The 251,310-nt window shown below is 34.0% G+C and overlaps 10 protein-coding genes and 1 long non-coding RNA gene across 14 annotated transcripts; 6 read left to right on the forward strand and 5 right to left on the reverse strand.

Annotated features, from left to right (window-relative positions):
* Positions 1 to 16,807: 16,807 nt before the first annotated feature.
* LOC111504293 (CXXC-type zinc finger protein 1) lies at positions 16,808 to 21,519 on the forward strand. The gene is made up of 7 exons (XM_023158811.2): positions 16,808 to 16,964; positions 17,018 to 17,163; positions 17,233 to 17,586; positions 18,941 to 19,185; positions 20,333 to 20,614; positions 20,680 to 20,903; positions 20,988 to 21,519. Exons 1-7 carry the CDS (start codon positions 16,941 to 16,943, stop codon positions 21,198 to 21,200), a joined length of 1,488 nt encoding a protein of 495 aa, XP_023014579.1. The 5' UTR covers positions 16,808 to 16,940; the 3' UTR covers positions 21,201 to 21,519.
* A 5,947-nt stretch (positions 21,520 to 27,466) lies between these two features.
* Positions 27,467 to 51,141, reverse strand: CCT6 (Chaperonin containing TCP1 subunit 6). The gene is made up of 6 exons (XM_074184596.1): positions 50,908 to 51,141; positions 41,937 to 42,276; positions 41,728 to 41,875; positions 32,938 to 33,540; positions 32,732 to 32,883; positions 27,467 to 28,149 (listed from the first exon to the last, which is right to left on the reverse strand). The coding sequence occupies exons 1-6, from the start codon at positions 51,039 to 51,041 to the stop codon at positions 27,934 to 27,936; spliced, it is 1,593 nt and encodes a 530-aa protein (XP_074040697.1). The 5' UTR covers positions 51,042 to 51,141; the 3' UTR covers positions 27,467 to 27,933.
* Positions 51,142 to 51,553: 412 nt separating this feature from the next.
* Cdk1 (Cyclin-dependent kinase 1) lies at positions 51,554 to 59,379 on the forward strand. The gene is made up of 5 exons (XM_023158810.2): positions 51,554 to 51,700; positions 51,826 to 51,973; positions 56,807 to 57,128; positions 57,278 to 57,501; positions 58,857 to 59,379. The coding sequence occupies exons 2-5, from the start codon at positions 51,840 to 51,842 to the stop codon at positions 59,119 to 59,121; spliced, it is 945 nt and encodes a 314-aa protein (XP_023014578.1). The 5' UTR covers positions 51,554 to 51,700; positions 51,826 to 51,839; the 3' UTR covers positions 59,122 to 59,379.
* A 2,652-nt stretch (positions 59,380 to 62,031) lies between these two features.
* LOC111504290 (protein HGH1 homolog) lies at positions 62,032 to 66,881 on the reverse strand. Its single transcript, XM_023158809.2, has 4 exons — positions 66,300 to 66,881; positions 65,488 to 66,241; positions 62,230 to 62,391; positions 62,032 to 62,172 (listed from the first exon to the last, which is right to left on the reverse strand). The coding sequence occupies exons 1-4, from the start codon at positions 66,385 to 66,387 to the stop codon at positions 62,067 to 62,069; spliced, it is 1,110 nt and encodes a 369-aa protein (XP_023014577.2). The 5' UTR covers positions 66,388 to 66,881; the 3' UTR covers positions 62,032 to 62,066.
* A 4,998-nt stretch (positions 66,882 to 71,879) lies between these two features.
* LOC111504287 (zinc finger Y-chromosomal protein 2) lies at positions 71,880 to 75,603 on the forward strand. 2 transcript variants are annotated; one of them, XM_023158807.2, is made up of 3 exons: positions 71,880 to 72,185; positions 74,138 to 74,463; positions 74,522 to 75,603. In XM_023158807.2, the coding sequence occupies exons 1-3, from the start codon at positions 71,967 to 71,969 to the stop codon at positions 75,486 to 75,488; spliced, it is 1,512 nt and encodes a 503-aa protein (XP_023014575.1). In that variant the 5' UTR covers positions 71,880 to 71,966; the 3' UTR covers positions 75,489 to 75,603. The 2 variants fall into 2 exon arrangements, with proteins under 2 accessions (XP_023014575.1, XP_023014576.1); XM_023158808.2 differs by having other exon boundaries at positions 72,045 to 72,185; positions 74,193 to 74,463.
* A 3,511-nt stretch (positions 75,604 to 79,114) lies between these two features.
* On the reverse strand, positions 79,115 to 112,349 carry LOC111504285 (myelin regulatory factor homolog 1). The gene is made up of 20 exons (XM_074184593.1): positions 111,739 to 112,349; positions 103,933 to 104,110; positions 99,093 to 99,457; positions 96,669 to 96,929; positions 93,842 to 94,013; positions 93,644 to 93,737; positions 93,409 to 93,587; positions 90,855 to 90,975; positions 90,720 to 90,800; positions 90,605 to 90,667; positions 89,239 to 89,426; positions 86,117 to 86,288; positions 85,914 to 86,061; positions 85,727 to 85,859; positions 85,436 to 85,617; positions 85,265 to 85,383; positions 82,850 to 83,069; positions 82,638 to 82,794; positions 81,528 to 81,783; positions 79,115 to 80,720 (listed from the first exon to the last, which is right to left on the reverse strand). Exons 1-20 carry the CDS (start codon positions 111,791 to 111,793, stop codon positions 80,637 to 80,639), a joined length of 3,228 nt encoding a protein of 1,075 aa, XP_074040694.1. The 5' UTR covers positions 111,794 to 112,349; the 3' UTR covers positions 79,115 to 80,636.
* Positions 107,723 to 108,666, forward strand: LOC111504289 (uncharacterized). Its single transcript, XR_002721983.2, has 2 exons — positions 107,723 to 108,082; positions 108,166 to 108,666. It is a non-coding gene; the product is annotated as an uncharacterized lncRNA (long non-coding RNA).
* Positions 112,350 to 124,053: 11,704 nt separating the features above from the next.
* On the reverse strand, positions 124,054 to 151,531 carry LOC111504286 (E3 ubiquitin-protein ligase TRIM37). Of its 3 annotated transcripts, none has more exons than XM_074184595.1 (2): positions 151,322 to 151,531; positions 124,054 to 129,959 (listed from the first exon to the last, which is right to left on the reverse strand). In XM_074184595.1, exon 2 carries the CDS (start codon positions 129,923 to 129,925, stop codon positions 127,322 to 127,324), a length of 2,604 nt encoding a protein of 867 aa, XP_074040696.1. In that variant the 5' UTR covers positions 129,926 to 129,959; positions 151,322 to 151,531; the 3' UTR covers positions 124,054 to 127,321. The 3 variants fall into 3 exon arrangements, with proteins under 3 accessions (XP_074040696.1, XP_023014574.2, XP_074040695.1); XM_023158806.2 differs by lacking the exon at positions 151,322 to 151,531 and adding an exon at positions 130,662 to 130,910; XM_074184594.1 differs by lacking the exon at positions 151,322 to 151,531 and adding an exon at positions 130,657 to 130,910.
* Positions 151,532 to 156,121: 4,590 nt separating this feature from the next.
* Positions 156,122 to 173,123, forward strand: LOC111504284 (uncharacterized). Its single transcript, XM_023158804.2, has 5 exons — positions 156,122 to 156,433; positions 156,535 to 157,576; positions 162,571 to 162,747; positions 162,809 to 162,901; positions 162,960 to 173,123. Exons 2-5 carry the CDS (start codon positions 156,566 to 156,568, stop codon positions 163,815 to 163,817), a joined length of 2,139 nt encoding a protein of 712 aa, XP_023014572.2. The 5' UTR covers positions 156,122 to 156,433; positions 156,535 to 156,565; the 3' UTR covers positions 163,818 to 173,123.
* A 9,560-nt stretch (positions 173,124 to 182,683) lies between these two features.
* On the reverse strand, positions 182,684 to 207,980 carry Trx2 (Thioredoxin 2). Its single transcript, XM_023158803.2, has 3 exons — positions 207,818 to 207,980; positions 187,247 to 187,390; positions 182,684 to 183,048 (listed from the first exon to the last, which is right to left on the reverse strand). The coding sequence occupies exons 1-3, from the start codon at positions 207,839 to 207,841 to the stop codon at positions 182,899 to 182,901; spliced, it is 318 nt and encodes a 105-aa protein (XP_023014571.1). The 5' UTR covers positions 207,842 to 207,980; the 3' UTR covers positions 182,684 to 182,898.
* A 4,125-nt stretch (positions 207,981 to 212,105) lies between these two features.
* LOC111515847 (uncharacterized) lies at positions 212,106 to 241,856 on the forward strand. The gene is made up of 8 exons (XM_074184053.1): positions 212,106 to 212,330; positions 219,651 to 219,948; positions 228,102 to 228,349; positions 231,305 to 231,463; positions 231,519 to 231,610; positions 237,841 to 238,109; positions 238,614 to 238,805; positions 241,632 to 241,856. Exons 1-8 carry the CDS (start codon positions 212,209 to 212,211, stop codon positions 241,809 to 241,811), a joined length of 1,560 nt encoding a protein of 519 aa, XP_074040154.1. The 5' UTR covers positions 212,106 to 212,208; the 3' UTR covers positions 241,812 to 241,856.
* Positions 241,857 to 251,310: the final 9,454 nt, after the last annotated feature.

The raw sequence follows: 251,310 nt of genomic DNA on the forward strand, positions 1-251,310 counted from the left end.
CTGGATGCTCAGATTCATGAAAAGTCGTAAACCAGGAATTGGAATGGGAAGAATTCCCAAAAGGCACATCAATTTGAATCAACACTTAAAGAATCTCTTCAGAAAAGTGGAAGAACTAGAAAAAGAGGAAATTATGTCAGCAGAAAAGCTGTTATATAAGAAAATTCAATTAGAGACATTTTCCGAAGAGATTTTGATGATGATGTTGTTCTGAAAAAAAGCAGTAGACTTTATTCATTGCCTTGTACTATGGAAGAAGATGGATTACTTTGCTTACGAGGAAGGCTAGACAATATGGTGGATGCACGAGAAGATTTCAGAAACCCAATAATTTTGGACCCTAAACACATAATTACCTGACTCATCATCCATCATTACCACGAGCAGGTCCATCATCATGAACAAGAAGTTGTTGTCCAGAATTTAAGACAAAAATATTGGATTTCACGTATTAGACAAGCAGTTAAATCAGTATGTGAAGAGCTACTCCAAATATGGGACATCTGCCACCTTGTCGACTTGAGAGAACAATGAGACCATTCATCAGGACAGGGGTAGTTTATTTTGGGCCTATAATGGTAACTGTCAAGAGAAGTCATGAAAAACGTTATGGTGTAATTTTTACCTGCTTGGCCACCAGAGCTGTACATTTAGAAATTGCTCATCATCTTTCCACTGATAGTTTTATAAATGTTTTGAGACAATACGGGTGTAGAAGAGGATTTCCAGAAGAACTCTACAGTGATAATGGATCCAACTTCAGATCAGCACAACGTGAACTCCAAGAATCGTTAAACAGTCTGAACCATAGAGAGATAAAAACATTCTGCTCACTGAAGAATATGTCTTGGAAATTCAATCCTCCATGCAGTCCAAATATGGAAGGTGCCTGAAACGTCTCATCCGGATTGTTAAAAAATCTTGGAGATGTTACAAACCAAATATCCTCAAGAATATGTTCTACGAACTGTTCTAGCAGAAATAGAGAATATAGTGAACTCACGAACTCTGTCACACATTTTGGACTCTAGCGACTCTGAACCACTCACATCAAATCATTTTCTAATTGGACCTTCTTATGCTGCAATTTCTTGCGTTGTCTTGGAAAAAGAAAATTTCAACCTACTCTCAAAATGGAAAGCAACCCAAAAACTAGCAGATATATTTTCGAAGAGGTGGACATATGAATACACATATCTGACAAAACGAAATGGCAACAAGAAACACCAAGTATTCGAAAGAACGATATTGTTCTCATAGTTGACCCCAATGGTCCAAGAAATCATTGGCTCAGAGGAAGTGTTTTGAATTTGTTTCCTGGGAAAGACAGCCGAATCAGAATAGTTGACGTTCAGTTAGCTAACGGAGTCATTTTAAGAAGACCTGATTCAGGGCTTTGTGTATTGGATGTGAAAAGAAGACATGAAGATTGAGTAATTGTTATTTTCTGCCCTAGAACAATTACTGGGGAAAAATGTTACTGTTTATTTGTATTAGTTGCTAAGATAAAAATATAAATAAAGTATTGTTTTTGACTCCCTGAAAGACGAATTTCAATAATTACTTATAAAAAATCGGTCATTCGGCCTGATATAAAGAAGTCTTATACATTTTAGGTAAGATTATTAATTAACATCGTATGCATTAAGAATAATAATATTTTTGATTTTCTGGAAAGAAAACTAAAGTAGCCATTTTAATTCACACACTTAGTATAATTTTGATTAGGTAAGCTATGCAGGTATGCGATACATCAAAAAGTGCTTTCATTATATAGAAAGTATTGAAAATTTCAATTAAAATTCAAAAGTAAAAGTAATTTGGGTGTTTAATTAAAAAAACCTGTTAATCATTATTGCCAGTGTTCCATATTTCTGCGACTTACCGTATACACACAGCTTAAAAAGTATTTTGAGATTTGTTATACCAAATCATACAATAACAATGAATTTTCGAAATAAATACTATATATTTCAATTTTTACTCCGCTGCTTAAGGAAATAGACTATAGTTCTATAAATAATTTTTTCGAACTGTCAATCTGCCGGAAAGATTTTTCTGAAGTGTCAGATGATACAGTAGAAAACTAAAAAGGCATATTTCCCAAAAAATATTCTCCTAAAAATACGTCCGTGGAAACAGCCCATGCACACAAACATATGGCAACAGTAAAACAACGATTGTGGCGATAAAGGTGATGACGGTAGGCCAATATTTCACTGGAATACTTCCTTCCACTTCGAATTTATCTGTCGATAACTTTTATGGGCCATATGATTTAAATTCAACACTTCGTTCGCAATATTTTTACCTCTTTGTTTTGTCACGTGTTACCCATCACTCGAATAGTTTATTTGCAAAAGATTGATATACTATTGAGATCAAAAAAATAAATAAAACTTTGATATATAAAATTTTCGTAGAAAGCTTTCATCTTGTATATGTTGTCATAGAAATTTCGTGGAAACCAAGGTGACATGAAATTTTTCATGGAATCGTGCCAATCATGTTAGACATCAAATTGAAAGGCTGGAGAAAAAAAGTAAAAATCACTTTTCAATACTTTGAACTGAAATAAGTTAAATTTAACGGAGAACGGATCAGAAATCGGTTTTTATATCTAATTATTTAGGAAAAGTAAATAGGTTTGTTCTGATTCTAACATCCCAAAACGTTTGGAAACTGCGCAAGACATGCTGCGTACAAACAAAAAATCTCAAACAGTCCGAAATAGTCTCGGACACTTGTTTGAACCAGAACGCTTTTGAGGAGACCACTGTGCCACCTATCGTATATATGAAGAGATGAAGACGAAAAAATACTATTAATCATGTCCATTTTGTTATGTAGCGTATCCCTATAGTCAGCTCAAATGTTATCTACCCTCAATCATCAATTATTGAAATCAAATAAATAAAAAAACATCCTAGCAAATAGCCCAAACAAATTTCCACATGAATGCGCATGAGCAACGGGAACAGTTCTCAACAGTTCAGCCTCGAGAGCAAGAACGATTCAGGACGGTTCAAAACAGTTTAGGATCATTTCGCAGTCAAAACCAGAACAGAGGATTCATCAGTCCGAAATTATCCTCAATAAACCAGAACGCTCTATATCAACTGCGCATGATCCTGACGTCCTAGAACCTGAATTTCGTAGAACCAGAACAAACCTATATGATGATGGAAAAAGAACAGTTTTTTATGTCAGAAACCGCCTTAGAACCGCAGGTAAGAGCAGTGGCGGATTTACCAGCAGGCTGAGTAGGCTTGAGCCTAGGGCGGCGGATTTTCGGGGGCGGCAAATTTGTCCCACAAAAATTTTTTTGTCTTGGAGAAATAAAAAATAAATAAATACCTAAATGTTATTAGATTTCACCACTCAACTGAACTTGTCAAAGTGGAGCTGTGTATAGATAAAACGCCAAAATGTAAAAAAAAGGACAACAGGTTATCAGTAAAACTATGAAAATTGACAGTTTTTTAAAAAGTGTAAGGAGAAACAGTATTGTAAGACCAGGAACTTCAACCACATGCAGTGATAAACTACAATCTGAAAAAGTTGAAACGGACTTCAACTTTGCGGTCTGTTGAACAATCTGCTTTTGAAAAAACGGATATGTATGTTTCTGATAAAGAGGCGGTAGCCGCGGTAGAGGAATCATGAATATGTATCACAGTTGAAGATTCGTCTCAGTTTCACACGTCAAGTACAAGTAATGGCCAAGTGCAAACAACAGTGAATCTAAATAAAGATTCAGTTTATGGGAAATTAACGGCTTGGTAAATTTACAAACTATTCATCATTTTTTGTCAACCATTTATCAAAAATTATTACAAGTATTCTTATATAGTTTAATAATTGTGATGAGTATTATCAATTGTTATTTTTGGAATCCAATGATGTCTTGCTTACTAGAGATGCGTAAGCTGCTGTATGGTAGTATTAATTGATTTCATGGATTACATTATTAAGAGGCTCAGAAAATTTACTAAACTGGTTTAAAATAAATGTTATCAGTTTAGAAAATTTACTGGACAAGTTTAGAATGACTGTAATCAGTTCCTAATTTTTCATAAGATATGATTTTTTTTTAAACAAAGAATCATTTTTTAGTCTTTTAATTCTAAAATATTTTCGTCCACCGTCTTTTGTCCGTGTAGGGTATCGATATGCAGAGGTCAGAAGGGGCGGCAAAATTTGAATAGCCTACTGGCGGCAAATGTGTTAGTCCGCCACTGGGTAAGAGAAAGGTAAAACCAGAACCACCGGCGTGAAATAAATCCGAAACAAAAACTTAACACCAACCAAGTTGGCGTGTCTTTCACCTCCTGAAACGCGCGTCGAGAAGAGTATTGCATTTCTGGTGATTGGGAAGAGTGCTTGTTTTGGATGCAGGTAAGATATTCTGTTTTTTTAATAAAATTTAAAGTTTGATTGGAACTGAAAAGAAAATATGTTTCTTCGCAAGTAAAGTCTTCGTTAAGATATTTGCAAGCATTTTTTGTCGGTTCCGACGTAAATTAGTTTAATATCTTCACTAGATATACATTTTTTATAAAATGTACATAATATGACCTCGAATTTCATCCAATGAGACGGGACAATTAAGTGAATTGCATTTTGATTAACATAAAATAATTTAATTTTTTTGGCAGGAATGATATCAGTCAACTCACTCAATAAAGCCCCGCATCCATATTTTCCTGAATTACAGATCTTATTGCTACATATTCGGTTTCTGCCATTAATAATTCCACAATAGGACTATGAAATTGCAACTCCTTGTTTAGAAAATATGGTTCCTGGTCGATCAGAATAGGATGCATAGTCCAAATCATAAAAGCATGTCATAGATACGACAATTACTCGTGAAACACGTTTCCTTATTCAAAGTACCTTCCCTTTTCATAACCAAAAATTCACTGCATAGCTAATGTCGGGTTCAATTAATTCTTGAGAGAAAATATTCGCTATTTTTTTCTGCTCATCTCCCGATTTCGGGCAAGCACATTGTATTACTCAATTTTTTATTGCACACCAAAAATAATGATTAACCGTAATCATTATTTTTGGTGTGAAATCATTTCAAATCGCTTTAACATTTGACTAATTTAATGTTGCCGATTCACATAAATTATTTCGCATTATTTGTCCCTTATTTTTTATACAAAAAAACAGACTTGCACCTTTGAAATCTTCAAGGCTGAACTTTGTTGATGAATCCCTTCCGGTTTATCTCTTGAACTTTGAGAAATTTGATAGAATCGACAAATCACTGAAAGACCTAACGTCAATTATCGAAATGTTTCGTGAAGTGAATACATGAATCAATATCGATTGTTTTAATCCAATTTCTTTCCTTCTTCCTATATCCATTTTCATAAAAATAAAATTATCTAAAAGAACAATTCGTTCAGGCCAGTCTCAAATTACTTGTAGGTTAATGGACTGACACATATCAGAAAACAACTAGATACTCCTCTGGCTAATACCACGAAGGGTGTTGGATTATATCTGACAGGTGTCAGTGCAGGATTCTTCACTGCATATGCAGTTATTCCTGCATATGCTGTTGGCGATACAACTGCCGGAATCGATTTTCAATTATTGGAACACACTTGCAGACCGGTTTCGTGCTGTTTGGCCACTCGTCAGTGCAAGGTAGTGTCTCTCATCAACATGAAGTCAATGATTTCCGATAATTTTAGGTAACTTCAAATAAAACAATAATACTACCGTTACTAACGTACTACTTGATATAAGTATTCAAGTAACACTTCATTGTAAGATTTTCACTCAACAGTTTATAATAATAATAATAATAATTACAATCGACCCGCTCGGAGGGGTCAGAGGCAAGGTGGTGGGGCCCAAAACGATGATTTGCCTACTGATGACAACCCTGGCAATGAAAACGGACGTTTTGAGTGGACGCATGAGCTAAGAGATAGCCTTATGCATTGCTACGCGAGTAGTGAGCCCGCGCGAAGAGGGTACATGGCGAGATTGCATGCTCTGTGGTGTGAAACACATCCGGAGCATGCCGCCTTTTCCGCCCAAAACCTTAGGGATTACGTATCCTATCTTCGGCGGCAGGGCTATATAGCTCCTTCCCAGCCTGCTAACGAAGTGGTAGAAGTGGCAGTTCTACCACCCGTTGGCACGGCTGGAGAGGAGACTCGCACCTAACCACCAATGGAAACGACAATCAGAACACGCAGGGCGCTCAACAGGATTAAGCCCCTGAAGCCACAAGAACTGGCTCGTTTGGATGCGGAGGTTCATAGTGTTCTAACAGAAGAGGCTGACACCTGGCAAATCAACACCGCCGTGTATAACGTCGTCCAATCGCTTTCCGAATCGGAAGGACGAAATCCCGGCCTTGCGGTTCGGAAGATTGAACGGCGTGTACACAAGATGGAGGCTAAAATCACGTCGGCGAGAAAACACGCGTCTCGTATCCAATGTGTGATGGATTACAGGGCAGCCAACAGGCCTTTCACGCCCGCAGTGCGGCGAATAGCCGCCAATCTACGACGTATCCATCACACTTTGAGCCAAGGCGTGCTGCTGACCACCAAACAGCACTGCCTTGATAGGATACGAATGCTAGTGGCTGCTAAGAAGTCACTAGTGAGGCGAGCGAGAAGTATCGCGGAAAACCTTAGGTTCCGCGAGAAACCTTCTCGCTTATTCCAAGAGCCTCCACGTGTTGTGGATAATCCGCCGACCGCTGATCAGGTGGAATCCTTCTGGAAGGATATCTATGAACACCCGCAGCCACTCAACTTAGACACTCCAGCCCTAGCGCAGTTCGAAGCTTTCAACAGAGAGCTTCGACAGCCTGAGCCCAATGAACTGCGCAACCCGATAACCCCGGATGACGTTCGAAGGGCCCTCGTTGGTTCCAAGAACTTTGCTGCTCCAGGCCCAGATGGGCTGAACACTTATTGGTGGAAAAAACTACCAAGTACCCACCGCCATCTGGCCAGAGTTTTCAACTCATGGCTCGATGGAGAGCAGCCGATTCCGGATTGGTTTGTCGAGGGGCGGACCGTTCTTATCCCCAAAAGCGGAGATTTGTCGATTCCTAAGAATTACAGACCGATAACATGCTTGAATTCGTGTTATAAGTTGTTTACAAGCATCCTATACACACGAATACTCACCGCAGTTGACCGAGTGTTCGAACGGATATATGAGCAGAAAGGGTCGAAGAGAGGAGTCGCTGGATGTAAAGAGAACCTGCTCATCGATAGATGTGTAACGCAGGACTCGATACAATATAAGCGTAACCTCTCTATGGCCTGGATCGATTACCGTAAGGCATTTGATACAATTTCGCATGAGCTCATCTTGCATTTGCTCAGATGCCTTGCGGTACCCGACAACATAGTGAGATGCATTGAACAACTGATACCACTTTGGCGAACTCGCTTCACCATAACATCTGGTCAAGCAAGAGTTCAAACAAGGTGGGTCACTTTCAGAAGGGGTGTATTTCAGGGTGATTTCCTCAGCCCCCTTCTATTCTGCATCTCACTATTGCCATTATCCGTTGCGCTCAGAAAGACTCGAGGGTATAACTGTGGCACTCCCGGAAACCGGAGGCACAAGGTCACCCATTTGTTTTATATGGATGATCTTAAACTTTATGCCTCTGGAGAGAAGGATCTCCATCAGTCCTTGAGGGTGGTGGAAGAGTACACGCATGCTATCGGTATGAAATTCGGGATAGACAAATGTGCAATGGTTCATCTCAAAAGAGGACGATGCGGGAACTACGGAGAGGATGTGCAGCTCGTAGATGGAAGCATCCTACACCATCTGGATGCCGGAGAGACGTATACTTACCTCGGGGTGGAACAACGCCACTCACAAGAGGTAACTGCAGTGAAAAACTCTCTCCGCGGCAAGTATCAGCACAAACTTCGACAGATCTGGTCATCGGAACTGTCGGGGAAGAACAAAGTAGCTGCAACAAATATGCTTGCCGTTCCAATCTTACTCTACTCGTTTGGAGTAGTGAAGTGGACTCGGGAGGAGCTGTATCAACTCGACGTAAGGACCCGAAAAATGATGCATCTCTATAGGAGTTTGCATCCCAAATCGTCCGTTCCACGGTTATACTTCCCCCGACAACAGGGAGGTCGTGGACTTTTGAGTTTGGAGTGTCTACATGACAGAATGGTACTGGATACAGCCTGTAAAGTCGTCAGGAGTTCGGATCCCCTCCTGTGCATGGTCTGTGACCATGAGAGAGCAGGAATTGGAGCATTTCTCCTTAGGGCAGCTGCTCGAGCAGCTGATGAACTCGGTATAGTTTTCGACTCTGAACGAGGTGACTACAACTCTGTCACCGAGTTGGAACCCGTTCAGCAAAAAGCTCAGATAAAAGCCGCAGAGATCACCTTACTTCTGCGGAGACACAGGGATAAGCCAATGCATGGGGTCTTCTTCAATAACATTGAAGACCTTGGCTTATCAAAGCGCCTGACGTTCGCTTTTCTCAGGTCGAGTGGGCTGAAGTCGGAAACTGAGGGGTTCATCATGGCTTGCCAGGATGGTGTCTTCAACACCTTAGTCTACCGCCAGGATGGTGTCTTCAACACCTTAGTCTACCGCAGTCGCGTGATGGGTATAGAGGTTCCTGACACAAGGTGCAGGGCCTGCCGCGAGGCGCCCGAGACCCTAATGCACTTGCTATCAGCATGTCCAGCATATGCGGTCTCGGCCTATATCCATCGACATAACGCGGCCCTAAGAGTGCTATATTACCATCTACGGCACTCTTACGGTATTGACGAGACACCGGTGTTGCCCTACGCTCCGGGGGATATTGAATCCGTTGTGGGGAACGAGAAGTGCCGAATTTATTGGAACTATTCGTTCCCCACCCTCAGGCTCATACAAGCTAATAAGCCTGATGTAGTTCTTCTCGACCACCAGACCAAAACGATATTTGTCGTGGAGTTTTCAGCTCCTGGCGAGACGAATATCGTCAGAAAAGAGGAGGAAAAACGGATAAAATATCGAGATTTTCTCTTCGAACTCCGCAGACTCTATCCAGATCACTCTGTCAAGATGGTCGTTCTGATTGTTGGAGTCCTTGGTGGAATGATGTCTTCTCCACTCTCGAATCTAAAAATCATACCGGCTTGCCGCACTAAGGCAGAAATCTTAGCCGCACAGATGCAGAAGGCTGTCATTCTTGGCTCACTGCGTTTGCTCAGGGCACATGATTCTCGGACCCAATGATCACTAACCCCACGGTGTGGGGAGTGGTCATTGGTTGATTATGCTGGCGCGCCCTCCCGAATGTGTCGGGGCTTCGGGGGATAGGGCCTGACCAGCGCACATTACGGTGAAAAAAAAATAAAAAATAATAAAAAATAATAATAATAATAAGGAGCATTTCTCCTTAGGGCAGCTGCTCGAGCAACTGATGAACTCGGTATAGTTTTCGACTCTGAACGAGGTGACTACAACTCTGTCACCGAGTTGGAACCCGTTCAGCAAAAAGCTCAGATAAAAGCCGCAGAGATCACCTTACTTCTGCGGAGACACAAGGATAAGCCGATGCATGGGGTCTTCTTCAATAACATTGAAGACCTTGGTTTATCAAAGCGCCTGACGTTCGCTTTTCTCAGGTCGAGTGGGCTGAAGTCGGAAATTGAGGGGTTCATCATGGCTTGCCAGGATGGTGTCTTCAACACCTTAGTCTACCGCAGTCGCGTGATGGGTATAGAGGTTCCTGACACAAGGTGCAGGGCCTGCCGCGAGGCGCCCGAGACCCTAATGCACTTGCTATCAGCATGTCCAGCATATGCGGTCTCGGCCTATATCCATCGACATAACGCGGCCCTAAGTGCTATATTACCATCTACGGCACTCTTACGGTATTGACGAGACACCAGTGTTGCCCTACGCTCCGGGGGATATTGAATCCGTTGTGGGGAACGAGAAGTGCCGAATTTATTGGAACTATTCGTTCCCCACCCTCAGGCTCATACAAGCTAATAAGCCTGATGTAGTCCTTCTCGACCACCAGACCAAAACGATATTTGTCGTGGAGTTTTCAGCTCTTGGCGAGACGAATATCGTCAGAAAAGAGGAGGAAAAACGGATAAAATATCGAGATTTTCTCTTCGAACTCCGCAGACTCTATCCAGATCACTCTGTCAAGATGGTCGTTCTGATTATTGGAGTCCTTGGTGGAATGATGTCTTCTCTACTCTCGAATCTCAAAATCATACCGGCTTGCCGCACTAAGGCAGAAATCTTAGCCGCACAGATGCAGAAGGATGTCATTCTTGGCTCACTGCGTTTGCTCAGGGCACATGATTCTCGGACCCAATGATCACTTACCCCACGGTGTGGGGAGTGGTCATTGGTTGATTATGCTGGCGCCCCCCTCCCGAATGTATCGGGGCTTCGGGGGATAGGGCCTGACCAGCGCACACTACGGTGAAAAAAAAAATAATAATAATAATCGTCTTTATTGTTAACCCAGCTATAGTTACATACAAATATTTAAATAAATTAGAGAGCTAGTTGCTGACATAACAAAAGGCGAAGTTCAACTCAGCACAAGTGCTTCTAAGTTGTTCTTCCACTTATAAAACCATAACACGTGTTTCGCTATACAATAGCTTTCTCAAGCAAGTTTATATCATCTAAATTCTACCTTGTGATGTACTGTTTGGACCTTTTATGTTGTAATGAATATTACTGGAGTTTTTTCCCAGCACCAAACCGTTATTTTAACACCATGACACGTGTTTCGGTTTGGTGTTAAAATAACGGTTTGGTGTTGGGAAAAAACTCCAATTATATAAACTCTACCTAATTATAGTGTTTTATATAATATATCAATTCGAATCATATGACCTTCTACCTGATAAATGACTAATAATCTTACCTGAGTTCAGGTATCAACTAATTAAAAATTTAAAAAATAAGTATAGATATTTCAACAACTCATTGAATGAACATGTGATAAACTAATTGCCGATTTCCACATTAGAAAAAAGATTCAACAGAGGTGAAGAATTCAATTTCATTTGATCATTCAGTAAAGTTTCCGAACTCCAAAATCTGTTGATTTCTGAAGGCGGATTTCCACCAATCAGACAAAATCACAAAAAAAATCAACTGTGTCGATTTCGACAAAACAAAAACTCAAGTTGCCAAAATAACATTTTGCAGACTTTGTGTCGCGGACGACTGTTTTTATCAACAACGAAATGTTCAGTCGGTAGGCGGAAAGATTAAAAGCTTTCGGTGTTTTGTCTGTGTTTTTGTAAACAGAAATTGCTATGTGGAAAGGGTCGGCGACAACAAGCAACTATTCAGATATAGATAACATCTGTAATTTGTAATCTGTTAAAAATTTTTGGTCGCTGTACATTTAATAAGTTCTCAAGTTCGTGATTGGACACTCTTAAAATATTACGAAACGATGATCTCAGTTACATTCATTTCTATGTCATCATTTATCAAATCTGCCATAATTTTATCTGTTCCATAATATATTCGTCTTGTTAGCAATGCGCTTTCGGTCCTTTCGCTCAAAAGATTCGTTTATTAAAAAATCACAGCCCATTATAAAAACAAAAACCAGAAAAGGCATGGTAAAAACTGTCATGTAGAGGACACGATAGAAAACTTTTCACAACACGCGACTCAATTTTTGTTTATTTGGTGGAATTCGAGTTTCGAGTTTGTTTTCGAAACAAAAACAAATTTTTTGTTTCTGCTTTTGAAAACAAAAATAGTCACAAGTGACTCCGTTTGGTGGAAATACGTCTCAAGCATGCAAGCATTCCAAATACAAAACATACTATTAAATACTGCTACTTTATGCTGATAGTGTCTGATAGGTATGTGTCTAGGAATTATGTATGACAATGTCTGTATGAGAGAGTTCGTGGAAGTGAAAAATTATGTTTATTATTAATTTCAGTAATAGTTACCTAATTTAAAATATTTATTGAATTTAATTGATGGGAAAATGGAATTGAATATTCGACTTACTTGCCCAACTGTCTACCTGTAGATACCGAAGCATACATTAAAATAATTCGATTCAAGACGCCGAAGAGTGAACATCAAATTGTAAAAGCTTGAAGTGTAACTTGAAGTGCAGTGATACGAATAATATTCAGTGCGATTTAGTGAAAGTGTTTAGTGCAGTGTTTTCACACTACCAAGAGAGTGGATTCTCTTCAGAACTGCTGTGTGCGAAAGCACACGTCAAAAAGAATTCGTCTATTTCATCTTTCAGATTGTTAGGAGGAGGAGAATGAAAAACTGAAGGAGGAGAACCGAAAACTCAAGGAGCACGTCGACGACATGAAAAATGATTGTCGGCTTCTGAGTGACAAGTACATGTCGAATTTCGAAAAATTCCAAAAGGCAATAGAAGAGCTGAGGAACAGGCTCGAAAAAGCCGAAGCCGAAATAAAAAGCAAAGCTCAGAAGATAGCTGATTTAACTGAAAAGCATACACAGAAGGACAACCGAAAATGACAGAGGAAGCGGCAGCCATTGAAAAAATGGTGCCAACCCATGAAACAGAAAACGCAAGCCATGCCCAAACAGTAGTATGGCCAACCGTAGAAACACCGATAGAGAGGCAAACCACTGAAGAAGTGGCATCAACCCCGAAAGAAAAAGAAAGCACCAGGCCCGGACCACATAACAAACCGGGCACTGAAAGTACTACCGCGCAAGGGTATAGTAGCCATAACTAACATCATAAATGCTATACTCAGATTGCAGCACTTCTTGTACCCGTTCAAAGAGGCAACGGTCATCCACATCCCGAAGCCCAAGAAGAAACACCTGTTCCCAGATAATCATAGGCCAATAAGCTTACTGCCTTCCATAAGCAAAGTGGCGGAGCGTGCCATCTTGAAGAGACTCGAAGAACAAACCAGAGAGCTAGAAATCCTCCCGGATAAACAATTATGTTTCAGATCAGAACACTCAACAGAGCTACAAGTCCTGAGGGCAGTAGACTTTGCGACCGAAGGCTTCAATCTCGGCAAAGGATACAACACCGGGGCCATCTTCTTAGACGTCTCCAAGGCGTTCGACAGAGTTTGGCATGACGGACTACTGGCCAAGATGAGCGACTTTGGACACTCAAAACCAATGGTAAGAATAATTCAGTATTTTCTAGCTGACAGGCGATGCCGTTGCAGAGTAGGAGACGAATTATCAACAATTCGACTACTGGAAGCAGGGGTCCCGCAAAGAGCAGTCCTTTCGCCACATCTCTTCTCCGTATACGCAGCGGACGTGCCCAAGCCAGAGAACAAATTTAACAATTTGGCGCTCTATGCAGACGACACGGCCCTGCTGGCGAGATATACGAGCCAAGCGCATGTCACGATATATTTGCAGCAACAGGCAGACAGATTAGATGAGTGAGCCAACCTGTGGAAGATCAGTATAAACCCTGACAAGAGTCAGGCGATACTGATGTTCACTCTCAGGTTAGTACAACCGGAAGGCAACGTCACCTTTAACGGGCAAGAGATTCCGTGGACCAACAAAGCAACATACCTGAGAGTCATTTCAGACAGGAAACTAACATTTCAGTGTCACGTACGGCAGAAAATCGGAATGGCTAGACACGCCAGACAACGCCTGGCACCTATCCTAGGACGCAGAAGCAACATGGGATTGAAAGTAAAGTTGCTGATAATTAAAACCGTTCTCATGCCCATAATACTGTATGCCTGCACTCCCTGGGGCCAGTGCGCACAGACATACAGGAAGAAGATACAATCGTTTATGAAAGTGAGCGTAAGGGCCGCCATAAACGCACCGTACTATATCCCAAACAGATATATATATATATATATATATATATATATATATATATATATATATATATATATACAGAGACCTAGACCTGGACATGCAATATGTGTACGTGTACATGAGAGAACACGCAGAAAGCGTGTTCGATAGAATCAGATCGCACAACAACCCAGCGCTACGCGATCTACACGGTGCGTTGAATATGGATGACCACAGATTCCGAGAAAGGGATAAACACCCGAGGCCGACAAATCAAAATCAACTACCACCCCCACGAGTCGCCCCCAGGTGACGCAAACACAATAGCCGCCGGTTAGTTTTTGGGGCCCCCCATGCAAAAATTCAGTTAGAAATGATCATGACAAAACAATATAACCGATCACGAAAGAATAGCACTTAAAGGCTGACTTTCGACCAAAAAAGGTCAGATGTCAATCTTGCTGAAGTGCCCATCAGTAAGTTGAAGACCGCTCGGAGAGCGGGGGTGGATGGAGTGGAGTATTAGGTTTTCCTCGCAAATCAGTTGTGGGGCGAAGCTTCTACTTCAGGACACTTAACCCGGGAGGGGGCATGGGGTGGCCTGTAGATGCCCGTAAAATAGACTGAGAACTAAGATATCATCTACGTATCTCTACTAGTATACGAAACTGCTAACTATCTGATTATTATCAACTCCATTTTCAAAGATATCCATAAAAATTTCAGCTAGCAAATCACTCAATGGGTTTCTCATTTTCATCACTTCGCTGCATGAATAAATCTTTCTTTGAATTGACAATAATTTTGAGATAGTAAGTAGATCTAAAATTTTCTGTTTTACCTACTACATACAGGATTATTATGGTTTCTGTCTCAGAGTCACTAAACCAGCTCAGTTTTTTCAATTGGATATATGGATTTTCATTAAGTATCGCCCGATTAAATCTCATATAGTTGATACCCTGTTTTTTTCGTTGTTGAATGTGATCGATTTTGAAAATGATTTAATTGTTGAAAATTAAAACGAACAGAACAGAAACTATCTGGTATTTGACAATTTTATTGATGTCGAAGAAGACCTTATTGAATCTGATGCTGGATATTGACTTGAAGCAATTATTAGGCTAATCAATTCACTCGCTTCAATAGCCAAAGCTTTTTAAAAAATCACCATTAGTTTTTGTAGTAATAACAGGCTTGTACGACATGAATGTTTTTATGCAACGAGGGTATTGATATACCCGTATATTCATGTAGTAGGTACACAAATACCTAAAATATGACCGATTAAAGTTGCCTTCTTATTCACACACCAAACAAAGTTTTTCAACTATATTTTGTACTGTGCTGCATCAAAACAATAGGTACATATAAAAGAACATATCATATCAAATCAACATAGAATATCAAGATATAGTAAGGGGGCTTACTTGAAGACTGACTGTGAATCAAATTATCTAAAAGAACAATTCGTTCCTTGCCTAATTCCTTACACGAGAAATTGGGCGATTCGGATATGCAGTTGTTTACCTCGTTCAAGGGCAGATGGAGCGATGACAAACTGTTAATCATTCGCTTCAGCCTAGTTCGGGGAATGATGTTCTGAAAGGAATTCGATATTTAATTATGGAAAATCATCGATTTCATGTTGATGATGGACACTACCTTTCACTGACAAGTGGCTAAAGGGCCCGAAACCGGTTTGCAAGTGTGTTCCAATAAGCAGGAATACTGTGAAGAATACTGCACTGACACTTGTCGGATATAATCCAACATCCTTCGTGGTATTAGCCAGGGAAATAATTGTTTTCTGGTAGTTGTCAGTCCATTATATAACCTTCAGTGTAGGTGAGTTGAGACTAGCCTGAACAAATTGTTCTTTTAGATAATTTGATAGAATATCAAATAAATCAAAGAAAAATTTTCACAAGAAAAAATATAATAAATCCTTGAAACTCGCTTAACAGAGCTCAATTACTCAAACATCAAATAAGAAATACTTGTACTCTACGCGCGATTTGTCATTAAGTTTGGCATAGCATCTCTAGGGGGTTAAATTATTATTCACGTTAGTACTATTTACTGATGAACAGTAAAATTTCCGTAGAGATCGTTTTGACAACAAACTGATTGATTTCAATTTCGAGTGAATTACCGAAAAGAATTACAAAAATCTTATAAATAACTATAGATCAATTGCTTTAATATCAGAAATAGAAAATCATGGAGAAAGTTTTCGACAGCTTGTGTATTTTGTCAATCATTAACAAAATTAGCGTCACTAGAGTTACCAGTTCTGAGGTCTTGGACCTTCACTAGTCATTTTAGCAAAAATAGAGTATTTTAGTAATGAAGAGTAATATATTGTTAATATGTAGCATCACTTGACAGCTTGAAAACGGTACCCTTTTATAGAAATCGGGGAATTTTTTAAACATTTTAATGTCCGTGTTGGGAATCACACGTTAAAAGGTAAGACCTCGTTAATCCTTAGCTCACACAAGTTTCGACTTCTGAGGGTTGTTGTTCATAGGGGTGCGACAGCTGTTTAACGGAAAAACAGATTTTAAACAGATTTTTTATACAGATCTGGTTACTGCTGTTTATAAAGACAATATTCCTGCAATGTGTTATTGCTGGACACTTTTAATGTGAAAGTCAAAAATACGTATTTGGGTTCAATCTATTCTCGACAATGTCGAGAATGATATCTGTGAAAGGAAAGCTCAGCAGGTATACATACATTCCTAACTAAATATTTTCTGAAAATAACTTGAGTCTGGCGGCTCTTTATGACCTTGAACTATTAATTATTGCTCTGATGTACTCTGGATGTCGACGACAAAACTATTTTGACGAAAACGGCGCTTCTTAAACAAACAAATGTATTAACTGTGGTGCGCTTGCTGAACTACACCGATTAATGGAACATACTCCGAATACTGACAGCGTTGTCACTTGTCACAAAAGCTTTGTCTTTTGTGAAAATTTATAGTTTTATAGGTTAAAATGGTTGACGTTGACACTTAGTTGCAGTGTTGTTATTTTTTATGAAAAATTAAATACTGGTGTTGTTGTTTTTGCTAAATCTGTTTCTATAAACTATTCTTTCGAAAGTCGCAAACATGTCACGAAAGAAAGATATTTCTGTAAGTATTCTATATTGATTCCAGCTTTTATTGATGATTTTTTATTTATGAAGAGAGAAGAAATTGCCAAACAGTTTCTGCTACCAGAGAGACAATCAAAGATCGATACGCTTTTAAAACAGGATGGTCAAGCTTATTGCATTTGTAGGTCTTCAGATTCTTCTCGATTCATGATAGCCTGTGACGCTTGTGAAGAATGGTGAGTACATTACTTTATTTAATATTATCACATCTTCTTGGTACCAAAAATGTCCAAACAATATTTCAGGTATCATGGAGACTGTATGAAAATCTCCGAAAAGGAAGCAAAGTTAATCAAACAGTATTTTTGTATTCGCTGTAAAGAAGAAGATCCCTCATTGATTACTCGTTGGAAAACTAAGAGAGAACGAGATGAATCAGCACCAACTCAAATTAATGCTGAAGACCGTAAGTCGAGGAAAAGAAAAGATCGTGGCGAAAATAAAACAGATAAAAAGATGAAAAAATGTGGAGAATGCATGGGATGTTATAGAACTGAGGACTGCGGCAGATGTGATGTATGTTCAAGAAAAAACAAACATGGTTCTTCTAGGAATAAAGAACGTTGTAAACAAAGAGTGTGTGTTAATTCAGGAGCAGGGTAAGTTCCATGATAGAAAGTTGGGAGCTATTTGTTATACCTATTTGGAATACAGTAGAATCCGGATATAACGACCTTCAAGGGACCTGATATACTATGTTGTACTTACCGGACGACACACAAAACTGATTAATTTTGTGGTAGTAAAGTGTACATTAGTTCATTAGTCTTTCATTTAGCTGTTCAGATTGCTGATCGATAGGTGAATGATACATTTTATAGGAATCACGTATGCTTTATTTCAATAGTTCTTAAATATCCTACTGTACAAACATATGTACTGTAATACAAAGAGATAAAATACACACGCATTGCACGAAAAAACTGTGTTACTGTCGTAGAAAGTCTGTTATTTGAGTTTGTTTTTGACAAACTTTTGTTCGGTATTAAGAATTTCGTACAGCATTATGAATTCACGACATAATTGTTTTCATAACATTATCATCATCCAAGTCAGTCAGAACAAACACATTGAGCGTTTCCGCAGCCTTTGGAGCTTCAGACACACTCAAGGTTGGATAAATCTCCTCTGGTGCGGCATCATCACCGTCATTATCTTTGCTATTCGCGTCGTTAGCGTTTTTATGAAAATGTGATTTCAAAGTTCGAATAATCCCTTGGTCCATGGGTTGCAACACTGATGTCGTGTTTAGAGGCAAAAACACCAACGTTATGCTTGTCAAATCTGTAATATGGGGATGTGCTCTTATAGCAGAGATCCATTAAGAGGTATTCTCCGGTCGCGCTGAAGCTTGAACCACTGTAACAATGCCTTATCCATCTGCTCATTAGTAGAACTCCTTACACGTTTGCATTTCAAAACGTTGGCATTGAACAGCTACTCGATCTTATCTTTACTCTTTCAAATTGTGAATATTGTAGAATGGGATACGCCAAACTCCTTTGCGAGGGCTGCATTTGATTCACCGGCTTCTAATCGGTGTAATATGGCACTTTTTTCTTCAATTGCAAAACACTTTTGCTTCACAGAATTCATTTTGTCGAACTTTATGGACTTTATGGACAAAAACTTCATACTGTAACCTCTGGTGTAAAATCAATCATTCATCAAATCAATACCTATCATTAGACGTATCTAAGAAGAGGAAGTGCGCCGAGGTATTGGTGCGTAGATTGTGTAAACAAAACATTGCGTGACGTTTTAACCGGATGTAGTATCATGAAAAACAGTCGTTATAACCGGTTGGTCACTTAAACCAGAGTCGCACTAAAAAGTATATTTTCTCAATAACTGATTATGAAACTAAACTTGAGAAAACATTATCGTCGTTTGCTATAAACGGATAATCGTTATAAGCGGAGTCGTTATATATGAATTCTACTGTACTTTCAGAATAAGGCGAAAAAGGAGAGACTCCAGTTCAGATAGAGAACAATCCTTCAATGAGCACTTGAAAACTGAGTACCCAAGGCAGTGTTATGGACCGAAGTGTGTAAATAGTGCTCGTTATGGCTCAAAATATTGTTCAGATCAATGTGGTCGGAACTTAGCAAAAACTAGGATTTTGCAAATTTTACCCCAACGCCTGCAAGAGTGGGCATTGAGTCCATCAGCTGCTGAAGAAATGAACATTAAAGGTAACATTGTAAAATATTGACAATTTATATGACCTTATATGCTCTCATACAGGTCTTAAATTATGTCATCAATTTTAGGTGGTGATCTATTGTCACATTATACAGAAAACAATTTTCATATGAACGTGTGTCCTAACTTGCTTCGTTTTTGAGTAATGAAGTATCACAGTTTGACTAAAAATATTGTTCTTTTATTAATAACTTGCAATTATTTTCGCCGATTTTGATGGAACTATGTGTGTGTTTGTGTAACAGTAGACTTCTTTTCATGGCATCGTAGAGGGTTACTTGATTAATAATTATGGTGAAAATCATTGTACGTGATTGTAATATGTATGTATGTAGTATTCAACAGTACAACGGTGTTTTCACGCTAAAACAATTTGATTAAACTACTTGTCATCTACTGTCAAAAAATTTCACGATACTCTGGTGACTTGTACCTACTGTGGTTAACAATCGGCATTCTCTCATGGTTGGTACAATTTTTAAATCCAATGAAAAAAACCAGAAGAACTTTCAAATATTTTGAAATAATCAAGAATATCGTACAAGCAGTGTTGTGGTTAAAGATTAGTGTCATTTCGGTAATAATCTTTTGAGTTTTTAATAAAAGAACAATATTTTTAGTAAAACTTTGACACCTCGGATAACGAAACAAGGTTGGACACATGTTCATATGAACTTTTTTTCATAAAATGTGACACCTGAAATTAATGACATCATTCAAGATACACCCTGTAGAGTTTCCTACATTTCTGTTTAATGATGTAGAAGTAGAAAGCCAACAAGTTTCTTTTTCCAAAAATACTTAACAGACTTTCCTGAAATACATAGTTTTTACCTATAATAATGATATTAATAACGATTTATTTTCCAAAGAAATATATGTTTATAATATAAAAAAGAAAGCAATGATGCTTCAAAAAAGAATTCCAATTTGAGAACTGATCTGATATTATGTCAAAGAATTTAACTTATTGAGACATATCTAATTCATTACACTGTCTCTTCACTATTTTATTCATTTATTGACACTGATTTGGAAGTGTTCAAAAAGTTAAGCGATTACGCTCACAACAAGGTGTGAATTCATTGACAACACTATTGCAATATCTACAATCAAATTTTCAATATGAATTTTCAGTTTTGGATCAGGTAAGAAAGCAGCAAGTAGAAGTACACCATATTCTTCAAGAACTAGATAAACGTCATAGAGAATTAGATTTCATTTTGGAAAGAGCTAAAAATGCTACAATAGACCCTAATCAAGATAATGAAAATGACGATGACTCTGAGATTTCCACATTTTGTGTAACTTGTGGACATGAAATACATTCCCGAACAGCAATAAAACACATGGAAAAGTGTTTCAACAAATATGAATCTCAAGCTTCATTTGGATCAGTATTCAAAACTAGAATTGAAGGTAACAACTTACATAAATATTTTTCAAGATATAAATATTTCCTCTTGATTAAAATTTGTATTCAGGAAATAATATGTTTTGTGACTTCTACAACCCTGTAAGTAGAACTTACTGCAAGAGATTGAGAGTTCTATGTCCAGAGCATTGTAAAGATCCAAAGATTGGCGACTTCGAAGTTTGTGGATGTCCTTTGGTAATAAATGTCTTTTCTCCTACCGGTGAATTTTGTAGAGCACCTAAAAAGTCTTGTACTAAACATTATGTTTGGGAAAAGCTTCGTAGAGCTGAGGTGAGATGATAATGTTTAAAATTATAACACAATTCAAAGACATATTATTACAATCAAATTTGCAAAACTGGTTTTTCTTTCAAGGTTGATTTGGAAAGAGTTCGTCAGTGGTTGAAAATGGACGAATTATTGGAGAAAGAACGGCAGATAAGGACCAGCATGGCAAATCGAGCAGGTGTTTTAGCGCTGATGCTTCATAGAACCTACAATCATGAATTGATGGAACGAATTACTAAGGCACAAGGCCAGCAGAGTATTCACGAAATGTCTGAAAGTATGAATCCTAGGTATTCATGAGATAGATCAATAAAACAATAATTGGACAGTCTTCAATATCTTTTACTTAATTGATTTGTGTTCTGGTTTAGTTTTTGTGGTATCAAACAAAACTTGAATTATCAATATTAGAAAAATTAAAACCAAATTAGGAAAAAAGCCAAACAAATCTCATTTTCTGAAATAATGCAGGACTACCCGAGAAATGAAAATGTTTATAACATATCCTTTTCATTCTTTTTTCATGATAAATTCTTGTGTTATGTTAATCTAATATTTTTATAGCAAATAATTCATTTTTTTGTATATTTTTTCTTTAAATTAAAAACATTAAATCTGATTTCTTTGTTTCTTTCACAAACATTTCAATTGAAAGGAAAAATATATTAAATGAAATCTGTTTTATTGTGATTCTGTGAGTTGGTATAAAGATTCAGACAGGAATGTCTGATAAAAGGTAAAACTGGAAGCTCTAAAGTAGAATTAATCCAAAACAAGCATTTTTTCCAATCACCAGAAAAAACAATACTCTTAGTTTTCTTCATCCTCTGAAGGCACCAACTTGGTTGGTAATACGTATGTTGAGAATAGTATTGCAATTTTTGTGATTGTAAAAAGTGATTGTTTTGGATAGAATGCCTAATTTCATTTTTTAAATCGTGAACAAGTGTAAAGTTACTTGATATTTATATAATATACTCAAATCAGTAATCCTGTTGGTTAATTTCAACTAGTTTCATAAACTAAAACTTACGATTTATAGGTGAGGTGTAGTTATTACTATGGATCTTCATCAAGTAAGAGCCGAATCAATCAGAAAAAAAAATCATTTCAACTAATAGGTGAAATTGGAACCCGTGGCATAAAATGAACCCGTTGAAACATTTTTTCCACACCTGAACAAGAATACTGTCTTTCAATGTGTGTTTCGCTAAAGAAGTTAACATCATCAGGAAATGACAAAAATTTATTTCAATCATAGTCCCATAGAAATAATAGTGACAGAAAGTAAATTTACTTGCTGAACAAAATGCTTTACACTCCACTATTGATTTAAAAAAAATACAGCCACCATCCCCACTGCACAATCCACAAGGCCAACTTGGTATTGCATTGTACTTTAATAAGGACACTAACAAACTAACACTTGTGTTTTGTAGGCTCTTTCTGTCTCATAAAAAAAGGGTTTGTTTTTGATGGAAGATTGCTTGAGCTCAGCCATTAATATAGCTTCCAAAAGTAAAGCTTATCAGGTGACCTTTATTCATATATCAGATATCACTTATTTTTGGAAAAATGCATTCAAATATCTGACTGTAGCCTTCAATATTTCCAAATCCTTTAACCTTGACGGTTTAGTAACTGAACTTTGTTTCATACCTTATCAAATTGCTTTTGTACACCCCGAGCTTTCTCAAAGGCCATTCCTTACGAGAAGCGGGCATGATTCTCTCTATAATACATTAACTCATTAAAATGACCAGAAATCTTCCAAGACGAGTCAGACTGAGGTAACAGTTATCAAGTGGAATTCTATTGTAAAAATATCCAAACACCTCTAGAAAGGTGTTTGGATATTTTTAGAGACTGATGAGATATTGTCCAAATTTTGTTGAAAATAAGCTTCTTGGCTTTCTATTTCTAAACACTATTTCGAAAGTCCTATACATTTCAGCAACTTTAAGGCTGCGAGCACGAAAATCATGACGGTCGAGCGATGGCAACCGCGGGGCGATGAGGAGAAGTATCTTGTGTGGGCATGAAACTTCGGTAGGTCAGTTGTGCTGGAATAAAGTTGTGAGCATCATGTTACAAGTTTACGTCAAACGTTGTTATTATTACCTAGAGATTGGTGTTCATTCAATAATTGAAGGAAGAAGTAATTCTGGTGGATATTCTACCCTTTAGTATGAGCTAAGATGAACATTTTTACTGTCCCATAGAGGAGTTTTGACAAAATATACGAGATATTCTTCATTATCAATTTTCATTTGGTATTGGTACTATATTTTTTCTTTAAATAAGGAGATCCCCCATATGCACTCACAGCTCTAAGGATGATAGATTCTATTCAGAAAAGAGCCATTTGCCTGACTGGAGACCCAAACATCACAAGCAACCTAGTCTAGATTGAAGTAAGGTTAGGGATTTACACACTTGATTCTACCATGAGCAGATATGTTGGAAGTACATGACAAACAACAGCTTCCCATTGTGTCAAGGTTCAACTTGATACATCTCGAACTATGTATATTTTTTTAAACTGACGCATTTGAAGAATGCATCCTTGTCGAGTATAATATAGTAACTATAATTTACAGTGCTTCAAATCCAATGCCTCTGAGGCTTTTCGTGCAGTGCATCTCCATTAAAAATCCACAGCCAACCTATATGGTCTTTTGTACATTAAATACAGTCCGAAGCATAATTTACTTTCAAACTTTCCATTTGATATATGAAGTCCCCTTTTTATTTTATATATTTTATTGCTATTTTGTATATTGCTTTTTTTGTATGTATGTGAAACAATATGTTGCTGTCATAATATGTAATTAAGTTTCATCCTAGGAAAATCGATTTTTTTAATTAAAATTATAACAACAGCGTACAGTTCAACATAGTTAAGACATTATAAATATAAAATATGTTGTTATTCTCCCTAATCAGCAAAAATGCTAGTCTCGGGATTCACAAACATTCAACATGACAAGTGAAACACAAAAACTAGTAAACAACTACAAAGCTCATAGTACAACAAATCAGACATGTGCCTCGAGGCTTAGATGTTCTTTTAAACTATTGATGAATGAACTATAGCCCGGCAACTCACGTATATGGACAGGTAATTCACTGAAGACTTTTATAGCCTGTGTAAAAGGATTGTATAATCCTTTGTTCGTTCTTACCATGCTCAGGTGTAAGTCATTTCTACCCCTTGTATAATACTCATAAAACTGGCTGTTGACTAGTAGATCGTTGTTGCTTTCGATTCTTTTGTTTTTTATTTTATATATGTTCTTGCATTGCCCAAGTTTAAGTAGATATTTAATTGGGTGGAGTTCAGTCTGTGAGAATAAGTCATTTGTGTTGGTGCGAAATGGAATTTGAAATACATTTTTTATTTTCTGGCGTTTGAATTTTTTTGAAATTAGTAATGCCACAATTACTCCATATGATTAACAGATACCTAAGATTCGCCAATATATATGCATTGTAAACCAAGTATCTATTACTGAAACTCAAGTAACTGGAACACCTATATAGAGCTCCTAACATTGGTACAATTTTATCATTGATATGTTCTATATGTGTCCTGACCAGTTAACTTATCATCTATTACGAGTCCCAAATACTTGGTTTTTGCAACATTCATTAAGGGTAAGTTATTTATTTTTAACTCAATATTTCCACAAATTCTATTTTTTTGTTTAAATAGCATGTAAACGGTTTTTGCAAAGTTCACCTTAAGTTTATTATGTGCAAGCCAATTTGAGTATTTATAGAGATCTTCATTAACTGTGTTCTCCATTAAATGTAAATCAGATCCACTGTACAAAAGGACCGTGTCATCGACGAACGTGAAATACCTTCGCTTAAGCCCGGCCTGTCTCAGTCACAGTACCATCAGTTTATAGAACAGGGGCCCCAAAACGGAACCCTGTGGTACGCCACAATTATTTTTAATATGCTCACTCATGTTTTCACCAACAACGACAAACTGGGATCTTTCCTTTAAAAATGTCTCAATGAGAGAATAAGTTTTGCCCCTTATACCCATGCAACATATTTTGTTCAGAAGAACAGTATGGTCAACAACGTCACATGCCTTCCTTAAATCAATGAACACTGCAATAATCATTCTTTTTTTTATCCAATTCCGATGTTATATTATGAATGAAATCTATGGTAGCGCTTAGAGTGAGTGCTGCTACCCTTGATATAACCATACTGATACTCATCAAATCCCACATAACGATCAACAAAGTCTATTATTCTTGTCTTTATTATAGTTTCAATAATTTTAGAGAATGGGCACACAATTGTTATAGGTCTATAATTTTCTAAGTTTTTGTTATCACCACCCTTAAATATTGGTATTACTTTTCCAGTCTTCAGTATCTCAGGAAATATTCCTGCTTTGAAAATATGGTTTATCAAATTAACGAGTGTGGAAATGACATTTTTTTCAATTAATATTATTTCTTTAACGGATATGTTGTCGTGCCCTGCTGCAGAGTTTTTATTGAGTGCAACCATGACTTCAGATATCTCTTTAGCATTGGTTTCCTTTAGGAATGCTGAGTTGCCACACGATAGTTCCTCAAAATCTACACTTTCTATATTAATATCTATATTGGAAATAATTGATGGACCTATGATAGTAAAATACCTGTTGAACATATTTGCCACCTCTTGAGGGTCGGTGATAGTTCTATCATTTTTAACTAATTTAATTGACTCGTTTTTTTCCTTCTATATATTTATTATCGAATTTATTACTGTCCATTGTTTTTTTGCATTGTTACCTGCTTTTTGCCATTCTGCTTTGAAATAAATTAATTTTTGTTTCCTTATCTCATTGGTAACTTTATTTTTGAATACTTTAAAGTCCATCCACAATTTATTTATATTTTCAAAATTTGGATTTGTTCCATTTATTTTTTTATATATACTATCTCGTTTTTTTTATTGAGTTCATTAGATCATAGGTAATCCAATCATTCCCTTTGCGATGTTTTAATTTTATCTTATTACTAGAACTTTCTTTACATGCATTTATTACCTTTGTTAGCGTATCCATTGTGTCAATGGATTCAAAATTTTCTGACGCATCCCTAAATTTTTGTTTGAATAAATCTTGCTTAACTACACTAAAGTTTGTTAGTATCTTTGGTTTATAGTATACAGGCTCAATATCTACATTGATATTTAATGGCTTATGATCAGACAGAGCATCACACTTATTATTTTTATTAACCAGGACATGACCCAGTAGAGAATTCGTTTTGCTTGTTTTTTCGAGTCACATTATTCTGGTCAACTATGTTACATACTCTAAAACCACTCATAGTTACCACATCAATGTATTCTTTTGTTTCCTCTGAATCTGCATTCAGGAGATTGTCATTCATATCTGCCAGTACAATAGTTTTATTCTTTTTGTTACATAATATATTCTGAAATATATCGATAAATTCCCTAAACTGATATTTAGGTGGTCTATACATACCATATATTTGCAGATTCAAAGATTTTAACAAAACCGCCATTAAATTATATTGATCAGAACCATCAACTTTTTCTATCACCCTGAAATCAATTTGTTCACAAATATATACTGAAACACCTCCAGCTCTTCCTTCTCTGCAGGAATAAACAGCCTCAAATCCATCTAGATAAAAAAATTGAACGTCATTGTCAGACAGCCACATCTCTGTCAATACCAAGATATCACAGCCATTTGTTTTTATAAAACAATGTAGTTGGTTCAACTCATTACGCAAACTTTGCATATTAGCATAGCAAATGTGAAGTTTATTTGCCAGCCTAAGAGCTAGTTTCAGATAAACCTGAAATTGTGTTCCTTTCTGAAATTCCTGGCCTTTTTATATAGCTCCTGTTTTCTCTTTGTAAAGTCATGGTCAACGTATATAGGTTCAATCGAAGGGTTATCGAAACCGAGATCTTTGGTATAATTCTTTTTTCTGGTAACTTGCCAAAACTTCTCCTTACTGTGTGGATTTCCAAAACAGACCTTTATTGGTGCTGGATATTTGGATCCTTCCCCAAGCCTATATACTCTAAGATTTTTATTTTCCGTCTGTAAACTACCCATTTTTTTCACGATCTCCATTAGGTTTTCTACACTTTCTGATTCCGGAATTCTCTTAATAATAATGTTGTTATTAAGTTCCTTCTGTTCCCTGACATCAATTTCATGGTTTAGTTGTTTTTTCAGGTATCTTATTTCGTTTTGTAGTCCTTTATTGACATCGATTTATTCTTTGTATTTGGTCATTAAATCAGAGTAGTTTTAATCCATTTCAAACAATTTATTCTTCATTTCATTTACAGCTATCATTACATTACATTGTCTACCTGTATTTTCATCCAGTTCGTCTTCAAAATGTCAATGACTTTAAATGTTTACAAATTTACAATACTTTCTGGAGAAAATTTGTGTATGATATTCTGGGATGTGAAGTTTTTATAAGACTTAGTTTAGCCATTCTGCCAAACAGACTTCTGGAAAAATAGAGTTTCTTGAAATGAAAAATTTTTCAAAGTGCAGTGGAAAATTATATTTTTAATGTGTTAATTTCATCGTTAATGATTATAAAAAAAAGATAAATAAGCAATAGTCGTATTAGGAAATTATATTGAAGTTCAACTAAACAAAAATGGTGTAAAACGAAGCAATGTCACATTATCATACAGAACACAAACTAAAACAGTATTCAGTTGTTTTGCCTTCGTGTATAAGTTTAAAAAATTTCAAACTAGTTACCTTTACAACTTTCTAAAATTTAATGGCTTGTCAATGAAAAGTTTTAATAAACAATTAGTGTCTGAAATGACACTGAATTATCTAACAAAATTATTAGATACAGCTCCAGAATATTAAATTTCTTGTGAATGTGTTATGTCATTCTAAGAAAATTTGAGGTTGAGAAATTTTATGCTTTGAAACCAATTGAAAAAATATATTATTGTTGAACTTCAATAGTACAAAGAGTAATACCATTAAAACTTTTTATCCTTTCAAACTGCTCATGCCTGCCCTCATAATCTCATCCACAAGTAATAGGTTACTGGCAATGACAGAGCAGGAGTTAATGATTTGTTTCTTGACCACATAGTTGTCAAAGATGCCAGCATCTTTTGGATTGATAGGTTCTCCAGATGTCAGGTCAAGTCCTACAGGTTCAGGATTCAATCGAGATTCTTCTTGGAGTTTGACAATGGTGTCCTGGAATGCAAAATGATTTTGTATCAACAGTTCAGTACACATGAGTTTGGAACATGCTTGCAGAAGCTGGCAGAAATGGTAAAGAGTTTGAGTCTACTATAAAATTGATCCACAACTGAATCCAACCCACTCTGTAACTCAATTTATTGCATTGTATTTATTTATTTATTTATTAAATAGGCAAGCCTAATATACAAAAAAAAGAAAAATTACAAATTCAAAAATATCTCACCACCTTAACTATGTAAATATAGTAACATTTTAAAGTACCTTTCAAATATACATACATATCTATAGATTATTAGGTTATTAGGTTAGTTCACATTAAAAAATTTAAAAAAAAATTACAAATATCATAATGAGCTGTCACTAATATACTTCTTTAATGATGACCTAAATTGGTTTATTGAATTAGATTCTTTTACAAATTGTGGTAGTTTATTAAATTCGTTTAAGCCTTTATGAAATATACTATTCATTCCAAATTTAGTGTTAGTTTTATTAATGTAAAAATTGTTATTTCTTCTCGTATTGTAATCATGAACTTCATTATTTCTCAATAAGAATTTTTGAAAGTAATTGGGTAGCAATCCTTTTTGCAGCTTAAATATAAAGATCATAGTCATATATAATATACGTTCTTCAACTGAAAACCAGTTTAGACACTGTAACATCGATTTAATTGCTGAGTAACGGCTACATCCCAATATTAATCGCATGCCCCGATTTTGAAGCTTTTGCAATTGCGCTATTTTATTTTTACCAAGTAGAAAAAGTAATGTAGTACAATAATCAAAATGAGGTTGTATTAGGCTTTTAAAAATAGTCAACCTAGCATACATAGACACTTTTTTACATATACGAGAGAGAAAAAAAAGTTTCTTAGATAGATAGATAGATAGATTTATTGATCTCTTCGAATCATTTACATGACATGAGATAAGTCTAATAACCGTGTTCGGTTGCGAATCAGGATAAAATTACAATACATCTTAATAAAAAACGAAAAATACACATAAAAATACTAACAATACAATAATACAATACATATTTTTTAAAAGTTCGTACATGTAGAGTTGGGAATAAAATGCCTGGTGCTATGTAGGGGATGAGAATATGTTATTTCATTTTAGTAATTGTTCAGTAAACTCTGTTAGGGAATAAAAACAGTTGTCAATCAAAAATGATTTCAAGGTGGATTTGAATTTGACTATATTTTCATTTGCTTTTATTCCATCTGGTAGCAGGTTCCATCTTAAGTGGACATTGTTTTTGTTTCGAGTGTTGTATTGGTGGACATCACTATTTTTTTGAAACTTATTTTTGTGCTGGTGGGTATAATTTAATAGCTTGTAGAGGCAAATGCTTGTACAAGTCATCAAGCTATTTGTCCTAAAAGTCTCTCTACATGATTCCCTATAGTCCAAGTTGAATATCAGGCGAATAAATCGCTTTTGCAGAATGAATACTCTCGTTATCTCGTTTTTACAAATAAAATCAGCATGACTATTTAGTTTTAAATTTTTATCAATTATGAAACCCAAATATTTTATTTCAGTCACAATTTCAATGCTAACATTATTAATATTTATAACAGCATTTGCCCAAACAATTTGATCATACTTATAAGATGATGTCAAAATCATACTTTTTGTTTTATTGACATTTAGTTTCAGTTTATTAATAAATAAATATGTTTCAATGCTATTTAAAGACCTATTCATTTCAACAATTGCCTGATCCAAATTTTCATGTATACAATAAACCAATGTATCATCTGCAAAAAGATTTATACAGTGTGATCCAGATATGTGATTAATATCATTTAGGTAAATAATAAAAAGCAATGGACCTAACACACTACCCTGGGGTATGCCACTCTCAATTATAAGTTCATCTGACAATTCTTTTCCAAATTTAGTTTTTTGTCTTCTGTTGAATAAGTAACTTTGAATCCAATCGAAAACAATACCTGATATCCCATAATATTTTAATTTTTCAAGTAGAATATTTCGATCAATTGTTTCAAATGCCCTTTTAAGATCGAGAAATGTCGCAACAATGTACTGATTTCTATCAATTGTATTTTTCCATTGAGTTATTAAAAATTGTAGAGACGTTTCACATGAGTGTCTAGCTCTAAAACCTGATTGGTTGCCTATAAACAATTTATTGGTATTAAAGTACTGAATTAATTGGTTATATACAGACATTTCTAACACTTTTTTAAAAGTTGGTAGTATATTTAATGGTCTAAAATGTTCAGCTTTAATTGAGTTAATTTTCGGTACAGGAACAACAGTGGAAATCTTAAATTGATCTGGAAACACACCGGTTCTAAGTGATGTGTTAATTAAATTTAATATTGCGTACCCAGCCACATCAAAGCTTTTTTTTAAGAAATTATCATTTAAAATTTCTGCTTTGTTAGTTTTGTCAAGCGAGAATATAATATTTCTTAGTTCATTAATTGTTAAAGGCGAGAATTCAGTGAAATTAGCTGATATAACAGGGTAGTCATGGGTCCATTGCTGTACATTTTGAAAAACTGAAGTTATTTCATTTACACAATATATGAAATATGAATTGAAATTGTTAGCAATGTCTATTTCCTTATTCAAAATTACATTTTGATTATTAATCTCAAACTGAATACGGCTAACAACATCTTGTTTTGGCTTAACAAGTTTTTAAGACACTTCCACATTTCCATACTATTATTTTTATTTTTGTCTATAGTTTGTTCAAAATATAATCTCTCTTTTTCCTTTAGTAAAACAACATATTGATTTCTAATGATCTTATAGACATTCCAAAGTTCTTCTTTTAGACCACCCTCGCAATGCCTAAAATTGTAATATGCATTATTACGCTCACATCTTTTTTCTTTAAGTTCATCATCAAAGTAGGGTACATAATTACTTTTGAGATATATTGTTTTCTCAGGGACAATTACATTAACAATTGTTGACACATTATCAATTAATTCATGTAAAATATTATCGACATTAACTGAGTTATTGTTCCAGTTACAAGATATTAATTGCATATTTATATTATGATACTCTTGATCTGTAAATTTTCTAAAAGTAATTGATTTTTCAGGCAATCGAAAGTGTTCAGTGGATAAATTAATGGATATAATGCCATGCTCGGAGATGTTAGGTTCATTCACAACTGCTCTAACATTATCATAATTTGTAACAACATAATCAATTAAAGTTTTTGAATTACCACAACATCTCATATAATCTTGAACAACTTGATCTAACCCATACATATTAAATAGTGTTTTTATTTTTTGCTCATAATATTCATTACTAAAAAAATTGAAATTAAAATCACCAATCAATAAACATCTTTTACCATCAGAAAAATGTGTTTCTATCACATCCTCCAGAGCATCAATAAAAACAGGCTTACTGGAACTTGGAGACCTATAAAGACCCCCAATGTTCCATATATTATTACCTATTTTGATTTTTATGAACAGACACCAATAAACCATGTCAGTTATATGAGTTTTACTTGACTTAACTTCAACATCTTCCCTTACAAAAATTAAAACTCCACCCGTATAACGACTTGTGCTATTACATCTAAACATCTGATACCTTTCAATATAAAGTTCAGCATCATCTATCTCTTCAGTGATACATGTTTCACTAAGAACAATTACATAAGGCTTATAACAACATACAACATTCTGCAAGTATTGATGAAATGTGAATGGAAGTATTCATCTAATACATCGAAATATTCCCTAGAAATATATGTGCCATAGCAGCAATCAGTAGCGAAAGGATTTTGTAAATGAGGATTTCAAAAGTAGACCCAGCGTTCACGAAAGGAAATTATTTAGCCATTAAAAATTACAAGGGAATATGTACCTATTCTAAACTTGGTATCGAAAATAATGGCGGTATACAAAAAAAAAGTTATTTATTCAAATAGAAAATTATCTTAATGCCTACATGCTTTTAGAATAAAAATCTTTATTGAAACCGCCTTCAACAGACACTATTCAACAAAAAACAATATTGATAGTTATGGAAATAATATTCGATCTCAGTCAAACATTCTTAACATTAAATACGAATTGAATTGGTTTGAAAACTTTTTCATTTAGGCATAAAAGAGTCAACGAAATACTGGTTTAGATTGTATGTTATCGACAAAATTATGGTTATAAGCGTAAATGAAGATCATTTATCATGATCCTGGGAACTTCACAAGGTGTTCTCGAACCTTTATAGTCACCTGCCATAAATTATCAGAGATGGACAACTTTTCTTGTACACCGATGATATTAACATTATTGTTGTGTCACCAGACTCAAGTGAAATAGAAACCAAGACATTATCTAGATATATTGACAATTTGTGTCTATCTATCAACAAATTTCATTCTACTTTCTCAATTCTTGAATTCAATTTTGCCAGTTACTACCTTATAACATATATTACATATTAGTCTATGCATAAATTAACATCTGTGTAGATTGGAAATAGTTATTTGGTCAAAAATTAAAATATCAAGTAATAAAAGTAAAAAAAAAATCCCTTTTGAATATTACACTTACCTGAGCATCAAATCCAGAATTAACAGCCAATGTTTTGGGAATGACTAAAAGTGCCTCGGCATAAGCTGCAATACCAAGACGAACTTTTCCTTTAACAGTGTCTTTGAAAGCTAATAGCTCTTTATTTGCCGTAATCTCAAAAGCTCCAGCACCTAGAAAATATTTTTATGTAAAACCATAGTTTACTTAAAAAAACTATCACTGACCTGGTATAACAGCTTTATCCTCAATAGCATTATTGATAGCCCTCAAACCATCTCTTACGGAATCCTTGATTTGTACCAAGGTGTGCTTATTAGGTCCTTTCATTAAAATTGTAACAGATTGTGGAACCTTACAGTCTTCTATGAAGGTATACTTGTTTTCACCTAGTACATGCTCATATACGTGACCAGCCTGACCAAGATGAGACTCCTGGAGGTCGTCAAAACTATTCATAGCAATTCCTCCACATGCCAAAGCAAGTCTTTCCATATTACGCCTCTTAGCTCTGCGAAGGGCAATAATACCTTCTTTGGCCAGCATATCCAGGCTCATCGGATCAATACCTTTCTGGTTGATGACCACAAATGTTTTGTTTGTACCGTCGCATACAGATTTCTTTAAAGCTATTACTTTTTTGACCCTTTGCTCAATGAATCCACGTTCAGCAGAAACCATCTTTTCTCTTTCTTCCGCTGTTTTGTAGAAGAATCCCGAGTTGACCTCGCTTTTCTCATACTCCATGCTCACGTTACAAGTTAGAATGTAACAATTCTTAAGGCTCTTCGGCATGTCAGGATGACGAGCACCATGATCAAGAACCAGACCTAGAAAAGAAATTACAAACTTTCATACACTTTTTTCAACTTTTTGAATTCTGCATGAGAACATAACCTGGAGCTAACAATAGAGGGTGCAATGTGATGGTGAGTGTTTGAGTGCAATTATACAGTATTATTTTTCTTGTTTCTACTTGATGGCAACGGAACTGCTGGAAATTTGTACACCTCCGTCAAAATACTTCTTTCAGTAAAGATGATGACATCTTTCCCTACGAAAACGCCATCTATGGGATTAATCCCCAAAGCAGTCAGTTGCAAAGTCAAGCTTCAATATCAACTACCAAACGAGATTCATGTTCTGTCTTCCACTGCAAGGCAATTAGATGTACTTATGATCCAACACCAGAAAGCGCTGTTTTGACCCACCTCGTTTATATTCAAGGATCGAGTCTTCTGTCGATCCCATTAATGGCGTCTTCGTAAGGGAAGAAGTTATTACCTTTACTGTCAGATTTATCCTTCTTAGTGCAGTTGAGTGGATCAGCCTAGCACCACCTTGGTGGGTCTAAACTCTCTGGTGTTGGATCACAAGTACATGTACTTCTTTTGCTTGAAATATTTTTGACACTTTAAATATTTCAATGAATATTTGGTTGGGTTTAACCATCCTATACTGTAATGTTGAACATATCATGTTTAAGTATGTCTTTCCGTTAACCAGCTGTCGCACCCCTACGAACGACAATCCTCAGAAGTGGACAGTTGGAGGCATAAAGTCAGAGGTCATTTCCAGAATGCTGTGACTTCCAATGTCAACCAACAGTCTGTTGCACTCTGCATTGAATTGATTTGTGCAATTGGCAATGTGCACAAGTCTGTATGCAGTCCATCTAGCCTCTCTTTCCAGAAAAATGTGGTGAGGAGGTAGATCTAGAAGGATCTCCATGGCCGCTGACGGTGTGGTACTGATGGCACCAACGATAGCCAGACAAGCCTGTCTCTGTAAGCCAGAGAGCTTCGCTTGGGCCGTTTTCTGTAAAGCCTTCGGCCACCAAACAATTGCACCATAAGTAATCATTGGTCTGACAATCATCACATGAATCCAATGGATTTGTTTGGGACCTAAACCCCAAGTTTTACCACCAATCCTTCGACATGTCCATAGACAGTCTGGCTTTGTTTAAAACTTTTTCCAAGTGAGCGTTCCAGGTGAGTCTTTTATCAAGGACAATGCCAAGATATTTCACCTCCGTTCCAAATGGAATGACCACACCATTGAGGGAAAGTGGCGTTAGAGAGAGAGAGAAAGTACTTTATTGTACATGAATAACATCATGGTTACAAAGTTAAAAAATTAAAAAAATATATATAAAATATACATAGCACTGATACCAGAGAAAATATGTCAACAACAATTAAACTTGTTAATAAAAGGTAACATGCCACACTTAATACAATATAAATCTACACAACTATACAAAATAAAAGATGAGCAACACTATGCGACATATGGAAATTAAATAAGGATTATTCTAGTGTTTCACTAAAGTATTCATTCAGACTGTAATAGGCTTTGTCTAATAATAGATTTTTTACTGCTCTTTTGAATTTATAGAAGGATCCAATGGTTTTTATTGCAAGTGGTAAGTGATTATATATTTTGCCACCTTTGTAGATAAAAGATAGTTAGATCGTCCAATTTTCTTCTCTTGGTGAAGGGAATTAACACAGTTTTGCTGGGGTCGACAGACATCTGCTCCCTCAGGCACCAACTGTGAACAACGTCCAACGCGCATTGGAGGATATTACAAGCTACCCTTCCCGACGTGGACCTTGCCAGGATGACAAGGTCATCTGCATAAGCTTGCAGATCAACTTTTCTTCTGTCGAGGGCATCAAGCAGACTATCCACCAGGAGCGACCACAGAAGGGGAGATAGTACCCCACCTTGAGGGCAGCCCCTGGTGACCCTGAACCTGATAGCCTCGCCTTGAAGAGTCGTAGTTGCAGTTCTGTTTACTAGCATGGCATAGATCCAGCCAGTTATGGTCGATTCTATGCCCTTTCTAGCCAGAGACAATCCTATAGATTTATATAGGTAGTGCATTGTCAAATGCTCCTTCAATATCAAGAAATACAGCAACCGCAATCTCCTGGTTGTCAAGGAATTGGGAGATTTTCTCAACGAGGTTGTTTAATGCTGAATCTGTCGATTTGGCGGTTTGATAAGCATACTGGTGGTTATTCAGTGGGGATGCATATAATGCTACCCCCCTGATATGTCCGTCCAGTATCCTCTCAAGTCCTTTCAGCAGGAAGGATTTAAGGCTGATTGGTCGTACCGATTTGAGGTGTGGGTATCTCCGGCCCATTTTAGGTATATATACCACCCTTGCTGCCAACCAACTGGGTGGTATATAGTTCCACGCCAGACTAGCTCTATACGATTTTGTGAGAATAGGTAAAATTATTTCCAGTCCGTTTTGAAGAAGAGCTGGAAATATACCATCCTCTCCGGGAGATTTGAAGGGCTGAAAAGACTTGATAGGCCATTCAACTGCCGGTGCTGTAATAACCTTTTTTGCGACGTCCCAGTCGTTCTTTTTTGGGCGTTTAGCGCTCTCGAAGATGGGAGGTCTGTTGTTATCAAAAGTCCGATTTCCAGGAAAGTGGTTTTCTATCAAAAGCTCTAACGTTTCTTCACTAGAGGTCGTAAATGTTCCATCGGGTTGTTTAACCGACCCAATTTCAGCAGTCGGCTCTCTAGAGAGAATCTTGTGAATTCTCCCGTTTTGCCTTTCTAATTTCCTTGTTGTATGTCGTTAGAGTGGTTTTATAAAGCTCCCAGTTACCTGACTCTTTAGCTTGATTGAATAGTCGTCGACTTCTTTTTTTTTATTTTCAAGGCTTTTGTTCCACCAAGAAGAGTTGCGGTTATCTCTTTTGACCCTCAGTGGACAGTTCTCATGATAGGATGAGATCACTGCTTCGCGAAATTGCGAAGCCGAAAAATGATCTGGAAATATTATTGACAAAATTCATGAAATACTCAAGAGCTATCTTAATCGGGACACTCATTCCAATCATTTACTCAAAAATTTGAATGTGTTTTGTTTAAAGTTGAGCAAGTTACACACAGGTATGCTGAGATGAAACAAAAAACTTTACCATAGTTTAGTGGAATTATGTCTTAGGGTATTGAAAAATCTCTTGCATCTTCAGAATAACGTTAAAACTCATGCTAGATAAAAGTAGGTGAGTCCCAACGGAAGCGCTCTATTAGGATGCTAATATTTATCGAGTAGAGAGGACTGGATCCTGCGGGTGAAAGAAATATTAAGAGCAGATAGTTGTTGGTTCACAGACGGATCAAAAACACCTTCTGGTTCTGGTGCAGGTGTTTTCAGTCGCAGACCCAGGACAGAGTTATCTACCTGCCTAGGAACTTATGCGACTGTATTTCAAGCGGAAATTTACGCTATTGAATTGTGTGCAGAGAGATTGGACAAATCCAACCTCACTCACAAGTCAATAAAAATATTCTCGGACAGTCGAGCGGCGTTGGAAGCTCTTGGCTCCTACCGAGCAACGTCTAAATTGGTAGCAAATTGCTAAAAAAGACTCTCCTCGATAGGAAGACTAAACAGATTATCTCTGGTCTGGATTCCTGACCATACTGGCCTGGAAGGCAATGAAGCTGCGGACTCTCTTGTAAAGGAGGGTGCTGCAAGCGGCTTCATTGGACCAGAACCTGTCATTGGCATCGCTTTGGGCTTTGCCAAACAAAGACTGAACACCTGGATAGCAATAAGAGTTATGGACTTCTGGCATAGTCTTCCAGGATTGGCTCACTCCAAGGCGTTTATTCACCCTTCGAAGCTTGATTCCAAACAGTTGTTGGACTACAGTAGGGATGAACTACGATGTCTAACAGGCCTTCTTACAGGTCACCGTCATTTGAATTATCACATGCAGAGAGTTTTACTGTCGGAAGACAGTGTGTGTCGTCTCTGTCTGGAAAATGATGAAACTGCAGAGCATATACTTTGTGCCCGCCCCGCTGGGGAACGAATCAGGTTCTTTGAGTTCGGCAGATCCGTCCTCTCACCATCTGACCTGAAAGACCACTCACCATACAAACTAATCGGCTTCGTAATATAAGAAGCTGGATTTATTTGGCCGAGTGTGAATAGGTGTGAGCCACAATAAACCCTTATGGGTTGCAGTGGAGGGTCGAATTGATCCACTCATTTTAGACCTACCTACCTACCCTCAGAAGTCGAAACTTGTGCAAGATAAGGACTAACGAGGTCTTACCTTTTAACGTGTGATTCCTAACACAGGTTGTACGATAGCAAGTGAAAATCGATCGTTCAGCCTGCAGCTTGAACCACCGACCTGGGAAAGAACTGAACCAATGCAAGAGGTGAGCATTTACAGTACACGAAATGAGACATGGCATTCAGAGATCGGCATGCTGTGTAAAACAAGGGTCTATTTATATATAGTTTACTTTTAAACTCCATCACTACCGTAATACTGCGATCTGATATAGTTGTCACTTGAACCCAAGTAATAGAATGCAATAAAGCAATCAAGGGTTCTAAATGAATTTCACTAGTTCGGACTTCCATTGTCTACTATATGAAATGATTTGAAATCCCTGAAACAAGAAAAAAGAATAATTAAGAATGAATAGTTGAAAATATCAATTATATTAAGCAACAATAAACCTGAACTGAAATGATAGTGAAATAACCTACAAGTAAAAATAAAATAATTGAATAAATAAAAATTAAAGGAATGAAAAAAGAAAATAATAAAAAAATAAAAAAGTGTAGAGATTCCAAGTCACGTTAGTTCACGACGTTTCGATTGTTGGTATCTACAATCGTTTTCGGGTGATGACTGGACTGATTCCTCCGAGAGATGACTATTTTATAGGTCGTTGAAATACTTTCACTTTCTCTACTTTCCATTTTCCGCTTCACTGATTCCGTGAGAGATGACCGTTTTGGCGGGAGTTGGTCATTTTTCGTTTGATGATGGGTTTCCATATGTTTCGTATATCTACGCTGGCCTGGCTGAATACGTTGTTGGACAACATGTATGCGGCTTCCTTAAATTTTCTCCTGAACCAATGTTCCTCTCTGTGCAAGATCTCAGCTTGGGACCACTCGATGTTGTGTTGATGGAGAGAGGAACATTGGTTCAGGAGAAAATTTAAGGAAGCCGCATACATGTTGTCCAACAACGTATTCAGCCAGGCCAGCGTAGATATATGAAACATATGGAAACCCATCATCAAACGAAAAATGACCAACTCCCGCCAAAACTTTTATCTCTCACGGAATCAGTGAAGCGGAAAATGGAAAGTAGAGAAAGTGAAAGTATTTCAACGACCTATAAAATAGTCATCTCTCGGAGGAATCAGTCCAGTCATCACCCGAAGACGATTGTAGATACCAACAATCGAAATGTCGTGAACTAACGTGACTTGGAATCTCTACACTTTTTTATTTTTTTATTATTTTCTTTTTTCATTCCTTTAATTTTTATTTATTCAATTATTTTATTTTTACTTGTAGGTTATTTCACTATCATTTCAGTTCAGGTTTATTGTTGCTTAATATAATTGTTATTTTCAACTATTCATTCTTAATTATTCTTTTTTCTTGTTTCAGGGATTTCAAATCATTTCATATAGTAGACAATGGAAGTCCGAACTAGTGAAATTCATCACGAAACATTGTCAATCACCTTCAAACAATGGTTCTAAATGGTACGAACTTTGTCCGCAATCAGGGCTTGGTACTTATAACCAGCCATGATTCTATCTGTGTACTGTACTACAGTTTATACTGGAAAACAACTTAAAAGTTGAGAATAAACCTACCTTCATGAACATGAGATGTAAGGAGGAAAATAACATTAATTTCTACATGTATCAGTAAGTGGTGGTAAATGGAATGAATCTGATGTGAAAAGTTGTCGAATCGTCATATCTCATCAAAAACCCTGGAAAACAATGTGTAGCAATAAGTCAGACCTGGAATTTTGTTAGATCGGACAGGTTTTGAAATGAAGCATTCTATAGACAACAGTTGGCAACAAACCAATTACAGGAAACATCTACGTTTTATAAACTTTGTCCCCCAGTCAGCCACAGATCAAACAGAAGTATTTCCTCGTGGAATGAGGATGAGGCAACAAAGTAGACTAATAGATCCGAGACTGATCTGGAACTAATCAATTGAGACATGATATAAAAAAACAGGTAGCTTTGATGCTTGCCAGCTAAAGTATGTGAATAGCCAAATCCTAGGATTTGGCTAAGGTATATGGATGATATTTTCGCGATATTCGATACCAAAAAATCGAATATTAAATAATAGATGTCCATCAATAAAATTCACGTATGAGTTAGAAAAGGACAACTACCATTTCTTGATGTTTTGGTAATGAGGAGCCAATATGGGGGGTTAGAATACGATATATTTAAAAAAGAAACAAGCACGTACAGGTATATTCCTGACAGTTCACATCACTGTGGACAGCACAAACATGCTGGGTTGAATTTTTTAGTCCATCTTCTTTTGAATTTCCCTCTAAAACATGAGCTAGGTTCACAAAAGAAAAACGCACAATACAGGAAATAACAGCCACTAACGGTTTCTCAAGGGGTATTGTAGATGACACAATAAGGAAGAAGTTTAGGTTAAGAATGAACGAAGTCTCGACTTTCAGAAAGGACAAAAACCAAGATAAATACATCTCAGTTCTATACCACCAATACACGAAGACACCAATACATGAAGAACTTTGCAAAGATTTTCATGGAACTAGGTATGAAGGTGGTTTTTAAAACAAGTCATACACTACAAAGCCTTTTGGGAAGTCCAAAAGACAAAGTCGAGAATTCGGAAAAGTCTGGAATTTACGCAAATGAATGTAAGGACTGCGATGCAAAATATTATGGACAGACAAAAATATTTATTAAAGTAAGATGTAAGTTATAAGGAACACTTAGCACACTTAAAATATGGAAGACCTGAAAAATCAGCAGTTGACCATCATATTTTGCAACAAAACCATTCCAAAGACTTCAGTTCATTAAGATTAGTTGGTCAAGTTAACAACAACAGGCAACTAGATGCCTATGAGAGTGTAGAAATAAGTAAACAATAATATTATGAATAACGATGACGAACCAATACCAAATTGCATGCTATATAGCTTGTTAAAATAATATTATTAGATTTACTGACTATTACATAAGGACACATTGTAAAAATAAATTTAGATAGGCAATAGAGTAGAGTAGAGTACTTTATTTGACAATTTTACATACAGTTGTACATTTATGACAAGTCACAAATACAGAAATCCTTGATTAGAGATAAAATTCATCTACTATGTATAAGTATAAATAAAATCATAAATATAAAATATTTTAAATATGTCGCTAAAATCAAAATGTAGGTAAGTTGATTTAATAAGGCCAATATTGTGAAATTAATTTTTATATAGCTTGAAAATTGTTTTATATATAGCTATAACATTTAAACATTACATAAGGACATATAGTAAAATTAATAAATAAGGAAAATTGTAAAATTAATCTAAGACACCAAAGGTGTGGTATACCTGTATATGTGGTATATCTGTATGGTATACCTGTATGGTATACCTGTATAGCATAAATAGGGTTAGCTTCGCAAGTTTTCCAGTTCAATTTTCCTCTTGAAGATGATTACTTGGTGATCGAAACACGTGTCGAGGTGTTAAAAATAACGAATTGGTGTTGGGAAAAAACTCCAGTAATATTCAATGAATTTATATAAAACAATCTTGAAAGGCTATTTATGAAACTGGAATATGAGTCTCATGTTCCACCGAATAGTGAATATGGTGAGCAAGAGGATGAAAACTACTAAAAAAATTAATTATTATTCCGTAGAATCGAAAATGGTTCAGTAAATTCCATAAATTATTCATTTGCAGTAAGTAATTTAGTCTATTTTCTCAACTTTTAGTTGACAAATGGTTTTTTCTGTGTATAAAAGTCTCTATAACTGATTACAATCTACAATCTAAGAAAATATTTTCCAGAAATGGGTTTCCAGAAAATTTGAAAATTTGCATTTCAACCAACAATTTGAAATCTTAAAACTTTCAAACCACCTGTTATAATCATAGAATATTGAAATTATGACTTATTTTGAAACTCACCTTTAACGAGTTGGGTGTCTGTTTCTGTTTTATGTTGCATTTCCATCAATTCAACCATATGAAGATCTACAGGTTTATCGCCTTGTTTGATTGCTAGTACTGCATCAACACAAACATCTGTCAATACATCAGCAAGTTTTTGATGAACCTATATGAAAGAGAAAAAAATTTGTATACTTAGAAATACAAAATAGAAAAAATTAGCTGACCTTGGTTCTCAAACTAGTCCTGCAAACGTCGGTCAAACTTTCCTTGTTGATTTCAACAGGAATTTTGATTTTTTCCAACACTTCTAATGCTTTAGCCCGAGCTTTATCAAATCCTTCTGTAAGTATCCTGGGATGCAAACCTTCAGCAACATAAATATCGGCCTGTTTGAGAAGTTCACCAATGACAAGAATAGTAGATGTTGTTCCGTCACCAGTCATGTCATCTTGAGCAGTTGAGGCTCGGGCAATAAGAGAGGCTGTTGGGTGTTGGATTTGCATTTCATGTAACAGCACGTTTCCATCCTTGGTTATTTTGATATCACCAGCTCCAGATACCAACCTTAACATATATACATAATTCTGTTTATCTTAGTGCTTACAATAAATTGATGCACGTAGCCGTTACTATATGGTACGAAATTATAATGAAGAAAACAGAATTGAAACTCTCTGTTTTTTACTACTTTTATTTGTAAATAGTATTACTGCAGTTTCATCCTATAAGGATATTTTCAAATTTATACATTAATGTATAAGACAATTGAAACTTTATGTTTTTACCACTTTTATTTGTAACTAATGTTACTGCAGTTTCTTCCTATAAGGACATTTTCAAACTTATACATTAATGTATAAGACACTTGAAACTTTCTGTTTTTTACCACTTTTATTTGTTAGTAACGTTACTGCAGTTTCGTCCTATAAGGACATTTTCAAACTGCAGTAACTTTAGTTACAGTTTGAAAATGTCCTTTTGGACGAAACTGCAGTAACGTTAGTTTTATTATATTTGATGCTTGTACTATTATAAAATTCTATAATTCGGTTTATTTTAGTGCTTTTACTCATTTTCACATGCTTGAGTTTACTTTGAGTCTTACTTTTACATTTTTAGTCTTTTCTTCAATTTTTTTATTATATCTGAATATTATATTTGATGCTTGTACTATTACAAAAGGGGTTATCTTGTGCAATAAATAAATAAAAATAAAAAAAATATTACTTCGTATTAAACCTGATATTAAATAAAGGAAAAAATAAGATCAGAAAATGAAATCGTAACCATTTATTTATTTACTCAATTATCCATTTGAAATACAAGTAAGTAAAAAACATAAAAACATACTAAAAAGTAAAAACAAATATGCACATCGAGATTATTCCCTCACTTCAATTGAAAACAAAATTTTCCGTACTGAAGCATTTCTATTATGCATAATTGTCAATTAATGCACAATAAAATTTTGACATTCGGAACATACAAGTGACCGAGTTGTCAAGATCACAATATGATTATTTGTGTCTAACCTAACAAATACCACAACGTGTAGAGTGGTGATTTGCACTGAAAATGACTTAATTCACAGTTTGAATTGGTAAATTGGGCACAGAAAAAACGGGTACAAAAATTAAAAGGCTTCCTCAGTAATTTATTCATTCATTCAATAAATCACCAGAAGTGCAATACTCTTCTTAATGCATGTTTTACCAACTAGTTTTTTGCTCGTCTGCTAATAACGCCAACTTGGTTAGTTTTCACTAACCAGAAGAGTATTGCATTTCTGGTGATTGAGAAAAGTGATGTTTTCGTATTTATTTGATGATAAATGTGAGAACAAACGTGAAAGAATCAGTTACTAATGTTACCAACAAAAATGTTTATCAAGACCAAAACCTTAAGGCTGCGAAGGATCTTAAAAGCCGAAAAATATACTGTAAATGTAATCAGGTTATAAGTTCAAAACAAATATAAAAAAAAGGTTCATGAACCCAATGATCACTCATCCCACCACGTGGTGTGTGGTCATTGGCAAATGATTATACTGCGCCCTTTGGGTGTGTCAGAACTTCGGACAAATGACCTGCCTACCAAACCTTTTTCTGGAAAACAATATTGATAAGATTCAGATGGCTGTCATTATTTGTTATGTCTTCTTCAGGTACAAGATTCTATTATTCAATTATCACTTACTTCAGAATTTCAATTTTTCACCCCTGCAATTTCATTGCACTACCCCAAGGCAATTAGGGTTACGAAATATACAAATATTCAAAATATACAATACATAATACCCAATATAAGCCAAAATATTAAAATATAAAATTAAAAACCCCCCTTCCCACCCACCTCCATTTTCTCCAATAACAAACTTTTGATATGTTTGCAAAAAAACTTTGAAAACTGATTTTGGTATCTTCATAATTGCATCCCCACTACAAGTATATAAATAAACAAATATATGTTTTATCATGATATTAATCGCAAAACGTGAATGTTTTATCAAATTCTATCCAGAAATCCATGAGAATGACAGACAGTGCATTAATGGTAAGTGAACGAATCTTGTGTATCTTTAACGCCATATTTTAACACGCTTTTTTCCATTTGAATTACATGTCATATTGTAAATTACTGTAATTGAATATCTCATTAATTACTAGATCATATCTCGCCTTACCATACTATATAATATTATTAATATCGTCATGTATCACAATTTAATTTTTTTGACAATTTGTTTTTTCAGTTTTTTGAATCCTTCATTTAATGAATATTGGAATTAACTCTTATGGAAAATGGGTGTTGAAACTTGCACAGGGATTGTTCTTGTGTATATGAAACTATTCGCTATTCCCAAAGTTTTAAAAAAATATACCTAAAACAGAAACATCTGTTTATGATTCAGAAAAATAATATAAAAGATTCCTTAAAGTTCGAGAGAACTCCTTTATTTCATTTTTTTGAGCTCCTTGGTATTTTATTGAAAATATTTGATTATATCATGATAGAAAAATGGGAAGTAAATTTGTATTTACAAAAATATATATGGAAGTAAAATTTTTTATATTATTGCAGTGGTGGATCCAGCCACTGTGTCCAAGGGGGCGCGTGCGCCCCCTTATGTAATTATGGGGAGATAGGTGAAGCTTAAGTCAGTCCTACACTCTTGCCCACTACCAAAGTGCAACTGATAACCGGATCTTACATGATTCCTCTCAACTTATTTAAATAAAAAAACTATCATTATTTTAAAATGATATATTCTATATATTTTATATATTTTCTCATTTTTCATTATGAGCTCCTACCACATAGTAACGGCTACAATCAATTTATTTTAATGCATAAATTGAAAGAGGAATTTTTTTAGCAGAGAATATTTTTTGAAAAAAAAGCTTTTTGGTTTTCTACTTCCCCATTTCTATACACATCATTTTAGAGGGTTTAATTTTGACTTAGGTGTTTTTTATTTCTTTGTAAGTTTCTCACACATAATCATATGGCAACAGCGCCAGAATGGGTGAAGAAGCTAGTGAAAGTGTGCTCTGTGGTTTTTGTAAAAAACCGGCTGTTAACAAAAAAGTAATTTGTCAAAGTTGTAAAATTACATTTCATACTGCATGTGCAACTAAAAAAACCAAAAAGTGCTGTGAAAATCAATCATATGCTGAAGTAAGTAAATATTCTCAAAGTGATGAACCAGACACGGCCAATCAGGCCGTTTTAAGTGACACATTTATGGATAAATCTTTGCATCAGGAAAATATTTTATTAAAAGAAATTAATACAGAGCTAAGAGAAAATAATTTTCTTCTCAAGGACAAAATAAAAAATTTGCAGACTGAAATTGACATTCTAAGTAGATCTCTTTCTCACAAGGAGCAAAAAGATGTTTCAGACAAAAACATTCCAGAAGAACATTTAACCAGTATTATAAAAACATTGCATATTTCAATTGAAAATAAATTTAAATCCCTAGAAGCTAAAATAATTGGCCTGAATGAAGAAAAAAATGAACCAAATAAGAATGCTCAACAAAAAAACCCAACTATACAAAAACTGGCAGGAACTGATGATAGTACAAAAACTCCAACATTATTCTCCAAAACAACAAAAAGAAATAAGAATTCAGGGGATAGTTCAAAAAGTCCAAGCTTAATAGCAGCACCAAGTAACTTATCTATAATGGAAAATGCACAAAGAACTTTAATGAATGATGTTATAACATTAGACCAGTCACCAGTATTAACAAAACCAGACAATTTGAGAGAAGATGGCTGGACACGGGTGGTTCGGAAGAGAGGAATGCAAAGTACTAATAAAAGAAATATAGGTCAATCAGAAGATGATGGGGGTAATTTCAAAGGGGCCAGCAAAAAGGTGTGGCTCTATTTATACCGAATACTTAAAGAGGTAACAGAGCAAGACATAACAAATTTTTTGGTAAAGAAAACTGGCAACGAAGAAAGTGATTTTATTGTAAAAACACTGCAACCTATGGGTGGTAAATTTAAATGCTTTTTAGTAGCTGCGGATTACAAATTCAAGGAGAAACTATACGACTCGTCTTTCTGGCCTAAAGGAGTATATTACCGTCGATTCGACTTCAAGTTGTATTATGAGAAATTTCAGATAAAGGATGTTATCAATCACAAGGATTCTGACAGTCAGGAAATTCAGAATGCTAGGCAATCTTATAGTTCTTCATCTAGTCAAAATGAGGCTCAACAATCCCAGGAAGCTGCTTTTTTAGCAATTACTTAAATTCAAATTTAAAAAACTTATCAATATCTAATGCTAGTCAACAGCATGTGAGAGATAATTTGTGCAATGTTATTCATATTACGCAAAAAAACGGGGAGGAAGAAAGTGCTTGTGTACAAGAAAGAACATTAGGTAATAATAAAAAAATGAATATAAAAACCACCTCAAAGCAATGTCTAAATTTATTACATCTTAATATCCAATCTATTCGTAATAAGGTGCTGGAACTGAACGTACTTCTTAAAGAAAAAAAATATCAAATTGCATGCGTAAATGAACACTGGCTATCAACAGGGGAAATTGAGTCTTTAATAATTGAAGGCTATCAATTAGTATCATCTTTTTGCAGGTGTGAAAGAAAACATGGTGGGGTAGGTATACTAGTAAGTGAAAATCTAAAATGTTCACCTATTCCAAATTTGGAAAATGGCTCTGTTGAGATACATTGTGAAATGTCAGGGATTAAATTTCAAAACACTCAAATCATTACAGTATATAGATCTCCCTTGGGAGATTTTAACATTTTCATTGGAAAAATCACCTTATTACTTGGAAACTTAGATATTAAAAAAAATATTGTAATAACGGGAGACTTTAATGTAAATTTCAACACGGGCGACCAAAGAGCCCTTCAATTATGCAATCTATTTGAATCATTCGGCTTAAAACAAACAATAAAGGAGAACACCAGAAATAACTCCTGCCTTGATAACATTTTTACTAATCTGAATGATTCAAAATTTTGTACATCAATATTTAACTCCAATCTCTCAGATCACTTAGGAATTAGCTTAAGTTTTGAGCATACAATCAAAAAAAGTATTAGTAACAAGCGAGTAAACTACAGACCGATCACGAACTATGGCCTAACTCTGTTATACAATCACATTGAAACCATATGTTGGTCATTTCTAGATGACACTAGTCTAGATGTCGACACAAAATTCCAAAATTTTATCGACATATTAACCACTGGCATTGAAATGTCATTTCCTATTAAGTCAAAATCAGTAAATAGTTTTAAAAAAAAGGGCCAGGTGGATTGGTTCGATGAGAATCTTAAACAAATGAGAGAAAATATTGATTTTCTCAGTAATGTCCACAAAAAAAATCCAAACCTTGTAACTAATAAGGAATTAAAAGCCTTCAGGAACCAGTATAAAAAGGCACTTTCAGATAGTAAGCGAAAAGCAAATGACCGTTATGTAAGAAATAGTAGTAACAGTCAATCAGCTATGTGGGACATTATAAAAAATAACAATCCAGTTTTTAACATATCTGAAACTGCAAACATCAATGCGGCCAACTTCAACGATTTCTTTGTCAGTATTGCAGATAATATAGTGAATGCGTTACCTAAAGCTGATAAAAGCCCAGTAGATTATATTGATATCGACGCCATAAACAGATCTAGTGTCAAATTTGAGTTCAAGAAAGTAACTTTTAACCAAATAAGATCAATAGTAAGTAATTTAAAAAATAGCAAAAGCAAAGATCCATATGATATAACTGTGAAAATCATAAAAACTCTTCTTAACATTATAATTGTACCTCTCACCAATTTAATAAATCTATGTATACATTGTCAAGTATTTCCTAAATGCCTTAAAATTGCAAAAGTTATTCCTATCTTCAAAAAGGGTTCAATTGATGATATAAATAATTATAGACCTATTTCCTTGGTTCCTGTTCTTGCAAAAATACTAGAAGCTGCTTTAAAAATCCAAATTACACAGTATTTTGAAGAGAATATGCTGTTTTCTTCATGTCAGTATGGCTTCAGAAACAATAGGTCCACCTCGTTGGCAATAAATAATCTTACACAAATAGTGTTAAACGGATATGAAGAAAACATATACACTCAGGCATCATTCTTAGACCTGACAAAAGCTTTTGATTGTGTGTCTCACGATATCTTACTGAAAAAACTCGAAGCTTATAAGTTTGAGAATAACAGTCTAACACTAATAAAGTCCTACCTTTCAGACAGATTACAGTATGTAAATTATAATATGAGCACCTCGGAGCGGCAGTTGGTAAGACATGGGGTGCCGCAAGGCTCCGTACTAGGACCCATTCTCTTCTTAATTTACATCAATGACCTGCCAAACTGCTGTCTGAATGCTGAATCCATTCTATTTGCAGATGATACAACTGAGCTTATACAACGCCAATCTTTAGAAGTAATTCAACGTGATATGCATAACACACTTTCACAAGTAAAGCTCTGGTTTGAGACAAATGCTCTGAGCGTAAATGAAAGTAAGACTCAGATGCTAATATTTACGCTACGAAAATTACCTGACAGCTATTTTAATTCTGAACCAGTTAAATTCCTAGGCGTTTATATTGATCCGGTACTGACATGGGAAAAGCATATTGCATACCTCTCGGGTAAACTTTCAAGAACTATCTATCTAATAAGGAATCTAGTAAATAGTGTATCTCATAATGTATTAATGACAGCTTACTATAGTTTTTTTCACTCAGCTATGTCATATGCTATACTAAATTGGGGCCACTCAACCCACGCATCCAAAGCATTTAGTTTACAGCGAAAATGCATCAGAATTATAGCCCACATAGGTTACCGGGAATGTTGTCGTCAAAAGTTTATGGAACTATGTATACTTACCTTGCCATGTGTCTACATATTGGAATGTCTATTGTATATGAAACAAAATCAAAACATGTATAGTAGACATTGCGATTTACACAACTATTCTACTCGAAACAGTCAAAGAATTGTACAAAACTATTTGCGACTCTCCCGTACTAGAGACGGAACTAGCTATCATTGCATAAATATGTACAATGTCCTTCCAGAAGAAGTAAAAAACTTACCTTTCACACAGTTTAAGAACAAAATAAAACTATACCTAAAAAGAAAAGCGTTCTATAGCACTGAGGAGTACCTTCAAAATAACTTTAGGGACATGCATTAAATCATTTAATTCTTTTTAACAATGTCTCTGCATCATTTTTTTTTTATATCTGTAAGTGCTAGTTGTCAAGTATACTGTTTATATGCATTTATTGTAAATTTTTATCTAATAACGTATTTTTTTTTTCTTTTCGACTTGTGTAAATACTGCTGTATGTTAGCACCAATAAATGATTATTATTATTATTATTATTATTATTATTATTATCATGATACAAGGTGTTTTATCATAATACATGTTATATGTGCAACATCGAAAATGAAACAGATCGAATATTTAGAAGAACTATTTGTTGAAAAAATACGATTTTCAATTCATCAGGGACATCTTTCTATCATAACCTCAACTGTCATACCTCCTCCCCCATATCTTGGTGACCATCATCCTTAGAAGGCAACATATTATTAAAAATGTAATTTTATGCGGAATTCTTCCATTTGACTATTTGTTTAATCAATTTGTCAGCATTTTTCATTATTTTATTGTTGGGATCTTCACTTAATATTTAATGGTTCATTCATTTCAATCACTTTATAAATAAAAAAGTAATGCCAATTTATTGAACGACATCGAACATTTGTTAGAAAAAAATGTATAAAAATACTGTCCAACTTTCTTCAACTATATTTATAGTTTGTTGAAACGGTTCTCTTACAAAAGAAAACCTGGGAAAAAACTAAAAACTACTTGATCAAAGACACCGGCAATAACTAGTTATTTGATATATGTTTTGTATTAGGTTCTTCAAGTTAGAAAAAACTTCTTTAACAAATTGAACAAAACTTTTTTAGGGAAATGTGTAGATTATCCAGATATGTTTCATTCAGATACAAAGCAAATGAAAGAGCCAAATCGAAACAACACATTTCCGAAAGTAAGTAATATCAAATTATACTCTGTATCCTAGATAAGGAGGGCAAATATGGGAAATTTGAAAATTGTCTGAGATATAAAGTTGGTTGAAAAATGAAAAAGTTACCCGTTTTAGAGACAATTAGTTCCAGATATATTTGAAGAACTTTCAACTTTTTTGACATTATATAAACAAATTACCAATATTTTATAAAAACATTATGAAAACACTGTCTCATTGCCACTTTTCAAGCTGTACAAGATGGAGTGCTCTAAAATGACGTTTTCTTTAAAATCATTTATGGTTCATGATATTCCCAAGCTAGCCCTTATTTGGACAAATTTTATAATAACCTATTCTTTCTCGATTTGTACACAGCCAATGTTTAAAGAGAATAAACCAAAAATTAATGATATTTAGGAGAACAAAATTCAACATATACAATGGGGAATACAATTAATATTTTTTTCTTTGTCTTCATTTGATTTCCATTCAAATTTTCATTTGTAATTTTTTCTTCAACTTTTACTTACTTTTTCTTAGAAAATAGTCAAAACTAATACTAACAATAGTAAAATTCTATCTAAAAACGGTGAAATCCATAAATATATAATCATGTGTTCTTACATTTTTACAGTTCCCTTGGGGCCCAAATTGGTTTTCATTACATCCTGGATTCCTTTAGCAGCAGAAATATTGACAGCCAGTGCTTGTGCAGCTCTGGCTACTTCGGCTTTAGGATTCAACAAACTTATAGCCATTATTACTAATTATTAAAAGTGAAAAGTCGAAAAACGTGAAAATGTAATTTTTAACCTCACACCGCCCAAAAACTCAGCCACAAAACGTGACAATAAACGCAGAACGGCCGGAACGTAAAATCGCAGAAACATTTAGTCCAGTTGCGTTCAAATTGACGGCCAATGGAACGACAGAGTTTGTATGTCATTAACAAAGTATTCGAAGAAACCTCAAAGCAATTATATCTGATGAAGACCTCAATACACCTTCAAATGAATATTTCAGAGCAATATGAATGACATCAAATTATCAAAATCCCTGCCCACTCATTTGACTAAAAACCTAATTTAAATGTGCAACTTTTGGAACCATTTTCCGGTTGATTTCAGTTATAATTGTGAATTCTCAGTTGTACGTGTGAATTGTGGAAAAATAATATCGATTTTTGTCGCCCTTCTTTGCTTTTGTAATATTTTAGTTTTGCATAAGTTTTCAATTTAACCTCGTGCTAATTTCTAACAAAAATATGCACTCTTTGACAGGCGTTTTAGCATCGGAAAGGCGGCATTATCTTTTGTCAACGTCAAAAGTCTAATTCATTTTTGAATTTGCTGAAATACGTTGGTTTGTTAGTTTTAGCTGTAGCTGTTTTTTTATTTTATTTACTTATAGCGTTTTTGTAAGTATCTGTGTATATCTAATAAATTTAGGAATATTAATTATATAACCATTTGTTGTGAGGAAATACATTTTTGATGGATGGTTTGGAATAATGCTTATTGATGTAAAAGATGGTGTTTTCAGATTTCAGGTAAACTATGTCTAACAGCAAGGGAACCGTTAATATTGACGATTTTGTGAAGATAGAAAAGATAGGTGAAGGTACTTATGGAGTGGTATATAAAGGACAAAACAAGAAAACCGGCGAATTGGTTGCAATGAAAAAAATCAGGTTAGTAAGGAAACCACATTTTGTTTCAAATTCTTGGTTGCAATTAGATTAGTAAATGGCCCATTCATAGTTATACCTTTTTTTATCAAAACTTTGACAATAACTAGCCATTAACTCGCACAAGAAATTCTTTGAACACTATTTCATCCTGTTTCTGAGTAATCCATCCATGATATAAAAAGGAAACAAATCAATAAAAAAATCTGATGAAGTGTGATGAATAGAAGAGTTGAAATTCCTCTCCGAAAAGTTACTGTTCCAAATAAACTACTGCACAGTCCAATTAGTCAGTAACTCTTCATATTCATAAAATTTGACTACAAATTAAATAATCAATGCAAACAATGAAGTTTATGTATTTAGCTATCTTTAGGCGATCTACGTTTTGGAAAGTAATTCCTTTCCGTTCTCCAAACCATAAATGTTTACTTCTGAAAACACCTTTAATGGAAAAGGGTATATTTCCTTTGGCCAAGGTCAAAAGAATTATTTGTCCAGGTGTCATATTTGATAGTTTATGTGAATATATATTTTGTGTATTCCAAGAATTCAGCTTAGTATCATATCCTGGTTTTCAACCTGTCTCCCCAGAAATGGTATCTAGGTAAGATCAATTTCCATAGAGTTGGTTGAAATACACTTGCTAGGCTTGCATTTGTTATCTGATTAAAATAATATTGCATGTTCTTTCAGTTTTCTCGTTTTTGTATAAAATTTCTTGCTGAAAATTTTTGTTTCTCTTCATCTTGGTTTGAGTGATCACCAGTTTATTTTAAAATATACTCTGCTATCCCTAATCCTGTTTGCATTTTCTTTGTATCTTCAGGATATTCATTTTTTCTTACATCTAGAGCAGAGGTGTCAAACTCAATTTTGCAGAGGGCCGTATATTAAAATCAGATTATGTAGTTGGGCCTGATTCAAATAAAAAAATGTACTGAATTATAACATATTATTTAATTACTTATCTTGTACATTATATACGGTTGTTGAAAATCAAATCAAAGTTATAAAAGAGGGTAATTATTTTGAGCTCCAGGATCCAGATACCTGACTTCTTGAGTTTTTTACAAGCTCATTGATGTCAGGTATCATATTTGTTGTAATTGTTTAGAGATGTTCAGATTAGTCAACTGTTTACTCATATCTACTAGAAAGGCACAATCAACCCACCAGTTATCAATTGGGTTGCCTTTTTCTAACATGAAAGCTTGAATAAGGTCATGTAATTCAAAAAATCTTTCTAAAACTACTTCTCCGACTGAGCCAACGAACTTTGGTGAAATAAGGGACATCAGAAAACTTTTCGTCCTAATCTTGTAAAAACTGCCTGAGCTGTCGGTTGCATGACATGTTCCATTTTTAATATTTGGATGCCAATGATTCCTGATGAATTCCAGTGAATCAGTGAAATTTGGTAATTACTTCACAAAATTTACTAATGTTTCATGTTTTAATTTAGTTACTACTCCCGAATGTTTGCCAGCCATGGCAGGGGTGCAATACGTAGTTGTGCTGCTAAGTTTACTAAAGTCAAGTTCATATTCTACTATCAAATGATCAATTGCAGAATAAATATCATTTGCTATCGTAGTACCTGTCAATGGAATGCACTTATTGCAGTTAATACCTTCTATAAGAACAGAAAGTTGACCTGTATCATCAGTATCAGAACTCTCGTCAACAGCCAGTGAAAAAAATTAATATTACTGGAGTTTAATCTCAACACCAAACCATTTATTTGTACACCTCAACACATGTTTCAATCACTAAGTGATCATTTTCAAGAGGAAGATTGAACAGTTTAATCTTCCTCTTTATTGTTTATTAAAAGTATAAATATTGCTGTCAGCTTTACATCACTGCCAATTAAAATTAATGATAGTAAAGAAATACAATGAAATATGACCAGGAGTTGAAAAATATCTCTCTATATATTTATATTGTTTAATGGCGGTTGCTTACCACTTGACCGAATTCTACCAAGCTGCTCTTATCAATAATTGACAGGAGCTTTGTTAGAGAGTTTAACGGTCTTGCTTGAAGCAATGCTGCCACCCTGAGTTTTTTTTCATACTTTCGTTTTTCGTTTTTTTTTTATAAAGCACGTCATTTATTATATAGTCGCCTCCTCTGGGTCCCCAAAATGGGGCCCCTGACTTCACTTCCACGTTAGCACATGGCATTCACGTACCTTCTTTGTGGAGAGACGTTATCAGCACGTCTGTCTACTACCACGGCCACCACAGAACTCGAGTAAAAAAATGGATTTCATTAGACAGTTGTCATACTTTATGAATGTCAATATTCAAAAGTTTCACAACCACAGAATCAACGAGGTCAATCAATACGCCGAAAATAATGATATTACAATTTCAGGAACATCAAATGTATGTTCTGTGAAATGTCATTAAAGCCAAAACACCATTAATCAGTCTGTTTTCTCGGGTGGAGTGTCTTGAATGAATTTTCAATCTCTAAATAGTTAAAAAAGATCGTTCTGCTGTACAAATAGTGACAGGCAATGGGAACAAAATTTTTAACAGGGAATGCAGTCAGGAAATATGTATATGAGGATTCCATTCAGTAATACCTTCTAATGCACAGCTTAGTTTGTTACTTTCCCCTTCATTTTTCCATTTGACTCTTCACTATTGAACTCCAATTCTAGTGTTTTCAAGTCCAGAAAATCTTTCCCACAACATATACAGTGTCGCCATGGAAATTTCGTTTAGTAATAGAATTACATTTTTCCAAAGAAATTACATCTGTCATTACTCCACAGTATTTCAAAAAAAGTCATCTGAAGAAGTTGTTTCTTTTACAATTTTATAACCATATATCAAATTTATTTCGTCAATCTAATTTTTTTTTGTCATTTGCCCGTGTTAGGAATCACACGTTAAAAGCTAAGACCTCGTTAGTCCTTAGCTCGCACACGTCTGAGGGTTGTCGTTCGTAGAGGTGTGATAACTAGTTAACGAAAAAAACATATCATAAACATATATACATATATTTTTTTGATAAATTGAAATGTCTCACTGTTGTTCACTCTTGCATAATATTCAGGTAGAATGCCATAAGCAAATTAAATTTTTCATGAAAATTTATGTTGCTTATGTTTTTCATAAAAATTTGGGAAGCTACTGGAAAATAATTTTTCAACTACTTAATCCAACGTCATTTTCCTGATGTAAAAAAACTGAATTTCGAAGAAATGGATAAATTTGAATAAAATATGTCCTTACGACTTTGCACTACAGAGGTTTTTGATTAAACTCACAGGGGAAGTTGAGAATATGATGTATCTGATAGTTATATAGATGTTAGATCCTACTAAATCTAACTACAAAAAATCTACTTTTCCGAAAATCAATAAATTATTGTAAAATGCGACCTTCAGCAACATGAATTCTTGATGAAATTTTCAGAATTTTTGGGGAGAATGATCCTTCAACTAAGAGTTATGAAGGCTACTGAATCCCACAACTTTTTAAGGGTATTGATGGAATTGGCCGATACTTATGAAAATCCATAATGTATTCAAGTAACACTTTATGTAGATTTTCATCAAAAAGTTCTCAAAACTACAATACGAGTAGCTATTGTGTAACGAAACACATGTTGCATTTTTGTAAATTGGTGAAAAGCCCACAATAATGTGTTACTTGAATTTTAAATAATGTATTCTGAATTGTTGAAACTTTCCAAAGAATATTTGCCTCTAAGATCGAAGCTTCTTTACAGAAACTTTCGTGAAATTGTGTACTAAGCATTTGATATTATATTTTCAATTTGTGATGAAACTCCAATTTCGAATTATTCTGTCACTGACGCTTTTGCTAACAAAATTCATGTTATTTACTAATAAAATGGGATATCATGAACTTGAAAGCAGACATTTAAATATCCATATTGATAATATAGAAATAGAAAGCGTTAGTGCGACGAAATATCTTGGAACCTTAATTGATAGAGGCTTAACATTCAAAGAAATGTTAGCTTTCTAGGAAGGATTTCGCCAACACTTACAAAATCTACAAAAATTATAATATATAACACACTTATATTACCACATTTTACATTTTGTGCATCGATAATATATACTGCCAATAAAAATGAAATGGATAAATTACAAAAACAGCAAAACCGAGCCATGAGGATCATATTAAGAAAACCAAGAGAGACACCAATCAAAGCAATGCTGTAGGAATTGCAATGGATGGCTGTGACAGATCTCGTATATTACTATACAATGATAATGATATATAAAATGAATAATCACCTATCACCGACATACCTGAGTAGGCATATTGAATACAATGAGAATCATCATCACTAAATACAAGAACGCGTAATAACATATATGTAGGAGTTAAAAATAAAAAGTGTACTGAGAAATCCATTTACCATGCAGGAATGTTAGCTTTTAATATTAAAAAAATATATCAAAGAATGTAGCACTCTTGCATTATTCAAAAGAAAGTTAAAGAGTCATCTATGGGGTGAATGAACTAGTCTTTATATAATATAAATTTTGACTGTATAAACTTTTTTTGTATTCCATATTTGTATTTTGTTTGTGTTTTATATTGACTATCAACTGTGATATCTTAAGTAGATGTTGTATATTTATTGTAGTACTCGTACTTTGAAATTTTATTCCTGAGTTTAGTTGACTAACACATTGTGGTGTCGTATTTGATTATATATGTAATATGTATATATATATATATATATATATATATATATATATATATATATATATATATATTATTGCAGCAAATACATTTTTGAGAACAATGCAATAAGTAAGGACTAATTTGCTTGCAGATTAGAATTAGAAGAGGAAGGTGTTCCTTCAACTGCAATCAGGGAAATTTCATTACTGAAAGAATTGCGCCACCCTAATGTTGTTTCACTTGAAGATGTTATGATGGAAGAACAAAGGTTGTATCTTATTTTTGAGTTTTTATCAATGGATCTCAGGAAATATTTGGATAAGATTGAAACTGGAAAGTTCATGGATCCAAAACTTGTTAAAAGTTACCTATATCAAATAAATGAAGCTATATTATTCTGTCATCAAAGAAGAGTGCTCCACAGAGACTTGAAACCACAAAACTTACTCATCACTGCGGATGGTGTGATCAAGGTATTGAAACTTTTATATTTTATTGATAATTCTGAATTTTTCCTTTACTAGATAAATTATTATAAGTTAGGAGAAATTATCTTTCAAACTCATTTATGTACACGTCAGAAATATGACAAAGGTTTCAATGAAATATTCTAAATTTCCAGGTTGCTGATTTTGGTTTGGGTCGGGCATTTGGAGTCCCAGTGAGAGTATATACCCATGAAGTCGTCACACTGTGGTACAGAGCTCCAGAAGTTCTTCTAGGATCTGCTAGATATTCATGTCCTATCGACATTTGGTCAATGGGTTGTATTTTTGCAGAAATGTCAACCAAAAGAGCTTTATTTCAAGGAGATTCTGAAATTGACCAGCTATTCAGAATATTCAGGTAACAATATTTGTTTGTATAGTGAGTATTGTCAATTATCTCTGGGATCTTTCAAATTAATTAAACATCTTTATGAAACCAGTTCGTATCTTGCTATCTAGCTGATGAATTTAAAACTATACTATATTATGGATGGTGCTTTTAGCTTGTTTGTGGGTTTCTATCATTATTTATTGAAATGAGTATTGTGAACCTATTCATCAATTGCCAATTGTTATATTCGTTCATACTTTTATAAACTTTGTATTTTTCATATCACATCTTAAGACTATACACCACTGATGTTTCAAAATATGTAATTTGGAATTCAATTATGTAATCTTTTTATTTATGTCATGTTTGATATGACTGAAAGGCATTGTATCACAGAAGATAAACAATTTATGAACAACACAAAATAACATACACAAGAATATAGCAAACATCCAACGAAGTACCTGTATAAACAAGTACAGGAAACAAGATGAAGGAAAAGAGCAATATATCAAATGATGATTCTGTTCTAGAAAAGCCCTAATAGTAATGTCCAATGACTGAACTTGCATCCTCTTTGGGCACTACAAAGAATAATTTGATTGATTTATTGAGAAATATATTCTAAACTATACTCATCGAGAAAGTAATACAAATCATAAAATTATGAAACAACAAAAATTAATTGGCGCTCCGGGGCGACTTCATTGATTCCAGTGGCAAATTTGCTTTTTCAGCTGCAGGAAAACCCGGAAAAACCTTCAGCACCACATCATCTGTGTGATTAAAATCTGTTTTCTACACGAATCTATTTATGACTGATTATTACATACTTTTTTCTTTCTCAAATCGTTTACAGATTTGCACCGACTCTGTTTTTACCCTTTTTCACACCTTCATTGATAGATTATCAGTATTTTATGCTGACACTATCTAAGATGTGTCATCAGGAAATTAAAAAATTGTTTCAGATAAATTCATTAATAACTTAGAGTAAATACAGTAAAGATTCTACGATGATACCTTGAGGCATACCCACGTTAATAGGTCAGATGTTCTAGTACATGTACAAAACTCCTCAAGTATAAAAAAACTTCATCCCAATGCAAATCATGATCGGAACAAAGACAAAGATGAAAGGAAAACCAAGTTTCAACTGTGTTAATAGATGGCAATAATAGGATTTTCAAGATCCGTGCAGAAATGTTTAATAAAGTTTCGAAACATGATTCTAAAAATATCAAAATATTCATTTGAAATCTGTTATTTTCAAAAATGGCATATCCAGAAGAGTGCATGGCTATGTTTACAAGATCCCAATGATAACTACTGATGATGATAGTCTCGATACATCATTTATAAAAATTAAAAATATATTCTAGGGTTTTGAAGACTCCCAACGAAGAACTGTGGCCAGGTGTATCATCTCTCCCAGATTATAAAGCTACTTTTCCCCATTGGACCAACTACAATCTTTCTAGTCAACTGAAAAACCTCAGTGAAGATGGAATAAAGTTACTCCAAGAGATGTTGGTATATGATCCTTCCAAGAGGATATCTGCCAAAAGAGTTGCCACTCATCCTTATTTTAAAGATGTTGATCTTACAGTAAAACCTATAATTCCCGACAGGAAAGAAAAGAATTAATAGTATATACTCAATATTCTCCGTAAAGTTAATTGGTACCTAGTTGTATATTTATTACTTTTTTAATTGTTATTCTTGCATTTTGTATTCAGTTCATTTCATTTGAATATTTATTTACGACGCTTGATCAATCTGATTGATTCAGTTCCTATTGTTTCAATTTCTCCACGAAGGGGTAGGACCTAGGATATATTTTTGTAAGTTTTTACTCAGTAAGATGAATAAAAATGCAGGACATATTGACACTTTCGGAAAACATTTCATTGTTTATTTTTCCCTATAAATTATGTTTTAGAGTCCACACACTTGAACATGAACTGGTTATTTATCTCAATTTTATTTATGGCCCTATAAGGAAAGCTTTTGTGCTTGCACATATCGATTGAGGTTTGCCGTATTTATTTTATGCTCTGGAGCACAAAACTTTATTTTGTGATTAGTCATATTCAATTATATCCCTATTTGTGCAATGACAGGTTACATGATAGATTATCAAACAGTCTCTATGAAATTCAAGAGCAACCATGACCTTTTTTGTAATTATTGATTTGTGCTTCTAATACTAGAGTGCCCCAAGTTTAATCGGCTAAAACGTTTACTCAAATCCATAATTATAACTAAATATTGCTAAGCACATGACTACAGTCTAATAATTTGATAAAATCCTGAGAAGTAGATCGAGATATTTTGTCTTAGAATATTATTTGAAAGCGTTTGCTTGAAGGCAGAATTTTTCAAATTATGGAACTGCACACATATTGATCAATTGAGCTTGGTGTGCGTGTGATAAATGTATGTGATGGAACTGGCCCAAACCTGATAAAAGTCCAAAACTCATTCAAGTAACACTTCACAAATCTGCTTCAATTTTGTAAATTGTCCAGTGAAAATCTCACATTAAAGTGTTATTTGAATAAGTGAAATATGTTGATATTATTTCCAGAAAATGGAAACGATAATTTGAACTGAAAAAACTTTTTTTGAAATTCCAAAGTTTAGGATTTATGTGAAATATAAGCACCGATTAATTGGTTAAATTGAATCTAATGCATTTATTTGCTATAAAATTCTGTAAACGCTTCAACTATTTCATCTTTTTTTAAACTGAGTGAAATATATATTTTTTGTCATGAATGTTGAATGAACTAAATAAACTGGTCAACATTGACAGATAATTATTCTATTCTACTAAAACTAGAACATTTTTTTATGGAGATATACTAGCACTGCAGGAGACTCCATGGGGCGCTACTGATTTGAATTGTACTTAAATCTCTGATTAAATTCATTTGGAAAAATCATTTCGGGAAGTTTGTTCCAAGAAAACACTTCTCCAAATGAAAGATTTGTTGAAAAGTGTAGTTTGAGGTGTATTTGATTGAAATTTAATATATTGGGCAGCAGTATCTTGCCACATACTTCTGTCTCTGGGTGAAATCAGGCGAGCTAAATCAGTCATATATTTCCCGTTAAAAGTATCTTCAGAAAACAGACAAGTCTCCAACCTTCCTTCGATGTTCTAGGAATGATTATAGGAACCGAGTTCTATATAATATAATATCTGAAGGGTCTTTATTTACTTGGCGGAGTTTAGCATAGTTATTCTTCCATGGGAGCAATATTCCAAAGGTCTCATTTGAGCTTTAGGAAGGTGCTGAGGTGAGTATAACTATCTAGTTTGAAATAGTGATTCACGTTTTTGTCAAGACTTTTTATGTCCACTCACTACATTTGTTTCGGGGCCCTAAAGTATACTTGGATTCTGTCACCCCAAGGATTTTTTTTTAAAGATTTTCAATAAAGCTTATGCTGAAGATAGGCATAAGCAGCTAAGGTTCGAACATCCAAATGGAAAGGTGTGAAGTTGGTGAACCAAAATTTTGGATCTGTACCAGTATTTTCCAATAGATGTAGGAGATTTCCAAGAGAGAACCATCTATAACTACTTGTGAAGAACGTTCTTTGAGAAAGCTGGACAGTTTAGAACGAAGATGATAAATTATAAATTGATGGATGTAGCTGTTAATACGTGGTAGGAAATCACCATGAGAAATGAAACTTTCAATGTTTTTACCACTTTCATTCATAACTAACGTCACTGCAGTTTCGTCCAATAAGGACATTTTCAAACTGATACATTAAACTAAAAATGATTGATTACATTATTATATAACACCACTCACTGTAGGTGATAACAGAGGTACCTCATTGAGTACCTGAATTTTGTTTACTTGTGACAATGTGGGTACGCTAATTTGAAAACTGATCTAGTTTACTCACCATTTTTCAAACAAAATTCAGGTACTCAATTAAGTACCTCTGTTATTACCTACAGAGGTGTCCAGAAAAGAGGCATTCACCTTACAGGAGACTGAAACATAAGTAACTTTGATAGTTTCGAGTATTCAAGAAAAGTTGGGACTTCTTTTCTGTGAATAGTTTCACGGAAGTATTCAACTGCTGGATCCCACCCAGAACAATATATTATGTGAGAAGTACACAGCAAAATACAGCTGCTCATCGCATCAAGGTTCAACTTAATACTTGAACTATACTTTCCATTATTAACCAAAATCAACATAAATCATCTCATTTGAACAGTTACCCTCTCTCTGAGCATTTTCAGGATTTTTCGATAGTGCTTGTGCATCTCTATAAAAATATTAGATATTAAATTATTTTAAAGATACTCGTGTGAATATTGCTGTGTGAATATATTAATTCAACATGAATCCAAACCATTTCCAGAAGCTGAAAGTTTCTCAAATTCAATAAGATAATTTCTTGTAAATTTTTTCAATTAACATTGTTCATTTATGCATAAAATCCGAAGACTTCAACATAAAACTAGCCCCATTGAAATTGTTCATATGTGGAAAGTAGGTTTCAAAATTGTGAAGAGAGAATAGATTGATAAAAATATATATTTGTACAAAAAAATAAGTCTATTCATCTTCCAATGGTTCTTCATCCATTTTTTGGAATTTTTCTTGAATATCCAAAGGCACTTCAACAGTTTTTAAGTTATCCTCGCCAATTTCCTCCTCTGTTCTAGAATATGAAATGAAAAAAATTAATATTTGCTAACTAAAAATGTTTTAAGCTTACCTTATCAGTATATCAACTAGATTCTCACAAGCGGCGAGAGCTTTCCTATCTTTTTCCCACTTATGTAGTTCTCTCAATATGACATAAGTGTTTTTGTCCCTAATATATTCTCTATTAACCCGTTTAGTTACCAGTTGTGTTATAGCCTCTAGTAGAATACATCTGAAATAAAAAATAATTATAGTTGGAATAAAATTTCAATGGGCAGTCAATATTTGATTTATAAATAGATGAAAGGCCAAATATGTGTCGACATATTTCAATAAATTTGGCAGATTCAATAATAAACAGCCGGATTTAGAGGCTACTGCTCCGGGGCCTTCACAGGAGAGGGGCCCCACAATAAAGATAAAAAAATATCCAAATTTTGACGGTCAGCAACTTTAACTTTTTTTCTCCCAAACTTTTTTTTTGCATTTTTACTAAGAATACTTGCACAAACAATATTGTTATCGATGTATCAGAAAACCCTGATTGCAAGTTTCCATTTACTATCAATTTTTGATTTGATCGAGAATTTCAGTGGCAATACTTTTTTTTATGTGTAATTTGTACCTACCCATGAGTGGAAGAAAAATGAAATAAGTAAAAATAATAATCAGAGTAACGGTTGACCGCAGGTCATCCTTACAACTTCTCACACTCATCTATTGAACGCATTGATTTTTGCCTAGATCCCTCTTTTTGAAAATTTTCTTAAAAGGAAATTGAAAATTCAACTTTTATAGAAAAAAAACTAAGGGGTCCATATACAGTGTCACACATAAAGTTCGTGACATATGGAAGTTTTTTTACTAACAGATATAATGAAAATTTTACTTCGCAGTTTGTGCTTGAAAAATGAGTAAAAAACAGCCCTCTACTTTTGTCACGTGCTACTCTGAACCTGTCAAATCAGTTTTTTTGTAAATTTCGAAAAACGCAAAAGAAAAGAGTTGCTCAGTTTCCAATTTTATACCCTTACTCGAAATTTGGACTCTCTACTGTCACTTCGATTTTTTTCCATTTTTTTTATTTTTCGAATCTTTCGCTTTATCGATTCGAACGAGACATAATACAAATTTTATAATTTTGATGAATATAGGAGACCTCGATGTCATATGTTGCCCAGATAATACCCTCAGCGGCCTGTTACCAAAAAAGAAATAAATACACCATCAGAAATTCATCTTTGTTGTTGCAAAGTTCATGTAGTTTTTTCATTTCATTGTAAAACTGATTCGGAATTTCAATTTATGGACGTTATTATGTCAGTAATCAAATACACGTATTTCTCTTCATTCTTATTACACTTGTGTTCCTTTTTTAGCAGACTTGTATCCCATTAGCTGCAGATGAGTTTGAAATATTTTGAAACAGTTTGCGCCCAACAGTGTGACTATTCGACGTAAATTGTTAGATGTAATTATCAAGCAAATAATGCTTCTTGAGTAAGTTTCATAAATCTTATATTCTTCATTTTCTCCATTAGATGGGCGAATAACATTAAACCAAAATAACTTTAACCAAATTCACAACAAAACAACATTCATTGATTTATCTCAATGAAGAACCTGAATTAATCATTCAGTATGCTGTCCTTCCCGTTCTATACAAATTATAGACCTTTCACTCACAAACTTTGTGGCATTTTTAATAAATATGGGACTTATGTTAGGACAACACTCCCAAATGGTATTCTCTAAATGTTATTTGTTTGCAAATGGTCTGTGCTTATACACTTTTTGTTTCGGATAACCCCATGGAAAAAAGTCCATAGGAGATAGGTCCGGTGATCTTGGTGGCCAATAATCTTACCAATCTCGTACTGTCACACCCTAAACATCTGACTGAGACACTGTTTCACTTCTACCGTTTCATCTAATACTTAGAAGCAGATCTAATACTTCTATTACAAAAATTGCAGCACCCATTATTACAAGATGTGAAAGAGGAAGATTTCCTTGATGCCATTGAAGTGATTTTCATTGCTCCTGTTATTCCCAAACATACAAGTCTTTTCTCCCTGCTTGTAGAAAATTCGCCAACCTACATGTGTTAGGGCAAAACAAATTTGAGGATATGTGGAGAAATGAACATCTAACATGTTCTTGGACCACATGTTCAACACAACCTACGAGGTTGAAGTCTTAGAATGCGAAGAGTGGACAATTAAGTCATACCGAAAACATGCTCCGCAGAAACGCCTGGAATACAGACGGATCAAAAACCGTCGGGTCGGGATCTGGAATATACTGTGCGGGGAGAAATCTTATTTCAGTTACCCGCTTGGTCAGTAGTCAGGCTGAAATGTATGCAATCTTGCCTTGCGCACAAAATATTGATTCAAAGCCTCAACAAAATGAGCAGATCAATATTTTCGCAGACAGCCTGACTGCACTAAAAAGTGACGAGAATAGTCCGGGAATGCCTGAGGAACTGAGAAAACTGGCGAAAAGGAGTAGATTGATTATATACCAAGTACCAGGTTACTCGGTTATCATGGGCAACCAAAAAGCTGATGAGGGTGCCAGGGTGATGACGATCCTCAGCTTCATATATTGGTAGGCAACTAGATTGAGAAATAGGTCTATGAGAAACTTGAAGAGTACCAAAAAACAAACAAGGTAAAATTAGGGGCTGTCTAAAAAATTACTGACGAAATGCTTCAACAAAGTAGAGATCAGCTCATAATAATAACAGGGCTACTCATTGGATACTGAGAAAGGGGGCACCTTATCAAAATAGAGCAGTGCAACAGATACCTTATCTGCAGGCAATGCAATAAAGGGACCTCATATTTTATGTGAATATGAAGCTTAGGATCACAAGAGGTAAACAATATATGTACAACCCATATTGTATCCAGAAGAATGTGACATACGTACGTAAGATACCTATATAGACTATTATAGGAAACAAGATGGTTGGAATGGGTGTCATGAAAAAGATGGGGGAATAAGGCAATAAGCCCTTGAGGTTGCATTATTTTCCAGAGACCTGGAAGAAATAGACAAGTCGACTGCTCACAGGAAGCAGAAAAAAGTGATATTCTGTATTCCATATTCTACTTGTGTAATGAGGTTCACTATGCCAGCACCATCTATGAATGAACTCATCGCCATCAAATCATTTGGCCATCAGATCATTTGGCCATAAGGTTACCAGAATATTAATATTCATACAATGATGAAATATGTATTCAAATTTTACTTCCCAAATATACCTAACGACAGAAAAACAAAATAAATATATGAAGAATATAGTGTTTATATGTACCTAATATCAGGATCTTCTTCTCGAACCTTATCATCTGGCAAATACTGTAATTCTAAAGGCAGTTTATCATTATCTTCTTCGTCAAATTCTTCACTACCAGCCAGTGGTAATAACAAACTTGGTAATATATCAACTTTTTCACCAAGCAACCATTCATGAAATTCTTCTTCAAAACAACAGTTTTTCAAGGTAGCAATGATTCCTCCTCTTCTGATAAGAGAATCTTTATATTCGGTAAATGGTAATAATCTTTGTATTACACATTTATCTTGGTCAAGAATGAATCTCCTGATTTCATGGCTTTGGGAAAGATTGGATAAAACAGGCCCTAAATAATGCAAGGTAGCTCCATTCTTATTGTATTTATTTTTGGTGAATATATTAATCAGTTCCTCAAAAATATTTCCTCGCATCTTTATAATTTCAATTATGTTTTCTATCAAATGTGAAAGTCGTGTTAGATTTGATAGAATCATACAACAGTGATCAGCAATGTGGCTTTCGGGATTGAGAATATTGTTCAGAGTTTGGATTACAATATGTTCTGGTAGTCTCTGGAGTGGAGGACAGTGTTTCTTAACATCTAAGTTTACAAGTGATGAGGCACCTTTAGAATCGGCAGATATGTTAACTAAACATAAACTGGCGTCCTTCCCTACTGGTATGCATTTATCTTCTAGCAAACTGATCAACGAAACCAAGAGTTGTGGACAATCTACAATCACTTCCAATCCTTCTTTAGAACCAGTCAATCCTGAAAAAAATTCTTGAGTGTATATCTGTATATCAACATATCACCATTTATCCCATACCTAACACATGTTCTACAGCAATAGTTTTCAAGTCCAATCGAGCACCTATTTGAATGAACTTTATTAATTCTGTTAGGCCGTCAGACATTGTGTATTTGTGTTCAGGTAATTTAAAGTATTCATTAAAAAAAATTAACTCTTGCAGGCTATGATATATTTTGTAAATGAATGTAAAATGTTACTCCTAACCTAACATTCTACATTCCTTATAACGCTTTCCTTTGGCAAAACCAGGGTGCAACTTATTGCTCTGACCGTACAAGAGATTTATAAAATTTTGGTATTGTGCAGTCCCAATTGAACATAAATTTCAGTAATTAATAAATAACAACACTACTACTATAACAGAAAAATATCAAGTAGGTATATGATATTCAAGATTGTCATATACAAATCGGATACAGATATTTTATACAACACGGGGTCGAATACGACATTTTTCCTCTCAAGCTCTCAAGAATTGCACTGTTACTGATAAAACGAAAGAGAGAACGTTAGAACTAAAAGTACACCGAGATAATATGAACAAGGAAAATAATATGACGGCATAAATTCAGATTGAATTATTTATCTCTGATATTTTGATGTTAACATTGAAAAATAATAATTGTTCCGTTCGAAAATTTTAAATCCCTTTTTTATCGTATATTCAAATTTTTTGTTGGAATATTATCTCCCAAGAGGATGACTAGTTCAACTATTTTCCGTTTCTCGGCTACCATTTGTCCATTTTTCGCGTTTTTTTTGGCCTAGGTGAACATTCCTTCGTCCATCTCCGCCCCTAAGCATACCCTGAAGCTTCTGAATTCCATCCAGAAAAGAGCCGTATGCCTGATTGGAGACGCGAACATCACTTGCAACCATCGAAGAAAGGTTGGAGATTTGTCTCTCTTCTGTAGATACTTTCACAGAAAGTGTTAAAGTGACTTGGCACATTCGATTCCATCAAGAGCGGTACATATCAAAAATACGCGATGGACTGTGGCTACTCATCGTTTTGAGGTTCAACTCAGTACACCTCAAACTTCACTGTTTAGGAACTCTTTCATTTGGAGAACTGCGTTCTTGTGGAATAAACTTCCTGAGAGTGTTTTTCCAAATGGATTTAATCTTGAGCGATTCAAATCCAATGTGAATCGCTACTTTCACACTGACACCGCTCATAGAAAGTTTCAAAGATTTTCTTGTAGTGGATCAGATATGGATGCTACTTCATTTAAGTTCATAAATCCATGGAGGAATTGATTAGGTATTAGAGGTTTAAGGTCAATTGGATTTACGAACACGTGAGTTAGTAGTTGAGAATTAACAATATATTCAGCTTCTGCAAATAGGTTCAGCAAGGTTTCATCTTTCGGGAATTGTATAAACAAAACTTTTTCAATTATTCTCTACACTGATCCAATAAATCGTGTCCAAGCTAGTGTCATATTTGGACTTAGTTCTGGTATTATTTTGAATTGTATGCATTCAACACATTATATCATCAAATGCTGAGAAATTAATTTCTTGAAGTGCTTTTCTAAGTTCTCCTGCAGCTCTCCTTTGATTCGTTCCGTTATCACAATAGATTTTTGCTGGTTTTTCTCTTTCATCATTCTTCGAATACCATCATTGCTGAATCCGTGGTTGAACTGCATGCAACCTATAAATATTCCTTCCTTTCTTCTTTCGACAGTCACAAGATACGTACCTACCAAAATTATCCATTTCCACATTAACTAAAAGTTTCAGATCTGAACTAACTTTCCATTTGGTGTTTTGAGAATTGCTTTGAATTATATGCAGGTTATAAAGCATCCGAAGGTAAATTTTACTGCTGCTCTTTCAATGATTACCCAAAATTGTTGTCGAACTTCATTGGGAATCATGTCTATTTCCTGATATCGACATTTCCCATGATATTGTTGCAAGAGAAGCCTCGTATTATCATGATATATGACCTCTTGGATCTCACATAATATCTGCTAAATCTGTTCTCTTCTCTAAAAATCAATAGTCATTCTCCAAGTATGGGGTACAATGTCTTCAACCGAGTTTTTTTCGTCTAATATTTTTCCCTTCTCGATAGTGGATATGTCTACTCCAAAGTTTGGACTTAAGTTTTTTATCCACAACTTCTCAGCCTCTACCACTTCTTCGACAGAAATATTCCATTCTATATCACATTTTTTTTTTTTTAATTTTATGAAGTGAAATTTTCATAAACAGAAGTATCCGGGCACTGGATCTTATTAATGGTGGACACCTTGAAATCTTTTGATATCGGACAGATAATCTTTGTTTTCATAAGATGTAATGACGACAAATTCCATCTTCATTTCAGATAAATCTCGACATTTATCTTCGAAATGATTTTCTATCGGCCAGTAACTTTCAAATTTCTTTAGAAAATCTGGGCCATAGAACCATCTACTGAAAATACGTTCACGATATTTTTTTTCTTACTTTCCTGGTAGCTTCCAACTGCTACATTTTTTGAAGTAATTATCAATTTCTTATCTTGAATTTTCGTCAATTCTTGTATCTTCCCAATTCGATGAGAGACAAAATGTTTGTATTTTTTGCCTTCGATTTGTATCCAAGTCTTCAGATACGCTACTGTTGTAAACGTTTCTTCACTTGCATTTGAAAACATGCGAAGCTTAATCGAATCAGCAGATGATATGTTCACAGAAAAACATGGTGGAATTCTTACTTCAGAAAGTGTATGGATCGTTCGTAGAAAACCTTGAAGGGTCTGAGGAAGTGGGTCATCCCAAACAATTCCGGAGCGCCGAACGTCTTGCATCAAATTTTTTTCAGTTACACTGAGATATCCCATAAGGCCCAGCGGATCAAAAAGAAAATTACGATTCGCAAAACGTGTCTTTTCGTAGGGAGTTTCTGCCTATCAACAACTGAATTGAATTTCATCAAGAGGTCATCAGATTTCGAATCCTACCAAACTCCTAAAACTCTTTGTGTTTCCTTTGTCTTTCCATCATCCATTTCATTTGTGTTGATGAACTACTTGAAAATCTAAAGCTTCTTCTTCAGTATCCACTGAATCCAGATAATCGGCAATATATAGAACAATATATACATGTATTTGTATTCAAATTTTTGACAAATTGTGGATAAACAAGAAAATATTGTTCATCTAATTTTCAATTTTTCAGTAATTTTGTTTCATTTTCCGAAACAAGACCAGCTTCATCATATCTTGTTCCAATTTTTCTTGTTATTTTCATTATCTACAACGCCCTTCTGTCATCTTTATTTTCTTTAGATGTGCGAATTATGACTCCAAATGCTTCTGTAGAAAAATACTGTTTAATGAGATCATGAGGGTAATAATCATCTTGCATTCAAGTATTGCAAATGTGCAGATTGTGAACATCTTGGCAACCACTACTTTCCGAGTTAGAACCATGCAGACACCATCCCAATTCACATCTCGTGGCATGGGTAAAATATCTGGTAACTATCAAGTGTACACTATCTTGCCCGATAAGAATCATACGTGATTTGTTGAAAATATCGTTCAAGAGAACGTCTTTACATATGTATATTTCTATTCATCCATATCAATTGTTTGCGAGATTAGCGATAAATTCTCAATAGTTCTGACACCCATCATCCTCAACAGCGTCGAATATATTCCTATTCCAGAAATATCGAAGTTGACTCGTACTGAGTTGTCAAGCTGCGAAACAATTCGGTTTGTTCACTGTAGACAAAGTGATTCCAGCTTACCATTAAGAATAAGTTTTCTCATTAAAGTTTCATCAATTAGACTCATTGTCGAAGTCTCGTCACATATCTCTAGGGCAGGGTGTTAATTATCCCTTATGGTCCGACCAATTTTACTGGAAGTATTCGAAGTAGAATTCTATTTGAATCATGTTTCACAGCACATACCACTTCATTTGTATTAGTTGTTGGAACTTTAACATCATTAGATTCATCGGATAGTTGCAAAAAATATTCTTTGTAGAGAAATAAAAGGCCTTACATCCGTTGGCTTTGCATTGTTGTCTTTTTATCAGTTATCGTTTTTCACATTATCAGATTTCAAAATTGAACAAGAATTTTCCGTGATTACCACAAGAATGTGGAAACCTTCGGTGTACTCACACAGCTTGCCGCCGTCGCAATATTTCCTAACTAAACATAAACATCTTTAATAGAAATTTCAGTGTCTTTCGGCATGGTTTCCTATCCCCAGTTCAGCTTCAATGAATCGGGTAATTTCGCTAAAAGTTTCTTCAGAAGTGGTGGTGAATTTTTCAGATAATTATTCGAAAGGAGAAAACAAGTTTGCTCACCTCGTCAGTGTTATTGAAACCGTTCTATATTTACGTAACGATGGAATAGTTTTTATTTTCGAAATAATGACTTCTATCATATGATCTGTCTTCTCAAACCACATCCGTAATGTTTCCATAATTAGATCTACATTTTCAGAGGTTGATAACATACCTGCCACGGCTGACTTCGCTTCACAACTTGTTCATATCTCTGATATAAACAAGTCATAATCATCTCCAGGTTGGCTCAAAGTTTGTGTTAACATTTCATTAGTATCAGGTTGAAAAAGTACATCCAATTAATAAGTGGATATGCTTATAAATATAGCTGACCTTGGATATGGAATCCCTGCTAGCTCCCCATGATCTATCAGTTCCCGAGAATCTATCAGCTCCCGATGATCTATCAGTTCCATGACTATTCAATTAATCTGTTTCCAATACAGCTTCTTTCATATCCTGTTTCAGTTGCAACATCTTCATTTTATTCTCGATTTCTTACTGTTTTTTCTTTAAATCTACATTTAGCCTCTCCAACTCCAGCTTTTCTTTTTCTATCTACATATTGCTAAGTGTTTCTTTTGAAAAACTAGAAACACTTTAGACGTTGTTCAATAATTAACTGAAGATGCATTAGATTTTCTAGAATTTTCTGGATTAAGACCTTTTCTGACAATTTAATTTTTCGGCGAGACACTTAACGTCGAATAGAGAAATTTGATTTTTTTGATGATGGTAATACAGAATTTGCAGTATTTGAAGAAATGACTGTATTATATATAGATATATTCCTCAGGTGTCCATCACCTCTCACGTCAAAACCGCTTGGCAATATAAAATCACCGGGGAGACTTCAGTTGACACCAGCTTCAATTCGTTTCAATTTTTCGATTGTATTTCCTTGTTTTCCATCCATAGTTGATATCAATTCGTTTTCGTAGGACCAAAATGTATTGTAAAAAACTTGGAATCCACTTTTTATCGTTTTTAATACAAAAAATCTCAGTAAAAAATAGCAAAAATGTTTCCTTTTGTACTGGGTGAGACGCCACAATAGTGAAAACTTAAATCCCCAAAATTTCTCAATATTTTTGACTCGCCAACAAATTTCCAAACTAGTGTTCTATGTTCTATTCCCAAAAATTGGGGAATTCCCCAATGATTGACATCGCCGTTCGTCCTGTTATGACTGAGTACAACTTAATCACTGGGAGCTGCTGGACGAATGTAATATGTTGCTTTTATAATTGACCATAGATTACATTACTATCTACTATTTATTCTATGAAATGACATTCTGTCAAAGATAAGAATTTAGTTGGGTTATGTATATTTAATATTTATATTAGGATTTTCGAAATTATTTCACAAAGCTATGGGAAGAAAATGTGCTGTTCCACATTGTTATACAGGTTATCGAAAATGCAAAGAAAAAGCTTCCTTGTATAAAGTTCCAGATGACGATTTTTTTCTAAGTAAATGGCAAGAGGCCATAGCAAGGGAAGATAGACCCATTACTCCAAAGGATTATGTGTGTGAAAAACATTTTAAAGATGACGATATTCTTCGCAAAAGGATAATAAACGATGTTGTTGTATGTAAAATGTTTCAATTTTTATAGTAATGATTCAATAATAATCTGCAGTTTTGTAGTCACAAAAAAATCTTTTTTCGGATTTCTACTCCTCGAATAATATATAAAAAATGGGAAACTTATCATTTTTTCCCTCTAGAAACAGGGTACTTTTTGGTGCCGGTCATATACATAATTTAGTTGTTATTAGTTAAATTATTAGGCTATTATTCGTCAAATGAAGAAATCACTATTGGTCAACAGATATATTGAAATGAAAACGGTCTATATCATTCTTTTTTTAGTTTCATTTAATAAATACATTTATCTCCAAAACTTTGAAAAGCTCGAGAATAATATTGAAAATATATTAATTTTTTCAATTTCATCGTCTCATCGCTATGATAGAAATAGTTTCAATCTAATCCACAAAGAGATTAAATCTGTCAACATGAATATGACCAATGACTACATTTATCCAGGTTTGTCGGTCGAGGTGTGCATCTATGATATGGTAGACATTATCAAAGGCAATGAGGCAATGCTGTGAGGACAACTGGAGCACCTCTTCTGTTGCCTCATTGCCTTTGATAATATCCACCACAGTCATAGATGAAACGTCATGCATAAAAACCTGCAGAACCACAAACAACAAACCCAGGAAATAGCTTTTAGTATACTAATTAGATGGTGATACAAATATTAGAATCCATTTTTTAAGGACAGTGAAACTTAACATATACATAATAATCTTAAATAATTTTAGTTCTCACATAAAGAGGTCAATTTGGGCAAATGTGTAAACTTCAATACCTGTGAAGTATATTACTCATCAATCTAGTAAAATGAGAGTATACATTCTCAATCTTTTCAGACACATTTTCACTTGCCCGAGAAGAAATAGTTGAGTAGAAAATATAAATAGGGTACCATTCATTATTTGTACTCTTGTAAATAATGTCTTACAAACAGTTAATAGATGAGATGTTTCAAAACATATATAATTTCTTTACAAAGTACTTAATGTATTAATATTAATAAATTATGAGCATTATTTATAATCTTCTCGTTTTCAATTTCTCATAGGTAGTATTTCAGTTATTTTTTTTTTGGATCAACAAAATTCTTGCATGTTTTTCAAATATCTGTTGTAATCTGTTCTAGCAAAAGAAATTTAACCAAGTTAATTTGATGATGAAAAATGAGAAATGAAGCTTTCTGTTTTTTACCACTTTTATTCGTAAGTATCGTTACTGCAGTTCATATATGGACATTTCCAAACTAATGTTCATATGTTCAGATTTGTCGTATATGGACATTGGCTTGAAAATGTCCACATAGGACGAAACTGCAGTATCGATAGTTACAAATGAAAGTGGTGAAAAACATAGAAAGTTTCATTTCTCAATTATCATGAACATCTCCTACCTTGTTAGTAACGGCTACACTAATCAATTTATTAATTTGATGAATTTGAGAAATAAAAAGTATTTCTTTACAGGCTCCTATTATCAAAAAATGATGCTGATGTAATATGATAATTGTTTAGTACTTATGGAAACAATATTTAAAGTTATATTTTAATTTTTCAAATATGTATCTCCATTAAAATTGTTTGTCTTTAATTTTTTCATTGGAAATTTTCCCATATTCAACAAGAAAAATGTATTTATATGTAATTCAATATTTGTAAAAATAAGTAGTTGTTTCCGAAGAGACCTTTCCTCCACTATGTATTTGAAATTAATGTTTGTAGATGATGATAGGTTTCCTATTTTCAATAATGGTAGAACAGCAGCAGAAAATCAAAGAAAAGTTTTTTTTACAATCTTCCCAATAAATGTTTTCAGTCCTGTTAAAAAATTGTTAGAATGTTTTGACTAATTGTATAGAACTGAAGTAGTTGATGTAGTTTTCATGACATCTATGTTAACCTTGGTTGCTCAAGGGGTAACAAAAATGTTTTATTTTAGGAACAATATCAAAGACCTAAACTAAAACCTGATTCTATACCTTCCATTTTCCCAGATTTGCCAGAGTTTATATTGAAAATGACTAAGAAACGAAGAAAAGTTACTCTCGACAGTAATGAAAGTACAATTGACATAAGTAAAGAAAATGAAAAAGCACCATACACATCAAATGAAAATAATACAACAAATACCTCCAATGATGAAACTTGTGAGACAGTACTGGGAAACGAGCCTACAGTGTTAAATGATGATGAAATTACCATTAAAACTGAGATTGATGAACCGATGGATACTTTGAATGAAGATACTGAGGATGATCCTAATGGGTATACTTCTTTGCTCCGATATTTTTGTAGTTTCTAAAAATCTAATTTTGTTTTGTAGGCCAAAAATGCACCGTTGCAGTGAATGCAAATATAAAACGAAATATGCACATAATCTGCGTACTCATAAAACCAAACATTTATCAGGCGATGATGTGTACATGAGATGCGAATTTTGTGCAAGTTATAAAACAAAGTGGGAATCAACTTATCTCAGTCACATGAAGAATAAACATGGAATCAATATTCAAGATGTTTTGAAATGTTCACTCTGTCAGTTCAAAACCAAAGTGAAAGTTTGCTTAACTAGGCACTGTGACCGTGAGCATAAGGGAAAAGAAGCTGTTGTAAAAAAATCCAAATGTGAACACCCTGGTTGTAGTTATGAAACAAATTCTGATGCATTACTCAGTGTTCATAGTCTGATACATAAAAATTCTGATATGAATGAAATAGGCCAGACAGCTAAAAAAGCATTTAGTTGTACAGAATGCCATTTTGAAACCAATTCAAAAAGGCATATTGTCACCCACATGAAAAGTGCTCATAGTTCTGGAGACACAACTACTGCAGCATTAAATTTAACTGAAAAGTATACAACAAATGTACAGATAGTTAAAAAGTCTAAAACTGTACCCAAATTCAAATGCTCTCGCTGCCCCTATAGAACCCATACTCAAATTTCACTGGAAAAACATCTTGTGAAACACCAGTTCTCACAACAGAGCCATCCAAAGCAAACCAATACTAAAACTTCCAAATGCCCAAATTGTCCCTTTACATCACCTTTGAGTTATGTTTTAGATGATCACCAGAAAACAAGATGTAAAGCAAACACATTATTTTGTAAGGAATGTCCTTTCAGATCTAAAGTTAAGTCTGACTACATCAAACACATACTGACCCACAGAAACACCACTATAGAAATGGTGAAGTCTCACAAAACTGATCAAAGTGATGGGAGCTTGAGTAAAGTGCGAGAGTTTGATACTGTTCTCATAAAAGAAGAGCCTCATTACGATGATTAATATATTCATATAATTTAAATTTTTGTGGCAATCACTTTAGTTGTTATTTTTTCATTATCTGTTGATCCAAAATGTAGTGATCAAAGTACAAATAAATGGAAAAATTAATTTGGCATTCAATAAGTTAATGAAATCAACCTCCCTGTCAAGGAGAAATGAGTTAGTGTTAGAACTGAGAGAAGTGATGTGCAGTATGGCTATCATTTGGGTCGAAGAATGTAAACTTTCACGGCTGGAGATAACTGTCTACTGCTGCCGTAGATATTTTCAAAGGCGATGTGGTACTGTTGTGTTCTCGTCCAGACTGGATGCACATGCGTCCAATCTGGGTGAGAACACGAAAAAGGCCATACATACATCCGAAGACTTTCACCATGGTTTAACGAAAATACATGAAGAGTATGTGTCACTGAGACCTATCGTAAACGCGATAGGTTCACCAACTTATGGACTGGCCAAATACCTGACTACCTTATTGCAACCTCATTTAGGAAACACAGAATCATTCATCAAGGTCTCGGAGCATTTTATCGAAAAGATTAGAGACATAAAGCTACGTCCTGGAGACATACTACTGAGCTTCGATGTGGTCTCCTTATTCACGATTGTGCCGACCAAGGAAACGATACTGCTAATTAACGAAGTATTCCCAGCAGATACAACCTATTTTCAAATATTTAAATGAGTTTATTTGAATATATATATATTTATGTAAAAATCATTTTCATTCTATTTTATTTGTATTTATTTATGTTCACAAGTTTCTAAGTGATGTAAGCTATATATTCATTTGAAGATTAATTACAACCCTCTGCTTTAATTCAATAATAGTATCTTTTTTCTTTTTACTGATCACTGATTAAATAGGACTAGTCAGCAGGAGTTTCAACATACAATAAATACATAACTATCAGAAACCCAAAGTACAAATATACATATCCAGAAAGTTATTTCATTTCAAACTATTCCACAGTCGCAATTGATTTCAGGTTTTTTAAATATTAGTCCAGTACTATCTGGTGGTCATTTTCGGACGCATAGATCCCTCAGGAGGTATATCTATCTATCCTAGGGCTACCTTATTTGAGTGAGTGTGAGTGAAAAAGGGTAAAAGTTTCCGATTTTGAAATGTTTTGTGAATTGCTGGAACGAATGAGTAGGAGAAAAAATTCACTTTTTATCATGAAAATACTACTAGTAAAGTACTATTTACTAAAGAAAAAGTGGAACTTTCCAAAAATTATTAAGTTTGAGAGAAGCTGTGATCTAAAACAATGATTTTTGTTAATTTTTTGAGAAGAGACTGGACTAGGGTTTCTGAACTATATACATGGAAACTTTGTCCCATACATGGGACAAAGTTTCACCCAATAGTTCGGAAACAAAGTACTATACCCCTTCCAACTAATATATAGCCCGGAATCATTATTATGAAAATTTTTTCATGTAAAAAGCATCGTACATTTTTTCTGAGAACCTTTAAATTTTACTCAAAACCAAATGGATGCTAGAGTATGTAAAACGATTCGGGATCAACCCCCTTACTTTTTTGTTTCTCCTGATGTCAATGTAGAATTTTGGTGATTCAAATGATATCACGAGTAGTACCGAATTGAATTCCACATTGATCATGAAAGCAAATCAAACAGTTGTCGGTGATAATAGCATTTTTTTTCAAACTACTTAGCAGTATTTTCCAATAGTACACGATGTTTGTATGTAAAATGAAGTAAAACTGGAAATTATTGAAGAAATTCTACTTTAAAAAAACCAACTAGCCAAAAATACCTTATGTGTACCAAGCGATAGAAAAAAAAATTGTTTGACAATGGGGGATGTGTGAATATAATTCATATCATAGCTCAGATTTGTAAGTCGACATGTTTTTAATTCTACTTTCGAACTATTGAGTGGGCATCTGAATCATAAACCAAAATATATTAGATTGGTTGACCTTTATAGTAGGCCAGCAAAGTTGTAAACAATGTGCCACTCTGTTTCTCATTTGCATTATTCCAAAGACGAGTGACATAAAAAAACTGATCACTTCTTGCTGACGGTTGCTTCAAATCTTGAAGCAATACCAATATTTTCGAATATGTAAATTTACTGCTTTCTCCCTAATTTTTTATTTCACTGTGAATAAACAAAATTTCTGTAGTGATTTAGAATATTCTTTTTACTTATTTGGATATACGTTAAAGCAGAACGATCCATCAACAGAATGAGTTAATGAACTTATCCTACACTTTTTCTATTGAAAACCCTTTTCCCACATCGGAATAAAAATGCTGTCTCTCAACTCATGTTTCACTAACCAAGTTAGCTTCATCAGGAGATGACTAAAGCTATACCTTACAAGCAACTTATGAGCTTTTATATACATCTGGACAAACCACCACCTTGAAAAATGAAGGTCATCAAATAAGTATAATCAGATGAGCGTCATAAATGAATTAATTCTCACTACTAGCTGATAAGTTATTTTGTTATTGTATTTTATTTCCTTATTACCGAAGCTGGTGGCTAGCTCAGAAGTACATAAAATCTTCAGTTTTAATCATCTCTTTTAACTTGGTTAGCAAAACACACGTCGAGAGACAGTATTTTTGTTCTAGTGAGAGAAAAGTTGTTTGCAATATATTCATTTCATACCAGGGGTTCTAACTCTACTTACCAATCTACAATTTTTGGAGGAGAGTAAAATATTACAAGTCAGATGCCAATTTATCGGCACATGAGAGAAGATAATTTGTATTCTGTTAGTACTTTAAGTTTTGCTGTTTCAAGATCCTTAGGCATTGTGTTTTGTACAGAGAAAATATTGGGCAACGTCTTGGCACAAGGTTCAATGTAATTTATATTGATAATGTATTGTTCCCTAATATAATTTTAACTGAAAAAATGCCATTTGAAAAACTTTCATAAATATGATTTAGAAACATACTTTCATTTCTTCTCGTGTGTGAATGAGTTTAATTAGTATTTTTTTGGAACCCTTCAGAAATTATAATAATGAAAGATAAAAACGTTTTCTCTCTTTTGTGAAACTCTAGAACCAATTTTAATAATTGTATAAAAAAAAATTATGAAGATATTATGTTGTTTTCATCTAATGATTTCATCAGGAAATGATTCAAAAGAAATAAATTATCTTCTGATACCCCAGCTTTGTAAGTGAAATGCGAGTTCAGAAAAAAAAGTATTGTATAGTAAGAGTGTTTATATATTTTTTGGGAAGAAACCCTTTTGTCTTTCTAATTTTCAATCATTAAACAAAAAATTTGAGAAAAGTCCATACACAGAGGTTTCCTTTAGATACAAATTGGAAGAAAAAACCCTTTCGTAACAACTAATTTCACATGAACTTTGAATAAAACGTAAGGGAAAAGTATTTTCAAAATAAATACTTTCATATGAACATTGAACTATACTAAAATCACTTTTTCTCAAGTAGTTGTTTCGAAAACTTTTTTTTCTGTGTATGCTCTTCATATCTTTATAAAGTGTTATTATTGTATGTATTTTCTTTCTTCCTTTCTTTGGAAGTTTCCCACATTTTTTGTTTAATAATGGAGAAGTAAAAAGCCAAAAGTTTACTTCCCAAAAAAAAGTAAAATAGTAAGTCAAAAGAAAACAATTTATTTTACACAATCACAAAAAAAACAAAACATTCAATATTGCATTTTACATAAATATCATATTTTACACTATTTTAAATAATTGTTCATATAACTTTGAAATAGGAATATATTAAAAGTACCTATATAAAACAAAAACATTCATCAAGATACACCTAGAAAATGGAATGCATATTATAACACAATTTATGTTTTTCCTATTATTTTGTAAAATTACACACTACCTATACTACATCTTAGCTCGTCTACTAAAATAATTTCATTTTTTCTTAAAATATTACACACGAATTGGACGGACACACTCTTAAGTACTTATTGAAATAAGAAAAAGTATTCAAAATAAAAATGCATTATACAGCTGGAAAACTGTTGAACAATCATTTCAAAGTCAAATCTTTCATTTTTGTTCAACATGTTTTTATATCGTCCCAATTATAACTTCTATCATTCTCTCCGTTTTTATATTGTTGAATCATGCTGTTTTCCAGCTATATAATTATTTTAAAATTTATCTTTACATTTTGTAGGTTTTTGAATTTTCATTGCTTCTCGATTCTAGAAGTTTTATTTTCATCTCCTCTGATGCGGTGATGTGGTCACTCATACTTCCAAGTCAAGCGATCTGATATTATTAGAAAAGGCACTTTTCCAAGCCCAAAAGATTCACTATTTTTTCGCAAATTTACAATATCATTGTATAATAACAGATCTAATTTTTCTGGTATTTTATTGTTGCGAAAACAATGCACTGAAAACTTTTACAAAATACTTATGAAAAGTAGATTATAAGGTTTGAAGGTTTTGAGTACAGTGATTTTCAAAGATATTTTCTTTTCTCATTCATTTTAAATTTCTGAAAAAAATTTATATTAACTCAAACCCAATTTTCTGGTACTAATGGCAATTAGCGATTGGAAACCAAAGAAATTTTATAATTAGCTAAAAGCTTACCGCTATCAATAAAGATTGATGAAAACAATTTACCAGGAAAATATGCATTACGAATTCGTAGAGATCTGTAAAAATCTGTTTTTAGGAAACTGTTTTTATGAGGGGGAACCAGGATTCAGTGAAAATTTGCTCCCAGTTGACGAGTTCCAAAAAAACAGAAAATATTTTTTTTAAATCTTAGTTAAAGTTGCTTTTTATGTTTTCATTATAAATTGAGTTTTTCCATTATAATATTTTCTTACGACTTTTTGGAAATGCCTAAGGATTTCATGCTTAGTCTCCTCAAAATGAATCAAATGAAATGAAATTCAAAACACCACAAGGAGTGCAAACAGACCTCTTGAAATAAATATTATACTTTATTTCTGCTACAATATATATCTGAATATATAACATAAAACAAAACGAAAAAATAACAATGTCCACAAAAAATTCTCAGATCACCAATTTACAAATCATACTATACAATAAAATCTGTCATGCTTTTCAAACTTTTGTTCATGTGAAGAAATATCTTATCTTAAACTTAATAGGAAAAAAATAGTATGTAAAAATCTTACTCATCACAGTGTCTATAAAAATGAAAATTATATTCCAGGAATTCTATCCCTAATTTGGTTGATGATAATTTGCAAATATTCTGTAACAAAAGAAGGAGATTAGTTGTTATTCACTTAATATTCACATGATATGCATTTTTTAACTCGATCCAAACTCAAATTATTTTTTTTTTGTAAGCATATTGTAAGGCTTGTTTTTACTTCCAAATAATACTATTTTCAAAATATTCATTTTTTGTTCAATTCATCAATATATAAACTAAAGAACATGTTACATAATTTCTGAAGAAAGTTCTTGAAATTTGTTTGAAGGTGATTGACATGTTTCATGATGAATTTCATTAGTTCGGACTTCCATTGTCTGATATTATATAAAATGATTTGAAATCCCTGTATGAACTAAGGAAGAATTGAAAATGAATAGCTGAAAATAACAATTATATTAAGCAAAAAAACCTGAAATGAAATAATAGTGAAAAATTAAGAGATTCCAAGCCAATTTACTTCACGTCGTTTCGATTGTCAGTATCCACAATCGTCGATTGGAATCTCTTAATTTTTTATTTTTATTTTTTTGTTCGATTGTTCTATTTTTTACATGTATTTTCGTTCACTATTATTTCATTTCAGGTTTTTTGTTTAATATAATTGTTATTTTCAGCTATTCATTTTTAATTCTTGAAATTATTGTACAGAGTGAAATCAATATTATGGATTTCCTGGGTTATTAAACTACCTTTAACAACTTATGATTATTACTGGATCTCTATCCCAACACCAATAAACCATTATTTGTAACCCACTACAATCATAAGAAATTATGAAAAATATAAACAGGTAGGTACATATAAACACAAACTCACAAAAATAAAATATTAAATTCTTACCTGATTCTGTCCAAGTGATGCTCTATAAGTCATAACTTTGGATTGAAAATCAATCATATCAACTTCAAAAACGATATTTTGAATGCCAAAGATTTGACTGGGAAAGTTTTCAATAATTTTAGGACTGTTTTCATTGACTTTGTGCCTTATTTTCATTTTATCATCATAATATGCATGTGAACTGACAAAAGGGCATTCATGTTGTTTGTCGTCATTGTGACACTGTTCTATGTCTCTTACTTTATCTTGAGATGACCTGAAAATTATATATAAAATTTCTCTAAAATATACAAAGTTGATTTTTTCAACAAGAAAATCTATTGGTTATAATATTTCTATAGAATATTTCTACAGAATTCGTTGAATAACAGACGGTGGAACAGCTAGATAAATCTCTGATGAAATTATTTGGATTTACCTCAAATTAGTCTAAAACGTCAGTTTCTGTATCTTCAGATATAACAAAACGTTTTTTAGTTCTCCTCTTGTCAAAAACTTTTTTTTTTGTTCCTGAATCGATGATGAAGCACAGCAAAATAATGCCGAATAGGTAATTCACGATCGAAGAACGAATTGCTGTAGTGTTGGAGGGCTCTTACAGTATTTTTCTGGCAAACCAAGTAGGATTCTAACATATCACATTTTTCTTGATGGGAAAACGGCATTTCGGAAAAATATTCGAACAGTTGACAGTTACAATAATTTATGACATTTTTAAGATATACTTAAGAATACTCCACAAATAGTATTTTAACAAAGTTTTAAGGCAACTTGATTATTCATAATAATTCTGTTTTACACATTTCTTCCAACTACTGTAAAATGACGTTCCAGTATTTTCTGTTCTGTACAGAGCACATGAATATGACAAGTGAGATATTGTTGAAACGTCGTGATAATGTTAAAGACAAACGGATGTACACCCGGGATTGAAGATGAATTTTTGAATAGCTGAATTTGAAAAGAGGATTAAAAATATATCTATCTCCGTTCAATGTCCTAATTGAATGATGACAAAAACAGTTTCAACCCACTTTTCAAGGAGATAAAAATTGTTGATATAAACATAGTCAAAATGTTCTTAAAGTGAAAAAAATATTTAGTTCTTACCTGAAAATTAAAGCAATAAATTCATCGGGCATGTACTTTGAAATAGGGACAGAATAAGAATGATTGAACATAGAGTTTGAAACCGGATCCTTATATTTGTCCGTTAACGTTGTATTGAAATGCTTTCCTTGGATTGTAACAACAAACATTTGATCATCTAAAATGAGATCAAAAATATAAATATAGTTTTGGATAATTACTCCTAATTTTACCTGTCACATCAAAGAAATTAGGATCGTCACTGTAAGTATCTCTTTTCAATCTTATTTGCTTGTCAATATCATTGGAATGAAATGGTTTCGATATTTTATTTTTTTCAATGCTTATTAGTGGTCCTGTCTTGGTTTTGTTCAAGTTGGGTCTTTTCTCAGAAATGTGTGAAGCAACAGGCTCCGGAGTTGGCTTTTGTGGGGGATTTGTACAACAGAAGATCTGAAAGGAATTAAAAATTAACATCTACCAAACTTATTATTTGAGTCGAAGAATATGAAATATAATATAAATTGTGTAAGCTTTCACGGCCAGAGAAAACTGTCAAACTGTTTTTGCATGACGTTTCGTCTACAACTGCGGTACACATTATCAAAAGCAATTAGGTAAACGAAATTGTCCTCACATCACATAGTATTATGTTCCATGTCAGGATTTCCAGTTTTATTCCATCCGAAATGGTGCTGCGGTTAAACGCACGTACCCACTCATTGCACAGAACTCGAACCTTAGTGTTGACAAAAACCTGCTAATTACAAACAAGTAATCAGACTAGCTATGTTGTACGCTTGTCCCGTATTCTGCAGCCTCAAGAGGACTCCTCTGCGGAGACTTGAGACGATGCAGAATGCATGAACAGTGACAAATACATTTCATTGAATGATCTGTTAGACCTGGCAGGAGTCGAGACAGTCACTGAACATATCAGAAGGCTGAAATATAAATTCTTCAAGTTCTTTCTGCCGAAAAGCAGAGGCGCCTCCCATTGGCCGGAGGTGGCGCTTCACCCTGTGGACGTCCTGGGGCTCGATATTGAAGTCTCATCCTGCTGATCCTCCCCTTTCCTTTACCAACCTTTTTCCTGCCCCCCACCCACTCCCGTTTGTGGGAGAGATGTATATTGTATATATACTCTGTACATTTGACCTTAAATTTACTATAGAGAAATAGGCAATAAAGAATTTTTTTATTTTGGCCATAATGGGCCTGGCATTCAGCCTATTGGCTGAATGAAATAGCTTGATTCATACAATCAGCCAATCCATAATTATGTTAATTATTTCTTCCTTTTGATTGAAATGGTCTTTATATTTATGAATTTTATCCCTCCCTGTAAACTCCAAGGCGATTGAAATTCATAAATGCAGAGACAATTCAGAAAGGAAACGGAAATTTTCATAAATAATATATGGGGACCTGCACATGATTGAGGCTTTTCAATTCAACCAATAAAAATGAAGCTATGCCCACCATCAATGAAATAAGACTGAAGACCCAGGCATCAAACAAAATAGTATATGCTATAAGGACAACTGGAGCACTGGAAATTATACGGAAATTATTTTTGGATAAAAACACGTATCATCGACTTTCATCAGAACCGTTTTGGATAACTTTGAAAGACATGTCACTCATAAAATTATGAAATTATATGATTGATATTTGTTTTTAGTCCATTACGAATATTTGGGATATAAACTGAATGAGAAAAAGTGCTTTGTAAATCAATGTTCACGTATTTGAAAGTACATATTTTGGGCGGAATTTTTCTTCTAGTTTATATCTACAAAAACTTCTGTGTATGATCTATATATCTTTGTAAAGAGCTTTAATTGACGTTTGTATAATAATGAAGAGATGGAAAGCCAAACTTTTTTTCCAAAAAAACTATTATCTCCTTAAAAAGTTCTTTTTTTAATTTAAATTGATATTGTTGTAAATCATACCCGAAAGAAAATAACGCTGGCCGTCACTGGTAGACATAAATCAATGGTAACTTAGCCAAGAGCGCGCGAATGTACAATGATTCCCCGCCACTCTAGAAGCAGCGAGAATAATGCTACCAATTTCGACTGAATTTCGGCGAAATTTTCTGGCGCATTCGATGAGATATAAAAACGCTAGCCGGGAGCATATCAGGACAGTCAAGTGGACGTTACAGTGCGGTACGCGAAGTGATATAGTAAGGCGATAGACATTCAAATAACAGTTGAAGTTTTAGTTGAAGTGTTTGTTGTATTTAAAGTGAAATATAGTTGAGTTTGATTATTCAATGTTGTCAATTATTGGTCAACCCACGGGGAACCACGTAACATTATTATGAATTCATAATGGGGTAATTTTTCTACACATAAGTTCACAAACACTTCATTATGAGGGTTCTGGGAAGAATTTTTAAAATTATTGTAAAACTGGAGTAGGTAGACATAAATCTTTTCCACATGGAAAAGAAACAAGGACAAATGTCTTCAATTCCGGTATCCCTGCATCTGAACCAACAAATGTGAATAAAAAAAATTGATGTAGAAAAACAGATCTGGAGGAGTGGTACATCAGAGGGATAGCATTGTGCAATAGAAAAATGAAATAAAAAAATTAATTTCAGTATATAATACTACTCAGAATGTTGATTTTACCTGGCATAAATCCGAACTTTCCAGATCTTGCTCCACAGTAAGGCAACCTAAAGGTCTGCCTATAATGAACGACGGTCTTCTATTTATAAGGCTGGGATCTAACGTTATTTTTGTTATTTCTGAAATGAGATAACGGTAATAAAAAACTAATCATATTCACTAAGTATTTACCTGATTCTTTATATGCATGTGTTGTATACGCAGAAGTTGTTGGTGCCCATGTATGTGCCTTTGTAGTTTTGGAAGGTCTTTTTGTAATATAATTATTATTGTGAGATCTTTCAAGGGAAGGTTGCATAAACTGTGATCGGCGAGTCACTTCCATTAAATAGAGAGTAGTTATTGCTGCTAAACTGAGGAAAATACAAATATAATCAATAGTTTCAATGTTATATAAGAATTTGGTAATAACTAACACATTTCCACTGTGATAATTACAATGTCTTTCACATTTATACTAACCAAAACGCCATTATTAAAACCAATACAACTATAACAATTTGTATAAATTTATTTGAGCACAGCTCTTCTTCTTTATTGCAGGAATGGTGATGCTTGGAGCATTTGTGGATATAAGACAATTTCGAACTATTAACTAAAAAGAAGGGGTATTCAAATTGATTAAATCTTAGTCCATATCAAACCTCACCAGTACTTGTAGACTTTAAACTATCCCCTCGTTTCAATTTACTTAATTTTCTATTTATCCTCTCCAATTGATCAATTCTCGTTTCTAAGTTATCTGTAACTTTACAAAGCTCTTTCACAGCTCCAATGTTTTCCATAAATATTCGCTCCTGAAAATGTTTTCGAACAATTTTTTGAGAAAATGAATAATTATATTGATTTTACCTTATTGACAACCAAAAAGTTTTCAATGGAAGTCCCATTTGGCAATATGAGATCCCCAGCAGGTCTCACGGCCTCCGGTAAAACGGTTGCCACTTCCTGAGCAATGACCCCTGTATCTGAGAACTCACTGTCTCTGCTCAATTGTTGGGCTAGACTAGGTTCATATTCATATCTGTAGAAGTACAAATATATATATATATATATATATATATATATATATATATATATATATATATATATATAATATATATATATATATATATATATATATATATATATATATATATATATATATATATATATATAATCTCAAATAAAACTAACATTCAACATATCAGGCGTGACCGACCTAATCGCAAACAAAAATTTGGTAACTGCTGCACATCGGACTGCACTTTTTCAGAAAAGTTATCTATACCTTGGCCCAAAATTTTTCAATAAGTTAGACGGCACAGTGAGAGAATCTCCTAATATTTCGATTTTGAAAGCACGATTGAAAGCCTATCTCACCAAAAAAAACTGCTACACCATCAATGAATTTTTTGCAAATCAATAATTCTTCACTCTAGACGGGCAGCTATTAGTAAACAATTTACCCTCTCATATGTATGTTGACTATAAATGTTATAAATTTGTATTGTAATATATTTATTATGTTTTACACCCCATTTGTATGTTAGACGGTAAATGTTTTTAAATTTGTATTGTTTTATATTTAATATGTTTTACACTCCATTTTTTTAATTTGTATTGTATTATGTTTATTGTGTTTTACACACTATGGACGTCTTCCTTGTTACTGTGTACTATTTTGTGAAAGAAATTTTATACTTTTTAACGAGAGAAGTTAATAAATATTATTATTATTATTATTATTATTATTATTATTCGTTTTTTTAGGTCATTCAAATCAGAAGGTTTAGTTTTGTACACATTGCTCTTTACATATCCCCATAAAAAGAAATCTAATGCTGAAGATCAGGTGATCGTACTGACCATTTAATCGATCCTCGCCTCCCTATCCACCGATTGGGAAATGTTGTATCGAGGTATTACCGGACATTAACTTGGTAATGTGGTGGTGCTCCATCCTGCTGAAACCATATCGTATTCACTGGAACTTGAGGGTTTCCTGGATCAGGATATAAATTTGCTAAACTTGGAATGACATCGTTTTGAAGTAGTGCCAAATAATTATCGCCATTCAAGTTGCCCTCAATGAAAAAGGGACCAAACATTAACCTTTTGAGGGTATTGTGTTTTTCTCTCATCCAGTGAGGATTTTCCGTTGACCAGTAGCAGCAATTTTGCCGATTAGCACGACCGTTAAGAGACAAAGTACACTCATCAGAAAACATAACGTCTGCTAATTGGATGATATTGTTATCCAACATATCCATCATTTGCTCACAAAAATGAGTTCTTCTATCAAAATCGTCTTCCATGAGCTCCAGAGTAGGTATCATTTTATAGGGATGCATTTTATTTTCTTTTAATATGTTTACTATCGATGTATGGCTAACACTGAATGTAGTAGACGCCTGTCTACTCGATGTATGTGAGTTTTCCTCAAACTCAAGCATCACATCTAATTTGAATTCATCACTCATTGCATCGGCAGCTGCTGTTTTTATCTGCCCCACATGACCAAGCTCGCGAAACTGCTTCTCTATTTTGCTTATTGTTCCATGAAATAGGCGAGCTACTTCCTGTTGTGTTCGGGTTTTATCTCCATAACCAATCATTTGTAAAACTGTTATTTTATGCATTTCCGTTAACCTAGCCCTTTGTCAAATTTGAAGTTAACGAACTTTAAACTTAAATTAAAATACTGACAACTAATGTTGTTACTAACATACAAAACAAGTTGACAAGGCGTTTTAAACTAACGTTGCCATGAAAATTATTCACAGTTTTTGAAAGGATACCATCTAAAAAGAACATTGCTATGGTTTTTGCTACTTTTTTATTATCAATACCTCAACATGAAATAAGTTTTGAGTATATTGCAATAAGTTTTGAGTGTATTTTATCGAATTTAAGTATCCACATGATTTTAATTCATATAACCTTAATTTTTCCAATAAACTTGAAAGCGATAACGTTTTTGAATAGAGAATGAAGAGGTCTTTCAAACGATATATCACAAGCCTATACTTCCCATTTAAAAAATTGGGGGTTGTACCTGTCATTCGACGGGGGTTGAAGGTAGGGGTAGCATTTTTCCGTTGAAGTATGTCAAATTATAATTTAAATTTGACGTGTTTCTGGATTTTGTTAAAATAATTAATTTATTCCATTTGGCTTTTACACACTGTATATACATACTATCATGAACTTTTATAAACTTGTTCAGAAGCCCCAGTAGACTAACAAATGTGAATATTATACATTAAAACATACATGACATCCTATTCTTGGAAAAGCAAGCTCATGACTTATATAGTGTTAGTGTAAAGGGCGATAATGATAATATCTTCACTCATCTTGAGAAAGACAAGGTTTATAGACATGTCAAACAAATGGCGCAATTAAAATCAGGCTATATAGATCGTAAGATTCCACAATCAATGGTGGTCATGAATTGAGAAATAAAAAATACGAAGACATACTCATTAAAACAAATCAACATACTCATTAAAACAAATTACATTATATGATGGAATTTGAGAATTAGACGGTAAATCATAAGGTTGAAAAAATCATATCGAGATCATCAAGAATATAAAGATCGTTAAGAAGTTCAGTACAAACATTTGATTTAAATTACAATACACATGCATATTAGTCAACTGGGATGAATATTATTTTTGTCCGGAGCGGTTGAATAGCTAGATCGGGCCCTGTTAATAATAATAGTTTTCACTAATAATGGAAGTAAAAATGACAATAAAGATTTATAAAGCAAATGGAGAACATCTGAACTTCACTTAATAGAAACTTCCCATCAAATATTTGGTAGCTGGTTAATTATTTTTTGAGTGATTTTTAGACTGTTCTGAATCATTTTTTTCTTCCACTCTATTTGAAACATTGTATTTGAAAATATTTTGAAATGAAAAAGTTTTCTGTACAAGAATAAACATAAGGCCTTTATATTTGATATAATAGCAAATACCCACCTCACAACTCGTAGTCTTTGTACATTTTTCAACTGCTCTGCAGAATTACATTCCACAATATTTTTCTTAGCTCTTATATCACTTGGTTGGATGATGTGCCCTGTTATTTTAATGTTACCATGAACTACCAAGGATTCATCAGGTCTATCTGTATTAATGCCTACTCGACCACTATGCACTACAGAATCCTGAAAAGTTTAATGAATCATTGAATAAATGGTATTCTTTTAGGGAAATGAAACCTGGTGAAATATTTGAGGAAATTTGCTAATTATTACATGCAATATTATTAAAAATGCATGACCCAAATACAAAAATAGGTATATTCAACATGAAGATATGTTTCATTAATACACGTTCAAATAAAAATGAATTACGTAAATTATATTAATACGAATAGATGGGAATTGAACTTGAGAAAATGATTAATCCTCGATATTAAATTTAATATATTTTTGTTTTAAAATTAATTCTCAATTGACCTAAAAAGCAAAACCTGCAAAAAATTATTTGTCATGACCATTGGAAAATATTTCAATTATAGATCCATTTTTTGTTGGGTAAGGAACTCTAGTTCATTTCTCTGATTCAACACCTTTGAACCAATTACAATTGACTAGATACATTACTTAAAAATATTTCAAAATAGATCCATTTTTTGTTGGATAAGGAACTCTACTTCAGTTCTCTGACTCAACACCTTTGAACCAATTACAATTGACTAGATACATTACTTAAAAACGAGACCAATCTGAGATACGATTATTTTCATTCACAGATATGTACTTCATTGGCAAATAAGCCTTGAGAATTTACCTACTTCCAAGTTGATCTTTAACATTATACATATTTGAAGAGAACAAATTCTGGACTGGTAGGTCATTGTCAAATTGAACTGACACTTTTTTTAAAAAAATGTAGTTTCTCTCAAAAAAAAACTATTTATAAACGAATAACATGACAAATTATGTTACAAAGGTAAGAAATTCATATTTTTCAAAAGTTCGTCACTTAATAAGAAAATATGTAAAAAGCTCGGTGAAGCAGTTGTTGATGAACTCAGAGTTTGTGAACTAATGATCATAGTTTCAAAGACACCAACTGTAGTTTTTCAATCTCTTTTTCAAACAATCAGTTTTCAAAGTATTCGAAATAAATAACAGAAATAGGAAATATTTCTGATGCTTTTTTTGGGTTGCTTCATATGAAATTAATTATATTGTCATTCAGGAATGATTTTTGTGATTTATATAAGAAAAAGTATAATATTCTAACCATGAAAAATAGTGAATACTAGCTTTATTCTTAGAAGTAATGACCACATTTCTCGATCTTTGAATAATATACTATTATTTATTATGTATACCTGTGTTTGCCCTTTTTGCCAACAAAGTTCTACATCACTTTCGAATTGACCAGGATTTGATGCCTGAAAAGTAATTAATTCAATAACAGTATCTGATTGTTTCATTATCACTTACTCTAACTATAATTTTTTGACTGGCGTGACTTACTACTGGAAAATTACCACTACTTGTATGTGCGTGAAGTCCAACCACAAGCTGTAAAATGTATAATGTATTTAGCCAGAACTATTAGGTTTCAGAAGAGCTCACCTGAAAATATCTTTGTTCGGGGTTTGGCTTTCCTTTTTTACGCATGTTATTGGAAGTTGTTTCACTGAAGTGCAGTCGACCCACCGTAACTTTCGTCATTTGAGAATTCACTAATTCAACTCTGGAATATCAAATTTTGTAACTTCAAAAAACGAATTTTAATTTTTTTTCCCATTTTGATAATTATATACCAGAAACTTAACTATTTGTCTTGTTACCATGACCGTTTCTGAGAGTTACATTGCTAACTAATTTTTAAAATACAAGGCAGTGCTTAAAATTTTGAGTTGTACAGGAAAGCTCCATTGTGGTTAGTTGTATCTTAAGAATATGACAGACTGTAAACAATTTAAGAATTAGTTCTCACATATATTTTCCAACATAATTAACTTTGGTTTCGAATTTAAAAAGTTTCTTGTTTTTTACCACTTGTATTTGTAACGAACGTTACTGCAGTTTCGTCCTATACGAACATTTTCAAACGGATATAAAAAACTGCACTACCGTTACTTACAAATACAAGTAGTAAAAAACATAGAGTTTTTTATTTCTCATTTTTCATGATGATCTCCTTCCACACATATATATATATATATATATATATATATATATATATATATATATATATATATATATATATATATATTTATATATATATATATATATATATATATATATATATATATATATATATATATACAGGGTCCTGCAACAGTGGCGCGGTGTTCCATATCTCAATTTAGGAAACAGATAGGGATGGATCCCAACTATGTTTTTTTAAATAGCAACCTATATTTTTTATTGCTTTTTCGGTTTCTACATAGAATATAAAAGACACTTTATGTATATCTTCATTCCGAAAATATTGGCGGTTTTCGAGATATCTAGCACGACAGGTTTTTTTTCCAATATTCATCGCTCAGAATATTTGAAATTATAAAGTTGTGCCAAGTCCAATTGAATTTTTTTTTTGGTCAAATATTCTACATTGGTAACTCTCTTAAACGATATATCTGAAATCTACCTGTTATATACAGGGTATGAAAAACCGCTTACCACATATTGTAAATAAAAATTTGCAGAATCTTCCTTATTTTAAATGGAAGACCCTGTATATTATTGATTCATTAGGAGTGCCAACGAAACCTCTACAAATTTCATCGAGTATTTCCTATTTTCTTTTGTATATTTTTATCAATGGTCAAATGGACATCGAGTTTATGGCGTAGAAATAGGAAAAACGACCACTTTTCGAATAAAATGCTTTTTTAAGAAAAATTATTGAACCTAGCCATAGGGAATACTTGATGAAATTTGTAGAGGTTTCGTTGGCGCTCCTTATGGATCAATAATATACAGGGTGTTCCATTTAAAATAAGGAAGTTTCTGCAAATTTGTATTTACAATATGTGGCAAGCGGTTTTTCATACCCTCTATATCATAGGCAGATTTCAGATATATCGTTTGAGAGAGTTACCAATGTAGAATATTTGACCAAAAAAAAAATTCAATTGGACTTGGTACAAATTTATAATTTCAAATATTGGAATAGTGACAAATATTGGAAAAAAAAACCTGTCATGCTAGATATCTCGAAAACCGTCAATATTTTCGATGTGAAGATATACAAAAAGTGTCTTTTATTTTCTATGTAGAAACCGAAAAAACTATAAAAAATATAGGTTGCCATTTGAAAAAACACAGTTGGGATCCGCCCAGACAAAATTGAACACCCTTTGTGACCGCCAATATTTTTATTTTGTCGAGCTCAAGTAATAAGGTGATATTATAGAAATTTAGATTCCTATCTGTTTCCTAAATAGAGATATGAAACACCGCGCCACGGTTGCAGGACCCTGTATACTGAGTATATATATATATATATATATATATATATATATATATATATATATATATATATATATATATATATATATATATATATATATACTCAGTATATACTCAGTATATATATATATATATATATATATATATATATATATATACTCAGAAACAAAATGACCAATATTTGGGATAGATCTTGTTTACAAAATGTGTGAGACATACGGCCTTGTTAGAAATACTATTTCTTCTATGCTTAACATTGCAGGAAATAATTCGTAAATACGTATTGATGTGGTATAACAGAATAATAAAATAAAATGATGGCACTCCTAAAAATTTTTTGAGAAAACCTTTGCAAAAAAATGCAAAAAAGTTCGAAGTTTTGCAAATTTTATCTTTGCATTCGACATTCTGAATTCATTCATAGCAAAGAATACTGAATTGGAGACTTATATAGCAAAAAAAGGTCAAATTTCAATTAGCAGCTTCAGACGATGAAAAATGTTAATTACATATTTGATTCTGGGTAAATTTTTTGATATTTCATTGAATTGAAATTACTGTTTTTTTTTATCTGCTAGGAAAACTTTCATAATATTTAATCACAAAAATTGCACCATGTATCTGAAAGATACAGCACAAGTTTCATAAGAATGCCCAATGATTTAGAATTTCATATGAAAAAAATTCACATAAAGATTGAACTTACAAGACAGGATGGAATGGTTTTTTGCTTCTATCACTCTGACTCTGTTCTACTCTTATTGTTTGGGTAGGACAATCATGTTTGACTCCATAAAAATGGAGGTGAAAACTAGATATCTTTTGAAATCCATCTGGAGTTTTTACAAATTGAGCATCGCCTATAGGCTGTACATGGCAAGTTATCTGAAAATAAATTATTTTTATGAACTCTGTAGCTTTGAGATGCGATTCAATCCTACCTGGAAATGATTCTTTTTCTGACAAACGAAGGCATCATCGGCATTTGAAAAATTAAAACCCTTATCAGCATCTACCCGGTAATGAGGCAGTGGCCTAAAACGATAATTCAGTTTGATATATAAGCCAAAAAAGCGGTATTATTTTCAAACTCTCATCAGTATTATGACAATATCAATAATGTAAAATTATTTACTTACAATTCTGTCAAATTCTGATCACAGAGTATATGCCAGTTATTCTGCTGGAATATACTAAATCTTATGCATTGGTATTGAGATTCTGATAGACAGGCTTCTGAAGAGGCATAATCTTCATCTACCGATGAGTTGAGTTGATCGGAGGGACTGAGTTGGCCAGCTGTACAGTGTTCTATAAATGAAATTAATCACTACTTTTAAATTCCCACTTATCTAATGAGAACATACATATAAACATTTCAACTGTGGAAGGTCTGTATCTGTGTGTTTATGTTTATAAACATATATATATATATATATATATATATATATATATATATATATATATATATATATATATATATATATATATATATACAAAACAAAAAAGATCCATCAGATATTTATGCAAGGCTAGCTACAGGGATTCATGCCGCCCATTATTTGTTAACCAAAAAATTCTGACCTTAGTATGTCTTTTTATTTTGGAAACAGTGTGTCTTATCCACAAAAAATATAAAAATCAATTTAGTAACACCGCAACTTATAGTACACGTCAGTCTTACTCTGTTTCCCTTCCCACACCTTCTCCAGCCCTTACACAAAATTCTATTATTTTCAATAGCAAGAAGTTATTTAACCACCTTCCCATTAATTTAAGGCGAATATATAATGAAAAGAAATTCAGAAAGAAAGTGAAAGAATTCCTTGTTGGGAGGCCCTATTATAGCGTGGACGAATTCTACCAAGGCTATATCGAATAATTGACATGTAGCTTTGTGTAAACAAGTTATTGAAACCAACACGAAATGGCTATCAATGTTCATTAGGTAGAATTATATATTTACGTTTACTTAATATTCATAAATTCATGTACTTATATTTGTAGCTGTTCACCTGGACTCAATATTGTTCTGTCCATATACTCTGCTCCTGTGTTTAAGCATTATTTTATAGTTTATATTTGTTAATTGTCCCTTATACATGTTTTACTTTACTAGACTTTGCCAATAAGATGTATATATCTTGGGTAATAAAGCATATTTTGAATTGAATTGAATTAAGAACAAAAATCATTATGAAACTAGATCCAAATACCTTCTTATACCAACTGATCATACCACATACCACTGTTATACAATTGAGGAGTTTTTGAGTTGATTTTATATTTTCAGTATTTTTTTTACATACATAGATAGTAAAAACATGCTCGTTGTAATTGGTGCCTGAAAAGTGAACAATTGCATGGTGATATGGAATAATCATTTTTTAGTCATCAAAGTGCTGAGAAAAAAGCTAAAATACTCGTAAGAAAATCTTTCTAGTGCAACTGAAATCAGTAGTTGCTATCGAAGCAAGACAATAAGGAGTGCCCATATCTATAAACTTTAAAAAAAACCTCTATAGGGAAAAAAGTGGATCAGATACCTATTTCAACTAATTTTCTATTGAAGTTGTAAATACTTCTATTTTTCAGATAATCGGTACGAATTTGAAAATTGAACAATTGAAAAGAAATGAAAATTAAAAGACTTCAAGCCAAGTCACTTCACGACGTTTTGAGTATCCACAATAGTCTTTAGGTGATGACTGGACTATTCTTCCGAGAGATGACTATTTATAGGTCATTAGAGTGGTTTCACCTATCCCCTCTTTCCTCTTCCCGCTTCACGGGTTTAGCGGGAGATGACTGTTTGGCGAGAGTTGTCCGTTTTCCGATTGATTATGGTTTTCCATATGTTGCGTATCTCTACGCAAACGTGCCAATAATATGCACTTCATGCATATTTTCTATTTACATCAAAAATACAATTGTTTTAAAATGTTTAGGAACATTTTCAATAATTCATATTCCCACCAAATGCGGAATGTGATTCCAAGAATTGCATTTACGGTATACCCTGTGAGTGTGGCAAATCATATATCGGCCATTGAGAGTCTGTATTGTCGAGTACAAGAAACACACAGCGAGGGGAAACAAGCAAATCAGGAATAGCGACGCATATTTGGACTCATCAACAGAACGTCAAGTGGTCCCAAGCTGAGACCATCTACAAGGAGGAACACTGGTTTAGGAGGAAATTCAAAGAAGTCACATATATGTTGTCCACCAACACATTCAGCCATTTCATATGTTGTGTATAGATACGCAACATATGGAAAACCATAGTCAAGCGAAAAACGGCCAACTCTCGCCAAACGGTCATCTCCCGCTAAACCAGTGAAGCGGAGAGAAAAAAGGGGATAGGCGAAACCACTCGAATGACCTATAAATAGTCATCTCTCGGAGGAATAGTCCAGTCACCACCCGAAGACTATTGTCGATACTCTAACAATCAAAACACCGTGAAGTAACTTGGCTTGAAATCTTTGAATTTTTATTTCTTTTCAATTTTCAATTTTTTGCTTTTATTTTATTTTATAATAATTTCATTTCAGGGTTTTTGGTTAATATAATTATTATTTTCAGCTATTCATTTTAATTTTCAATTTTTTAGTTTTTTCAGGGATTTCAAATCATTTTATGTAATATCAGACAATGGAAGTCTGAACAAATGAATTAATCCATATTCCCCACCAATAATAGGTAACTTTGTTCTATATAATTAATGTTTTGCATCAAATAATAAGTGTGGTTGATGAACTATTACATGAAAGTTTTTGAAAAAAAAATTACAAACAAATTATTTTTAAACATATGCCTTTGATAACTATAACTATGTTGGAAACTATTATAATACTCCTTTTATAGTAAACATCTGCCAAAAATTTTGAAAGATCCTAAAATCACAGTACAAGCCATAAAACAATTTGAAATTCACATATAAGAAATGATTGTGGTACCAACCCGGTTCACTTTTGACTATAGGTGAGTCTTGAGACAGCTTTCTCTTCTTGGGTGCTGATTGCAAATTCGTGTAAACACCTTGTAGGCTATCCAAATTTTGTTCACACATGCTATTCTCTACATTAGTCCTGGATAAGTTTTCTATATTATGATTGTACCCCAAATGCACCATATTTTTTTCATACTCATCATTCTTGAAAATACTTCGCTCAAAATTTGATGATGTGTCTGATGATGGTAATAATATTGGACGGCTGTTGTCTGAAAAAAGTTATAATAAAAAAATCAAAAACAATAGATTTCTCAAATATGTATACAGTATGTTTCAAGATATTTCATTCTGTAAGTACATATCTCACTTAACTTTTTACCACAAAAATTTGTGATCCTATTATTGTCATATTTTGGGTTTCAAAGATTTTCTACACGTGAAGGAATTTATAAATTGACCAAAATGTAGAAAAGATTTACAACTGACTGAGGTAACCATTTTGTGAGTATACAAATTTATTATTTTTGACTTCAATAATTTTAATATTACAATACATTAATGATATTGTGTAGGAATCCTGTGAATGATATCTGATTCGATCCCATTACGAATGTTTGGAATACAAGCCGAATAGAGAAAAGTATTTTTCGTATAATTCAGCGTTCATATAAAAGTATTTGTTTTCAAACTATTTTTCCTTCGCGTAATACAATGTTTATATGAAAATAGCTGTTTCAAAAGGGCTTTTTCATCCAGTTTGTCTGAAAGTTACTTCTTTGCATGATCTACACATCTTTGTATAGAGTTAAATTTTGAAATCGATTGCTTCCTTCCTTCCTTTCAGAAGTGCTCAAACATATAAGGTCAACGAGATTAAAATTATAAACTAATCAGTGTCCGACCGAAAGTTCGCTTTCGGTCGAGTTTCGGCAAAAAAACTGGTTTCGGTTTCGGCAGCAAACCTGCTGAAACTGCGACTGAAACCGAAACTGCATTCGGGAGTTATCGGGCTGTGATCGGGCATGTTCGGCGCGTTGAATTTCATACAAGTGACGAAAACATTTTGCCGTGTCCACGTGCCTGATCATGTCGTGACTTACTTTGTGATTTACTTTGTTTAATCCATACATATTAAGTACCTATTGTGATAATGGGTAACAACTTAAATAAGTAATTTTGTTTAATATTTTTGAAAAACCATTAATAATTTCAAAAGAAAAATCTACACCTACTCAAATGCACCTCAAGGTGCAATTAATATTTTTTCTTGAATAAGGGTTGTTATGTTAATTTGTTGATTATCAATAAGTGAAAATGTTGAAGACTGCATAACGTTGTGATTTAAAGATGAAAAAATTAAGACTGACTGATTATAATAACGTTTTCTTTATGTTTTCCTCAAAACATAATCCTTGTAAGGATGTTTTAGTTTCGGCCGAAACTGAGATCGTTGCCGAAATTCGGTTTCGGTCGTAAAAATCAGTTTCGGTCGGACACTAAAACTAATTGAAAAGTAAATTTGGCAGCATATCAGTAAAAACCACATTGTCAAGTGGTGAAGATACTTAAAGATAACAAAAAGACAATTTACAAAGTACAAGATATCTCAAATCATTTTTTATTTGTAAAGGCAAACAGAGTTGGTTTGATATTCCAAGTTTCTTTACCAACATACCCGTTGAAGAATTTTTCGAAATTGTTAATTGTAGGTTTGAAATTGACTTATGGAAAATTTTGAAGAACGTTGAAATTTATTAGAATAGTCCAAGAGTATGAGAGATACATCGATGACATTTTTGTTGTTTTGAATCACAATTTAAAATTATGATGATTCGAATTCTATACTTTTCCCGATCATATTTGAAAAAGTTGTCAGATCATACTGATGTAAGTTCTCCACTACAGAACAACCCACTAATCAATTGTAAAAAAGTATAATAAAATATTCTTTCAGAATTCATTTTGAAATCGTACCCCAGTAAATATAGAGGAATGGTAATAATGAAGGATGGTTCTCAACTAACCGTATGATAATAAGAATCATCTGTTAACAAACATAAAACAGTTTTTTGGTAATTGGGCGTACCTGGGCACCTGCACAAAATGCAACAAACTGATATTAGAGCCCACCAATCTTTGATGTCAGAAGAGAATTTGTTATGCAGCTACTTATCAGGGTGAACAGTTTCAACACTCTAGTAAAACTAGAGAAGGGTGGATATTTTTGAATTGATCATATATCGAATATTTTCTAAAAATATTCGGTTGGAATCATGTACGTTTCAAAATTCTGTTTTCAAATCTTATAGATCGACTTCGTATGATTGAACATTCTAGCAAAATACAGCTGAATGAACTATCATCCAAAAATGTATATTCACATCTATTTTGTTCTAAATGCAAGTTAAACTTATTCATAGAATTCACTTTACCATTGCTTTCAGAGATGATTATCCTGCTCTGCAGAATGCTCGAGTCGCTCTGGAGATTCTCTTGTATGGTCCTGTTATTTAAAATTGTAGCATTACCCCTAATGTCTCCACTTACAAGTAGTCCACTGTCTTGCATTATATTACTATTATCTAAAAGTTGTTCACTGTTTTGATCCGTAACAACGATGTGTGACCCCAAGATAAGGTTGTCCGTTAAAATTGGACTGAGTATTGTCGGTTTATATATACTTTGACTGAGATTCGTATATATTGACTCTTGGGCTGTGATGGGGGCATCACAGCCATCCTGAGGGCTATACGGGTGCTCCGAACTGCTATCAGGTGGACTTTCGGGTAATGAGTGACTGAAATGAAGAAAATGTTTCAAAATATGTATCTTCAATCATTATGTTGACTGTCAGGTTTTCACCCCAATGCTAACACTTAATTAGTGAATTCATATATTTTATATAAAAAAAAAATAAAAAACATCAATGGAATAATTTTATGAATTCGTATCAAAAAATGTTCTATGAAATTCATCATGAAAAAGAAAATTTTCTTTTAGAGTTCAGGTACACAAAAAGATGTTAAAAATATGTTTTTTCCGTTAACCATCTATCGCACCCCTACGAACGACAACCCTCAGAAGACGAAACTTGTGCAAGCTAAGGACTAACGAGGTCTTACCTTTCAACGTGTGATTCCTAAAACGGGTTAGACGATAGCAAGTGAAAATCGAGCGTTCAGGCTGGGGCTTGAACCACCATCGACTCACACATCGGCCGATTGACTGAGTGAACAAAGCACCCACGTCGAACCGCTCGGCTACCGACCGACCAAATGGATAAATACTTTTTAGAAATGGAAGGAGTGAAAACAATTACAACAGGTCATAAAATGACGTGGTCTGTACAAAAAATAAATTAAATGTTAAATTTTCGCGGGCTACGTAAATTCGATTAGCGATTTTTTCATTTTTTTATGTTGGTACATTCTTCCCGAACATTTGTTCATATTTTCAGCTGTTTAGTTTGTTGGTGAAAGGCATAAAAGTAAGAAGTGTTTTGTGTGTTCGGCGATTTTCTGCCATCGAAATAAATGGATAAAATAATTTGCCTCGAATTTTGTGTAAAAAAAATAATTAAGTTCTAAAAACATGTTTGTGGCATATGGTGATTGAACTCTGAATTAGACAAATTTTTATGGACGCCCCAGCACATCAACATCCGAAGAAAATGTTGAGAAAGTGAAGAAAATTGTTATGGAGAATCGTCAAATCACTATTAGACAAGTTGCTGAGGGTGTCGGCATATCGATTGGCTCATGTCATGTAATTTTTTGGTAAATTTTGGGCATGGTGCTTGTGGCACAGAAGTTCATTCCAAAATTGCTAAAGTTTGACCAAAAAAGTGTCGCATAAGCATCGCTCAATAATTGTTGAATGACCTCAACAGCGATCCAGATTTGTTTAAAAGGGTCATAACTGCTGACGAATCATGTGTATATGGTTATGATGTCGAAACCAAATTCCAATCGTCCCAATGGATGAGCCCAGGAGAGCCAAGACTAAAAAAGGACGCCAAGTTCGATCAAATGTCAAGGTTTTGCTTTGATTACCGTGGCGAAGTGCATCAGAAGTTCTTGCTGCATGGTAGAACAGTCAATAAGGAGTATTATCTTGAAGATATGGGCTGCTTGCGAGAAGCAATACAAAGAAAACGTCCGGTATTGTGGAAAAACAATTCATGACTTTTCCATCACGGTAATGCACCTGCTCATTCGTTATTTTTTTTTTATTTAAAAGGAAAAACACCGCATCAACCACTAGGGTTATTAGCGGTTACAGTAGGTACATTAAATTTTGTTTGAGATGCCAACATTTTCCAAAAAACTATAAAGGGAAGTAAAGTTTGTAACATTCAATGCATTGGTGAGGTCGCTCGGTATATTATTTTTTGATAAATTAGAACAACGATTCAAACAATGACATGTTTATCATTCATAGCCAGTAAGGAATGTTTTTTTTTGTGAAATAAATCCAAGGGCTATATGAGCTGATGCTGCGACATAACTATGACTATGACTCCTTGTACTTGGCACGTTGGAGATGGTTTTCGTTAAAATTGAAAATAATTTTAAAAATATTCAAACTAAAATACTCACACTTTGTGCAAATGTTTGCTTATTGTGATGTTCATGTTCATGTCCACTCAGAATGGTGTTTACTAAAGTTGTTGTACCTTAAGACAGCAGGATCTTCTTGTATATACTTGACGAGTATCGCACTGATGATGGCGTAACAGCCGAAAGCGCTTTGCAATTTAAAAATGATTTTTTTACACGAAATACGACTCCTTTCCTGATTTATAACTATGACTGACAACTGGGGTTCCACATGAGTCGGTATTGGGACCATCATTGTATATTATATAGGGGAAAGTGGTCTAATATCGACCAGCAGACAATAACGACCACTACAATTTTTCTAAAGTAGAGCGTAATTTCACTACTCTAATAAGTGCTATTACCTTGCGACATAGTTGCAAAACTACCGAAAACCCACGTAATCAGTCAGAGGTGCAATTAGGAATCACACGTTAAAAGGTAAGACCTCGTTAGTCCTTAGCTCGCACAAGTTTCTCAACTTTTGAGAGTCGTCGTTCGTATGGGGGCGGCAGCTAATTAACGGAAAAACAGATTTTAAAACAGATTTTTATAAACATAACAAAAAATTGTTTTTTCGCCGATTTTTTACAAATTGTTTGCCTCTGGAAATAAGGTTTGTACTTTTTATGTGTTACTGTTTTGAAAATTTGTTCTAACCAATGTTATTAGTGTGTTATTGTCAATTCATTGTGGCATTCGCATTGTTACAATTTTGAGGTTAGGCATTATATTTGATGAAAATATACGTTGATGTCGATGATAGTTATTATCGATCACGGCAGTCGATATTACCCAACCAGTGGTCGATATTGTATACTTTGCTTTTTAATGGAAATTTTGTTATAATTTACAGATGCCAAGAAATTATATGAGAAAAACAGTCCGTTTTTCCTGGACAGAGGAGGTGATGAAGCGAGCATTAAATGCGGTCAGCCAAAAATCCTGTTTAATTAGAACAGGAGCTAGTCTCTACTCGATTCTATATGGTACCCTGCAAGATCGTCTTAGGAAATCGGTTTCCAGCTAAAAAAATTATGTTAGGAAAGAACCAGTTTTTTCTAACGAACAAGAAAACTTGCTAGCTCATTATGTAATTAAATTATCACACCTTTTCTATGGATTAACACCAAACAGTATAGGGAAAGTTGCATATGATTATGCTGTATCAAACAATATAAGAAACAGCTTCAATGACAATAAAGAAACATGTGGAAAAGAATGGATATATGGTTTCCTTAGGAAACATCCTCAATTATCCTTAAGAAACCCAGAAGCGCCCAGTAAGAATAGAGTACTAGTTTTTAAATGTGCTTTATGATAACGCGACAAGACTAATGGAAAAATAGTTTTTCGCCCGGACTGCATTTACAATGTGGACGAGACCGGGATAACAACCGTGCACAAACCATCTCGTGTTCTAGCACCAAAGGAAAGAAAGCAAGTTGGATCCATTAGTAGTGGAGAGCGAGGTCAAACCACTACTGTAGTTTGCTATATGATTCCTGCGGAACAGTATGTTCCACCAATGTTTGTTTTTAAGAGGAAAATAATAAAGGAGGGATTGAGTAAAAATGGTCCAGTTGGTCAATCTGGATGAACGAGAAATTATTTCCCGAATGGTTGAAGCATTTTTGTAAATTCGTCAAAGCCTCCCATGATGACCTCCCGTCATGCGCATTTTAGACAACCACACCTCACATTCTACTCTGCAATCCTATAACTACTGTCGTGAAAATGAAATCATAATGATTTCTCTTCACCGTTCCCGAACAACTAGCTTCCATGTTGTATGGCTTTTCATTCAACGCGCTCTCGAAATAAACTGAAGAATATCACTAAGACTAACCCCTCTACCATTGCCTTTAAACACCCAAAAGAAAATAATGTAATATTTTCTTCCTATGAAAAAAGTCAAGTCGGTCCTATTGATGGGTGTAGTTTGTCTGTTGGTATAATTCAAAGGGATATCTATTTATACCGCCTTAAAAAAAACAATATTTTTTTAATCCCCTTCAACTGAATACTCATTTGTTGAAGAATGTCTTGGTTACTACTGGACATATTTTCAATTTGTCGTAGTTGATTTGTTATTTTGTTTGTTATGAATGAGATTTTTCAAGAATAAATTTTGTATATTCGTTTATTCAATTTGTTGCTGTAGTTTCTCTCATTTCTGGACAGACTATAGGGAAATACCATCTCTATCGAAGTATTCACTGCGGACACATAATATAATTATGTCGATTGTTTTACCAATTCTGAGTACAATTTTAAATTTCTTTGCTAGTTTCTGATTTGCACGAAACTGTGCATGAACACATTTTTTGATACTTATTATACTGAACGATACATTTTGGAACTAATAGTCATTATGATCAGTTGATTTTCAGATTTATAAAAAAAAATATTGAAATAAACAATTATTACAAAGAATATTTCAATGTTTTAATGTTCCATATTATAATAATCAATGTTGCCCTAAATTTGTTCGAATTATTAACCTTCCAACTCCGTGTTAATCCTCAATACTATAACTATAGTTATTTTTTATTGTACATTGTTATATAAAAACCACACTGTGAAATATTGTTGTATATGTTAAAAAATTCAACTTCTAATAAAATTCCACTTTTAATAAAATAAGTTTGATTATGGAGAATTTATAACTCACCCGTTGTTATTACGTTTGTTTTCCACAATGACATTCAGGAGTTTTCCAGAAGGCGAATTCAGCGATTCACCAAAATACGAATTATTTCCCTGAGATCCCTCGCTGTTGATGAAATCTTCCAACTGAGAAAAATCCAAAGCTTCATTGTCGATGCCTCCAACGAAATCATTTCCTCGACCTGCAATCAATAAAAAAAATTATTAAAGTTGATGTGTAATAAATAATAAACGTGTAATAAACTGTGAGAAAATGTATATTTTACATTAAGTACCTAAATTGTATATCGTAATTATAAATTTTAACCTCAAATTGGGAGATTTCAGCCATCTCCTTATAATGCTAACGTGGTTAGCGAAACGCGCGTCGAGAGAAATCATTTTTGTTCTAGTGAGGAAAAAGTGTTTTCAACAGTAAGTATTGCTGATTATATTTCCATAATTTCAAAACCTCTCTTTCCATGCCTTGATTAGAAACTCGAAGCTTCCATGAACGGTCCTTCCTATAATTGAAGTGTTAAATAAAAAAAAATCCCTGATAAATAAAATAATTGGGCGGCATTTTTCAATTCGTAACAATTTAGCCGCTAAGTATATCCCTTATTTTCTAACTAGAAAATCCTAAGAGCTTTTTTTTTAAACCCTTCGCTTGTTTTGTATAGATTGCATCCTCTTGTTCTCAAGTTTAAATGAATCAATTTGATAATGTTGAAAAAATCTGTTTTTCCGTTAACTAGCTGTCGCCCCCCTACGAACGACAACTCTCAAAAGTTGAAACTTGTGCGAGCTAACGAGGTCTAAGCTTTTAACGTGTGATGGCCAATGTTGGCTAACAGTTTTATCAGTTTTGTGAATGGTTGAACCTGAAGAAGCAATCTTATAGCGAAACACGCGTCACGGTTTAATGAAATATTTCTGTGAAAATTTAAAAAGTGTTTATCTTGTTTTGAGTACGTTAATTCAAAACTTGTAAAAGTGACTCTATACGGCTAGCTGATGGTATACAAAATGAGTATTTTTTTCATTTTCAAATCCGAGTAAAATTTTCTATTATGTTTTATTCGAAATGAATAATTACCTGTTGTTCTGGATAACTACCGTAACAGCTAAATTTGCGTGTTGAATAGGAAACGAATGTGGTCGTTGTTATGACGATGAACAAACAATAAACTGATTTATTGAACAAACAAATTTACATTCTAGATGCACCGAAACCAATTTCATTCAGGGGTTGAATCCACGTTAAAGAGGGACTTTTTTGACAATGAAATTTATAGTTTTTGAACGTTATCGAGAGTCAACACAAGATTCCTCTGTAACAATGCCGCAGTTGATTTTAAATTTGTGAATGTATAACATAAAGATCGAATTTTCTACACATTCATTTCTCAAAACTTGAGCAACACAATCCATGATCCTATCTATGATAACATGACTTGATTGATATTAAAGATATTAAAAACGAAAAATTGTAGCTGGATACGATGATACCTCTGCAATTGTTTTCAAGTTAAATCACCAGAAACATTAGTAACAATTATTAATTCCTGTCCGATACTTCTATTATCACAATATAGGGAACTATTCTCTTCACTTGCAAACACCATTGACTTTCTGCAAATCAATCATCCCAGTGCCGAAATTTCCATATTCGGTGACTTCAATGTCCACAATATCGAATGGCTCAAATTTTCAAATTATAACGACTAACAAGATCGCGAAGCTGAGGCTTTTGCAATAACCAGCGGACTTACTAACATTATAAATGAGCCAACCAGGATCCCTGAACGTGATGGAAAATTTGCTAGTCTTCTCGATCTATACCTAACAACCAATCCAGAATTTTACAGTCACCGTAACGTCTCCATTGGAATATTCTGACTACAAACTCATTTCAGTGTTGAGTGAATTACCGATAAATGTTGGGGAACAATCTAAGCTGCGCAAAGTTTGGCATTACAGATCAGCTGAATGGGAGGATCTTCAAGACCATTTCCATGTTTGTTTCAGCACTAAAAATCCATCAACTTGTGCTTACGACCTTCTATCGGCAAACTTTGGTTCAACAAAGATTGCGAGCAAGTTGTCGCCTCCAAAAATCTCGCCTAACGGCAGAGGCGCAAAAATTCCAGTACCAAAAACCGAACTAAGTTTGTTAATGCTCGCAACCGCTGCAAACTTAGGATAAATGAAAGCAAAGAACTTCACAATCAGAGAAATAGGGGGAAACTGCTTGCCAATCCCTACGGGTCTAGATCCTTCTGGTCGGTAGCTAAAGCTGTTTGAAAAAAAATCTGTTTTTCTGTTAACCAGCTGTCGCACCTCTACGAACGACAACCCTCAGAAGTCGAAACTTGTGCGAACTGAGGATTAACGAGGTCTTACCTTTTAACGTGTGATTCATGATAGAACTTTACAAAATCCACCACTAACACAAGCGGATGGTTCAATTGCAACAACAGCCATAGAAAAAGCAAATCTACTCGCTCAACAATTTGCGGCCCCACTTCAGTCAATTTCCTGGGAAAGGCATCACTATTCCCACACAACAGCGTCTAGTCTGATGAAATTTGAAACAGCTCAATATCAATAAGGCGTCCGGTCCTGATGAAGTGTGCCTTAAGTATTTTGCAAGACTTTTCAGCATATCTTACAAGAAAGGAGTTTTTCCTTCTTGTTGAAAGATCACTCGCTTTCAGCCTATTCCCAAGAGGGCAAGAAAACTCTTCCAAATAACTATAGACCAGTCGCTTTGCTATCAGTGATATAAAAAATCATAGAGAAAGTCGTAACCCACTATATCCTCAAATATTTGGAAGGCTTGAACATTTTGAGCGGTCATTATTATGGCTTTCGGAAATGAAGATCATCAGGCGACCTTCTATCGTATGTCACCCATATTTGGAATAACGCAATCGATGAACATGGAGAGTCAAGAGCTGTTGCGCTTGATATTTCTAATGCCTTTACCCGTGTGTGCTATGAGAGTTTGCTGGTCAAATTTCGATGCGACGGCTTGTCGGATAATTTGTGTGTATGGCTCTTCAGCTTCCTGAAAGAACGTTCCCTGCAAGTGGCCGTCGATGAATATCTCTCGAATACGTTCACCATCAACGCTGGTGTTCCCCAGGGATCCATATTGTATCCAACCCTCTTTTTACTGTATATCAACGACTTATTGGAAAAAAACCAGAACCCTATATATTGCTTTGCTGACGACAGCACAATTGTCTCATCATTACATTTGGATTCCAGGACGTCGGCTGCGGATGCACATCTTCACTGGTAGCAGGAGGTTGAATATCTTAATGAGGATCTAGAAGTGATTTCGAATTGGGGTGAAAGTAACCAGGTACAAATCAATGCCACAAAAATCCGGGCATCGGTTTTCTTCAAAAAGATAAATGTCTCCAAACCGGATATAATAATGTCAGGTCACACAATTCCGCTTTTTGCTTCGATAAGTTTATTGGGTGTAAAAATTGACACCAATATGTCTTGGCATAATCATGTCGCTGGAATTCGAAAGATTGTCTTACAGTTCATTTTCCCAGTAGTCTTATTATAGTTGAATTCCTAAACAAGCAACTTATTTCCGAACGTTGGTAACTGAAATTAATGAAATTCCCCTATCATTCAATAATTTTTTTTTCAAAAATATTATTATAAATCCCCCGGTATATTATTCATTGGTCTCCGTGCGAACTCTCGAATACAATCTATGCCCGCGCTACGCCTACCCTATTCCTTCGAATGAAAGGTGCGAATTCAACAAAGACAGAAAAACGGTCAAGTGTCGTCTCTCGTTTCCTCGAATCCTTCCAGCAAATATTAAGTTTTTTTCAAATAGGTTTGTTGATCATTCGTCCCTCGAATTTTGGAATTCTCGGTGCACGGTGAAAATAGGACATTCAGTCAGTAAGCGAGTGTACTGGAGATCAGCGACTTGGTATTGTTATAAAGTTTTGTCGATTTGAGGATTATTGCAGATATAAATCATCATATAGGAATTAGTTTGATGCTCCAATTGATACCAATCCTGAAATCTTCTGCTTCTATGGATTTATGCACTGAACTCTACTGAAGGAAATTTTGTGTCTTATCATTTTCTTTTGGAAACCTACTATTGAGTAAATGAACCCTCTAATATTGAGGTAAGGCAAAAACAAACATTGAAAATAACTATTCTTCTCCCTTGTTGTGTTATATGCTAAGATTCGAATGGTATAATTTTTAGGGTTCCAGTTTTGGATTTTTCATTTCCTTGAATGCACCACAGATCACTTTCGATTTATTGCTCGACGATAGATTGTCTGGGTGAAATAGGAAAAGTCCTCAAGTCCCGCCAAGCTAAGATCCGAAGTATTGTCGTAGGATCGGTATTCGTGAGGACTATTTGGTCTATTTTTTTTATATACAATATTGCAAGAAGGATACGTCCGGTAAGCGAGTATTTCTTCATTGTTTATCTATAATTTCTACCGCTGGGATTGCTGCTACGATACTGCAAAAACCAAGAGATACCAGTGCAGACTCTTCCTTAATTATAAACATTTTATTAACACCTGAATATATGAGACCATATTTTCTTATGTCATAATAATAATAGTTTTATTTGTGAGCCAATTATAGCTATATTTGGAGATTCATATATGAACGATATGTTGTCAGTTATCAACCATAGTTATCAACTTGTATTGGTTAAGGGATATCTAGTAAATCAATTCTTTTTATTGGACATTAAGTGTTGATTATTTATAATTGTCGATTATATTTCTTTCCCGTTTAAGTAAGTTTCTTGGCGACACAAAACCGTATTAAACGGGTGGCGCCCCTTTATTTTATATAACGTTTCTTTTCTTTTGAGTTCCCACGCCCACACCACTGAGTGAGCAGGCTGGTTTTGGTCAAGAAACAATAATGCAGCATAATGTCAGATATTTATGGAATCATTTTCATCTCATTGTAGATGAAGGTTCATATTGGAATTGCCCCCGTAACAATTGCTTGTCAAAAGCTTTTCCGAACGAGAAAACTGTACACACCTCAGCAACTTTTCATGCTTTATAAAGCTCAGATCAGACCTTCTCGTGAAGTATTGTTCTCATGTATGGAGCTCCGCCTCCTAACATAGAAGGAAGCTGATGGATTCCATCCAGAAAAAGCCATCCGCCTGATTGGAGGCGTGAAATTGATACGCAACCTTGATAGTCTGGACATCGAAGAAAGGTTGGAGATTTGTCTCTTCTCTATAGATACATTCACGGAAAGTATTCAAGTGACTTGGCACATTTGATTCCACCAAGAGCGATACATATCAGAAATACGCGACGGACTGTGGTTACTTATCGTTTTGAGGTTCAACTTCACTGTTAAAGACCTCTTTCATTTGGAGAACGGCGTTTATGTGTGATAAACTTCCTGATAACGTTTTTCCAAATGGATTTCATCTCCAGCGATTCAAATCCAATGTGATTCACTACTTTCACACAGACACCGCTCTAAGAGCGCCTTAAAGATTTTCCTGAAGTGCTTGTGTTTTGTCTTAAAAAAATATCTTATATAAAAGTAGATTCGAATGCTTGATGAACTTTATAAAGACAATAAAAAAACTATTGCTGCAAATTGTCAGATGCCGCTCTGGAAGTCAACACAAAGTATTCAATTAGTATGAATCGACAGAAATAAATCAAACAATAAATGGTAAGTGAAGCTTACCGCAACATATCAATAATAATATAATAATTTTTATTGCATCCTTCAAGGTCACAAACTGATATAGGGATATGTCACATGGGAAATGAAATACATTTACATATATATGATTTATAAACATAGAGAACTTTTCACAAATCAAATTTAAAGCAACCATTAATAGAAAACTCTTTCAATCTCACTTTGAAGTTGACATACTTTAACGGAAAAATGCTACCCCTACCTTCAACCCCTGTCGAATGACAGGTACAACCCCCAATTTTTTAAGTAGTATAGGCTTGTGATATACTGTTTGAAAGGTCTCTTCATTCTCTATTCAAAAATGTTGTCGCTTTCAAGTTCATTGCAACAATTGAGATGAAATAAATTAAAATCATGTAGTTACCGAAATTCGATAAAATACACTCAAAACGTATTGCAATATACTAGAAACTTATTTCGTGTTGAGATATTCATAATAAGAAAGTAAGCAAAAACCACAGCAATGTTCTTTTTAGATGGTATCCTTTAAAACACTCTATATAATAATTTCCGTAGCAACGTTAGTTTAACGCCTTGTCAACTTGTTTTGTATGTTAGTTACAACATTAGTTGTCATTATTTTATCTTAAGTTGAAAGTTCGTTAACTTCAAGTCTCACAAATGGTTAGATTAACGGAAATGCATAAAATAACAGTTTTACAAATAATTAGTTACGGAGATAAAACCCGAACAGAACAGGAAGTAGCTCGCATATTTCATGAGAAATTTCCTAATTTGCTGCTCATATGTCGAGGAACAATAAGCAAAATAGAGAAGCAGTTTCGCGAGGTTGGTCCCCACAGATAAAAAAAGCAGCTGCCAATGCAATGAGTAGTGAACTCAAATTCGAAGTGATGTTTGAATTTGAGGAAAACCCACATACATCGAGTAGACAGGCATCCATACTTGCCATTTAAAAAATTGGAGTTGTACCTGTCATTCGAAGGGGGTTGAAGATAGGGGTGGAATTTTTACGTTGAAGAATGTCAAATTATAATTTACATTTAACGTGTTTCGGGATTTTTTAGTATGTACAGTAACCGAAATAATGAATTTATTCCATTTGGCTTTTACACGCTGTATGCATTGATTAATATTGATGATATTCCTAAAATTGAGAAGATAAAAAGGATCAGGTAAAATAGGGAGAAGTCCAGAAACGGAAAAGCTACTGTGTTAGCGAAACATGTGATATTTTTTTTATAAAGTTTGTGGAGATCAAATCGTAAGGTGTAGGTTATGAAAATATAAATAATTCAAGTAACGAAGTAAGTCGTTAATATATAGGTTATTTTATTATTTACTTTATTTTATTTATTGAGTAATCTACAGAAGAAGCAGCTCCAATAATCGATTACAATATCAAAAACTAATTAAACAACCATTCTCAATATAATACAATGACTAAAACTAAAATTACTCCAAATCACCTGAATCAAATTCAAAGACACATTCAGTTGAAAATGACAAATAGACCTTTTTTATTAAATTTTTTTCATTTATGTTAAATTGGCTTTCAGTTACAATTAGTATTAATTTCTAAGGATGACATCTCAAAAGTAAATATTTAAAAAAAAAGTTTTTACATTACATTTGACAAAGAAATCTATATCCCTCAAACAATTTGCAATATGTGTTCTCTTGCAAATTGTTTGAGGAATATAGATTTATTTGTCGAATGTAATATAAAAACATTTTTGAAAAATATTGAAATTGAGATGTCATTCTAAGAAATTAATCCAAATTGTAACTGAGGGCCAATATAAATTGAAAAAAAATTAAATAAAAAGGGTTCATTTGTCTTCTCAACTGAATGTGTCCTTGAATTGAATTATGGTGATTTGGAGTTATTTTGGTTTTAGTCATTGTATTGTATTAAGAATGGTTATTTAATTGGTTTTTGGTATTGTAATCGATTATTGGAGCTGCTTGTTCTGTAGATTACTTAATAGATATTATTAAAAAAGTAGATAATAAAATATAGGAAGTATGAGAATAGTTTTAGTGTTATTTTTGAGCATCAAAAAGTAAAAAACATCTTTCTTTTCCTCATTAGCAATCAGTCAATAAATACCTTGCAATGTTCTGTGTCGTGATTCTCTCCTATCATCCATATCCCAAAATTCCATATTTCCTAATCGCTAGCACATTTTTATTTTAATGTCCATCATCGACACGATTTTTGAAGAATTTCTAACCAGAGCAAGGTTATCACCCAACTTATTGAATCGCGTAACACTAAGATACCGTTTTAGGTTATTTTCTGATTTACCATACGCACCGCTGGTGAATCCGCATTTTGGTGAATAATATAAATGTCGATATTTTTCACACTTTGGCGAAAAACACGTGACGTGGTAGTGCCGAGTTCAATTAGTACAATTATTACATTTGAGGAACTAGTTTCACTCCTGTATAAAAATTACAACCGAACTAGCAAAACAGTTTGAAGGTATTACAACGTAGGTGGGCATTGTTATTTGCCTCAACCCCAGTTGAACGGTTGCTTGGAAACCATTATTAGGAGTGTTGAATGGGGTAAATCTAGAATATTTCCACGGAGTTCAAACGATGAGAATCATGGCAGATCGAAACGTTCCATATTTTCTTTTGTTGTGACGATCTTATATGGCAATCAATGATTTACAGTTTGTGCTGATTCAATCAATCACTATCACTTTCTGTTATTTCAAGAACTATTTTAACACCGGAAATTTTATACCAAAATGTCCAAAGGTCTACAAAACTCAGAAATTTCATAAAGTAACTGCGGAGCTTTTTAAACTCATGAAATGTCTCTCTGGATGAAACCAGACAATATTAAACCATTATCTGCTGGGAATAAACATCCTAGGGTTATCAACAGGCCATACACTACAACATATTCCTATGCATGAGACTGATATCATGTAATCATAAAACATTGGAAATCAATAGTCATGATCTTCAATGCAAGGCATTTTGTCAACTCGGTTTTTTAAGAAATGAATAAAGTGTATTGATTTCTACTTATTTGTTAAGCTCCATTTATTGCGTTTGTCACATGAGAAATTAGCGATAGTGTTAGAACACTGTGAGAGCGAGAGACAAAGAGGGAGAGTTATCAAGTATCTTCCTAGATTTGACGAGCTGTATGCTAGGCTAGACAACACTTTTTGGCAACCGAAAAAAATACAAAAAACTTAGTAGATATCACCTGGACATCTGAGTAATTGATGATCTTTATCTGTTGTACTATGAATGTTTAGATATTGTACAACATATTTTAATAATAATAATAAATATGATAGTAATGATGAACATATTAACATTGGATCATGTTTTGTAAAAAATATCTGGAGATGATCTTGTTTTCCAAAGAATTTTCAAATTTGCTAGTTTCCTTCATAGAAAATTTTCCATTCTTTATATATTAAGAAATATACAGCCATAAGAGTTAGTCATGAATAATTTAATTGCTCGGCCTATCGATGAACTTTATAGGAAGATAAAAACTGTTGAGTTAAAATACCAGGAATTTCCAACCCTATCCAATTATAAATTTCCAATTTTTCATTGAACACATGACACGTGATAAACTTTGAATATAAATAAATAAAATTGAAGTTAACCTTACAAATGGAACTCGAGAATCAGGATTGGATTTCGTGGGAAATTTATACAACCAATGAGTGCACACCATCCCCTAGTTATATCGATCGCAATTTCTATTGGCTGGGATGATCGTAGATAAAAGAGTTCGCATGACGCAGTCAAATTTCGGAATTAGATAGTATCGATATTTTTAACTTCATCAAAAATGGCAGACCGACAAGGTTCGCTTTAATACAAACGTCATCACTATGTTCGTATCCTTGGAGGATGACTGAAAATTACTATTTATTAACGCAAATTTTGCCATAAACAAACGCATTATTTGGAGAAATTAAAAAATTGAAGATTCCAAGTAGTCATGAAATATTTATAATAAATTACCTATTTCGAGCAAACAACAATCTTTTAAAGATAATACATCTGTTTGAGAATGATGTAAATATAAATTGATGGATGTAGCTGTTAATGAAGAAAAGATAATTGAAAACGTTCTATGTTCTTCACTACTTTTATTTGTAACTAACTTTACTGCAGTTTCGTCCTATAAGGACATTTTCAAACTTATATATTTAATGTTATTTACAAATATAAGTGGTAAAAAACAAAGAAAGTTTTCAATCCTCTTTTCTTGATTATGTAAATATAAGAGTGGAATATCTTAAACTGGTCGAAACATTACAGTATTTATTTTATATGGAAACAAATCATATATGAAAACCATTGTTTTCAAAACATAATTTCAGCAAATATTCCTTGCATAAGACATTTTTTATGAAATAAATATGACAACTGGATTCTATTCTTTAGACGTGCGTCAAAAGAAATATAGCTGTTTGCAAATGAGGTGTTGTTCACAAGTATTTTTTTAATGTTTTGAAAATGGAAAACGAATCAATCCATTCATAATTTGTTCATTTTTCAAAATAGAGAGAAACATCATTTTATCCCGACGTAATTACAGAATCTATAGAGTTTTGATTAAAATTGTCGATCTATTCCTATACACAACCGATATTAAAACGAATACGAATTTTCCACCTGAAATTATGAATCATTAAACGTTACGGAAAAAAAATAGAAATTTTCCACACAATAAAAATATTTCTGAACAATGGTGATTGTTCTCGATTATAAAAAATCATTGTAAGAGTGTCAGAATTGATGATAGGTTTGCTAGTAGATATACGCAACACATGCAACATAAGAAAACGAAATTGAAGAACTACACGTACCGACAATTAGAAATAAACCGTTTGTCCCAAGTAGATCGTTTTTGTCAAAGTCCAAAGCTTTCAGCTCATCAACAAATCTTCCGGTCCAGATCAAATAAAAAAATATACCAATGAAATTGCTCTTTACAGTGTCTTATTATAAAAAGGAAGTTTTTGATTTTTGTTCAAATATATGAACCATTGATCACTTGGTGGGTCAAGTCGTAAAGAGTCTCGGATTATGCCTCAGAGTTGATCTTGTGGGAACTAGAACCCATCAATAACTCAAAGTTAGAGATTTGAAAAAAAAATGAAGTACTTGAAAAGAAAAATGAAAATTTTAAAGGTAAATTAGAATCTCAATCAGAAATGATTAACTCGTTATCAAGTAGGACCTATTTTCACCTGGAATGATTTTGTTTTCTCTGAGATAACTCATAATTATTTTTCATCAGAACTTTTTTATGGCGCTGTTGATACAATTCAGCAAATATTTATGGAATTTCAAATGCAAGACCAATTGGAATATTTTAGGCTTTTGTAAAGCTTTATTTTTAATGAAGATAATTTCCTTCATAGTACCCGTTAATCAAGGTGATTTGGGATTTGTGACTCTGTAAGTTATTAAATGAGCGTGCCTATCAAATAAATTTAAGAGACAGTTTACGAGAAACGCAACTTTCTCATCAGCAGTGTTTTTATCAAAAATCATATGAAACAGCGTCAGATAAAGATCTCTCAGAAAACACGCATCTTCGAAAAATCGAAAATTTATATAGGTGACCATTTTATGTTCCTTCGGTTTGACACCCATTTTTACTCATATTAGGTACCTCATTAACTCAATAGTTAAAAACATAGATGATAATAACGTATTCAAAAAACACTTCAATGCGAGATTTCCGCTTGAAAGTTTACAAAACCGCGACACGTTTCCCTATAAGACGTCTTTTGACAATACCCAAAATACAGACAAATATTAAAATGATGCATAAAGGAGCTTAAAACAATTTTTAAAAGTTCTAGTTTATTCGCTGGTATCACAGTAAAAAGTATTTCTTTCAAAGAAAATCACAGGTTGCTTTAAAATGTGCATCTCTATTGGAGAAATTATTACTTCATGCCAGCAGCGTCATAGAGAAATAATTTTTTTTTTTAACGAAGAAATCAAATTTCTTGGCCTTTCAACGACATCATTCGTTTGATTATATTATTACGAAGATGAACTATTTTGAATCAAGAAAATATAATATCATCTCAAAAATCTACCGCCTATTTAAAGAGCAAAATAAACTGTTTCAAATGGAGAGTAATATCAACTTGATCTGAAAACATATTGTTTGTTTGAATTCAAAATTGTATCTCTTCAAATAACTCAATTCGTTTATAACAAGAGTTTTGTGAATCTATACACAAAACTATATTATGATCGACTGAACATAACAGGAAATTTGTATAGAATGAACATGAAAAGGATTTCTTTTAAAGAAGTATTTCATTCATTTCAGTTTGAAAAATTTTTTTTTATTTGAACATAGATATTATTGAAAAGAATTTAAATTTAGTATTATGAGAAACTAACCGAATTCATTTTTTATTGAACGAGAGAGGTACTTATAGTTTCGACAATAAATTATGATACAAAAAATACCAAAATAGGAACCAGTAGGTATAAAAAGCACCTACAAGCACCTACATATGACAGCTACTTTCTGATTTCAACATGTAAATGTTTGTTGAATTCCGAAATGTCTTTACTTTCTGTAATTACTTCAGAAAAGTTTTTATTTCTATTCAAATAGCGAATCACATCCCTTTAAGTAAGTTTGTATGATCATGAGTTAAATTTTTTAAAGAAACATTTTATATTTTCCATTAATCCTCTAATAATATTTTGAAAGGCAATTTTTCTGTAAAGACTTCTGTCCACTTCAAAGAGATTTGAGGACGTCTTTTGAATCTTTAAATCGAGATAATGTTCTTTACTTTGAGATTTTTATTTTAACTGTGATACCATTTTCCTTCAAAATAAAAAAAATCGTTCGTATAAATACTACACTGTTGGAAAAATACTGGTTATTTCAGAAGTTTTGTCCGTTTTTTATGAGTCTAGTTCAAATTAGAATATTTCAGTGAATACTTATTTAATTTAATCGAAATAAGCGCCCTTTGAATCAGTACACTTTTGGGTCCACGAAGGCCGTTTTTCCTGGTCCTGCTTGGCGAAGATTCTACCTGTGAAAAACTTATCAAAGTGCATGAAAGATGGAAGTCGGTTGGCGAGAGGTCTGCGGTGGGTGACGCAGAACTTCAACGTTCAATCCGTTTAATTTTCGGTCGGTAATTTATGAAACGTGCGGACAAGCGTTATTTTACGATAAAAAATGTTGGGACCTTCAGAAATAAATAATTGTGTTAATACCAGAAATTGAAATTTTCTTCAATTTTTTATTTTACGTGCTTCACTTTCTATGATCCAAAATGGTTTCCGGATCGAAAATCCGCTTTGTTGAAGCAATTCGTTGGTCCTTTTCTACGAAGATTTCTATATAAAGGTTTTTCCTTGTGTTACCGGATGTATTTTTCCAGTAGTAAGTATTCTCATTGACCTCTTTCCTATAATATGGTATCCCCACAGCTGGTGCAGGTCCCGTAATTGATGAGCCATGTCTACTTGACTCAATTGTTTCGTTGCCTATGATTCCTGAGTATCCCAGCACGAAGTATATAGGTAGTGAAACTATTATAATTAGAGCCTGTCTAAATATCATTTTTGGGTTCTTCAATGCCCCGATTGCAGCTTGGCTATCTGAAAGAATATTGATCGGTTCATTCTGAGGAGGCCTCAAACTAAGACAAACCTCATGACAGTAGCAAAATCCTGAAGCTTCACACCTCTGACAGTCATCGTGGGTCATATACCATTGAACAAATAGAAATACCATGGTGAATCGTAAGAATCGTTTCCAAATGTAAACAATAGTGTTGGCTTAGCCCCTCTGTTAATGGAATGCCGAAATACGTTGGATCTCTTTTATTTATGAAAAATCAAGAGTGCCTTAGATCGAGTTTTTTCGTCAAAATATTTTACATAGCTAGGTGTTCAAGCTATTACACCATTGTATTTCTATCCATCTGCTAATATATGTTAAAAAGGAAAACGCTGGACAGACCGCGGTCGTACAACCAGAGAATTGGGAAAACGTTCATGAACTCACGGGATTGTGGCTACAGATAAGCAGCCATCGGCTGAAACAAAGCAGACAAGTTCCTCCGAATAAAGTTACTCGAAGAGGGGGATAATGCTACTAAGCCCACTTCGACTTTCAACGTATTAGCTTTAAAATCAGATTTCTACCTACTACGGATTTGGCTATTTATAAAGTTATCTTGTCAATCAAATCCAAAGCATATGGCTTGTGATTCTCCCAATTATATCCTATATTTTTCATATTTGCATTAGTAATCATGTTTTTCCTCAAGTCTGGAAAAAATCATCGTGTATCATTCCTGAAACATCCACTCCAACTTATTTCAAATATTTTCGTCTAATAACCTTTTCTGACCATTATCTTAAGTGTTCGAGAAAATAATATTTTCCCAGATTCGGTCTCACCTAGATTCTAATAGTATTATTCCCAAGTGTCAGTCGGGATATAGATTTTAACACAGTTGTGTCACTGCCCTTGTGAATATTATCGATGACATATTTAGGGCGATTGAAAAAAAAAACAGTTGACGTCTTTAGTAATGCTTGATTATTCGAAAGTCTGCTCCAAACACACTTTACTACTTGCTATCCTACAATATATTGGCTTCACAGAGGATTCAGATGGATTACTTCGGCTCATTTGAAAAATCACATGCAGGCCATTTTGATGGAAGGAAATCGTTCTAACCTTCTGCACACGGAAAATGGAGTCCCATCAGGCTCTATTATGGGACATGTGATATTCATCATCTATACACAAAAGTTTCAAAATTTTATCAAGTTCAATTGCTAATGTTGCTATCATCAATATGCATATGATATACAGATTTATTTTTCTTAAAAAAAGCTCTTCCTTTAGCAAACTTTAAACTAAATTCAGATATCGAGTCAATCGTTACTGTATCTCCATCAACCCTTGTAAATCCATTACGATGCTTTCTTAGAAAATGAGCAAGCATTCGATGCCAAAACTCCTTGGACATCCATATCGGAGTAAATAGCTTTAGTCTGTCCGACAACCCGAAAAAATTTTGGTTTCATACTAGACTATTCTCTCGATTTCAATAGCCACATCAGTGTCATCATGCCTTCGTCAACTTGAAACTAATTTATTCGAATAGAAAAAATTTGGATAAAGTTAAAATCATCTTGGGTGATTGAGACATTAGATTTTTCCGCCTGCAATTTCTAGAAGAGAGTGCCTTCGGTTACAACTGGTTCAAAACTCATGTGTCCGTTTGATTCAAGGTCTGAAAAGACGTGATCAAATATCCGGGCCGCTGATGGAAATTGGTTGGCTCAATATTTACAATACACGAATTATTCATACCTGCAATCTGTTCCATACAATTATACAAAGAAATAGGCCACCTTATTTTATGGAAAAATAACCTTTCGGACTGACGTTGTAAGTTTGATTCTACCAATAAAATCGTTAATTATTATTCCATTGCTGAATAACGCCGCCAGTGGCACCTACGCCTGATGACTTCGACAATTACGGAACTAGCCAAATGTTACACCCATGCTCAATCCCTAAAGAGATGGGATGGAATCAAAGGATGCAATCTTGCCAGGATCACCCTGGGCGACCCTGGGAAGCTGGCGCCGAAGAAATATCTGCCGATGATCAGGAAAAATCCACGCTTAACAGTAGGATTTCTGACTGGTCACTGTCAACTAAGGAAACACCTCCATAATATGGGGCTAGTGGACACACCTCTATGCAGGATGTGTGAACAGGAAGATGAGACTGTCAGGCATGTCCTATGCGAGGGTGCGGAGTTATCGTCAATAATATAAGAGAGTGTGTGTTCGGCGTGTCTTGGCCTACACCTGCCGATGTAAAGGAGATGTCTCCCAGTGACCTGTCCACCTTCCTGGAAAAGACAGGATGGACGATGACCTAGGAGAACAACTCCTCGAGAGGATGTACAATTGATCACATGTGGCGTAAGAGCCGTGGGCTTACACTCACCCTCCCTACTCTACATATACAGAACGCCGCAGTTGAGGAGAAGGATCAGTTTAGACCCAGACGTGGCACACAGCAAGCGTAATAATTGTAAAATATTGTAAAATGATATTGATTGAATTATAACTGTTTTGAAATTGTTTTCTGAGTCTTTGAAGAAAGTATAATAAATTTATTTTCATCTGATACAGACTTTACTGTATGAATTGTTATTATAGTTACCTAAAAAAAATGATAGGCAAGCACGAAAGTTGTGCCTCTGTATAGCAAGAAAGTTGAGTTTGCCTACCTATCGATCAGAAAGGAAACCTAATCGATTCACTCACCTGATTCAAGTTTTTCCTTTTTTTCTGAATTTTCATATTTTGTGACATGTATCAATAATGAAAAATTAAGACAAGTGTTGACAAATATTTTTATTATTAATGGAATTTTTAACACGGGGCGGCTAGCTATTATCTAGAAAACTGCATGTAATTCAGAAGACTGAATATATTATGGAATGTATGTTATCAAATTTCAATAATGATTGGCATCTACAAGGAAAATAACAATTTGGATTCTTCGTTCAAGTTATTCGGGATATTCGTACAAAAATATGGATAGAACAATACTTTCCAGAAGTTAGTCAGAAAACAAAGCCGTAAATTCACTTACAGATTAATATACCCTCAGGTCAAACAACCAGAAATCAAGAAATGGGGTAACTCTAACATATTTTGGAAAAATAACAGAGATAATTGCGAGTAACTTCAGAAAAAACAATGTGGAAGTGTCATTTAGACCACATGCCAGGTTATCTGATTTCCTTTTCAATGCCCAAGATAAGGTGGACAAGTTGGAGAAATCTGGAGTTTGTAAGCTCAAGTGTCCGTAGTGTAATAGTGTTTATGTGGGACAATGTGGTCGAAATTTCCAAAAACGGTTTGCTGAACATGAAAGGTCCTGCAGACTAGGGAAAAATTATTCGACGTTTTCAAACCATTACTTGGCATGCAACCACAAGTTCCCGTATCTGAACGATACGGAAATTTTGCACTATGCAAGGAAGGGTTATAAACTCAATAAGCATCAACATTACGGGTGAAACCTGTTAAATTAGCACACCCGCATGGTAAATTGTAAATTAAAGTCTCAATCAAGCCAAGTATCTATCACTATTATTACCTACAGGGGTGCTATATAAGTGCTAATCTAATAAACCATTGTTAGTTTGAAAATATCCTTATTGGACAAAACTGCAGTAACGTTAGTTACAAATAATAGTGGTAAAAAACAGAAAGTTTCAATTCTCTTTTCTTCATTATGATTTCCTACCAAGTAGTAACAGCTACATCCATCAATTTATTGAGAGAACAATTTGTTAACTCATACATTCAATGCCTGTATATCAATAAAACAGATGAATTGAAAAAAAAAACATTTAACAAAAAGGGTCATAGAAGCTGTAACGGTTTCAAATATGTATCAATGAAAAATGGAAATGGAACCAAAAAAACTCTCTTATATGGAGATAAATCATCAACATATTTATGAGCAATAATACTTCAACTACCAGAAAAATGCTACTAGTACATTACAATTTCCACGCATATCTAGGAATGATCGAGTATAAATGGATACAAAATGTCCCATTTGTCCTTTTTGGTAAATCCTCATCCCTCAATCGTCATAAAAATGTAAACGATCCAATAAATCTTTCCGTTCACGAATAGTCAAACAGTAAAGCCATTATTTCAAGATTGCGTGTTTCAGAATCAAATTTTCGATGACAACTTCGTTTGATCAATATTTACACGGGGGCAAGGAAATGTAAGATTTCCATTCCCCTGTCATCGTCTCACACCCACAGTACACCCTCATTTTATTACCCTTTGCTGTATGAGGAGAACCATAATTATGCGCAAGCACTGGTCACAATTAATTATAATAATATTTACAAGGGTCAGATTATTTATGAATTCAACTTTATATTTTCGCACGATCTTTGTAAAATTCGGTAAAAATAACTTAATTGGAATAGATGCCTGAAAATATCTGGAATTTGAACATTATTTTTATGGTATCATCACGGAACCGGTCCTGGCAATTAGCAAAGGAAGTATTTGCTACTGTATATCGAGATTGTGCTGGATGCAACCATTCTGGTAGGGGAATGTAATACCCAATTTGAAGAATGTGGGATAACAAAAATACAGATTAATTATTGTATTACTCTACAAATTGCGGCAGCGATCAGTTTAACAAGCGAAGTAAACCAGTGAAATAATTATATAGTGATAGTATTATTAAGATAAGTCATTAAGTCAAAATGACTTGTTTGTACCTTTTATAACATTTGTTATTTCAGGTTCCTATTGTACGTACCTGACTTAGCATTGTTTTCACAAAATATACCAGTTTACTTGAGAATGCTTTAACAAACCGAAATTGGTCGTAACAAATAAAAAACTTAAGTTATTTCTTCATACTATATTCAAGTCAAAATAAACCCAGATAAATAAGACTGGTCACATTGAAACACTTACATTCAATGGCCCATTAACATTCAGTACAGACCACAATATATATATATATATATATATATATATATATATATATATATACGAAAAAAAAGTTAAACATGTATGGATTTTTTGAATTTGACAAATGTCATACCTTCACATAAATGTCATCAAAATTTTTGTGAAGTGGATAAAATACTTTTATGAATTATAACGTCAAGAAAACCAAAGATAAGAATGATCCATAAATCTCATTCTTGCTTCGGATTGCAAAGCTAAAAAGTTAACGCTGACGAACGAATGAATAATAAATAATATGTCTCCGCTGTTACATTCAAAAAATGTTTCTACCGCTGAAAACTCAATTGATACAATTTAAATGTATATTATCGATTTCCTTCAACACCGGTATATTCTCATGAAAAAAAATGCAAGTTTTCATCTCTTTATATAAAGGTGGTGATCTCATTAATCAACTTGAAAAATTGGCCGACAAGTATTTACAATAAAATAATAAGTCAGTCCTTTGTGATTTAAAACATTTGACTTCATGCATTACAGAATATTGCTGCAAAAATATAACACTGTGGAGTTTATTCAAATACGTGCTAGGAATCACACGTTTAAAGGTAAGACCTCGCAAGTTTCGACTTTTGAGAGTTGTCGTTCGTAGGGGTACGAAAACTGGTTAACAGAAAAATATATTTTTTTAAACTCCAGAGTGGTTTGAAACCTATTTCATAAGTAGAAGTCGAGATGTGGAAACGTACTTATCAACAGACCAAATGAATAATGGAGGATCGAGATCGGGTCAATGGTACTTTCCTTTTTCTTAAAGGTTCATGTATATGCTTTTTATCTCAACTGTGTTGACAGATTATTAAATAATTTCAATATCTTCGACAGTTATATTTTCAAAATCCGCTTATATCTGTTTAAAATCTATTTTTCCGTTAATCAGCTGTCGCCTCCATACGAACGACAACTCTCAGAAGTTGAGAAACTTGTGCGAGCTAAGGACTAACAAGGTCTTACCTTTTAACGTGTGATTCCTAACACGGTTGCAGAATTATCCCAGCTTCAACCAGATAAATTATCTCGAGAAAAATATCTGGTCGAGGCGGAAGTTGAACCCACGGTCTTCCGATCGTGAGTCGGGCGCACTACCACCGCGGCCAATTCCACAACTTATATTTTCAAATGTTCAACCGAATTTATTCTAAATTTCGTTGTAACAGAAACAGTAACAAAAAATCTTAAAAAAATGAGAACTTGTTGGCTGGGGGTCACTATGAAAACATTTCTGCCTGAAAGTAATAATTAATTTATGTTGGAAAAAAGTTGCTTTAAAAAATATTCAATTCTAGGCTACAGTGCCAACTTTATTTAATGGTAATATTTTATGGATGGAGAACACATAAATTCACCTCACAATATTCTTTTCCCAAGCTTCTAAACCTTAGCTTCCATTCATTTGTCATTATCCAAGCCTCACATGCATGACTAAGGGTTAGTCCCAATATTGTCTTGTAGATTCTTAATTTTGTTTCACTTGATACTTATCTATTTTTGAAGATTTTTGTCAAACCCTCAGCACAATTTCTAGCTTAAACCATTCTGAGCTCTATTTCTTTTTCTTCTAAGCCTTCATTATCTAGCAATACTCCCAGATTACAGTACAGAAACTGCTTTTGTCTCATATTGTCTGACTATCTGAAAGTTTCTCTTCCGTGTTTGTTCTTCAGTTCCATGGGAAAATAGATTATTCAATAAATGAACTTTTTTCTGAATATTTTTATCGTTGGTGAAACATAATATAAATAAATTCACACGAAAAAATGATAAAGTAAAATTTGCTAAAACTCTGTTGTAACAATATCAAAAAAAGACAAACTTTAATTCAACGCCATTTTAATGAATTTGTTTCTTTTATAATTTGAGATATTTAAAAGAGTAATTAAACAATAATATATAAATTTAACATAAATTCATGAAACCTTAAACATAGATACAATGTATTGATCGATCAATATGTACTACCATATAATATAATAGCAGCTAGACAAAAATCAATGATTTCTATCTTTGATAAATAACAAACAGAATGGAGCAAGTGCCCAAGTGCATCATTGTGACACAAAACAAAATAGCGCATTTATAAATCACAATAAAAATAGAAAAATATCCTCTGAACAAAATAGAATAAAAACATAATCATAAGTAGTCAATTAATTTATTGACTACCAAAGTAGCTGTCCTTATGTGAAGATAATAATCCTATATATTTTCACTTGAAACTTCAACGTCACATAAATGGTGATAATGATAGTAAAGTATAACTCCAACTATCTGGATTGCCAATTTTACAGATTACTTTTAGAGAATTTTTCATTTAGATTTTTCAGGTGAAATCGTGTATTTATGCAAACAATGCATGTTCTGAAGTCAAGAAATAATACAGTAAATACCGCGAATCTTAAGCTATTGAGAAAACTATCAAATGTATTTATAAGCTTCCACATTTAGAACCAACCAAAAACTTACATACCCGGAAATGGTTATTGTATTTGAATTCACTTTATAAATTGGCAATTTGTTCTGTCATTCACCTCACCTTCATAAATAAAAATACAAATTAAAATGTTTTACAGAGTTTGATTAACTGGGTTAGGGTTGGTCCTAAATAATTTGGATAATTGAAATTTTACTGAAATGTAAAATTACTGAGTAAATAAGCTAAGCAATCTCAGAAAAAAACAAAATGCAGAAAATTTCATATTCTAAAGAACTTATTGATACTACTTAAATGACCTATTGCAAATCATACATATAATAAAAAAATATCCTCCTCTTAAACGATAATCAATTTTGATTAGATACATGCTATGAGTTAATCACAAAATCAATCACAATTCATTCAATAAAGATTATTCCATTCAACATAACTACTTAATTTTCCAGCTCAGAAAAACCTAGCACCTAATGTGGTTTGCATAACGTACAAGAAAATTACTGAAAGAAGGTAAATGATATTACAATATCAATATTCCTGATTAGATTTTACATGGTTTGAAACAACTACTTTGCCACTTTTACACTGCATTTCAATGAATGCTCTCAAAAATTCAGTATACAGAATACAGGCAATAATGACTACTAAGAAGTGTTTCCTAATAAAATAAGTGTACATCCTAAAAATTTGTTGATTATTCAAAACCGTGATTTTTCAATTCAACTGAGGTATCAATCAAAAAAATTAAAAACAAGATAGCTTGTCCAACAAACTGCTCCTAGTTCTTTGATTGAAATCTATCTTAGTACTAGCAAGAGAAGTGTAAGTTGTTTGAAGGTGGCTGACAATGTTTCGTGATGCATTTCATCAGTTCGGACTTCCATTGTTTAATATGATTTAAATTGATTTGAAATACCTGAAAGAATCTGTTATCACTCGAAGATGATAGTGGATACTAACAATCGAAACGTCGTGAAATAACTTTGTTTTGAATCTTTTAATTTTATATTTTTAATTTTCATTTCTTGTTAATATTTTTTTAATTTTTCAGCTCGTGTTAATAGTTCAATTTTTTTGGTTTTTTGGTTGTTGCTTGTATGCTATTTCATTGTAATTTCAGTTTTTTGTCTAATAAAATTATTTTTTCAGCTAATCTTTTTATTTTTTTTACAAATTTTTCAAATTAATTTAAATCATATTAGACAATGGAAGTCCGAACTGATAAAATGCAGAAGTGTAAGTTGTTCCATACAGTTCTAACTTCCATTAGTAGTTTGAGATGAAAGAGTGAAGTTATCAAAAAAAGTTTTTATAAAAGTTTTAGCTATCGATGAAAGGGCTTTTTTTGAATATCCAGTAGAAGTGGGCCGTACGGCCAGTATTTAGTTTATATCAGTCACACCTTATTTGCCTTCCAATGCCTACCCCAGCACTTATGTGAAATTTGACTTCGTGTATATTCAAGAGAAGTATTTACTTATCTTTGCATTGATTAAAGCGAATACAGAATGAAAAGATTCAGGAAAAAAAAATAATTCCTTGTTGTCAGCCTATAAGTGCGGACTAATTCTCCTGAAATTCTGTGTAACAGTGCCTGTCAATAGACAAGTTATTAAAAACCCCATGAAATAACAATTAATATTAATTTTGTAACTTTGTATATTTACATTTCTGCATATATTGATGTATTCTGAAACATCTATATGTATGTCTGTTTAGTTTAACTCAATATTGTCCTTTGAAACTGATACAATTTACTGTAAGATTTTCACTAAAAGGGTTTTACCGCGACACGTGTTTCACTATACAATAATTTCTCCAGGCAAGAATGATTCTCGTCACTATGAGTTTTACAAAAACCATGAAGCGTGTATTGCTATACAATAGCTTCCTCAAGTTGGTGTCTTCAAGATATGAAGTAGAATAATTCTCAACACTAAACCAGGCCTCTATTCATATCTAAGGGGATAAACTTTCACTTTCAGATACATACGAATGATTTTGGGTCGAAATTCGCGGGAAATTTTTTCGCTAGGTATTTTCCTTAAAAACCCTATATCACATCTTCAATGAAATATTGAGCGCTCTCTTTAAAAATAATTTGTATAGTTGTAAAATCCAAATATGAAAAGCAATATACATTTCATTCAAAAACCTAACTTATGCAACATTTTTTGATAATCTCATCTGAAAATTATAATGAAAGTTTGATGTGACACATATTGTATACTTTTATTATATTTAAATTTTAGCCAATCTCAATTCCTAGTAATTAGTTTTCTATTTCCTCACAGTTATTGCTTATTCTTGTATTCATTGAATTCACTTTAATTTGACTAGATTCCTTCAATTAAAACGGTAATATTGTTCATTTTTTAAATAAGCAATCACTATACATATTTTAATCAGAATTTTCCATTACAGAATTTCAATTCAAAAACAATTATTTGCACTTTTCAAAATGCTAATAACTTGGACTTTACAATGATATACGTAACAGCTTCTATAATCTGCAATAATTTAGATATTTTCATTTAATGTTGTTAAAAAATATGGCTTAAAAATTCTAATGAATTATGAGGTATTGTTAGGTATTTTTGTGAGCTGTTTATCTTTCATTTAAATATAAACACCTATATACTTATACATATTAAGCAGAATGAGGATGATCTTCAGAATTACTTTCGTCCTTCTCTGGTAATGCATGATCACTTGTTGGCACTCGAGGAGACTTACCAGCTCGTCTTTGACCTAATAAAGACGGAGTCCAGCTGAAACCTGAAGCAGATGGGGGTTGCAAAGAAACCTCCAAGTTATCACTCATTGGTGGAGGCGAAGTTGGCAGGAGAGGGGGAAATTTTGCCTTGGAAGCATTTTTTTCCTTTTCTTTCGAAGTAATATCTTTTGCTCGATTTTGATCTTGCTCCGGGTAACAGTTAATTGACCGCAGAAAAGATTCGAGGGGACCCATAACAGACTCCTTTGTGTTGTGGGAGATCGGAACAGTTTGTATCCAATTTCCTCCTTGCCTGCTAGATCCAGATGGAGCATCATTTGATTTGAATCTTTGTTTGAGTTTTTTCTTATTTTCTGGAGTACCAGGGCTATCACTCTTAATAGATAATGCTGAACCAAGCAAACCCAAATTTGTGTTAGGAGGTGTTAGGTCCAACAAAGCAGTGGAACTAGAAGAGGCTGTATTATTGGCAACGGTTTCTTGTTTATTCAAAAAAATTTGATCAAACTGGAGAAGCCTCAATTTCTGTTCGAAGCTATCCATGAGATCTGTTGGAGATAATGCTGTAGCTCCTACAATACTACTACTGGTAGAACTGGGGTCTCGTGCCACCATTCTTTGAGCCATGGAAAATTCAGCATACTCTACATCGTTTTCACCTGACATTGTTTCAAGGTCTACATCATTTTCATCATTGGAAGCCTCACAAGATAAACCTGGCAAACACATTGGTCTTGGTTTAAATTCTTCCACCAGAGGTTCAGTCTCACTGAGGTCACTCTCGCTGCTACTAGTTGATAGCATTGATGATGAAACAGTGGAATTCAGGAGGTTTGGTGAACTCAAAGAAACCCCTAACCCAAGCATTTGATGGGGAGGACTATTATTGGATTTCTTTGCAAAATTATCCCCTTTTCCTTTAGAGGAACAAGGACAATCTTCCGACTTTGGCTGATTATTGGTCATAGATGTTGTTAAACTTCTGGTGAAATTACCAAGTTCACTTGAAAAAGACCTTTCTGCAAGGGGAATGTTTTCAATATCATTGAGTACAGTAGGTAAATTGAACATATTTTTAACAAGTGACATATTGGTCACTTCATTTTGTCTTTTTGAAGACCTCAGTGTGGCAGCGACAGCGTTCCTCGATATTTCAGCTGCTAGTCGTTCCTTTGACTCGTTTATCTGGGAAATGTATTGATGCTGAACAGTTTGAAGCTGGTTTATATACCACTGTTGATCACGACATCTCTGGTAAAATGTAGGCGCTCTAACTTGGAATCTCAGAACCAATGTATCCAAAGTTTCATTTAGGTAACCTTCACTGGCCAAGAGATCAAGACGGAAGAATCTATTATAACCCCAACATTCACCTACTTCAAAATCAGAAGCGAATTCTCTGACAATATTCTTTGAAGAATCTCTGCCAGCTTGATGTATCATAGCAACCCGGTATTCATATTTGGAAGTTTCAGGATATCCAGCACTGAGCTCCAAAAAAACTGAGAGATAGTTACCTCTTACGACTCCATTACCATCTGGATAAACTTTCAATCTCCAACATAACCCATTGCAATGGAGCGGGGTAGAATATACGGGATCTGCTTTACGTTGTAATTGTGAAAAAGAATGCATAACAAAAGTGTTACTATCATACGAAGGTACTATTTCACTATGAAAATCTGCTGGTACCGGTGCTGTGACAAAGCTAGTCATTGGTTTTTTCCTTATAGCGTGTATCATCCTTGATAATTCACTACTTTTAGAGATCAATTCTGATCTAGTACAAGTATGCAACTTATGTTCGATTTCAAGCAATAAGTGCTCCAATTGTTCAGTTTCCTGTGTGAGTGAATCTTTTTGACCCATTAGGGTGAGCAATTTGGTTTTGAGCTGAGAATCTAACCGAGCTATCATAAGTTCTACTGCGTTACGTATTTCTCGCACTCTATCATCTTTAGCTGATCTTACTGACTCTACATTTCTTTCTACTTCTTGCACAATACTGATGAGCTCCATAAGACGTCTTCGAAGCTGAGCCACTTCATCTTTTATCTGTGTAACATGTTGCTCATACACTTCATTCAATTGTTTAAATGTGTGGCCGGAGTGTGTGCCACCCCACAAAGCACACTGATGACAAATGCAACATCTGCAAGTCCAACAATACACTGATAGCTTTTCCAAATGAGTCGAGCATTTATCCCTATCATTTTCATCGACTCTATTACCATTTAAAGTGACTGCTTGCAGAGTATCTAGCTGTTGGGTGACCTCTTCTACCCATCGACAATTCACAAGTTCATGCAAGTGTAGAGAAGCGCGGCAATGGGGACATTGAGAACGTTGTTCGGTGAGCCACCTGCGAATGCAAACATAGCAACACAGCTTGGAGCAATGTGGACATAAGTGAGCATCACGTAGCTTTTCCATGCAAATGAAACATCGAAACACTTCGGCCAAAGTTTCAACACTGTGGTCGTCATGTTTTGTGCCCAATTTGTTCCTCGATGCCATTTCAGATTGTCACTTCTGAAAACTGGTAATATACCTAAAAAAATACATAACTTGGAAAATATTTTCTGACTTTGGTTTGGTACATCAAATAATACCCATAACTTAATGACTGATTCATAAAAATAGGTTCATGCACCAGTCTAAAATTGCAAGTCATCAGTAATAAATCATGAGCAATGGGATCATCAATTTTCAGTGGTAACTTTCATGCACAAGTTGCTTTTAGTAGTACCAATCGGAAAGTATATATTCTTATAATTGAAAACTTATTTGTAATTGAGTCATGATTTCACAGTAAACTTAAGGACAAGACATTACATATCTCAGATGAAAACTGCATTTTTTCAGTTTTAGTCTAATTTCATAAATGTAACTTACATAAAATGATTTGATAAAAATAATAATTCGGAAAATTTCAGAAGTAAAAGCAACGATTAGGGGAATGTTATATGCCTTTCATTAAGTTACCCTTATACATCGGAAGAATTGACTAGCATCAATTAATTTGTATCCTGGGTTTTATTCAAAACTATGCATTCAACAAAGAAGTCATTGACTACTTTACAGTTATGATATCTAAGGTCAATATCACTTGTGATCGAGAAAATGGATTTTATGAATGACAGAAACAATTTTCAAGTTGAAGAGGTTTTGAAACGGTTTAAATAGTAATAACTTGTGTGTAAAAGTATCCAATAGAACAATTACAAGAATATAATCAATATTCTAACCTCACCTTTGACAAGTCACCTTATGAATATCCTACACGCACTGCACCAGACTGATGTTCGTAGTGAAATTAGAGACTTTTTAACGAATAACAAAACACATTTGTGTAAGGACTGTCATCAATTCAAATCCCAAAAAAAGGATTGTAAAAAAAGCATTCCAAACTTGTTAATAGCCCACAATTTAAAAACAAAACAGAACTACAAAATAGTAAACAATATTCTGTGACAGAACCTTAAATTTCACATACACTCATCTCATCGATGTTGCCAGTTTTTCATATACTTATTGTGGAATAGCCAAATGAAATAAATTCATCACTGCAATCGTACATACCTATTTCTAAAAAAAATCTGAAACATGATCATTTTAGATTTCGAAATTATATCCTATTACGTAACTTAATAGGTAGTCTTTATTTTTGAATGAAAAAAAAAACGACATATGTCAGGTTTTTATGCATACTGACTGAAATAATTGCATTTATGCCATTTGGGTTTTTCATTCTATAGTCAAAACTGAAAAAGGTACACTATGTGATTAATGACGAAAAATCATAGAAAAAAGTGAGTCATACTCTATGACACAAGCCCCCCTGTGTTTGGCGTATTAATAGGCGTTTCACTGTTCAGTGAAAATCTCACAATAATTTATACTCAAATACGATAATGAATATTTCTTCAACATATTTTTTTGAAATATTGCCCGTGGATCAGTGGGCCCTTGTCAGTGTCGTGTAGCTGAGCCAAAATTGGAAATATATCATTACAAATAAAACTAAAATATGACACACACATGTCACTGTAATTATCATGAGATTTGATTATTTATGTGTATCTGATGTTAATCAAAGAATCAAAGTTAGTAAATAGTAGGTGAAAAAGAAATCAAATATTCAACGATTTTTATATATGTTCAATTAAAAAATCACTTCTCTCATAGATCATTGTTCAATATAATGTTATATTGTTACGATTGTTTGTTCACATTTTCCGATTGATTTTATATCTCCGTTGTTGTTGTTGTTTTGAGTGCATCTCTTGTACATTAATCATTGTTACTCTGAAAAAGGTTGTCCAGCGTTAACTATCAATACATCCAAAATGTACGAGTCATTTGAATATAGGATAGAGAAACCGAAACAGGTCTTAACAAGTAAAAATCTTTGTAGAAATTAGACAAAAGTTATTTTCTCTATCCTATATTTAATATGAATTTCCAAAAAAATAAATAGGTCATCAATCGAACAAAATGAATTATTTATTTTGCAATAAATTGATGGATGAAGCCGTTATTACGTGGTAGTAAATCATCATGAAAAGTGAGGAATGAAATAATTTCCTGTTGTTTTAGCACTTTTATTCGTAACAAAAGCAGTTTCGTCCTATACGAACATTTTAAAATGAATACCAAAATGTTCTAATAGGACGAAACGATAGTTACAAATACAAGTGGTAAAAAAATATAGAAAGTTTTATTTCTCATTTTTCATATTCAGTTTTTCGATACGATATATTCTATTTGTCCATAAATAAGACAATTTTCTGTTGAAATTGTTAACAGTTCGAGGAAACTATTGAAGATGTGACAACGCCGTATATGTATACAGCAAGTCCATCAAACTTGAAGATTCAAGATAGAAGCAGAGCCGTATTCAAAATAGCTAGGCGAATGGTCCGCGAATGGTCCTCGAACGGCTCGAACACTCGATAGTAATTGCCCGGCTGCGACTGTAAAATCGTCTTAACTGCGAACCCGAATATGGCTCCGATATACGGGGTGACTCTTCGGCAGCTGCGTTGATAAATATTGCGAAAACTTAAAGTAGGAAAACTGTGAAAATTTGCTAGTAGAGGATTAAAGTTGAGTACAATTCATCTAAAATAGCGTGAGTTGTCGCCGCTTGGGGCCGACCGGAAATACGCCGATATATAATCAAGAAAGGTTAATGCTGGAAAATGATTCCATAAAAATCAAAAGATAAATAGATAGATAACACAACACAACAAAGTTTTTGTTTCGGGGTTAAAATTAGATGATTTTAATGTATTTCCACGTGTTAAAACCGAAAGTGACCATAAAAATTATATATTAGCTCTTGTTTTCAAGATATAGTATCATTATATTATATATATGTATATTGAGTTTTCAACAAATGAAATATTTATCACCAACAGTTGGTACACATGTTTGTTTACATAACACCCCTCTCATCAGCTGTTCTTAAGTAGTAAACATAACCTATGTGAGTTTGTCAATTGTACGCACGTGGTTGCTATTGAAATTATCGTGTGAAGTTGATTTTTAAATTAATTTAAGTGCTGATCTGAAATGCCTCGAAAGTGTGTGAATTCTGTCGATAGCTTTTGCTATATATGTGGTGAAATAACATTTAAGGCTCAGAAACGTAAAATGACACCTATCGTTAAGTCAGCCTATGAACATTATTTTGGTGTGAAAGTTGGGGACCAAGATAAATCATGGGCTCCTCATATATGTTGTAATTCTTGTTCCGTCATATTGCGAGAGTGGCTGAAAAATAAAAACCGGGCAATGGCTTTTGCAGTACCTATGGTTTGGCGTGAGCCTACCAATCATACAGACGACTGTTATTTCTGCTTAACTTCTCCCATTAAGCATGGTTTATCTATGAAGAAAAGAGGAACGGTTAAATACCCTAATTCTCCCATCTGCTCTTCGGCCTGTACCAAACTCAGACAATTTGCCAGTCCCTTCTCCACCCCAAAACTATGAAATTTTAGAGGAAGGTGATGAAGACTGTTTAGAAGGAGCAACCCATCCTTCTACATCCTATGACCCTGATTTTGAGGTAAGCGATAGGTCTAGTGATCCGCACAGAATTAGTCAAGCAGAGTTGAGTGACCTTATAAGAGATCTTCGCTCGTCTAAGGAAAAGGCTGAGCTGTTAGGGTCAAGACTACAACAGTGGAATCTTCTAAAACATGATGGAAAATATCTCAGTACAGACAGCGTCAAAAAGATTTGCTTCCTTTTTTTGAGAAAAAAAAAACTTGTAGTTTGTTCTGATGTTAATGGTTTGATGGACTGCTTGAATTTGGATCACACTCCATCTGAATGGAGACTGTTTATAGACTCTTCAAAACTAAGCTTAAAAGCTGTACTTCTGCATAATGGAAATCAGCTACCCTCTATTCCTATAGGTCATGCAGTTCACATGAAGGAAACGTATATAAATATGAAAACACTTCTCCAATCAATCAAATATGAACAACACAAGTGGCACATCTGTGGTGATCTGAAAGTCATTGCTATACTCCCAGGAATGCAATTAGGGTTCACCAAGTACTGTTGTTTTTTGTGTCTGTGGGACAGTCGGGATAGAAAATCTCACTATAAAAAAATGAACTGGCCTACACGAGACCTAAACCCTAATGAGAAAAATGTAGTTTACGAGCCTCTTGTAGATCCTAAGGATGTTCTCCTTCCCCCATTACATATTAAGTTGGGACTAATGAAAAACTTTGTGAAGGCCATGGACCAGGAAGGACAAGCTTTTAAGTACTTGAGAGCAAAGTTTCCCAGGTTGAGTGATGCTAAAGTCAAGGAAGGCATCTTTATTGGGCCTCAAATCCGTGAAATCGTAAATGATCCTGCTTTTGACATGATTTTAACAGGAAATGAAAAAAGAGCCTGGGAAGCCTTTAAGGGGGTTGTACATGGGTTTTTAGGTAACAAAAGAGATGATAACTTCACAGCATTGGTTAAAGAGCTTCTTCAAGCTTACCACCAACTTGGATGCAACATGTCCTTAAAAATTCATTTTCTTCACTCTCATCTTAATTTCTTCCCACAAAACTGTGGAGCTGTGAGTGACGAACATGGAGAAAGATTCCATCAAGACATTGCCTTAATGGAACAGAGATATCAGGGCCGTTGGAATGAAGCAATGCTTGCAGACTACTGCTGGTCTGTGTGTAGGGATGCTCCAGAAGTGTTTTATAAAAGACAAGCTAAACGACAGCGATCTTACAATGAATCGGATGGACTTAATTGAAATTTGGTGGTACAAACTTCTTTTATTTGTCAAAACACTAAGAATGTTTTTTTTTTATTAATTTTGTACTTAAAATATTCTAAAAGAAACATAACAATATTGTTTTATGTACTTTCACTTTTCACGTATAACTACTCTTTAAGATTAAGTACTGTGTATCTCAAAAACCAGAGCTAATAAAAATTTTTCATTGTTATTTTCGTTTTTATCACCCCAAAATTAGTAGAAATTGACTAATTTAGTGTAGGAAACATTCAAAAAATATTTTTTGTTGTGTTGTGATAATAGATGAGTAGGTACTATTCTGGTCATTCCCAATTTGATTTCAACCTTAAGAACCACCGGTATACAGCTGTTTCAGTCTGTTGGTCATCATTAGAACCGGACAGACGGTCCTCGATTGAAGACAAGAAGGGTTAGGTTAGGTCCAAAGTGAGTGGGTCTATTCGACCCTCCACCGCAACCCGCAAGGGTTTATAGTGGCTCACACCTATGCACACTCGACTTTCAGGTCACATGGTAAAAGTACGGCTCTGCCGAACTATAAAAACCTGATTGGATCCTCAGCGGGACAGGTACAAAGGTACAGGTACAAAACAGCTCTGCTGTTTCAAGAAGGCCTGCCCCGCTGGGGACCGAATCAGGTTTTTAGAGTTCGGCAGAGCCGTACTCTTGCCATCTGACCTGAGACCACTCACCATACAAACTAATCGGCTTCGTTAAGAAGCTGGGATTATTTGGTCGAGTGTGAATAGGTGTGAGCCACAATAAACCCTTGCGGGTTGCGGTGGAGGGTCGAATAGACCCATTCACATTGGACATAAACTATGACCTAACACCTTCAACGACGAAAGAGGATTATATAAAAAAGAGAACGTAGTTTGAGGCCTGACTCCGTGTGACCAGCAACACACTAAACATTTTTTGAAGAATAATAAATGTAACGAATTCGAAGGGAGCAATCAAAAAGTTTGGGTTTTTTAGGTAAAACAGGAATGCAACTGAAAAAATATGTTCAATTCAATTTTCTTCGCGTTGTGTTAAACAATTCAAAAATTTCACGATTGTTTGAACAGATAATCCTTCCATGCAGTCAAATGAAGAGTTATGAAATTCGATTTCTTGAATATGATCAACTATGAATTTTGTTTGTGGGAACATTCTGAAGCTCACATGATTTTTCCATAACCAATTCAATTTAATAGAGTGAATTTCTAGTTGCCGTGGAATGGACATATTAAAACTTTCATTTCTATGAGAATTATGCAATTTAGGTATAAGGTTGCTTCGAAAGTTTTGTATGTTTTATGAGTCTTCTTTAAACTTTAATACCTCAGTGAATACTTATTTAATTTAATTGAAATAAGCGCCATTTGAATTAGCTCACGTTTGCCAAAATAACACAAGTCGATTAATTCCGTTAGCATAACAATAATGTGCTGGGAATTCGATGGAGTCGACGAAGGACGTTTTGCCTAGTCCTGATTGGCGAAGGTTCTACTGGTGATGAAGTTATCGAAGTGCTTGAAAAAATGGTTGGCGTGAGGTCTGCGTAGTATAGTGGGTGAGGCATAACCTCGACGCTTAATTCGTTAAATTTTCGGACGGTGATTTTGTGAAACGTGCGGATGGGCGTTGTCGTGAAGCAGGATCGGATCTCTTCTGTTAACCAGTGCCAGCTGCTGCTGACACAATTTTCGGTACATTTCGTCGATTTCCTCACAAACGCGCTCTTCTATGATGTTTTGGGTGGGTGGCTCATCGTTGTCCAACCACTGTCCTGTTGTCGTAGATGATACATTTTTCATTACACGTGTCGATCCGATCCAAAAAAAGGTTCGTTTCAGTTGCCCAAATGTAAAGGAGAACAGACCTCGAAACGTGACACTTTCTGTCGATCGTTCAAATTGTACGGCACCCACTTTTCGAGCTTCTTGACATTTTCAATGCGTTTTAAACCATCAAAAACCGCATGGGAGACGACGCCCAGTTCTTCCGAAATCCCATGAACCGTTTGTGATGGGTCAAAATCCATCAGGGTCTTCAAATCCTCGTCCTGGATTAATATAAGTCGACCACTTCGGGGCTTGGGAACGAAATTTCGCAAACCAACGTCAAAGAGTGCGTTCATTAACACTAAAATTGCCAAATGCCTTGTTAATTTTTTATATAGTAGTAAGCTGAAAAGGGGCAAAAATTTCATTTTGAGAATCGGCAATTGTTGAACCTGGTTCTAGCAGAAACCGTGGAAAAGTAGAAACTTGTATAGACAGTATTGAAGAAATAAATGATTGGCCGAAACTTTAAACTAAACCGGTAAAAAATGTATCTGTACAAAAAATATGTTTTTTTGTAGAGGAGGGCATCTGTAATGCATCTCCCTGTATACATCAATTCGCAAGAATTGATGTACTACGTCAATAGGTTCGTTCCAACCTTGAGTCACAAACAGATTTCCAACTGTTTGTAAATCGTTGACAACGCGCATGTCTGGTAAATATTGGTTTCTGATTAATTTGAAATTTCTGACTGGAACAGCTGATAGTTCAACTGAAGTTTGGCATGGAATTTCAACATAACCTTTAAAAATAATTTGGGAAAGAATGTTTTTGGCTTTCTACTACTCCATCTTAATACAAAAAAAGGGGACGAGGAAATCTTCCAAAGAAAGGAAGTAATCAATTTGAAAATAAGTAACTCTATACATGGATGTGTAGATCATGCAAAGAAGTAACTTTCAGACACAAACTGAAAGAATGTCCTCCTGAAACAGCTACTTTCATATAAACATTGAATTACACGAAAGAAAAAAAAATTCTTTCGAAACAAATACTTCTAAATGAACACTGAATTATACAGAAGATACTTTTCTCTACTCAGTTTGTATTTCAAACATTCCACAACGAATGTCACTCCTAAAAATATAACCCCTTCAATTCTTCAAAAATAAATCTATTCAAGTGTATTTCTGGAGAGTAAAAGAAGGTTGCAGTATTTTATATCTCTATTCTATTTACTTATCAACATGGAACTGGAAGGTCACCGCAATAACTAATTTGTGTAATTAAAGATGTTCATATTATAGGTTCACTTAAAGAATTCCCAATTTTTCCTGCGCCAGCAAATACATAATTTATTTTATAACAATTTTTGCAGGTTATGTTGTTTGTACGTTGCATGAACATAAAATAGAAACAGTAATACGAAATACGCATGCGTCAGATTGATGGTTAGAAGATAATCCTCAAACCATTCTGATAGATTTCGAACAGGTTTGAATCTTGGATGGAACAGAAAGCTGATAGTTTACTAATGGTTGGAAACTCACGTTGGAACGCAATCACATTACTGCGCAGAATCCTGACTGTCAGAAACTGTTTCTGACGCTGGTTGGAACGAACCTAATTAGTTAGTGTACCTTCGACATTCATTGAAGGAGTATCAATCTATAAAGGTGCCTTATTTCTGGTAGATTCTAGAAGTATATCACAGTAATAATAAATTCAATTATGTATTAAAATACATGTGTTTCTCCACTTGAAAAATAAAAGTACTTCGTCATATCATTGAAGACATAATTCAACCTCACTCAGCAATAAAAAATGAAAATGAATATTCATATACAGTGTCACCATTAAAGTGCGCACCATATGGAAAACTTTTTTTTCGAAAAGTTTCGATGAAGTTTAACTTCGGCACTTGTTTGTGCTTTAAATTTAACTTAAAATGATGCGGCCAACTGCGACCCACTGACGTTCAGTGTTTGATCTTCTGAAACTCTGAATTATACTAAACAGAGGGCAGTGGCGAGTCAGAAAGTTGTTCATTCATGGATTACAATTTTATGCAAAAATAAATGCTTCATAACTGGTCAACAAATTTTTATAAAAATAACCACAGGAATAATAATAAATTTCGCAATATGTCAATAGGGGGATTTTATTTGACGTAAACCGATTATTTATTTATAAAGAAACCTCAGAAATTCCTAATATACCGATTCAATATCTTTTATATAGTTATTGGCTCAAAGGAGTTGATATCCATAGAGGTTTGTAGCACAACACATTATCAACGAAATCATGATGTTATTATCAGAAATGGGGAACAGGCATATGTCTCTGTTTAAAAATATTTTGATTTCATCATGTACATCACCTCCAACAAATGGTAAAAAATTTTCAATTCAAATTATAGTATTTGGCGTCGTCACGAATTTTTTTTATTGATATTTATTTAAGTTTGAAGTAATTCTTTTACAAACTTTTAATAAACTTGCAATGTTTGTACATACATAGAATACCTATGTAGTGAATTGTTCAAACAATATGGTGAAACAATTTTTTTATGCTGGTACACTCGTCTCGAATATATGTTCACTGTTTCAGCTGTTTAGCATGTTTAGTTTCTTGGTGAGACGCATAAAAGTTAGAAGTGTTTTGCATGTTTGACGATTTTCAGGTGTCGAAAAAAATGGGTCAGAGAAATTGCATCAAATTTTGTGTAAAAAATGGAATTATGTGCTCAAAAACACTTGAAATGTTGTCAGTGATATACGGTGATTGTACTCTGAGTCAGAAAAATGTTTACAAGTGGTACAAACTCTTCACCGAAGATAGAGAAGATGTGAATGGCGACGCTCGCCCTAGTTGCTCCAGCACATCAACAACCGATAAAAATGTTGAGAAGGTGAAGAAAACTGTTATAAAGAATCGTCGAATCGCTATTAGGGAACTTGCGATGCACTGTTTGGAACCTTTGGTGTAGTAATGAATAATACTGGAGTTTTATCCCAACACCAAACCGTTATTTTAAACACCTCAACACGTGTTTCAATCACCACCATCAACAGGAAGATTAAACAGTTCAATCCACCCCTTGAAGATGGTCATTTGGTGATTGAAACACGTGTCGAGGTGTTAAAAATAACTGTTTGGTGTTAGGATTGAACTCCAGTAATATTCACTATTAGAGAAATTGCTGAGGATGTCGGCATATCGGTTGGCTCATGCCATGTAATTTTTTCGGAAATTTTAGGCATGAAGCCTGTGGCAACGAAGGTTGTTCCAAATTCACTATATTTTGACAAAAAAAAACGGTCGCATGAGCATCGCTCAGGATTTGATTTGAATGATGTCAACAGCGAACCGTATTTGTTTAAAAGGGTCATAACTGGTGAAGAATCATGGGAATATGGTTATGACATCGAAACCAAAGACCAATCGTCTGAATGGAAGAGCCCAGAAGAGCCAAGACCACGGAAATCACGCCAAGTTCCATCAAATGTCAAGATTTTGCTCACTGTTTTCTTCGATTACCGTGGCGTAGTACACGAGGAGTTCTTGCCACATGGTCGTACGGTCGATAATGAGTATTATTATATTGAAGTTATGTGCCGCTTGCGAGAAGCAATACGACGAAAACGACTGCGACTTTTTCCTGTTCCCAAGATTGAAGACACCCATGAAAGGACATACCAAAAAGTGCATAAGTATTAGAACTGCATCGAGGATCGGAAAAACGCTGGCACAAGTGTATTATATCTGAGAGGGACTACTTTGAAAGGGACAAAATAGATCTACACATCTATGTATAGAGTTAGTTCTTTTGAAATTGATTGCTTCCTTCCTTTCTTTGGAAGATTCCCACATTTTTTGTATCAAGATGGAGTAGTAGAAACGTCAAAAACTTTGTTTCTAAAAAAATTAGTCACTCCTAAAAATATAACCCTTTCAATATAAACATGATTCCTTCTGGCTGAAGAACCCTAAGACAAGTGTCTTACGGCGAAACATCGATGTCTACCAGTGAGGATGACAGTGTTCCACGTAAGTAAAATTTTTACCTATCATTTAGTATATTGTGTAGAAATCCTGTGAATGATATCTGATTTAATTCCATAACGAATGTTTGGAATACAAACTGAAAAGTGTTTTCGTACAATTCAGTGTTCATATGAAAGTATTTGTTTAGAAAGATTTTTTTTTTCGTGTAATTCAATGTTTATATGAAAGTAGCTGTTTCAGGAGGGCTTTTTCTTCCAGTTTGTGTCTGAAAGTTACATCTTTGCATGATCTATACATCTATGTATAGAGTTACTTTTTTTCAAATCGATTACTTTCTTCCTTTCTTTGGGGATTCTAACATTTTTTGTATCAAGATGGAGTAGTAGAAAGCCAAAAACTTTCTTTCCCAAAAAATTAGTCACTCCTAAAAATATAACCTTTTCAATATAAACAAGATTCCTTCTGGATGGGATTCAATATTCAATCAAATAAGTGAATGAATGTCATTACGATGTCATCGATGACATAAGTAAACCAAACTTATTCCGTGACATAAAAATCGTAATTTATTAATGAATTGTGTGAATTTTTCTTATAATATTATCCAGATTGTTACTGAAGAACCCAAAGGCAAATGTGTTACGACGAAACATCGATGTCTACCAGTGAAGATGACAGTGTTCCATGTAAGTAAAAGTTTCACCTTTCATTTAGTATATTCCATAACGAATGTTTGGAATACAAACTGAGTAGAGAAAAGTGTTTTTTGTATGATTCAGTGTTCATATGAAAGTATTTGTTTCGAAAGATTTTTTTTCGTGTAGTAATCACACGTTAAAAGGTAAGACCTCGTTAATCCTTATCTCGCATAAGTTTTGACTTCTGAGAGTTGTCGTTCGTAGGGATGCGACAGCTGGTTAACGGAAAAACATATTTTAAACAGATTTTTAAACATAATTCAATGTTCATATGAAAGTAGCCGTTCATGGAGAGCTTTTTCTTCCAGTTTGTGTCTGAAAGTTACTTCTTTGCATGATCTAAATATCTATGTAGAGTTAGTTCTTTAAAAATTGATTGCTTCCTTCCTTTCTTTGGAAGATTCCCACATTTTTTTGTATCAAGATGGAGTAGTAGAAAGCCAAAAACCTTCTTTCCCAAAAAATTAGTCACTCCTAAAAATATAACCCTTTCAATATAAACAAAAGAGAAATTGATGAAGGAATATTTCTTGAGAAAAATGAAAATTCGCCTCGTTTTTCGAACAGACAGCGTATTTATGTCAGTTGAGTCAAATCTTGCAACTGAATTTCAAAGCAGTCGCCTTCAACTGATTGAGCTGTAATTTTGTAAACACATTCAGTTTGGATGACAATGCATGGTTAGCTGAGTTAATGTCATTCTGCATCCAATATGACGGACCGTCCAAGATAGCAGAGTACTTATTTTTTATGAACTCCTATGATATGGATATCAAATAAAACGGTTTGCTAAAAAGAGTAGAGGAATGAATCATCACCCTAATTTCAATATGGCGGACTAGTTATTTTTATACATTCCCATGATATGGGAGAGTATACATATAATAATGAAAAAGTTTGTTGAAAAGAATACGAAAAATAACATGACGGCATCACTCTGGTGACACTTGGTAGTACTTGAATGAAATGAATAACCTAGGAACATATATAGTGATATTTAAAAAATAAATTAACAATTGAATTCTGTTTTGTTAAATGCTATTTTTCTATTAAATTCTGTTTTTACGTTAACCAGCTGTCGCCTCCCTACGAACAACAATCCTCAAAAGTTGAAACTTATGCGAGCTATGAACAACGAGGTCTTACTTCTTACCGTGCGATTCCTAGATTCCTAAATGGGTTGGACGATAGGCAATGAAATTCGATTGTCCGACTTCTCGGCTCGAACCACCGTTTCATCTGACTGTCGATTGAATGAGTGAAACAAACCACTCATGCCAAATAACCAGCTACCGGGAACTTCTGACCCACCTTTCAACAAAAGCTTTTGTGATGCTCACTTTTCAAGAAAAAACGGGAACCTTTTTTGGTGGGACGGTAACCTGTTGGATTGACGTGAGTGGTTTGGTTCACTAATTCAATAAACCGTTCGGTGAAAAGGTGGTTCAAGCCGCGAGGCCGGACGGCTTGTTTTCACTGCCTATCATACAACCCATGCTAGGAATCGCACTTTGAAAGGTAAGACCTCGTTGAACTTTAGCTCTTACAAGTTTCTACTTTTGGTGGTTGTCGTCGTTACAGATTTTTTTGCTTTATGTGTGGGGGGATAGCAACTTCCTTTGATCATACCGGAACTCGTTTAGCGGAACGCACATAACTTCACACTTTGAGTGTTTCCATTACGTCGAATTCATAGAAATTTTCTTTTGTCACCTATTTAGATGATTGTTCATTCTTTAAACTGAAATCTAAGCACCATTCTATACATTTAATATTATTTCAATTTGATTCTTAACGTGAATTCAATTTTTCGGGGGGTATGTGTGACTCTTGAAATTATAATAATTTTTATAGGTGCTCGGCACTTTCATCATCTTGAAGTACTTAAAAAATAAACTAAGGAGTATGGATGTATATATATAAGTCAAATCATCCTTCGAAGAAATATCCCAATAATAATAAACAATGCCAGGTAAATTTTGAAGAATCGGAAACATTTCAAATGCAAATGGGGTTTTTTTTAGACGTGAACAACCAGAAACATCAACCCACGACAACTGTTTGATCGGGCAAACCCACGCAATTTTGCGACGAAAGTCAGTGAACCAGCAAAAGGAAATAATCGTTCAACTATCCATTTCACGGGGGTGATTATGCTCACCTGCTGAACACCCCTAAGTTCACGAGAGGGTGAGGTCAATACATCACCGACCGTCAAGGTGTATCGACACGGTTCAATGAAAATTCAGCTATTATACCTTCTCATGATTATTATAATGGGAATAATTAAAATGGAAACGTTTGTTATTTTGGTGGCCAACAAACGCTTTAGATTTTACGAGGTAGTACACTACACATATTTTCATTTATCTTATTGTATGCTGATCGACTTATTCCATTTATTAAAAATTATCAACTGATACCTGAACAGTATGGCATCTAAAAGGGTGAATCCTCAACTGATACTGAAAATTTTCATAATAATGATTTTCTTATGAAAATCACAATTTTCCTTAATATTTTGATTGCCTTTTTATTTTTTCTTTATATGAACAGTTCAACTTTTTATTTTTATTTTAATGTAGACAATTTCTCTCAAAAGTCACCAAAAAATGTGAAATGCAAATCTGCCCTTTCCTGTGAATTCCTGTCTAAAAAAAGTTGTCACGAGCCTCAAAAACGGCAAACATTATAACACATAGTGAAAAAAACTTGCTTTAGAAGCTGTTTGTTAATCCTTATATAGCTCAAACTTTCTGATGGTTGTCATGCATAAAGCGGTGAAATCTGATTTATCGTTAAACCAGATTTTAACTTATCATCAAAACCCTAACTAAATCGACCCTTTCACTCGATATTATGTTCCACGATGAAAACTGTAAAACCCACACAATCTTGAAATTCGCAATGAAATATTTCCATTGGCGAAAAAGTGTTTTCTCGATGCTGATGCTTTTGCCACGTACGTTGAAAGAATATTCTCCATATTTAGTTTAGTTCATTCTAAACCAAGGTTCTAATCCGATGGAAAAACTGAAAAAAATATTAGTTTTTTCAAAAATTGAAAATATATAATACAACATCGAACAAAATATTTTCAAATATTGCGACTGATTTGTTTTTTATCGATAAAAGTTACATATTATGCACATGCATGAATATAGACTGCTACGATACAACATACATATAAACAAATGCATGGTTATTCACGAGATAATTAATTTTTTGAGGAAATTTGATAAATTATGTCGGGTTCAAAAAATCGTTTCTTGAAAAAATATACATGGAACGCATTTATTGATTAACTATGCATTTTTGCGCGTAAATATCAATATTAAGGAACCATTTTTTTTCTGAAAAATCATTATTTTCACTGTTGTTTTGTAATATGAAAAAATATATTATTTGATAAAGAATTTGTTTCAAACAAATAAATTATCACACTATTTTGAACTGGTAAAAAATTAAACAAAAATAGTCTCGTATCATTTTATAATAAACAAATTTTATTTTTTTATTTTTTTCTTAGCTGCATTTTCTGCAACTAATGTCTCCGATCCAATAAAATGCAGACCCGTCAAAGTTAATATTGAAATTAAAAGACACATCTATTTTACACCAAACTAAAGAAAATAACATATTTAGTAATATTACCGAACGAAAACCTACATTTGAATGAAGATGCCATTGATCTGCAGCATTCTCCTCTCATTATTATAACATTATTGAATTTGTTGCTTCAGCAGTTTTTTCATCTAATATTGAGCGATGCGATGCGATTTTGAACGTATGAATTTGTAGACTAATAAGTCAGACAAAGTTACGTCAATTGCCTTTATATTGTTCATGAAAATCATTCCATCATTCCTAACGTGTTAGGAATCACACGTTAAAAGGTAAGACCTCGTTAGTCCTTAGCTCGCACAAGTTTCTCAACTTCTGAGAGTTGTCGTTCGTATGGGGGCGGCAGCTGATTAACGGAAAAACAGATTTTAAACAGATTAAACAGATTCCGAATGTTATAAAAAATTGAAACAATAAAACAATGCTGTTTTCACAGTTATCCCATATTTAAAACTTGTGATGCAGTGTTTGGAACCTTTGGTGTACTAATGAATATTAATTACTGGAGTTTTTCCCAAACACCAAACCGTTATTTTAACACCTCGACATGTGTTTCGACCACCAAGTGATCAAACTGTTTGATCTTCCTCTTGAACATGAACAAGAACAGTAACTACAAACTGATGATACTCGTAACTCTAGGAGATAATATTATCGGATTGGATTAGTGAACGTGTGCGTCTATATCGATTTCAGAATTTCACTACAGTCTACATACTACTAATGTATGCTCTCAGTTTGCTTCTGGTGTACTTAATAAAAAATCAGATTGACGTGGTAGTTCACTTTCAATTCCACAATTACTGAACTCTCACCTGTCGAATCGATGCCAGTTGAATACGAAGATATAAGTAGTATAAGATGTTATAAATTTACTCTGATTTCAAGCGTTTCATAAGAATCCAACTTGAGATCGTTTCTTTTCCCATCGTTACGTTTTTCCCGGTGGGTTGACCATTAATTAACTACACTGAATAATCAAACTTAACCTTATTTCACTTTACACACAATAAACACTTCAACTAAAACTTCAACTATTATTCGAATGTCTATCGTCTTACTAGATCGCTTCGCGTACCGCACTGTAACTTCCACTTGACTGTGTCGATATGCTCGTGGCTAGCGTTTATATATCGTAATCGAATGCGCTAGAAAATTTCGCCGGAATTCCATCAAAATCGGTAGCCTTATTCTCGCTACATCTAAAGCGGCAGCGAATATCGTACAGTCGCGCGCTCTTAGCTACATCACGATTGGTTTATGGCTACCAGCGGCGTTATTTTCTTTAGGGCATGATTTACAACACTATTATTTATTTACGATACATTCTCAAACATTATTGTACACAGATGATATGAAGATATTTAAGATAATTAATGAAATCCATTGTATTTCTTCGCAAGATTATCTTGTGATATGGATACTCTGAAGGTGTCAAAATCACGATTGATGTTCTGGAAAATAATTGAATTTTAATATTTCTCATATTAACCAGCTAGTTTATAAGGCAAGTAAGTTACTAGGATTTATAATTCACAATTGTGAAAAACAAGTAATATACTTGAGTCTTGTAAGAAGTAAATCAGGACATTGTAGTATATTGTGGAACCCTTCTTATGATGGATTGATCGTTATTTTGAGAAAGTTCAAAAGAAGTTTTTAAAAACAGTATCTATCCTGAACAAGACTAAAATAATAATCTGGAATAGAATTTGCCGATACTTGATGAAATTCCATAACTTGTTCAAGAGTACTTCATTGTGGAGATTTCCACCAGACAGTTTACAAAACCGCAACAGATATTACGCTATATAATAGTTTTATCAAGCGTTTTCATACAGTATTACTTTCAAAATCGAATCGTTTTGTAATCATTTTAATTGTTTATAGCCAAAAAATATCACCGAACTGGTGATTACCTTCTGCAATCACCATTCCGGCAAAAATATTCGCCATATAGAAATGATACAATTGCTTCAAACTCAATCCGAAACCTCAATTGCCTGTTATGGCAGACTCACCAGCTGCCAGGACAACAGGACAACCCAGACGAAAACTTTCCAATACATCGGAAGCTTTCGAATAACTATACGGCGTTATGGAGGAGTCAGTACCAAAAAAGCCTATGCATGATTGTTCATATGCCTATCAACCAAAGCACTCCACTTCGAATTAGCTTCTTCATTATCGATAGAAAGTTTTTTGAATGTCTTCAATCGTTTTCTTTCATATCTTGAAATTGTTCCTTCTCATGCATTTCATTAGTAAGGACTTCCATTGTCTAATATGATATACAATTATTTGAAATCCCTGAAAGAATCAATAAAATTAATTGATATAAAATACAACAATTAAAATAAAAAATTCAAAGATTTCAAGCCAAGTTACTTCACGACGTTTCGATTGTTAGTATCCACAATCGTTTTCGGGTGGATACTAACAATCGAAACGTCGTGTCCACCCGAAGACGATTGTGGCTTGAAGTTTTTTAATTTTTAATTAAAATTTCTTGTTAATTGTTCATTGTTCAATTGTTGCTAATCTTTTTGATTTTATTGATTCTTTCAGGAATTTCAAATCATTTTATATCATATTAGACAATGGAAGTCCAAACTTATGAAATGCACCATGAAACATTGTCAACCACCTTCAAATGTTCCTTCTTATATTAAGATTGTGGAAATAACTATGTAGGAGGCAAAGGTTACCTGAATGATGTTCGCCAGTTAGTTACTACCAAAAATTATACAGATCATTTTCAAAACGCGCTTAACTTTGAAGAATAAACTGGATTTTAACTTCCCTAGTGCATTCCAATTTGGAGACATTTGAGAATCCAATATTAAAAGTTGTAAACGATATTTACCAAGAGTCATTGGGAATCAAATACTGATCTACGAAGAATTTTCTGCAGTACTCTCCCAAATTGAAGCACTCATGAATTATAGATAGCTTTGCAATGTATCAAACGATCCAGTGGATCTTACTCCAGCATATTTCATACATAGTGTTCAGTTTCAGCCGAAAATGTGGTTTAGAGGCCTATGAACCATTTAAGTATATATATAAACTATTGGATGCAATGGTTCAACATTACTGTAAAGGTAAACATTAATCATGGTTTGTTTATATGATCAATGGTGGAAGCTTTCAACTATTTCCACTGAACAATATCATAAATTTTGGACAATTTTGTATACAGAAATATTCATTCCTCAATGGAAGGTTGATGTGGAAATTATTTAATTTTTTAACGATCTTATTTGCATGGTTAGGTATTTCAAATATGTTCAATTTTGTATTAAACTAAAAACACAACCAGGGAGACAGGATATTTTGGCCGTTTCGCTTTTCATTCTACATTGTTGAGTGCCTACGTAGTTATACTATGTGCATGTGTTGCTCCTCAACAACAAACCTTCAGTATGTGTTCTCAAAAAAAAATTGTGATGAAGCTAATCTTCCTTTCCCCTTTCCATATATATTATTTTCTGCTATACGAGTATGTTACTTATGGGAGCAAAGGTAGTTCAAATTGTTAAATTTGAATAAGTTCGAGTAGTTGTGAATTGAGGGCAAAGGTGTCCTAGACGTTGATTTGGAACGACTGGGTAAAATCAAACTACACTAATTAAATTTATGAACTTACCTTGTCCATTTTTTACAGCAGTCCCTGGTGTTAAAGTAAAAACTACTGATGTAGACTATTTTCTTTTTTTTTTGCTGCACTTTCACTTGCACTTCTTGAATTAAAAACTAGCCATATTTATTTACTAGCTGACTATTTGACTTCTTTATTGAATATTGTTACAAAACCCATACTTACCATATATACACTTTCACCTTCTTGAAATTCATTCCTCTAATACTGCAGTTGAGGAAATATAAATTCATGGAAAAACTTGGTATAGTATAATTATTAAGTGAAATATTGAGTGTTGCTTTATATTGTTTTAATCAGAAAGTGAATTAAAACTGTTCCACATTTATGGGTGCACCCACAAAAACTGTAACAATACATTAGCAATTGAAAAACAGTGTTTCTCTCACTCAATATTTGAAACTCTTAACTGTATCTCAGCATGAACTTTTGAAGAATAATTACAGGAGGGAATATGTAAATATGTTGTTAAAGCTACCGCTACAGTCACTATGATTTATAAATCAATATCACATTGATATTATATAATAAAAAATTATTTCAAGAAGATAAATACTTCGAATAAGTATTGGATACATTCACCTCTCAGAACCTTTTTACATAGTAGGAAAACAACTATTTCCTGATCGATACTACGAGGGATATTGAATAATTTTGATGATTCTTTTGCAGATGCTCCTCATTTGTCCAACAGCAAAATTTTGCTTAATAGAGCAATCACCTACAAACCAGTTTCGAAGTAATAATCCTCATCATTACAGGATAGATTCAACCAATGCACCAGTGCCCTTTGATACTCGACTTTTTCATCGTAGTTTCACTGGCAATTTAAAACCTTCGTCAGAGTCCAGAGCCATCCGACTACAATTAACTACAGCTTGTCAGATGTAGGAAGAGCTTTCTGAATTCCGTTATGGTCCCGCTCACTAGATGTGCGTTTGTTAGAAGACTATGAGAGCGAGAGAGAGAGAGAATTCTCAAGTCTCTTCCTAGATTTGAAAAACTATAGTAACAGCTCCAACTTGTAAATAAAACTATGTACATAAAATATCCACCTTGTATCAAAACCTTTGGTGCACTGCTCTGATGTGTAAGTAGAAATATTAGGAATCACACGTTAAAAGGTAAGACCTCGTTAGTCCTTAGCTCGCACAAGTTTCTCAACTTCTGAAAATTGTCGTTCGTATGGGGGCGACAGCTGATTAACGGAAAAACAGATTTTAAACAGATTTTTTAAACTACTCCAAAAACAATCTGCAGGTTATCACTCTACTGATTGGTTCTGCTGGTGGAGAAATGAGAAGCCTCGAGAAGCATCTACAAAATGACCAAGTCAAAACCAAAGGACCAACCCCTATTTATCCATTCAACAACTTGTACAGTAGGTAATTTAAATTTTCATTATCGAAATAATATGTCTCTCGCTTGGTCTTAGAAAAAGCTTCAACATTCTTGACACAAATCCGGGTTATTACAGCATGAAACAGGTTCAAAAGTGATATATTCAGATGCATATATAAGATTACTACAACATTTATCATGTGAATAATCATTCACTGATCTACAATAGTTGCAAGAGGTTTAAGAGAGATATATTAAGGTGTATGAATTATCCAAAACATTGTTTATAGGTTATCGATAAAATATCAGTGCATTTGTTTAGTTAGAAGTATACGCCGGCATTTTGAACAACCATCTATTTTGCAAATTGATCACATATATCTCATTTTTTTGTATAGTCCCAGTTTGATTCACAAAACATATTTAGCATCAATCTCAGTTTCAATAAATCACTAAAACATAACAATATCAAGGATATAATTTTTATTGAAACCAAATCATGAATACACTTAATCTGGATAAATTAAAAGCAATGGTTGGAAATCAGTTTAACAGACAGCTTCCCAAGGAGATAGTACAATCAGCTATTGAAAAATTAAAGGGTGGTTCTTAGGAGGAAAATGAGTTACGATTACAATCATCCCTAGTGAATAACGGCGTATCCGCCTCAATAAAAAAATTTACCTGCCTTGGTATTTATGCATTTTATCTTGAGACTACTGAGTGAATGTAGTGGATCACTTTTTTATATACACATTGTACAATTTTCAACAAAGTCACAAACAATAAACATCTGGACATTTATTAATTATGAGGTGAACAACAGGATAATGTGGTCTACTTTCTGTTAGTTTGTTTATAAAGAAAAAAAGGTCTTTAACCTAGATACAATGGACATATAGGTTCCCATTCGAATTTAAAGAAGTAACAATTTTTATACAGTTCCTGAGATACTTCACAAAAACTGTTGTTAGTAATATCTTTTTTCCAATTTAGCTTTCTGAACATTAATGACCTTCACTCATCTCTGCAGCTGTAGTACCTACCTACTCTTTTGAAAGAAGATAATATATAGGAACTTCTTAAGAATAAAAACAGGATTGAAGGTGTTACCTTCATTCACTGACGTTAAAAATACTCAATTATTTGAAATATGAAACCAACAGTGAAATTCGTATAAAAACACCTGTTGATTCCAACTGACTGGACTGAATTGTATTTCTAGTTCTGTTAATAAATACTTTTCTATAGATACATTAATGAATATATAGTTGAATGAGTACTCAGACCTAGTTGGGAATTCGAATATGAAACTAAAAATATAAAAGGTCCTCCCCCCGCAGGGAGTGAACTACCAAAACATTTATCTAATTTATACATAAATTGGAGTACAATAGATTATTTTCAACCAGTCACCATTTAGATTGTTAAATTATGTGTTTTTATTCGTGGTTGTACGTATATTAACATAATTGTTTATATAAAAAACATTTCCAAAATTTTTTCTTGTACTTCACTCACCTAAAATAGCCTGAATAGCTAAATCGGCTGTAAAAGAATCCATCGTGGAAGGTTTTCCAAATTAATATAAAATCATTGTATCCGATTTTCACTTCAACAAAACTTCTCTCACATTTTTTTAACAAAAGTTCATAATATTTTAAACTGTTTTCATAAATTATCTTTCCACGTTATTTGACACTTTTGACAGTTATTCTGTCCCAATTCCCGAACGAGTAATAACAAATAACAACTTGCTTTATTACTCCACAGCGTTGCCATGTTCTCATTGTTTAACATTGAGAGAATTGTTCAGAAAATTTCTGAATTATATAATCAAGATAGAAATAAATTAATAGTAAAACATATTTTTGAGTAAAATGTTTCATTCACTAGCTCTAAAAAATAAACTTCAAATTAAAGCAGACGTATCAATTTATTATACTACAGAATTTATACGATATGAAATGTTATCACGAGATTTAATTAATTTCCAAAAAATGCTAGAATTACTTAATCAAGATCAAATTGCAAATTGTATTCTTGTTTCTACACAGGTGAATCTCGCGACAAGCTTTTTTGTCATATAAGTTGTATAATGTGGAAACCTGACTCGAAAAACTTCGTACTGCCTTGCAACTGAAAAATGTGTTAAGTTACTAGCCGAGATATACTTATTATTGTATTTTATTGTGTGCAGCTTGAGCCTACCTAGTAAAAACAGTAGACCTGGCAACACTGGTGCTCCTCTCGTGTGTTTTCTTCTTCATCTACAGTCAATTGATGTTATTTTGTTGACTTTGTTACATTCTTCTATAATCTTATTGCTTTGCTTATTTCACTACAAATTCGTTTTGAATTGAATTAAATTTTAGATTGGCTTCTTCAAGAGCCAATTCATTAAGAACTTTTCTCACTATTTTACTTCTGAATGAAACGCCTGTCATTGAATTGTCCTTTGTATATGAAATAACTATTCTATACATTGGTTCATGAGTGACAGGTAGTTCTTTTTAAAATATGATCTTCATTCCAGCAGGAGTTTAGAGCTGAAGTCGAAACGTTGGTAAGACTGGCCTATTCAGAAGGAACGATAACTCTACTCACTGGATTAGTGTTCATAGTTTCATCAACGGGGTTCGTTACAAGGAGCTGTAGCAGTAGCTGAGGATGGTGCGTTATAAAAAACTAAATGAATCCATCATTTATGTATCAGAATTCAAAACTGCCAAAAATGATTCGCGCCAACAAAGAACTTTTCTAGAGAGGGCCATCAACAGAAAGAAAGATGAAAGAACGGATTTATTCGTGACAGGTCTATAGGAACTCTTCAAGACATATTTGACGAAAGGTAGTGCATCTAGGGCAAGAAGGCGACTTACATGCTATAACTGTGATTTTTAAATTCGACATCGAAAAGGAAAGAGTTACGGAAACGCACATATAGCCTCTCAAAAAGGCTATGCGTGACATCCGGGTGCAGTTTCCAGAAGAAGAACCTTCCACCAGACGTGACAAGGTTGCGGGCAGATACTACTTCATAAGCAACTTTGGGTACTCTCTGACCCTTAGGATGGCAACCTGTAAGGGTCCTTTGTCCAGGGATACGGACAAAGGATGTGAGAAATCAATCACCTGATCATGGTGTGGTATGGTCGTTAAAAGATTCCAAGGGTGACATTACCTTCATGTATCGCAAAAGGAGGATCCAATCTTGAAAACTGTGCGGGAATGAATTGACAAATGAGTGAATCCGAAATGGCAAAAGATTCCCAAGCACGGCCAGCAGGAAAAGGGTTACTGGCCCTAATTTCGAAGTGGCTTTTTCGCTCGGAAATGGGAAAGCCCAGTTGGAAGAACTCACAAATTCCAGATGATCCGCCTGAAGCGGGTCTCGTACTGGAGGGTGTTTCGGAGTAAAGGTCGCTCGATAGCCAGGCGGTTCGACGTAGGTGCTTTGTTCACTCACTCGAATTGACTGCCGTGTTTGTCGGTGGTTCAAACTCTAGTCTGAACGATCGATTTTCACTTGCTATCGTCCAACCCATGTTAGGAATCACACGTTAAAAGGCAAGACCTCGTTAATCCTTAGCTCGCACAAGTTTCTGCTTCTGAGGGTTGTCGTTCGTAGGGGTGCGATAACTGATTAACGGAAAAACAGAGTTTGAATAGAATTTTTTTTTAACAGAACTCTAGCGAGTGTGCGTGAGAGGTACTATTGGGTTAATTGCCGGGGGGACGTGAAGGGGTGGTGCAAGCGCTGTGACCTGTGCATCTTGAGGAAGGATCGGAAGACAAGGTCAATGGGAAAGTTGAAGCAGTATTTCAGTGATACCTTTCGAAAGAATCGCCGTCGACATTCTGGGACCACTTCCTGTGACCACAACCGGTAACAAGTACCTAATGGTTGTGATGTACTTTTTCTCCAAATGGCCTAAAGTAGTTGTCTTACCCAACCAAGAGGTTGAAACGGTAGCAGAAGCCCTGTTACAGAACATGATTGCCAGGCACGGAGTACCTAGGAGGATGAAGATATGATTTGACAAAAAGTTGATTCCAGTGAGCTTCAAGGAGGACGATACAGTGTGTGTCTCTACCAACCCCAACGTCTGAAATGTGTATGCCCCAAATTGTAAAAACCTCCGCAAATATGTTACTTGGTAATCAAAAAGATAAACACAGAATACAGATATACAGAATCCAATTGTCACCCAGAAGTCTAAAGTTGTCCACATAGAGCGACCGAGTCCTTATATGGGTCGTCATGTTCATACTTGGAATGCTGTTAGGGGCAAACAACCTCGGGAAAGGGGGTAGTGTTGTATATTATCCCCTGAAAAAAAAACACTGCCGGGCTGGAATTTACTGGTCGACCTGGCCAAGGTTGCGCTCAACCCTACTTGTATTATAAATCCTTCTAGAGAATATTTCTATCGGTTTTCGAAGAATTCTATCGAGATATATAAGCACTACCAACATGTACAGGATACAGTCTAGTTGAGAATGTGGTACGAAGTGAGCTAATAAGGCGATGAACATTTGAGAATTAGTCTGTTCAGTTGAAATTTATGTGTTGTATTGACCGTGTAGTAGTGAAATAAAGTTGAGTTTGATTGTGTGGTCAATTATTGTCGAACCCGAATATTTTGCTGAGCTGGACAGCGGCTCTTAAATCTATGATTCCTCGACTGACTCTGTCCTTTCGGCGGGTTGGTAGACCAACATGTTTAACCAAACTATCTTTATTTCACAACGTTTACGTTCACTAAACATTCGACGAACATTTCATTGTTGTCAATAATCACCCCAAGATTGTCTAAAGTTCATGATATGTATGTATCTATCGTGTACGTGTATATTTGTAAGATATTTTGTGTCTTGGATGCCTAATCCAGTTGCTACTTTTCATTCAGTATTCCGTCACAGAATACCTTACAGAATGGACACTCAGCACGGAACAGTAACCATGAACCTTTTGAGAATCTTAAGGTGATTACTGTCTACCTAAAAATTTCGTCGAGTAATTACTGAATTTGAACATGGTAAATTCCATGTACATCAAGCGCCAAATGTGATGGCAAGCCCGCCTTCATGCGCACAAACTCATTTTCAATGTAACCTCCACTACACCTTTTGCAAGACATGCAAATGCTCTGTACAGAAGCGTATCATTACTTGTCCTCCAATGCTGTTGGCGTTTGGCATTGTCTGCATAATTTGTGTTGTTTCTGAAAAAATGTCATCGCCTAACAAAAAACCAGTCATCAAGAGTCAGGCACGTGAAATAATTTTTAATGCTCCAATAATGCTCCATATCATGATATTCAAATTAATCCAGCCCCCAACACAAATTCTAGAAAGGCTGAAATGGTGAAGTGGCTTCAGAAAAAAACATTATGTTCACCCCTAACATTCTCAAACCCGAATTATACGAGTTGATTAGGGTAAATAAAAAACATCATATTCGATACTAATTTGATGAGGTTCTGCTTGAACACGGACATAACGTTTTGCGCGTTCACCCTACCATCCGAATTTGAATCCCATTGAACTCATTTGGGCAACTGTCAAAACCAACATGTCCCAAAATAATGTACCTTCCAAGTTGGAAGATGTGAGGAAATTGGCGGAGCACGAGTTTGATCACTTCCGAAGAATGGCAAAAGCGTTGCCGACATGTAGTAGACATATAGCGGAAATATTCGGAAAATGAAACATTCACAGACGTTCCAACAGAGGTAAATCCAGTGAATATAAATTTAAATGATGATAGCAGCACAAGTAGCAGTGAAGATGAAGAAATTTTTTTATCAGATAGTGACTGATTAAAGATTATTTTTGGATAAGTATATCATTATATAACACTTTATGAACTGTACTACTGCCTATAATACCTAGTGAAATATGAAAAAAAAAAATCATATTTCATTTGCTACCCCAATTAAAACTAATTGTAGGTACGACACTGGCCGGCAAGGGGCTTATCGTAATCCAATAGTAATTTAGTTGGTAGAGTCTATACTTGAAATTTTCGACATGTTGGCCTCAAAATCTATCGAGATGTCATCGTAATAATTCCTCGATTGCGTATACGTAGTTATGCGAATCGCTTGTGCGAGCGATTTATTAAATTCTGTATTAAACTTTTGCGATTTTCCATCGAGTAATCCTTACGATATTTCAACACGAACCTTGAAACTTTAATTTTAAACTAGATTATTGATTGAGTTCCATGTTCGTTCGGCATATGACACTTTTTACACTAGGGTTTGAAAATGGAGATGATCATTGGTTGAATCAAAGTTGACAGTTCGAAGGAGTGAAATTAGAACATATTCTTGTAAAACTAAAAAATTGTTGATTGACCTAGTAACAGCTGTTTACAATTACAATTTACGTGAACGTGATTCAGAATGGCCGACAAATCTTGCCAATTTTCCAACAATCTTTATGTTTCCCAGCCAAAGAAACGAAATTGGTGAATACCAACTTTGGCACTTTTCAAAGTGTTATAGATGAGCAAATTGAAAATCTTAAATATAAGGGAATTATATATGTGGGAACATAATCTAAATAATTTATATATGTATATAGGGGTTTATTGGCAGAAACAAAAATAGGAAAATAATCTATGTAAGTTAGTCACTGCAGAAAATCTTTGATATATGACTTTTCCTAGTTGGCAAGTTGAGGCAAGTGTTGAAGGTGATTAGAATTAGTTTTTTTAATTTTAGGTTACAATATTCATAAAAATATCTGCCTAGGATGGAAGGAGATAAACCTCCACCTAAGAAAGAACGCAACTTCCCAAATCTCGACCTATCGGACCAATCTACCCTTAATGCAGTTCAACAACCTGTTTTAATAGTTCAGTCTCCAAAAACACCAACTTTGTCAAAAAAATTAAAAGCAGTTAGCCTGGACTCCGATCCGCCTGAGTCCGATTCATGTTTAGAAGTATCTAGAGATGTATTTTCTATGCCAAACACACCAAAGCGACAAATAAAGCCTAGGCTATCATGTGATTTTGAAGATGGAACCCACAGGTTAACACTAGCACCTAGTTTTAGTTCAAATCTCAAGAAGTTTGCCTCAAATACAAGCATTTCTGGTTCTCAAACACTCAAAACTCTACCAGAAATTATGACATTACAAGATTTTTCTGATGGGCCTGTGGTTGCACCCATGAAAATCAAAGCAAAGGGATTATTAGAGAGGAGGGGATCTAACGCAAGTCTTACAATAGATTTGGGATCAAATTCCAGTATTAGTGAAGTTAAACCACCTTTCACTCGACTGAATACCGCAAAGAGTGTTTCTAATCTCAATTTATCTAGTTTGGAAGTGACAGATAAATCTTGTCATTGCTTGAAAAAATGTGAGGCACAAGCTAAAGCATCCGAAAGAAGGAAGTCACAAGAAGCTTGTGGAAATTGTATAATTTACGAATCCGTTCCAAGCAAAATAAGTGGTTGCAAAGCTAAATGCCAAATTTTGAAAAAATGCAACTGCTGTGCACAATCTCGCAGAAAATCACTGTCAAATGAAAACTTATATGTACCTCCTTGTGGATTTTGTCAAACAGGAACTCTCAAAGATTGTATTGGTTCTTCTAAGCACTGCAAGGGTTACAGAAAGGCATGTTATCCTCGCCAACCTGATTTGGAGTCTTCTCAGTTACTTTCTGAAGATTTTAAACTCCATTTACAAAATATCCAGTATTTACAAACAGCTGGTAACATATTATCTATTAGTGATTTGCAACAATCTTGTGAGGTAAGGACTTTCTGCAATTATTAATAACAAAGTCCAATGAATTGTTGAAAAAAAATGTGATGATTTCATAGGTAGACATCCTCGAGCGTCTCTTGCAGATTCTAATGTGACTTGATCATCCATGACTTTAATATCTCCAGTGCTAAACACAGTGACGATCCAATAAGCTTACACTGAACTTAAATAATTCATCAGTCATTTGGACATATAAATACAGGGTATACTATTTCATCTCATATTTTATAAAGAGTTTCTCTTAAATAATCAACATACACAATCTATAATTAAGGCAATGGCATTATGTTTATTTCTAAACATACATTTATCTCTCACTTGAGTGAGAGTTACATCTCCAGTGGCTACATAGTTCTTGATTTTATTATATATGTTCTGGCATAGTTCTTCACGGATGATATTACATGCTGAAGTGTCATCCCTATCTTGCCAAAACGTTCTAATAATCTCAAAGATCAAAGATAAATAGATGTACACCCGGTATGACACTTCAGATAAATAGCAGTCACTTACAAAAAAACTCTGATATCTAAAGAAATGAACTTTAAATGTTCAAGCCAGTCTCGAATATACCTACACAGTAGGTTGAATGGACTGACGCCTATCAGAAAACAATTACTCCCCTGGCTAATACCACGTAGTTGTTTTCTGATAGGCGTTAGTCCATTCAACCTACTGTGTATATTCGAGACTGGCTTGAACGTTTAAAGTTCATTTCTTTAGATTTGTTTACTGTTACTCTTCAAGCATAGCCCACTGACTAATAAGAAAACTCTGATATGTTTGTGTATGAGAATTACACATATATTTGCCTTGAAGGTCAGAATCTGCCTTTGTTTTCAGAATGTAAAGAATGAATTGGCATATTCTACATTTCAAAACACTTTTGATATATTCGAGGGAGTTTGACAGTAAAACAAATCAAAGAAGGAAAACTTTAAGTTATAAAACACATTTTTCTTTGTGAAAAATATGTTGAATTCATGCAGTAACATATAGGGGCGAACAAGAAGTTTGCTATTTCTGTATCTGTATAAAGTTCTCCATTACAATTTTTATTTTTTACAGATTGGGGAAGGCGAGAATCACCAGAGAAGTCAACGAAAAACTCCCCATTTCTTCCACAATTTTTTTTTCATTATATGGCAGTCCCTGAAACATATTAGTTTCAAATGTGAAGCAATTCCTCAAAATAATGTGAATACTTAACCAATTCCGATTCTAGATATCCATTTCTGTTGACACATATAAATCTGCAAGTATCCAAATGATCAATTCGCACTGTTACTCACTATCGCCTTCCCCATTTTGGTATCAACATAGTTTGCTCTTCTATTCTGTAATAGATACTAAAAGACTATCACTACACAAAATGTAAATATTTTTCATTGTAAGCTTGCTGTCGTAGAAGAAGCTATTCTCAATTCTCAATTTCTTATCTATCCACAGTAAGAAACTTTTTATGAGCTTATTGTTCATAAAATATCGTTTTTTTATACTACTGCACTCGAATTCTTTATTCAGTTATGTGTTTTCATACACTTGATATTTCATTTTACCATTCTGTATTAAACTTTGGTTGTGAAGTAGTGTACTAAATGAGTAAAATCCTTAAGAAAAATTAAACATGTGAAGGTCATTCAATAATCTGTCATAAAACGCCCCATGTTCAGAAAATTGTTTGTTGTTTCCATACATCTTTAAAACTGGAACCTTTGGTTAACAATGAAGCCATCAGAAATGCAATACTTGACGTGCATTTCACTAACCAAGTTGTCGAGTATTGCATTTCCGGTGATTGGAAAAGTGCTAGTTTTGGATTTATCTTTCAGATGTCATTCTCAAGCTAGCTTTTGATCTTTGTAATGGACAATTTCCATTACATACAGACAGGCCAAAACTAAAACATAACTTCTCAAATATATTCATATAAGACTTTATTGTGTTTTACTTGAATGAGTTATGGATTTTCATCAAGTATCGGTCAATTCCATGAGTTTTTAAGAAAGTCTGGCTGTAACATTCTTTCTAGATCTATGTGCTTTTTTCTGTATTAGGAATATCTTCTGTGCAGAAGGAGAATTTACCCTTAATAGAGACTGGATTTTGTCCAAGTAGACATTCCTCAGACAATATGAAACAACATTCGTGTAACATTGGATTTAATGTTTTTTTATAAGGCTTTCAATCACACTGGTACACGTTCATGCTAGCAAAGATCATCCTCCAAAGTTGTACAGTTTTTTTATTATTGTATTCATTTTTATTTGTACTGAAAGGAAATGGCAACACTGTCAACCCTGAAACGAAACATTAACCGCCACTATTGGCAAGTGAGATTCAGCGGTCTGTTACCTTTCTACTTGTAAGGCACATGTTGTGCTGTGCATTAATCATGTTACAGTTCAAAAATATAATGTATAATAAACATATTGCATTGTTTATTAGTCGCCCCTGACAAGGGTGATCTTTAGCTCAGCAACAACAAAAGTAATGCACACAAAAACTTTATAGGCTGAGTTGTTAATAATATTAGTCCCATCGATTTCAGTTGGGAAGAATCATCCCCTGAATTGTATGGAAGATTGGAAACTCTTGCTTTTTTCTGCCTGAGAGATTGTTATTTCCTTTAGGAGCATACGCTGTATGGATGAAACGGTACCCTGTTTGAATTATTCAGACAAAATCATTTGTTGAGGCAACAGAAGGGAATAGTACAGAATTCCAGAAAGTCATTCATTTTTCATTATGTTATGTTTGCTCACCTGGATAGCACAAGAGGCATTGAAGTTTCAAAAATGCTTTATTATGTATACCTAATACTAACGTACACTCTGTCAAGATCTTAGCTTTGACTTTTCAATGCCAAAAATCCCCAAACCTCTCTTTCCAGGCAACAACTGATTATCGAAAAAATATTTGTTGTCTTTGAATTGATAAAATATTGATGAATAAAATATGACAACCTTCCCAATATTTTCATTATACCATTATCGGCAACTAAAGCTTTGTTGCTTTTTCCTAATTGAATTGTGTATGTCCTATGTACATACCTATATTATATTTTGGATTGATAGTCTGGCTAATCATCAAGTATTCAAGTTTGATCTGGGTGTCTAGTGGCAATTATAAAATATCAAATCATTTGAATTCCGTGCTCCGTGACTAGTGAAAGGTTCCTAATAATTTCACACCATAATGAAATGAACATCTATTATAAGTTATGAAAACTAAAAAACATTTCATTATAAACAAACAAAATCTGCCCTATACCTACATCTCTATGTATAGTATCCAAAAAATTATCAGATATCTGACGGCGCAACAGAAATCTCTTTCCAAGTCTACATGTATTAACCAGTGATATGTAAACTTGCTATAGGTCACTGTCATTCACAAACAGAATTGCTATATTGTTACCTATCTACATCTTTATACAAATCGAACAAGGCATTACTATTTTCTCTTGACTAATCTCAAAGTTTGATGAAAATGTAAAATAAATAATTTGAAATTTATTAGACAAAATACTTTATTTTTGCATTCTTGCAATTGATCTTGATGTAGAACTGTGAAATTTGTAGCTGTGAATTTTTTTAATAGGCGATCAATAGACCACCAATGCATATTCCCATTTCCACTTAATAAAAGCATTGAAAATTATTCGTTAACTTCCATTTCAGCTCTTTAAGGTAAAATTTGGTTTGAAGATTTGTGTCATCAGGTACTCAATTGTGTTTTGAAGACTAAACGTAGAAGTAAAAATTGAGCCAAGATCTTTTAGTTTATAAAGAAAAATAATTCCATGATGGATTGATTAGAATCTAATAATAATAATAATAATAATATCCTTTATTGCCATATAAATCTAAAATGGACAGGGCAACGTCAATAGGTTTTGATATTTACAATATTTGTTATATATAATGATAATAATAGTGTAATAAGGTACAGTACAATAATAAATAAGACGGTTGAATAATAATATAGTAACAATAATAATAGTAATAGTAATATCTTTCCTATAAATCTACATTGACGTCAATGGGTTAAGATTTGCAATAGGTGATATTTATTGCATATCACAATTTTTATAATTGGTCAACATTACATGTTAGATAATTTAAGAAGGACTATTAAAAGAATTTTTAAAAGAATTTTACGCAGTACTCAGTTATGGTGCAATCGCATAGAGACCCATCACCAACTGTCGAAACTATAATAAACTTTGGTTTTTAGATAATCAATGACTGAGAGTCTGAATTTGTTGTGGTTTTCTGTATTTCTAATTTCTCTTGGGAGAGATTGATAAGCTTTTATGGCTTTGTAATGCGGTCCTTTTTCAAAAAATGATGAATTATGTCTCGGTATGCTTAGTTCATTCTTGTGTCTGGTATTTATAGTCATTTGGTTTGAGTAAAGATCACAGTTTCTCATGAAGATACCATAATGTTTTTTGACAAACATGACTAATTGCAGAAAATAGATTGAAGGAACTGTTAATATGTCTAGCATCTTGAAGTGTGGTCTACATATTGATCTATGAGGTAGTTTTAACATACAGCGAATTATCCTTTTTTGAGTTTTGAAGATTTTATATGACTGTGTGGATGATCCCCAGAAAATAATTCCGTATTGAATAATAGATTGAATATGCGCATAATAGTATATCTTCAGACTATCTAATGATACTTGATCTCTTAGTGCACGGATTAGACCTACTGTAGTACCCAGTCTAGAGTTAAGTTTGTTTAGATGGAGTAAGATTATTTTCCACTGTGACCCCTAAGAATTTAATATCACTTATTTCAGGAATAGATTTGTTAAGCAATTTGGCATATGAATCCATTCTAGCCTATTTTGGGATTTGCTGAATGTTATAAGCCCTGTTTTTCCTGTATTTAATTTTAGGTCATTTTCCTTGCATGTCAAGTTTCTGCTGCTGATTTGAAATTATAATGTGTTTCTATCATTTTCAGGGTTCTCGAGTTCCAAAGTTACATCAAGAATTTTGGGAAGTACCATTGAACCTTCAGGAAAAGTGCTATGCATCTGGTAGCCAAAGTCGTAATAGGTATAGAGGAGTATTACCTAATGAACACAGTAGAGTTCATTTACCTGGATCACAAAATTATATTCATGCCAATTACATAAAAGTGAGTGAATAACAACTGTATCTTGATGATGATGATAATTATTTCAATATCCTTTTTCAAGGGCCCAGATTATACAGAGACAGTTTATATAGCTACTCAAGGTCCAATGGCTCATACTTGTCAAGATTTTTGGGAAATGGTGTGGAACACACATGTAAGTAGAGGAATTCTTTTTTTCAACATCACAGCTATCTGCAATTACTATTTTTCAGTGTAAGTGCATCGTTATGCTCACTGGACTAATAGAAAAAGGTAGGAGCAAATGCGAATTATACTTTCCTCTAGGTAAAACAGATGATACAGTGGAAAAATCATTTTTCTATGTGAAAACCACTAAGGTACGAGATAAATTTACGTTTGACATGAAGAATAATACTCAACAGTACGATGAGGAAATTCACACCTTTGAGGAATTGGATGAAATATCATTTGGGAATTACAAAATAACTTATTTACAAAGAAGTAGTTTAGATGAATGTCAAATTAGACTATTAGAAGTTAGAAAAACTGATTCGACAGAAGAAGCTAGATTCATTCACCATTATTGGTTCTCTGACTGGCCAGATCATAAAATGGCCAGCCCTGAACAAGTATTGAAGATAGCTTTGGATGTTTTAGACTTGATGGATTCAAATAAGAAACTTGACAATAATATAGCTGACATATCGAAAAGTATTGATGAATCTCTTTTGAAAAGTACAAAAAATAAATCTGATCTCAGAATTAAAGGTTGCTATGATAAGTTGAATTCTATTGACAAAAAAAAACATTACTTCAACAAAAGAGAGTCGACTCTTGCCTTGCTGAAAAGTAATCCACCCCAAGAGCGTAGGAAGTCAACAGAGAATATAAAACTACCTGTAATAGTACATTGTAGTGCTGGTATTGGGAGAACAGGATGCTTCCTAGCTATATTGAATGGCATTCAGCAGTTGAAATTAAATCGTAATGTTGACGTTTTAGCCATTTTGTGTTCTTTAAGGTTAAATAGAGGTGGTATGGTTCAAACAGCTGAACAGTATGAACTTATACACCGTGTTTTGAGTTTGTATACAGAATCTATGACCTAAGTACTTCAGTTGCCAGTTTTTCGATCAATGTTGAATTTATTGGGAAATATTCTGTAGTAGTTTTAATAACAGTTTGTGCGAATTCTAGCCATGACAGTGCCGTTTTCAGGTTGAATATTATATGAATATTATATGATAAGTTTGTGCAGCATTATTTTTCATCTTTCTGGTTTCAATCTGCACTCGACTGAAAGTGGATAGTTGTTGAATTTGATAGCTGAAACTCTATTGAAATGGGATATGCTGAAAATATAGGATTTTTCAACATGAAGTCAATGCCTTTTCAAAAGAAATAGTAGGATGATAGTCAGTATGGCCAAATGAGACTGACAAACTTCTCTGAAATGAAGTTTTGAAGAACTAAAAGAAAAATACCTGAAGCCCAAATTAAAAATAAATCAAATGAGTTCGATATGTATTTTTCTGCTATGCTAGATATGCAGGTTAGAGATAGGGCAGATTTTCACTTTTAAAATCAGTAGACAGATTTGAATCTTTTTTTAAATCACGGTAATAGACAAATATTTTGAACGGTAATTTTTCAACAGCATTTCATAAATATTACTCACAATCAGGGACCTCAACTAAATAGGTACATAAAACAAATTATCAACAAGTAATGAATTATCTCTAAACGAAAAGAAAAAAGAGGATGGTAATCACTTTATCTAATGTTTTTTTCAATTTTTTTGAATTGATTTTAGAATCCTGTTTTTTCAAAAGTAGTTCATTATGAGCTAATAAGACTTGGATTTCCTACTTTGATATTAATGGATGTTTTGAATGGCATCAAACTACAGAGATGACTGTTTATTTCCAATGATACCAGAATGAATGAATATACAAATTTTCAGTTTATACAAATGATGAAATAGAGTATTTTGAGTTAAAGAAGTGAGTAATTAAGTAAGTTCATCACTGAATATTCTCACACATACACAATACATTTTTTATATATTAAAACCTCATTGGACTAGTCATAACAAAACATGTATTATTAAATTGAACATCCTAATTTACAATATACATAAACAATAAAATATTAAAATTTTTAAATCATCTAAAAATTTAGGCATGGGATTACATCCTAATATCAAAAGTAACATAAACAGAATGAGACATTGAAATGTTGATATTACAAAAAAAATCATAGATGTTATTTATAGCTTATAGCTGATTGGTTACAGCACTTTATACTAAAGAAAGTCGTCCATTGTATAGAAGAAGTTATCCATGAAAAATCTAGTTAATTCAATTTGTAGTGTTATTCTGTCTTTTTTTTTGTATCAATGAGATGTTTGATCTTATAACATTCAATTGACCGACACTAGTGCAAGAGAATGTTAGGTGTAATATATCTTTCTCTCTCAAGAGTTTTTTTGCAAATGACTGCTATTTATATTTGCTGTGTATATTTGCTCAATATGTCAATAATGCTAATAGATGGAAAAAAGGTTCAAATGAGGGGTCACATTTTGAAATTAGTTTCATGTTTACTGATTATTATTGCATGTTTTTGTGAGAGCAAATAATATAAATGTTTCAAATGGAGCAACCACGTTACTATTCGTTGAAGATTAGAATGAAAATTATTTAGAGTGATAATATGTAATAATAATAAATAACTTTATTGACAGGTTACTCAGTACAAGATATACTAACCTAACCTAACAAATGGCAGAATTCAACATCTGCACATGATAAATCAAGGCAGATATTACTCTTCCTTCCAACCATCCATCATGATATACCATTCTCAAGTCAGAGCTCATTTCTAACATTGAAAGGTGTGGCTGATGATGTGTGGCTGATGTTACTATTTAATTATTCATACTCGAACTGTCAAGAAATAATTATGAGGTTATGTCTGTCAAAGGGGATATATTTTCATTCAGAAGAGTATGAAAGTCATCATTGTACAAAGATAATTCTTTAGTTCCATAGGCCACCATGGACAAATCACATCTATAAACCCTGAAAGTTGAAAATGTGTTACCATATTGTCAAATTCACCCACCAACTCCGGTGGGAAAACATAATAATCCTCCCAGGTTAGCTCACAGTATATAAGACATACTTTCTAGTGCATTTGTATATTTTGGGCCTGCTTCTTCAACACCTATATAGTAGTTGGAAAGGTACATTCCCAGTTTTGACTTGTTGCATGTCAGTCCCTTATTAGTTGCACCAAGCACATGAGTAGTTGCATATTTCGCAAACCAAGTAAGATCTTTTCATATTTATCATCTCTAAGCTCAACCGTAAGATGCTATGTCTCTTCCTATTGCTACTGTATTTCATTAAAGAAACACTCGATTGTGAGATATACAGTAGACAGTTTACAAAACAGCAACATGTGTTTTGCTATATAATAGCTTCCTCAAGCGTTTTCATGTATGAAATGTACTGTTGCCACATCTTGCCGAGAGATTAGGTAGGTGTTCGATCAACCTAGGAAAGCCTCATAACCATAACATGGTCTGAAAACATAATTATTCCACAGTACCAACCTATACATCAACACCTTATTCAAAATCTGTTTAAAATATGTTTTTCCGTTAATCAGCTGTCGGCCCCATACGAACGCCAACTCTCAGAAGTTGAGAAACTTGTGCGAGCTAAGGACTAACGAGGTCTTACCTTTTAACGTGTGATTCCTAACACGGATTTTGATGATCGTTAAAGTGCAGTTTATGTGGATTTTAGGTAATATAATAATAGTAATTGTGCCTATTAATAATTCCATTCTTGTGGAAGGTAATTTTGTCGCAGAAATTTGTTATTTTTCAAACTCCTGGCGATTGAAGATTCTGATATCTTTAGATCTCTGCTAATTTCTACCACTGAAAGACGTGTTCCAGAATAAGTAATTTTATGTAGAACGTAAAAATAGATGTTTCCAGATCATTACATGCTACTTTGAGGTTCTCTGAGCCAATTCACCAGACAACTTTCAGATATTTCATAAAACAGCTTAATTATAGTAATTCCATTTACAGCCGGCAGTGCTGAGTAGGAAACTATGGGACCATTTTATTGACAAAAATTAACTGGTTGTTCTATTCAAAAAGTTTCTATTATTTGGTCCCACGAAAAAATGGAACACCATGTAAATCTTTAACTTATTTCAAAAGCTGGCCTTTATGGTGTCATATAACTTTCATTCAAAACTTTTTTTAAATCTATTCACATTATCGATATATCGCGCAATTACGCATTATTGGGATACTAGGTATATTTATGTTTGTTATATTTTTCAAAAAATGGTTAACAAGTAGGTAAAGGAGATGCTCCGTCATGCAAAGAATGACCCCTTTTCGAATATAGAATGTACGGCCGTGTGTGCTGAGAAAAATATAATTAGGGATTATAAATAAAAGGCCTGGTGAAGATATTCTCTTACATAACATATAAATCTGAAATTTCAGATATATATTGCGGGTGACAATGGAATCATTGTACACAGCACCATTTAGTTGTTTCCAGGGTCTGGGGTTCATTGGAGACTTTATTTCTAATAAAAAATAAAATAAGTAAAAACATATGTTAAACGATTTTATTGAAAAAAAAAAGATAATAGTGATGTAGATAATGTACTAAAATTTAAAAAATAATTCGGAAGGTCCTAGGTAGCAGACATCACATCTCATCAGATAAAAATAATAAAATCGATGGGCGTGGCGTTACCTGAGTAAATATGTAAATACTACGTCCAACGATTTTATTATTTTCTTTATCTGATCAATACCGCAGATTGCTGAGGAGAGTGGTGTGATGACTGCTACCTAGGACCTTCCGGATTATTTTTTAGCTTTCAGTACATTATCTATATCATTATTACCTTTTTTTCAATAAAACAGTTCACCATAATTTTTTTACTCGTTTAATTTTCAATTTTTTTAGTTTCTAATTTTGTTACTCAATTCTTCTCGTTCTGTTCAGTTCATTCAGTGCCTCAATATATTACAAGGTTTAGTTTCCGACAATTTGCTGCAATTTAACTTGTCAATACATAAACCATTCCAAAGACTTTACTCGACTTAAGGCCATGTATGCTTGTCCTTCTTCAAACACTTTCGAGCCTAAATACACAACTGCGTGGTCTATAGTGCTGCCTTGCATTTTGTGGACAGTGGAAGCCCATGACAAAATTAAGGGAAACATCCTTCTTTCAGCCGTCCCATATTTAAAGTTTTCTGGAAACTGTATGGCTTTAGGGTGGATAAGATGTACGCCGTATCTTCCAAAGTTGATCTGAACTGACGGTACATCTGTTTCGTACATTTGAGTTCGACGAAACTGAGGCCAAACAGTTTCCGCAATGTAGCCGATAGCGCCGTTTACAAATGCTTTCGATATGTCAATATTTCAAAGTGTAATACTATTCTACTAGTCAAGTCCTGTCATTTGATACCCATATTGAAGTAGTTGTGAAATAACGTTTTTATTTATTGGGAATATTGAGTTGAAAAATGAAAAATAACAATAAATGATACAAATCAAGGCCGTATACGAGGGGAAGCAAAGAGAGCCAATATCCCACAAGTTTTTCAACTTCTGAGAGTTGTCGTTCGTATGGGGGCGACAGCTGATTAACGGAAAAACAGATTTTAAACAGATTTTTAAACAGATCCCTTCATTTGTCATTGACCGCAGCCCTCAGAATATTTTCATTTCTAAATTGAAAGGGGTATATTTTTAGGAAGGGTTAATTTTTCGGGAAAGAAAGGTTTCAGCTTTCAAGGAAAGCAAGGGATCAGTCAATTTCAAAAAAGTAATTCATTCCTAAATTGAAAAGGGTATATTTTTAGGAAGGGTTGATTTTTCGGGAAAGAAAGGTTTTAGCTTTCGAAGAAAGCAAGGAATCAGTCAATTTCAAAAAAGTAATTCTATACAAAGATATGTAGATCATGCGAAGAAGTAACTTTCATACACAAACTGGAAGAAAAAGCTCTCCTTTAACAGCTACTTTCATATAAACATTGAATTACAAGAAAGAAAAATACTTTCGAAACAAATACTTTTATATGAACACTGAATTATACTAAAAATACTTTTCTCTATTCGTTTGTATTCCAAAAATTCGTTATCGAATTGAATCAGATATCATTCACTGGATTCCTACACAATATACTAAATGAAAGGTAACATTTCACTTATTTGGAACACTGTCATCCTCACTGGTAGACATCCGATGTTTCAAATATTAGTGGAGTTTTATCCCAACACTAAACCGTTATTTTTTACAACTCGACATGTGTTTCAATCACCAACTGATCATCTTCAAGAGGAAGTTTAATCTTCCTCTTGAAGGTGATCACTTGGTGATTGAAACACGTGTCGAGGTGTTAAAATTAACAGTTTGGTGTTGAGTTAGAACTCTAGTAATATTCATTACTATACCAAAGGTTCCAAACAGCGCCTCACAAATATTTGATGTTTCTCCATAAGACACTGCCGTATCAGCTCATCAGTTCCAATCTTGATAATATTATAAAAAAAACATATAAATTATGATTGCCTCTCCCCCTTTGAAACACATACCACCTACCTAGCTCTGAAGGAAGTTATGACATTTGACAGTTATGCAATGATTTGAAAATGATTTGGTTGGGGAGTAGTCGAACGAATTATCCTTTAGAAATAATAATTAATGATATCGAATAAATTTTATTTTGAGGAAAACCAACAATACAATAGCCTAAGTACGGTTAACATAAGAACTAATATCAGAATTGTTTTTCAAATATATCAGATGAGATTGTTTACTACAAAATTTTCGATGGATAGGTTAGCTGCTGGAGTAGTTGATATAATCTTTAGTTCTTTCAGATTCAGAAAAAAAGGCCATTGCTGACTGAGACATTTCTCGTCATCTCTATTTGAGGATAATCATTACCAGTTCATTGGAACATTTCTCCTTTATGTTGATTAATTCGAAATAACTGTCTGAAAATACATGAATTGTGAAACCGGACCCTGTTTCTATTTCTTGGATATATAATGATTTATCATATAAGAGTGTGAAAAGTGCTCGATAATAAAAATTGATAATCTGTATAAAAATGAAACTTCTCTCTCTCTAGAAGTATTGGTTCTCAAATTGAAACCACATACATTGGAAAAAAAATTAAACATACAGTGAGGAAAAAATCAATTACCCAAACTTCAGATTGCAAAATAGATATTCACCCCTTGTGACATCTGAAGTGAAATATACATCATTATTATGCCACAAAAATTCTTATGTTACACCATTCACTTGCACTCCCCAGAAATACGAAATCAGAAATGCTTTCGAATAGGATAAAATTATTTCTCTTGAATGTACAGAGACATACAATATTTTATAAAATAATGACTAACAGTTGATGAATACATCAGCAAAGTGATCGCTACTAATGCTGAAAAATACCGAAAATGTCCCATCATCAGATCTTCACTGAACATATATGATATCACCTTTAAAATGAATATTTCCTTCGAGCACAAAAGGAAGCATCAAAATCGGTTGGCTTAATATAAAATTTTCCATCGGTTTGTCAAGTAATAATTGTATGTTAATTCAAGATTTATTGATCATGGATCCCATCAACAGAACTTCAACCAATTTAAATGGGACTTTAAAGTATCTTCTTTCGAATGAAAATGAATTGAAATCCGTTCACATTCTAAAAAATTGTGGCTGAACATTGAGAAATTATTGATTTGAAATTATGGTGATTACTCCATAAATCCAATTAGTTGATTTTGATTGGAAATAATATTTGGGGATTGGTTTTTCATTCCGTGCATAAGTTTCCATTATATCCAGTTATGAAACTACTGTTCAAAATTCTACAAGTACGTACTGAGAAGTTATGAGATTTTTTAAAACATTTTACTTGGGTCCGCAAATGTTGAGAAATGCACTCTCCAAAATGAACGGCAGTCAATAATAATAAAAAAAATGACAACAATCCTAATGTCTATTTGAAATTACTAGACTGAACTGAATAAATACATTTATTTTGTAACTACTAACAACAAAGTATCAAAATTGTGATTATTATTGTTAATGTCAATGTTTTCAAGTATGAAAAAATTGATCTGTGATTTGTTTTAGCATAAGTTTTTGTTTTTGTGTTTTATACTTTTCCACATTATAATATTTTTCTACTATATATTTTTCATTTCAGTCCTTCCAATGATTTGAACCAGACAAATCTTTTTCTTTAAGATAATCTTTCCGATTACCTAATCATTGATTCTTATTATTGGATTTTATCGTTTTTTGATGTACCTACTGCTGGAATTGGGTCATTTGATATTCCAAGAGGGATATTTGGAATTTTTTTTCCATAATTTGTCGTTTTCTCTTTCCGGATTTTCTTTGAAGCAATACTTTCATAGATATATAATATTTTGAGAAGCCTCAATAAATCTATTCTTTTTTTGTTTGAATAAGTTCAACAATTTTAGACGATAAAAACCATTTTTCTACCACCATCTGAAAACATTGATTTTTCGACATGAAGTACTTTTATTCTATGTACATTTTCATAATAGAGTTGGCACTACCAATAATTATCCATGATAATAATTGAACAATTTCCACTAAGACTTTTATTTGTAGACGCTTTTCGCTAACACCCTAGCTTCCTCGGTAGGAAACTACGTTGTTAGCGAAACGTGTCTCGAAATAAAAAAGTTTGGATTTTTTTTTCAATTATAATCATAGATAGTGTTATTAATTCTCATCAAGTAATGGGTCACTTCATTCATAATCAATAATTATGTTCGGAGGGTATTCGTGTAGGTATTCAACATTTCGATAACTTTAATCAACTGTCACTTATTAAAAGAACACAGAAAAAAAGAAAAAGAATTGACAGGTGCAAAACTAACAAATGAGTCAGTACCAAAGACTGATGCAAATAAAAATATATTTTTTACATTTTAGTTTCTTTCAAAATTATCGAGTCTCTGAACGTGCACCTCATTAGTTTACATTTTTTTATGTGCTAGGTTTTTATATCATGATGTTTCTACTTAATTCATCTTTCATCCATTTTCATGAAGGATGTACTTAGCGAAAAGGTCATCAATTACTTTTAAATTTGCTTAACATTGCAGTTGATGAGGACATGTATGTTATATGTGATAATTTTTAGCTGTAAGAAAAGCTTATATCTATTTGACATATTTTATATTTTTGTATATTTTTGTTTTTTTGTCATATTTATATATAGTATCTACCAATTGAATATGAAAGTATTTAACGGAATCTTTTGTAATGCTTTAATTATTTATTGTTATGTTCCTATTTTCGAAGCTCTTTCAAGAACGTTGTTTTTTGTATATATTTTTCATTAGTGATTCATACATGAGTTTGAATTAAATGGAGAATCAAATTTCAGTATTATTATAGAACATTGAATGGGCCTCTGGAAAAATGTGACAGACAACAACATGGACATCCAATAGATATTCAGGGTGTACAAATTATGTCAAAAGGATGTCCGGAGTACACCAACCTGTAGGTTGGTGTACATTTTTTGTAAATCTTATGGATGTCCATGGAATATCTACTGAAGGATATACATACATTCCAAGTCCACTGAGGAGTTTTCAACCTGAATTGCATATGAATTGGATATCCATAGTTTTCAATATTTCATCTTAGTTTATAGATTTTATTTCCAATTTATATCCATCAAGGTAATCAAGTACAATTTTTAGTAATTTTTGATAATGATTACAGAATCTATAAGAAAAAAACAACAAATTTTGAATTATTGTAAACACAAGTCAACTGATGACAAATGATATTTATATCAAAAGTGAAAAAAAGATTTATAAACAAAGAAATCTGAAATTCCACAATACGTTAACACCATAAAAAATCAAACTTATTGACTGAAAACAGTGATGTTGTATTATGGTGAAAGTTTTCACTGACAATTTCAACTGTTGTACTTCTACTGTGGTATCAATTTTCTAAAACTTATCTCCATTTCTTACAGAGAATTATGTTTAATTTCAAATATGAGACAGTTCTGCTTTAATTTTGAAAGCAGTAATTTTTCCATTTCATCACATTTTTAACCACTCTTTAGTCGATTCCATAATAATTCAGTTCCTTAATTTCATAATCCTGAAAAAAAAATTTGAGTTCCACATGTTTGCCGTAACTTTTTCGAACTTATGGAAAAAAATACTTGAATATTTCAATAATATGAGTTGTCACTAATATAGTTTGTCAATTTGAATGTATTCCAAATGTATTATTGAATTTCAAAATATTATATTTTATAGAAACCTGTACTACTAGTCTTGATGATTTTTTTATACTCTTTTTGTTACCGATTCCCAATATTACATTCAACAAGGTGTATAATCGACGTGTGGGTGGACAATACCGACTTTCCTATTTAACATAAAAAATGTTTTGAATAAGAGTTTTGGGGACTAATGAATGCTATGTTACCAAAATAACCACCAACATACAGGATGTTCAATAAACGTGTTTTTGAATGGAACACCCTATATTGATTGATTTCTTCGAAAAGGTTTGTTTTAAAAAACATAGGGCAATTGAGTTTCATACTGGATGGTTCTAAAGTTATGGTGGGGTGGGACTTGTCATCAGAAAATGAGTCCATTCAACACTGAATATCTCCCACTCAACCAAATAGAATAACATTTTTCATTTAATATTAATAATTTTACTGAGTACAACTTTTTTGCATACAAAACTCACAATATGATCTCTCAGAAAATATAGGGAATGAATACTTATCTCTCAGAAATGTATCTAATTCCTGAGTAAATTGTGAAAAAATCGTTTAATGAAGGTCATAAATATATTTCTCTTCTATGCTGCAAAAAAATGTCAAGCAATTTCAAAAAGCCTTGAAAAAATGTATCAATGGCAGTTTCCCCTGTACTCAAGTGAAGATTCTAAACAGTTCACATCATCACTAATTTTCTATTACTACCTACTTAATGACTAACAATTCCACATTTTAGGAATTAACTCGTTTAATTGGACCCGTATTAAAATAAAACTACTTGAGTTTACCTTGAAAAAGTTAATAGTCACGATTGCCACTACTACTCAAACAGTGACCCCCCTTCCCCATTGGACCATAGAAGTTGATAGTTAAAACAGATGGCCGATAAATGTTTAGGAAGGAATACTTGGAGATCAGGTCCAAAGACTATTTTTTTCAATGAATCACTTGATGGAGATATTCCATCTGAAATTATTTACCCATTTTATTGGAGGATATACCTATTGACTGCGAACATAGGTAGTATAACCAATGTGACAGCCTGCTTCGTTGCAATCAAAATCAACTAAGAAGATTTCTCAATAGGGGGCATAGGAATAAATGGGTCTAAAGAAATGGACTCATTCAGTGGTCAGCCCCTAGATTGCTATCTATAGGGATAGGTTGAAAGAGATGGCTATCAAGAGAAATCAGAAGACATGAGAAATTGAATTACAATAGTTTTTGGTTTTATTGTAACTTTAATTGAAGGATCAATTTGTGATTATTTCAAAATGAAACATCTGCTGTGAATTTAGGTTTTCATACATTGTTTGATTTTCTGTTTTTAGCATTCAATAAAAAAATCGTCATCATGCAATTCAAAATGACAGGATTGAACATGATGAATGCATGATTTTCATACATTTGAGTCATGGGTTTGAATATTACTGGAGATCGATTTGACCTTCCTCTTGAAGTTGATCACTTGGTGATCGAAACACGTGTCGAAGTGTTAAAATAACGGTTTGGTGTTGGGAAAGAAAAACCAGTAATATTCATTACTACACCAAAGGTTCCAAACAGTGTATCACAAGTCATGAGTTTGAGTTCATTTTATTACCTATTTTTCCAACAACGAATAAAAAAATCATCATCAAATCAAATTATTTCATATTGTCATCAAGAAATTGAAACTATATTTTTTGAAAAGTTAGGGTGGGGATCATTTTGGTTTGACCTTATTTATTCTTTTTGAAAAAATGTATCCCGTATTTTTCTGAAAAATTTTGTTATTCCATTGGATCGAGTAAGATATATTTATATGAGTGAACATTTTCTGACATAATCCCTCCATAACTTGAGAATCACCCGGTATAACCTATAAGTACGTTATATTTTTTAAACCAACTCATCAGAAAAAATTAATCGAGTTGAAATATATTGGGTGTTGTATTTATAAAAAGACAATTTTGAGGTATTTATGGGACACCCTATATGTTGGTGATTATTTTTTTAACAGTTGTCACTTCTCACTATAACTTTTATACAATTTTTTTTCTATACCAATAGGGAAATCTCTATCATTCACTGATACATCGATGATACTCCCTATTCTTGAGACATGATTAGAAAGAAATTAATATAATTTAAACATAGTTTGGATTTTTCTTGGTAAAATTGTAGAAAAAATATGATTCTATTTACTCGTCTAATCTGAAAAAAAAAACAATGAACTGATTTTTCTTTTAAGGAAAAACAAATCAACTAAATTTGTTTAGCAACCCATTTTCTTATCTAAAATATGAAAAATATGATATTCATATAAGAATTTTGATATATATATATATATATATATATATATATATATATATATATATATATATATATATATATATATATAAGTATTTTTCTTGAACAATCTGAAAATTGATAAAGAATCAAGAAAAATGTTCCGTTATTTTCAACAAACATTTTTGTTAATTATGTACCTGTGTTTTAAATAACAATAATTTCTTTAATAGATACATGTCTATTAGGAGTAGAAGATTAAAATATTGGATAAATGTAAAAAGAGGTCAGTAGGTCCACAGTGAGCTAGCTACTATACACGGATATGCTGTCCTTGTTTGTATCCGTACTAACTTGCTGTGAAAATTTGATATGTATTAGACATTTTTGGCATAGGTATAAAATAATGAAATTAGCGAATTAGTGGTAATTTTAAATAAAATAGCACACTATTGTGATAATGGTTTTTCAAAATATATCATCATTTATTACAAAAAATTAAGGGACAATCTACAAATCATTTGGTATATCATTATATGTGAAATAGATGCTATTATACCTAATATAATGTAATATTAGAAATTGCATTATACGTATTTACCATTTTTTAATACGATATATTTTGAAAATACCAACTTTTGTTCTCAGAAAAGAGTGATTTTTTACTGAAAATTCAATTTTTAGTGTAACTATTGATAATAATGTAGTTGTACATGATTATAATATATATCATAAAATTATAAAAACCGTTTCTTTAAATCAGATTATGTTTTTTATATTTTTTTTTGGTTTATAACCTTACAAAAAAACAGTATAATATATTGAGTCCTCCACAAAAAAAATGTCATTTTAAGAATATTTACAAATTATGTTTGTTTGGTATTCACAATTTCTGATGTTTTATATTCCATATATAACATAATACAACTTTCATTTATTACAAACGAAAAATAAATATTTAAATATTTTCTATAGAAAGATAAAAATTAAAATACATACCAGATAATACCAATGCCTAGGTCAGAAAGCTTAACGGAGTTTAATGAATATTGTATGTACTGATATTTTGTTAACTTCTTCAGTAACAAATCTATAATAATGTATATTAGATTATAAGATATGTTCATTTATTTCTGTACATTTTGTTGTTCAATAAACAAAAAACACAAATTTTCTTAGAATTATCAGAAAAATCCTCAAAATCTTAAATATTATTCAATGATAATATACTCATAGGTCATTTCTGTCTGTTTTTTTTTTTTCAAGATGATGCTGCCGCTAATCTAATCTAAGGTTGCTCTACTCTTGGCATCTATATGAAAGTTATTTATGGCGAATTTTCATCAAAAATTTTTTGAACAACTTGATTCTCATGAGAGGTCATAGTTCATAGTTCATCACTAGAATTGAAGCCCTGGTAAAGAGTATTGGATATTTAAATTCTGGATGGTTTGACTCACCATTTCTTTGGTGCGCCTTTAATACAGTTTCATTCGTTTTTGAAATTATTAAAAACATTGACAATCTATACTTATAAATGTGAAAGTCACTCACTTAACACTCATTTATCTCTGTTTCTCCGTACTGGTAAGTCCCAGGAAGCTAAAATTTGGTATATAGGCGCTTCTCAGGTCTTAGATGCGCACTAAGAAAGGATTTTCAAATATTCTAACTGGGAAGCCCCCGTGGAGGTAAAATAAATGATTAAAATTTTGTTGGCCCTTTCCATATCTTGAAGATAAGGGACAACAGGGTGATTGGTGTATAGTTTTTTTGAAGTGTTTCTTTGGAATTGGTTGGGCTATAGCTTATTTTCAGTCGTAAGGGCGTGCATATAGCTTGTATTAAAGGTTAAATAGCTATTACTTGCATGAAATTTTGATTTTTGACCTTTTTTATGGGAGTATGTATAGGAAATTCAAAAAAATATTTATTCCTCTTTTTATCTTCTAGATGATTGTATATCGGTGACACAGAAATAGAAAGAAATACTCAACTACTTGTGTTGTCTTAGTGTTGGGTGATAGGAAAGAAAATAAAAAATCGTGGTCAGTTCCGCTCTATGTAAACAGAGAGAATCGTTTAGAATTATTAGTATATCAGTGAAATAAAATCGCTGGAGAATATGCGTGTATCACAGATCTTCTCACACACAAATCAAGTAAATCACCGTCGGTAACATGGCTAAAAATGACAAATCTCTATTGTATCGCCATAATATCAATGACTTTTTTACTGCGAAATCCATATGTGACGACTGTGATCGATATATATATATATATATATATATATATATATATATATATATATATATATATATATATATATATTATGTTTATAAGACATGTATTCCCTAAATAGAACACCGTGCAATTTCTTCATTTGATGCATAGTTTTTGTGCAAGCCTTTCCTTAAAATATCGCCCCATGCCTAAAATTACCTGTTGCTAGATTAACAAGTTTTGAATTACACCGTAAAATGTACGTTCTTGAATAATTACAATAATTTCAATAATCTCGAAATTTGTGGCATATTTTTTCGGTCTAAAACAACCTCAGCGAATAAAATAAAATTAAACGATTTGTTGAAACCAGATGTATCATTCATTCTAAACGTGAGCGCATCAAGTCAGCTACTAATGAAGATAATGAATTGCAAGTTCTTCTTGCTGTTGAAGAAGATCCTAGTAGGAGTCAATGACAAATTGGTGAAATAGTGGATATAAGTGAGATATCAGTGCAACGAGTTTTGAAGAAACATCGCTTTCATCCATCTCATACTACCATATGACCGATCAAGTGATTTTTATTCCCTGTCCAATTTGACATTTTTTCCAAAAAAATGTTCAGAAAAGCAGTTATTGCTCGAAATTTCGAAAATCGGTAAAGAGAAAAGATGATTGTTTTTTTCATTTTTTACCCATATACCAATTTTTAGGTCTCTAGTACAAATTTAATTTTTTTACAGTTTTTCGAAAATTTGACATTTGTCGATTTCTCAAATTTAGCCAAACCTCAACAAAGTCAGTGCTTTATGCCTAACTTATCTTTCCAACGCATTTTTATTACCAATTGCAATTCTAAATACAACTTATTTCGCAAAAATTTAAAACACCAGTAAAAATTATGCCAAAAATGATATGATACAGTTTTTAAAAACAGATAAATATTTCACTTTATTTCAACTTTTTGCGAAATAGCTTGATACATAAGCATAATTAAAAAACAATATCAATGAAAAGTCAATAATTTATTCTTTACTGCAGTTTTCAAACAGTTAAACTTTGATTTACTAATTACGAAAAATTACAACGAAATTAAACTAAGGGTACTGTGGAAACAATTGAACTGGACCGAATAAGCAAAATATTTTATTGTCATGTGACATTTGTTGAATAACTCAAAATAGTGTTTATCAGTTTTAGATTTAAAATAGTTTATTCGTTGTCTAGTGTGTTGTTAAAAATGCTGAATCTTCAAGAGAAAATTGAAATTGTTTTAATATGCGGCGAGAATACCGGTCACCGACAAGTAGCTGATATTTTCAATGCCAGACATCCTGCAAGAAATATTCATCAGTCAACAGTTAGTAGGATAATAGCTAAGTTTAAATCTACTGGCTCGGTTGAGAGTAATTTTAGAAAAGCACATCAGCCTTCTAGACATACTGAAAAAGTGGAATTTGAAATATGTTTGGATGTCGTAGAACATAAAAAAACAAGTATTCAAGATATTGCAGATAGAACAGATGTTAAACCGAGAGAGTGTACGACGTATTTTACACAAAAATAAATTTGCGCCTTATAAACCGAAATTTATCAATGCATTAAAAGAAAGGGACTTCGATATGCGCTTGTATTTTTCTTTTTGATTTCAAGGGGAAAAAGAAGAAAATTATCATTTTCCTTATCAAATTTTATGGACAGATGAAGCGACCTTCTCTTCAAATTGCGTTGTGAGCTCGCAAAACTGCAGGTGGTGGGCAAAAGAAAACCCACATTTCGTAATCGAATGTCGAGATCAATATTCGTTTAAGACGAATGTATGGTGAATGTATTGAACGATCAAATTAAAGGACTATACTTTTTTAGACATAATTTAAATTCTGCGGACTACCTACACTTTGTGAATAGCGAACTATCTGAAGTTTTGGATAATATGTCCCTTCAAGTAAGAAATGTTGTGTGGTATCAGTGTAATGGTGCACCTATTCATACTACAAGGGTGGTTAAAGAGCGTCTTTTGGAAATATTTAGGGGCAAAGTAATCAGTCGCAATATGGAACACTTTTGGCCGTCTAGATCTCCTGATATAACCCCACTAGATTTCTTCTTGTGGGGTTACTTAAAACAAAAGGTGTATAAGCAAAGACCTTTTCGAGATATAAACCATTTAGAGGCAGTTATTCGAGAATGTGTAGAAGCACGAAACCCCGTAGTATAAAGAATGCAGTTAAAGATGTTTTAAAAAGGACAATTGATTGCATTGAACGTGGTGGAAGGCACACATAAATGTGACTTTTTATTTTGTATTTCTATTGGTATTTACATGGTTTAGGCATATGTTTCCATTTGATTTAGTGTTCTTAATTTAAATTATAACTTTATTTTAACAGATGTTTGTTACAATTTTTTACGGTTTAGTTTTCTAGGCAACAAACTCTAAATTGATTTCTGAAGTAATTTTGTTCATTCATACCTCATAAAAGATATTTAGTAAATCTGAAATTACTTTCGTATAATTCCTTCCCTTAGTTTGCGTTGTAATTTTTCGTAATTAGTAAATCAAAGTTTAACTGTTTGAAAACTGCAGTAAAGAATAAATTATTGACTTTTCATTGATATTGTTTTTTAATTATGCTTATGTATCAAGCTATTTCGCAAAAAGTTGAAATAAAGTGAAATATTTATCTGTTTTTAAAAACTGTACCTATCATATCATTTTTGGCATAATTTTTTCTGGTGTTTTAAATTTTTGCGAAATAAGTTGTATTTAGAATTGCAATTGGTAATAAAAATGCGTTGGAAAGATAAGTTAGGCATAAAGCACTGACTTTGTTGAGGTTTGGCTAAATTTGAGAAATCGACAAATGTCAAATTTTCGAAAAACTGTAAAAAAATTAAATTTGTACTAGAGACCTAAAAATTGGTATATGGGTAAAAAATGAAAAAAACAATCATCTTTTCTCTTTACCGATTTTCGAAATTTCGAGCAATAACTGCATGTCATTTCGCATCATTTTTGAAGCACAACCTAATGGAGATATCAAAAGTTGCTTGAAGAGATGAACAAAAAAAAATCCCATTTGCAGACTTTATGTGTGACAATGTTATATGTATGTATGTGTATATATATATATATATATATATATATATATATATATATATATATATATATATATATATGTATATATTTTAAGCATAGTATACCTTTTAGGACATTTTCAGAATTTGTTAAATGTATTTGAAATTACTTTTGGAGTCCCTGCTTGATACAACTGTGTCTACAACTCAAAAGGTTCGTCTCAACGCAATCACTTCAAACAAACCAGGTACTTGATTGAATACATTTCTAGTTCCCAATCTCGGATATCATTATGAACAAACATTTAGGATATCTGTTGGTCTTCGAGTCGGTTCAACAATTTGCATTCGCTATAAATGTATTTGTGGTGATGAAGTGGATGAAACTGGTGTTTATGGTTTGAGTTGTAAGTTTAGTTGCTGGTTGAAGATCTCTTCATGGGGCTGTGAATGACCTGTTAAAGAGAGCTTTGTCTGTAGCAAATATCCCCTCAGTCTTAGAGCCTTTTGGAGTGAGTCGTGATAATGGTGAATAACCCGATGTAGTGTCATTGATCCCTTGGAAATTTGAAAAACCATTATTTTCGGATTTAACGTGCAGTGATACCATGCAGCATTTCATATAAACAATAAACCAAACACGAATTTGTTAGATTAGTATATCTTCGTTTCTAAAGCTATAGAAACTTTTCTAGTATATCTTCGTTTCTAAAGCTATACAAACTTTTCGAGTTTAAACTTTCAATCTTCCTCTTGAAGATGATCACCTGGTGATCGAAACACGTGTAGGGGTGTTGAAATAACAGTGTGGTGTTGGGAAAAAACTCCAGTAGTATTCATTACTACACCAAAGGTTCCAAACAGTGCATCACAGGTAAAAATTTGTTTAATCTAGTGGGGTACATTCACATATCGAACAACTAGTGACATCAATGTCTAATGAGTGATTCAACTGGGCATTTCGAGTGATTTATAATTCAAATGATAATTCTATCATAAAAAAAATGATTATTGATAATTCGATTATGCCCATCAATAGTTGAATCACACTGAAATACCTCATAAAGGGGATTACACAGCATACTGAAAACACCTGGACACCAATATACGGTACGAATATAATAATTCACGTGTGTCACCAATTTCATAACAATCTCTATTGAGTGGAGATGTGTATGTTCCCTTTTATGAAGAGGGGATTACCAAAGCCCACTTTTGAGTAAATCCAGAAGTGGCGCTGATAGTAAGACATTTTAGTGTTCATGAGTTTGTTGATATTTTTTAGTGTTTTTAAGGACAATAAAAAAAAGTTGAAAATTCAACTCGAACATGGTAGGACGGTAGCCGGTCGGGTTGACATGGGTGGTTTGCTCCACTCACTCAATCGACCGCTTTGTGAAATGGTGGATCGAGCCACAAGTCCCGGATGATCGATTTTCACTTCCTATCGTGCAACTCGTGTTAGGAATCACACGTTAAAAGGTAAGACCTCGTTAGTCCTTAGCTCGCACAAGTTTCGACTTTTGAGGGATTTAAAACAGACAGATGTTTTCAATTTTGATTTTAAAAAATTTGAAAAATGTATTCATGTTAGGAATCTGATTATTTTAGGCGTGGTAGAATGATTGAAATTTGTGGGGTATACTTGTATATGTAGGATATATTTAGACACTTTCTAATATACCCCAAATAAATCTTGCAGACAACTAATTACAGTGATGTTAATGATGTTTCAAATATTTAAAGGCTGGCATTTCGAAATTGAAGCTTAGTTTTTTTAATTGTTTATTGCCCCTTCAAGCATTCAGGTGAGACGGCATATTACATGTCATAGTAAATATAAAAATGTGAATAAATAGATACAGTTGATCTAATATAATCTAAATTTCATTGAGTAAACCAATATCAGTTACTATAAGCTGAGAGGGATTGCAACCTTCCTTCAGAAGTTCGGCAAGAGCTGAAGCTTTTGAAACTCACGAATGTTACTTATTCGTATCAAAATAAAACTATTACCTACATTCACTGTAGTTTTAACAATTTATTATATTGTTTTCCAATACATTTCACAATCTCAAATTACATGTGCTGCTAGAAATGATTTCAGGAAATTTAGAATAGCAAGAACAAGTATAAAATGATAATTCTATGCATTATAATTAATTTAACATGGATACAATATTTGTTCAATACAATCTGAATAATTTATAGAAGGCAAATTGGAAAATGTATTTATTTATTTGAGTCAATTGTTTGTTTCAACTTTTCATAGTTTGCTCCACTGAAGGTGGTGATGACTTCCTTATTTTTGATGAAGACGAACGTAGGCATGGAGGAGATATTGTATTCCATGGCAATATCTTCACATTCATCTACATCAACCTGCAATGAAGAAAAAAAAAAAGATTATACTATGTATTAACAGAACTAGACATTTTAAACTCTTTTATAATGATAATAATAATATTCATTTATTTTTCACGTTAAAATGTATATGATTTTTTTACAAAAATTGAATACAGTAATAAGAAAAACGCCACTTGAGGTAAAATATAGGTATTTTAACAACAGAGGATCTGGTAGTCAGAACAAATTAAAATACATCAAAACTGTTGGTTTAAACATCTGTCGATAAGTGTAGAAATTTTTTTTGAAGATGGTAAACTTTCAACATGACATGAAAACTGATTTATTGTTAAAATCTTTCATTGAGGTAACCAATTTGTTGAATATTTCAGGAACAAGGTAGAGGTGACGTTTTTATATTGCTGTTCCATGGCAGGTATTAATAGGTCTGTTGATCTAGTAGAGTAGCCACGATTTTTGCTGTTTAATATAAACTTAGGAATATTATGATGTATTCTTTAAAGTTCTTCAAAGGAATTTTTGCACGATTGTCGCCATTCTGAACCAGCAATAACTCTGATAGCATACTTCTGAAGTATGAATACTTTTTTGGTAGAAGCACAAGTATCCCATTTCAAAATTTCATTTCGTTGTATATACTTAACAAGGATTCTGCAGTAGGTACAGTGATTACTTATAAACCTTATTGCATAACAATTTCACAAGGCGAGTCGATATGGAAACTCCATATGAGTGTATGATCTATAGGACAAGATGAAACTTTGAAGTCTTTATTTTCAAAGATACCCAAATAATCATTTGGAGTTTATGAAGGAGAACTTCAATAATACGGTTTTACTTACATTGAGCGACAAGTGATTTTTTGTAGCCCAGGCAATCACTATTTTGTAGACAGGGCACATTTTTTAGGTTATTTGAAATAACCATCTATGTGAATATAGAGCAAACAGAGATCCAACGTCTAAAGCTTCAATTAATAAGTTTAACAAGAACATTCAAAATTTCATTCAAGAATACAGAGCCCACAAATGGATTCAAATATGTGAGGCCATTCATGAGAAGAAGGGCAAATTCTATTGGAATGAAATATAGAAATTATCCAAATACAAAAAGGATGGAGTACATACTAAAAATATTATAGATAACAATATTGAATATGAGTTACCTTCCGAAAAAGTTTACATATTTGCTAAAAACTTAAAAAGCTACAAAGAAAGCGTCAACTTGAACTTTGACCGTAATCATTATGAAAATGTGAGGGATTGCTACGAAAACTTCTTTTCGCAGGTACTCATACAAGAAAATAATACATTCAATGCAGATGAAGAAGAATATTTTGAAATCTTATATCAGGAAAAAAACTCAGCTCCAGGGCATGACTATATCACAAGAAACATGTTGAGAAAGCTGGATTATGAGATTCACAAGTATATCATAAAAAGCTGTGAATTTTGCCTCAAAACTCATTATATACCTGACAATAGGAAAATGGGCACAATAATTACAATTCCCAAACCAAGCAAGGATCACTCCCTAACAGACAGTTATCGTCCGATTACTCTCCTGCCTGTAATTGGTAAAAACTTTGAAAAACTTTTACGAAACCGTTTACTCCAACTGCTTAATGATAAAATTCCAAGCAACCAGTTTGGATTTAGACAAGGAATATCTACTGTACATCCTCTCACGATTATCAGGAACAACATTGAAACAACCAAGCTGAACAACAACAAAACGGTATCGATCTTTCTGGATATGAACAAAGCATTCGATAGCATCTGGCCAAGCGGTTCGGTCGATAGCCAAGCGGTTCGGCATGGGTGCTTTGTTCACTCACTCGAATTGACTGCCGTGTTGGTCGGTGGTTCAAGCCCTAGTCTGAACGATCGATCTTCACTTGCTATCGTCCAACCCGTGTTAGGAATCACACGTTAAAAGGTAAGACCTCGTTAATCCTTAGCTCGCACAAGTTTCGACTTCTGAGGGTTGTCGTTCGTAGGGGTGCGACAGCTGGTTAACGGAAAAACAGATTTTAAACAGATTTTTAAACAAGGGTGTTTTATTCAAACTGCATCAACTGGGTTGCCCTAACTATCTAATACATACAGTTAGGAATCTGATAATTGACAGGAAACTGGGAGTTGAAATACTGAGTAGTTTTTCAGACGAATTTATCCCAGAAAAGGGAGTTCCACAGGGTTCACCGCTCTTACCATTGTTATATAACTTATACAGCTCCACCTAGGTGTTACACTTGATTCCAGAGTAAATTTCAACAGCCACGTCAATAACAAAAAAAAAAGAAAATTATTGCATGAGCCGCACATTTCACAAGTTTGACAAACTCGGGAGCAGGTGCAAACATATCAACAGCAAGCCGAATATATAAACTAATCTGTCGTCCACTTATTGAATACTCGCACCCACCGTTTATCAATATCAAACAAACGGCCTTGAAAACAATTAAAGTAGCTGAAACAACGGCTATAAGGCAAATAACAAGATTAAGGCATCCCAATAACCCCAAACACAACCCTCCAAACCCTCTGCTGTAGCAACTCACTGGTATTATCCCTATCGACGAAAGACAATGTAGAAATCATTAGAAAGTATGCTGTGACAAGAAACCCCCATGCAAGAGTACGACATCCGACACCCAACAGAAACACTGTTAGAAAAATTAACACAACTTTATCAATGAAATTGTTTTCTTTGTTCAGTTTTATATCCATATAATATTTTTATTTTATTTTTTTGATATGGTAAAATAAGCTATGTTGTATCAAAGCCAATTTTGTTACAGGGGTGGAAAGACTTCGGTCGATAGCCAGTTGAACAAAATTGTAATTTTGTTCAATGAATTACAATTTTTTCTTCAGATGATGTGGTGCTGCAGGTTTTTTCGGGTTTTCCTGCAGCTGAAAAAGCAAATGCGCCACTGGAATCAATGAAGTCGCCCCGGAGCGCCAATTAATTTTTATTGTTGTTTTTATTTTATTTTTATCGTTGTTTTAATGAAATTACTTTCAGTGATGAAAAAAAAATTACAATTATTATTATTTACCATATTGAAGTATTCATATTATGTTGAGGGGCAAAAAACACAGAGGATGGAACAATATACAGCAATTTCAATATTATTTTTCATAAAATCAAGGTCAGTCTCAGCATGTTATGTGATTCCAATAAAATGTTTATTGAAGATACTTGTCATTTTTAGATACTTCATTATTACCTTCACAGTTTACATTTTCCTTGAATTTGTTACATGCTTTTTGTATTCTATTGCCATCTAGTTTTTGGTTTGTTAGTATTTGTATTATCATCATTGAATATTTCATTATTGATCTTTAATTTTTCCCTATGTTCAAGATCTTTATAATCCTTATTTATTTTGACACATTCAGAATACCGAGATACTGAATTTTTCAAATAATTGGGTTTCTGAGTATTAAAAAATGATTAAAATGTTGAATATTGCAGTAAAGGCAGAAATATAATGTTCGACTGCTATAAATTTAAAGTAATAATTCGAAGAAAAAATGACCTTGTCAGGAATTAGGCTGTTTTGTGTGTGTTGGTATCAACATTAGTGTTTTCTAGAGAGATAGGTATATTTTTTCTGGATTCACTGAAGCAGCGTTTTGTAAAAGAAGAAATGAAAATGAAAATGAATGATTGATCCAACCTAAACCTTCTAGGCGTTCCACATTATATTTCAAGTGAAAAAATAGATACTTTTCAACTTGAGATAGTTTCAACTATCATTAAAAAAAAAACTCAATTTGACAATGATTGTGTTCTATTCTTCGAAAACAACTTCAACAGAAATTCCTGACAATAAGGGCAAAACAAATTTTGGGCTGAAGCTGAATGCAACTGAAAACTGTTATTTTTGTCATTCACTTCTTGTAGCTCGGTACATTTTTCAGTCTGAATCATCCCTTTCTTGCCTTTTCAATTATTACAAGCCCACGTAGTTGAAAGAAGTAATGTAATTATATTCATTCTACGCCAGAGGGTCCAGCCCGTATCGAATCATTTGGCAAATTCAATACATTTCATGGTTAGGTAGGTGAAATCATATCCCAACTTGAAATTGATAAATATTAGATCTGGAAATTATATTCGATAAAAAAGTATCGATTCAGAAAATCAATGTTGAATACTACCACTTGGATGGACACTTCAAATGAATCAGTTCTCAACTTACTTTCAAAATGAGTATGTCAGTGTACTGATTGGCGAGTTCTTCCAATTTTGGAGCGATCATTTTGCATGGTCCACACCAAGTAGCGTGGAAATCGATAACGACCAGTTGAGATCCGGCATCGCTGAGTTTTGTGTCGAGTTCAGCCTGAAAAGATATTCTGAATAAATTGGTTTGTAATCAAAAATAACTATGACATAGTATGTAAACACAATCACTTGCGATTTAATGAATTCTGAACCTCAAAAATAAATGTCCAGTCAATACAAGGTATTTCGTTTTTTATTGGATGGTTGAAGTCATGAAATGATCTATATAGGCTCCAAGTACTATTATTGTTTCCTACTTATGATGTGGAATGACAAGGTAAAGAAATAGCGCATCATGGTCATATTATGTAACAAAATGTTCATTAGTTGTGCAATTCACCATCCGGTCAGCAGAAATTTATTTGATCAATAAACAATACAAAAAGCTATGTTGAGATTAATGCAGAGTTTTGTGTTCGACGTTTCGGCTCCCATTTTGGGGCCATTTTCAAGAAAGTCATGTGGCATCGTCAGTACCGAGCAGGTGGTCCTCGATTGAAAACAAAAAATACGTGAAAGAAATTTGAAGAAAACACCACAAAATCACTTCCTTCCGACGTGCATTTCGCTAGCCATGTTAATATTCATTAGGAGATGATTCAGTTTTCATAATTTCCTGATGATACTCACTTAATTAACGAAACCCATGTCAAGGGAGTGTTTTGGTGTGGGAAAGTTTTTTCTTTAGAACTAATTTCACCTAAAAAATCACCTTGTTTATTTGAATGAAATTCCTATGGCACGGATTGAATCAATTCATCGTATGGATGTTAATATGAACTGCCATTGAGACAAGAGCAGAGTTGCTTTTTGCGGTGAAATAAATACAATACGTTATGAAAAAATGAGTCCTTCGTCTTCTAATGTTTTTCAAAACGGTGATGATGAGGAGATAAGACAATTATCTTATCCTGAAACTTCAAAGTACACTATTTGGAATGATAGTGTTTTATGTAACTGAAATTTTATATAAATGCTCTTTCAGATATTACGTTGTGTAACGTTTCAATAATTAATGTTTGGAGAAAGACTTATTTTTGTGTAATTCAATGTTTTTATGGAAGTAGTTGTTTCGAAAGGACTTTTTCGTTTCGTGTAATTCAGTATCATGTGGAAGCAGTTGATTTGAAAGGATTTTCGAAGTGATAACTTCTTATGGAGGGTAAACAGCTTCGTTACCTAACGCGTAACAGCGCCAGTTTGTCTGGCTTCCCTTTCTCTAACGTACACGTTTTTTTTTTTCAGTTTGTATCTGAAATAAATTTCTGTGCATGATCTTTACATCTTTTTGATGAGTTTCTATTGTAGTTGACTTCTTTTTTCCTCCATTCGGAAGCAGGATTTGCTGATTAAGAAAGCTATTATATGGCGAAACATGTGTCGCGGTTTTGTAAACCTCAGTGAAAATCAAAATAAATCTTATTATACTCAATCAATTATGAATACTGCTAAATTGAAATTAAAAATCAATGGGTGTCATGCTGGGAGACCTTGGTGGCTAAATGGACAGAGTGTGTTTTGTTGTTCTTCTTCATCGACTATCCGAATGCCACCAACGTGCGTTTCACAAACCAATTTGGCCGTCAAGAAGGGTATTGCACTTCAGTGATTGGGAAAAGTGCTTGTTTTGGACTATTACTAGTATTTGCCGGTACATTAATTTTTTAACTTATCTTACTTATACGTCTTTATAATGGGAACAGTTGTCCATCTAGTTCAGAACTGAACTGAAAAATTATTTGCTCTGGACAGGATTGGAATAATACCATGAATCATCATACATCACATAGGTAAAAGATGAATTATAAAGATGACGTCAGCTTATAACGTAACATATTACTCATTCGTATGCCCCACTGAGATTGGATGATAACTAATGGAATTACTACGAATTTCAAAAAAGCATATGACTATTACCACTTGATTAGTATATAATATGAACTTACATACACTTATAGTTAATGTATGTAGATTGACCTTTTAATATACCATCATAATCTACGTTTAACTATTTTGTAAAGAGGTACCTAGAAGAAATTGTTTCAGGAATTCGAAGTTGAGATCCAGTTGTTGCAGAATCTTTAGAGATAAATGGGGAAGAATTGAAGGAGTCCTGATTGAAAAATAATCGTTAGAACGAAAACTTTCGAATATCATGTCGAATACATTTTTCCTTATTATAGTTAAGCATTAGGAACATCTGATATGAATATGACGATAATGAGTTGTTTTTATAGCCGACTCGATTCCTATTTTTGAGATCGATAATAGTTCGAATATGGCAACACTTTCATAACTACGCTGAAAATTCCGACCTTTTCGTGCAACTTGCATCGATACTGAAAATAATTATTCATTCCCTCACGAACAGGAAAAACTGCAACGGAATTATGTGATGGAATCGGCCGATATTTGATGAAAATCCATAACGTATTCAAGAAACACTTTATTGTGAGATTTTCACTAAAAAGTTTTACAAAAATGCAACACGTGTTTCGCTATACAGTAGCTTCTTCAGGCGCGTTTCTAGTTTATTTTTTCGATTTTTCGATCTGTTATAACAAATTCTGCTATTTATTACAATAATACAGGTCCATATTAAAAAAGTTGATGAAATCTAACGAATGAAACGTCACATTGCAAATTGGTTTATATCAGATTATAACTAATTCGACAATCCTAGCTTTTGGCGAATATTTCAAAAACAACCATTGATTTTCTCGATCTGAAGAAGGGGAAAGGGATTATTCTAGTTTACCAAAATATGAAACTTTTGTCCAATTTAACCTACCTTATAGGTCTTACCGTTTCCGAAATAGCAATAGTAGGATCAGCTAAAAAAAACAACTGCCAATGAGGAACGAAATTTGTTTAGTTTTTGAAACCCTGTTACATTACGTTGATGTACCCATATTCTTCATGTTTTTGACGAAAGTGAGGTTTGTATGTGTGAAAATAATTTTTGTTTCAGTTCTTGAATGGCCTATTTTGTGGAGATCATAAATGAAAGTAATTTCGTTAAGTATAATATCCAGCACAGCGCCCCACCCTAGTAACGTTATCATTTTTGTTTATCTGTGCTCATTCAAAAGTTTTAGTACTTTAAAAAGCTTTTGAAGAAGGAAATTTTTGGCTGTTTTGTTATGATTTAGAACAAATGTGAAGAAAACAATGAAAATAATCAGGAGGCAGTAGACATGTGTACTATTTTGAAAATTCGTCTAGTTTCAGATAAAAGTTCATATGGATAACTCCATTATATTTTTGCATACAATTTTTCCCAAACATGATGAACAGATTAAATGGAAAATTTCCAAATGGTTGTAGTTGGATTTCAGTTGAAAATGATTAAATATAATCAACTATTAAGGAGCTAAAATATTACTGGAGTTTTTTTCCCAACACCAAATCGTTATTTTTAACACCTCGACACGTGTTTCGATCACCAAGTGATCATCTTCAAAGAGGAAGATTAAATCTAAGAACTATAGTAAAACCAATAATGATTGAGAGTAAAGCGCGTTGTCATATCTAAATTTTACGTTACCAGTTTATAGCAGAATCAAAATATAGTAAGCAGTAGAGTTGTAAGTTGTGGCAAATTATAGATAATACACAATACTAGTACGATTAAAAGGTATTATTTATGACAAAATCAGTAATAAGCTTGTAATGAGTAATACTTATACATTTCCTGATTACTGATCAGTTAAAATTCATTATTTTCTGTATAGTGTTAGATATTTATTACAACTAGTGGCAACGCTGTACGCAACGATATTTCTGTCTTTGTCACTTTACCGTAACTTCCATCTCATCGTTGCAGTCCTCACTCATGTACTTGCAGCCATGACCGTATCATTGGTTTGTGAATTATACAGCGTGAATTGTACGTTTTACAGTTAAGTTAGTCAGCAATCGACGTGTTGTGATAATAATTGGTGAAAATAATAGTGCTAATAAGTGTTTAAGCGTTACATAATTATATTTCTACACCGTTCTCAAACTACTCAAAAAATGGGAGACATGGTCGGGCCTTCCACGTCGAAAAAGGTAAAACGGTCGGAGTCTCGGTCAGTAAGAGAAAAACAAATTGTACTGCGAGTATTTCACTGTCTTGAAAGAGATCATCAGCCACCAAAAGATGACTTTGTGCATATGTGCTGTAATTCTACGTGTGTACCTCCGAATAACCAACCGGGCATTTCTACATCATTAAGTTCCACAATTACAAAAGACAAATTAGTTGATATGTGCTCTGATTATACCGGTGTACCAAAATCATAGATTTACAAAATACTAAGAGAAGCAGAAATTCATGGGGACGTACAAACGCCAAAAACTAGTAGCGGACGAAAAAAAATCACAGTTGATGAAGAAGCCAAAACCAGTATTCACAGTTTCTTTTTCAGAAATGAGCTGTCCACACTACAAACAGTTCTGGAGGCACTTAGCGATCATGAATTGGTCCCAAAAATGGGTAAAGAAACTTTTAGGAAACTTGTACCCGAAATGAAATTTACGTACGGAAAAGTTGACAGGAAAAGCATTCTCATTGAACGTCAAGAAATAATAGCATGGAAAAGAAACTATCTAAGAAAAATTGACGAATTTCGGAAGCTCAAAAAAAATTGTACTTCATGGACGAAACATGGGTTAACCAAGGACATACGGTCAAAAAAGTATGGCAGGATGGTAATATAACAAGTGCACGACAAGCCTTTATTGAAGGTTTGTCAGTTGGGTTAAAACAGCCATCTGGAAAAGGTAGTCGTCTGATAGTTACGCATATAGGAAGCGACAGTGGATTTTTACCAAATGGTGAATTAATATTTAAATCTAAGAAAACAGCCGACTATCATGAAGAGATGAATGCGGAGGTGTTATAGTTTGAAGGCATCATTCAACTTGTGGAACCTGGGTCTGTCATCGTCATGGACAATGCACCATACCATAGTCGACATTTAGAACCATTACCGAAACAATCATGGAAAAAAGCAGCAATTCAAGAATGGTTAATTAATAAGAACATCCAATATAACAAAGATAGTTTAAAGGCAGAACTACTTCACCTAACAAAATTACACACAGAAAAATATAAAAAATTCGCAGTGGATGAAATGGCGTTAAGTCGTGGAATTACAGTTTTAAGGTTACCACCATACCACTGCGAATTGAACCCAATAGAATTAATCTGGGCGCAAGTAAAAGGATATGTGGCACGAGAAAACAGAACATTTAAATTAGTGGACGTGCAACATCACCTACAAGAAGCTATTCGAACTGTTTCTGCAGAAGACTGGAAGAAATGAATGCAGCATGTTTTAAAAGAGGAGCAAAAATGTGGGACGTAGACAACCGTATTGAACCAATCATAATTCACTTTGATGATAGCAGTAGCAACAGTGACGAATCTGAGGTTGAAGATTAGACGAAAATTTGTACATTTACATTTATATTATATTCTATTATCAAAAATTTGTAGTTTGTATTTTCTAGTACCCCTGATGATGAGTTTAAGTTACTCGAAAGCTTGAGAATAGTTATAAAGAGTTCACTTATCAATTGCTGCAACCCAATAGTGAAAAAAAGTTATATATATATATATTACAATGTAGGTTTTCACGGATGGTAGAATATGATGTGTTGTTCTTCCGGGTGTTCATCCGTTGGGTACTATTCGGTAGTCGACGTTTCGCCATCATCTCAGATGGCATTATCAAGACGAGTTACTGCTTCGCTTCGAGAGGTGTAACAATATATATATATATATATATATATATATATATATATATATATATATATATATATTGTGTTTTTTATATTAATATTGTTAATTTATTTGGTACCTACTATAGTTACCACGATTATTAGTCCGTTTTCATAAGGCCCACCTAATGACTACAACGATTAGGTAAATTACGATAATGCAAAGTTTTAATGAAATAAATAAAAAATGTGTATGAATATTTCAATTAATTGTACTAAGAATTTTTCTTTCATTCTTAACCCTCTCAAAAATTAATAAGCACGCCCCCGATTTGCTGTCAACTGGGTTTACTTCTACTCTCAATCATTATTGGTTTTAGTATAGTGCGAGCTAATCCTATTTATGCTATAAAGGTAACCCATACAAATAAATCATCCAGGCGTACCAACCATACAGGTATACCAACCTGTGTGTTTAAGTGCACACTTAAAATATGGAAGACCTGAAAAATCAGCAGTCGCCCATCATATTTTGCAATGTGACTTCATAGACTTCCATAGACTTCAGTTCATTAAGATTAGTTAGACAAGTTAACAACAACAGGCAACTAGATGCCTATGAGAGTGTAGAAATAAGTAAACAATAAAATTATGAATAACGATGACGGACCTATACCAAAGAGCATAATATATAGCTTGTTAAAATAAAATAAAATAATGTTGGGTTTACTTATTATTACATAAGGACACATTGCAAAAATAAATTTGGATAGGCAATATTGTTAAATTAATTTTTATATAGCTGAAAATTGTTTTATATAAACATATATTGTAAAATAATAGATAAGGCAAAATAGTAAAATTAATTTAGGTTGGTATACCTGTATGGTTGGTACGCCTGAATGGTTTACCTTTATAGCATAAATAGGATTAGCTCGCACTAGTTCTTAGTTTTAATCTTCCTCTTTGAAGATGATCACTTGGTGATCGAAACACGTGTCGAGGTGTTAAAAATAACGATTTGGTGTTGGAAAAAAAACTCCAGTAATATTCACTACTAACTACACCAATGGTTCCAAACAGTGCATCATAATTAAGGAGCTATGTAATTTGGCGATTCATATGATATATACTGTTATGCCTAAGTGGACTTGAGTTTTTTCATTTATTTAATAACTAGCGATCACTGCCGACATTTTTTTCTGTAATAGTGTCTCCTCAGCTCGATAGTATTTTGGTTCTGGCGAGGGAAAATTGTTTTCAATAGATTTAATCGATACTGCTTCAAGATCACTCATTACAGAAATATTTTATGGAAGATTACAAAGTTCGTGAATAGGCTACAAAAATATTTACAGGTTTCCTGCAGACATCTCAATAAAATAATCTTATAAATTTTTTTTATCTCAAGAAAATATTTTTCAATTTTAGGTTTTAATTTCTTCCATCTCCCGTTTTCATAGACTAATCCCGTTTAATATGCAGAGCTGATAACACATTCTTGCTTTTCTACAAAAAGCTAATTATTTAGATATACATAAAATAACAAGAATACTAACACTTGTTATTTGAGATACACCACAAAATATAATTTGTTTGCTAGTTTGTGTAGGAGTTTTCTGTGGCAAAAAATCGAGATAAAATGCAGGGCTGCTGAATTTTCATACTTTACATTGTTCTGGGCTATTCATTGAAAAAATATCTCAAGTGTGAAGCAAGAAGGGTCTCATAACAGTTGAATAGATGCTCCTATTATTAGTTATTGCGTCATTAATGTAAGCTTTCATCTTATATGTCTTATCGATCTGCATTTCTATATTTATTTTTATTCTTTGTTCTTATTCAAGGACTTTCTATGGTAATAAAAGGAAAGAAGTGATAAACTGTTATGTTCACAGAGTAAATATTTTTCATTCATTTGAAGGGCGACAGAAATTGTTGACAAGAAGAGCCCACTTCCTTATCTCACACAAGTCTAACGGAAATTTCCGACAATTGACGAAAGGATAATTTTAGACGGCAGCAATTATGTATACATCCTGGTTCAAATGATACTCAAAAATAAGAATGACCATGAGCTACTTTTTTAAATTTTCACCCAATCATTTATGGAAAACAACAACGATGTTTTCCATTCTATAAAACATAAAAATATTGAAAAAAATGTTTTCAAGAAGATTATGCCGTAAAGAGTCTTTTGTTTAAGTGTAAGTATTCTATAGTTTCGGCGTTAAGCATCAACTCCTGTTCCATCTGAGGGTATTGTTCTGTAAGACATCTTGTTACCAATCTCAGATTTTTTTGTAATCAACTTTCGCCGGAATTCTACGGAAAAAAGGTTCCGCTCCAGAGAAATACTTCTTTCTCTGGCTCCCTTTTATTTGTCAGGACATCAGCTTCATTTCCATCAATACTACCTTTGATCTGGCACATTTGGCTACAAAAGAAATGTAATGGAATGAATGGATGAAAGAGGAATATCTACCGTGAATCTCTACAAACTCCTTAAATCCAACTCGATTTTCACACAAGCACTGCTGGGTTTGTTCTCTTCCTAATCTAACGTACATTTGCGTTTATTCCAATCAAATAATGCCATTTTGATATAAAGCCAAGTAGCCCGAAATGTATCAATGTTTTGCTTTTTCTGAGTGCTGTGTCGTTAAGACTCGAACTTTGAGAAATATTTTCGTTAGATTCTACTCTGTTTATGAAATGTAAATTGAAAAAAAAAAAATAATTTTTTGCAAATTACTTCTAAAAATGTCAACCTTCTGGTGTCATCCAAAATATTGTTTTCAATGCAGTTTATAATGCAAATTATGCTTTTTTTTAAATTACACATTCAAACAAATAAATTTGAATTACGAATTCCTTTGTTTTTCGAATTGTCTATTCCGAACACACAACTTCAAAGTGCTTATGTACAATTTGCTGTATATATCAAAAACATGGCAGAGATGACATCGATTTTTTCATTTACTTGAATCACTTTGATGAATTGATGTTACTACGTGGTAGGAAATCATCATGTACAAGTTTGAAAATGTCCTTATAAGACGAAACTACAGTAACGTTAGTTCCGTAACTTTGTTTAGAAAAATGACCATTGATATTTTTGGATACGTACAGCGTCATCTGCCCGCGAATACATCAAGGAATGATGTCGATCTATCAGAATGTTACGTGCAGCGCAATCTGCCTGCCCGTAAAAATAAGTTTTAATCTCCTTATTTTTAATTTAAAATCTACCAATTGACCTCAAGTATAGGCGAATAAACATATTTGATGTAAGAAAATGTAGTCATAGTAATTGAAACAAATATCTTCAGTAAACATCATTATTTTCTAAATGCAGGTTGATAACCTCTCACACTTGTTATAAATTTGGGATGTATCTGTGGAATCCCCGCTATTATTGATTACCATATCAATAATTACATATTGCAGAAAATCGATGAAATCATCATTATAATATTTCAAATAATTTTAGCTTTTCTTCGTTTCAAAATATAGTAAAGCAGCACAAGTAACCCAAAAATAGTCTGATATTTTGAACTGACAAATAATACTATTTATCATCGCAAAATCGTGAAGTTACATCATTTTGATGGTCTTTGATTTGTTGAATGTGTCCCCACACATAGCAGAATAACTTGATGACGTTCCGTTTTTTAGGTTATGACAGTTGACATGGTGCGCGAAAAGACAATTGAGGTTATGAAGTTTGTGATTGTCCACGCATTAATAATTGTTATATAGAAGCGAAGTCAGCAACAACAATATCCACCACAGTGTTATTTAGAATGCCGAAAATGATAAGACCGAATTTTTCACAACGGAGCTGCACTGCGATTAGACTGTGGAATATGGCGAATCAATCCACTGGAGATGAACAAGAAATCGCAGACGAGCGTCGTGTTCAGTGCTGCCAAATCGAGAGACAGTATTTTAGTTTTCGCGCGGAAAAATGTTTCCTTTAGTTACGTGGTGTATATCTATGAAATCTATTTTTTAGGTTGTTACACCATTCTACTGTTTTTGTGAAACAGAATCTACTGCCAAGCATGAAAATGACGTGGCAACTCTGGCCGTATTACTATGTCCCGACTTCGTGCTCCACAAATACCATATAAAAAAGTTAATAGAACTGAGCTAATAAAACTTTAATAAATTCTAGGGCGTACGAAGTTCGCCGGGTCAGTTAGTTTCGCCTAATCGCAAATACAAACGAAACATTGAGTTTCATGAAATATTATCCTAGCAGAATAATTATCAGTATTAGTTACGCAAGAACATTGAAAATAAATCTTATCTTCGAAGTAAAAAATATCACCTGGCGGAAAGAATAAAGACAGTGCTATCTAGATAAGATTTCCATATATTTATGGATATTTGTACTATCAGATGTAATTAACTATACTTAGGTAAAAGTAAAACAATTTCTTCAAGTATGTTCTCAATTCGATTACACGTTGCGTTGTCCTGTATACGTATATTCAAAAGTTTCAATGAATAAATCATATCACATTCTGATAACCGTGTCGAGGAGAGGTGAATTAACTAAGAAAATAGATACTTCAAATGAATTTCGAAACATTTCTCTCCCAGCTTTTCTATACTGTAGGATTTTCCGGATGCCTAGCAAAAATACCTACTTCATGAATTTCTACTTCCATGAATATTTGGTCGTTTCCTTCGACCATTTTACTTCTTATAGAATAGACCCCTCTAATATGAAGATTACATCAAATCGAATCGAAACATTTCAACTTTTCATATTTGATTTTAATGATGGATTGACAATTGACTGTTGAGAGTTTACCATTCTAGTCCTTTGAATAAATTGAACAGTTAGGCGGCAAAAAAAATTTTGTCATATTGTAAGTCTGAAAATTTTGGTAGACCGTATATTTTTATTGAAATACTTTTGGTTTTAAACTCAATAGATGGTATTTAGCGATTAAATTTACATACTTTCATTTTTAAAATTATTCAGATAAATTAGTGTGAATTTACACACTAAGTACACCAGCAGAACATTTTCCTGTATGGTTAGTTGTCCGATTCCTATTTATGCGAAATTTTGAATGGCCTATTTCTACTTGATTAGTAACGCCTCAATTTCGAATTTTTCTAAGTTCCTGTATATTCATTACCTATTCATCCTAAACAAATCGCCTTTCAATTTCAAATTCAATTAAACCTTATATCAAATTTTCCTCCGCGTTATTCTTTTTCGCGAGTTACCATCTTCCGATCTTGTCTGTTTTCTTCCTGCTGAATGAAGTGTTTCTACGATTCAATTGGTCAACAGCGTATGGATCTTTCGAGGCTTCAGTTCCATATTTTTCCATTGAAAGAATGATGCCAAGGTGGTTGTTAAAATATATAAAAAGAACACAGAACAACCTGATATGATTATCTGATATATTTAAAGCTCATGATACCTAATTTTGTTAGTTAATTCATGGTACTATGAGTGAGCGTTATTATTATTACACGCTTTATATTAGCTTCACCTGCATGTACGTATGTTTGTTTGTAACTCTCCTTTTCATTTCATATCTGGATCTGTATTTAACAGAATTATCGACATTATTGCTTGATCTATTCGCAGGCAGATGGCGCTGTACGTAAGCTTCTTGATATAATCCGAACTCACTTTACATGTATTTTCTTCATCTGAAAAAATGATTTTTTTTGAATTTCAATGAACACGCTATTATTAGCTGCACCTGTATGTAGGTATGTTTGTTTGTAACTCTTCTTTTCCGTTTGATGGCGGGCAGATGGCGATGTACGTAACCTCCTTGATATAATTCGAACTCCCTTTACATGTGTTTCTTCATTTGAAACAAAGTATTTTTTTTATTAACACGCGCGCCTGCTGCCTTCTTTGGGCTTGGTAGCTGATTTTCAGACTCCCTCTCCGGAATCGGAAAATATCTATGGTCAATTTTCTAAACAGTATACGGTTGATTGATCCCAAAGTTCAAATAAAATAAATTCAGTTTGAAAAGACTAAAAACACGCTTTTATAGCAAACGGAACTAAAAAATTAAAAATAAATATAGTTTAAAAAACTTAAAAACACGCTATTAAAGAACATCGAATTATTTTAATATTCCTCTAAATTATTTAATTGTTCCTAATTTGCATTTTCATACGTTTCCATCAATATATCCTATTTAATTTCTCAGCTTTCTAAATGATTACTACTATTATTTCAGTTTAATTTTCCTCTGGAAGAACTGGAAGATGATGACTTGGTGATCGAAATAACGTTTACATTTTTAACAATTCCAACAAAGCATTTCGAGTTCCCCCAGTATTAAACTTCCAATATTCTAGTGATGGATACAAAATGAAAAAGTAGCAACTTCAAGAGGAATCGAAAAAAAAAATGACTAGAATGGAATAGTACCCAAAAAGCAGCTTCAAGTGGTTTTTATTGACTTGTAACACTGGAGTTTTCCCACCATCTTTTTCATGACACACATTTCAACAACATTTTTTCCCGTACTATATTTGTTGAAAATAAATTTTTGTTTGTTCGCTGTAGGGCAAACAACTTTTCAAGAATAAAAAATCATGTTTAATTTTGTCAAGTTATACTATCTTAGTGATATTTTTGATTCGGAGAATACAATTCAGGAGGATTGTGGAAAATAAACATTCATAAATTGATAACCATTTTCACCCGAGAGAATTTTATCTTCTTCGCAAATATTTGTAAAGAATAACGTTTCAAAATTATTTAATGAAGAAATTATACTGAACCGTTTTCGATCAATATACATTTTTCAATTCATATATTTCATTTCATAAATGGAAATGAAATTAAGGTATTGATGAAATATTGTCTCTAATCGATTTCGTGAAAATGAGTTTTCGAGAAAATAAAGTTCAATAAAAGTTGAACGGTATTACTCGGAAAGGTATGAAATTTTTTCATTGATATACTTTAAAATATTCGAGTGATGTATTCCTGAGACAATTAAAAAAAAACTTGTGTCCGGAAATACTTCGTTTCGGAGCTACAGGGTGTTGAAATTGAATTTTTTGTTCGTTTTTAAAAAATAACTTTTGCAAAAAGTTAGTTATTTGCACGAAATTTGGTACCCGGCATTTTTTTTATGTGGGAAATCATAATTTCGTATTAATTTTCATGTAACATCTAGAGGGTGCTGCACACGCTGTCATTATTTATTCTAAATTGCCCTAACGTGTTTGACAATAAACTTTTGGTACTTTTCATGAAAAAACTCAATTCCCACACCTTTTTCATGTAAAAAAAGTACACTTCCTTAACAACGCTGGAGGTGATCGTTTTTGAGATATTCACAATTTTTTATATCGATGCATATTACTTAGCTCCTAGGACGCCAAGTCAAGTTGCTGAAAACATTCATTACAAAAACTAAGTATGTGATGGATCTCGTCAAAATAAACAAAATTTTTCCTATAAAATGTTGATCGAAAATGAATGATTTTCTATTCGGCTGTATGAATAACATTTTGAAAATGAATGAAAGTAAATTGTATCGGAACATTTGCAATTAGTGTAAAAGAAAGATTTGGATATTGGAAATTCATATGACGACCTTAAATTCAGTTCCGTTTGTACATCCAATCGAGTTATATCACAGATTTTTTAGCATGCTATAAGACTAGTTGAAATACAACTCCACACACTTTGCTTTTATCGTAGAAATGGTCAGACAACCAAGATCGAACAACTGGTAGAACAACGAATTGAATTGTCTATTGTCCCTATGCACGGCTTTCCACAAGATCCGAAAACAGTGACCAGTGTGAAGGTAGCCATGTGTTTTCATCCATGTGTTTGGTGAAAGAGAGGCGAGCGCGCTATTCCGCCATAGGTCGTTTCACCGCAATTATTCACATGGCTAGCCATGGAAATTTTTACATTGACAGACTCATTGCTGGAAACGAACTGACGTGATTGGAAATGATTCAAATGATGATTGAAATCTTTTTTTTTATGAAATTAACCGCGTTTTATTGAAATTGTACAAACAACTGATAATAATAGAAGCAGAAAAATAATTCCAAAAGGAAATTCGTTGTTAGGAATATTTTTTCTGTCAATTAATTGAATACACCCCCGACTACCCTTAATTCAATTTTCATTAGAAAAAATCATAACTCCTTGCAGAAACACATTGCTGGGAATTTTTTTTCATGAAACCATCGAATTTGGCATGCTTATTAACCCCAGAAGGGTCGCTGATTTTGTCTCACGAAAATACACCTCCTTCTACCCTTAATTCAATTTTCATTAGAAAAAATCATAACTCATTGCATAAACACATTGCTGGGAAAATTTTTTCATGAAACCATCGAATTCGGCATGCTTATTAACCCCTGATGGGTCAATGATTTTGTCTCACGAAAATACACCCCCTTCTACCCTTAATTCATTTTTAATTAAAAAAATCATAACTCCTTGCAGAAACACATTGCTGGGAATATTTTTTCATGAAACCATCGAATTTGGCATGCTTATTAACCTCAGAAGGGTCACTGATTTTGTCTCACGAAAATACACCCCCTTCTACCCTTAATTCAGTTTTCATTAGAAAAAATTATAACTTCTTGCAGAAACACATTGCTGGGAATATTTTTTCATGAAACCATCGAATTTGGCATACTTATTAACCCCAGATGGGTCAATGATTTTGTCTCGCGAAAGAACACCCCCTTCTACCCTTAATTCATTTTTAATTAAAAAAATCATAACTACTTGCAGAAACACATTTCTGGGAATATTTTTTCATGAAACCATCGAATTTGGCATGCTTATTAACCTCAGAAGGGTCACTGAAAATACACCCCCTTCTACCCTTAATTCAATTTTCATTAGAAAAAATTATAACTTCTTGCAGAAACACATTGCTGGGAATATTTTTTTCATGAAACCATAGAATTTGGCATGCTTATTAACCCCAGAAGGGTTGTTGATTTTGTCTCACGAAAATACACAATTCGATTTTCATAAAAAAAAATTATAACTCTTCGCGAAAACACATTGAAAGTTCATTCATAACCACCTATACTCTGTCCATCCAACAAAAGGAGTGCTTCAAAACAGAGTCGCACTAAGGAATGACCAAAATTTTATTTTTGAAGCTGCAGTTTTTTCATGTGTTTTCAGGTTGAGTTTAGGGACAAAAGTTAGCAGCTTCTTCAGACGTATCATCACTTGACATTTTAAAAATGTTTAACATTGAAATACCGTATATATACACACCACCTCAGGCGTTAAAACAACTGACCACTCCGACTCTGTGGTGCGAATTCCGCCAGTCGATTACAGTTGATTCTGATTAGCCAGCGTAAGGAGGCGTGTTTATTTCAACCAATAGATTTAGTATTGACGCTTCTATAGAAGGGGGTGTATTTTCGTGAGACAAAATCAGTGACCCTTCTGAGGTTAATAAGCATGCCAAATTCGATGGTTTCATGAAAAAATATTCCCAGCAATGTGTTTCTGCAAGGAGTTATAATTTTTTCTAATGAAAATTGAATTAAGGGTAGAAGGGGGTGTTCTTTCGCGAGACAAAATCATTGACCCATCTGGGGTTAATAAGCATGCCAAATTCGATGGTTTCATGAAAAAATATTCCCAGCAATGTGTTTCTGCAAGAAGTTATAATTTTTTCTAATGAAAATTGATTTAAGGGTAGAAGGGGGTGTATTTTCGTGAGACAAAATCAGTGACCCTTCTGAGGTTAATAAGCATGCCAAATTCGATGGTTTTATGAAAAAATATTCCCAGCAATGTGTTTCTGCAAGTAGTTATGATTTTTTTAATTAAAATTGAATTAAGGGTAGTCGGGGGTGTTCTTTCGCGGGACAAAATCATTGACCCATCTGGGGTTAATAAGCATGCCAAATTCGATGGTTTCATGAAAAAATATTCCCAGCAATGTGTTTCTGCAAGGAGTTATAATTTTTTCTAATGAAAATTGAATTAAGGGTAGAAGAGGGTGTATTTTCGTGAGACAAAATCAGTGACCCCTCTGGGGTTAATAAGCATGCCAAATTCGATGGTTTCATGAAAAAATATTCCCAGCAATGTGTTTCTGCAAGGAGTTATAATTTTTTCTAATGAAAATTGAATTAAGGGTAGAAGGGGGTGTTCTTTCGCGAGACAAAATCATTGACCCATCTGGGGTTAATAAGCATGCCAAATTCGATGGTTTCATGAAAAAATATTCCCAGCAATGTGTTTCTGCAAGAAGTTATAATTTTTTCTAATGAAAATTGAATTAAGGGTAGAAGGGGGTGTATTTTCGTGAGACAAAATCAGTGACCCTTCTGAGGTTAATAAGCATGCCAAATTCGATGGTTTCATGAAAAAATATTCCCAGCAATGTGTTTCTGCAAGGAGTTATGATTTTTTTAATTAAAAATGAATTAAGGGTAGAAGGGGGTGTATTTTCGTGAGACAAAATCATTGACCCATCTGGGGTTAATAAGCATGCCAAATTCGATGGTTTCATGAAAAAATATTCCCAGCAATGTGTTTCTGCAAGTAGTTATGATTTTTTTAATTAAAATTGAATTAAGGGTAGTCGGGGGTGTTCTTTCGCGAGACAAAATCATTGACCCATCTGGGGTTAATAAGCATGCCAAATTCGATGGTTTCATGAAAAAATATTCCCAGCAATGTGTTTCTGCAAGGAGTTATAATTTTTTCTAATGAAAATTGAATTAAGGGTAGAAGAGGGTGTATTTTCGTGAGACAAAATCAGTGACCCCTCTGGGGTTAATAAGCATGCCAAATTCGATGGTTTCATGAAAAAATATTCCCAGCAATGTGTTTCTGTAAGGAGTTATAATTTTTTCTAATGAAAATTGAATTAAGGGTAGAAGGGGGTGTTCTTTCGCGAGACAAAATCATTGACCCATCTGGGGTTAATAAGCATGCCAAATTCGATGGTTTCATGAAAAAATATTCCCAGCAATGTGTTTCTGCAAGAAGTTATAATTTTTTCTAATGAAAATTGATTTAAGGGTAGAAGGGGGTGTATTTTCGTGAGACAAAATCAGTGACCCTTCTGAGGTTAATAAGCATGCCAAATTCGATGGTTTTATGAAAAAATATTCCCAGCAATGTGTTTCTGCAAGTAGTTATGATTTTTTTAATTAAAATTGAATTAAGGGTAGTCGGGGGTGTTCTTTCGCGGGACAAAATCATTGACCCATCTGGGGTTAATAAGCATGCCAAATTCGATGGTTTCATGAAAAAATATTCCCAGCAATGTGTTTCTGCAAGGAGTTATAATTTTTTCTAATGAAAATTGAATTAAGGGTAGAAGAGGGTGTATTTTCGTGAGACAAAATCAGTGACCCCTCTGGGGTTAATAAGCATGCCAAATTCGATGGTTTCATGAAAAAATATTCCCAGCAATGTGTTTCTGCAAGGAGTTATAATTTTTTATAATGAAAATTGAATTAAGGGTAGAAGGGGGTGTTCTTTCGCGAGACAAAATCATTGACCCATCTGGGATTAATAAGCATGCCAAATTCGATGGTTTCATGAAAAAATATTCCCAGCAATGTGTTTCTGCAAGAAGTTATAATTTTTTCTAATGAAAATTGAATTAAGGGTAGAAGGGGGTGTATTTTCGTGAGACAAAATCAGTGACCCTTCTGAGGTTAATAAGCATGCCAAATTCGATGGTTTCATGAAAAAATATTCCCAGCAATGTGTTTCTGCAAGGAGTTATGATTTTTTTAATTAAAAATGAATTAAGGGTAGAAGGGGGTGTATTTTCGTGAGACAAAATCATTGACCCATCTGGGGTTAATAAGCATGCCAAATTCGATGGTTTCATGAAAAAATATTCCCAGCAATGTGTTTCTGCAAGGAGTTATGATTTTTTCTAATGAAAATTGAATTAAGGGTAGAAGGGGGTGTATTTTCGTGAGACAAAATCAGCGACCCTTCTGGGGTTAATAAGCATGCCAAATTCGATGGTTTCATGAAAAAAAATTCCCAGCAATGTGTTTCTGCAAGGAGTTATGATTTTTTCTAATGAAAATTGAATTAAGGGTAGTCGGGGGTGTATTCAATTAATTGACAGAAAAAATATTCCTAACAAAGAATTTCCTTTTGGAATTATTTTTCTGCTTCTATTATCATCAGTTGTTTGTACAATTTCAATAAAACGCGGTTCATTTCATAAAAAAAAAGATTTCAATCATCATTTGAATCATTTCCAATCACGTCAGTTCGTTTCCAGCAATGAGTCTGTCAATGTAAAAATTTCCATGGCTAGCCATGTGAATAATTGCGGTGAAACGACCTATGGCGGAATAGCGCGCTCGCCTCTCTTTCACCAAACACATGGATGAAAACACATGGCTACCTTCACACTGGTAAAACAGTGAAGGAATAGAGAATTGAATCAAACTTGGTAAGTAAACCAAGTAGAAAATTTAAGTATGTTCGTAGTGAACTATTCAAAATATATACTCTAAGCAAATGAAGTAGATATTTATATATTAGCATCTATCCAACTTAATACTTTATCTAGGAATACTAGAGAGAAAAAGTTGATACAGCTGAAGAAAGGTGATTTTCGCTCGAGAAAATTCCAAAAAGGACGATCATTTCAAATAAAAAACTTCATCTATTTTCTGAAAACAAAATCGACATTTTATCCCCGAGTTTTTCAGCGCCATCTTACGCCAATAACTTACTCGAATAGTCTAAGAACGCAGTGTTCTCGCCTTATCTGGCGAACCAGAAAAACACTTTTAAAACACTACAAGTTCAAAATGTTTTTGAACTTTCCAAGAAAGGTTTCAAGTTTCCCTTGAAGCGATCAGTGGAAATGAGCAAACTAACTGGTTCTTGCGAATCTAGTGATTCAATATTTTCTTTAACCGTACGGTTTGCATAATAAATGGGAGACTACTCAATTTTGAATGGAGTGTTCCATGTGGGTAGGCGATTCCATCTTTCAGTCAAGATGAATGAGAATACACGGATAATAACGAAATATTTTAATATTCTTGAATAAAAAGTAAAAAGATTCATTCATAGTGATGGAAAGGAAGTCCTTAGGTGCTCCTTCCTAATAATTCAAGATACGAAGAACAACAGTCATATAACAGAAATGTTTCTCTTTTTAGGATTATCTTCTGTATTTTCTAAGATATTAATAATAAAAGCATGGTATTGTTATATTTTCAACTCTCTCCTCATATCATTGAGTGGGCAAGAGGAAATTCTCTGCACTATACTATATATACATATGTGAAATAAAGTAGGTAACTAATCCGAAATAATTATCTGTATGCAAACAAACAAAATAATCAACTATAATTTATGGCAACGAATGGATTTTCCTGAGAAATGAAACTTGGTACTAACATAATTTACGGCAAATTCTGATAAAACGCACTTAACTGATATCTAAAATTTTGAAGTTGCTGGAAGCTGAACGCCTGTTTGACTTTTGAATTCAAGTTAATCAATGCTGCCAGAAAAGTATAATTTAAAGAAAATCAAATCAAATTTAGAGAGGTTAAGTATCACTGTTTCTTTCAAGATCATGTTCGCATCTCTATTGGGAACATTTCTTCAATATTAAAAAAACTTTCCATTGCATTGAAATCTGCAATTATAGCCGCGAATACTTAAAATACATTTGGGCGGTTAATTGGAACAGTTGATAGTGTGCACGACTCACTATCGAAAGATTTTGGGTTCGAATCCCTCTTCGACCAGATATTTTCTTACAAGAAATTTATCTAGTTGAAAGTGGATTAATTCTGCTAAGTGACATGGATGATGGGATTGTGAAAGGCCATTAAACTTCCTAGGAGGCTCCAGGAGTTATTATGGCCTACCCAAAGACGATGCTAATGATAATAGTATGATAGCAGATTTATGCAACACACCTCCTAAGACTAAGAACTAAGATTTCTACCGTAAAAAATCAAAGGGAGCATTCACAGAAACTTGACTGTTTTTGACACTGTTTTTGGGTATAATCTTAGTTACAGTTACTAGTTATTAGGTTTAGTTCTTAGAAAGTGTTGCATAAACCCACTATTAGATGGCGTTGACACCAAAAAAAGCTGAACACCTTCAAAACTTGTGCCTACTTTTCAAAGCTTAACCTATTAATGAATCATATATAATTATAAAAGTTATTGCAAGTGGTGCCTGAATTTGAAGTGAATTGGAAAATTTAAGTCATAAACATTGGTTTTTATGCCAAATTTTCATATATACTATCTTATTCCACATTACTGAATTATTATGAAATCAAATATTCAGATTTGTACTAAGGAATTATGGAAATGACATCAAATCCTATTTGAACACCTTTATAGGATTAGGATTTTAATTACCTAATCATGAAAACGCCGGTATATGTATGTGAAAACCAATATCATAAAAAATACTCGAAAAAATGTGGTTACGACAGTAATTGAGTATCATTAAATTCATTTGGTATTTTATTTGCCTGGAAATGACAAAACATTACAACAATCCTTTTTAAAATATCGTAAATGAGATTTTCTGTGAATTTACACGCATGTAGAAGTTGAATGACGCCAATTCTAAATCCATAATTATTATTGAATTTTATTTAACGCAGATACAAGGAATAGTGTCCTTTCTATATAAAAACGTGATTGTTTCATTCACCACACCTCTTCCATTTCTCAAAATAAAACCATGTCGATAATAATACAATTAATAAGTATACAGTTGATGACTTACTTTGTCTTTCACGTGTGGAATCATTTTTCTTAATGTAATCTTTTAAATAATCACAAAATTGCACAACGTGGCTTTGAAGATGGAGAACTAAATACAACGATGCCGTATGACAGTAGCAAATGATCAAACCAAACGGTAAACGGTTCTGTTTATGGCTATGGCCTTAATTTTATATTGATTGTATCTTTTTTCATTTCAATATATTGAAAAGAAACATACTCAAACACGCAAGCGTTCGTGATTCAGATAATTCGACATATGATCTCATCCAACTAGTATCCCTCATTTCTTTCTATAGCATGTAGAATTATCTACCGTAGGTTGTTGACTAAATCGGATGATGATAAACGTCATGTTTTCAGTGAGTCATGTGTCGTCAAGGTGGCGCTATTGTGAAGGAAGTTGTGGAATAGTACGGGTGCTTCGGATAAAAACTTAATTATAATAGCCCCTTTTTGCAGGCTAACTTATTTTCTTATTCAGAACGGACAGAGAAATATTTCTGAATCTTGATTATTGATCTGTTTGGAATGCATCTTTACTAAGTGAATTAAATTCATTCCGGTAAATATTTACGTTCATATTGTTCTGTTGTTGAGGCTAGTTAATTATTAGTGGTTTAATTATATACAAATAAAACACATCATAGGATAGTCCGCTATAGTTACCAATCGTTTTTATTTTAATAATTAGATCTACTATAAAATTATGAAAAATGAAAAGAGTTCTTGAAGTGACCTAATGAAAAAGTTGGTATTCAACTTTTAAAAAATGTATCTGGCTATCTTACGGATATGCTTAGCGTTTCTTGTAAATTCTGTCCACTGGACATCCATTTCATTTTGGGATATTCAGGATTGATGTGATTATGAGAGTATTTCATTTCGAAAAACTCACCTATCAATGAGAATTTTTTTATGACTTTTTCGAAATAGTTTAGTTTCAACTAATGAGCCAACTTCTGCATAGAATGAAACATCAACTTGAATCAAATTTCCGAAAAACGTAAGAATTCATGGATTAATGGAACATTTGAAAAATATTACCTTTTATTCAGACTAGTGATGCAAATGCACCCTGGAACTACAAGTTCAAAAATACAAAAAATAAATAAAATTGCATAAAATAATTGAAATTGGCTTGTTTCTCTTTACGTAAGTTTCCGTTTACATTTATCTCAAGTTTCTGTTACAATCAAATATCCTTAAAATATTCATTATGGTCCAAGATCTTAGAGTTGCCAGACCAGTAGTTTTTGATGTGAATGGTTGAGAATAGATTTGACATGAGAATATACTTTCAATTTTATACCATGAATACGAAACTTTGTAAATGGGTCACTCATTATCAAATGAATACCTTTGCTGAAATGACATGCTATTCGATTATAAACTATAACACAAATTTCAACAGATATAAACTTTCCAGTTGGAAGATGTTGATTATTCACCACCGTAAAATATGCAATCATTTGCTAAAAAGTGCTAAACAGAAACAACCACCTACTAGTTGTTTCTGTTTAGCACTGGGTTAAAGTTGATGAAAGAGTACCTACTTATTTGTGCTCGATGAAAACATATCGGAAGTACTTAAAAAGATTTCTTCATATTTTACATTCAATTTTCAGTTGACCCATATGAATAATCCATATAAACGACATTTGAATTATTTTTTGACTGGCAGATTCAAAACCGAAAAACTGTGTCAACTATGCTCTTGGTGGTAACTCCATTTGCTCTAGTCTTCCCCGCGTAAAACAAAAGCATAAATTGAAAGTTCTTTTTGGAAAATTCATGCAACAGAAACTTGTGCTCAGGAATTTTTCAAAAAAGGCACCTTCAAAGCAGTTTCTGTTTTCACCAAGCAGTCAACTCGAATTGAAATCTATGGAATCACTGGGAATTGCCAAATCAGTCGATAAACTAACTGGTAGATTTAAAGTAATCTGGAAGTGTTTTTTGTGTTAATGGGATGAATGGGCAGAAACTACATCGTGATTCTGCTCAATAGTGACAACTTTTTAGATTAGAGTGGTATGAAACTTGTCATAGAGCAACCCAGTAGAATGAGCACATCTGAAAATCAAATAATGATAGTAAAACAAGACAAATGTGCAATTGGTCCATCTCAAAAGAAGAAAGACGATGCGGGGACTACGTAGATGCTGTGCAGCTCGTAGATGGAAGCATCATACACAATCTGGATGCTGGAGAGACGTATACTCATACCTCGGGGTGGAACAACACCACTCACAAGAGGAAACAACAGTAAATAACTCTCTTCGCGACAAATATCAGCACAAACTCCGACAGATCTGTTCATCGGAACTGTCGGGAAAGAACAAAGTTTTTGAAACAAATATGCTTGCCTTTCCAATGTTACTCTACTTATTTGGAGTAGTGAAGTGGACTCGGGAAGAGCTCTATCAACTCGACGTAAAGACCCGAAAAATGATGCATCTCCGTAGGAGTTTGCATCTCAAATCTCTGCATGATCCGCCACCATGAGAGAGCAATAATTGGAGCTACCCGAGCAGCTGATGAACTAGCTCGGTATAGTTTTCGACACTGAACGAGGGGATCAGAACTCTGTCATCGAATTGGAACCCGTTCAGCAAAATGCTCTTATAAGAGCAGTAGAGATCACCTCACTTCTGCGGCAACACAAGGATAAGTCAATGCACTGGGTCTTCGTCAATAACATTGAAGACATTGGCTTTCGCTTTTCTCAGTACGAATGGGCTGAAGTCGGAAACTGAGGGGTTCATCATGGCCTGCCAGGTTTTTTCAACACCTTAGTCTACCTCGGTCGCTTGATGGGTATAGAGATTCCGAGATCCTAATGCACTTGCTGTCAGCATGTCCAGCACATGCGGTCTCGGCCTACATTCCTAAGAGTGCTTTATTACCATCTACGGCACTCTTACGGTATTGACGAGACGCCTGTGTTGCCCTACGCTCCGAGCGATATCAAATCCGATGTGGGGAACGAGAAGTGCCGAATTTATTGGAACTATTCGCTCCCCACCCTTAGGCTTATACAAGCTAATGAGCCTGATGTAGTCCTTCTTGACCACCAGAGTAAGACGAGATTTTCTCTTCGAACTCCGTAGACTCTATCCAGGCCGCTCTGTCGTAGTGATTGTTCTGATTATTTTATTGGAGTTCTTGGTGGAATGATGCCCTCTCTACTCTCGAACCTCAAAATCATACCGGCTGGCCGCACTAAGGCAGAAATTATAGCCTGACTTACCCAACGATGTGAGGAGTGGTCATTGCTGGCGCGCCCTCTCGACTGTATCGGTTACAAGGCCCGACCAGATTTACTCTTTGGGGAGACATGATAATAATAATAATATTAATGACTTTATTCATTCTTAAAAATGAAAGGATGAAGTGTCACTTTTCAGTGTTTTTTAACATGACAGCCTTGCAAAAGGCTGTATATTCTTGAAGAGATAACATTAAGTGCGATTTCTGAACGAAGCAGTCGCCCTTGAATGAATACTTTTTTAAAGGTTTACCCAAAAAGGCCTGAAGTGAAAATCCTTTCCACTTTACTGTAAACGACCAGTCTCACATTTGAAAATTGATAAATATTTTAAGGTGATAACTTCTTATGAGAAGGTAGACAGCTTCTCTTTCTTTCACGCATAAGTCAGCGGAAGGCAGGCCTCTCCTCTCCTGTCGGACAGACGATCAGTGTTAAGTGTGCGAAAGAGGTAATATTCGTTTATTATGTGAAAGGTGGCTTAAAAATGAGGATACTTATTTTGTGTATGTACATTATTAGTATCATTCTTTAGTTCTACAAAAGTAACAATTGCCGCATGGGAGCTATAATCTATTCACATACACAAAATAATTAATGAAATATTCCTCACACTATTTATTATATTAATATACATAAAATTCAAGTTATAATCTGAGCTTTTCTCAAGTTATATAATTTCTATATTAAGTAGTTTAACTTAACGCACACGTTTTTTTTAAACAAGTTTGTGAAAAGGATACATTTTTCATCAGTCGATATGTACAATAGTAAAATTACTGCTGAGTTTTTTTTGTAGAAAATTTCATCACAGATAATGAAAGATAACATGAAAAATTGTGGATGGATTTTGGGAAAATTAAACTCATGAAATGAAAATGCCAGTAATCAAATGAAGTACATCAAGTCAATAATATAGTGTAAACCAACACACACAAAAAATATAGATTCGGAGAGAGGGATCAATAATATCACTATGACAATGTTATTTGACCAATGTAAACAATGTAAATAATTAGTTCGAATCAAGTTCGAATATGTCAACGTCAAGCAATGACAAGGCGATTGGGTTGGTTAAAGGTTATAACAAATAGAATAATTACGAGTGCAGTTATTAAAAAATGCCGGAACTCACCGATCAGATGTATTGTTCGGAACAGATTTCCATTCCGCCAACTTTTCCCTACCTTCTCCGACAGTATGCCAAGGCTGCTATAAGATCGCAACCAATAGATCTCTTACAGTGAGTATTAAAAATCATTTATTTTTTGAACTAATTTTTCATTACTTCCATTGCCAGAAAAATGAAATTCAATAATTTTTTTTGAAGTCAACATTGCGTTGAATGTTTCAAAATATATTGGCTTTTGAGAACACCAACAGGAGAAAAAGTGATTCGAAGAAAATAAATCGACCTAAAAACATTTTTCAGCTCTGATCGAATGAATAACTCAAAAGTATGAAACATACGTAAGAAAGGTAGAATTAGAAATAAAAATTTCTGGGATATTTGGGTGTTGTAGTTAATGTCTTCTGGGGATTTAAATAAGTAACATCATATACTGCTATTCGAACACAACTCAATATTTTCTGAGACATTACAGAATTTTCACAAAGAACTACAAAACAATTTTCTCCCTCTCTCTTAATAAATGTTTTTTGAGACATCACAGATCTCAATGAATTATAGGCCTTGAAGAAGCTTTCCATCAGAAGCGAAAGCTTGGCAAAGTAAAGCAGAGTTTTGATTTGGATTTTTGGCTGAGACCCCGTTAATCATCCATTTTTCTATATTTCGGCAAACAAGTGTTGCCCATCTTTACACTTGGCTGCACCGCGCTGATAATAGCCAAAAACACGAGTTCGCGGTTTGTCCCCTGTTGTTGTGTCCACGTGTCCATCATATATATATATATATATATATATATATATATATATATATATATATATATATATATATATATATATATATATATATATATATATATGATGTGTTGTTTTTCCGGGTGTTCATCCGTTGTGTACTATTCGATAGTACACAACGGATGAACACCCGGAAAAACAACACATCATATTCTACCATCCGTGAAAACCTACATTGTAATATATATATATATATATATATATATATATATATATATATATATATATATATATATATATATATATATATATACCGACCCGACCCGACCAACGCGTGGTCGGGTCGGGTTTGGTACATTGTAGTAAACTACTTAAGAGGAACGGTAGGAGAACATCAGTCACGGGGACCACCATGCTTTTTTACATAGATGCCATTTGTAAAAAAATATGGCGACCTCCATGAAATATTTTCTACTACCGTAACCCCTTAGTACAATGAAATTATTATTTACGAACGAAGACGGAAACGTTAAAGCTGGTATAAAAATCCACTGGATTGGGATTTGGAGGGGAAGGACTTTGAAGACGATTGATTAAAATTTTCGTACTGTTGATAATAAAGAAAAATCAATAAAATAAATTTTAAAATTTATTATTATTTTTATTCAATTTTGTAACAAATGAGTATATAACAAAGTTGTTAGTAAATAACATGTGACACTTAAACTTATGAATGAGGTAGGTGGAGCAAATAGTTTTAAATCTTTAACAATAATATTTATTATTTTGAAATATAAATACTTTTAATTTCAATTTAATTTAGCACTAATCGGTGCACAATATTTGTGGTTAATCTGTCTTTAGCTAACATTAATAGATTCGACGGTTTCCCCACACATGGGCAACATACAGTTGCCCATGAGAAAAACATGAATTTTCCGAATATAAACCACAAATGAACATTGTTTGGCTTTGAGACTTATTTATAGACATGGCAAAAGCTAAACGAATTGGAAACTAGCCTTCTGAAGGGTATGGTAGAATCTGACGGTATTATTAGAATACGTGGCAACAGGACCACTTTTCCTTTAAACTTCCCAGTTCAAATGGTTGCTTCAAGACTATTTCCGGTGATTCTTTTGATGACCAATTGCGTACCGTTGCATAACTGAGGTGGATTCAAATTACGTAGAAGAATAGTAGGGGAACCAATCTTTAATCGAAGATTATGTGGTGGCATTCCAGGTATATCTAGCGAATTTAAAAATTCAATTGGAAAATTTACACTTTCATTTTCATCAACAACAGTGTCGATTGATTACAAAGACATCAGATCGCCTGGTAACAACTGTTGTATCTGGAAGTTAATTTCGCCAACATCAACATTTTTAGCTGCCAAAATCGCCCAATGACTGAGCCAGTTATGATTCAAGTAATTAATCTGTATATCCGGAAAAATACTCTGAATCAATTCATTTTTTCCTGATGAACAGTGCAGAAATTGTCTGGCAGTTTAAGGCATTGCGTGTTTGGTTGCAGTTCTATTTTACCTTTTCCAATATCTAGTAATTGTTAAAAAGTAAAAACAATTGAATTACACTTTAGCCTCAACAACGCGTGGTGATTATACTATATATATATATATATATATATATATATATATATATATATATATATATATATATATATATATATATATTTGTAACTTGTACAATGTCATTAAGCTGTAATATACTTATATTAAAAATAATTAATTACTAATTTACATCTCACCTCAAATATATTGTAAAAAAAAAAATGTTACTACAATATAATTCCATCCGTTAATAGGTGCTTCTTGAGTTTGACTTTAAATATACTCAGACTTTCAGAATTTTTTACATAAACCGGAATATTGTTGTACATGGTTACACCTTTAACAAAAATAGAGTTTTGGCTATATGTTCGGCTAACCAGAGGAACACGAAGATTACCTCTACATCTAGTATCGTGCTGATGAACATCCTGATTGAGAACTAAGATATTCTGCAAGTATTCAGGTGCTATACCTCTTTCAATTTTATGAATGAATATAAGGGAGTGATATAATAGATAAGTCTTAACCGATAGCCAATGAAGAGTATCGAGCATAGAATTTATTGACGTGTCACGTGCACAACAAAGAATAATTCGCATAGCTCGATTTTGCAATTTTTGCAAACGGCTTAGCACATTTTGACTTACCAGATAAAGCACTGTTGCACAGTAGTTGAAATGAGGAAGAATAAGTGTATTAGAAATTATAAGTTTACTCCACTGAGTGAGATGCGGAGAACATCTCCTCAAATAATAAATTTTCATGGCAATTGTTCTTATAACATTTTTTGCATGGTTATTAAAATACAGTTGACGATCAACCAAAACCCCTAAATATTTAAATGTCTCAACCATTTCTATCTGGACACCATCGATTGAAAGTTTTGGCTCTGTTTTCATTAGTTCCCTATACATTTTATCTCTACTGATTAACATCCATTTTGTTTTGTTTGTATTTATTTTCAATAAGTTTCCACAGCAATAATTTTGAATGGCTTCTAAACTTTCGTTGATTGCATTGAAGCATGTTGAATGATTATTCCCAGTGTAATAAATAACAGCGTCGTCAGCAAAGAGGTGTATACAACATTCTTTCACCACCTCAACCATATCATTTATATAAACTAGAAACAATAAAGGACCCAGAACACTACCTTGAGGTACTCCTATATTATTATCGAGTGTGCCAGATGTAAAATGGTTAAGTCTTAATTTTTGCTTCCGGTTATTCAAATAGTCTGCAATCCATTGTAATGCTGCATCTACAATTCCAACTGACTCCAATTTCTTCAATAATCTGGTTCTGTCAATAGTTTCGAAAGCCCTTTGCAAATCCAGAAAAACGGTCACTGTTATTTGATTTTTTTCTAAAGTGTTCTTCCAATCGTGGAGCACACATTGCAGAGCAGTTTCACAACTGTGTTTATTACGAAACCCTGACTGAACACATGTAAGGGCCTTATTACCTTCCAAGTGATCCACAATTTGATTGTAGACCGCTTTTTCTAGTACTTTTTCTATAATTGGTATCATATTTATTGGTCTCAATTCACAAGCTTTATTCGTATTTGGGACTTTAGGAATTGGGATAATTGTTGCAATTTTCATTTCATCAGGCACTTTATGAGTTTCGAAAGAATAATTTATCATGTTCAAAAGTGGTTTAGAGATGGTTGAGAAGCATTCTTTCAACAATTTTGTAGATATTTCATCTGTACTATTTTTATTTGTCATTGAAAATATTATTTCCTTGAGATTCACAATATATATATATATATATTGTGAATATATATATATATATATATATATATATATATATATATATATATATATATATATATATATATATATATATAGAGAGAGAGAGAGAGGGATTTTATCGAGTGTGTATGATACAAATCAAGAATGAAACGAAACAATACGTGGACACAACACTCCAAAAAGGGGGCAAACCGCGGACACGTGTTTCTGGATATTGGCCTCATCAGCGCGGTGCAGTCAACTGTAAAGATGGGCAACACTTGTTTGCCGAAAAAAGGAAACAACACATACCTATGGAGTCAACAACAGGAGCCAACCGCACATTTGTGGTTCCAGTTAGAAGACCTAGAATTCCCAGGCTACATCTAACATGACCACGTAGGCGGGTATAGCTACTTGCGTGACATCCGGGTCCAGGATATAAATACAGATAGAGATTTTATCGAGTGTGTATGATACAAATCAAAACTGCGCGGTTGGCTCCTGTTGTTGACTCCGTACGTATGTGTTGTTTCCTGCTTTCGGCAAACGAGTGTTGCCCATCTTTACACTTGGCTGCACCGCGCTGATGAGGCCAATAGCCAGAAACACGTGTCCGCGGTTTGCCCCACTTTTGGAGTGTTGTGTCCACTAATTATTATATATATATATATATATATATATATATATATATATATATATATATATAATTATATGATATTTTTTTTTATTTCTCTGAGAGCATTTCCATTTTTCATTACTCACACAGCTTTCAAGGAAATGTCTTCATGGTTATCAGAAGTTGTGATTTTTATTGAGATTGAAGTTAACTTTTCTTATTTATATGAATTGAAGAAGCAATATTCCGTTTCCTACAAATGACTGCAGTTTTCATATCAATAATATCTGTCGAATTTCCTTCACAATTCTTTGGTGAAAAAATCGATAAGTTATTTTGTTAGAAAAAACAAATTTTTGTTTAATTCAATAATATTAGGGAAAAAGAGTTTTTTTCCACATGAGGATGATTTAGGTACTTAATGAATTTTTGAATGTTGAAAAAGGCTTACGTTCGTTTCAAAAATATTCTCAAATAAAAACTAACACATACTGCATATCCGGAAACAAACGCCTGAGGTAAGGATGACGATTTATATGAGTTTCCACTGAATTGATTCCAATTCGATAGCTCTCGGGTAAGCTACTTTACGAAGAGATGACTGTTACATCTTAGAAGTGCCGGTGCACCCCTGAGATGTGCAACTAGCAAATCTTCGTTATGTTTTCAATGAAACGAACTTCTAACGACAAACTTTGACTCAACAGAATTTGCGAGCAAGCTGTCGCCTTCAAAATCCCAGTGCCGAAAACCGAACTAGGTTTGTTAATGCTCGCAACAATTGCAAACTTAGGATACATGAAAGTAAAGAACTTCACAATCAGAGAATTAGGGATAAACTGCTTGCCACTCCCAACGAGTCTAGATCCTTCTGGTCGGTAACTAAATTTGTTGATCCAAACTTTACAAAATCCACAATTCCACCACTAACACAAGCGGATGGTTCAATTGCAACAACAGCTATAGAAAAAGTAAATCTACTAGCTGAACAATTTGCGTCTCACTCTACAGTCGATTTTCTGGGAAAGGCACCACCCACTATTACCACACTAGAATCCACAATGCCGGAAATTACTTTTCGACAATGTCTAGCCAGGCGAATTTTGAAACTGTTGATGAAGTGTCCGTCATCGTATTTAAAAAGTGCGCAAATGAACTCGCACCAGTATTTTGTAGACTTTTCAACCTGTCTTACAAGAAAGGGGTTTTTCCTTCTTGTTCGAAGATTGCTCGCGTTCAAACTATTCTCAGACAGGGCAAGAAAAATCTCCCGAAATAACTATAGACCAGTCGCTTTGCTTTCAGTGAAATCAAAAATCATGGAGAAAGCAGTAAACCACCATATCCTCAAATATTTGGAAGATTTCAACATCTTGAGCGATCATCAATATGTCTTTTGGAAACAAATATTAACAGGCGACTTTCTATCGTATGTCACCCATATTTGGAATAACGCAATCGAGAAACATGGAGAGTCAAGAGCTGTTGTGCATGATATTTCTAAGGTCTTTGACTGTGTGTGGCATGCGGGTTTGCTGGCCAAACGTTGATGCTATGGATTGTCGGATCATTTTTGGGTATGGCTTTTCAGCTTCCTGAAAAAACGTTCCCTGCAAGTGGACGTCGATGGATATCTCTCGAATACTTTTACCATCAACGCTGGAATTCCCCAGGATTCTATATTGTCTCCAACCCTCTTTTTATGGTATAACAATGTTTTATTGAAAAAAAAAACAAGAATCCAATATATTGCTTTGCTGACGACAGCACACTTGTTTCATTATTCCATTCGGATTCCACGACATTGGGTGCGGATGCACATTTTTCACCGGCAATAGGAGGTTGCAAATCTTAATGAGGATCTAGAAGTGAAAGTAACCAGGTTCAATTCAATACCACAAAAACCAAGACAGCGGTTTTACCACAAAAACCAAGACAGCGTCTCCAATCAGGCCATCTGCCTGATTGGAGACGCGAACATCACTTGCAACTTTGATAGTCTGGAGCATTGAAGAAAGGTTGGAGATTTGTCTCTCTTCTATAGATACTTTCACGGAAAGTGTTCAAGTGACTTGGCACATTTGCTTCCACCGGTACATATCAGAAATACGCGATGGACTATGGCTGCTCATCGTTTTGAGGTTCAACTCAGTACACCTCCAACTTCATTTAGGATCTATTTCATTTGAAGAACGGCGTTTATGTGGAATCAACTTCCTGAGAACGTTTTTCCAAATGGATTTAATCTCCAGCGATTCAAATCCAATGTAAATCACTACTTTCGCACAGGCAGCGCTCTCAGAGCGCCTCAAGTGCTTGTGATTTGTCGTTAAAAAATGATTTCTTTCCATATGTACTGCTCTTTTCATATGTACTGTTGGACCTTTTGTTCAGCCAGAAATCCATACGGACAGCATACGTGTTCTCTTTCATCTTCTATAAGTAGAGATCTGAACCATTTTTGTAACACCCATCACAAGTAACATGTATCGAAAAGTTGACTTTTGCTTTGGAATAATGAATTGGAAAGAAGCAAATTTATTTGATCTATGAATTATGAACAGTGCGATCGCACTAAAGAATCCGATTTAGTTTTGACGCGCTAGCGTTAGAAAGTGACATTAGTGTCATTAGTATGTACGAGTGTTAGTCGTTGTAGTTTTGCATATTTCTATTGTTAATTTGAACGTGTCACTCATTTGAAAAACCTAATGCTATTTACTCGTATTATTTTTATGAAACTACGCAAGTTATTTCTTGTTGCAGATGGTCAACAGCTTATTTTCGTTGCCTTTCATTGAATATCCCACCCCCAGTGAAACCACGTTTAGAGTACCCTATACCTCGTGACCACTGTGGTATAACTCCGGGTTGGTTGAAAGCCCTTCTCTACCAGTTGCAAAACAACCAAACGATATCATTCAGGATTCTGTGGGATAGATGGACTGGAGCATGTTTGTCCCACAATACTCTTATAGCGATTTTGTGTATTGGAGGATTCGACAATCCCGATGCTATACCTTGGTTGAGGTTTATCGGGCTTTGTGCTGCTCACTTGTCTGATGTAAGTACTGCGGTTGCTGAGAAGTACTGAACATATTTATAACAAAAGTAAAAAAAATGAAGAACCATTTTTATTTTTGCAAAATTATAGAGCTTTCTTTCTTGAGATTAGACTGTAGTGCAACTCTTCACGTTCCTGGAATCTAAATTATTGAATGTTCCAAAAGTTTTTCCCCGCGCAATCATTCTCAAATTTTCGCTTTTTTCACATGATTTTTCTGTTTTTACGTGGAATACAAACTATCCTCAACTCAGTCTTGCAGGTAAAAAAAAATCAAATATTTTTTCTTAGAATATCCGTCGTTATTGAATGTTTATCGGTTGTAGCGTGTCCTGAATTCTTTGAGATTTGATTACATGTGAATCTATTCTATTCAGTAGTCAACTGTTTTTTAATCTCAATTTTTTCATTTACCGGTCGAACTGGAACAATTTCCTTCGTATTACTTCTTCATACCTCTTTTCGTTTTGTCATTTTTTCATCTTATATGTAAGATATAAAAAGCTGTCAGCTTATCAATTTTCTAGTCCTTGATAAATGTTACTTTCGTTATCTTCAATGATATAGAGATAACTTTCATTATCTGAACAGTCTAATACATTCTCACTTTGAGATGGTTGTGGGAAAGGAGGGAGGGGGTAGTAATGTATCCACGTAATTTATAGTTGAATGATTTTTCAGTTCATGAATTTAATGTTATGTGTAAAATACATAAACAATGAAGGATGGAAACGAAGTGATAATTTGAAAAGAAACAAATCATTTGTTGTTGTATTGTGATGAAGGAGTTATATATTTGATTTCAATCCTACGTTATAATAATAATAATAATATGCTTTATTATCATAAGACATAATCTTGTAGACAAAGCTTGCGTAGTAAATATTTAAAAAAATGTAATGCATACCAATGAAATTAAAATAAAAATGCTGCATGGGTACAAACTATGTTGAAATGGAGGATATAAAAGATATGTATACATAAAAGAGTGAAAGTCAAGTTTATAAAAGTGTAGACATAAAAAGTAACAACTTAGGAGCTCCTTAATAAATGAAAATAAAAAATACGAGTAAATCAGTTGAAAGCTACCGTTAAAATTTTCATCCAAAGTATAATAGGGTCTATCAGAAAGAAATTGTTTGACTAACTTCTTGAATTGGAAGTCATTTATATTGGCAGATCTTACGTCCATAGGCAAATGATTGTACATTTTTCCACCGTTATAAAATATGGAGTCTCTGGTGATGTTTTTAGTTTGCACAGTGAGTTCCAAAGTGTGTTTGCTGTTTCGGGTGTTTTAATGGGAAGAGGATGCAGCAAAGTTAAATATATGCTTATTATTAAACACACTGATTCCAGTATAAATAATGCAGTTATCGTTAGAATATTATGTTTCTTGAAGAAGGTTCTACAGGAGTCTCTTGGTTTGAGGTTTCCTATATACCATATTGCCCTTTTCTGTAAAATGAGTAGACTTTTGAATAAAGTTGGACTGCATGCTTCCGTATTCCGTATATTACGTAGCGTAAGTGATAATCTCTGAGTGCATAGTACGCCATCTTTGCAGTGCTGAACCCCAATTCTTTATAAATCACTCTTACCGCATAACAGCCCAATGTATGGCTGAAATCAATGTTCTATCCTAAAGATGACCTTGGCTGCAAATCACACGATATTATGTAGTTAAGCTCATTGCATTTTTCAACGTAATCAGATATTCGGTTGATGTAATATTTGGAGTCATGATTACCTCTAATGAGGTTGTTGTGCATAGTGTATCCTGATTGGAACATATTCATTTATTTTCCTTCAACTCACCTTACAACTATATACCACCCAGTTGGTTGGCAGCAAGGGTGGTATATATACCTAAAGTGGGCCGGAGAGACCCACACTCCAAATCGGTACGACCAATCAGCCTTACATCCTTCCTGCTGAAAGGACTAGAGAGGATACTGGACGGACTTATCAGGAGGGTAGCATTATATGCATCCCCACTGAATAACCACCAGTATCCTTATAAAACCGGCAAATCGACAGATTCAGCATTAAACAATCTCGTTGAGAAAATCTTCCAATCCCTTGATAACATAGAGATTGAGGTTGCTGTATTTCTTGATATTGAAGGAGCATTTGACAATGCACTTCCTAGAAAATGCACTGGCTAGAAAGGGTATAGAATCGACCATAACTGGCTAGATCTATGCCATGCTAGTAAACAGAAAGTTGATCTGCAAGCTTATGCAGATGATCTTGTCATCCTGGCAAGGTCCACGTCGGGAAGGGTAGCTTGTAATATCCTCCAAAGCGCGTTGGACGTTGTTCGCAGTTTGTGCCTGAGGGAGCAGATGGCTGTCAACCCCAGCAAAACTGTGTTAATCCCCTTCACCAAGAGGAGGAAATTGGACGATCTAACGCCACTTTCTCTCAATGGTGTGGTCATTCCATTTGGAAAGGAGGTGAAATATCTTGGCATTATCCTTGATAAGAGACTCACACTTTCTCTCAATGGTGTGGTCATTCCATTTGGAAAGGAGGTGAAATATCTTGGCATTATCCTTGATAAAAGACTCACACTTTCTCTCAATGGTGTGGTCATTCCATTTGGAAAGGAGGTGAAATATCTCGGCATTGTCCTTGATAAAAGACCCACCTAGAACGCTCACTTGGAAAAAGTTTTACACAAAGCCAGACTGTCTCTATGGACATGTCGAAGGATTCGTGGTAGAACTTGGGGTTTAGGTCCCAAACAAATCCATTGGATTCATGTGATGATTGTCAGACCAATGATCACGTATGGTGCAATTGCTTGGTGGCCGAAGGCTTCACAGAAAACGGCCCAAGAGCTCTCAGCATTCTGGAAATGACTTCTGACTTTATGCCTCCAACTGTCAACTACGAACTGCCTCATAAAGTACTATTTCCGAGTAGAGAGGACTGGATCCTGCGGGAGAAGGAAATATTGAAAGCAGATAGTTGTTGGTTCACAGATGGATCAAAAACACCTTCCGTTTCTGGTACAGGTGTTTTCAGTCGCAGACCCAGGACTGAGTTATCTACCTGCCTAGGAACTCATGCAACTGTATTTCAAGCGGACATTTACGCTATTGAATTGTGTGCGGGGAGATTGGATGAATCCAACCTCACTCACAAGTCAATAAAAATATTCTCGGACAGTCAAGCGGCATTGGAAGCTCTTGACTCCACCCGAGCAACATCTAAATTGGTAGCAAACTGCCGAAAAAGACTCTCCTCGATAGGAAGACTAAACAGATTGTCTCTGGTCTGGATTCCTGGCCATACTGGCCTGGAAGGCAATGAAGCTGCTGCTCTCTTGCAAAGGAGGGTGCTGCAAGCGGCTTCATTGGACCAGAACCTGTCATTGGCATCGCTTTGGGCTTTGCCAAACAAACACTTAACACCTGGATGGCCAGAAGAGTTATGGACTTCTGGCAGAATCTTCCAGGATTGGCTCACTTCATGGCGTTTATTCACCCTTCAAATCTTGATTCCAAACAGTTGTTGGACTACAGTAGGGATGAACTACGATGTCTAACAGGCCTTCTTACAGGTCACAGTCATTTGAATTATCACATGCAGAGACTTGGACTGTCGGAAGACAATGTGTGTCGACTCTGTCTGGGAAATGATGAAACTGCAGAGCATATACTTTGTGCCTGCCCCGCTGGGGACCGAATTAGGTTCTTTGAGTTCGGCAGATTCGTACTCTCACCATCTGACCTGAAAGACCACTCACCATATAAACTAATCTGCTTCATCAAGAAGCTGGGTTTATTTGGCCGAGTGTGAATAGGTGTGAGCTACAATAAACCCTTATGGGTTGCGGTGGAGGGTCAAATAGACTCACTCACTTTAGACCTACCTACTTACCTTCCTTCAACTTGGTTGGGGAAACGCGCGTCGAGAAGAGTATTGCATTTCTGATGATTTATTCCTCGCCAGAGAAAAGTGCTTTTCCTACCTTTGTTTATATTTTGATTGTTGTTGCAGAGATCAAATGGACCAATAGTTTTTGTCTTGACGATTTAAACTATAATAGGTTTCCAAAACTTGTTCTGCAGAAATCTATTTTGCTTGAGGAAGGTAAATTGATCTATATATGAATCAACAGCTATCTGTTAGTATTTCTTACTCCCAGTCCACCCAGTTGTGTCTACTCAGGACTGAGTCTGTATAAGACAAGTCGTAATTGACTGTTGCATATATTATGTCGGAGGTGATTCCCAGAATGCCGATACTTCCATTGTCGACAAGTAACCTGTTATGTCTCGCATAAGCCTGTTTTTGGGGTAATATGTACAATTCTCTCATCAGAAAGATCTGGAAAGGAGGAAGGGAGGTAAGTCTAGAAGGATTTCCATAGTTGCTGACAGTGTGGTAGCCAGGCAAACCTGTCTCCGTAGACCAGAAAACTCTGCCTGAACAGTTTTGTGCAAAGTTTTCAGTTTCATACAATTACTCCAATAATTACTATATATGTGGTCAATGGTCTAAAAATCATCAAACATATCCAATGGAATTGTTTGGACCCTGTGCTCTGAAATTTTCCATAAACGCTATGACATGTTCATGAGGACAGTCTGGTTTCATGCCAAAGCATTTCCAAGTGATAATACCAAGATGTCCACTGCAAATGAAATGACCTTGCCACTGAAAAAAAGGGTAGGCAATTCATTCAGATTTCTCTCTCTCTCTGATGAAGGAAACGATCACAGTTTTGCTGGGGTTTGCAGACACCTACTTTTTTTGGTACCGACCATGAACATCATCAAGTATTCTTTGGAGGATTCTTTACGAGGGTTCTGTATGAGTCATCAATACGTTGATGTCACTCAACTATACAAGTTTTTTCTTTCCTCCGATTTGAAAATTCCTTGCGGAAGTATATGCTCGGATCTTCATTTCATTTCCCAAGTATCAAAATCACACTGTCTTTGGTTGAACCATTCCAAAACTGAGATGATTGTTTCAGGTGATAGGAATGGAGAGGTCAGAAAACCACTGTACATTTCTAAGAATGTTGAAAATTTAGGTCCGTTTATTGATGTTAACCTAAGGTTTGAGGATCATGTGAACTATCTATTGGACAAACGTGTATGAAAATATCAGAAAGTTGTCAGGTATATTCTAAATACTGATTATCAACTCAGGTTTTATGACTCTTTGAATCCGTCTGGTCCTGCATATTGGGATATAACATTCTAGCCTGCATTGGAAACCAGGGACAGGTTAGGTTAGGTTAGGTCCAAAGTGAGTGGGTATATTCGACCCTCCACCGCAACCCTCCAGGGTTTATTCTCTATTCGCACTCAACCAAATAAACTCAGCTTCTCAACGAAGCCGATTGGTTTATATGGTGAATGATCTTTCAGGCCAGATGGTGAGAGTACGGCTCTGCCGAATTCTTGAAACCGGATTCGGTCCCCCGCGGGGCAGTCGCAAAGTATGTGCTCTGCTGTTTCGTCATTTTACAGAAAGAGGCGACACACACTGTCTGCATATGATGATTCAAAAGAAGGCCTGTTAGAAGGCCTGTTAGACATTGAAGTTCATCCCTACTGTAATCCAACAACTGTTTGGTATCAACCTTCGAAGGGTGAATAAACGCCTTGAAGTGAGCCATTCCTGGAAGATTCTGAGAGAAGTCCATGAATCTTCTTGCCATACAGTCTTTGTTTGACAAAGCCTAAAGCGATGCTAATGACAGGTTCTGGTCCGATGAAGCTGCTTCCTATCGAGGAGAGTCGTTTTTGGCGATTTGCTACCAATTTAGACGTTGCTCGGTAGGATCCACGAGCTTCAAATGCCGCTTGGCTGTCCGAGAATATTTTTATTGACTTGTGTATGAGGTTGGATTCTTCCAATCTCCCGCACACAATTCAATAGCGTAAATTTCTGCTTGAAATACAGTCGCCTTGGTTCCGAGGCAGATTGATATCTCTGTCCTGGGTCTATGAACCAACAAATATTTGCTCTGAATAGTTCCTTCTCGTGGAGGATCCAGTCCTCTCTTCTCGGGAACAGTACTTTACACGGCAGTTCGTAGTTGACAGTTGGAGGCATAAAGTCAGAGGTCATTTCCAAAATGCTGTGACTTCCAGTGTCAACCAACAGTTGCACTCTGCATCAAACTGATTTGTGCAATTGGCAATGTGCACAAGTCTATATGCAGTCCATTTAGCCTCTCTCTCCAGAAAAATGTGGAGAGGAGGTAGATCTAGAAGGATCTCCATGGCCGCTGACGGTGTGGTACTGATGGCACCACTGATGTCCAGACAAGCCTGTCTCTGTAAGCCAGAGAGCATTGCCTGGGCCTGTGAAGCCGTCGGCCACCAGGCAATTGCATCATAAATGATCATTGGTCTGACAATCATCACATAAATCTACTGGAATTGTTTGGGATCTAAACCCCAAGTTTTATCACAAATCCTTCGACATGTCCATAGGGACAGTCTGGCTTTGTGTAAAACTTTATCCAAGTGAGCGTTCCAGGTGAGTTTTTTATCAAGGCCAATGCCAAGATATTTCACTTCCGTTCCAAATGGAATGATATTACCATTGAGGGTAAGCGGCGTTAGATCATCCAATTTTCTTCTCCTGGTGAAGAGGATCCTCACAGTTTTTCTGGGGCTGCTCCCTTAGACACCAACTGTGAACAACTTCCATCGTTCTTTGGAGGATATTTCAAGCTACCCTTCCCAACATGGACCTTGTCAAGATGACAAGGTCATCTGCATAAGCTTGCAGATCTACTTTCATTCTATCGAGGGCATCTAGCATACTATCCATCAGGAGCGACCACAGAAGGGGAGATAGTACCCCATCTTGAGGGCAGAATTTGGAGACCCTGAACTTAATTGCCTCGCCTTGAAGAGTCGTAGTTGTAGTTCTGTTTACTAGCATGGCATAGATCCAGTTATGGTCGATTCTATACCTTTCCTAGCCAGATCATATAGATTTAGGTAGTGCATTGTCAAATGCTCCTTCAATATCCAGGGACAGGAATAACCTTCATGAATAGCAGAATGCTTGTATAAGATACAGTTATGGTTTACGCAAGTATGTTATCACTGCATTCCGAACTATTTTATGGTTAAACATGAAGGAGAGATACATATTGCATATTTGCTGATCAATCTACAAACTGAATAACTGTCCTAATGCTCCAGTTTATCTATCATCTAAAATTCTGAGAAGATCTGATATATTTCGTCTATCTGCAAGGTTGTCTTATAAATATTGTATTCCCTCATACAAAACTGTACTTTTTCAAATGTGATTTTCATATTCATCCGTAGATCTACAACTCCTTACCAGATTCTATGATAGCTCTCCTCATTAAATGCATTCTGAAGACTTGTTATTTAACTGCGCCAAGATTGGATAGCCGAAATTTCATTTCATTTCATTTTTTTTTTGTGATTCGCATTTGCTGGAATGATTCTCAATGTATGTGTTTTTTTCAAATCTTGATATTTTTACTTATGCCTCCAAATCTGTTGGTAATTTGGGGGGTTGCATGGAAGAGCAACAGTGTTGAATGCCACTTCTCTGATATTAGTTGTATATGGAAAGACTGTTCTGAAAATAAAAGATACGTCATTTTTATCATTGAATGTTATTATTGAATAATTTCACAGATTTCCGAACTCCTGTTTTGCTTTTCTAATTTCATTGTTGGAAGGTATCTGACTCTCTAGCTCGATGAAATAGTCAAAATTTTTGTTCAATTATGAAGAGTTTCGATAATTTCATTCAGTTGTCAATGTAATAATAGGTACTATGTGTCTCATCCTTTCTCTTCATATTATATTATTCATATCATTTCATGTCATATTATTACTTTATACTGAATAAACTTTCTTGCCTGAGATATTTTGAGCGTCCGATTGAAAGTGTTCACTACAAATATGAAAAATTAGAATTATTATGGGATTAGTTGTTGAACAGATCATCTGATGACATTCCAAAAAAAAATAAGTAACTGTATTCGAGTATTAAAGATACAATTGTGGTATCCCTAATGAGAAGGCGTATAAATTCGAAAAATGAAACACCTACTGAAATTCAAAGGAATATTTCAAATTTTCTATCATATGAACCTCATTACGTCATTTGTTTTCACTATCCAGGACTTAACGAATACCATGAAACTGATATGCGAAATAATGACTGAAGAACCCGAAGGTGGATCTGCCATGATACCGTTGGAAACTTTCATAGACCTATATCAATTTATTGCTCGAATAGATGGATCAAAACCAGTGAAATTGAAAAATACTCATTTCTCCGATTCTTTGCTGTCCCTATGGAGAGAAAAGACAGAGAAGGATGAACAACCCAAGGAAATTAAAGAAGAATCTGTGTTCGAGGAGGAAAGGTAATCAAAACATCTCTTGAGTGGTAATATTATCATCTGATCTTTCCATATTTCATGACATATTTGTAGAATTACAATTCTAGAAAACACGCTGTTAAGATATCGAATGCGAAGGACAAGTTACCTTAGCATAAGTTGAGACAGCATTATAACGAAATTATGGGTTATTTAGTAAGTTTTCCTCTGATCACTTCTGGATTATTTTATCAGCTCAGCACGCGTGTTCATACATTTTTTAATGAAGCGACCTTTTAACGACTAACCGTACCTAGTTCAATGAAAATGTTAGCAAGGAATCGCCTCTCAAATTCTTCCTAGCACCAGAAATCGTTTCAGGTATTCTTAGAACGAATACAAATTGAGAATAAACGGAAGCAAGAAATTGTAAGGTCAGTAAATTAGGAATGAATTTCCGTCTTATTCCAAGGGTATAAGATATTTCTGGTTAACTGTTGGTCATAATTTCACCATGTCCATAATTCAACCACTAATTCTGCAAAGTTGATTTTCAAAATGAATACACCCATGATTGCCAGTGTAGAATCCACAATGTTGAAAATTATGTTCTGACAGCGTTTTATCACCGTCCAAATGGATTTCTTTTATTATAATCATTTGTTAACCTATAATATCCCTTTGATTACAAGTCAACATTGATATATAGGATTCAAAACGAATTCAATATTCTCCGGAGAGTGGGACAAATGGATGAAGGCTGAGACCGCATTTGGTGGAAATGCTGACAGCAATTGCTTAAGGGTTTCAGACGCCTCGTGACAAGCCCTGCACCTTGTGTAAGGAACTTTTATACCCATCACGCGACTGCCTTAGACTGAGGTGTTGAAAACACCATCCTGGCAGGTCATGATGAACCCCTCAGTTTCCGTCCTCATCTCACTCATTATCATTTTTATTATTATTGAAAATTCGGGCTAGTGGACCTGGTTTCTGAAACATTTTGTCAGCTACTACTGTCGCAGTAGCGGACGAAATGTTTCATACTTCAAGTTTCATTCGAGAGAAGACGCAAGCATCATCACCCACACCGTGATGTGAGTGATCATTGGATCCGAGAATCATGTTTCCTAAACAGATGCAATGATCCAAAAATTATAGCTTAATGCATTTGTCCGGCCAAGATTTCTGCCTGTCTGCAAGCCAACATGATCTTGAGATTCGAGAGTAGAGAGGGCATCAGTCCACCAAGTTCTCCAATGATTATAATAATATCAATAATAATAATAATGGTGTTAATAATATTGAAACTATTTGGTTCACATCCTCATACAAGATGATAAGCCTGATGTAGTTCCTCTCGACTATCAGGGCAAGTCAATATTTGTAGTGGAGTTTTCAGCTCCTGGCGAAATAAATATCGTCCGCGAAGAGAAGGAAATATAAATGAAATATCAAGATTTTCTCCTCGAATTCTACAAACTCTATCCACTCCACTCTGTCAAGATGGTTGTTTCGAGTATTGGAGTTGTCATTGATTGATAATGCTGGCGCGCACTTCCGAATGTATCGCGGCTTTGAGATAGGTCTCGACCAGCGCAACCTGATAAAGTTAATTATTATTATTGGAGGCCCTAATTCGGTATAGCTTCCTGCGTGTTCTGATTGTCTCCACTGGTGGTGTGATGCGAGTATCCTCTCAAGCAACCGCGCTTACGGGTGGTAGAACTGACACTTTTACCACTTCCTTAGCTATCTGCTCCTGCCACCGAAGATGAGAGACACACTCCCTTAGGTTCTAGGCGGAAAAACATTATACTCCGGAAAAGTTTCACACCAAGAAGCATTTACCAAGTACCATTTACCAAGTTGCTACTCTCGTAGCAACGCTTAAGCTGTCTCTAAGCTGGTTGTTCTGGGGACCTCTTTCTTCATTTTCCACAATCAACTATTTAGTGTATCAGGTCATCACCCCAATGGACCCACGTTCGATATCGGGAGAAGAGATGAGTTCTCCCTCCCAGGTTCGCCTAGGCTGCCTGTTTGGTTTTGCACTATTTGCTCGGGTGAGTGATAACGCAACTCACCATAGGCATGATATATTGCATGGACATTCTTGTTCAACTCATTATCTTTATCATCGTTATTTGTAATTTTCCGGAGGTTAGGTCCTGATACATCCGGAAGAGCGCGCCAGCATCATCAACCAATGATCACTGCTCACAACTTGAGGTAAGTGATCATTGAGACTGAGAATTATGTGTATTACGTGGACGCTTATTTCGTCAATAACGTATTATTATCAATTTTCCGAAAGGGTTAGCTGGTTGGGCCGTCTTCGAAGCTTTGATACAGTCGGGCGGGCGCGCCAGCATTATCAACCAATGACTACTCCCCACACCGTGAGGTAAGTGACTATTGGGTCTGAGAATCATGTTCCACAAGCTGATGCAATGAGCCAGAAATGACAACCTTCCGCACTCATCCGATTAAGATTTATAATTACCATTATTATTAAAATTATCATTATAATTATTATCAATATTATCGTCATAATGTTGAGCATACAATTCCACGAGTTGGTCGATAATTTTGTATTGTGTCAAGTTGGATACCAATATGTTTTGGCCTATTCACGTCACTGTTGGCTTCTTAGAAACATGGAACATCATTTCCATATACGAAGTTGAACATGAATGATTTATTAGGTTCAAAATGAGTTGATTGTAGAAAGAACTTTCCAAATACCTTCTTTCTCGAATTGAAGGGGTTATATTTTTAGGAGTGAATAATTTTTGGGAAAGAATGTTTCTGGCTTTCTACTACTCCATCTTGATACAAAAAATTATGGAAGATTCCCACATTTTTTTGTATCAAGATAGAGTAGTAGAAAGCCAAAAACTTTCTTTCCCAAGAAACCTTCTTTCTCCTTCTTCAAAATATTTTTCCTCAAAACCACAAGGTTATATTCCATACTAATGAACAATTTTCATTTTGTAGTTTGGTGAGTCAACCATTGGAGGCATCAGAGTCGGAAGAGTCGGTAAAACATTATACCAAGGAAGAAATTTCATGTCCCAGTTTGGTCGGAGACGATGATTATTCTGTGGATTATTATATTCCGGAAGCAGGAGAAGAAGAAGAAGAAGAAGCTGTTGCGTATGTTTTTGTAGACATAAAATTACCAAATGTTTATCTTTGAGCATCCCTTTAGGCCTTCAGACGGTTTCACAGGAGAACCTTTGGACCTTTATGCGTTACATGGCGAAGACGATTATGAAGTGGCAGGTGAAAGGGAAAAATATGGTAAGAACATATACCTTTAAATTCAGTTTCATCAGATTATTCATATGATTGTAATCAGAATAAGTCCGAAAACTGTATCGAGGAGAGAAACATACGTATAATAAAATCAATATTTCGAAATGGGATCTCAAAACATTCATGTCTCTCAACGTATCTACACAGAAGCTTCTGGTAACTGCCTACTGAAAAACAATTACTTCTCCAGCTGATACCATGATGAAAATTGATCTATATCGGATAGACATTTATGCAAGATACCTCACATAGGTTAGTTTCTTGTTAATGCAGCAGCAGGACCACGCTGAAACCAATCGGGTAGACAGGCTTCAAGTTATTACCTCTTATCATTGTAGAAAAGAACCGACCCAAATAGCAGTGTACCTGGGACTCGACTGATTTCAATGCGGATTGACTGTATGTATAAAACTTTCGTCTGAGAGAAATATATGTGTAGCCAGTGACCCGCCCCGGCTGATGCTGAATACTAAATATACATATAAGTATGTGCGATCGCTGCTAATCATAAACTACTATGGGGCAAAGCTACCCCATGCCCCCTCCCGGGTTGAATGCCCTGAGATAAAATCTTCCCCACACGGTTACTGTGTGCAGAACATTGCATCTCGTCCATCCACCCTCACTCTTATGAGTGGACCTCAACCTACTGATGGGCACTTCAGCAAGATTGACATCTGACTTAAAGCCAGCCTTTAGATGCTAATCTAATACTTTATTGAATCGTGACTTTACTTTGATGTAATTATTGCATGGGGGCCCCTAAAAACTAACCGGAGACGAGTGTCGCGAACAAGTGTTTCTCAGTGGATAAGCAAAAGAAGTGAGTTTGAAATCTTGAAGTTTTTATACTTACTGGAGCCGCCTGATAGCGACTCTCGGGGGTGGTCTCTGGTTCTGCTTCGTTGGCCTTCTGTGTTTATTTCTTTTTCGAAATCTGGGGTCATCCCTATTCAATGCTTCGTGTAAATCGCGTGTCAATGGATTGTCGTGCGATCGGATTCTGTCGAACACGTTGTCTGTGTGTTTTCACATATACGCGTCTACGTAGTGGATGTTCAGGTTCCGGAATATATATACATATATATATATATATATATATATATATATATATATATATATATATATATATATATATATATATATGTATATATATATTCTGGATATTTCGCCTGTATGTGGCTGGTAGTAATTGTAATTGGTGGTAATACGGTCTTTATTATCAGCAACTTCACTTGGAGTCCCATGTTGCTTTTGCGACCAATAATTGGATATAGGTTCTTTCTGGCGGCTCTCGCCAGCCCTATTCTCTGTCGTTCGTGTGTCCTGAACGTTAGTCTTCTGTCGAGGGTGACTTCCAGGTATTTCTCTTCGTTGGTTCACGAAATCTCTTGTCCGTTGAAGGTGATGTTTCCTTCCGGGTGTACCAGCCTATGGGTGAACAGTATCGCCTGACTTTTGTATGCTGATTTTCCAAAGGTTGGCCCATTTCTCTAGTCTACTCGTCTGCTGTTGCAAGTATCTGGTGACATGTGCTTGGCTTGTTGATCTCGACAGAAGGGCTGTGTTATCCGCGTAGAGTGCCAACTTATTGAATTTGTTCTTTGACTTGGGCACGTCTGCTGTGTATACCGAGAAGAGGTGTGGCGAAAGGACTACACGTTGTGAGACTCCTGCTTCCAGTAATCGCATGGTGGAGAATTCTTGTTCTACTATGCAGTGACATCGCCTGTCAGCTAGAAAATATTCGATTGTCTCATTTTGGCTAGTAGTCCGTCGTGTCAATCTCTGTCGAACGCCTTGGAGGCGTCTAGGAATATCTCTCCGGTGATGATTCGTTCTGCCACTTTGCTTATGGAAGGGGTTAAGCTTATTGGCCTATGGTTATACGGAAGTATGTGGTTGCCGCTAGACCCTTCCTTGGTAGGGCTTTTAGTGCACGGTTTGGAATTTGATCCGGGCTTGGGGTTTTCCGAGTGGCTAGGCACCTTACGATGCCTCTCTTCCTCGGGTGATGTCGGTGTCAGGGGTTGCGCGTTGTCCCTTTGTTGCCGTCTTATCCTTCGTACTGTCTCTTTGACCTGGTTTTCGATTTTTTCTACTTTGTTCGTGAATTACTACACTGCCTTTCGAAGTTGTCAGCAAATGCTTACACTTTCTCTTGGTCCGTGTTGACGATTCCTTGCTCGCCGTGTATAGGCGGACATGGTTTTTGGTGTCCCTTCCTAAGAACTTTCTACATACTCCATGCAGATTGGTCTTTGGAGGGCGAAGCGAGGCCTTCGACACGCTATTTATAGGCACGCGCCGCCGGCCCCCAACCGGTACCGCCGCAACTGCCTTCCCTGCATGAGTTACAAATACTAGCGAAACACTAGTTGATTATGTCTTGAGTAATCTCAATAATTTAAAAACTGAAGTTCATAATTGCCCCAAAATCACTGATCACTCGATAATATCAGTCAATTCAATTAATTGCATCAAATTTGAAGTTAATGTGAAGCAATTCAGAAAACTTAATGTTGAAAATTTAGATAATATTAAAATTAGTCTTATGATGCAAACTTTCAATTTGGACTCCGCTAATGTTGAAATTATTTATCGCGATCTCTTGGAAAAATGTGAAAAAGTAATCAACGATATGGCGCCTATAGAACAATGTCGATATAAGTCAAATATTCCATGGTTCGATTATGAAGTATTTGATAAAATTCAATTAAGGGACAGAGCTTACAGAGATTTCCGAAATAACTCTAATAATGAAACTCAAAGTAAATGGCAAATTTTCAAACGGTTTAGAAATGAGGTGACAAATCTTCTGAAAGTAAAGAAAAGGCAGTACTATTTTGATAAGATTGATATATTCAGAAACAATCTAAAAGAAATGTGGAAAACACTAAAAAAATTAGTTAATAAAAATGATCTGAACACTCCACTCAATATAATTTTTGATAAATTAGATGGGCAAAAAACTATAAAAGACAACTTAGAAATAGCACAAAGTTTTAATCACTACTTTATTGAAAGCATTCACAGTATAGTTCATAGTATAAATATTAATGAAGACTGGACCAACTTAAATAATAATATATACATGCCATTCGATAAATTTGAAGTACTCACAATGCCTCACTTACGAAAAATAATCCGCGGCATGAACAATAAATTTTCTATTCATGAAATATTGAACTGTAGGATGCTGAAGGAGATATTTGAAACTATAGGACATGCTATTCTGAATTTCGTTAATACCTACATCGTTAACTACTGGTGAAATTCCACAAAGTTTGAAAATTAGCACTATTGTACCAATTCAAAAAGTTCCTAATACCAATAAAGCTGATGAATTTCGCCCAATCAATAATTTACCACCTATCGAAAAATTACTCGAAGTGGCTGTATACGATCAGTTATTACATCATGTTGAGTCAAATTGTATTTTAATGAATAATCAGTAAGGGTTTCGAAAACAGTTTTCATGCGAGTCCGCGTTACAATGAACCTTATGCCATATAAAAACTCAATTGGATAATAAGAAATATGTAATTACTGTGTTCCTTGATCTGAAGAGAGCATTCGAAACCATTGATCGTAAAATATTGTTGGATAAACTCAAGCAATATGGGATAAGGGGCAAGGTATATCAATGGCTAAATAACTACCTCCAGCAACGTAGCCAAAGGGTACGTTTCAAGTCTGAAGCTATGATATTCACAAGTAAATACAGATATGATACCATTAATATTAATAGCCTTAACCTAAACATCAATAATGAACAAATTGAAATTGTATCGAATATCAAGTATTTGGGCTTCCAGTTGGATAACTTTCTGAACTTCAATACCCATTTCAATTATATTCATAAAAAAATTTCAAAAAAACTTTATTTTTTCTCTCGTATAGCCCAGGAATTATCAACCGAAACATAAATTACGGTATATAATTCAATTATTCAGCCGCATTTTGATTATTGCTCATCAGCCTGTTTTTGTTTGATCTTACTAAGCTGAATATGCTACAAAAACTTCAAAATCGTGGCATGAGAATAATTCTGAGAACTAATCGTCTCACCCCCATAAGATCTATGTTAGCAACGCTTAATTGGTTCTCAGTCGAAAAAAGATTGTATTATTTCACAATGATTTTTGTATATAAAATATTGAATAACCTGGCTCCTGTTTACTTTCACACATTTATAATATTGAATAGAGACATTCACACTTATAACACTCGGGGTAAAAATGACATTCACATTAGCAGCACTGCTTATCGCAGTACTATGAACTCTTTATTTTTCATAGGTTTCCAAGAATTTAATAAACTACCAGACTTCATTAAAACATCATCATCGTTGAATTTGTTTAAAAAACAATTGAAAGAACTTATTAAGATGAAAAAGATAACGTATTGAAAGCAATTCTTGTAATTTTTGTAATTCTACTAATTCTATTAATTCTATTTTTAAAATTGTGATTTTCGTATATTATTGCTGCATTGTATTTCTTTTTTTTGTGTTTGTCTAATGTTGTATATATACACCGTTGATTTAATTGGGATATATATGTATATTAGGGTTACCTATTTTTGAAATAAAGATCTATCTATCTATCTATCTTCGAAAATATTTATTCGAACTACATGCTGTGAAGGGTCATATTGATCTATATTAAATGCACAATGTATACAAGGTATAGAGATTATTACTGTATTGCTTAAAATTGCTTCATCGAGGATGAAAAATGGTTATTATGGTTTCTTCCTGAGATAATTTCTTGTAGACCTTTTTGAAGTGTAGGTACAATACTGTAGTACATTATTTTGATCTATCTCGTAGAGTTGAGCCTTCGTTTGCAATGTAAGTGCAAAAATGTTTTTATCAACTACATCACATTGGAAACCTCTAAAGGTATCAGTGTTCCTCTACTATACTATGCATGTTATATACATGTAAACTTCCCTCTTGAATCACTCTATCTATTAAAAATTCCGTATCAAAATCCGTTGCGTAGTTTCAAAGATCTAAGCATACATAGGGACAGACAGCGGGAAGCGATTTTGTTTTATACTGTATAGTGATGTACCAATATTCCAACAGATATCAAAATGGGAGTGAAGACGAATAAGAAAATAAATATTTCGTACCCTAAAGGTACCTATGCAGTGGAATCTGGTAAATGTCTACTGGAAAATAACTGTTTCCCTGGCTAATACAATGCTAATTGTGATATTAGACGAGGAAGTAGTTGTCTTCCGGCAGTTATTTACCAAGCTATTTTTCAAGTACGTTGGGAGAGATTGAATAATAATATTTATTTTTCACACGTTAGTTCATTCTGACGTTGAAAAATTTATCAGAATATTAGTGCCAATCGTGTATTAACTTCAATCAAGCGTTCTACCGCAGTATCTATCTTAAGAACTAGAATCTATTTCACTTCTTTGGTGAAGACGATCAGATTCAATGATTGGTGTCATACTTAATCATTTGAGAAATAAAAATTTCACGCTCTTGTTGAGTTTTGGTTAACTGAAAATCTGCAAGAGCGTTTCGTGAGTTTCTGTAGAAAACTGACTGCTATCGTCACAGACTCCAACTCACTGATATTGATGAACAAAATTGTCGTCAGAATGTTACACCATTTATAATTTTGGTGGAAAAGATCTTGAATAGATTACATCATAACTGTATCTAAGGTTAACTTTGATATTGTCCTACACTGTCACATTCTTAGCGTATTTAAATAACACTTCATTGTGCGATTTTCACTAAAAGTTTTACAAAAACGCAACACGTGTTTCGCCATTCAATGGCTTCTTCGGGCGCGTCTTTACACAAAGTCATTTATTGATTGCTTACGTATTTAGGTGACACTTGAATGAGCCGGAAGAAGCTATTGTATAGTAAAACACCTGGTATGATTTTGTGAACTGTTTGAAAAAAAATTTACAGAAAAGTATTGCTGAATACGTCATTACATACTTTCATCAAATATTGGCTGAGTCTATCACATACATTGATATAGTGATTAATCTGACGCTATAATGTTTAAAATTGATCGTCTTATATTTATGGCAAAGGTCCAGTTTCAAGCTTGCAAATTCCCATATATTCCTAATTATTTACACAAAATACTAGCATAGCTGGGTTGAATGGTTGAAAGTTAATGAAGACGAACTTTTCCTTACACTCTAACACCTATTTCAATTTTTCATAGATTTGACATCAGAGAATTCCGAAACAAGACACATTGCTCCAGAGGAAGGGGAAAAGGAAGATGGAGGAATAGAAGAGCATTTGGAGGGAGAATTAGAAAAACATGTTGAAGAAGGAAAACATATTGAAGAGAAAGAGAGTGCTGGTGATCATACAATAGAGCCAACCGCTTATGAATCTGTTGATACTATACAAGAAATACCTAGAAAAATAGAGCCTGATGACTTCGAAGATGAAAAAACTCTTCTCGAGGACCTTCAAAGATTGAAAGTAAGTTGAATGAAGGGTATTTTGAGCGAAACTAATATTGACATACTTTCACAATCAAATGATTAAAAGTGATTTTTGTCATATATGAAATTGCATTAATCGTTTTCTGGTTTCCTGTTTCTACATATACCTATATAAAAGTGACAACTCTGAAAAAAAAAAAGAAAAGAAAAACAGATATCAAACCCAGAACAAATATCATTTATTTGGTATGCTTCATACACAATTAAGAAATTGAAAGTTATTTTTATAAAATTAGAATCAAGTAGAAACCTAAGGGTTTTAATTGGACAATGAACTCGCTTTATTGAAAAACTGGTTGATATTCACAATTTTTTTATTAAAAACTGTTCAATCTTCCTCTTGAAGGTGATTACTTGGTGATCGAAACACGTGTTGAGGTGTTAAAATACTGGTTTGGTGTTGGGATAAAACTCCAGTATATGACTTTATTCTGTTTGGTTGTTCAACACTCTAGGTTGATACAATACACTTTGATTTAAGGCTCTTCAACAAGAAATTGCCGGAGAAACCGACGAAGAAGTTGAAAAGTACAAATGCAAATTAATTGAAGAAATGCCTCTGACAGAATCCCAGCAGGAGGCTATAAAAGAGTTCCAGGAGGTAGAAGTAGAAAAGGAGCCAGAAGAATCAGTCAAAGCGGAAGAATCTGAAGAAGATGATAAAGAAAAGAAGGTATAGGGTTGTTCCTATATGTGAATATGATTCATTCTTTTTTCAGTTGATAATCAATACTCTTTTGAAAACGTATAGTTTGATACGAGATGATCTATTCGTGGGTTGGAAGTTGCAAGAGATTATGAGTCCTGTTTTATGTGATAAGAGGTTATGGAGCTTGGATTCTGGGGTATTGGGGTTTGTTATGATATAATATGAGGTTTAGAGTTATGGATTCTCTATACAGGGTGTAACTGATAAGTGTGAAACATTTAAGGAGGTGATTCCTCCTCAAAAAAAAAGATAGGATCTTTCATATATAGAAACTTTATTGGAGCATCCCTTGTTAAGATACAGCCCCTTAAAGGGGGTACATAAAATTTGTATAAAATTTTTTTTCACAAGCACTGTACTACCAAAAAGACACTTAGCCAGTAATTTATTTGGTTTACCCCATGGTTGTAAGGGGCAACAACTAAAATTTATTTCCAATGTAACTTTTTGTCTTATTATTTGTTTACCATTCAAAAATTTATTTCCGATAGCCTTTTTCATTCTAAACAAAAAATGTCTCTTGGGTTTTTTGCCCAAAATAAACCAGTTCGCAGCAAAAAATTATTTTACGAACAACTACAGAGATACATCGTCATAAATACGAACTGGATTTATTGTTATTTTGTAGTTAGTACCTGCATTAAACGATCAAAGGGTAATAAACAAAACTAATTTATTAATAACAAAACACACAACATTTAGAAATCATAGTAAATGTTCAATATGTCTACCTTCAGACATTACGCATGCGTCTAGACGTCGACGACGTAGACGTCTAGACGCTGTCAATGGCCCCAAATAGAGAAATCGAGAAGATTGAGATCCGGGGATCGAGCGGGCCAGTTATGTAGTCCTCGGCCTATCCACTGATTTGCATATGTTTCAGGTAAATGCTGATGTGCTACTTGACTAAAATGGGTGGGAGCCCCATCACGTATAAAAAACATATCCCTTTTGACACCCAAAGGAACTTCCTCCAGCAGTACCTACTGGATGCACTACTCTAAAAAATTGAAAGTATACCTCACCATTTAATCGAGGAGGTAGAAATGAGGCCCAATTAAATCATCTCCAATAACTCCGAGCCACACGTTAAGAGAAAACTGTTCTTGATGGTTAGTTTAAACAATAGCGTGAGGGTTTTCATCAGCTCATATGTGTTAATTATGAAAATTAATAATCTTGTCCCGAGAAACACTACATTCGTCTGTGAATTCTATCGTCTTCAGAAAGTCACAATTTCTTCTAATCATTTCCAGCATCCAATTGCAAAATTCAAGATGGTTCGGAAAGTCTCGCGGTAACAGTGCCTGTACTCGTTGCAGATGGTAAGGGTATAAGAGTTGTTCCTTCAAAATTCGAAATACCGTCATATGATCAACATTTAGCTGGAAAGCGATCTTTCTAGTACTGGTAGTAGGTTGTTCTTCAATCAAATTAAGTACTGTTTCCTCAAGCTGTGATGTTCGTACTTCTCGATGGCTACCACAATCCTGCGTTCTTTTGTCGAATGAACCATATTCTTGTAATCGTTGATGAAGTCGAGCAAATATTCTATGTGAAGGATGCTGCCGTTGAGGATATATTTCAGCATATTTTCTAGAAGCTTCTAACCCATTCCCCTACGACAGACCGTAAACGGAATGCATATCAGCTATTTCCTCATTTGTGTATGCCATTTTAATAACAAGTGAATTATTAAAGTAACAAATTAATAAAAAAACAACAACACACAATTAGTATCAATTCAATTTCGAAAATTCACAAACTGACAACGTCATACCAATTTAATTGTCACTATCGCTAATAGCGACCTACTAGATAGATTAGTTTCATATTTTCGCATTTATGACGATGTATCTCTGTAGTTGTTCGTGAAATTATTTTTTGCTGCAAACTGGTTCATTTTGGGCAGAAACCGATTAGATATTTTTTGTTTAGAATAAAACAGGATGTTTTACATTGAAAATAAATTTTAGGGGTTACGTTTTCCACCCCTTACAACCATAGGGTAACCAAATAAATTACTGGCTAAGTGTCTTTTTGGTAGTACAAAACGTCAGGTTAATTTCAATATTGTAACTTTTTCAGTGCTTGTGAAAAAAATTGTTATACAAATTTTATGTACCCCCTTTAAGAAGCTGTATCTTAACAAGGGATGGTCCAATGAAGTATCTTTATATGAAAGATCCTATCTTTTTTTCGATGAGGAATCACCTCCTTGATTGTTTTACACTTATTTAGTTACATTCTGTATAGAGATATGATAGCGTGCAAGGTTACAGGAGATCTAGTTATGGAGTTGGAGGTTGTTTAATTTAGAACTATGAATAGTGGATTATGGAGTTTACAGTGGAGGAGTTTGGAATTGAGGGTTTTCATTGAAATGTTCTGAGTTGTTTTTAATTTATTTTTCGGATGACAAATGTATATATTCATGTATATAAATACATAAATACTGTAAAACTAACGAACCAATGTTAACAATTGCCAAAAAGCTACATAATCCAGAAGTAACATGAACTACTTTTTATTCAGATATACCCACGGGACCAGTTATATGGGGGTAAATTCGTTATGTTGTGTTGTTGAAGCGGAAAAAGGCGCGGAAAAAATACTATATACATACATATTCTGTAATTATTTCAGTTCAATCTGTGAATCGTGGACTTGAATTAGTTTCACGATAAAATAACAACTTGTAATTCAATTTTCTTTCGACCTTCAGTCCAATCCGCATTACTAACTGTTGTTGACAAAGTATATATTTGAAATGTTATACATTTTCAGCATGTTCCTGATGAAGTCTACGTGGATACAATTCCAGGCATAGGACCTGTAGTTCCAGAAAATTTGATAGAGGCAGTCTGTGGGTACATGAAAAGTGTTTCTGTTATTCAGCATGGAATGGTGATGCCCAGAAATATTAGACACTATAATTGTCCTCCACTTGAACTCTTGGAATACTAAATATGTACTTGATACCGAAATAAAAATTTTGCACATCCAGCTTCAGATTTTGTTTTGATTCATATAGCGTATTTAGTAGGCGAATGAATATCGGTAAGTCAACCGATACTCCCTACTCTGGTATCGTATACTCAATCGCAAAAAATATAAGAGTGATGTCCTCGAATCAAAGATGTTTTCAAAATATCAAATAATGAGTATAATGAATCGTCTTAAAATACCAACCACTCGTAACGACGTTGAGAAACATTATCAATAACCGTCAAAAATACTGAAAAATAATCAATATAATGAAACTGCGAACAAGAATGGATAGTTCATGGTTGCAGGGCTTTCTGCAAGATTTGACTAATGCAATAATATAATTAATGTTTAACCATTGACGCTGAATTTGGTCATTATTACGCCTTGGTCGAAGACGAAACGGACTGGTTTAAGTTTGACGATAGTAGTGTCACGAAGTGTTCTGACGATGTATTGAATTTATTGGAGCCTCTGGAGACACCCTACATTTTGTTTTATGAGAGAGAGGACATTGACAGATTATATGGGGCTGCAGTTTTTCCGGGTTTTCCTGCAGCTGAAAAAGCAAATGCGCCGCTGGAATCAATGAAGTCGCCCCGGAGCGCCAATTAATTTTTATTGTTGTTTTATAATTTCACGAATAAAATCTTTATCTCCAGAAAATTGTTATAAATAACAAAATCGAAAGTTATCTAGTGTCGAATCTACATCTCAACAATAATACTACGGAAGTGGGCGGATGATGAACAGTGATCCCAATAACATGCTTGTCGTTGTATACAGATGAGTCGAAAAACCGAACATGAGTTGGGAGGTGGAAAATATTGGTCCGGCCAATCGGACAATAACTGTCTTCTAGACAGAAGTATATGCAATCAACAGAGAGGCTATACTCAAGGTATTGAGGAGTAATAGCTGGAGTGAATGGTCTGATAATTTCGTGAGAAACTGGAAAAACTAGTGGACCAAAACAGATTGATTCTACGCCTTCTACCTAGACACTCAGGAATCAAAAGAAACGAAATAAATGAGTGTGTTAGATATGGATCATAAGCCGATATATGACCCCTTGAACAGCAATGGAGGTAGTAAATACTATGGTATAGGATCACATCAGAAAATGCTTCAAAATGATATATAGAAGAAATGGGAAAATACACAGAAGGCAAGTGATTTTTGGAAAACCCAAATCATTCGCTTTTTTTTTATTTTTTGAGCAATGTTCTCTAATATTTTAGGCCTGACGTTTTATCTGCGATTGCGAGAGAAATTATCGAAAGCGATACGGCAATGATGAAAGTGATCTTTGCTGCCTGCAGTACATAAAATGTTTTCCGTATAGCAGTTTGGGAACTCAAATATCTGGTTGCAGATATACATAGATAGGTTACGTCACAAAAAAATGCAACAAATCCTGTTTTTAGTGACATGAAAAAAAACACTTTTCGTATCATCATCAGAGTCTGAAGCAGTTGACATATTTCTTTGAAAACTAGATACGACTCATATGCTATTCTGAACAGAGACGTCGCCATGGGGGGGAATGGGGGTAGCTCACCCCTCTGCTTTTTCGACTTGGGAGAAAGTTGGGAAATTTTGGGCCGATAGAAAATTTGGGAGATAGAAAAAAATAATAGCGAAAAAATGAGTGAAAATTAAAAAAATAAAAATGAGAGGAAAGAAAGGGAGATATAATAAGAAAAGGGAGAGGTAATAAGAAAAGGGAAAGAACCGGGAGAAGGTTGGGATTTCCCAACATGCATAACTTGGAGATCCCATACTTTGAAATTCTGAGTTGTTTGAAAACTTCAAAAAAGTTTAATTTATTCCAAGTAAGAGAACAGTCCTGAACAGTCCACAAATTTTGAAGTAATAATTTTACAAAATTTCGAACTTTTCGCTGTTTTTTCGACTTGGAAAAGTTGGGAAATTTCGGGCCGTGAAGATAGAAAAAATAATAGTAGATATAAAACAATAAGCACAATATTATTTAAGTGTTGTTTCCTTTCATTTGTATTGAATATTCCTATACATGGTGGATATGGTGGAAGACCAAGGACCTTAGTCCATAATAGAATAATTCGCATAATTATTTTTATGATTACCAAAATTTATTTTCGTTTGTGCATAACCTAACGGGTATAAGCATTCAATCAATCTTTGGATAGCTAAGTAAGAAAATTAATATATTACAGTAGTAATTAATCCCTCGGCTTTCATTTTTTCGAAAGTTGGGAAATTTTGTTGGTGGGGTTGGGAAAATTTGAATTCTGAATATAAGAGAACCTGATCCAATGAACTGAAGATAATGAAGAGAAGAACAGACCAAACAGAAAAGCTCCAGTACATTGTAGTATACTTCATTCCATAACTCTGACTATGAAAAATTTGACTCACTAATAATACGTGATAAGATAAGATATTCCTGAATTGCTACATCAAGGATAAAGCTACTTCATAATTGCTGAAAATTTGAAATAAAAAACTTTAGCACAAATTCGAGAAGAGCTGCAAAAAGTACTTGTTAGTTAATGCAAAAAAGGTACCAAAACCTGACATTTCAGGAGGGTGGCACTTTGAACAGTTTCCGCAATATTCGGGTTATATTTGAAATTTGAAGTATTTTTTTTTATTCAAATTTACCCGCATTAACCATATGGGTTATTAGCGGGGTTCGATACATTTTATATGTCACACAATATATTTACACAGGAAAGTAACCAGTCTGTCAATGTTCTGTGGGGTGAGGATTGCTCGTAGGTCGCCGGGAAGGCTGATAGCACGTCTCTGTTGTTGGTAGGATGGACAATCCAGAAGAATCTGGTTTACATCCATGTTTGTTTGGCAGGTTTCACATTTTCTGGCCACATCTCGTTGAAGGAGGTGTTGATGTGTTAGCTTGGTATGGCCAGTGCGAAGCCTGGTGAGAATCACTCGGTACCTTCTACACAACCCCATGTATTGGACGGGATTCAGATTCGGGTTTATTTGTAATAGCTTGTTATTTTGATATTTATGCCATCTGTCATACCAAATATTCCGTGTATACGTTTTCATAACGGACTTCATGTCTGTATATGGTATTTTTGATATAATTTTGGCAGATGGATCTGTACTGGCATCTTTTGTAGCTATGTCTGCCTTTTCATTACCAGGAATGCCTATATGGGATGGGATCCATACCAGTTCGATATTTTTTCATTGGAGTCTCATCTCGTATAACTGTGTCTTGGATGTTCTTTAGTATGGGATGTTTTGGGTAGGGCTGGAAATTTGAATTATTGACAAGCCGCTTGTAGCTACATAGACACAAATTATTTTACAATCAACATCGACTGGTTAGCGACTCAACTTCATAGAATTCATTCTTATTAGTCAGTGGGCTATGCTTGAAGACTGGCAGTAAACAAATATAAAGAAATGAACTTTAAACGTTCAAGCCAGTCTCAGATATATCTACACAGTAGGTTGAATGGACTGACGCCTATCAGAAAACAACTACTCCCTGGCTAATACCACGAATGGCGTTGGATTATACCAGACAGGCGTCAGTGCAGGAATCTTTACAGACAATTTCCTGCATATGCAATTGGCAATACAACTGAAAGAGTCAACTTTCAATTTTGGAACGGACACACTTGCAGACCAGTTTCGGGCTCATTAGCCTCTCATCAGTGCAAGATAGTTGCCATCATCGACCTAAAGTCAATGATATTCCATAATTGGAAATGTGGAAAGTCGTCTTCAATTTTCAGTTCAAGCAGGTTGGATCCCAGCTCCCTTACCCTTTCAGCTGGTTTTTGTCGAAGAAGGACAAATGGGTCCATGACTGAGGTGATGGCAGTACGAAGTCCTCAGACATCAGTACCGCCCTTCACGGGATACACCAACCTGGCTGGGGTGGGATGGATGAAAAAAGTTATTCGTCCGTTAACGGGGGATAATTGGAAATCGGAATTCTTTCAGAGTATTTCATTCCTCTTCCTAAGCTGGAGTGAAACAACAAAATGTCGCTCCATCTAGTGGACGAGGTACTAACCAACTGCATATCCTAAATTTGCCCGATTCCTCTGAATAAGGAAGAAAAACTATCTTATTTCGTTTAAAGTTCATTTCTTTAGATTCGTTTACTGCCAGTCTTCAAGCATAGCCCACTGACTAATAAGAAAGTTTTTCTTCCTTATTCATAGGAATCGGTCAAATTCAGGATATGCAGTTGGTTAGTACCTCGTCCACTAGATGGAGCGACATTTTGTTATTTCGCTCCAGCTTAGGAAGAGGAATGAAATACTCTGAAAGAATTCCCATTTCCAATTATGGAATATCATTGAATTTAGGTCGATGGTGGCCACTATCTTGCACTGATGAGTGGCCAATGAGCCCGAAACCGGTCTGCGAGTGTGCCCATTCCAAAATTGAAAGTCGACTCTTTCAGTTGGATTGCCAATTGCATATGCAGGAACTTTTCTGTGAAGATTCCTGCACTGATGCCTGTCGGATATAATCCAACGGCCTTCGTGGTATATTAGCAGGGGAGTAGTTGTTTTCTGATAGGCGTCAGTCCATTCAACCTGCTGTGTAGGTATATCTGAGACTGGCTTGAATGTTTAAAGTTCATTTCTGTAGATTCATAGAATTCAGATAATTTGGATTAGAGATCAATGCATTGTCATCCTACGAGAAAACAGATGCTTGTTCATGAAAAAAAATAATAGCTCAGTATTGAGGGCATTATTTGATTCAGCTGGAATGAGATAATTTGAAATAGGAGGCAATGTTAGAAACTAGTATCTCAACTGAAACATTAATGATTTTGAAATTTTCAGATGTTTCGCACCTTTTTGGAATCTCTAAGAAGACTATATTTATGAAATGAATAGAAGTTTAGTCAAAAAGGAAACGTGTTGTACAGTTTGTAATACATCAATTGAATCATATTATTTTGATTTTGAAATTATTAAATTGGTGTGAATTCATTACGAAGGTATATTTCAACGAACTAATGTGGGATAATTCGGAAAGTATGCTAATAATTTTAGAATTAAAAAAAAAACAAAACAAATAGGTTATCTGTTTCGTGACGAATACCATGTCTGATTTTAAATTATATTCGCCAGAAATTTGTATAAATTTCCTCACATAGTATATTCTTGGTGATGCTTTTCGATTGTTCAGCAGCAAGACTAATCATAATTTGATTTCTGATAGAGTTTCGGTATATGGAATGCCTTTACCCCGGTTGATCCTTTCTTCAGCGGCATATACTTCACTATAAATAGAGGCGACGAAATCTTTCCTTATGAAGACGCCAGCTATGGAAATACTCAATTCGAATATCAGAGATTAACGAGACTCCCCAAGGCGGTCAGTTGCAATGCCAAGCTTTGACATCGAATGAGATTCGTCCTCTGGCTAAGAGTAGCATACGTAGGCAAAATCAATCTCCTGAAACAAAACATCAAAATTTGTTGATACTTATATGAACCAGTCTTTGACTTCAAATAAAGATGCGCTAAAAGTGGAAAAAAACTATCGCATATTCTACTAATTGCTATAAAGTTGAACCTACAGTGAAAATCTTTTCAAACCTAGATTTGCTAGCTGATAATATTCCTCAATGTGCTGATAGTACAAAGAAAAGACTGAAAGTACCTTTTAGAATTTGTTTTGAAGAATCAATAATGATGAAAATATCAAAAGATGAATTCCAGTATTTAACTCATACATAGTTACCTTTCCAGCGCAGAAAATTATCCAAGAGTAACTGAAAGCTTGAAAAAAAGATTTGGAAGGAAATATCTTTCGGTGAGTTTCGAAAGAATTGTTGACAAATATTGAACAATATTTTGAACAGTATTACTTTGGCAATTCTTCATGATAAAAAGGAATCGCAGTTATATGTATTAGAAGCCGTCGATGTTAATACAGATACTAGCCCAGGTATGCTCCACACGGGTGCAATGCTGAAGCTGAATATAAATTCATGGGCATCGAGAAACAGTGATGAAAAAATAATTTTGTTTTACGGAAGCCTTTATCTCCCGCGGCTGGAGCTTCAGTTAGAATATTTAAAAATCCTTTCTTATTGCACATCTACAAACCTAGATACAACATTTTAGCTTACAAAAATATACCGGTATGGAGAAACAGTGATAAAAAGGTAACTTTATTTAATGAACGCGCCTTTTTTCCTCGCGGCTGGCGCTCCAGTTGAAATATTTGAAAATTTTTTCTTATTGCACATCTACAACATAAAACGAACCTACATACGAAATTTCAGCCTCCGAAAATATAGCGGTATGGAGAAACAGTGATAAAATTGTAATTTTCATAAGTAAATGCTTTCTTTTTCTCCCCATGAGAGCGCTTCCGTTGAAATATTTGGAAATACTTCATTATTGCAAGTCTACAACATAAAACGAACTAAATTACAAAATGTCAGCCTCTGAAAATATAGCAGTACGGAGAAACAGTGATGAAAAGATAATTTTCATAGGTAAATGCTCCCCTTTCATCCCCAGGGGGGCACTTCAGTTGAAATATTTGGAAATAGTTCATTATTGTACATCTACAACATGAAACGAACTCACATACAAAATTTCAGCCTTTGAAAATATAGCGGTACGGAGAAACAGTGATGAAAAGGTAATTTTCATAAGTAAATGCTCCCTTTTCATTCCCAGGGGGCGCTCTTGTTGAAATATTTGAAAAACGTTTATTATTGCACACCTATAACAAAATTTCAGCCTTCGAAATTTTAGCGGTAAGAATAAATAGTGATGAAAATGTAACTTTATTTTATGATTGCCCCTTTTCCCCATAGCCCCGCTCAGTCGGAATATTTGAAAATCCCTTCCGATTGTTCATCTATAACATAAAACGAACCTACATACAAAATTTCAGCCTTCGAAAATATAGCGGTACGAAGAAACAGTGACGAAAATATAATTTTCATATGTAAATGCTCCTCTTTTATCCCAAATTTGGAGTATTTGGAAATTCTTTCTAATTGCACATCTACAACATGAAACGAACCGTCATACAAAATTTCAGCTTTCGAAAATATAGCGGTACGCGCCCCTTTTACCCCAATGGGGAATGCCTCAGTTGGAATATTTGAAAATCCTTTCTTGGTGCGCATCTAAGACCTAAAAATTTCCAGCTTCCTAGGACTCACCAGTACGGAGAAACAGAGATTAATGAGTGAGTGTTAAGTGAGTGACTTTCGCATTCATAAGTGAAGATGGAATCTTGACTTACTGAAGATATTGTACGAGTACGGCAGAGAAGTAGTGAAATAAGTGAAAAATGTCGAAATTATTTTGTAGGATTCGACATTTATGGTAAATCCATAAAAAATATTACTCCACCTTTTTTGGTTTGATGAATAATAAAATAGATAAGAAATATGATTCATGATTGCAAACAAAAATCATCTGAAGAAGCTTGTTGTTTCATTTCACTTTCAATTGTCCAAAATATGGAAAGAGCTGGGCATGCGCTATGAAAGAGCCGGGTTCCTCTTTACAAAAAATAAACAGTCTTTCAGCTAATAATATTCACTTAATAAACTATTTATCTGTTATATAAATCTTATCAAACTGTAAAATTGCTCATTTCTGTGAAAATCAGTTATTTATTAGTCTTAAATCACAACCCATTCGTTCATAACTATTCAATATCTTGTTTTGAAAGGCCCGTAAACCGCAACATCCAGAGGTTGGAGTCTATGGCTACAATGAGGTGGAAATATCAACAGAAGTAACTTGTCCAATTTGTTTTGACCCTTTTTCAGCGATGATTTTAGGTGCTGTATCCTGAAGTCGGCTCTTTCAAAGCCTCCACAAGTAGCTCTTTCAAAACATTTTGTCATTTGAATTGTAACCTCAAAATACAGCTATTTCGCGTAAACATTATGACATCAATATTTTCGTAAAATAATGCTAAATATATGCCTAACAATAAAACATTTCAATGTTATCAACTCATGCTGCACTTTTCTTTGTAAAACAAATCGAGTGAACGCAAAAAAAAATCTTTTTGGTCCTAAAATCTTTGATGTGGTCTACCGACACCATTCGGTTTCGTAGAACTGTTAAATATTTGTGGATGACAGCTATTCAATGTTGCCATACAAACATTAAAATCAAATTATGGTAAGATTTTGGTAAGTGGTAGAAAATCACATCGGCTCTTTCAAAGCCTGGCTCTTTCATACACGCTCTCCCACAAGCCCTTTTTGGTGCTTCCAGAAAGAATATTGCTACCACGTAAGACTGAGTGACCTGACAAATTGATATTTTCGAAACCTCAAAGCACTTGACCAGTCAGTTCAAATTGGAAAAGACATTTGAAGTACAGAATAAAACTCAAATATGACCTTTGTACATTATTCAGAAATGATTATTTAGGACAACTCAAATCATCGTCAAAGAGGTACTTCCAGAGAGATATCAAATAATCTGAAACGATAGAAATAGTCTTTGGCGTTTTTTGAAGATTGATTCTAGGTCGAGGGAATAAACCACGATTAGTAAAATTGAAAATATCAAAAGGATCAGAACTCCGTCCATTACAATGAGTGTATCCTTCGGAGATGAATTACAGTAAAAATTTGGATCTATGTCTACCCCCTGAGAAAATGAATTTAGAAGAAGAAAAAGCGAAAATGAGGACGATACACAAGAAAAATGAAGTTTATAGAAGTTCTCCACCACTTTAGACTAATAATAGTTATATTCGTAAAGTTAAAGCCTGTTTCAAGAATACCCTTTTAGCAAATTGAGTTGTGGAATCTGGTTCAAAAACTCAAGAGAGTAGGTATTTGATTGGCTAGTTCATTTTTTTTGTGTTTTGCCGTGTTTTTTTTGGTTACAGATTCCAAACGTTTCAAATGCAACTGCGGCAGTCATCTTCAGTGGCGTCGTCGAAGTACTCTTCTTGACGCATCAACTGAAACTGCAGCTCTCATTTCTGCCATATCATTCATAGTACTGATTTTCTTCCCACTTTCTGTAACGGCGGGTTCGCGCGTACTACGCGGGTGCCAATACTCCTTTTCGTCCGACCGATATAAACTTCACCACAGTTGCAAGGAAACCTGTAAACTACCGCTGATTTGAGTGGATCTCCGCTGTCTCAAATACTGATCCTAAATACTCCAATATTTTCTTCGTTGGTTTGAAGATGGTGTTGATTTTTTCCTTCATTAGAATTTTTCCGATTTGGTTGGTGATACCTTCTATGTATGGCAGGTAGATATTGCCTTGGAGTTGCCTTTCAGTAGTGTTCCTCTCCTTCCCCCTTGAATGCGTATGGTTGGATCTATTGTGCAGGTATTATGGCCTAGTTGATTCCCTTGATGACTAAAACATCAAGGAATGGCATTAGGAGTCAACACAAAAGAAGAGAGAACATATCTACCAAGGATCTGGCACACAGCTTTGAAAGGCGACAAAATGAAACCAAGTTACCC

This window comes from Leptinotarsa decemlineata, unplaced genomic scaffold (genome assembly GCF_025532065.1).
Source record: "Leptinotarsa decemlineata unplaced genomic scaffold, Ldec_3_MD MMD2_tig00026354_RagTag_RagTag, whole genome shotgun sequence".
NCBI classification, from domain to species: Eukaryota; Metazoa; Arthropoda; class Insecta; order Coleoptera; family Chrysomelidae; genus Leptinotarsa; species Leptinotarsa decemlineata.

Bases quoted from the DNA above. Each gene is read 5' to 3' on its own strand.
- CCT6 (XM_074184596.1), bottom strand. From the start codon at position 51,041: ATGGCTATAAGTTTGTTGAATCCTAAAGCCGAAGTAGCCAGAGCTGCA. The intron at 41,876-41,936 runs GTCAGCTAATTT...TCTTTCATATAG, and splicing joins GGACTAGTTTGAGAACCAAG to GTTCATCAAAAACTTGCTGA. The intron at 28,150-32,731 runs GTAAGTGTAATA...TTTGCATTCCAG, and splicing joins ATTCTGGATTTGATGCTCAG to GACACCATTGTCAAACTCCA.
- LOC111504287 (XM_023158807.2), top strand. From the start codon at position 71,967: ATGGGAAGAAAATGTGCTGTTCCACATTGTTATACAGGTTATCGAAAA. The intron at 72,186-74,137 runs GTATGTAAAATG...GTTTTATTTTAG, and splicing joins GGATAATAAACGATGTTGTT to GAACAATATCAAAGACCTAA. The intron at 74,464-74,521 runs GTATACTTCTTT...TTTGTTTTGTAG, and splicing joins ACTGAGGATGATCCTAATGG to GCCAAAAATGCACCGTTGCA.
- LOC111515847 (XM_074184053.1), top strand. From the start codon at position 212,209: ATGCCGGAACTCACCGATCAGATGTATTGTTCGGAACAGATTTCCATT. The intron at 212,331-219,650 runs GTGAGTATTAAA...TTCTTGTTGCAG, and splicing joins CAACCAATAGATCTCTTACA to ATGGTCAACAGCTTATTTTC. The intron at 231,611-237,840 runs GTAAGAACATAT...AATTTTTCATAG, and splicing joins AGGTGAAAGGGAAAAATATG to ATTTGACATCAGAGAATTCC.
- LOC111504284 (XM_023158804.2), top strand. From the start codon at position 156,566: ATGGAAGGAGATAAACCTCCACCTAAGAAAGAACGCAACTTCCCAAAT. The intron at 162,748-162,808 runs GTGAGTGAATAA...TCCTTTTTCAAG, and splicing joins TTCATGCCAATTACATAAAA to GGCCCAGATTATACAGAGAC. The intron at 162,902-162,959 runs GTAAGTAGAGGA...ACTATTTTTCAG, and splicing joins AAATGGTGTGGAACACACAT to TGTAAGTGCATCGTTATGCT.
- LOC111504285 (XM_074184593.1), bottom strand. From the start codon at position 111,793: ATGGAATTTTGGGATATGGATGATAGGAGAGAATCACGACACAGAACA. The intron at 83,070-85,264 runs GTAAAATCAACA...AATTCCTTTCAG, and splicing joins AAAGTTCGGATTTATGCCAG to ATCTTCTGTTGTACAAATCC. The intron at 81,784-82,637 runs GTAAGAACTAAA...TATAATTTTCAG, and splicing joins TTTATTGCTTTAATTTTCAG to GTCATCTCAAGATAAAGTAA.
- LOC111504286 (XM_074184595.1), bottom strand. From the start codon at position 129,925: ATGGCATCGAGGAACAAATTGGGCACAAAACATGACGACCACAGTGTT.
- LOC111504290 (XM_023158809.2), bottom strand. From the start codon at position 66,387: ATGTCTGACGGCCTAACAGAATTAATAAAGTTCATTCAAATAGGTGCT. The intron at 66,242-66,299 runs GTATGGGATAAA...AATTTTTTTCAG, and splicing joins TGCTGTAGAACATGTGTTAG to GATTGACTGGTTCTAAAGAA. The intron at 62,173-62,229 runs GTAAGCTTAAAA...TTCATATTCTAG, and splicing joins CTAGTTGATATACTGATAAG to AACAGAGGAGGAAATTGGCG.
- Cdk1 (XM_023158810.2), top strand. From the start codon at position 51,840: ATGTCTAACAGCAAGGGAACCGTTAATATTGACGATTTTGTGAAGATA. The intron at 51,974-56,806 runs GTTAGTAAGGAA...ATTTGCTTGCAG, and splicing joins GTTGCAATGAAAAAAATCAG to ATTAGAATTAGAAGAGGAAG. The intron at 57,502-58,856 runs GTAACAATATTT...AATATATTCTAG, and splicing joins CAGCTATTCAGAATATTCAG to GGTTTTGAAGACTCCCAACG.
- LOC111504293 (XM_023158811.2), top strand. From the start codon at position 16,941: ATGTCACGAAAGAAAGATATTTCT. The intron at 19,186-20,332 runs GTAACATTGTAA...ATGAATTTTCAG, and splicing joins TGAAGAAATGAACATTAAAG to TTTTGGATCAGGTAAGAAAG. The intron at 20,904-20,987 runs GTGAGATGATAA...TTTTCTTTCAAG, and splicing joins AAAAGCTTCGTAGAGCTGAG to GTTGATTTGGAAAGAGTTCG.
- Trx2 (XM_023158803.2), bottom strand. From the start codon at position 207,841: ATGATTCCACACGTGAAAGACAAA. The intron at 187,391-207,817 runs GTAAGTCATCAA...ATATCTTTTCAG, and splicing joins TTCCACACGTGAAAGACAAA to GCTGAACTCGACACAAAACT. The intron at 183,049-187,246 runs GTAAGTTGAGAA...TCTTCATTGCAG, and splicing joins CTGACATACTCATTTTGAAA to GTTGATGTAGATGAATGTGA.